The sequence below is a fragment of the Phyllobates terribilis genome, unplaced genomic scaffold (assembly GCF_046119375.1).
Source record: "Phyllobates terribilis strain yellow unplaced genomic scaffold, ASM4611937v1 Scaffold_1__5_contigs__length_1240528914, whole genome shotgun sequence".
In the NCBI taxonomy this organism is placed as follows: Eukaryota; Metazoa; Chordata; class Amphibia; order Anura; family Dendrobatidae; genus Phyllobates; species Phyllobates terribilis.
This window is the reverse complement of record NW_027362761.1, coordinates 305,895,738-306,126,941: the sequence shown is the minus strand read 5'-3', so window position 1 is coordinate 306,126,941 and position 231,204 is coordinate 305,895,738. Positions and strand designations below refer to the sequence as shown.

The 231,204-nt window shown below is 44.7% G+C and overlaps 7 protein-coding genes and 1 long non-coding RNA gene across 24 annotated transcripts; 3 read left to right on the top strand and 5 right to left on the bottom strand.

The window, feature by feature from the left end:
- Positions 1–588: 588 nt before the first annotated feature.
- Positions 589–6,182, bottom strand: DRG1 (developmentally regulated GTP binding protein 1). Its single transcript, XM_073654216.1, has 9 exons — positions 6,023–6,182; positions 4,760–4,883; positions 3,987–4,162; positions 2,966–3,035; positions 2,711–2,880; positions 2,185–2,315; positions 1,935–2,102; positions 1,677–1,799; positions 589–855 (listed from the first exon to the last, which is right to left on the bottom strand). Exons 1-9 carry the CDS (start codon positions 6,062–6,064, stop codon positions 756–758), a joined length of 1,104 nt encoding a protein of 367 aa, XP_073510317.1. The 5' UTR covers positions 6,065–6,182; the 3' UTR covers positions 589–755.
- A 4,250-nt stretch (positions 6,183–10,432) lies between these two features.
- On the bottom strand, positions 10,433–49,317 carry LOC141258710 (uncharacterized). The gene is made up of 3 exons (XR_012318332.1): positions 49,167–49,317; positions 11,002–11,760; positions 10,433–10,957 (listed from the first exon to the last, which is right to left on the bottom strand). It is a non-coding gene; the product is annotated as an uncharacterized lncRNA (long non-coding RNA).
- Positions 48,744–77,303, top strand: PATZ1 (POZ/BTB and AT hook containing zinc finger 1). Of its 7 annotated transcripts, none has more exons than XM_073673689.1 (6): positions 48,744–48,984; positions 50,509–51,687; positions 58,183–58,246; positions 63,369–63,540; positions 71,952–72,089; positions 76,411–77,303. In XM_073673689.1, the coding sequence occupies exons 2-6, from the start codon at positions 50,543–50,545 to the stop codon at positions 76,932–76,934; spliced, it is 2,043 nt and encodes a 680-aa protein (XP_073529790.1). In that variant the 5' UTR covers positions 48,744–48,984; positions 50,509–50,542; the 3' UTR covers positions 76,935–77,303. The 7 variants fall into 7 exon arrangements, with proteins under 7 accessions (XP_073529790.1, XP_073529771.1, XP_073529818.1 ...); XM_073673670.1 differs by having other exon boundaries at positions 50,503–51,687; XM_073673717.1 differs by having other exon boundaries at positions 48,744–48,997.
- Positions 77,304–83,205: 5,902 nt separating this feature from the next.
- On the top strand, positions 83,206–86,731 carry PIK3IP1 (phosphoinositide-3-kinase interacting protein 1). Its single transcript, XM_073673657.1, has 4 exons — positions 83,206–83,533; positions 85,367–85,558; positions 85,644–85,722; positions 85,824–86,731. The coding sequence occupies exons 1-4, from the start codon at positions 83,473–83,475 to the stop codon at positions 86,023–86,025; spliced, it is 534 nt and encodes a 177-aa protein (XP_073529758.1). The 5' UTR covers positions 83,206–83,472; the 3' UTR covers positions 86,026–86,731.
- Positions 86,634–136,221, bottom strand: LIMK2 (LIM domain kinase 2). Of its 6 annotated transcripts, none has more exons than XM_073673625.1 (17): positions 136,081–136,172; positions 126,014–126,114; positions 114,197–114,260; positions 108,323–108,419; positions 107,070–107,179; positions 104,993–105,157; positions 104,449–104,539; positions 104,160–104,323; positions 100,703–100,877; positions 100,526–100,612; positions 99,547–99,675; positions 99,339–99,395; positions 98,846–98,911; positions 98,572–98,746; positions 98,431–98,486; positions 90,802–90,959; positions 86,634–90,724 (listed from the first exon to the last, which is right to left on the bottom strand). In XM_073673625.1, the coding sequence occupies exons 3-17, from the start codon at positions 114,214–114,216 to the stop codon at positions 90,559–90,561; spliced, it is 1,716 nt and encodes a 571-aa protein (XP_073529726.1). In that variant the 5' UTR covers positions 114,217–114,260; positions 126,014–126,114; positions 136,081–136,172; the 3' UTR covers positions 86,634–90,558. The 6 variants fall into 6 exon arrangements, with proteins under 6 accessions (XP_073529726.1, XP_073529714.1, XP_073529721.1 ...); XM_073673613.1 differs by having other exon boundaries at positions 135,973–136,111; XM_073673620.1 differs by lacking the exon at positions 136,081–136,172 and adding an exon at positions 135,977–136,061.
- A 36,152-nt stretch (positions 136,222–172,373) lies between these two features.
- RNF185 (ring finger protein 185) lies at positions 172,374–182,197 on the bottom strand. Of its 4 annotated transcripts, none has more exons than XM_073673599.1 (8): positions 182,088–182,197; positions 179,698–179,831; positions 179,393–179,614; positions 178,241–178,259; positions 177,268–177,380; positions 177,109–177,163; positions 175,692–175,834; positions 172,374–173,180 (listed from the first exon to the last, which is right to left on the bottom strand). In XM_073673599.1, the coding sequence occupies exons 3-8, from the start codon at positions 179,560–179,562 to the stop codon at positions 173,150–173,152; spliced, it is 531 nt and encodes a 176-aa protein (XP_073529700.1). In that variant the 5' UTR covers positions 179,563–179,614; positions 179,698–179,831; positions 182,088–182,197; the 3' UTR covers positions 172,374–173,149. The 4 variants fall into 4 exon arrangements, with proteins under 4 accessions (XP_073529700.1, XP_073529694.1, XP_073529696.1 ...); XM_073673593.1 differs by having other exon boundaries at positions 175,717–175,834; XM_073673595.1 differs by having other exon boundaries at positions 175,717–175,834; positions 179,698–179,819; positions 182,088–182,170.
- On the top strand, positions 182,162–199,681 carry CUNH12orf43 (chromosome unknown C12orf43 homolog). The gene is made up of 6 exons (XM_073673592.1): positions 182,162–182,317; positions 192,553–192,616; positions 193,522–193,620; positions 193,702–193,775; positions 195,027–195,117; positions 198,142–199,681. Exons 1-6 carry the CDS (start codon positions 182,221–182,223, stop codon positions 198,464–198,466), a joined length of 750 nt encoding a protein of 249 aa, XP_073529693.1. The 5' UTR covers positions 182,162–182,220; the 3' UTR covers positions 198,467–199,681.
- HNF1A (HNF1 homeobox A) lies at positions 197,267–230,101 on the bottom strand. Of its 3 annotated transcripts, none has more exons than XM_073673583.1 (9): positions 229,502–230,101; positions 203,880–204,079; positions 203,614–203,785; positions 203,102–203,310; positions 202,713–203,021; positions 202,353–202,541; positions 201,173–201,294; positions 200,883–200,997; positions 197,267–199,097 (listed from the first exon to the last, which is right to left on the bottom strand). In XM_073673583.1, the coding sequence occupies exons 1-9, from the start codon at positions 229,819–229,821 to the stop codon at positions 198,970–198,972; spliced, it is 1,764 nt and encodes a 587-aa protein (XP_073529684.1). In that variant the 5' UTR covers positions 229,822–230,101; the 3' UTR covers positions 197,267–198,969. The 3 variants fall into 3 exon arrangements, with proteins under 3 accessions (XP_073529684.1, XP_073529680.1, XP_073529687.1); XM_073673579.1 differs by having other exon boundaries at positions 203,614–203,800; positions 229,502–230,099; XM_073673586.1 differs by lacking the exon at positions 229,502–230,101 and adding an exon at positions 228,006–228,194 and having other exon boundaries at positions 203,614–203,800.
- Between the last annotated feature and the right edge of the window lie 1,103 nt (positions 230,102–231,204).

Here is a 231,204-nt window from a genome sequence, read left to right as displayed (position 1 = left end):
CAGGCCATTAAGCTTTTGGTTGCCATAGTAACTCATTTGCAGGTTGCAGGAGTGCTGATGGACTTCACTCAGACTTCTCCCATGCTGCTGTCACTATTGAGAGTCACCTAAGAGGTTAAAATTCTGGTATAGCAGGAGCTTTGCTGAGTATTACAGCTAGCTGATGCTGTGGAAGCCACGGGCAAAACTCCTGTGCCATCCTTAAGACAGAGCTGTACACCCAATTGCAGTAAACTACTTGTAATCTGGATGTACAGTTAAACTCGTTTACAGGAAGGGGTTAAGTTTCCAATTCTAATATAGAGGATTTTTTCAGTTGACATCCCAAGATCTGGATTGGAAGGAGGAACAGTGCAAGCTAAGGCGGTCTAGCACATGAGTTTATAATAGCTCCTTGCAAACTCAAACTTGTGCAAACCAATACACCACCCATTATAGGGCCCTACCGTACATCTGTATGCTTCTGATTTCATATGGAGCATTTTTTTCCCCATGATTGGGAATGATAGTATATAAAAAAAAACAATAAAAAAAAAAACTCATATCTGATTGTTATGCATCAGCGTTTATTATATTCTCATTTCACCATTTATTTTTTTTTTTTTTTTACAAAATAACACTAATGGATGGTTTGTGGAGCAAAATGATACTGACACTTGACATAAGACATATTTACAGATGGGTGACCAGCTACTTGCAGAAATATGATGAGTATGTTCAATATCTGCAGCCAGAAGCGACAAGGCAGTCTTAAATCACTTCTTTACTATTTGAATAACATCTTCATCTTCCATTACATGATCTTTACCAACTTTTTGTGGATTGTGCTTTACAGACGAACCCCAAACCAATGCACTGTTGGGAGGATAAAGAAAGAAAATCAGCAATAATAGAACTTCAGTATGGTTCCTTTGCATGTCATGTAGGGCAGACAAGCATCTTAACAGAAGTTATCCACTACTTTATCATTGATGACCTATCCGCAGGATCGGTCGGAGTCCGGCATCCGCTCAGCTGTTCTTGGTGGCTGCAGCTACCGGAAATGCTCAATTGCAGAGCTACTCCATCTTCTGATAGTGGCCATGGCAGGGTAATGCACATCTGCTTCCAGTTCAAATCAATGAGGTGGATGTGCAGTACTCGACCGCGGCCACTATCAGAAGACAGAGCAACTCCGCAATTGAGCATTTCCGGCCGGCGGCCGAAATTGGCACTTGGCACCCTTATCAAACTCTGACCGATCAGACATTGATGACCTATCCTAAGGATAGGTCATCAATGTCTGAAGTAGTGGACAACCTCTTTAATGACTGACTTTACAAGGTGACATCCTCTCTACTGCCATCACTCAAATCCATACTTAGTTGTGCATCTCTGTTTTGTGGATTATGTATCTTTCTACATGGTCTCAGCACTCCACAAGTATAGTACACAAGCCACCAATTGGTGAGGTGGTACCATACATCATTCCCATGGCTAGGATTCTGCCATGCTCTGTGAGAAATTAGGAAGTTGAGTTTGGAATATGCAGAACACCAAAAATGTATAGTGATCTTAAAGCAAACATAAAAGACCAAGGCAAATGTACTAAATCAACAGCAGTACTTGTAAAAAACCAATGAATACAGGAAAATGGTAAAGCATTATTCTTAAACACAGAACCACAATATACTCACTACTTAAATTCCTTGATGAGGTTTTTGTGAATTTTAGTGCAGAAATCTTCAACTGCTGTGCGACTGTCAGGAAGCACAACTGGTGCGGTGTAGTCTGGTAACTGACCCTTGGGCTTAGTGTAGCTGAAGTAAAAACAAAGTATTATCTTTTGGGGGTCAGAGGACTGTACCCACAAGGTACTATAAAGAAATTATACCACATTATCAGGCATAGGTGACAAAGTCTGCCCCCATTAAAAAATCTTGTTTACCACTTACATTCGAACCAATCGTAAGTAATCCCAGATTTTTTCTAAGAGGTCATCAAAGTTCCAGCGGTGATGGGCAGAGATAGGAACACAGTGTGGCACCTTGTAAATAACATCTAATTCTTCTAATGAGATCTGGTCAATCTTATTCAACACATAGATGCAAGGGATGTAGACTCTGAAAGAAAGATGAACAGAATAGAAAAATACACGACAACTATCTTATTTCTATAATGAAACATCATTTAAAGAAGAAATACCTATTGCCTTCAACCACATCAATAAGGTCATCAGCGGTAGCATCACTGCGCAGAGTGATATCTGCATTGTGAATTTTGTATTCTGCCAGGATACTCTTTACTGTCTCCAAATCCAACTCACTTTGAGTACACTGAGGGGGGGGGGAGCACAAAAGGAATATGAAGAGAAAATCAAAAACAATCTCATACACCATGTAAATTATTACGTGCATCTAGTAAGACTTTAGTACAGGTACATACTTGGTCATTAAGTTTAGAAGAAGCCATATATGTAGAAGTGACAAAAAGCTACAGTTTGTTCTGATGAGCATACATTAATATATTTTTTTACATGCATTTCAGCTCACCTGGGTATTTTTCAAAATAAAGGCTATTTTTTAAGTCAATTTCACAAGTTAACTACCCTTTCATCACTGATTAATGTACTACTCCCTTCCTTAGAAACCCTTGTGAGACTGTACTGAAACACCGCAGTTTCCTGGCAGGTTTTAATGTTGCTCCAATGCTGGTTTGCCACAATACTCACAGTAGCAGTAAGATTAATGCCACCTTTGTCCTTTTTCTTGAATCCGATGTTTGGCGGTTGCTTGTTCAGTCGGATACCAAAGCCCTCCAGTTCATTTTCAATAATTTTTTTGTGTCCCAAAGGTTTTAATACATCCAAGACAATAAGGATCAAATTGCATGTGCGTGCCACTGTAGGTGAAAAATAACATATATTGAAAACATTATAAAATATTGCACATTTTGTATTAAAATGAAGTAGTATATTCCAACTCACCTGCAATGACTTGGCGACCTCTGCCTTTTCCATCTTTAGCTCCCTCAATGATTCCAGGAAGGTCAAGCAACTGGTGAAAGAACAGTATTAAGAGGGTTGTCTGTGATTCATTTTTAATTTCCCCATAGGCTCACAGGCATAAAAAAAATAACAAACATAGCTATGCAGACTCTCCCTAATCCTAGGGCTGTCTCTCTGCTGCTGCACTGGACTTTTTGACAGATTACAGAGGTGACGTCACAACGAGAGTGCACATGACTGCAGCAGCTAATAAAAGGTGATGACGATGGCATGAGCCACTGCACCCAGTGACTGGCTGCAGCAGTCAAGTCCTCTGTCCTTGGATGTCATAGCAGCAGCCTATAACTGGACTATGTAGTGATACTGATGTAGATGGCATGAGCCTCTGAGCAAAGTGATTGGCTGCAGCGGTCAAGTCCTTTGTAGTTGGATGTCATCGCTGCAGCATGTCAACAACTGTTTTGTTACGGATTACAGACATTTGGTCCTAACTTCAGAAAATATACAACGCAAGATCTGGGAGGAGGAAAGTCTTCACAGCTGCGATCAGCTGATTTTAAGGTTATTTTATGCATGTGTAATATTGGTGACAAAAGACGCAAATGAGCATGTATTTTTCTCTCCCCTATAAGTAAGCTCATGTCATCAGGTTAGGAGTAGTGTTGAGTGAGTATGTTCTATTAACCCTTTCGGCAAGTATGCTCGGGCCGAGTTCCGAGTATTTACAGCTGCTCGGTGATATTTTTGAATCGCTCCTGAGTGCATGATTTGCAACTGTTTGACAGCTTTATTACATGTGAGGAATGTCTATTTCTTACACATTCCTCACATGTAATAAAGCTGTCAATCAGTTGCAAGTCATGCACACGGGAGCGGTTCAACCATATCACCGAGCAGCTGTAAATACTCGGAGCTCGGCCCGAGCATACTCGGAACAGAACATACTCGCTCAACACTAGTTAGGAGCTATGCCTTCGCTACCATGCGAGAGCATATTTACCTGAATTTTGGCCCCCTTGTATCTCACAACCCCAGGTACTGTGGTCAATGTAGTAAATTCATAAGCTGCCACTTCAGAATAAACACCAGCCAGGTTGCTGAGAAGTGTTGACTTTCCCACAGATGGAAATCCCACAAATCCAATTCGGGCATCTCCAGTCTTCGCAACATCGAAGCCTGCAAGAAAAAAAAATCTATGATCAAACCAAATCATCTATATATAAGAATACTGCATCAATACTGCACCACAAGCTTATGTTAATCAAACCAGCACAAGCATGTACAAGTCTGTAGAAAGTCATCTGTATGATAGTTCGCTTGATGAAAGTGTGTCTGCCATCCAGATTGAACGGGACATTTCCACCTTTTCAGTAGCCCAGCAAGAACAACTGTCATAGATATTAGTAAAAGGGGCGTTCTTGTAAGAAGTAGTCACCCAGTCACAGTATAGAATTCGTGAAATTTCTTAGGCCCTGTGCTCGAGTGCATTAAAAGGATTCTCTTTTGGGCACACAAACCAATAAGGAATATTGACTTGACACAGAAATGGCTGTGCTCATTTGGCCGGTGCTCCCTGGTTACTCAGTCATCCAAAGTGCATTGTAAGTGCATCTACCTCTTGAATAGTTGTCACACTGCCAGCAACAAATGGATCAGCACATTTGCAAATATTACCAAGAAATAAAAGTAGGTAAACCAGAAAATACACATCCTAATTCTTGGTAACATTTGCAAACAATGAGGTCATAGTCAAAAGCTAAAAATCAAACCTACCTTCCCCAGGACCACCACCTCCACCACCTTTTGGGGTGATGAGTTCACGCCGCAGTTTAGCTAAGCGGGCTTTTAGGAGACCAAGATGGTGTGCGGTGGCCTTATTTTTCTGGGTCCGAGCCATCTGCAAAGAAAAGTGGAAGAGTTTTATCCATATATATCTTTCACTGGCACCCAGAGATGCAGCTATAAGAATCACAGTGGTTTAAATCAGTTGTCTGTAATGTAATTCCATGCACATAGGTGGCGGGTGACTGGCAGCAGTTTGCAGTACTTCACAGGTGGCGGGTGACTGGCAGCAGTTTGCAGTACTTCACAGGCGGCGGGTGACTGGCAGCGGTTTGCAGTACTTCACAGGCGGCGGGTGACTGGCAGCGGTTTGCAGTACTTCACAGGCGGCGGGTCACTGGCAGCAGTTTGCAGTACTTCACAGGCGGCGGGTGGACTGGCAGCAGTTTGTAGTACTTCACAGGCGGCGGGTGGACTGGCAGCAGTTTGTGAAGTACTGCAAATTGCTCTTGGAAAATTAATGCAGCAACCTGATTTATTGGCAGTACCGTACAACTACGGTAATAACCTTTTGCACTACTCTAATATCTGGCAAATCCACCTACGGACCCTACTGATTGATATATGTAATTGTTGCACAATGCATCGTCAAGGTCTTACATGAGACAATCTTATCCACCATGCTGCTTATATAACTGCAGCATATGTAGAAGCACTGTACAAGGATTGCCATCACGGAGCGGGTCACAACCTGCCCTCTTTGGTCATTTCCTGTAAGTGAACAACCCCCTACCCCGGCTCCCCATTGCTGCTCCGTCCTTGGTTGCAGCAGCGACGTCATGTCAACTGCTAAAATCACCGCTGTAGCTAATCACTGAGTTAGACAGCATGAGCTGCTGATCTCTTTGATTGGCTGCAGTGGTGATTCACCGCTGCAGCCAGAACACAGAGACCTGAGGAGCTGGTGCTGGACCAGGGGAGGGTGAGTACCTGCTTTGTTATTTTAGGGTCCACTTTCCTGAAAGTGCACACCTTATAAAAATCAGCTCAATACACAGCGAGTGCTAGCAGTGAAACATTGGGAATGACATTTATAGTACAACAACTCCCAACATTGCCTTCCAAGCCTGTGTCCCCCAAGTATCTGCCACTGTCACCCACCCAGTGCCTGCTGTGCAAACACATGGCAGGCCGAGGCTGCAGTCAGCGCTCCAAAGACCCCAATATCCCCAGATAACGCCCCAAATCAATCACCTCGGCCTCAATTTCGGCGATCTTGGCCAGTGTCCCGCTCATGGTGGCGCCGGTTTTGCTCGCACCACAACGAGAACCCGGCAGAGCACAGCCCTGCACACGATTGTGCTGCGCAAGCGCAGTAAGGGCGAGCTGATGAACGAGATGACTACGCCACGTACAGTACAGACTTTCTATCCGCGCTCTCTATGATGCGCGGCCTCCCGAGTCCTCCAGTACAGCTGAGAAAAGGGGCGATAAAGGCAGCTTGGTCGGGATTGTCACATTTCGCCTCTGACACTTATAACACGGTGTAAAAAGAAAGAAAATAGAAATTGAGGCGCAAAATGTCATCTATAAGTTTGATGTTGTCGCCCCTTTCTCTGGATATGGAATGATAACATTGTTCTTATAAAATACAATCACAAAGTGGGGTCTGCGCTGAATAAGAGTGGTCACTGCCCAATATGTGCCCGCTTCCAGTAGATTGGTACATTGGCATTGCCATAGCCGAGTCCGACCAATGAGCGCTACCGCCAGGTATTGGGGTGTCAGAAACCTGGTGGTCAGCTGATGGGCCCCTCCTGTGTCTATATTCTGGGGGGCTTTAGGGTAGGAGTGGATTTGCACACTTGGGTCTACAGAAACGACCTTGGGGGGAGATTTGGCAACATTTCCGGATACAAGAGAAAATCTATCGCTGTCCTGTCCTGAGTGATGGCGTCCAGGGATATTTCTGGGGTAGGTTAGGATGCACTGACCAGACTAAGGCGACGGTCACACAGCTGGGTGCTACCAGCCAAGAGAAATGGACCTATTATTTCTCCGGTGTCATCCTCCTGCCTTCTGGTTTAGTTTTCTACTGAAGCAGGCAGACTGCACTCTTATGTATCCAATACTGTTAGCAATTGATCAATTAAAAATGACATTACAGCAGGGGATCACAGCTGATTCTTTCTCTGAGGTAAAACATTGCTTAAAAACAGGCAGGGAAATGTTTCACCTCACAGAAAGCAGCAGCTGTAATCCCCTGCTGTCCTGTCTGTATACTCTTTTTCTTCCCCCCTGCCCAGGAGATGTGGTATGATCAGACCATGTTCCTGTACGGTCAGACACAGCCATTACACAGTACACAGCAGGGGCACATTTATAAGATTATCTCAGCACAGGAACATTATATTTAAACACATCCAATTGTGGAACTTATTATTATTCCAAGATCTATTGACCAAAATGTACTTGGTTCATAGGAAATTCCTTTAGTCTGATCTGCAAAATCGTATTGAATAGGACATGTTGTGAGTCATATGGATCTAACTCTCCTATTTGTGATTTTAATGAATGTGTGAATACATCTGTTATATTCTATGGGTCCAATTGCTGTCTGAGAAAAAAAATCGGACAGCACTCGGGCATGTCATGCGAATTAAACCTAAGAGGATAGATAAAAGCGTGTCTAGTCCTTCAGCAGAAATGTCAGATTTCACAATTAGGGCTCATACTCATTTGAGAGAAAAATGGACAAGTGGACTCTGACCAATGTTATTCTATGAGGCACATCTCATCTGCGTTTTATTTCTCAGACTGAGAAAAAAAATCACAGCATGCTGCGTTTTGCCGTTTATATCAGACGAGCCTCGCCAATGCAAGTCAATGGGTGCGAGACAAAAAACGGACGGCATACGGACCATGCGAGTGCCATCCGATTTTTACGGATACATTACCATTTTGTAGCACAGAACACTGTAAATGGTCCTGTAAATGACTGTAGAATAATAGTTACAGAGAAAAAAAACGCATTGCATACAGATGTCATATGGATGTCAGAGGCCAGGTGTTAAAAATCGCATTGTACTCTCTTGAAAATTGCATGCCACTTGCATGACACTCGTCCGATTTTTCGGTCCAGATATCAGAACTTTTTTTTCACACATATGGGTATGAGCCCTTAAAGAGAATCTTGTCAGTAGGATCAACCCTCCTAAGCCGTCTATATGGGAGAGCAGATCATAGGAAGCTGAATAAAGTGATACTTTGACATCTGTAATCTGAAGTTTTATTACAGAAAAATCCATATTTTTTGTAGTATATAAATGAGCTGTAAAGATCTATAGGCCGGACACTGATCTCCCCGAGAATCTGCCTCCAGAACTAATTTTAAATAAAAGGAGATGTTACCAGTGTGAGATCAGGAGAGCAGACTGTCAGTCATTACATGTCTTAAACTTGTTACTCCCCTTTCATTTAAAATACGCTCTGGAGGCAGATTCTCTGGTAGATCTATGTCCGGCCCATAGATCTTAACCACTCATTTACATATTAAAAATGTGGATTTATCTGGTAAAATAAAACAATTGGATTGCAGATTTTAAGGTATCATTTTATTTAATTTCCCATGACCTATTTTGCCCATATAGGCTGATTAGATGCTTTGATCATACAGACAGTATCCCTTTAACCCTGTTGTTCTGTTCGGATCTACTATACCTTATAATGTTCCGGTCATTTTTGACTGGACCTGTTAAAGTCTTGATTTTTAGCTAATTTAAGTGTTTTATATGAATACCTGTTGCATTATTATACTGTATGTGAACATGGTTGTTCATAAAAAAATGAAAAATTAAATCAAAAACTTAATTTTTATTGTATCAAAAAATGTTACATGGCCTTATCGCAATATTCATGCATATTGAACATTTCCATATAAAACATTTTTCTTTATATAACTGTAAACTATAACTAATAACATCAAACTGTATGTAAATATATTTTTTTCAAAAAAATACAAAGTTCCGTTTTTTCTATATAAAATGGTAAATAAAGGTTCACAATGCTAAATTTACTGTTTGCAATTATCACAAGTATAATTTACATGTCTGGCATAAGTACTTTGCATAACTGCAACATTTCACATTTGTTTTGTGATTACTTGATGTTGGACAGAAGGCGCATCGTTTCCGTTTTAGGCTGGTTGCTTTGCTGGTGGAGGCCATGGGTATCGTAGCAGTGCCGGTGGAAGCCGTTGGTTCACTTTCTTCAGCCTGCTGTTGGATCCTATGGACAATGGCTGCCGCTCCATCATCTCTGGGTGTTACTTTTCTTTCTTCGATATATGGGCTAACCAGTGATTTTCCCAACTCCTGTATAAAAATTCTTCTTTTATATAGTTTATTTTTGTTCCTATTTGGGTGTATTTCACGCCATAACACGAATGCATTGTATGCCGACACATCAAGAATGTTGTAAAAAACAATCATTGGCCACTGATTTGTTTTGCGTTTACAGGTGTAAGTGCCTATGAGTTGATCTAGAGCAGTGGTCCCCAACCTTTTTTGCACCAGGGACCGGCTTGAAGCAAGATCATTTTTCCATGGCCCAGCAAGGAGGGGGTGGGGTGGGCGGGGCTTTGGTCATATGGGGGCGGGGTAATGGAGGGATTTGGAGTTTAGTGCATACTTATCATATAGTGTAGACCAGGTCCCCGCCAGGAGCTATGCCAGGAGCCCCACATAATGTGCTGTGCCAGGAGCCGCATCACTGAGGCCCCATCACGCCCTGCAGCAGGACAGGGCAGCTGTCCTGACAGCTGCTGTTCAGCTGCATTTACTTCATCCCAGGGGCGGACACAGACTGTAGTGGGCCCCTGTGCAAGAAATTTTTTTGGGCCCCCCCCCGCCCTTCATAAGGCAACAAAGTTATGTAAACATAACCCCCCCATGTGCATCTCTCACCGCCCCATGTGCAGCTCACCCCCGTGCATCTCTCATCCCCCTCCGTGCATCTCTCATCCCCCCCCGTGCATCTCTCACCCCCCCGTCCATCTCTCATCTCTCCCCTCCCTCCCATGTGCATCTCTCATCTCTCCCCTCCCCCCATGTGCATCTCTCATCTCTCCCCTCCCCCCCATGTGCATCTCTCATCTCTCCCCTCCCCCATGTGCATCTCTCATCTCTCCCCTCCCCCCCATGTGGATCTCTCCCCTCCCCCCCATGTGGATCTCTCATCTCTCCCCTCCCCCATGTGCATCTCTCATCTCTCCCCTCCCCCCATGTGCATCTCCCATTCCCCCCACTCCTAGTTAATTGTATTTAAAAAAAAAATAAAACTTGTTATACTTACCCCCATGCGATCCCTGCAGAATCCTGGCGCTCGTCCAAATCGCTGACACCAGGTTCTCCTGACTTCCGGCCATGTGACGGCGCCGTCACATGACCGGAAGTCAGGGGAATCATGAAGGTGCTGCCGCAGCAGCGCAGCGCTAAGATGTTCCGGACCCGGCGCTTAGCATGCGGCCGGGGGCCCCATGAGGAGAGAGACGCACAAGAGGGGGGCTCCGAGGGGGCTCCTACCGGCCGGGCCCCATACTGGAGTCAGGGCAGTCATGCCCTGATGGCGGCCCTGCTGGAGGCTGGAGGGGCCCCCTCTCCCCGCGGACCGGCTGAAAAACCCCAACGGCCCGGTCCTGGTCCGCGGACCGGCGGTTGGGGACCTCTGATCTAGAGTATCAACTGCCCCTTTTGTTGCATTGTAATGTAAAATCATGTCCGGCTTTGTCGTCTCGATTACTCATTGCACTATCATGGTGCATTGTGCTCATCAGAATTACCGGTTTGTGGTTTTTGGGAACGTAAGAAACTGCTGATGTATCCTTAGTAAAATAAAACAGAACAATAAACGTCTCTCTTACTGAGGATACCTTGCGGGAGTTCTGGCTTATTTTTCTTACAGTACCCAGCATGGTCATTTTTCTTTTCAGCAACATCTGCCCCAGTTGGTAAGATGCAAAAAAAATTGTCGCGTGTAACATTTTGTCCTTTGAGTCCGTGTGTCAAATCCAAAACTACTTGCATGCCTTGATTTTTTTCAGCTTTCTCCAGTGTTTTTTCCTATGTATACGTGACCTTTTACAGCGTATGAACTTTTGCTGTCGCACAGAGTCCATATTTTGATGCCGTACTTTGCAGGCTTACTAGGAATATACTGTCTGAACGGGCACCTACCTCTGAATGACACCAGTTGTTCATCTACAGTCATATTTTCACCAGTATTATAAAATGTTGGTAGAATCGCTATCCATTTATTCCACAAATCTCTAATAGGGACAAGTTTGTCTGTGGCTCTTCTTTCAATTCCATTGGTTTTATTATCAAACCGAAGGACTCTTGAAATCTCATGAAATCTTTCTAGAGACATTGTGGCCCTAAATATGTGGCGACCAGTTTCAGAATTCCATAAACTTATGGTTGATTCACCATAAGATCTGTACACTCCTGCTAACAGTAGTAAACCTATGAAAGCATTTAGAGCTGTCAAATCAAAATTCTTCCATTTCTCGCCATAAACTTGTTGTCCCTCAATGTTTGTCATTTGTATTAGGTTTTGTATGGTTATATTTATGATCAATTTGAATGCCGATTGTATGTCATCAATTCTTGATATAGCTTACCTAGTAGGACCTGGAGTATCTTTTATGACATTTGAAGAAGGCCTTCTACCAGCCTGAGCAGAAGGCTACAAGTTTCAAACTACATCTTTATTTTTCGAATTGATTTCTTGCATCCGACTAGTTGTTTGAGTTTCCTCATCAGATTCCACTTCAGAATCAGATTTCTCTGCATTGGTTTCCCCATCACTTATGTGGTCCTCCTCTTTGGACACATTTTCAAGCGGGACATCATCATCTGAGTCGGAGGCATTTACCAGCTCCTCCAATTCAGCTTCAGTCAATATCCGTTTTCTCATCATGCAAAAAGGCAACACTGTGGAATGAAAAAATAAAATATATACATAAACAATAATAATAAAAGGAGAGAACAAACTATTACCAGTTTCACAACAATACACACAATAAGGGCCCTGTCACACATTGAGACATCCCCTGCGATTGTGATGCTGGAGCGTCGCAAACAAGACCATCTATATAAGCATGCACTCATTCTATCACAGCAGTGAGAATATATCCTCCTCATAAGCAGACATTGAGTCTACACAGCCCTAATGCTCCCCCCACTTGCATACTAAAGAATGGGACATCAAAAGTACAAGTCTCATGCAAGATGAAATAAGTGCTCGGCATTATTTCAACAAGCAGGCAGTGACCATTGTCTTACATCATGACACAATAATCAACCAATGACTGAGCAAACTAAAAAAAAATGCTGCTTTACATTATACAATACAATCAAAAGACTGAATAATTTGAGAATAAAAGAATAGTTTATCTGCTACATACCTGTAAAGATGAGTTTTCAGAGCTCTGACGTCTATACATGTTCTCTCTGTGTTCTCTCCAGTGTACTGAAAGTGAAATAACTGTATAGACTAGTATGGTAATTGTCTACTGATAAGATCAGAGAAAACACCACCCTTTAGCATAAGATAGCCCACAGTAAAATAAACACATTTGTCAAACAGAATTTATTAGTGCTCTTTTCAGGTCAGCATTACACAGTAATAGAACCAGCTAACACAAGGAAAATAAGAAAATCTTTTCATTTACAAATGTTAAATGTTGACAACTGAACTGAACTATTTCTATATGAACAGCAGGGTAAATAAGATACAGTGAAAAAAAATTGCACATAACTATACTGGAAGCGAATCCATCTGCTGTATTGTAATTTGAAAATGTATGTATGTGTAAATCTGCATGGACCAAAAGGACCTAGATAAATAGTAGTAGATGCAATATATAGTCCAAAATGAGATTATAACTCCTTTATTTTACTCAAAAAATTTTGACCGAACAGTACAAGTGTAAAAAAAAAACAAGGAGCAAAAAGTAAACAAAAAAAAATACCCATAGTAAGAACCCCTCGAATGAGGAGAAGTCATTTAACCACAAATTCAGAACCGCATAATGAATATTTTAAAAAATATCAAACTTCAAATTCGGTCATTTTTGACCGAACAGAACAGTAGGGTTAAAGGAATTGTCCAATCACCTTTCCACGGAATGAAGGTCCTAATATCTCCTCCTTTATGCTATAGCTCAAACACATCAAACTCTGGCCCGCAGATTGATTATATTTGGCCCGCGACACCAGAGCCGCCACCACTATGTGGGGCAATTATTCTGTATGGAGGACTATGTGGGGTCCATTATACTATATGGAGGACTATGTGGGGCCCATTATATTGTATACTGGTTGGCCCGCGACTTTTTCCAAGTTTTTCATTTTGGCCCTGTGTGTTTGAGTTTGACATCCCTGCTATAGATAGTTAATTCACCAGTAGTTGCACATATCCTAGCGATTGTAGCATCGGCGTCTCTGCCTCCTGCGGCAGAGATGCCGATCCCCTCACCGCCGCTGTCCCTGTCCGGCGTCCTCCGGCTCCCCTGCTGCATCTGCCCGTGGTGCGCGCACCACTCCTCCTATATAAGGCACCTCCTCCAAAATGGAGGTGCCTGTACAAGGTTGTTGTTTGTGTGCTAACACTCTCCTCAGCCCCCAGGTTCCAGTGCCCACCAGCCTATCAGCCGTGCCCGCCCGCCTGTCTATCTGCCGTGCCCGCCTGCTTGTCTATCCGCATCACCTGCCTGTCTACCAGCCGTGCTCATCTGCTGTGCCTGTCGGCTTCGGCCATCAGTCCCGTGGGAGTCGCCTGCTCTCACACAAGGTCAGTCCCAGAGTGGCACCTGGTTCAGCTTCCCGGTCCCTCCTTGGTTCACGGAGTCGACTAAGCCGCCGTGTGGCCAGGGTCGCTCCAGGTAGGCACTTAGTTATGCCCCTCTGGTCCCTCCTTGTATCACAACACAGAGGTTCCACCACCCAGATCCGTAACAGTGATATGGCATTGTAAAGCACCAGTCGAAGCAATGTTGCTAATAAGGGTGTGAGATGTAAAGGAACTGTCATTAACACAATTTACAGTTTTCAACAAAGTAATACTTATATTCAGTTACTCAAGAGGAGATATGAATCTTTACGATTACAGTACAACATGAGGTACAAAGCTTGATGGTTTTCATATAGAAGTTTAAACCCTCAAATCATACAACAGTTCATTGTAACCACATCCCACAGTGGCAAGAACTCTATATGTGGTGATATCGTACAAATCAGGACATTCAGTATGTCCCTCTGACTTGGTGCCTAGTTATTGGTTCAGCTAGTTCTACACAGTCAGGACAAGCATTAGGGGGAGGAAAAAACTGGGCAGTTGCCCAAGGTCCCCCACTCTGTTAGGGCCCCCTGAGTTTCTATTCCAAGATTAAGGCTTTTTAATGACCTTTGGAGAATCACAGTCTTGTTCTATGCTGAGTACCTCATCACACTGCTGCATTCAATGCAGTGCCGCTCAGAGGCAGCCAATACACAGTTGGGAACAGTAAGGCTACGTTCACACACTGCGTATTTTTGCGCGCTTTTTTGCGCGCGCTTTTTCAAAATACGCAATGTGCCTTGTGTCTGCCGGCAAAGTGAATGGGAAATTCACTTTGCCGTTCAGACACTGTGTAATTTTACGCAGCGCGAAAGCGCAGCTGCGTAAAGAATTGACATGTCAATTCTTTACGCACCGTGGCCTGCGCTTTCTCCCTATTGTGCCCATTATAAGCGATGGAATTACGCAGCGGTGTTCGCACACTGCGTAATTCCAGCGCTTTTTTAAGGAGGTGCAGGAGAAATGAAGGATGTGACCTCACACGGGGGCAGCCCTAGGGAAAACAGGAACCGGAAATCCCACTATTTTGGGATTCTTTGTTCCTGGTTCCCCGCCGCTGCTCACGTGTGATGAGCATGGACACCTTCAACAGAATGTCCATCAATGTCTCCAGTGTATATACTATATTATACTCCAGTGTATAATCTCTTCTCAGTAGAGAAGACAGGAAATGACATCAATGACACTTTTTTTTTCTCTTTTTTTTTTTTCAACAAACTTTGTCTGTCTTTGTAGTGTACACTGCAGAAAAAAACGCATGCGTAAAAAAACGCCGCAAAAAACGCAGTGTGTGAATGGAGGTGTTTTTTTTACCTGCGAAAAAAACCGCAGGTAAAAACTGCAGGAAAATACCCGTGCGTAAAAAAAAGCAGCAAATATGCAGTGTGTGAACGTAGCCTTAGCGCTCAGTGGAGCTGTAGATGACATTTCCTGACAATCACTGTAGATAAGAGGGAAGGGGTTGTGGAGGAGGGTGTTACTGTGAAGGCACATTATAGGGTAATTGGGAGACAATTGTGAAACAAGGCACATTATAGCAAGAGGCAGTGTTTGTGTGTGGGGGTATTATACAGAGGGGCATTGTGGGGGCATATTATAGAGAGTGGCAGTGTAGGGTATATTATGGAGAGGGACAGTGAGGGTGAGATATTTTGTGCAGGAAGCACAGTGATGGGCAACTATTTATTCAGTGACACAGCATGGGAGATAACTTTATTTATGGGGCAGTATAATGATACTTTTATTTTTAAGGGCACAGTGTTGGGATGTGCTGCTGAAGACCAGAGAGGATGGAAGTCTGGAGAGAATAGCTCCGGGCATGATCTGTACTACATGGAGACAAAAGGGATGAGAACGATGCCAATCAGAGAATATATCACATATACGGTACCTGGATATAAATGTTAATTTGTGATACTGCCTGCATCTCATCAGTACTGTGGTTCCTGTATGTTCCGCAGTCTGATGATGACTGGTAACAACAACTCCCAGTATCTCCTTACCATTGTTAAAGATATACTGGAAGTTATAGATTTATGTGATAAAATGTATATGGGGCTGACCTTACACTGCAATTGATTGCTGTACTAAGCTTAGTTCTGCATTCATGTACTGATGGTGGTTCTGACACTACATTCATTTAGCAACGGTAGTTCTGGTGCTGCATTCATCTACCGACGGTAATTCTGGTGCTGCATTCATCTACTGACAGTGGTTCTAGCGCTGCAGTCATCTACTGATGGTGATTCTGGCACTGCATTCATGTAGTGATGGTGGTTCTGGTGTTGCATTCATGTACTGACAGTGGTTCTAGCATTGCATACATGTACTGATGGTGGTTCTGGCACTCCATTCATGTATTGAAGATGGTTCTGGCGCTGCATTCATTTACTGATGATGCTTCTGGTGCTGCATTCATGTACTGATGGTTGTTTTGGTACTGCATTCATGTGCTGACGATGGTTTTGATCGTGTACACATGCAGCAATCAATAAAATGCTTCATTGCTATGTTAAAAAGGAAAAAATCCTCAAAACTTAGGGCTTTGAGATTATGAGGAGGATTTGGCGGGTCTCTGCTCAAAAAAGTCAATGTAAATTAGGGTGTTTACATCGAGTTTTTGGAGCAGAGACTGAGCAAAAACTCTCCAGATCCTTCTCAAATACGCAAAATTTGGTTCAGGTGATGTATGCATGTAAGTACCCCCAAACTGTATAATGGCCCCCACATTAGCTTCCAAGCTATATAATGGCCCCCACATTAGCTTCTACGCTGTATAATCGCCCTCACATTAACCCCCCAAACTGTATAATGAGCCCTGCAGTAAAGCCCAAACTGTATAATGTCCCCCGCAATAGCTTCCACACTGTATAATTGCCCCTATATTAGCTTTCATGCTGTATAATAACCCCTAAACTGTATAATGGGCCCCACAGTGAAGCCCAGACTGTATAATGGCCTTCACATTAGCTCCCACACTAAGCCCCAAACTGTATTATTGCCCCTGCATTCACTCCTATACTGTATAATGGGCCCCATATTAGCTCCTATACTGTATAACGGGCCCCACATAAGCTCCAATACTGTATAATGGGCTCCACATAAGATCAAATACTGTATAATGGGCCCCACATTAGCTCCTATAATGTATAATGGGCCCCACATTATCTCATATACTGTATAATGGGCCCCACATTAACTCCTATACTGTAATGACCCCACATTAGCTCCTACACTGTATAATGGCCCCCGCATTAGCTCTTATAATGTATAATGGGCTACACATTAGCTCCTATACTGTATAATGGGCCCCACATTATCTCCTATACTGTATAATGGGCCCCGCATTAGCCCCCAAATTGTATAATGGCCCCCACTTTAGCTCCGACCCTGTATAATGGGCTCCACATTAGCCCCCAAACTGTATAATGCGCCCCATACTTTATAATGGCCCCCACAGTATTCCCTATAATGTATGAGCCCCCCCCCCCACACACAGTGATTCAGGGTCCCCCATTGTTTATGATGCCCCCACAAGTTTTAATTAAAAATAATCATCATATACTCACTTAATCCAGGATCCGACCGACTCCACAGGTGAGGCTCGGGTGGACCAACGCATTGTCATAGTGCCGATGCACACACAGGATGTCAGAATCCCAGCGTGATGATGTTACCGCATCGCGATTGACATCCTGTGCATGCTTCGGCCATTCTGTAAACCACAGGTAAGCCTGTTATCTACAGAACAGAGAGTGGTAGTGCAGGGAGACCGTGTCTGCGCACACCTATACAGTTAAGAGTAGCGTATCTTCGGGTGTACCCCCCTGAGCGCGGGGCCCAGGGCAACCGCAACCTCTCCCCCCCTTCCCCGGTAGCTACACTACTGGTGATCAGCCAACAAATGAGCATTTTTTCACTAGTCTGCTGATAGCTGCCAAGTTTACTTAGGCCAATGATCATTCAAATAATATTTAGCCTAATTGGCTTTATTTTTATATATTAAGCCAACGCAATAGTCAGCTAAGCGATGTTTCTCACCCCTATAGATCAGCTGTAATTGCAAGGGAAAGATGCATCTACATGCCAGCCATTTAAAAGTGAACATTTTTGTTGTGTTTCATATGAAGATCTTTTCATGTTCTATATTTCTGTGATTGACTAATATTAAAAGATATTATGTGCCTTATCAGGTTGGAACACTTGATTTTGAAAGAGGTGAAAAGACAGGGAACTACCTAGGCTCGGTACCACCTTACCATTTACATCCTCCACGTAGATATTAAAACTGGGTTCCTTTAACATTCTGTCAACAGTGTATGGAGTAAGAAAGGTAGTGACATGCAAATTTTGGTTTTCACAAGGTTCACTACTTCAGTGTATTTAGACCTTTTGTTAGGTGTTTCTATGGTTACTGAAGTAAAATTATAACAATTTCACATGTTTTACACTTTTATTGACAAATACATCAAGTTTATGCAAAGACTCAAGACTTCTGCAATTTGCCCTGGCAGCAGGACATCAGCTTCTGGTCTAAATACTGACTGATGGCAGCCCATTCTTGCCTAATATGTGCTTTGAGTTTATTCTTGTATTCTTGTTTGTCCACTCACATTTTGAGTATTGACCACAAGTTCTCAATAGGATTGAGATCTGGAGAGTTTTCTGGTCATGGACCCAAAAATTTGAATGTTTTCTTTACCAAGCCACTTAGTTATCACTTTCGCCTTGTGACATGGTCTCCATCAGGCTGCATTGTTCATCACCAAACTTTGCAATTTTTTATAATTCATCTCATCACTCTTTATAACTATTGTAAGATGGCCGCCGGTCAGGTCCAGGAGGGGAGGAGATATGTGTCACCGAGGTTCGTAGCTTCGGTGATGTAAAACTGGGATAGCATGCTCCAGCACGTTTCCACTTTGTGCCGGAAAAGGCTGTTTTTTTGTTTTGCTTCCTGAGTGGTTTATGCTGTTTAATAAACCAGCCTGGATTTAACTGAAAACGCTACTGTGCCTACCTCAACCGCAGCCGAGTGAGTACCAAACCCTACAATTGGTGCTAGAATCCCAAGGGGCAGTGTGACTGCTACAGAAAACATTTATGTCCTGGGTGAAGGCCGCCAGCCAGCAAGGGACGTCAAGCAGCATGGAGGAGCTGAGAAAGCAACTGGTGCAGGCTAACCTCCAGCAACAAACAGCAGCAGCAGCAGTGGCAACAACAGCAAGCAGCAGCATCAACAGCAGCAGTGGCAACAGAAGCACAAGCAGCAGATGGAACTGCTAGCCAAGGTGATCCATGGCAGGGCAATCACCCCACCCCCAACTCCAGGTGATGACTCTCAATTGAGGAAAACGGTAAGAAGAGCATTACAAAAGATGACCCCAGGTGATGACGTCGAGGCGTTCCTGACGGTCTTTGAGAGGGTGGCAGAGCGTGAGAAATTGCCTCCGGAGCAGTGGGTGGAGGTTTTGGTGCCATATTTAACAGGCGAGCCGCAGAAGGCCTATTATGACTTGGCCTTGCAGGACACAAAAGAGTACGCCAAATTAAAAATGGAGATCTTGGCACGCTTAGGAGTGACTCTGACTGTTAGGGCGCAATGGGTACACCACTGGGCCTATTGCAGTGACAAACCTCCATGGTCACAAATGTTCGACCTCCTACACCTGATCCAAAAGTGGTTGCAACCTGAATCATCCTCCCCAGTACAGATGGTGGAGAGGGTCGTCATGGACAGGTTCATACATTCCCTGCCGAGATTGGTGCAAGCCTGGGTGGCCCAGGGAGATCCCCGTAATGCCAATGACCTGGTGGGGTTGGTGGAAAGGTACCAGGCGGTAGAGAGTTCCTTGTGGAAGGCAGGGGTCATAGCGTCTCCATACTGGGGTTCCCAAAAGGGGAGGACACCCAAAAGAGGGGAACTAGAGCCACATCTGGGGGGCTTCCTAGAGCCCAGGAGGGGTCTGAGTTGTTGCCAAAGGTCCCGCCCAATAGCATAGTATGTTGGAGATGTCACACCCCTGGTCACATAGCCGTCTGTTGCCCCATGACCAATGAGCCAATGGACTGCAGCACAGGATGGCGCTGCTCGTACTTTGCATATCCTGCCTAAATTGCTGTCCCTCAACCAGGCGAGGGACCACAAGTGTGCATCGTATCAATGAATGGAGTGCTAGTGACTGCTCTGTTAGACTCAGGGAGTTTGGTAACCCTAGTGAGGGCCACAATTCCTCATCGACTGGTTCTGGGGAAAAAGGTCAGCGTCCGCTGTATCCATGGGGACGCTAAGGACTACCCTGTGGCCCGAGTGGTCATAGACACAAACTGTGGCGCCAAGTCCCATTAGGTGGGCGTAGTCAAGGATCTGTTGCACCCTGTTATAATAGAAAGGGATTTTGCCTTGTTTTGGGACTTGTGGACGAAAGGGAGGAAGCCAGGTTGTCCGGACAACAACCAGGTCGCTCCTAAAGAAACCTCATCACAGGCTGCCGCCGCCGGGTTTCCTTTTTGTGTGCTTGTTGGGGATGAGGATGAGGCAGCATCCCCGGAGGCCAAAACCTCTGAGCTGGAGGTGTCCGGGGGAAACCGCCCAGCTCAGAGACTTGATTCTAAAAGGGGCAATTGATAATGTCACTGTCCTGAATGGTGTTGCTCAAGAGCCGGGGGCTGACACCCGATATCTGTACTTTGTCATAAATGGGGAGTTACTATATCGAGTCACCAAGCTCAGAGGGGAGGTAATCAAGCAGTTACTGGTGCCAGGACCGTACAGGCGCAGCGTGTTAGATATGGCCCATACACATGTGTTGTGTGGTCATTTGGAGGTAGAGAAAACCCAGGAAAGGATCCTCCAGAGGTTTTATTGGCCCAGTTGTGACCGAGAAATTGTAAATTTTTGTAGGTCATGTCCCACCTGCCAACTGACCTCCCCGGTGGCCCACTTCCGTAGCCCCTTAGTGTGTTGCCAATCACTGAGGTGCCATTTGATCGCATAGCCATGGATCTAGTTGGACCCCTGGTCAAGGGACCCCATTTATGTCAAGAGTGATGAGGGAGTTGTGCAAAACCCTGCAAATCACACAACTCAGGACCTCAGTCTACCACCAACAGACAGATGGCTTAGTGGAGAGGTTTAATAAAACCTTGAAGGCCATGTTAAAGAAGGTCGTAGAGAAAGACGACCGGGATTGGGACTGTCTACTGCCGTATCTTCTGTTCTCCATTAGAGAAGTCCCACAGGCCTCTACTGGGTTCTCCCCGTTTGAGCTGTTATATGGCCGACACCCCCGCGGACTCCTGGACGTAGGAGTGTAATAGAACATGTGGCCCAGATGCAAGAGAGGATTGCAGAGATGATGCCCATTGTGAAAGAACACCTCCTCAAAGCACAAGAGGCACAGTCGAGGGTGTACAATAGATCAGCGAGGGTGAGATACTTCAACCCTGGGGATCGGGTACTAGTGCTGGTACTGTTATGATCTGCAACAAGTACTAAGGAAAGATAGGGGAAAGCTGTCCCTACAGTAAAACTAAGCTGAATCCCTACGATGTAGCGGGCTGCCTGTTCCTAGCTAACAGACCCGCCTTTGTCCTAGGCTAGTCTGAACGAAGACCTATAGCATAAGGGGAGGGGTCCCTAAAAGAACAAAGGACTGGGACAAAAATGGGACACCTCCTAAACAGAGAAAAGTTGTTGCAGAACACAAAAAGACAAACTGACAAAAAGGTACTAGAGGTCCCAGAAGGACCAAGCGAACTGACAGAGAAAGGCACCGAAGCACCTGGCTAGAGAAACAGTCAAACACTGAAGTCCAGCACAGCCAAAAGGGCGGAACTGGAGCATAAAGGCAGATGGTCACGTGACCACAAAATACAAGATGGAAAAAAACAAACAGGAGGGTTCTAACAGTATCCCCTCTTTTATGAGGATCCTCCAGGCCCAGGCCTATCCGGAAACCTCTTGCGGAAAGCTTTAACAAGCCTAGGAGCAGAGACATCATCCGCCCTTACCCAGGAGTTGTCTTCGGGACCGAAACCTTTCCAGGAGACAAGATACTGTAATCTCCCTCTATGCCATCTAGAATTCAAGATACGAGAAATTTCATATTCGCCGTCTTCCACCACAGGAGGAACTGTGACAGTGGCATCCCTATCTGACACATCAGCCTTTTTCAACAAGGAAACATGAAAAACAGGATTAATCTTCCAGGAAGTAGGGACATCCAACCTAAAAGCAGACGGGTTAACAACCTGAAGCACTTTAAATGGACCCACAAACTTAGGACCCAGTTTTTTAGAGGGAATCCTCAACCGCAGGTTCTTTGAGGACAACCAAACCATGTCACCCAAAGTAAACAAAACCTCCTTACATTTCCTGTCAAAATACTTCTTGGACTTCTTGTTAGCCTCTTGAAGGTTGCAACGTACATTAGTCCAAACTCTCTCCAAATCACCGGAAAAATTCTCCTCCTCCGGCACTGTCGATTCCAATTTGGAGAACGAACCAAAAGACGGATGTCTCCCAGTACAAAAAAAAAAGGAGAACACCCAGCAGAGGAGGATGTATGATTGTTAAGAGCAAATTCTGCGAGAGGCAGAAACTCAGACCGCACCTCTTGATTGTCCGTCACAAAACAACGCAAAAACTGTTCTACATCCTGGTTCTTTCTTTCAGTCTGTCCATTAGACTCAGGATGATACCCAGACGAAAATGACAAATGGACTCCCAACCTGTCACAAAAAGCATGCCAAAAGCGAGCCACAAACTGAGGTCCTCTATCAGAAACAATATATGTGGGAACGCCATGAAGCTTGACAATCTCCTTAACAAACGTCTTAGCGAGTGTCTTGGCGCAGGGCAACTTAATGAATGGAACAAAATGACACATCTTACTAAAACGGTCCACGACCACCCAGATGACAGTAAAACCCTCGGACACAGGAAGATCAGTAATAAAATCCATTGTGAGATGCGTCCAAGGCGCACTAGGAACCTCCAGAGGGCAAAGCAACCCCACAGCAGGAGTATGTTAAGCCTTTGACATAGCACACACAGTACATTGATGCATGCACTTGATGACTTCTTTCTGCCATCCAAGCCACCAAAAACTGCGACTGATGAGTCTCTTAGTCTCAGAAATTCCTGGATGACCTGCCAACCGAGACTCATGACACTCCACAAACAAATCTCTCCTAAAGGTTCTAGGCACGAACAACCTCCCATGGGGAGTGTTAGATGGAGCATCATCTTGAGCTTTCAGAATCCCATCCTCCAAAACGGAGTCCAATGCCGCCACCACAATTCCTTTCTGTAAAATGCTCTCCTCCTCCTCGGCACCGACCGTAGGAGAGAAGCTGCGAGATAAAGCATCGGCTTTAACATTCTTAGTACCAGGGATATAGGTAACAGAAAAATGAAACCGAGAAAAAAAAGTGTCCACCTAGCTTGACGGGCATTCAAGCGCTTGGCAGCATCCAGATAGATCAAATTCTTATGATCTGTGAAAACCTGAATAGGAAATCTAGCGCCTTCCAAAAAATGACACCAATGTTCAAACGCGAGTTTAATAGCCAGCAACTCCCGATTTCCAACATCATAATTCAGTTCGGTTTCCGAAAATTTTTTCAAAAAGAAGGCACAAGGATGTACTCCATCCGGTTCTCCTGAGGCAAAACTGCTTCGACCCCCACCGATGAAGCATCGACCTCAACCAAAAAAGGCTTGGTCTCATCAGGCTGCATAAGGATAGGGGCAGAGCTGAACCTCTCTTTGAGATATTCAAACGCTTCAATTGCCTCAGTAGTCCACTGGACCGTATTCGCACCTTTCCTGGTGAGATCGGTTAGAGGTTTAACAATTACAGAAAAATTCTTAATGAATTTCCTGTAATAATTGTCAAAACCCAAAAATCTCTGTATAAATTTCAAACCAATAGGCCTAGGCCATTCCTGCACCGCCTGAACCTTCACAGGGTCCATCTCAAAGCCCTCGCTGGAGACAATGTAGCCCAAAAAACTAATTTTCTGCATAGCGAACTCACATTTCTCCAGCTTAGCAAAGAGTGAATTATCACTCAATAACTGCAAAACTTCACGTACACTCTGCCAATGGGACTCTAAATCTGGTGAATAAATCAAGATGTCATCCAAATACACAACCACATTCTTACCAATCAAAGGTCTCTGGATGTCATTAATAAGGTTCTGAAAAAATGCAGGTGCATTGGTAAGACCAAAAGGCATCACCAGATTCTCAAAATGACCTATCGGAGTGTTAAAGGCAGTTTTCCATTCATCACCCTCCTTCACTCGTTACAAATTGTATGCCCCCCGGAGATCAATTTTAGAGAACCACTTGGCCCCCACTAACTGGTTAAACAAGTCAGGAATTAACAGAAATGGGTAGGAATTGCGTACGGTAATCTTATTAATTTCACGAAAATCCAGACATGGACGTAAACCCTCGTCCTTTTTTTTAACAAAGAAAAATCCAACTGCCACAGGCAACTTAGAAGGTCTAATGTGACCAGCAGCCAGGCTAGTCTGTATGTATTCCTCCAAGGCCTTTCTTTCAGGGATAGTCAGATTAAACAAGTGACTCTTGGGAAGAGTAACTCCCGGAACAAACTCAATGGCGCAATCATAATCCCTATGAGGAGGTAATACTTGCGACTCCTCCTCCGAAAAAAAACTCCAAAAATCTTGAATAGGTACCGGTAATTCCCCTTTTTCCACAGCCGCAATGCGACCATTACAACATCTATCATAGCACTTTGGACTCCAAGACTTAATCACATTAGTAGACCAGTCCAGTAAAGGATTGTGCAGTTTTAACCAAGGCAAACCTAGAACGACCGGAGAGGGTAAATTATCTAATACAACCAAGTCCAAAATTTCTTGGTGAACTCCACTGATAGTGAGGGGAAATGCAGCAACCTTGTGAGTAATACATTTCAAGGGAGTGTTATCAATTGCAATCACAGAAATAGGTGATGACAAAGGTTTGGATTTCAAGTTAAGTTTTTCCAAAAACCCTTTATTAATCATTAAGTGTTGAACCACAATCCCCAAATACCTGAAATTCAATCAAATCTCCCTGCAAAGTAGTACTCCCAGAAAGAAATACTCCTGCAGAGCGTAAACAAGCTATACGGGCGTACCTGACCTTTTTTTTTTCTTTACTTAAACGAAGTTCACAATACTTAATCAAATGGTCAGCTTTACCACAATAAAGACACAATCCCTCAGCGAACCTCCGGTCTCTTTCCTGAGAGCGGAGTGACATCGCCCCAACCTCCATCGGTTCTCCGCCGTCTGAGCAGATTTTCTGGGGACTAGGACCTGACATTACAGGAGTCTTTACCTCATTCAGCCTGAACCTCAGCCTCCTGTCCACTCATTGCATGGCATCCTGCCGAGTCTCAGATGCAGGGAATGCAATTAGCAGATCCTTCAACCCTTTCACTCAGACCAGCAAGAAATAAACATTTCAGAGCAGGATCATTCCATAAGACTTCTGAAGCCTATCTTCTGAAATGTGTGCAATAATTTTCAACATCACCTGACCCCTGATTCAAACGCCTGAGTTCTGTCTCAGCAGATGAGATTCTATCAGGATCGTCATATAATAGACCCATAGCAGAAAAAAATTCTTCTACAGACCTTAAGCATGGATCATTAGGTTGGAGAGAAAAGGCCCACCCATGTGGTTCATTGCGCAAAAGTGACATAATAAAACCAATGCGCTGTGATTCATTCCCAGAGGACCTTGGTCTCAAACGAAAATATAACAAACAAGCATTTTTAAAGGAAAAAAAATCTTGCTGTTTTCCATAAAAAACATCAGGCAGTCCTACCTTGGGTTCCACAAAATGCGCTCCAGAACAGCCACTCACGTGTTGCTGTAGCTCGGCCACCTCCAGAGACAATACCTGCAAGCGTTGAGCCAAATCCTGGACGGAAACCATACTGATCCCCGAATTTCTTTCCTTTTAGTTTTTTTGGGCTGGACTTTCTGTTATGATCTCAACAAGTACTAAGGAAAGATAGGGGAAAGCTGTCCCTACAGTAAGACTAAGCTGAATCCCTACGATGTAGCGGGCTGCCTGTTCCTAGCGAACAGACCCGCCTTTGTCCTCGGCTAGTCTGAACGAAGACCTGTAGCATAAGGGGAGGGGTCCCTAAAAGAACTAAGGACTGGGACAAAAATGGGACACCTCCTAAACAGAGAAGTTGTTGCAGAACACAAAAAGACAAACTGACAAAAAGGTACTAGAGGTCCCAGAAGGACCAAGCGAACTGACAGAGAAAGGCACCGAAGCACCTGGCTAGAGAAACAGTCAAACACTGAAGTCCAGCACAGCCAAAAGGGCGGAGCTGGAATATAAAGGCAGATGGTCACGTGACCGCAAAACACAAGATGGAAAAAAACAAACAGGAGGATTCTAACAGGTACCTATGGTGGAGAGCAAATTCCTGGCCAAGTGGCAGGGCCCCTATGAAGTGGTTGAAAAGGTTGACAACGTCAACTATAGTGTCCACCAACCAGGGAGAAGGGAGCCCTACCAGGTGTACCACGTCAACCTCATTAAGCCGTGGCGAGACAGAGAGCCTGTGGAAGCTCTGTGTTTGGTGGCGAAAACTGAAACCGATGTTGAGGAAGTCAAGGTGGCAGAGTCGCTGTCAAGTGCCCAGAAGCAACAATTTAGAGAGTTGCTGCAGCGGAACAGGGACCTGTTCTCGGATCTACAGGACTGTACTCAGGTCATAGAGCATGACGTGCTTACGGTGCCTAATGTCCGAGGGAATTTGAAGCCATATCGGATTCCTGAAGCCCGCCGAGAGGTAATCTCGAAGGAGGTGAAGTGCATGCTGAATCTGGGGGTCATCGAAGAGTCCAAGAGTGGCTGGGCCAGTCCAATAGTCTTACTGCCGAAAACAGATGGAGATTGGTGGTTCTGCAATGACTATAGGAAACTGAATGAGATCTCTAAGTTTGATTCGTACCCAATGCCCAGGGTAGATGAACTAATTGAAAGGCTAGGGCCAGCCAGGTACATTACCACCCTTGACTTCCCAAAAGGGTATTGGTAGATTCCTATGTCCGAAGAGGCCAAGGAGAAGACGGCTTTTTCAATGCCAAATGGGTGTTTCCAATACACCAGGATGCCGTTTGGGTTGCAAGGAGCACCAGCTACCTTCCAGAGAGCCATGGACCGGATCTTAGCTCCCCTCAAAAAGTATGCAGCGGCCTACCTGGATGATATTGTGATCTACAGCCAGGATTGGGGTAGCCATCTGAGCAAAGTCCAGGCGATATTCGATGCTCTACGGAAGGCTGGGTTTTCCATCAAACCAAAAGAAATGTGCCATGGGCATGGAGGAGGCCAGATATTTGGGCTATGTCATAAATAGAGGCGTGATAAGGCCCCAAATAAATAAAATTGATGCGATCCGGGGTTGGCCACAAACTCTATAAAAAAAACAGGTCACAGCGTTGCTGGACATTGTGGGCTACTACCGCCGGTTCATCCCTAACTTCGCCATGACAGCCGCCCCTTTGACAGACCTCTTTAAAGGGACAAAATTGGCTATGGCTAAGTGGTCTCCAGAAGCTGAGACGGCCTTCCAGGAATTCAAGCAAGCCCTGTGTGAACAACCGGTGTTGGTGGCACCAGATTTCTCGACAGAGTTTGTGATCCAGACGGACGCGTCAGATGTCAGGCTGAGTGCTGTCTATCACCAGAGATGAACGGGGAAGAACACCCCATAATATATGTAAGCCGGAAACTGACATCTTATGAAAAAAATTACTCCATAGTGGAAAAGGAATGTTTGGCCATCTAGTGGGCATTGGACACCCTAAGATACTACCTCTTAGGTGGGAAGTTCAGGCTGGTATCAGACCAAGCCCCTCTAAGGTGGAACAATGCTCAAGGGTTTCCTAGCTCTTCAGGATTTCAGCTTCCATGTAGAGCCTGGGAAACTGCATGGTAATGCTGACGCATTGTCGAGGGTCCGCTATTTGTTAGTGGAAGGTGCCAAGCCCCCCGGCTTTGGGCAGAGGCGGGGTATGTAAAATGGCCGTGGTCAGGTTCTTGAGGGGATATATGTGTCACCGAGGTTGGTAGCTTCGGTGATGTAAAACGGGGATAGCATACTCCAGCACGTTTGGAGCTGAAAGGGTTAATAGAGTGTATCTGGGCCATTTTTACAAGCAGTCATAAGAGATGGGTGGGAATGACTGCTCACATATTCCCACCCTGGGGGTGTGGTTTGGTGTAAATAAAATGGAAACCAAATGTATCATTCAGAGTCTGTGTCTGGAGATGTGTGGATCTCCAGAGTGTTGGTCTGTGTTAGGACCTAAGGACTGGACACTAACTTGAGTGGGAAAACCCGCAACGTTGTATGGACATTTTACTTTGTGTTTCCACTTTGTGCCGGAAAAGGCTGTTTTTTTTGTTTTGCTTCCTGAGTAGTTTATGCTGTTTAATAAACCAACCTGGATTTAACTTAAAACGCTTCCTGTGCCTACCTCAACCGTAGCCGAGTGAGTACCAAACCCTACACTATCTAGAATTAATGCAAATTGCTATTATAAAAACTGAATCAGCAAACTTTGTTAAAAAAAACAACAATATTTGCATCAGTCCCAAAACTTTTGGCCACGACTATATGTGTTTGGGGGTGTTCTGCATCTCGAGGATGGTGGACAGTTAGAAAATCTAAATTCAGGACATCCCCATAGAAATCTTTTGTTGCAGAATGTTGGCCAATACCTGTTTTTTTTCTGTTCCAAAGTAAGAAGTTAAAGAAGGTGATAAATTAACCTTTTGTCCAGGCTGTAGAATTGGGGGGATTAGGTCAACTGGAAAAGTATAGTATCTTGTGGTCACAGGCGGATTAAGAGTTGCCAGGACCCCGGTCAATTTAGAAGTCGTAGGCCCCTCCCAGGTACCCGATGTATCATGTGACATGCCACATGATCCCCTTTGATAGATCATGGGATAGGTCATGTGAAAAACACTGGTGCACATCTGTAGATAGAAAACGACAGAGAAATCAGTGTGCATAGCAAGCAGCGCAAGCTTTTTCCTTATGTACAGCACTACATAATAGAGCAGGGGTGAGAAATTAATTTTTCTGAGGGGCCACATGAGATCCTCTGACTGTTGTGGAGGCCAAACCAATAGGCTGAAATTAATTCTGTTCAATATTATAATTATTTTTTAATATTAATTGCATCACTTATTATTCAACAGAATTAAGTATGCTGACATCCCCCTATTTACAGTATGAGCCCGCACACATCCTCCTATATACAGTATGAGCCACCACATAGCCCCGTATATACAGTATGAGCCCACACATAGCCCCTACATACAGTATGAGCCCACACACAGCCACATATATACAGTAAGAGCCCTCACATAGCCCTCAATACACAGCATGAGCCCACACATGGCCCCCAACATACAGCATGAGCCCCATATAGCTCCCTAGATACAATATGAGCCCTCAAATATCCCCCTAGATACAGTATGAGCCCTCACCTAACTCCCTATATACAGGATGAGTACCCACATAACTCCCTATATACAGTATGAGCCCCCACATAACTCCCTACATACAGTATGAGCCCACACACAGCCCCCTATATACAGTATGAGCCCACACACAGCCGCCTACATACACTATGAGCCCTTACATAGCCCCCTATACACAGTAAGAGCCCTCAAATAGCCCTCAATGCACAGCATGAGCACCCACATGGCCCCCAACATACAGCATGAGACCCCATGAAGCTCCCTAGATACAATATGAGCCCTCACATAGCCCCGTAGATACAGTATGAACCCCTACATAACTCCCTATATACAGGATGAGCACCCACATAGCACCCTTTATACAGTATGAGCCCTCACATAGCTCCTATATAAAAGTACGAGCCCTCATATAGCCTCCTATATACAGTATGAGCTCCCACATAGCTCCCTAAAGTATGATGCTCCACATAGCTCCCTAGATACAGTATAAGCCCTCACATAACTACCTATATACAGTATGAGCCCCCACATAACTCACTATATGCAGTATGAGTCCCCACATATCCCCCTATATAAAGTATGAGTCCCACATAGCTCCCTATATACATAGCTCCCTGTATACAATTTGAGCCCGCACATGGCTCCTTAGATACAGTGTGAGCCCCCCACATAGCTCCCTATATACAGTATGAGCCCTCACATAGCCATAGATTGACCTCTTTATAATCCAGCTATGCTTGTGGTTCAATTATTTTGATTAAACTGGCCATTCCTAAAAAAAAGGTCAACTGTAACTGGTAGGTCAGATTGGACTAAAAGTTGCATATGTGGCATGATGGTGTCTTCCAGTATGACCCTTTAGCCTATGAAACAAGTTTTCCCATCTCAAAAAGGAATGGCGTTGGGATAAATGACATGGTCGCATGAGACATATGAAGACTCACGGGAGACTTTATCTGACTTACTTGACCACATCTCCCTATCAGGACTTCCTGTTAGTGAAGTGTTGGGAGAGAAGGTGGACAGCAGCATTAGAGTGAGGAGTGTTGTAGAAGAGGCCACGTGTCACGCAGAAAGAACACGCTCACAGAGGTGAACGACAAAAAAAAAGCTGAGTTAAATGATAAAAAATAAAATCAACGCATTAGACATCAGTAATTTTGGAGTCCTGTATCTCTACAACGGAGTGGAGAAGTAAAAAATAAAAAAAAAACATTATAGCTACACTCCTACTACTATGAGCAGGAATATACAGTTTTTAAGGTAAAATTTGTTGAGGGGACACCTTTAAGGGCTCGTTCACACAAGTGTATTATGTGCTGTGTGTTAAATGTGCTGTCGGTGTTATGTGCTGTGTGTTAAATGTGCTGTCGGTGTTATGTGCTGTGTGTTAAATGTGCTGTCGGTGTTATGTGCTGTGTGTTAAATGTGCTGTCGGTGTTATGTGCTGTGTGTTAAATGTGCTGTCGGTGTTATGTGCTGCCGGTGTTATGTGCTGTGTGTTAAATGTGCTATCGGTGTTATGTGCCGTCGGTGTTATGTGCTGTGTGTTAAATGTGCTGTCGGTGTTATGTGCCGTCGGTGTTATGTGCCGTGTGTTAAATGTGCTGTCGGTGTTATGTGCTGTGTGTTAAATGTGCTATCGGTGTTATGTGCCGTCGGTGTTATGTGCTGTGTGTTAAATGTGCCGTCGGTGTTATGTGCCGTCGGTGTTATGTGCTGTGTGTTAAATGTGCTGTCGGTGTTATGTGCCGTCGGTGTTATGTGCTGTGTGTTAAATGTGCTGTCGGTGTTATGTGCCGTCGGTGTTATGTGCTGTGTGTTAAATGTGCTGTCGGTGTTATGTGCCGTCGGTGTTATGTGCCGTGTGTTAAATGTGCTATCGGTGTTATGTGCCGTCGGTGTTATGTGCTGTGTGTTAAATGTGCTGTCGGTGTTATGTGCTGTGTGTTAAATGTGCTGTCGGTGTTATGTGCTGCCGGTGTTATGTGCCGTCGGTGTTATGTGCCGTGTGTTAAATGTGCTGTCGGTGTTATGTGCCGTCGGTGTTATGTGCCGTCGGTGTTATGTGCCGTGTGTTAAATGTGCTGTCGGTGTTATGTGCCGTGTGTTAAATGTGCTGTCGGTGTTATGTGCCGTCGGTGTTATGTGCTGTGTGTTAAATGTGCTGTCGGTGTTATGTGCTGCCGGTGTTATGTGCTGTGTGTTAAATGTGCTGTCGGTGTTATGTGCTGCCGGTGTTATGTGCTGTGTGTTAAATGTGCTGTCGGTGTTATGTGCCGTCAGTGTTATGTGCTGTGTGTTAAATGTGCTGTCGGTGTTATGTGCCGTCGGTGTTATGTGCCGTCGGTGTTATGTGCCGTGTGTTAAATGTGCTGTCGGTGTTATGTGCCGTCGGTGTTATGTGCTGTGTGTTAAATGTGCTGTCGGTGTTATGTGCTGCCGGTGTTATGTGCTGTGTGTTAAATGTGCTGTCGGTGTTATGTGCCGTCGGTGTTATGTGCCGTGTGTTAAATGTGCTGCCGGTGTTAAAATTAGATAGAACAAGAACAGCACAGGGACCAATGTTATTTAATAAAGCTGTGCAGATGGTTTTTTTTTTTACATGGGCCGAGTGTGTGAAAAAAAATCGGAGCATGCACGAATCTTTCCCATATTTCGAATGAGATTCTCCTGTTCAAGCCCATGGGTGCGCAAAAATATCTGATCCCATACAGATCATCCATGTTCCCTCCCATTTTTACAGATACATTTCAATTCTTAACATAGGAAATTGTATTTGACCTTGTACATTTTTAAGTGTGTATAAAAATAGCGGCCACATAGATGAGATAAAGGATATAAAAAACCTACATACAGATGACACATGAATGTCATGAAGATGAAATATGGATGAAAAGTGTTAATTTTTTCCGGATGAAAAACAGACAACATTTTGCACGCGCACCTGAACCCGGACTAAGGGCTCGCTCACATGAGCGTATAACACGACCGAGTGCCACCCGATGTTTTATCAGACAGCACTTGGCCCAATGTTATACAATGGGGCAGTACAGATCAGCTGTTTTTTTTTTTTATCATGGCGATGTGACACAAGAAGACAATAGCAGCATGCTGCGAGCACATCTGATAATAATCGGACCATGCGCGCCCATACAAGTGTATGGGTGCGTGTGAAACATCGGAATGCACTTGGATGTCATCCAAGTGCAGTCAGACATCAGTGGACACAGACAATGGAGTAGATGGAGAAATTAAGCTCTCCATCTTCTCCGCACCTGCAAGAGAATCGGATCACACTCAGATGACACTGGGATCAAACTCTGACAGAGTTTGAGCCAAGTGTCATAAGCATAATTGCCTTGATTCTCTCGCATGAGAGAACATACGGTCGTCTCACTGCAGCCTAAGGGCTCTCTCCCACTTGCGATGAAATCGGGAGAATGCAATGCGATAAAAAAAATCGGATTGCATTCGGACCAATGTTATTCTATGATTCTGTGCTCATCTGCGATTTTTTTCCAACTCGCATCGGATCGGGATCGGACTGAAAAAAAAAATTGCAGAATGCCACGAGTGGATGCAAATTTCGGATCGCAATCGCCAATGCAAGAAAAAAATCACACGACACTCGGACCATGTGTATGCCGTCCGATTTTTAGGCACCCATCTCCTAGAAAACTCGACACTTCAGTAGCCAAGTACAGTAAATTCACAAGGTGACCCGTCAGAATAGAATAGAAAGAAAAGATATACGCATAGAATAGAAAGATGTCAGTGACATATAAATTTAGTGTAGGGCGTGTGTAGTTTAATGTTCATGTATTTAGCTAATAACTAAATAATTTAAAGAAAAGAATGGCGTGGGGTCCCCCGAAATTTTAATAACCAGCTGAGGAAAAGCAGACAGCTGGGGGGATGTTTATAGCCTGGGAAGAGGGTAATAAACATTAAGCTTCCCATGCTATTAATATCAGCTCATAGCTGTATACTTAGCCTTTATGGGTTATTAAAATGGGGGACGCCAACAAAAATAATGACGTGGGATCCTCCCTATACAGTGGGGAAAAAAAGTATTTAGTCAGTCACCAATTGTGCAAGTTCTCCCATTTAAAAAGATGAGAGAGGCCTGTAATTGACATCATAGGTAGACCTCAACTATGAGAGACAAAATGAGAAAACAAATCCTGAAAATCACATTGTCTGATTTGTAAAGAATTTTTTTTCAAATTTTGGTGGAAAATAAGTATTTGGTCAATTACAAACAAGCAAGATTTCTGGCCCTCACAGACCTGTAACTTCTTCTTTAAGAGGCTCATCTGTTCTCCACTCATTACCTGTAGTACTGGCACCTGTTTGAACTTGTTATCAGTATAAAAGACACATGTCTGCAACCTCAAACAGTCACGCTCCAAGCTCCACTATGGTGAAGACCAAAGAGCTGTCGAAGGACACCAGAAACAAAATTGTAGCCCTGCACCAGGCTGGGAAGACTGAATCTGCAATAGGCAAGCAGCTTGGTGTGAAGAAATCAACTGTGGGAGCAATAATTAGAAAATGGAAGACATACAAGACCACTGATAATCTCCCTCGATCTGGGGCTCCACACAAGATCTCACCCCATGGGGTCAAAATGATCTCAAGAACGGTGAGCAAAAATCCCAGAACCACACGGGGGGACCTAGTGAATGACCAGCAGAGAGCTGGGACAAACGTTACACAGGCTACCGTCAGTAACACACTACGCCGCCAGAGACTCAGATCCTGTAGTGCCAGACGTGTTCCCTTGCTTTAGCCATTACATGTCCGGGCCCGTCTGAAGTTTTCTAGAGAGCATTTGGATGATCCAGAAGAGTATTGGGAGAATGTCATATGGTCAGATGAAACCAAAGTAGAACTGTTTGGTAGAAACACAACTCGGCGTGTTTGAAGGAGAAAGAATGCTGAGTTGCATCCAAAGAACACCATATCTACTGTGAAGCATGGGTGTGGCAACATCAGGCTTTGGGGCTGTTTCTCTGCCAAGGGACTAGGATGACTGACCTGTGTACATGAAAGAATGAATGAGGCCATGTATCGTGAGATTTTGAGTGCAAACCTCCTTCCATCAGCAAGGGCATTGAAGATGAAACGTGGCTGGGTCTTTCAGCATGACAATGATCCCAAGCACACCACCAGGGCAACGAAGGAGTGGATTCGTAAGAAGAATTTCAAGGTCCTGGAGTGGCCTAGCCAGTCTCCAGATCTAAACCCTATAGAAAACCTTTGGAGGGAGTTGAAAGTCCGTATTGCCCAGCGACAGCGCCAAAACATCACTGCTCTAGAGGAGATCTGCATGGAGGAATGGGCCAACATACCAGCAACAGTGTGTGCCAACCTTGTGAAGACTTACAGAAAACGTTTGACCTCTGTCATTGCCAACAAAGGATATATAACAAAGTACTGAGATGAACTTTTGTTATTGAGCAAATACTTACTTTCCACCAAAATTTGAAAAAAAAAAAATTGTTTCCAAATCAGACAATGTGCTTTTCAGGATTTGTTTTCTCATTTTATCTCTCATAGTTGAGGTCTACCTATGATGTCAATTACAGGCCTCTCTCATCTTTTTAAGAGGGAGAACTTGCACAATTGGTGGCTGACTAAATACTTTTTTTCCCCACTGTAATTAATAACCAGCAAAGGCTAGTCAGACAGCTGCGGGCTGATATTAATAGGTAATGAAGGGGCGATGTATATTGGCCCCCTCTCAGACTAAGAACATCACCTCTCAGCTGCCCCGAAATGGCGCATCCATAAGATGCGCCAATTCTGGCGCTTGGCCTCCGCTCTTCCCACTTGCCCTTATGAGTTGGTAAGTGGGGTAATAGTATTGGGGTTGATGTCAGGTTTGTATTGGCAGTTGACATTAAGCCCAGGGTTAGCAATGGAGAGGCATCTATAAGATGCTCCCATTACTAACCCCTATAGTCATATTGTAAATAAAAAACACCCAGAATAAAGTTCTTTATTTGAAATAATGACACAGACTCCTTTATTTAAATAAACAGTCCCCGTCCCTCTTTTACCCTTTATTATGGAAAAAGGAAAAATAATAAACCACCATATTCCTCACCTGTCCGACGAGAATATAATCCATTTGTCCCTTGACGAGTCTAGCTCTGCTACATGTAGATGTCATGCTGAATGGGGCATGATGCTGTCACGCTAGGTGTGGGAAAGAGGGAAAGGGAGCCCAGACACAAGGGAAAGGGGGGAGTGGAGACCTCCTAGTCTGGTCTAGTATCACCCTGCCTCAACTGCCATCCCTATATTGGCTCTTCACCAATCGCCACACGCATGCCTCGCCCTGGCTTTCCCTGGCGTATGGCTAAAGGCTAGGGAAGGAAGGAGATGAGCAATAGTCGATCTCCACTAAACTCTATAGACAACAAGGGTAAACAAACAGGGGGGAATTGCTTAGCTTTAGACGACTCCAAACAAATGTGCACACAGCCTCAAGCTCCCGAGAGGACAAAGTACTGCTCTTGCTAAAGCCTCACAAGTAGTAATGAATATCACCGGCACCTCCCTCTCAGACACACAAGGTATTTAAACACCCAGGCCAGGGAGCTAATTAGCCAGAGGGAGGTAGCCGCTGGGTCCTAGAGACAGCCATCCTCTAAGGAGATGTCTGTAATGCCAAACGTAGAGATCTCCTGCAACCAACTGCAGGGCGACTGTCTGTCACCTCTGACACACCCGTGACAGATGCGACCACTCGCGGTGACGGGAACAAGGTGAGCGGAGTTCATAGCCAATGAACTCCGTTCACATCACTGACGTCAGCGAGAGCACGAGACCTTTCTCTTATGGCGCTCGCGCTGACGTCCGTGAGGTGAACGGAGTTCATTGACGTATTGTGCTGTATCTGTGACTAAAACTGAACTTGATCTGCTGAGTAAAGTTGAACTGTTTAAAAAGTACAAAGTGTCTGCCGTTGACTGTGCGGCTGCATCCGGAATCGCAGAGCAATCGGATTCCTCGTGACCAAAAGTGAGTTTTGTCCACTTTACACAGACTAGATGACAGACGGGACATTATTTACTTGTGGAGTGCCAGTTTTAGTTTTTCTCTGTAAGTTCCACTCCTGACTTAGGCATACAAACACTAATGAAAAATATTGACTTGTGAATGAGGCCTTAAACGAACTTCATAATAATGTCATGTGTTTGGAAGCTTCTGATAGTTTTTTTTGGCAACATCTGAGTTAATTAGAGACACACTTGTGGATGTATTTTAATGCACACCTGAAACACACTGCTTTGTGTAGCATCATGGGAAAGTCTAAAGAAATCAGCCAAGATATCAGGAAGAGGCTTGTGGACTTGCACAAGTCTGGCTCATCCTTGGGTACAATTTCAAGATACCTGAAGGTGCCTCGTTCATCTGTACAAACAGTTATACGCAAGTACAAACTAGATTTCCATAATTTTTAATATTTGCCAAATGCCAGAATAATGAGAGAGAATGTTTTAAAGCATTTTTATTACTTACGGCAAAGTCAAAAGTTTGCATACATTTCATTAGTATTTGATACCATTTTCCTTAAACTGAATGACTTGGGTCAAATGTTTGAGATATCTTTCCACAAGCTTCTCACAATAGTTGGTCGGAATTTGGGCCTATTCCTCCTGACAAAACTGGTGTAACTGATCCAGGTTTGTAGGTCCCTTTCTCACACCTGCCTTTTCAGCTTTGCCCATAAATTTTCAATAGGATTGAGATCAGGGCTTTGTGATGGCCACTCCAGAACATTGACTTAGCTATCCATAGGCTTCTTTGTTACCGTTTTGGCAGTATGCTTCTGGTCATTGTCCATTTGGAAGGCCCATTTCCACCCAAGCTTTAACTTCCTGGCTGATGTCTTGAGATGTTGCTTCGGTATTGCCACATAATCTTCTTTTCTCATGATGCTATCTATTTTGTGAAGCGCACCAGTCCCTCCTGCAGCAAAACCCCACAACATGATGCTGCCACCCCCATGTTTCACAGTTTGGATGGTGTTCTTAGGCTTCCAAGCTTCTCCCTTTTTCCTCCAAATGTAATGATGGTCATTATGCCCAAAAAGTACAATTTTAGTTTCATCAGACCACAGAACATGTCGCCAAAAATTAAGGTATTTGTTCCTGTGTGCACTTGCAAACATTAATCTGGCTTTTTTATGTTTCTTTTGGAGTAATGGCTTCTTCCTGGTAGAGTGGCCTTTCAGCCCGTGGTGATACAGTACTCGTTTCACTGTGGGTATTAACACAATCTTACCAGCTTCCGCCATCATCTTCACAAAGTCTTTTCCCTTTGTACTTGGGTTGATATGCACATGTCGGACCAAAGCATGTTCATCTCTGGGACACAGAACCCGTCTCCTTCCTGAGCGTTATGATGGCTGGACATTCCCATCTTGTTTGTACTTGCGTATAATTGTACAGATGAATGAGGCACCTTCAGGGATCTTGAAATTGTACCCATGGATGAGCTAGAGTTGTGCAAGTCCACAATTCTTTTCCTGATATCTTGCCTGATTTCTTTAGACTTTTCCATGATGCTACACAAAGAAGCAATGTGTTTCAGGTGTGCATTAAAATACATCCACAGGTGTGTCTCGAATTAATCAGTCATCATCTGCCTCTAACAGCCGTGGTTGGAGCGAAGCTCAGCCAGTGGCTGTTAACCTGTTAAATGCCACTGTCAATCTTTAGCATTTAACATGTGGCAGGCAGGGGGAGGCACGTCATTCCAAGCACCCATCGGCGCGCCGGTGACGTGATCACGAGGTGCCAACGGTTTACAGTGACCGCCAGGGGTCTGCTGAAGACCCCCTGTGCCTGTCATTATGATACTCTTGTGAAAACCAGCGTTTAGCTGGCATTCGTAGATCGGGATTTTTAACTATACATAGTAGTGCTGATGCTCTGATATGTATAGTACAAGCTTCAAGTTTCCTAAGGATACTATTAAATATAGTAAAAAGCGAAAAAAAAGTTTTGAAAAAGACAAAAGTTCAAATCACCTCCCTTTTGCCCCATTAAAAATAAAACAAAAATAATTAAAACATACTACACATATTTTATATCGCTGCGTTCATAAAAGTCCGATCTATCAAAATATAAAGTAAGTTAATCCGATCAGTAAACTGCGTAACGAGAAAAAGAATCAATACGCCAGAATTACATTTTTTTTTGGCCGCTACAACATTGCAATAAGAGATGATCAAAGCATTCTATCTATCCAAAAGTGGGATCAGTGAAAAGCGCAAAAAATAAGCCCTCACCCAGCCCATATTAAAAAAATTTAAAACGTTACGAGTCTAGGAAAATGGCGACACAAGCAAAATTGTTTTTCACCACTTAAATAAAAAAAAAAAAAACTATACATGTTTGGTATTTGCGTACTCGTACTGACCTGAGGAATCATATTGCCAGGTCAGTTTTACCATATAGTGAACATGGTAAACAGAAAACAATTGTGGAATTGCACTTTTTTTTTTGCAACTTCAACACTTTCCACTGCATCTCTTGATAAAATGAATGGTGTCAATCAAAAATATAACTTCACACAAAATAACAAGCTCCCATACGGCTAAGTGGACAGAAAAATAAAAACGTTATGGCTCTTGGAAGAAAGTGAGGAAAAAACAAAAATGGAAAATAGCCCCCATCAAGAAGGGGCTAAACTTTGTAGAACTCAAGATGTAGATTTGGTTACCTGAATTCAGTTGAGGACCTCTCATCATGCTGCTGATGTCGCTGCAGAGGCAGTGAAGATGTGGTAGATGGTAAGCTCTCCATAGTGGAGCTGAAGATACAAGGGCCTTTTAAAAGACCGCCATCTTTTTTCTTCACAAGGAAGAACCCTGCCGCCACGGGCGGAGATGAGGGTCTGATATGTCCCTTCTCCAGACTTTACGCAATGAAATCCTTCATGGCTTGTCTCTCAGGGCCAGAAAGATTATACAGTCTGGACTTCGGTAGTTTAGCTCCAGGTTAATAGGACAGTCATATGCACGATGAGGAGGGAAATCCTGACACACCCTCTCAGAAAAAACGTCCTCAAAACCAGACAGAAAAGCAGGTAATATTTCCGTAGAGACAGTAGCAAGGGAAATATCTAAACAGTTCTCATGGCAGTAATCTCCCCGGTTTGCCAATCCACCAACGGATTTTGTTTAACAAGCCAAAGAATACCCAAAACAATAGGTGTGGGAAGATTGTCCAGGACATAGCAAGGGATTATTTCACAATGAACTGACCCCACCCTCAGTTTTACATTATGTTCAATCTGAGTAAATGCTTTCTGTGCAAGTGTCGCCAAGTCGATGGCGAAGATGAAAATAGATTTAGCTAAAGTACAGCAAGCAAGACCATGTGTTTTCACAAACTCAGCATCAACCATGCTAACTCTAGCTCCATTGTCAACAAACACAGACATTTTCTCGGTTTTGCTCTCTAGCACCACCTATGCTGTCAGGACAAAGTGGGAACTGCAGGCTGGCAAAAATGCAACCCTCGTTTATCCAACTCCAGATTACCAAGAGTTAATCGAGTCTCCTTTTGTTTAGGAATTGAAGGACAGGTCACAATAAAATGTCCCTTTTTCCCACACAAAAAAACATACGTCTTTTTTCTTGCCTATCTCCGGGGAGATGTATGATGCAGAGACACCCCCTTAGGCTGGGTGCCCACGTAGCGTTTTTCAAGTGTTTATGCTGCGGAATTTCCACAGCGTAAACGCTTGTGAAACTCTAGGTAATCCGCACCCCATGGTCCCCAAGGGGATTCTGCATGTTCTATGCACATGCTGCGGATTTTTCCGCAGCGTTTATGCTGCGTACAAAAATCCGCAGCATGTCATTTAATTTTGCGGAAGCGCAGCGGAATGGCCGCCATTGACTTGCATTGAGACGCATAGAATGCACGTCTGTACATTTGACAAGCGGATTCTATATGCGTCTCTATGTGCGGATGGTACCCAGTTCTGGAGGAGAGAAGACTCTCATCCAGACCTGGGTACCATTGTACCTGTAAAAAAAGAATAAAATAAAAAATAAAGTTTATACTCACCTTTCCGAAGGACCTTCGGTGACGTCACAGTCATGTGACCGCAGGCCCTTCACCGCTCTGTCTCGCGATATGCCGGCAGCCAGGAACAAGCCAGGAAGCAGCGCTGCAGCCACGCCGGGGCATCGGGGGTGAGTATAGCTTTATTTTATTTTTACGGTTCACACTGTATAAATCAATGCTGTTTGCATGGATTTATACAGTGTGACCTAGTTGTCAAGCACTTTCCAAGTGATGCTATCGCCTGGAAAGCGCTTGTCAATCTGCATGCGGAAACGCATGTGGATCCGCATGTATTCTGCAGGAAAAACGCATGCACAATCTGCATGCGTTTTTTTCTGCCAGGGAGATGCAGAAATGCTGCAGAAATTTTCTGCTTCATTTCTGCATCGTGGGCACATAGCCTAACTCCATGGGTTCCTCGACCTCCCCCAGTACTGGTTCACCCCCATACTGCTCCCCCGGCAAAGGTACACAACCCCAATAAGAAGGCCCCGGAGGTGGTCTCACCCGTCTATCAAGACGTATGGCCAACAACATGGCAGCCTCCAAGGACTGAGGGGTTTCATATACTGCTAAGGCATCTTTCAACATTTCAGTAAGCCCCTCACAAAATTGACTTCTAAGGGCTGAGTCATTCCATTTTGAATCCGTTGCCCATCTACGGAATTCCGAACTGTACGTCTCCACTGACTGATTTCCCTGCTGAAGGCAGCGCAGCCTAGACTCAGCCAAGGCGATTTGGTCAGGGTCATCATAGATGAGGGCCAGAGCCCCAAAAAACCCCTCCACAGACTGGAGACAAACTGAGTCCTGCGGTAAAGAAAACAACCACGACTGAGGATCTCCCTGCAGTAGAGAGATCACAATTCCAACCCATTGCTCCTCATTTCCAGAGGAGTAAGGACGACGTTTAAAACACAGTTTGCAGGCCTCCTTGAAAACAAAAAACTTGTCCCTACCTCCTGAAAACCTGTCCGGGAGGGCAACCTTGGGTTCAGGCTGGACAGCTCTACCTGCAGAGACCCCCACATTGGCGACCTGTAGCCGCTGATGCTGCTGAAACTCACAGCGGAGGTCAATCACCTCCAGAGACAGACTGCACAGCCGCCCTGCGAGCTCAGCAACTGAACCCATACCAAGGGAGAAAGGAAAAAAAAAGAAAAAAGGCCACGCCCAAAAACACACAGAGAAAAAAAAAAACAGGGTCAGTTTTTTTTTCCTTTTCAAAATGTGTTCGGCTGGCGATAATGTCACGCAAGGTGTGGGAAAGACTAAGTGCAACACAAAGGGAAGAGGGAAAGGGAGCCCAAACTCTAGGGAAAGAGGGGAGTGGACCTCCTAGGCTGATCTAGCGTCACCCTGTCTCCACTAATGTCCCTATATTGGTTCTTCACCAATCGTCGCACGTGTACCTCGCCCTGTCTTTCCCTGGTGTTAGGCTCAGGCTAGGGAAGGGAGGGATTGAGCACTAGTCGATCCCCACTGAACACTAAAGACAACAAGGGGGGACAAACAAGGGAAAATCGCTTAGCTTTAGTCGACTCCAGACAAATGTGCACACGTCTTCTAGCACCAGAGAGGAGAAGTGCTGCTCTTTGTCAAGCCTTCACAAGGAGTAATGAATATCGCTGGCACCTCCCTCTGGCACACAGCAGGTATTTATACACCCAGGCCAGGGTGTTAATTAGCCGGAGGAAGGTAGCCGCTGGGTCCTAGAGATACAGCTTCTAAGAAGTTGTCTGTAATGCCAAACAAAGAGATCTCCTGCAACCGACTGCAGGGTGACTGTCTGTCTCTTCTGACACACGAGTGACAACCTGTCCACACTGCCAAAAGTACCAATACCTGGTTTAAAAACAACAGTATCACTATGCTTGATTGGCCAGCAAACTCATCTGACCTTAACCCCATAGGGTATTGTCAAGAGGAAGATGAGACACCAGACCCAACAATGCAGACGAGCTGAAGGCTGCTATCAAAGCAACCTGGGCTTCCATAACACCTCAGCAGTGCCACAGGCTGATCGCCTCCATGCCATGCCGCATTGATGCAGCAATTGATGCAAAAGGAGCCCCGACCAAGTATTGAGTGCATTTACTGAACAGTAGGCCAACATTTCGGATTTTAAAATAATTTTCAAGCTATTGTTATAAAGTATTCTAATTTACTGAGATAATGACTTTTGCGTTTTCATTGGCTGTATGCCATAATCATCAACATTAACAGAAATAAACACTTAAAATACAGTACAGACCAAAAGTTTGGACACACCTTCTCATTTAAAGATTTGTCTGTATTTTCATGACTATGAAAATTGTACATTCACACTGAAGGCATCAAAACTATGAATTAACACATGAGGAATTATATATGTAACAAAAAAGTGTGAAACAACTGAAAATATGTCTTATATTCTAGGTCAGGGGTCCTCAAACTTTTTAAACAGGGGGCCAGTTCACGGTCCCTCAGACCATTGGAGGGCCGGAATATAGTTTTTTTAAAAAAACTATGAACAAATTCCTATGCACACTGCACATATCTTATTTTGAAGTAAAAAAAAACAATACAGGAACAAATACAATATTTAAAATGAAGAACAAGTAAAGTTAAATCAACCGGTATTTCAATAGGTAGGTAACTGTACCCAATAGGCAGTATAGGTCCCCAATAGGCAGGTAAATGTACCCAATAGGCAGCATAGGTCCCCAATAGGCAGGTAAATATCCCCAATAGGCAGCATAGGTCCCCAATAGGCAGCATAGGTCCCCAATAGGCAGCATAGGTCCTCAATGGGCAGGTAAATGTTCCCAATAGGCAGGCTGTTTCCCCCTTATAATGCCATATGCAGGCTGTTCCCCCCCTTATAATGCCCCATGCTGGATGACACCCCCCATATAATGCCCCATGCAGGATGTCCCTTTCCCCCCCATATAATGCCCCATGCAGGATGTCACCCCCCATATCATGCCCCATGCAGGATGTCACCCCCCATATAATGCCCCATGCAGGATGTCACCCCCCCCCATATAATGCCCCATGCAGGATATCACTCCCCTGTCTTTATAATGCCCCATGCAGCATGTCACCCCCCCATATAATGCAGCATGTAACCCCCCCATATAATGCCCAATGCAGCATGTCACCCCCCATATAATGCCACATGCAGGATGTCACCCCCAATATAATGCCCCATGCAGGATGTCACCCCCATATCATGCCCCATGCAGGATGTCACCCCCCATATAATGCCCCATGCAGGATGTCACCCCCCATATATTGCCCCATGCAGGATATCACTCCCCTGTCTTTATAATGCCCCATGCAGCATGTCACCCCCCCATATAATGCCCCATGCAGCATGTCACCCCCCATATAATGCCACATGCAGGATGTCACCCCCCATATAATGCCCCATGCAGGATGTCACCCCCCATATAATGCCCCATGCAGGATATCACCCCCCTGTCTTTATAATGCCCCATGCAGCATGTCACCCCACCCATATAATGCCCCATGCAGCATGTCACCCCCCCATATAATGCCCCATGCAGCATGTCACCCCCCCATATAATGCCCCATGCAGCATGTCACCCCCCCATATAATGCCACATGCAGGATGTCACCCCCCCCATATTATGCCCCATGCAGCATGTCACCTCTCCCCCCATATTATGCCCCATGCAGGATGTCACCCCCCCCATATTATACCCCATGCAGCATGTCACCCCCCATATAATGCCACATGCAGGATGTCACCCCCCATATAATGCCCCATGCAGGATGTCACCCCCCCATATAATGCCCCATGCAGGATTTCACTCCCCTGTCTTTATAATGCCCCATGCATGTCACCCCCCCATATAATGCCCCATGCAGCATGTCACCCCCCATATAATGACCCATGCAGCATGTCACCCCCCCATATAATGCCCCATGCAGCATGTCACCCCCCCATATAATGCCACATGCAGGATGTCACCCCCCCCATATTATGCCCCATGCAGCATGTCACCCCCCCATATTATGCCCCATGCAGCATGTCACCTCTCCCCCCATATTATGCCCCATGCAGCATGTCACCCCCCCCCATATTATGCCCCATGCAGGATGTCCCTTTCCCCCATATCATGCCCCATGCAGGATGTCACCCCCCCATATTATACCCCTTGCAGGATGTCACCCTCCATATAATGACCTATGCCTCCATACATTAAAAAAAAAAAAAATCCAATACTCACCTCACTTGCTGTCGCTGCTCTGGTCTGGACTCCAGCGTCGCGGCGGCGTTGTCCCGCTCTGCGCTGCCTGTGACAGCACTTGGGAGGGCGCGGTGTAAAGACATCACCGCGCCCTCTGACCTGAGACGTCACAGGAAGCGCAGAGCACGGAAGACAGCGGATCTGCGGAGGCACGGGGAGAGGTAAGTATCCGGCTGCCAGGGCCCTGAGCAAGCGGGGGGAAGGGCGGGCAATGGCACCGCTCTCCTCTCCTCCGCCAATAGCCCGGCGGGCCGTAGTTTGAGGACCCCTGTTCTAGGTTCTTCAAAGTAGCCACCTTTTGCTTTGATGACTGCTTTGCACATTTTTGGCATTCTCTTGATGAGCTTCAAGAGGTAGTCACCGGAAATGGTTTTCACTTCACATGTGTGTCCTGTCAAGTTTAATAAGTGGGATTTCTTGCCTTATAAATGGGGTTAGGACCATCAGTTGTGTTGTGCAGAAGTCTGGTGGATATACAGCTGATAGTCCTACTGAATAGACTGTTAGAATTTGTATTATGGCAAGAAAAAAGCAGCTAAGTAAAGAAAAACGAGTGGCCATCATTACTTTAAGAAATGAAGGTCAGTCAGTGCGAAAAATTGGGAAAACTTTGAAAGTGTCCCCAAGTGCAGTTGCAAAAACCATCAAGCGCTACAAATAAACTGGCTCACATGAGGACCGCCCCAGGAAAGGAAGACCAAGAGTCACCTCTGCTTCTGACAATAAGTTTATCCGAGTCACCAGCCTCAGAAATCGCAGGTTAACAGCAGCTCAGATTAGAGACCAGGTCAATGCCACACAGAGTTCTAGCAGCAGACACATCTCTACAACAACTGTTAAGAGGAGACTTTGTGCAGCAGGCCTTCATGGTAAAATAGCTGCTAGGAAACCACTGCTAAGGACAGGCGACAAGCAGAAGAGACTTGTTTGGGCTAAAGAACACAAGGAATGGACATTAGACCAGTGGAAATCTGTGCTTTGGTCTGATGAATAAAAATTTGAGATCTTTGGTTCCAACCACCGTGTCTTTGTGCAACGCAGAAAAGGTGAAAGGATGGACTCTACATGCCTGGTTCCCACTGTGAAGCATGGAGGAGGTGTGATGGTGTGGGGGTGCTTTGCTAGTCACACTGTTGGGGATTTATTCAAAATTGAAGGCATACTGAACCAGCATGGCTACCACAGCATCTTGCAGTGGCATGCTATTCCATCTGGTTTGCGTTTAGTTGGACCATCATTTATTTTTCAACAGGACAATGACCCCAAACACACCTCCAGGCTGTGTAAGGGCTATTTGACCAAGACGGAGAGTGATGGGGTGCTACGCCAGATGACCTGGCCTCCACAGTCACCAGACCTGAACCCAATCGAGATGGTTTAGGGTGAGCTGGACCGCAGAGTGAAGGCAAAAGGGCCAACAAGTGCTAAGCATCTCTGGGAACTCCTTTAAGATTGTTGGAAGACCATTTCCGGTGACTACCTCTTGAAGCTCTTCAAGAGAATGCCAAGAGTGTGCAAAGCAGTCATCAAAGCAAAAGGTGGCTACTTTGAAGAACCTAGAATATAAGACATATTTTCAGTTGTTTCACACCTTTTTTGTTAAGTATATAATTCCACGTCTTAATTCATAGTTTTGATGCCTTCAGTGTGAATGTACAATTTTCATAGTCATGAAAATACACAAAAATCTTTAAATGAGGTGTGTCCAAACTTTTGGTCTGTACTGTAGATCACTCTGTTTGTAATGCCTCTATATGAGTTTCACTTTTTGTATTGAAGAACTGAAATACATTAACTTGATGATATTCTTATTTAGTGAGATGCACCTGTATATAGACAGATAATACGTAGATAGAGGGATTGATGAGTAGATCCATTGGTAGATGGTAGGAGAGGGGTGAGGCTGCCCCAGCTATGGCACCAGAAGGGTGAGGCTGCCCCAGCTATGGCACCAGGGGGGTGAGGCTGCCCCAGCTATGGCACCAGAGGGGTGAGGCTGCCCCAGCTATGGCACCAGAGGGGTGAGGCTGCCCCAGCTATGGCACCAGAGGGGTGAGGCTGCCCCAGCTATGGCACCAGAGGGGGTGAGGCTGCCCCAGCTATGGCACCAGAGGGGTGAGGCTGCCCCAGCTATTGCACCAGAGGGGTGAGGCTGCCCCAGCTATGGAACGAGAGGGGTGAGGCTGCCCCAGCTATGGCACGAGAGGGGTGAGGCTGCCCCAGCTATGGCACAAGAGGGGTGAGGCTGCCCCAGCTATGGCACGAGGGGTGAGGCTGCCCCAGCTATGGCACGAGAGGGGTGAGGCTGCCCCAGCTATGGCACGAGAGGGGTGAGGCAGCCCCAGCTATGGAACGAGAGGGGTGAGGCTGCCCCAGCTATGGAACGAGAGGGGTGAGGCTGCCCCAGCTATGGCACGAGAGGGGTGAGGCTGCCCCAGCTATGGCACGAGGGGTGAGGCTGCCCCAGCTATGGCACGAGAGGGGTGAGGCTGCCCCAGCTATGGCACGAGAGGGGTGAGGCAGCCCCAGCTATGGCACGAGAGGGGTGAGGCTGCCCAAGCTATGGAACGAGAGGGGTGAGGCTGCCCCAGCTATGGCACGAGAGGGGTGAGGCTGCCCAAGCTATGGCACGAGAGGGGTGAGGCTGCCCCAGCTATGGCACGAGAGGGGTGAGGCTGCCCCAGCTATGGCACGAGAGGGGTGAGGCTGCCCCAGCTATGGCACGAGAGGGGTGAGGCTGCCCCAGATATGGCACGAGAGGTGTGAGGCTGCCCCAGCTATGGCACGAGAGGGGTGAGGCAGCCCCAGCTATGGCACGAGAGGGGTGAGGCAGCCCCAGCTATGGCACGAGAGGGGTGAGGCAGCCCCAGCTATGGCACGAGAGGGGTGAGGCAGCCCCAGCTATGGCACGAGAGGGGTGAGGCTGCCCAAGCTATGGAACGAGAGGGGTGAGGCTGCCCCAGCTATGGCACGAGAGGGGTGAGGCTGCCCCAGCTATGGCACGAGAGGGGTGACGCTGCCCTAGCTATGGCACGAGATGGGTGAGGCTGCCCCAGCTATGGCACGAGAGGGGTGAGGCTGCCCCAGCTATGGCACGAGAGGGGTGAGGCTGCCCCAGCTATGGCACGAGAGGGGTGACGCTGCCCTAGCTATGGCACGAGAGGGGTGACGCTGCCCTAGCTATGGCACGAGAGGGGTGAGGCTGCCCCAGCTATGGCACGAGAGGGGTGAGGCTGCCCCAGCTATGGCACGAGAGGGGTGAGGCTGCCCCAGCTATGGCACGAGAGGGGTGAGGCAGCCCCAGCTATGGCACGAGAGGGGTGAGGCTGCCCAAGCTATGGAACGAGAGGGGTGAGGCTGCCCCAGCTATGGCACGAGAGGGGTGAGGCAGCCCCAGCTATGGCACGAGAGGGGTGAGGCTGCCCCAGCTATGGCACGAGAGGGGTGAGGCTGCCCCAGCTATGGCACGAGAGGGGTGAGGCTGCCCCAGCTATGGCACGAGAGGGGTGAGGCAGCCCCAGCTATGGCACGAGAGGGGTGAGGCTGCCCAAGCTATGGAACGAGAGGGGTGAGGCTGCCCCAGCTATGGCACGAGAGGGGTGAGGCTGCCCCAGCTATGGCACGAGAGGGGTGACGCTGCCCTAGCTATGGCACGAGAGGGGTGAGGCTGCCCCAGCTATGGCACGAGAGGGGTGAGGCTGCCCCAGCTATGGCACGAGAGGGGTGAGGCTGCCCCAGCTATGGCACGAGAGGGGTGACGCTGCCCTAGCTATGGCACGAGAGGGGTGAGGCTGCCCTAGCTATGGCACGAGAGGGGTGAGGCTGCCCCAGCTATGGCACGAGAGGGGTGAGGCTGCCCCAGCTATGGCACGAGAGGGGTGAGGCTGCCCAAGCTATGGCAGGACTATCACCCTGTGGAATGTGACTAGTAGGAGGGTATTTTCTGGGACTTTCTTTAGGTCAGCCATTAGCCTTTTCCTGGGGGACAGTGGGGCATTCCTCCGTGTGGGAACAGATCACTGTGGATGTGGACTACCGTGTGTCACTAAGTGAATATGCTTATTATTCCGGGAGGGGTAAGAGTGGGGGGGTCAGCATGTGCGGGGTCTCCCAGGCTGCTCACAGGGGCGGGTGGGGGGAGTGCTCACAGGGAGGGGGGACCGGGGGGCGGACACAGATTCTCAGCCTGGGGGGGGATCAGACACAAAGAGGCTGCGGAGGATCCGGTCACAGCTACCCCAGTGTCCGGTGTGGGGGGGGCTCCGGTATCCGGTTGGGGGCTCTCGGTTTCCGGGGTTGAGAAGCAGATTGGAGAGCGCGGCAACACACCGGGAACCTGCACCGGGGCTCCTGAAAGCATCGGCCCGCGCAGCGCGCACCCGCGGAGGGCAAGGGGAGGAGCTACGCGGGTACGCGCACCAGGTGACATCACCCTGAACCCCGGATAGATTGTAGGGGGCCCTGCAGAGACCCCTCAGTAAAGGTTGTGCTGCTGCTGCACACTCAGGCCTTCCTATAGAGTGCACCTCCCGCAGTCACTGTCTGCCCCGCCCCCTGAGCAGAGCTGCGCCCCCACATCCCCACAGCTCACCAGTCCTGCAGGACAGACATGGACACCCCGAACACCTGAGTATTCCTGCTTATTGCCTGTGTTGTTATTTTACCCCCATGTTAGGAATGTGGGTATTTTTGTTAGTGACAGGTGACCCTCCTGCAGCGCCCCCATCATGCCAGGCTCTGTGCCCACTAACTATGAAACTAGTCAAAGTCCAGGACTGTGCAGCATTGTGTGCCCAGCAATGTGCCAGGACACACTGGGTTATGTGGATAATTCACATCCTGCCACATCTGGTTCCATCACGTTTAACCCTTTTAGTGGCGTTAAGAGGGTGTTTTGCGGTCTGTGGCGTAGCGTGGGTTGCCAGCACCTGGGGGAAGGTAGGTGTTTAGCACCCCCCAGCCTTGGCACAGCCACGTCCTCCAGTTCAGTACTGAGCCCTGTATCCCCCTAGCACTTGTATCTTAAGAAAATACTGATGTTTGCTGTTTTTTTCTACTTTTTGCTGAAATCCGACAGAAGATTTTATAAAAAAAAAATGATTACCCTGTCCCTAAACCTAGCCCTAGCCTGAACTATTGTGCCCGAATTGAAGTTGGCACACAGGGCAAACAGCCCCATAGCTTCCCCATACTAACCATTGCTTGTTTTCAACTTAAAAAAAAAAAAATGTGCCAATGGGGTAAGACGTATTGCCGGATATATATGAAGTCTTGAAGAATGGACATCTCTTACCAGATTTTGCCACCTAATCTGAGAGCAGCATAATGTAAATACAGCGACCCTGATTCCAGAGATGTGTCACTTACAGGGCTGCTGCTGTATTTTTAATAACATCGCTGTTTTATCAGCTGCAGATTATCATTAGAGGACAAGTAAACCTTCTGCCATGTCGTCCTCCATATTCATGTAGAGACCTTGATTCCAGCAATGTGTCACTTGGCTGCTTAGTGTGATAAAATCACTCATTTATCATTAGAGGACTATTAAACCTACTGCCATGTAGTCCTCCATGTTCATGAGCTCTGTATAACTCAATCTTCACCACTGATTGGCAGATTTCTGCCTATGCACAGTGTACACAGAAAGCTGCCAATCAGTGGTGTGGGCTGGGTTATACAGAACTTGGCATTCAGAGAACTGGTAGATCTGCAGCAGTTAAAACAATGGTTTTTATCAAAACTACAGCAAGCAGCCCAGTAAGTGATACATCTCTGGAATCTGGGTTTCTGCTCCTGATGAGGTAGCAAAAACCTGTTGACAGATTCCCTTTAATCTTTAGTATCATGTCCTGGTTAATCTAAATGTGATTTCTTCTTCAGAACTAATTCAATGACCTTATTGCATTACTTTCCACATGCTCCCTTAGGTCTAGAATTATATGACTTTGGATCCACATCCTATTAACGATGGAGCGTTTGGCAGAGGGCTGCGGGCCATCATGCTTCACCTATCAGGTGCGTCAACACAGCTCTGATGTCCTCAATCAACTCAACCAGCAACGCAAGAGTGGTGGGCGCTTTTGTGATGTGATACTACGTGTCGGAGAGGATAGTTTTCCTGCCCACCGTGCCGTTTTAGCTGCCTGCAGTCAGTACTTTGAGTCTGTTCTGGGAGATACAGAGGGTCCAACTCCCCGAGAGCTTGAAATGCACACAATCAGCTCCAAGGTTTTTGGAGACATTTTGGACTTTGCATATACCGCTCGCATAATTATCCGACTGGAGAGTTTTCCGGAGTTGATGACTGCTGCCAAGTTTCTACTAATGCGCTCAGTTATAGATATTTGCCAAGAAGTCATCAAACAGTCCAATGTCCAAATCTTGGTGCCCCCTGCTCGACCAGAACTCATGCTTTTTCGATCTGGGGCTTCTGACCTTGGCTTTCCATTAGACATGACTAATGGGACTGTTATGAGTGGCTCGGGTATTGCAGGATCCTTGGGGGATGATGAAGAAGATTCTGTTCGTCCAGGTCCAGCTGTGCCAAGTCAAGCTTCTCTTCTAGCACTTGGCGCGTCCTCACAAATACTACCGTCTCAGTACCAAGTGGGAGTACATGGACTTGGAAGTAAACGAGGCCGTGGCAGGCCGAGGAAACCCAGTGTTTTAGACTCTGTTCTATTTGGAGCAGTGGGTGGCTTGCGGGAGACAGGTGTACTTCCTTGTGGACTTTGTGATAAAGTTTTCACAGATCCTATGCGACTGCGCCAGCATGAAGCACAGCATGGAGTCACTAGTCTACAGTTGGGTTATGGAGACATACAAGCACCTCGCATTGGAGAGAATGGGCTCACCCAAGATGAAACAGGGACTCCTAGAAAAAGGAACCGAGCAAGAAAACAGGTAGCTTGTGATTTGTGTGGGAAGATTTTTCGAGATGTGTACCATCTTAATAGACACAAGCTGTCTCACTCTGGGGAGAAGCCATATTCTTGTCCTGTATGTGGATTGCGGTTCAAGCGTAAAGACAGAATGTCCTACCATGTCCGCTCACATGACGGTTCGGTTGGGAAGCCTTACATCTGTCAGAGCTGTGGAAAAGGATTCTCTAGGTGAGTCCAGCCAGCATGGATTTTTGGGGCACTTCTGATACAATTTGGCACATTTATTAATAGTTTGAGATGAACAACACTCCATAAAGGGGAAAAAACAACTAGTATATAAATTGCACTTGTATCTTTATACTAACACACATGATCCCACACTTCTGGCTCATTCCATTTGATGAAGATGCTCTATTGCTTTACTGGGATCATTTAAACTATATTTACTTAATAATAATTGTGACTGTATGGTTTTTGCACTTTATCTTTTTTATATAATGCAATCTACCATACATAAATATATGGAGCTAAATATTTACCAAAATAGCACTGTCATTGCTCTGCTAAGTCAACAAGTACAGAATGTTATTGTAGATGATGGCTGGCTAACGGGCCACATGGTGTGAACGGCCTGTGAGAAGACTCTGAAAATTTGCAAAGTTGTGACCTCCAAAGTGAGTGCATTCGGCGTGCTGAAGTTCTTAGAATGCCTTTGTCTTGGAACGGCGGTGCTTTAAACAATGGGTCTATATCTTATCCAATAAGGGGAGTCCTGTCAGCCCTAAAAAGATTATTCAAACCAAACACAGTTGCTTGGTACATCCTTGGTATGGCTAAGCAGTTCAGTGCCTTTCCCACCTACTTGTTTTCCATCTATATCTGCCCTCCAACACACCTCCCCCCACTTCATTGTCAGCTCTGGCTTTATAGGACCCAGAGGAGGGCGGAGATAGAAGGAAAACAAGAAGGTGGGAAGATGCACTGAAATGTTTGGTAATGCCAAAGGTGCACTGTCATTTTGTACCGACAGTCTCCCTTTAAGAACTGCCCAAAAAGTGTTTCTTTGCTGTTAAAGTGGTTGTCCATTACTCGGACAACCCCTTCTGAATCCGTATGTTTTTTCCCCCAGTGCAATAATAACACTTACGCCACAGAATACTATCAGTATTTGGTCAGTATTTTTTCTCATGACTGGGAGCCAAAACCAGGTGAGGAACAATCAGAGAAGAGATATAATAGAAACAAGTCACCAATTCTGCATTTATCACCCACTCCTGGTTTTGGCCGAATACTGATAGTGGGGCCGTGGCCTTATATTCATCTCCGGTGCTGGCACCGTTCCAGCAGTGTCAGCACTGTTTCTCCCAGGGCTCACGTGACATTATGTCACATGATCCCTGCGGCCTATCAGCGCTGGCTTTACTCTCTCCACCTTAGGGCGTATTGCATACATCCGAAGAAAGTGAGAGAACAGCAGCTATCATTTCCTCCAGATGTAGATGAAGTGGCTGCTGATTGGCCGTAGGGCTTGCGTGACATAACAATGTCACATGAGCCTCGGGAGAGATAGTGCGGACACCGCTGGATCGGCGCCAGTACTGGAGGTGAGTATAAGTATTATTATTTTACTGAGGGCAAACATACGGATTGAGAAGGGGTTGTCCAAGTAGAGCAGTGTACGCAGCACCCCTAAATCCAGTGGGGCTGTACAGCATTTGTTCTTTGCTTCTTGCCACCTGACCCTAATATTGTCTATTGAAAGAGGCTAGTAATGTAGTAGCTTGCTAGGGCATTACTAGTATTACCAGCTTTAGTTTTCTGTCCCATACTATGCACAACACAAGCTACTTTATTTGATGAAAAGCATATAACTTCAGAAGGAAGAGCCGTGCTATTAAGACAAATTTCAGAAGGCATGCATGCACGGTTCAGATGAAAGGCTCTGTGAAGGGGAGGGGTGCTGTGGTTAGGTGGCAGAGTTTTACTAAGATCTATAGAAAGTACTTTACATTCCGGCCATTCATCCTCAGGGGAAACGTCGCTTTTAGGTTTCATTATAGAAAACTAACAGAGCTTTAGTGTTTGCTCAAGGCTGCTCCTATTTCACCTTTAAAATGCTGACCTGCGTCTTCCATAGAGTTCTTATGTGTAACATCTGCTTTGCAATGTATACGTTTCATGATGAAAACTTTATTTTAGATTTATACGATACATGGAAATTATAAGAGAATGAACGGTGCTATATCGTGGCTGAGTGCAGATATTTGATTAGATGTGTACATTGTGATTAGTCTTCCCTGTTGTTTGCATATCTGACTGCACTTGTAATGGAAGTTGTTTGCATGAAAAATAGTCAGCTCCCCACACCCCCTTTTTCATTTGCCCATGGGACGCCATCTCAGAACGTGTGCACTAAGGGCCCCCACCCAAATGGAGGATTGCAGCCTGCATTCACTGATTGGTCAGAATGACATAGGGAGGGATGCCAGAAGAACTACAAAGACACTCTCCTCCCCATCAGGAAAATGTGGTGTATGGTATACGCTCCTCCATGCAAAGGACAGAGGGACACAGAGATATAGGGGAGGGTGTTACAGAAGGGCTGCAACTTCACTGAGCATGTATGGTGTATGAGGAGACAGGCAGTGGGGAAATACCCATAATATAATCATGTGGGCACAGTATATTGGTGTGCTTTTATTTTCTGCTTCATCTGCCAGAATTTCTAAATGTCATGTCTTGTGGCATTACTATAATAACAAGTGTCAATGACAAGTATTTTACCCTCTCCTATCTATCTACACTGATCTCTTACCACGGCAGCTGCCATGTTTCACTATGCGGCACAGCAGTGGTCAATTATTAACCTTAGTTCCAAATATTAACCAGATTCCCAATTCATTGTGGGGTTATTTTTTTTTTTTTGCTTCCTGCTAGAAATTACCGTGACTGATGCCATTACATACCTCCTGACAGGGACATATACTGCAATTTTTATTTTGCGCTAAACGTGTACCTAACCTTGTCAAGTCTTTTGTATGCGCCCACATAAAAGCCTATGAGGTTTTCCCACACTGTATGATACCTCTTTCATGACCCCCACAGTGCCAACCACACATAGTATGATGACCCCACAGTTCTCATTAAATAGACTGTATGATGCCCCCACAGTGCCCACCATGAACACTATATGATGCCCTCAGAGTGCCCACTACTCTCTGTGAGTGCCCTCACAGTGCCGATTACATGCTATGATGCCCACAGTGGTCATCACACTCATTATAATGCCTCACAGTCTCCCACACAGCATGATGCCCCCCACACATTATGAAGCTTGCACATTGACCCTAAACTCAAAGCATTATGCCCCTACATGCCACAACACACATTATGATACACCCAGTGCCTCCACACATTATGATGCCCACAGTCGCCACACACAGCATGATGCCCCCATATTGCCCCCAACATACCCTCCACACAGTATAATGATCCCACGCACAGTATGATGCTCACCTACACAGTATAATCCCCTTCACACAAAACATAATTTTCCCATAGTCTTCCCCATAGACTGCAAGACGCCCCCACAGTGCAGTCCCACGCAGTATAATGCCCCCAGTCCGCCCACGCAGTATAATGCAGTATGAATTCTCCACAGTGCCTCACACACAGTATAATACCCCGCAGATGAATTGCTTACAGAGGATGCATCTCACTTGTCTATGTATCCTTTCACTTCCCTGCTGCTCTATGCTGCCCAGTCATGTGACCTGAGAATGTCACGTGACCTGAAAGTTCTTGCAGGTCCGTCAGTCTCTTGAGATGGAATGGCACAGCAGAGATCAGTGGGCTTCATGCTCTACCATTGTGAAACTGCATCTGTGTCCTCAGGACATACCCCGACTTCTGAGACATCAAGACAGCTCCTGCAGCCCAAATTTAGGACTGTCCCACTGGAACTCGAAAGTTGGGAGGTATGCCATTGGCCAACTTCCCCCTTGTAGCTTGTTTGCTTTACATGCACACATGGCAAAGCATGGGCATGGAGCCTGTATGAGAGCACACGAGGTCCATAATCCACTAACTGCCTGATAGAGCAACCTATTGTGCCCTGAAAGCAATGCTTCCAGGAAAAATGTGCCATACCTATAGAACGTGTTATGCGATGGAACATATCAAAGGAACGGAATGGATGTCTGTGGATTCGGAATAACAATACATGGCTGTGTAGAAGCCCAGTTTTCCCCAGATAACATTAGAGGCCTGGTTTTGGAGTTGGTTAGTGGTTGCGGGAGAGAATTGATGGAGATTTAAATTTAGAAAAGGACAAATGTTTGTACATTTACCCTATGTCTGATGCATCTGCTCGTTAATATGTTTTGCCACAGTGCTAATTTATGTGCGGAAAATCCACAAAGTAATTTAGTACAAGCTAAGTGATAAGATTTTAAAAATCTCATCCACATGTTGTGGATATTTTATGTGCATAAATTGACCTGCCGTACAGATTTTTAAATCCACAGCATATCGATTCTTTGTAGATCTTCATTGTGGATTTACCCTTTGCAATGCACAGGATGAAATCTGCAATAAGTAACACCTACAGGTTTTGCTGCAAAAACTCTGGAAAATCCATCAAATCCCCTACATGTTCAGGTACCCATATAATGTTGTAAGGTTAGGTTCACACAGCATCTTACAGTTCCAGCAGAGTGGATGGGATTTGTAGAAATCGCTGAGTTTATGTGTGGATCTTCCCCATAGAATTGCATTAGTATATTTCTGCTGCGGAAATGCACTATGAACAAATGTAAGGCTATGTGCCCACGATGCAGAAATGCTCCGGATTTTTCCTGAGCGTTTCTGCATCTACCTGGCGAAAAAACGCATTCGGATTTTACATGCTTTTTTCCTGCCAGGAACATGTGGAAGTGAAGCGTTCTTCACATGCATTTCCGCAATCGGGTTGTCAAGCGCTTTCCAAGCGATTTTAGCATCACGTGGGAAAGTGCTTGACAACTTGGTCACACTATATAAATCCATGCAAACGGCATGGATTTATATAGTGTGACCGTAAAAGAATTGTACCCGGGTTTGGAGAAGAGGAGACTGTCCTTCAGACCCGGGTACCATAGTACCTGTACAAAAAAGAATAAAATAAAAAATATACATTATACTTACCTTCTGATGGCCCCCGGTGGCCTTATCCGATGCGTCTTGGCTTGCCGGCAGCTCGCGGTAGACTAAAAGGACCTGCCATGACATAATTTAGTCATGTGACGGGTCACGTGACTGCCGTCAGCGGTCGCGTGACCCGTCACATGACTAAATGACGTCATGTCAGGTCCTTTTTAGACCATCGCGAGCTGCCGGCAAGCCAGGACACATCGCCGAGGAGACCGGGGGCCATCAGAAGGTAAGTATAATGTATATTTTTTATTTTATTCTTTTTTTTTACAGGTTCTATGGTACCCGGGTCCTTAGGAGAGTCTCCTCTTCTCCAAACCCGGGTACCATCCGAACATTGAAACGCATGGAATCCGCATATGCAGATGCAGTGATGCGGATTCCATGCGTTCCAATGCAAGTCAATGGCGGCGAAAACGTCGCGATTCCGCAAAATAATTGGTAGCGCTGCGGATTTTTCCGCAATGATAATCCGCAGTGGAAATTTCCGCAGCATGTGCACAGCACATGTGGATTATCATTGGGGAACATTGCACACCTTCTACCAAGCGGGTTTTAAGTGTTTCTGCAGCAGAAACGCTTAAACGCATAGTGGGCACACAGCCTAATCCATACAGGATTGCATAAATAAACTTTAGTCAAAGCCAAATACCATGAAGTATCAAAAATATAGCTGCAAAAAAAATACAAATGTTTTTGCAGAATTTTTCACAGTGTTTTATGAAGCATTTTTGGTGAATAAAACATGTACTGTACACAAAGCACACATGTAATCCTTTTCCCCAAAAAAAACGTGCAAAAATCAACAAAAACACAGCACAATGGACATTTCTAATGCAGCGTTTTTACAAGAGATCAGGTTTTAGCTGCCGAAAAAAAAAGCAGCAAAAATGCTGTGTGTGAACAAGGCCTAAAGATGCATGTGTTACATGGAAATTTTATTGCAGATTTTCCCCTATACATTGCAAACAGTGAATCTGGAATGAAAATCCACATAAAGAACAGACATGCTGTGGATTTAAAGCAGTAATTTGGCTCTACTCCCCTTTTGCATTAGTGGATGAGCGAGGCTGGTGACAGATATCTGCCGGCTCGCACACTTAAGTCGGGTATTGTGCATCTGTCTTAAGTGTCCTATTAAAATCATATCTACCTGTTAAACGCTGCAGAAAATCTGCAACAAATCTGCAACATGTGCATGTACCCCAAGGGGGAAAGATGTGCTTAACATGCCTAGCACCTTACATATTATGTCGTATGTGCTATTTTGATAATTTTTGTTACAATGTTTCCTGACAACATGGTACAACACCAGTGTCTGTCTGCTGGAGATTTTCTTAGGGTGGAGTGTTTTGGCAATTCCTTAGTCCTAGGACATGCACCCTCATGAGGCCACAAGTTTTGGAGATGTGAATATCCATCCCCTTCTGTATTTGGGTAAAAAAGTAACCTATCGTGTTTGTATTACTAATGCATGATATCAGCTTTTGCTATTCTGACTTTTACATCTGTGTGATTTGTCTTTCTTTACAGGCCGGACCATCTGAATGGACATATAAAACAAGTTCATACATCAGAGAGACCCCACAAGTGTGAGGTATGGGAAGGGGGCTAATGATTACAGTAGGGAAAGGTTGTTGCTGGTTTATATAATGCTATAAGCACACTGTCACAATTCTCCTGTATTCTCAGCAGGAGTGTGCGATCATGTGACTGCAAGTGTGCGATTTGGCTACTTGTGGTCACGTGCCGACTAGATTCTCATCCGCTTCTTCTATTGAGAGAAGCAGATGAGTCTAGTCGGCAAAAGTCACCATACTTATGCAATTCACCTACTTGCAGTCTCACGACTATCCACTCACACTAACAATACAGGGCTATCTTCAGTCACATACAATGACTGGAAATTTGTCTACAACCCAGAAAACCCCATAAGCTTTTATGTTAAAAATACTGAAATAAGCCCCGAATAATTATTGCATTTGTGCCTGTTTTCTTCTGTAGTTTTTCACCAGTTTCTCATTTGTGCCATATTCATCTTTCCGTTAGCAAATTTTTTGAAGTCTATTTTATGTTTTCACCTGTATTTCTTTTTCTTATCTTTGCCATTGTAAGTGGAGTTTAAGGTTTCCAGATGTTTTTGCCCGATTCATCATTTGCAACTTTACGAAAAGTCTCAATATGTGTCGCCAATCAACTTCAGTATCCCCGAAGTGTTTTTATGTATAAAAGAAAATTTTGCAAAATGTGCAACTTTTTTGCTGACAATCACAAAAAAGATAAAAATAAAAACAATTTTAGACTTTGCACAAAAATAATGAACCATGCGCGTCACTTTGAAGAATTTTGACGCAAAAAAAGATCACTGAATACAACAAGACAAAATAGAAAAGTGAAATGCAAATGATGAATTAGTCTTTTATCTGCACTTTATGAGAGCTATATTAAAAGCTATTAATGGAATGATTTAGGCTGGTTCCTTATTAAATGAAAAAGAGATAAATTATGCAGTGACATTTTTTATTTTTTTCATTTAGCTGCATATATTTGAGCCATCACAGATCCAGCAGTTAAAAAAACAATAGCAGTTGTTAGCTGGTGTAACTGAGGATTACAGTAAGGATCAGTCTGCAACATTTACAGTCATGGCCGAAAGTGTTGGCACCCTTTAAGTTGTTCCAGAAAATGAAGTATTTCGCCCAGAAAATTATTGCAATTACATATGGTTTGTTATACACATGTTTATTTAATTTGTGTGTATTGTAACAAGACAAAAAAACTGAGAAAAAAAGGCAAATTGGACATAGTGTGACACACAACCTCAAAAATGGGCCGGACAAAATTGTGGGTAAACAACTCTGTTTCAAGCATATGATGCTCGTTCAAACTCACTTGTGGCAAGTAACAGGTGTGGGCAATATGAAAATCACACCTGAGACCAGATAAAGAGGGGAGAAGTTGATTCAATCTTTGCATTGTATGTCTGTGTATGCCACACTAAGCGTGGAGAATAGAAAGAAGATAAGAAAACTGTCTGATGACTTGTGAACCAAAATTGTTAAAAAATATCAACAATCTCAAGGTTACAAGTCCATCGGCAGAGATCTTGATGTTCCTTTGTCCATGGTGCGCAATATAATGAAGAAGTTTACAACCCATGGGACTGTAGCTAATCTCCCTGGATGTGGACAGCAGAGAAAAATTGATGAAAGGTGGCAACTCTGGATAGTGGATAAGCAACCCCAATCAAGTTCCAAAGAAATTCAAGCTGTCCTGCAGGCTCAGGGTGCATCAGTGTCAGCACAAACTATGCGCCGACATTTGAAGGAAATGAAACGCTATGACAGGAGACCCAGGAGGACCCCAAGATGACCTCACTGCTGACGCAGAGACATAAAAAAGCTAGACTGCAGTTTGCCAAAATGTACGTGAGTAAGCCAAAATCCTTCTGGGAAAGCGTCTTTTTGACAGTTGAGACCAAGATAGAGCTTTTTGGAAAAGTACATCATTCTACTGTTTACCAAAAACGGAATTTTACCTACAAAGAAAAGTACAGAGTACCTACAGTCAAATATGGTGGAGGTTCAAAGTTGTTTTGAGGTTGTTTTGCTGCCTCTGGCACTGGGTGTCTTGACTGCTTGCAATGCATCATGAAATCTGATGATTTGGGTCGCAATTTAGTGCTCAGTGTCAGAAAGCTGGATTTGCCTCCTAGGTCATGGGTCTTCCAGCAGGACAATGACCCCAAAAATACTTCAAGAAACACCCAGAAAGGATGGAAACTAAGCACTGGAGAGTTCTGAAGTGGCCAGCAATGAGTCCGGATCTAAATCCCATTGAACACTTGTGGATAGATCTTAAAATTGCTGTTGGGAGAAGGCACCCTTGAAATATGAGAGACCTGGAGCAGTTTGCAGAAGAAGAGTTTTCCAAAATTCCAGTAGAGATGTGTAAGAAGCTTGTTGATTGTTATAGGAAGCAATTGATTGCTATTATGTATTCCAAAGGGTGTGCAACCAAATATTAAGCTGAGGGTGTTAACAATTTTGTCTGGACCGTTTTTGGGGTTTTGTGTGAAATTATGCTCAATTTGCCTTTTTTTCTGTTTTTTCGTGTAGTTCCAATACACTCAAAGGAAATAAACATGTGTATAACAAAACATGTGGAATTGCAATCATTTTCTGGGATAAATACCGTATTTTTCAGATTATAAGATACATTTTTTTTCCCAAAAAAATTTTGGAGGAAAATTTGGGGTGCGTCTTATAATCCGAAGGTAACTTACTGGGAACAGGGCCGCAGCGGTGAAGCGGGGTCCCAGAACTCGTCTTTTGAGATCTCAGTCGGCGCATGTGCTGCCTCCGGCTGCCATTTTCCTGAAAACCACCACAGGGAAATCAATGGGAAGGGGACTTCTCTCACCGCCAACATCTTCTGAAAGGCCAGGGCCCGCAGCCTCACACTGCCGGGACACCCCCTCCTCCTAGCCGGGGGCCCGCAGCATCGCCCCACTTCTGCTGCCGCTGCTGCCGGACTCTATCAGCAGCGACCCTGCCTCCTGGGATCCCGCTCCACCACAGCGACCTCTTCTCCCTCCCCCCCCGGTAACCTACTGTAAAACCATCATTTTATTTTAATTTTTATTTTCCTCCCCAAAATTTGGGGTGCGTCTTATTGTCCGCTGCATCTTATAGTCTGCAAAATACGGTATTTAATTATCTGGAACAACTTCAAGGGTGCCTACACTTTTGGCCATGACTGTATATGGGCCATACAGTGGGTACGGAAAGTATTCAGACCCCTTTACATTTTTCACTCTTTGTTTCATTGCAGCCATTTGGTAAATTCTAAAAAGTTCATTTTTTTCTCATTAATGTACACTCTGCACCCCATCTTGACTGAAAAAAAAAACAGAAATGTAGAAATTTTTGCAAATGTATTAAAAAAGAAAAACTGAAATATCACATGGTCATAAGTATTCAGACCCTTCGCTCAGACACTCATATTTAAGTCACATGCTGTCCATTTCCTTGTGATCCTCCTTGAGATGGTTCTACTCTTTCATTGGAGTCCAGCTGTGTTTAATTAAACTGATAGGACTTGATTTGGAAAGGCACACACCTGTCTATATAAGACCTCACAGCTCACCGTGCATGTCAGACCAAATGAGAATCGTGAGCTCAAAGGAACTGCCCAAGGAGCTCAGAGACAGAATTGTGGCAAGGCCCAGATCTGGCCAAGGTTACAAAAGAATTTCTGCATTACTCAAGGTTCTTAAGAGCACAGTGGCCTCCATAATCCTTAAATGGAAGAAGTTTGGGACCACCAGAAGTCTTCCTAGACCTGGCCGTCCAGCCAAACTAAACAATCGTGGGAGAAGAGCCTTGGTGAGAGAGGTAAAGAAGAACCCCAAGATCACTGTGGCTGAGCTCCAGATATGCAGTAGGGAGATGGGAGAAAGTTCAACAGTCAACTATCACTGCAGCCCTCCACCAGTCGGGCCTTTATGGCAGAGTGGGACGAAGGAAGCCTCTCCTCAGTGCAAGACATATGAAAGCCCACATAGAGTTTGCTCAAAAACACATGAAGGACTCCTAGATTATGAGAAATAAGATTCTCTGGTCTGATGAGACGAAGATAGAACTCTTTGGTGATTAATTCTAAGCGGTATGTGTGGAGAAAACCAGGCACTGCTCATCACCTGCCCAATACTATCCCAACAGTGAAACGTGGTGGCAGCATCATGCTGTGAAGGTGTTTTTCAGCTGCAGTGACAGGATGACTGGTTGCAATTGAAGGAAACATGAATGCGGCCAAGTACAGAGATATCCTGGATGAAAACCTCTTCCAGAGTGCTCTGGACCTCAGACTTGGTCGAAGGTTCACCTTCCAACAAGACAATGACCCTAAGCACACAGCTAAAATAACAAAGGAGTGACCATTCTTGACTGGCCCAGCCAGAGCCCTGACCTAAACCCAATTGAGCATCTCTGGAGAGATCTGAAAATGGCTGTCCACCAACGTTCACCATCCAACCTAACAGGAACTGGAGAGTATCTTCAAGGAAGAATGGCAGAGGATCCCCAAATCCAGGTGTGAAAAACTTGTTGCATCATTCCCAAGAAGACTCATGGCTGTACTAGCTCAAAAGGGTGCTTCTAGTCAATACTGAGCAAAGGGTCTGAATACTTATGACCATGTGATATTTCAGATTTTCTTTTTTAATAAATTTGCAAAAATTTCTACATTTGTTTTTTTTCAGTCAAGATGGGGTGCAGAGTGTACTTTAATGAGAAAAAAAATTAACTTTTTAGAATTTACCAAATGGCAAATATGAAAGTGAAAATTGAAAGGGGTCTGAATACTTTCCATACCCACTGTATAGTTAAAAAAATATATAGCTCTTCATACAAAGAGATTGAAAAATAGTTACTTTCCAAAAATAAGATTGTTATTAAAGCGACTCTGTCAGGAGTTAAAAATTATATCGAAGTCAGTCCCTTTAGTAAAGAGGATGCTTACATACAGTTTATTTTCCACAGATCTTGCTCCTTAGCTGCTTTTTAGGTCATTTCCATTAGTGCAGAGCAGTGATCTGTGATTACAATTTAGCGTCAGCGGCCTCGTGTAGTCTGGGGTATTCTGAGACACATCTCTGTCTTATAGGTTATCATTTCTGACGTCATCTAAAAATATAACTGCTGATATTTCTGTTTCAGACATGTAATGCTTCCTTTGCTACACGGGACCGATTGCGCTCACACTTGGCATGTCATGAGGATAAAATTCCATGTCAGGTGTGTGGGAAATACTTAAGAGCTGCTTATATGGCTGATCATCTGAAGAAACACAGTGAAGGACCTAGCAACTTTTGCACCATCTGTAACCGAGGTAACTACAGGGTATATCCATTGTAAGCAGTATATCATGTCAGGAAATTGCTCATACATTGAAGTCTTTGTGTGTGTCTACCTTTTACTGTTCTTTGCTGAAACAGTCCTCATTAAGTTTGTAGTATGTGTACATAATGTCGGTTAATATGTGGGATTTTCCCATAGATCTGTCCATATTTTAAATCAGGAAAACCAAACTATAAATCTGGTCTAAGTGTAGATCATTTCAATTTTAAGTAGATTTTCCATAATAATAATTTATTTCTATAGCACAGAACTTTACAGTGTAGAGGGCACATGTACAATGTCAGACATTACTGCGTAACACAGAATTCAGCAACTCTGACGAGAGTAGTGAAAGCCCTGCTCACAAGAGCTTACTATCTATAAGGAAATAGGGGGGATACAAAAGGTAAAAACTGCTTGTGTTGTATAGGTGCAGCCATTATTATGATTAGTAAGGAGATTCATTTAAAGCTGCATGAACCGATCATCAGCCCCTGTCTGTATATGTCCAGATACAAAGTGCTACTGAGTGCATGGAGGCTGTAGGAACAGATGATAGGAAAGACCCGATTGTGATGAAAATTTAGGAAGGGAGAACAGGGAACAGTTAAAATAGTGAGTTTGTTATAGGCCTGTCTAAAAGATCTCTTTTTAGGGCAAGCTAAAAATGTGGAATACTGGGAATTAATTGGATTGATTGTCTGGGATACTGCATTCCAGAGAACTGGTGCAGGATGAGAAAAATCTTGGATATGGGAATGGGAGATTCAGATTATTATTTATTCTGCTCACTTATATAACACATATATTCTGCAGTGCTTTACAGACATTATAATCACTTTCCCCATTGGGACTCACAATCAAAATTTCCTATTCCCCTACACCTTTGAGTGTAGGAGAAAAAAAAACCATGCAAACATGGGGCGAACATAGAAAGTGGGATTTGATCCCACGGCCCCACTTCTGCAAAGCTGCAGTGCTAACCTCAAAGCCACTATGCTTCATGAAATGTGGATTGTGGAGGATGATAGCCTTAGATTTAGTTTCCGTGAAAACTAACCGCTATTGATCTGCGAATGCAACTAAGCACCAGAACAGATGCACTGCTGTGCCTGGCTAGGCATTAAAGAAGCATTTGTTCACCTGGCCAGTCTGGTTCCTGAGGGCTTCGACCCCATCAGTCACGCAATGTAGGCCACCAGTATGTTTTTGCAGAATGCCCTTTTGATAGGTTTTCTGGATTGATGTAAATAAATCGTAATCATTGTCCAGTGATATGCTGTACTCTTTGTTTTTTACCTTATTAAGATCTTTGCTTGCTGTTAATATAAAAAATAAATGCATTTGTTGCTAAGCCTAAACATCTGTCTTGATAATATTCTTCTCAGACAGATGCCCAGCTTACTAAGGCGTATTGACACGCATTTTTGTGATGTGCTATTCATCTGAGTGGGGTTTGCAGAAATTCATGCACAAGCCTGTCTGGTGATTTTTGCAGCACTAGCTGGATATGGCAGAGGGAGAGCAGATGTGCAGAATTAAGGGCTCCTTCACGCCTCACTGATAATTCTCATATGCAAAAAATGGTCCAAGTTTCATCAGTGTTTTTGATCATTATCGGACTAGACGTGCTTTGGGCAGAACACTCAAACCGAATGAATCTGAATGAGCCCTTAATCCTGAATGGATTCCTTGGAGACCCAGTCACAGTCCTAATTACTCCTTTAGTACAGGCTGATCAATAACTTTGCCTGGCTTCAGATAAGCGTATTTCACAGTCCGTATAAGGACCATAATGCACTGACAGATCACTGAACCTGGCCTTAATGTGTGTACAGTGTAGGATGTAGGGTAAGCGTGATGCTGTCCATCTCTGCATGGGGTCCTGTCCAGCTTTACTCTGCTTTTTACTCAGAAATCTTGCTCCCAATCATGCAAACCTCTATATTGCAGGGCTCAGCTTCTCTGCCTCTAGAACAGGGGTGGGGAACCTTTTTTTCTGCCAAGAGCCATTTGTATATTTATATCATGCTTCGTGGGCCGAACAAAATTATTAACTTGAAAATGATCCTGCTATATTTAGTCAAACATTTAATCAACCCTCCACTAATGTGACATGATGTTAGGTGGTACGGATGATGTTTCTACTAGTAACTGCTTTTCCAGGTTTGCGTCGTTCTGGAGTGCAGGCACCTCTTTGCAATGATAAGTTTTGTAAAGAACTCGTAGCAGTAAGTTGTACTGAATACAGATGTATATTACACTGCATTACAATACTGGTATATTACACTGTAGGTCTCCTCACAGTGCGAAATTCATCACTGCTCATGTTACATTTTTTGAACTCAAGCAGTGGAAGATCTGCTGTATATATCACATAGGGGATACCGAGACTGCTGTATATACATCACATAGGTGACACTGAGACTGCTGTATATACATCACATAGGAGACCCCAAGACTATTGTATACACCACATAGGAGACACCAAGAATGCTGTATATACATCACATAGGAGACGGAGACTGCCAAATACATCACATAGGAGACCCAGAGACTGCTGTATATACACCACATAGGAGACACCGAGACTGCTGTACATACAAAACATAGGAGACACCGAGACTGCTGTACATACATCACATAGGAAACACCGGGGCTGAAGTATATACATCATAGGAAACATGGGGGATGCAGTATATACTTCACAGGAGGAGGCACAGGGGCTGCGGTATATACATCATAGGAGGAGGCACAGGGGCTGCGGTATATACATCACAGGAGGAGGCACAGGGGCTGCGGTATATACATCACAGGAGGAGGCACAGGGGCTGCGGTATATACATCACAGGAGGAGGCACAGGGGCTGCGGTATATACATCACAGGAGGAGGCACAGGGGCTGCGGTATATGCATCACAGGAGGAGGCACAGGGGCTGTGGTATATACATCACAGGAGGAGGCACAGGGGCTGCGGTATAAACATCACAGTAGGAGGCACAGGGGCTGCGGTATAAACATCACAGTAGGAGGCACAGGGGCTGCGGTATGTTCCTCATAGGTGGAGGCACAGGGGCTGCGGTATATACATCACAGGAGGAGGCACAGGGGCTGCGGTATATGCATCACAGGAGGAGGCATAGGGGCTGCGGTATAAACATCACAGGAGGAGGGACAGGGGCTGCGGTATGTACATCACAGGAGTAGGCACAGGGGATGCGGCATATACATCACAAGAGGAAGCACAGGGGATGCGGTATATACATCACAAGAGGAAGCACAGGGGATGCGGTATATACATCACAAGAGGAAGCACAGGGGATGCGGTATATACATCACAAGAGGAAGCACAGGGGATGCTGCTGTGGTCGCATTGCGTGCTAACTCTGACCAGAAAGTACATCCTGGCACTGGCTAGGACGTAATCTTTCATTGCACGTGATGCAACTTTCAGTAATGAATGCTGCATGTGCGTGCTCGCGCTCACAGAGCAAGAAGAAATTAAGGGGTTGTCAGCCATCAAAATGCAGCTGTCAGCCCGACAATCTGCCCAGGGACCGCAGAAAAGGCCTAAGGTTCCCCACCCCTGCTCTAGAACATACCTGGTTTGTAATAGGCCAGCATAAATCACCTGACAGGTTAACTTTTTAAATGGATTATCCAATGGCATTCACTTCCACATCAGAAGTGATTAGTGCTGATGACGTGACGACCCAACACAACTGCCGAGACACGAGCTCGACACCTGCCACCTCTCAGTAGATGTATAAGGTTGTAGCATCTTTGGCACTGCTCACTTTGGTTATGGAAGTGAATGGTGTCCGAACAGGGCAGGTCTTCAGCCTCGGGCTATAAACAAGAATGCTTACATTTACTGAAAGCAAGCAGAGATCATAGGCTTTGTAAGGAATTGAAACAAACCATATTACAAAGTTGTAAGCATTTTCATTGTACAGCGTAAAACTGGAAAACCCCTTAATAATAAATTGTTTGGCAACTGTGATCATGTGCACTGTGTCATTACAACGCACATTTCCAGTAATCTATAGAGTTGTATTATAATGACTTTTTTTTTTCTAAACTTGGAAGCAGACATCTTGTTTACCAGGAAGAAACAGAGCTACAGTGGCTTGCAAACGTATTCACCCCCTCTAGGCTTTTTACCTATTTTGTTACATTACAACCTGTGTTTAAATATTTTTGTAATCCTAAAAATCAAATAACTAAAAATTGGCATGTGCATATGTATTCACCCCTTTTGCGATGAAGCCCCTAAAAATTTCAGGTGCAGCAATTACCTTCATAAGTCACATGCTTAGTGAAAGGAAGTCCATCTGTGTGCAATCTAAGTGTCACATGGTCTGTCAGTATATACACACCTTTGCAAGAGGCACCACTAACCAAACAACGCCATGAAGACCAGTGAGATCTCCAAACAAGTCAGGGACTAAGTTGTTGAGAAGTACAAGTCAGGGTTGGGTTATATAAAAATAAATAAATAATCCCAATCTCTGGTGATTCCCCAGATCACCATCAAATCCATTATCCTCAAATGGAAACCACATGGTACCACAAAAAACCTGCAAAGAGAGGGCCGCAAGCCAAAACTCTCAGTCCGGGCAAGGAGGGCATTAATCAGAGAGGCAGCACAGAGACCAAAGGTAACCCTGAAGGAGCTGCAGAGTTCCCAAGCAGAGACTGGAATATCTGTCCATACGACCACGATAAGCTGTACACTCCATAGAGGTGGCCTTTATGAAAGAGTGGGCAGAAAAAAGCCTTTACTTACACGCAAAAATTGTTAGGCTCGCTTTGAGTATGCGAAAAGACATATGGGAAACTCCCCAAATGTATGGAGGAAGGTGCTGTGGTCAAATGAGATCAAAATTTTACTTTTTTGCCACCAAAGTAAACGCTATGTCTGGCACCAAACCAACACAGCTCATTACCCCAAGAACACCATGCCCACATTGAAACATGGTGATGACTGCATTATGCTGTGGGGTTGTTTTTTGGCAGGAAGGGACAGGGAAAATGCTCTGAGTCAAGCGGAAGATGGATGGTGTGAAATACAGGGATATTCTTGAGCAAAACCTGTTTCAGTCTATCGGTGATTTGAGACTGGGACGGAAGTTCACCTTCCAACAAGACAATGACCCAAAGCATACTGTTAAAGCAACATTCTAGTGGTATAAGGGGAAACATGTAAATGTTTTGGAGTGGACTAGTCAAAGTCCAGACCTTAATCCAATTGAGAATCTGTGGTCAGACTGGAAGATTGCTGTTCACCAGAGGAAACCATCTAACTTGAACGAGCTGGAGCAGTTTTGCCTTGAGGAATGGGCAAAAATCCCAGTGGCAAAATGTGGAAAGCTCATACAGACTTATCCAATGTGACTTGCAGTTGTAATTGCCACAAAAGGAGGCTCTACAAAGTACTGACTTTATGGAGGTGAATAGTTATGCACACTGAAGTTTTCAGTTATTTTAACATAGTAACATAGTTTTTAAGGTCGAAGGAAGACTAAGTCCATCTAGTTCAACCCATAGCCTAACATGTTGATCCAGAGGAAGGCAAAAAAAAAACATGTGGCAAACACTAAGCTCCACATTGGGGAATAAAATTCCTTCCCGACTCCATATGACAATCAGACTAGTTCCCTGGATCAACGCCCTATCAAGGAATCTAGTATATATAACCTGTAATATTATACTTTTCAAGAAAGGCATCCATGCCCTTCTTAAATTTTTAATAGTGAATCACTCATTACAACATCATGCTGCAGAGAGTTCCATAGTCTCACTGCTCTTAGAGTAAAGAATCCCCGTCTGTGATTATGATTAAACCTTCTTTCCTCCAGATGTAGAAGATGCCCCCTTGTCCCCGTCTCTGGCCTCAGAGTAAAAAGATCAGTAGAAAGGTCTTTGTACTGTCCCCTCATATACTTGTACATAGTAATAAGATCACCCCTAAGCCTTCGTTTTTCCACAGTAAATAACCCCAAGTGTAATAACCTGTCTTGGTATTGCAGACCCCCCCAGTCCTCTAATAGCCTTGGTCGCTCTTCTCTGCACCCTCTCTAGCTCAGCTATGTCTTTCTTATATACCGGAGACCAGAACTGTACACAGTATTCTAAGTGTGGTCGCACTAGTGACTTGTATAGAGGTAAAATTATGTTCTCCTCATGAGCATCTATGCCTCTTTTAATGCATCCCATTATTTTATTTGCCTTTGCAGCAGCTGCCTGACACTGGCCACAAAACGTGAGCTTGTCGTCCACCAATACACCCAGGTCTTTTTCAGTTACAGTTTTGCCCAGTGTTTTATAATTATACATTTTATTTCCTCTGCCCAAGTGCATTACCTTACATTTATCCCCATTAAAGCTCATTTGCCATTTATCAGCCCAAGCTTCTAGTTTACATAGATCCTCCTGTAATATAAAATTGTCCTCCTCTGTATTGATTACCCTGCAGAGTTTAGTGTCATCTGCAAATATTGAAATATTACTCTGTATGCCCCCTACAAGGTCATTAATAAATATGTTAAAAAGAAGGGGGCCCAATACTGACCCCTGTGGTACCCCACTGTTAACTGAGACCCAGTCTGAGTGTTTTCCATTAATAACCACCCTTTGTTTCCTATCACTGAGCCAATTCTTAACCCACATACATATATTTTCCCCTATCCCCCTATTTTGTCCTATTTGTTGTTTGATTCACAATAAATAAAAAGAAAACCAAATGTTCACAGTTGTAGGCATGTTCTTTACATTAACTGATGCAAACCCTCAAATCCGTGAAATTCCAGGTTGTGAGCGTCTAGGGACTGCAGGCGCCTACCCAATCCCTGGAACTAGGGGCGCCCTAGTATATCCTGGTCCCCCGGGTTACTCCTGAAGGTGGAGACGCCGGGTTCTCGTGCCTTGCTATGCTGCTAAATAACACCCTTATCTGTCCCCCCCACAACCCAGGGAGGTGGGAGCCCGAAGTGTAAAGAATTGCACTAACCAGACAAACCAGGGAAGACTGACAGGGATAAATGAAATAACAATCATACAAAATACACTCACCAAACAACAGAGTGGAACACAGGGAAGATATAGGTAGGAGAAACCAAATAGGAGAGGATGAGGAAATACACACAACCAAACTCCAAGCAACAATCTCCTGAACAAATCTCTAAATACCTACTCCAAACACCTCCAGCTTCTAACCAGACAGTAAGAACTAACACTGGCAATTCTTAAGTGCCAGAGGTGAGCATATATAGCAGAGGGGAGTGGCCAACACTGAACAGCTGAGATAATCCAGGTTGGAAAGCTTCAGGAGCTTCAACTGAACAGATTAACCCTTGCACTGCCAGCAAGGAAAAAACCCTCACTGTTTAATAAGATGCTGAGGCAGTTCTAACCAGTGCAGGAGTTTGTGAAATCAGACTCTGCGATCTTCTGGCCCCTCTCTGCTGCAGTATCCCCGTGACAGTAAGGTAGCAAAATGAAAGAAAAAAAAAATGCTAAGGGGGTGAATACTTTTGCAAGCCACTGTATTTAAGGCTCTGGAAAGGAAATTAAATAAATAGATACGGCAGGAAAAAGAAAAGCAGCAACCAAGAAATCACACTAATTTGTTGCTATAAGCAATTTGTATTATTTCCATTTGTGGTAGCATATTCCCGGAACCCCCACTGTCTCAGTTTTCTTAGGCTGTGGCTACATGCCCGCTTGGCCGCTACACGGGTCGTGCAGCCAAAGCTCGATGTCTTCCGCTGTTACATTGCAGCATAATGCAAGGGAATGGAGTCGCATTATGGTCCTGCAAGATACCATGACTGCGACAAGCAAGTCACAAAAAGCTAGAACCAGTTAGATCTTTTGCTCCTTGCTTATGGCAGTCGCTGCACCTTGCAGCTCGTATTGCGACTCCATTCACTTGCATTAGGCTGCAATGTAGCAGCGGCATACAGCGATCTACGGCTGTGCAACCAGTGTTGCTTTATAGCGCCAGCCTAGAGCTGGTATATAGGGCTTTGTACAGAATGGCAATGGATCAGAACTAAGAGGGTCATCCTCCCCAAAGCTTTCGCTTGGAAAATGTTTCACTGGTTTGTTCTTGCAGAATCCATGCCCACTCTTGGCACAAATAACACATCGCTCGTATAGATCCGTATTGCACCATCTGAAAGACCAGTCATATTTCTTGTGTAGAAATTATGTGAATTGAAAGTTAACATTCTGACAAGCTCAAAATCTTGTGAAATTCTGACTATTTCTACCTAGCCATGCAGATGAAGGCGATGCAAAAGACATTTGTGAGGTACCTGAGCAGTCTGCATATCTTTATGTTGTAAGCAGCTGGAGGTCTGTCTGTGGCAGCATCTTACCTGCTTTTATCTTGTTTAGGTTTCTCCTCTGCCTCATACTTAAAAGTCCATGTAAAAACACATCATGGCGCCCTCCTCAGCGCGGGCCCTCACCCGCCGGACTCCGTCCCAAACGGTGCAGCGCTGTTCCACTGTGTCCGGACCTGTGGCGTGAAAGGCAAGCGTTGCACAGCCGGCTGTCCGTGCAGAGGGGGGCGCATCCGTCAGCTAGACTGGGTTGTTAGTTATTTAGTTCATTGTGGTTGTACACATTAGGGACTAATAAACCATGGACCATTAATGCATACAGATGTGCAGAGTAATAACTAAGCGACTTTCACACTAGTGTCACAGGCCCACTTCATCATGTAGTTGTTGCTCCTGATGGCCAGAATAGCGTGGCCTGCAAATGCCAGTGTGAACAAAGCCTTAGACTGCACAAACCTAACTTTATAAAGATCTAAAAACGTATATATTTTTTAATTTGTGACTGGTGGTAACCTTTGTTGATGGGGGGAGCATGCTGAATAAAAATGTGACCACCTCTTTAGGAAATATGCTAAACAGTATGCAGCAGCTCCATCTAAGCAAACAAAATTGCATGGAAATAGCAATGTCATTCAGATGGAACAGGTCAGAACAGAACAGGAGACCCGTCCGGTCTGAGTTAAAAGGGTTTTCTGGTTTTATCTAAATAAAGCTTAATCATTCAAGCATGAAAAGTTCAACAACTTTCTTATACACTTAGCCAGTTTATGACCAGATATTTTTTCATAAAATGTTTAGGTTACTATGCAGGTATTGGAGATGTCAGATCACCAGGAGGCATAGGATGACAACATTCAGCAACGACCAGGATGTATAGTACATAAATGGCAAACGTGATCCCATAAACTATGAACGTGGGGGGATTGAAGTGAATCTCTAGTGTGAACAGAAGAAAAACGCTACAGTTTGGAATTGTTGGAGAGCAGCTGATGTTAAAGGGAATGTATTACCTATTGTTTAAATCAGGTTTTTATCTTTGTTTTTTTGTTGATAATATTTTTTTTTTCCAGTTTTACATATCATTTAGCTATATTATTGAAAAAAAAAAAGAATGCAATTTTCACAATAGCAAGTGCGGTTAATATTACTCTTATACTTCCTGATCAATACAGATGACTTTTCAGTAGTCATAATATCAAAACAGACAGGACTGCAATTACAGATAGCACCTCTACACACAGTAGATAACACACAATCCACCATTCACAACAGGTGATGGCACAGCTCCCCCTCACTTCACACTGATTTTTACCTGGATCAGAACATACTCATTAAATACTTCAATACAGTTCAGCAGTGACTGAGTCACTTATTTGCTCCCAATGTCTACTTGACATTTGAAGTCCAATAATAGGCCCTTGTGGCCCGTGTAAAAATTGAAAAAATGTATATGTGTCCATGTATATATTAGTACAATATGAAAAATATGATTTTAATCAATATCTCACTGAATACAAGAGCTGAGTTTCATAGGAAATTTTTAACCCATAACACGAAAGTAAGATTAATAGTATAATTTTTATTCAAAAATCTTTTTAAGGACAGCACCAAGACTTTTAGGCATAAAATGAACAAGTTGGCGACATATTGCGATTTGAGAATTATAGAGAATTTAACGATAACATATAATAGGCAAGACCAACAACTCTGCGACTGAAAAATTGCTTATTTCACATGAGTACCCCATACACCACGTTCTTTTTCCCCTTGAGTAAGAGCATAAGAAGTCACCAAACAACTTAATAAAAGAACAGGATAAAGGTGAGAGAGAGAACGAAAGAAAACATAAGACAAGACTAGGCAGCAATAAGGGAAATTCAGAGAGTATTCCTTCTTTTTCCAACTCCACTGGGAGAAACACCTGTTTGATATATCAGTTTGCAATGGAGAGTAAACGTTTATCCTCCGAATAATGGTTCCATGGTAGCTGAGTTTTCTCAAACAAGGGAGCTGTATCTAGAGGATACTAGAGAGTTTCTAGTTAGCCATGATCCATGAACATTTCAATTTTACTAGATCAATGTTAATCAAAGGAGTATTTCAAGCTCCTGCAATAGTAATTCTGGCAGCAATGAACATATATGAGATTAGTGTTTGATTGTATTTTCGGAATATCAAGTTTAGGTCTGTTCAGTAACGCCTCTCAAGGAGATTGGGTAAGGTAGACTTGGGTGAATGTAAAGGGTAATAAAAGTGAATCCAAGAGTGTTGTATCCCAGGCTAGGACCACCAGGTAAAATATACATTTGATATAAAATCCTGATTTACACAATGGCTGATTTCCTGATTACACATTCCCTTTTATTGTTTTTACATATTGAAGCATAAGATGTAAAACAACTACTGCTGACCCTGTAGGAGTCAATGGCTGTTGGGTACTGGAGCCAAACCAAGGCAGAAAACTCCTATTGATCTGGTCCTGCTCACAGAGTTTGATATATACACCCAGTTACTTCTTTGTGAGCATCAGTACTCATTTCTGTCTTGTATCCGTGCACAGTGGAGTGGAGCCTGAAGTGTATGAGTGTATGTTCTTCAGCTCCCATAGCATTACCTACTCTGGATACAACTGTGTGCACTTTTCTGATGAGAGTAGGGCTGGATCTTTATGGGTTTCCGATTGTAAACAGGAATGTACACATTCACTGAAAGCAAACATCCTGAAAGAAGTAAGGAATTGAAACCAAAAGCAACTTAGACAGTTGTGTTATTCCTAATTATCTAATTAGTAAGCTTTGTTTCCATAAAATTGGAAAACCTGTGTAATATTTTCATATATTCCTTGTTTTACGACAATAAGACTAATACAAATCTCCTGAATTTAAAGAGGACCTTTCACCAGTCTTTCATGTTGAAATGGACACATGATGTAATAGTGGATTCAAAGCCAAATAAAACATTTTTTCCTTTTAATTTCACCTCTCCGTTGCGGAGATATTAGCAGTCAAGTATTTGGCACCTAATGTGTTATCAGATCGTTTTCATGGGAGGCATACAATCATACAGAGAGCAACACTCAAAGGAAAGAAAAACAATCACCCACAATAACTTAGGTTTCTCAGTGTGTGAGATGTAATGATACAGTCCTGATCTCCTGATCTAACCTCTTGCACGAGTCAGTGTGGGGGAGGGGCAGTACAGCTGAGTTTAGCTGTGTCCCACTACAAACCCTTCTATCAGCTCTCTTGATTACTGAGTGTGTCATTAATCCCACTTATGTCTGCTGTGCTGAGGCAACTTGTAATCGCTCTGCAGAGACATCAAAGTTGTCATTATATCTCACACAGGAGTAACCTGCGTGTTCTGGACTAGTCCTGTGTGAGATATAATGACAGCCTGCTGTGATCAGAGTGATTACAAGATAAGCACAACAGACCTAAGTGTGATACTGACACTTTGAGCTGTCAACTCCAACAGGCAGTGTGAGGGAGGGGCAGTACAACAGAACTGACAGTGTTAAGAGAGGAGGTGAGCTGATCAAAGTATTAAACTCAGCTGTGCTTCCCCTTCCCTTATATGGATCTTATCTGAAAGGTGTGAGTCAAATGCTTTTTAATTATGCAGGAGGTTAGACAAGGCGATGAGAGCTGTATCATTACATCTTACACACTGAGAAACCTAGGAAAAGGTGAGAGTGTGTTCTCTTTCTGCTGTGTTGCTGCCTGCTTGCGTTTGGGCTGCTCATACAGGGAGAAGAAGCAAAGGTTCCAAGTGAAAACTGTCCAATATCGCCTACTTGGACTCATTAGGTGCCAAATACTTTGTTCATATCTCCACCACGGAGAGGTGAAATTAAAGAAAAAAAAAACTTTAATTCTGCTCTGTAGACACTATTATATTATGTATCCAGTTCAACATGAAAAATTTGGTAAACTGTCCTCTTTTTAAAGGGGTGACTTTGACATTCATGGTAAGTCCCCAGGTTATGTCATAAATGTATGATAAATGTTTGTCTCACCTGTGGGACCAATGGAGAGATCTAAGGTACCCCAAATCTGCCTGGTAAAGCAACTGCTCCATTTAGGTGGAGAGTGAATGGTGAGGTGGCTATGCCAGTATGTGGCTCTATTGACTTTGGCTTTTTCCAGTGAACAGAGAAAAAAAAATCAGACCGGTTGGGGGGACCTCCGTTCTTCCACATCTATCCGATATTTATGCCACATCCTGGAAACATGCTGTAAATGTTGAAGTTGGTAATAACCATTTGCACCTGCATATTAAAACTTTCAAATGTCCAGTATTACTATTGGGTTATGCATCATAAATTTTTTTTTTTTTTGTTCCATTTTGTATATGACTTAGAGACATTTCAATTCAGCTTTCATGGCTCGTCATACACCTGCATATTTAGCAATTACAATATTTAGGGGGCTAGACACTTGCTTGGAATAGACAAATGTCCATTGCCAGAAGATGTCAAGCCTTTTTCACTGATTGTTCTTATTTTGCAGAGGGGGAGAAATGTCAGCATGGAGAACAAGAGAGTTCTGACTCCTATGGTGACCTATCTGATGGAAGCGACCTCAAATCACCAGAGAAACAGAGTTCTAATGGATCGTATGCAACATATGACTTGGTGATTCCCAAGAAAATGGAGACTGAATCAGAGAAGCGGTATCCCTGTTCAGAATGTGGCAGCTTCTTTCGCTCTAAGGCCTATCTTAATAAACACATCCAGAAAGTGCATGCCAGGCCTCTTGGTGCATCCCTTGGTGATTTAGGGTCAGCATTGGGACCTGCACTTGGGCCTACCTTGGGTCCTGCACTGGGGCCAGCCCTTGGGCCTTCTCTAGGTCCAACTCTTGGGGCATCTCTTGGGCCAGCTTTAGGCTCTGCACTGGCATCTCCTTTCTCTCCACAGCAAAATATGTCCCTACTAGAGTCATTTGGTTTTCAAATTGTACAGTCAGCTTTTGCTTCTTCTCTGGTGGAACCTGAGGTAGAACAGCAGGGAATAGGGGGTGAAGGGAAGTAAAAGTGATACGACATAACAAATGAGAAAACTAGTAGTGCCGAATTCATGTGAAAGGCATTAATGTGCATGAGCCCCCAAGAAAGCACTACAAAAGACTATAAGACCTAATGATCTTGGTAGGAATGGTGCAGGCTGACGTTCAGAGACATGCACAATGAAGACACCATACCAAGAAAGATAAGCACTTAGTATTTTTCCAACACTGTCATTCTTACACTGATCTCAGAACTGTATAATGCCTCACGAACTGAGGGTTCAATGTGTCATGGGGGCATGATGACAAATTTCTATGTGAATGTTTTGTACTCTCCTGGAAACTGATTATGAAAATGCACAAAGCTGAACACATTGTAATAAACAGATTCACGTGATTCCTTCCCAGATATACTGTTATGCTTCTACATGTTCGTTCGTGTTGGAAATTCATTCAGCAGGAAAACAGTCATCGTTGGGTTCATATATGCAGCTGTGTGGCTAGCCTCAGTAGTGTGCAAAGGGTGCATCACTTATCATTACTGAAGGGATGACCATAGCCCAATGACCTGAGGCATGACACTAGCCCAATGACCTGAGGGATGACACTAGCCCAATGACCTTAGGCATGACACTAGCCCAATGACCTGAGGCATGACACTAGCTCAATGACCTGAGGCATGACACTAGCCCAATGACCTGAGGCATGACACTAGCCCAATGACCTGAGGCATGACACTAGCCCAATGACCTGAGGCATGACACTAGCCCAATGACCTGAGGCATGACACTAGCTCAATGACCTGAGGCATGACACTAGCCCAATGACCTGAGGGATGACACTAGCTCAATGACCTGAGGCATGATGCTAGCCCAATGACCTGGACAGTCAGAACATGTGCTCCTCATCTGACAATTGGTGCCATAGCCCAAGAACATGCAGTGGGAGAAAATGTTTCTTTAACTAGTTTTAAGATTGGTAAATTTTATTGGGGGCTGGGCTGTTTAGTATGGATATTTTTACCATGTAAAATTGTACTATTTTGACATTATATTGTACAGGGTTGGGACATCAGTAGGGTCTACACATGGCATCAACCAGCCAAAGGCCTCTTTTCCCTTATTTTGTACACAAAACCCAACAGCACCGAACTTTTACTATGTCGATTTTAAGGGGAATCTTTGAGGTGTTTTGTGCTGGCCAAACCACATGCAGAATAAATGAAGGACATGATCCCTATTTGAGGACATCTACAGTGGGAAAAATAAGTATTTGATATGCTGCCGATTTTGCAAGTTTTCTCTCCTACAAAGAATGGACAGGTCTGTAATTTTTATCATAGGTACACTTCAACTGTGAGAGACAGAATCTAAAAAAAATCCAGAAAATCACATTGTATGATTTTTACATAATAAATTTGCATTTTATTGCATGAAATCAGTACTTGGTACAATAGAAAAACAACTTAATATTTGGTACAGAAACCTTTCTTTGCAATTACAGAGGTCAGACGTTTCCTGTAGTTCTTGACCAAGTTTACACACACTGCAGCAGGGATTTTGGCCCACTCCTCCATACAGATCTTTCAGGTTTCGAGGCTGTCGTTGGGCAACATTGAGTTTCAGCTCCCTCCAAAGATTTTCTATTGGGTTCAGGTCTGGAGACTGGCAAGGCCACTCCAGGATCTTGAAATGCTTCTTACAGAGCCCCTCCTTAGTTGCCCTGGCTGTGTGTTTTGGGTCATTGTCATGCTGGAAGACCCAGCCATGACCCATCTTCAATGCTGTTACTGAGGGAAGGAGGTTGTTAGCTAAAATCTCGCGATACATGACCCCATCCATCCTGCCTTCAATACGTTGCAGTCGTCCTGACCTCTTTGCAGAAAAGCACCTTCAAAGTATGATGTTTCCCCCACCATGCTTCACAGTTGGGATGGTGTTTTTGGGGTTGTACTCATCCTTCTTCTTCCAAACACGGCAAGTGGAGTTGATACCAAAGGGCTCTATTTTAGTCTCATCTGACCACATGAATTTCTCCCATGCCTCCTCTGTATCATCCAGATGGTCATTGGCGAACTTCAAACGGGCCTGGACATGTGCTGGCGTGAGCAGGGGGACCTTGCATGCCTGCAGGATTTTAATCCATGACGGCATAGTGTGTTGCTAACGGTAATGTTTGAGACTGTGGTCCCAGCTCTCTTCAAGTCATTGGCCAGGTCCTCCCATGTAGTTCTGTGCTGATTCCTGACCTTTCTCAGAATCATCCTTTCCCCACTTTGCGAGATCTTGCATGGAGCCCCAGCCCAAGGAACATTGACAATCATCTTGTGTTTCTTCCATTTTCTAATAATTGCCCCAACAGTTGTTGCCTTTTCAACAAGCTGCTTGCCTATTGTCCTGTAGCCCATCCCAGTGTTGTGCTGGTCTACAATTTTGTCCATGGTTTCCTTAGATAGCTCTTTGGTCTTGGCCATGGTGGAGAGGTCGGAGTGTGATTGATTGAGTGTGTTAACAGATGTCTTTTATACAGGTAACGAGTTCAAACAGCTGAAATTAATACAGGTAATGAGTGCAGAATAGGAGAGGTTCTTAAAGAAAAACTAACAGGTCTGTGAGAGACAGAATTCTTGCTGGTTAGTAGGTGATCAAATACTCATTTTATGCATTAAAATGTAATTTCATTATTTAAAAATAATACAATGTGATTTTCTGGATTTTTTTTAGATTCTGTCTCTCACAGTTGAAGTGTACCTACGATAAAAATTACAGACCTTTCCATTCTTTGTAGATGGGAAAACTTGCCAAATCGGCAATGTATCAAATACTTCCCCACTGTATGTTTTTCTTTGAAACTCTACAGCTTTTCTGAAAAGCATAGTTAAAAAAAGAGAGACCTGTCACTCAATCTGGGAAGGGAGAAGCCGACAGAGACTATCCCAGATGATTGTTCTCTCCGTTCCCAAAAGGACATCCCTGTCTACATGAGGTGGTGTTGAACACTAATATTGTTTCTACTAGCATAACAAACACGATGAAAGACAAATAATTGTTTTCTCATTTGACATCAGGTTTGCATTTAAGAGCAATAATTGGGAAAAACTTACCTGCAGATCACTGCCTGTTTAAAAGGCCATAAAAAAGTATATGAATATGCATAAAGTGGCAACCGTTTCTTAAACTGAACCAGTAATCATGAAAATGTTTAAAAAGAACCGAACCTGGGCCAGCATGGATCAAACACTGGCGCCGTGATTTCAGACAGTTATCTTTTGCTCTGAACGCTACCGTTTCAGAGAAAAAATACATTTAATAGCCGGTCATGGGCCATGCTCCTCAGAGGACAAGACCAACTACTCCCCACTACCTTTGAGTGACAGGTCTCTCCCTGTACACACACATAGGGAGAGACCTGTTACTCCAGGAAAGCAGGGTGTGGAGAAGTCTCCAGGGACCGGCTTCTTGGACTAGTCAACCGAGCAAGGATGGTCCCTGACCAGAAATTAAATGTTTTCCCTGAAGCGTCAGTGTTTCAGAGTAGAACATACATGGATGAGATGACAGTGTCCGATTCATGCTTCTTGTAATTCAGGTGTCATGAATAAGCTATTAGGTTCCATTTTAATTTAAATGAGATCAATCTGCTCAGATTCTCCTATTTAACAGGACAGTCTCTCTTTAACATATATACTGGAACGGAAACTAGAGTTTCTCTATATTATACAATGTGGCTTATTACTGAAACAAAGTGTAACCTTTAATATATAATAAACACTGTAACTAGAGCAATTCAGCAATTCTTTTATTGCGTTTCCAATGGAGATATCCTGTAGCAATGTTGTGAAAATGGTTTGGGTAAGCTGCAAGTTTCACCCTTTGCACTGCAGAATAAAATTTGCATTGGCAAATAGATGGGGACAGTCTTCAAATAATTCATGCTGCAGATATTTTTGCAGCGTGTGCATGGGAATTCATATTGTCTCGTACACTGCTGGCACTTAAAGACATCCATTTTCCATCTGGTAAATCCATTCTGCTTTTGCTACTTGGGAAAATGCACTTAAACCCATTTTAAACCTTTTCATACATTTTGCATTTTTACACACTTTTCCCAACCTTAACTAGGGCTATGTCATGTCGTAATAAAATAGTTACATAAAACAAAAAAAAACATTTATAAATACAAATGTATAACCTTTTATTTTTTAAATTTTGTTGGATTTCAGCAAAAAGAAAATCTAAAGGGACAAAGGTCAAACTATAATTACATCAAAACCTAGGATTAAAACAAAATGAGCAAATAACTGTAGTAAGTAAATAAATAGAAAAAATGGGACTGAGACGGAAAAGATGGCACTCACTGTCCCTTTAAAAAAAACTCCTTATTTTGTAGAAGGTTAAAACATGGTTGCAGGAGAAATTGAATACATTATGGACGACAGCCGTTTCGCCCCTTCGCTTCCACGGTACTCATTTTTTCTCATGGACTAACATTTTTGGTGTAGCACCAAGGATCCCATTGTTTGGTGGAAAGAGACATTGTTGATTTACGGGACATTCAGGCAGACAGATGGTTCCGGATTCTCTTCAATCAAGCAAATAAATAGTAATTGTACATGTAAATAACATAGTGTACAACACCATACCTCCCAACTTTTAAAGAAGAGAAAGAGGGACAAATTATGCGGCCACGTCCATTTACCATCTTTATCCCCTGGCAGGAGGAGTTGTCAGAGGAGCGCTGCTAGTGAGGGAAATTCAGCAGACGGCCGAGATTGAAGGTTGTAGATCCAAATCCAGGACTGTCCGCTGTATCTGGGACAGTTGGGATTAGAGATGAGCGGATGGATTCCCGGGTCTCCGGTCCAGTGTTCAGATCAGGGTGGCTGCGAATGTCTTATCGTCCGGGGCAGCGCGACGTCATCTCTACGTCCTGCAGATGTCCGCAACAAACTACACAAGAACAATCTTCTCCCCTTTATTTGATGCGTTTTGGTGCAGATGTGAAGCCGCGTTTTTAAGATGCTTTTTATAGTACAGAAAAGCTTTGATTTTGCACTTAATCAAGTATCTGTGTTTTTTTTTAGGCTCCACATAGAAGCATCTGAAGACGCTGCTGAACTCTGCGGTAGTGATGAGCGAGCGTGTGTGGTTAACCCTTTCGGTGAGCACGCTCGGGTCCTCGCCAAGTATTTTCGGCGTGCTCAGCATGTATGTTAGTGCTGCCGCAGCTGCATGTGTCACAGCTGTCTAACAGCCACGACATGCAGCCGCTGCAGCTCAAACGTAGATGCTGAGCACGCCGAAAATACTCTGCGAGGACCCGAGCGTGCTCACCGAAAGGGTTAACCCTACACGCTCGCTCATCACTACTCTGCGGTTTTGGAGCATTTCTCTATAGGCTTGTTCTGAAAAAAAAAAAACTCCACTGCATTTTTAAGCGCAGAGTCAAAGCTTTTCTGTACTATTAAAAAGCGTTAAAAACTCGGCTTCACATCTGCCCCAAAATCGCATCAAATAAGCGCATAAAAGAAACGCAGCAAACACACAATAGTCATAGAAGAATGTTACTGCGACGTGTGGTGCGGACACCAGCAGAAAGAACGCAGCATTTACGCTATGTGTGAACACGGCCTCAGCATTAGTTTTATGACATTTTTTATGGGTTCAATAGAGAAAAAATATCAATTACGCCATTTTTCTTACGTCATTTACCGATCCCCATAAATAATCTGATCGCTGTGTTCTGCGCGTCGTTACGATTACAGGAACACCAAATATGTCCGTGTTATTTTCTGATTTGGGATGTTCATTATTTTTTACAAAACACATTAAAAATGACTATTTTTCATCATCAAATGTTTTTCTTTATTATTTCTTAGCGATTTGATAGGCAGAAAAAAATCTCTTATTCTGCTGTGTACAATGTATGTATAAAAATACATTCATGATACACAGCAGTACGTAAACGGGATCTGCCTGAAAACCGATCATCACGTCGCCGGTATGACTAGGAGCCATGACGGCAGTGTTCACACCGTCCAGTGCGGCAGGCGGTATATATGTAAGCACACAGCTGACTATAGTGGGGTCTGCCGAGGTTAGTGCAGCGTGACGTGGGGCTTTATATGAAAACGACAGGACGCGGTAATAACCACACTGCGCGTTATACAGAGGTACAAGGAGTCCGGTGGAAAATACAATATAGAGGATGCGGCTGCTCGGGCTGCATCTACTGAGCATGCGCGGCAATCCTGCCCAAACCGGCTCCGGCTGCCTCTTCTCCGGAACACAACACTCCAAGCCCAGGCCGCGTGTGACAAACACCATGGCCGCCACCACAACCTGACTGTAACTGTGTATCACAAGCTAGGAGAAGCCGCACTGTGTGCACGGGCTACGGGGGTTATTACACGGCGGCAACAGAGCACACATGTGCCCCCCCAGTTCACAGTGCAGACGTTTCCGGGCCGGAGCCCCGCCCCCTATGATGTGAGGAGGAGGAGCCTCTGCTGAGAAAAACAACTCAGCCTCACATCAGTGACAGTGGAGAAAGCTGCAGGCGACCATGGTGCTGCCCCGGCTCCTCGCCCTGCTCCTGGGCTGCCAGCTGCTGTGCGCCACACCAGGTACCATCCGCTGCCATTACCCGGCCACAGCCCACAATGTGCCCACTGCAGGAACACAGCTGGGGCGCATCCCAGAATTTGCACAAGACCACTCTCCCTATTTCTGCAAACCCCTTTAACCCCCTCTTTCCCGCATGGCTACCTAGTCACATGACCTTGTTTTTCAGTAAGGTTTGGGAGGTGGGGAGAAGCAGTGGCCCCCGCCCAAGTAGAGACTGGAGGAGTGACCGGGGCTCCTTGTCTCTGAGCTGCTTCTGCACTTCTTATTGGTGGAGGAGTTAGAGCCTGCACAGCACCCTGAGCCCCTGACCACAGATTTCCTGTAACGTGTGCCCCCCCCCCCCTCCCCCTCACTATGGGGGCTGCTTGTGGTGACTGCACTTCTAGCACTGGATCAGCTCCTGTACACACAGGAGAGGACTGAGCAGCAGCCTGCAGGGCTCCCCGGATTACCCAGATAGGTGCTGCATGTGGCACAAAATCCAGCACCAATCCACACCCCGGCACTAAGTCCCACATTGCATATATCCCTGTATGCGGGGCATATATCCCTGTATGCGGGTTGCTGTGTGTGTGCGTATCTCTGGGGGTACTGACCTGTCTAATGTCCAGGTCACATACTGTGTAGAAAGCACACCGCACTTTGTACCAGGCAGCCTGGACATCGCTTACTCTTCCAATATTGGAGTGGTCGTCCATATTCTTTAAAACAGGGCTTCTCAAGCTTCTACTTCAGCCTCCTCATCTGTAGTGGAAGGCCATTCTTATATTGGGACAGAAGAAACACTTATAATTATACAGAATAAAGTAGAAAATATTTCTAAATTAAATCCAGCTGCAGGCACAGAAAAGGCTGCGCAGCAGATGATCACGTCTAAAGAAGCCGCCTTGCATTGCTCTAAACCATACTGTCACAGAGAGCCACATCTGTATTCTGGTTGCCTTCAAACTACTCCTTTTAAAGAAGTTGTCCACCACTATAGGACGCGCCCCTAATCGATGTAAACAAGACTTTTAGCAAATAACTCGCACTGTTAATATTGCCTGTGAGTGGCGCTATCGCTGACCGCTCGCAGGCATCATTTGACCCCGGCTGATGTCAAGTGGGGGTGACCCAGTTATGCGCTCCCCACTGATGGGCTGTGGGTGGGGTTACACTGCGCATCACACCCAGCATCCACTGCACGCTGTTCCTCTCCTGCATTCATTGTTGATTTTTCACGTACGAGTTTTATCTGTGTTTTTCATAGATGGCACTCGTACCTATAGGAGTCTATGGGGCTGGTCACTTGTGTGACTAACTTTTTTTTTTTTCTTTTTTGCGAACAGAGTGGTCCATGCAAAATTGGGCAGGTGTGTCCGATATTGATCAGTGTCAGATCAAACTGTGCAATGACAGAATGGGTCGGTTAAAAAAACAAAAACACTCGCATGCCATCGGTACAATGTCAGTTTTTCATTGACTGATAGGTGGAGAATTTTTTTCTTACTTTTTTTTTAATCATGAAAAAAAAATTGATGGAATTATTTATTTGTCCCATTCAACTCTTGATTTTCAGAAACTGTATGTTGGTGAATAGGCTTGAGTGAATGATTAGGGACAAGCCAACGCTCTTATGTATCAGCCCTCCTTCATTTTTCTGGGGAGTGTCAATGATTTTCTTTGGAGGCTGTAGACCTGGCCTCCTTTTTTAGTTTTGCGCTTCCTATTGCCTCTTTTTACTTGCTCCATTCCATTAGACAAAGCCTTATAGATATTAGTCTTGGCGTCAGTTTGCCTTCTATGCCTATATTGTAGCGCATACATGCTAACCCAAGTCTTTCTGCTTACAGCTCCTAGCAATGAACATGATATACCGGAACTATCTGCAACTCTGCAGCCTTCAGAGATGTCAGAGGAATCAACAACGGCCAAGCAGGACAGTTTCCAGACGCCAGATCAAGTCAATATGGCACAGCCTGTAATTAGCATCAGCGAGAGAGTCCAAGTCAAAACCCGTGACAAGAAGGATCTGGGGACATTAGGTAACATTGATCTGTGCATAAGGGATATAACATGTAGCAAAGTGAAATGCATGTTGTTGACCAGTTCTGTCTATTCTTGTTACAGGTTATGTCCTGGGAATCCTTATGGTTGTAATCATTATAGCCATTGGTAGCGGCATTGTTGTGGGATACATATACAAAAGGTCAGTTCCTAACTTATTGCACTTGTTCTTGGCATTATGTCTTACTTTTGTTTCTTATACATGGGTACTATTGCTCCAACTCTTATATTGTTTCCTTATAGGGGCAGAGATCTAAAGCAAAAGCATGACCAGGAGATTGAGGACAGGCGGCTTCAGAGGATAAATCTTCCATTATCAGCATTCTCAAACCCTTCATGTGACATAATAGATGAGACCACAATAGAGTTGTCAGCTTGTCACACACCAAATGTAGTTCAAGGTACTGTCCCACTAATGGACAGTGCGGGAACCCCAGGAGCATGAAAAAATCCCTTGTGATATTGAATGTGGACTGATGACTATTCAGTTTAGAGATAATGGCGGTGTCATATGTGTCATACATGTCATCGTGCTGCGGCACTGGCCCAGTGGACTGTGGCAGGAGAACTATATCCATAAACCGCTACTTTCCTCTTGAGAGGAAAAAGGACATGGTACATTGCATATCTGCTGGACATGTAACGATTGCCATGAAATGGGTAATTGTTTCTGAGGCCAAAAATTCCTTAACTTGATTGGCCACTTTAACATATCACAAATTTCTTGGGGTTGCGTGTACAATTCAATTGTGTAGCTCTGGCTGCCTGGGGCAGCTCTTCTTTCCGTTATGCATTTAAGTCTCATAGACTCCAAAGAAGAAAGAAATCCAGAGAGATTAAGCTATTCTACATATTGAAAGCTGATGACAAATCTGCACATTTAAAGAACAGAGTTTGCAGAAGACCATTTTATGGGGACATCAAGCTCTGGCTGGTAACTCTGTATCATCTTCTTCCAGTAGGGTTATAATTTAGTGCTTGCTTATAGGTGAACATGATTATCCTTCCTACATTATTGTGGTGCTGAGGTATGTAAAAAAACAGAAACTGATGTACAAAATGTAAGAAATTTGTTTATTACTTTTTTTTTTTTTTTTGTACATGAGTGTTTTCTTTAAATAAAAAGAAATTCAGGCAGTGCCTGGCATTCACATCAATCTTATAAATCCAGTGGAGATTACAGTAACTTTTATTTGCAGCTTTTAATGTATAACAAGTGCTGTCTGATCCATTAATTCCTCCTCAGTACAGTAGGTGAGTGATATCAAACCATACCATCGTTGATCCTGAATATCTGCTCTTAAACAGAATCTGTCAGCGGGTTTTTTGCGAAGACAATTAATTCAATCAATCAATGTGTCACTTTTTTGGCTGTGTGCTGTTGCTTACTTAAAACTTTCATTGTATCATTAGGAGATAATCACTGCTGGACTACAGCACTTGAGCTGTGGTCTGACCACTCCCCCCTACTGGGATAAGCGGCTCACTGTCAATAGACTATGTACATAGAGAGCCTGGTGGAGACAACCTTCTCGAATATGTTGCATCTAAGTACTCTCACAACTGCTGCAAGCTGTAAACTAAGTGATACATCGCTGGAATCAGGCTTACTTTCCCTATATTATGCTACTCTGATTGAATAGCAATAACCTGCTGACAGCTTCCCTTTAAGAGTTGTCTAGGTTTTTTTTAATGCCTTTTAAGCAGGGAAAATATCAAATCAACTTTTAAACTCTGTGTAAATCCAGTGCCACCCCATCAGTGGTCCTGTCTGTTTTTGTGAACTGGGCTGGCAACATACAAGATTGCTGCAACCAATAACTATCTTCAGCAATGATAACTACATGTATGGTTCAGGACTGCTGTAGACAGTGATTGGCTGCAGCGGTCACTTGTGAATGTTTGGTAAAATCTTATTGCAGTTCAGTTAACTGATCTGACCATGAGAGCGGCAGGGGATTTACCAACTGAGTATAGGTTTTGTTTTTTTCACTTTTTAGTGTATGACACCCATAGATGCAGTCTCAGGAGACAACTCCAGTACTGGATGAGTATCTTCCAGTCATTTTTGGATTAAACCCAGTGCAGGGATAAATCAGACACTGATCATGTTTTTTCAGGCTCTTTACATATGGTTACCCATTACAAAGAAGCCAGAAAGTAAAGGCACTGCTGTAAAACAATGAGCCGCAATGTCTGGCCCTCCAGCTATTATGATTCTACAATTCTCAGCACATACCATGGCAGCAGGCTTCAGCTTAAAGATAAGATTAGAGTTTTTTTCGCTAGTGGTAAATATATTTGTATAAACTCCAAACATTAAATGCAAGATCCACTTATTTGGCTGAGAGCTCATAGACTGCAGTAGCCATGTACCCCACCTGTTGCTCTATATCGCTACATTTACACCACAGTAACACTGTATTCTAACCCTTATTTTTCTCACAAATGCATATATATTTAGAAAAATATACTACGACCTACCGCCATTGGAAGCAAGTCATAATTGGAGTACAAGATTGGTGGAAAAAAAAGCTATTGCATTCCTATTGTGCTAAGGGAATCCGCAAACATATAACAATATAAACACATCGAGGAAAAGAAATATGCAGTCTAAAAAGTACAAATGTAAAATTGAAATTCCAGTTTTCACGTAAATAAAAAAAAAATAAAAAAAATGAAGCAATTATACCAAGTGCTATGCAAGAAAGTGGTTTTGAGTCACATTAACTTCCAAAAATTATATTAATCTCGTCTGGTTGAATAAATAGGTAATCTTCCAGCTGAAATTAATTTACTGCAGGAAAGGGGAGACTTAAATATGTAAAAAAGAGTGAAGTGCACAGTAGATGATTTATCAATCCCAAGGCCTGCTGTGGTTCTAAGGATAGAAATGTGCAAGCATCTTGGAAACCCCCCCTGAGATATCCTTATTTTTAGTTATGTATAATTCTATAATCCAGAAAAAAAAAGCTGACTAGTCAGACCGAGATCTGTCAGTCAAATGCAGCAGGGCAGGGACACCGTCCCTGGCTGTTTTTTTCTGAAGAATGTGATTACAAACTTTTTATTAAACCTAACAAGGTCTTTAGTTGCTTAGTAAATAAAAATAAAAACTTACTAGCACAATTTTAATTATAAAAGTTGTATTGTCCCCATGTTAGTGCTGGTCTCGTAGTCAAGGAAGTTCTGCTTGCATATTTATTCCAACACTGGTGGTGAGCTTTCTCCTCATCGGTGTTGTGTTGGAGAGACTGGCTGTCTCAGTTCATAGTCTAGGCCAGACCCCCTTCTCTGTTGATGCTGGTGAGAGAGAAAATGGGCCTGGCTTAGTTTAGGAACTGAGCCACGCATCCACCCCCTCCATCACGTAATAAACCGAGGGGGCGCTCTGTCTGTGTTGAAACTAATGCAAAAGTAGATCTTCTTAGACTGCGGGACCTGCACAGAAATCGGAATAAGGGAAGAGTAAGACTGGCCGTCGGCCCTCCCGACCCAAGCATAACAGCATGTATTTCTATGCAGCTGTCACGTTTGGGTTGGGAGAGATGCCCGCCAGTCCGAGCATTGCGTTGCGATCTTTGTCAGAGTTATATGGCTGTCTGACTCTTCCCTAATGGTGCAGATTTCATAACTTCCCCTTAAACTTCTCAAATGGGAAAACCCCTTTCATAACCTACACACAGTATAGGTGATATCTTGCTGACTGCTCTGATCAGCCATCGATCCATTCTAAAGGGGCACTTCAGCACCACGTCTAAGATCTTTCAATGTCCCGGCTTTAGGATCCCCAGCAATAGCAAGTAATGACCTTTCCACAGGACATCTAATAATTACTCAAGTTGGGACGACCCTTTATAGTTATAGTAATGTTTTAGGACCTAGGAACAAAGCTATTTTTTCATTTTAGCATTTTTAGGAGCAATAACTTAAAGGACATATTGCTGCAAAATAGTTTGTATTTTTAAAATGGTATGTTTTGTTATATATTTTGATTAGATTTCAGTAATTTTTTTGTTGGGTGTGTGAGGGGGAAAAAAAGAAAACCGCAATTACACCATTTTCCTCTGTTTATCATGTGGTAAAAATATCAAATTAACTATACGGTATGAACTCGGCAATAAAACCCCCCCCACCCCTCCAAAAGTTTTTTTTTTATGAGCAATCCTGCAATCTAAAAACAATACAAAATGTTTTTACTTGGCTTGCAGGACATGGGTAAAGTTTTTATTGGTACAATTTTTGGGTAAATATTATTCAGTGACTTTTTTTTTTTTTTTTTAAATAATTTGTCTTTGGAAGGGGGGATGCAAAAAACTAAACACATTTTCACTTCTGTCCCTGGTATTTTATGCAGTAAAAAAAAAAAACAAGTTAACTTTATTTTACACGTCGGAATGACTTCAGAAGTTCCAAATATGAATTCTTTTACGGTGAAGAAGTCCCCTAGGAGACTTTAAGCAGCGATTGTGAGGCTCCAAGCTGCCTTGATGAGTTGACAGAAGGAGCCTCCTACCTCTGTCTAACACTTAGATTCATCAGTTGCTGTTGACCACACAATCTAAGGAGTTGAATGATCGAAGACCACCTTTATTGGTCTCTAATTAGTGACTGATGCCTACAATTATTGGCAACAGCCAGGACATTGATGTTCTTCAGCACACAGCACAGATATCTTTAGCCAGAAGAAGTCCCTTAAAAATAATGCCTTAGTGGCCGCCACATACTACCTATATTAGTAAATCGAATTTAAAAAAAAAAACAACGTTTATGTCCTTGGACAACCCCTTTCAGATGGTGCTATCGCTTTAAGGATTGTAGAAACGTGTACATGGTTTTGGACCCTATGGTGACCTGTGTAATCAATTGACCATCAAGATACAAAAAAAAAATAAACTATCACCACAGCGAAAGACCGAGAATGTAACATTTTCACATATAAGAAAATGATGGTAATTCATACAGCCGACTTCTGAGATCAATGACTTATGCTATCCACTGGAGAGGGGTGTTCTTTTATCAGGCCATATTGCAACCTCAAGTTGTGCTCCATAAACTCGAGTTCAGAGGGTAAAGGGATTGCCAGCTCCCCCAAGAACAGAGATATAGCTGTAAGTGTATCATGAAGATATGCAAAGTCTGGCCTATGGAACAAAAGAGAAATGGTTGTAGGCCAAAAGGAATGACAATAAAATAAAAAGGTAGAAGAGGGACTAATTACCTTAGGTCAGGTTCAAGTTGACAGCAGGATGTTGCAAGGGGGTAAAATCCTGAGGGACAATCCTCTGAAACAAATTTCTCCCAGAATAGGCGGATATTCAGGCCATAGTCAATTGTGCGTGGTAGGCAATCAGGATCAGCATACACTTGCCCAATAATCTGGAATATTATAGTGTTCCTTTTATCTCTCTAAGGAAGGACTAACAATTCATTCATGAAATATAAGAACGGAAGGTAAGAGCGCAAACTTGGATATTACAGAGCACTTGAAGGCCCAGGAGCTAGAGACAGGGTATTTCAGCTGTTTTGTTTGGCTGTTTTGTTTGACAGGACACTGGGGTTAAAGAGGCTAAAAAATAAGACCTCTCTCAGTACACTACCATATCAATTTTGCTTTGTTACTGCGCCATGGCACACTAGCAACTTCTTCTCGTTCTTTTTTTTTTACTGCCAAGACAATCACCGAGGGCCAAAAGAAAAAAATTTTTTATCCATGGCAAAGTCAAGTGTCAGGGCATGGACCTTGTATTTTCCTTTCACAAAGGGGCCAGGAAACAGAAGGGAGCTGTGATGCCCATTCACCAGCAGCATCTGTACAGAGTTACAGCAGTAAAAAAAATAGATAAAAATCTATCAACAATTTTTGAACTGCTGTTTTTTTTTTTTGTACAAAGTAAGGCACAATTCACATTTTTCCTGTGCTTTACAATGAGCACTTACGTTGGCGTTTCCAGCTAAATTTCCAAAATACTTGATTCAGACAGTACTCACTTTAATGAGGCAGATGGAGACACTTTGGATGCTGTATGGCCTATGTCACAGCAGTGTCCCGTCATGGCATACACAAAAGAGTAGTCGATCACCTCTAAACCTCTAAAAAGACGGACACTGCTGGAACAGAGGCCATATGGAATCTGAAGTGACTCAGTCTGCCATATTATAGTGAATGGTTCTGTCAGAGTTTGTGTCTAAATCACTTCAGTGATGTTCATGAAAACTAGACATATAGCAAATGTTATTTACTCTGTCGCCTCATTGGGGGACACAGGACCCTGGCTGTTATGCTGCTGTCCACTAGGAGGCGACACTATGCATAATCTGAAAAAGATTAACCGTAGCTCCTCCTCTGCAGTATACACCCCTGGACGGCGTCAGCCTTCTCCAGTTTTTGCTTAGTGTCGCATAGGAGGCACACCTAAAGATTTTTTACTCCAATTTTTTTCCGACGGATTTACAGATGAAGATAAGCGGGTCTCCTGCAAGACTCCCGGCATGGCTCCTTCCTCTGCCCCCTTTTATGGGGTGCACAGTTGAAGTCGAAATGTCTACTTACCATGTCGCTCCTTCCCCAGCACCTCGGGTGCTGGTTCGAAGTCGAGACCCCCCTCCTTCCCCAATTCTTTTTGGTCTCTGGGTTGAGGTCAAGGCGAGGATAACAGCCCCCTGATGGTGACAGCAGCACCCTCCCTAATCCCCCTCTGGGGGGTATTAGGTTGAGACGCCTCAGGTAGGGCCTGTGCAGGCATCCGCAGCTCCCAGTAGCTCACACTCTGCACCGAGTCCAGGAATCCCAGCCCTGCTGCGGACTCCTGTTGGGGCCGGGGGAGAGTGCAAGGCAGTCATGGCATACTTAGATACAGGCCTTCCCAGCCCTGTCTCTTTGCTGGCACCAGCGCTATGGTGCCCCAGGTGGACCCTTCAAGGGCCCCCCCTTACACTAATACCCCCACCGCCATTACTGCCGTTAAAACCGGGGGGGTGGGGGGGGGGGGGTGTCCGGTTCAGATCCAGCACCCCCCCCCCCGGACCTCTGCACCAGCCTGGAGCCCTTTTGGGCATCGGCTATAAATTTACACCACGGCTCCGGCCTAGCCGAAGCCGCTGCCCACTCTCCGCCCCCCCGGATGACGAATATGACACTCTACAGTGTCATAGAAGGGGCGGAGCCAAGCTGAAAGGGCACGTTTTTTCAGCAATACTGCCGCCCTTTTCAGCTCTTCGCCCACCTTCTTCCTCACACTCCGGCGGCCATTATCTGCTACAGGAACATTAACCCTGCAGCTACCGGTCGGCACATACAGACCAGGCCTGCCAGTCTCCGAGGGGCACAGGATTGTGGATCTGCAGCGCTGGACTTAAGAGGCACACTGGTGGGGTAAGATCACAGCTGGAGTCTCTCACTCGGCTGTGAATCCTATAAGCTTCTCTGCATTGCTGGCCGCCTCTGCATAGCCACCCCTGTATACTATGCCGGGCTCAAGGTCCAAGAGAACCAGGCAGGACTGCTATTATGCACTCTGTACAGCCTGCAGTAATACTCTCCCCAGTGGCAGCACGTATGTACATTGCAAGGACTGCATGCAGACTGCTGTGCCAGAGCCCCATGAAGCCCTTGCCAATACTTCGGTGCCTAATACCACACCGGAATGGGTCACTCAGATGTCGCAATCTATGACGCAGTCTATAGATAACCTCACATCCACATTGCTTCAGGCTCTGCAGAGTCATGCCTCGGCTATGAACACTACTCAGCAAAGGGAGAGTTCCACTCGGGGACATGATGGCACGGGCACATCCACATCTAGGTCAGGACGCAAACGGACCCACAGGTCACGTTCATCTGCGTCATCCCATACCACACGGTCGTCCCCTTCCAGTGAGAGACACCGTACTCCCAGCTCATCTAGACTGTCCCCTGACAGGGACAGACAATGCAGATCCCCACAGCCATCCCTGACCAGAGAAGGCCTCCGCTCCGGTTCTTCCAGCAGGAGACGCCTTAGTGATACACAAGATTCGGATGACATCTGTGATTCCGACTCAGACAAGGAAACCGAAGGGTCCCTAATCCCTATCCCCCCTGGCAATACAGTGCTAGTTGATGATCTAATCTCATCTATCCATTGGGTGCTGGACATCTCCAACCCACCCCTGGAGACACCAGGACATAATATTTCCTTTGAAGGAGTCCTGAAACCGCCTAAGGTCTTCTTTGACCACCCAGAGTTTAAAGCGATTCTTAAAAAGCAGTTCTCACAACCGGAGAAAAAGTTTACTAATCGCAAATATCTGGAGGCGCGGTACCCCTTTCCACAGGAGGTCACCAAACAGTGGACAGATGCACCTGAAGTCGAGCTATTTGGCAGTGAAAGGAGTGTCTGTGCTGCTAGTATGGAGACTGGGGGGTCTCCAGACTAGCAGCACAGACACTCCTTTCACTGCCAGATAGCTCGACCCTCAGGGACACAGCAGACCGGCAGGTGGAACGCATGGCTCGTTCAATTTTCGAGGCCGCAGGGGCCTCTCTGGCTCCTGCGTTCGCCTCAGTTTGGGCTGCCAAGGCCATCTTGGCCTGGGCCCAAAATTTACAAACTGGCCTACAAGCATCTACCCCTGAACATGTTGGACCAAGCGGCCCAAATAGCAGTTGTAGCAGATTACATGCTCCATGTAGCTCTGGATTCTGCAAGGGGTGCAGCAGGGATAGTATCAAACGCCATCACGATTCGGCGTATCCTCTGGCTGCGGGAATGGAAGGCAGATGCAGCCTCAAAGAAGTCCCTCACACATCTCCCATATCTCAGTGGTCGGCTTTTCGGTGAACAGTTGGACACAATGATATCCAACGCCACCGGGGGTAAGAGTACCTCTCTCCCCCAACTGAAGCCCAAACACACTTACAAAAGCGCAATCAAGCACGATTCCGATCCTTCGGACAAGACCTGGCAATCAAGGGCAGGCCAGTAAAAATTTAAAGGAGGAAAATCTCACATTTCCTCCTCATCATGACTCATGGACTCCGGAAGACACCCCACCTGTAGGCGGCCGTCTTTCGCTCTTTCACAAAGTCTGGCTGCCTATTACAGAAGACAGGTGGGTCAGGGAACTGGTGTCTTCAGGATACAAGATAGAGTTCACTTTCAACCCGCCAAACAGATTCTTTCTGTCTGTTCCCCCAAAACCGCCAGACAAGGCTCTGGCCTTCCACCACGCGGTCTCCTCGCTTCTTCAAGCAGGAGTCATGGTACCGGTCACCACAGCCGAGCGCTTCCAAGGGTTCTACTCACATTTATTCGTAGTCCCCAAAAAAGGAGGCAGAATACGGCCCATACTGGACCGAAAACAGCTCAACAAATATGTGCGGGTACGTCATTTTCGCATGGAGTCCCTTCGGTCCATCATTGCGTCCTTGGAGAAAGGAGAATTTCTCGCCTCCATAGACATTCAAGACGCATACCTACATATACCAATTGCACCTGCTCATCAGAGATTTCTCAGGTTCGCAATCGACCAGGCACACTACCAGTTCGTGGCTCTCCCGTTCGGACTCGCCACGGCTCCCAGAGTGTTTACCAAAGTCATGGCAGTCACCATGGACGTCCTGCACTCCAGAGGCATAATAGTCGTTCCATATCTGGACGATCTCCTCATCAAGGCTTCCACCTTCAAGGACTGCGAACTCAGCGTCTCAATCACAATCGACATTCTGAGTCGCCTGGGCTGGTTAGTCAACCTACAAAAGTCATCACCAACCCAGAGTCAGTCTCTGACCTTCCTGGGAAAGTTATTCAACATCCTTAAGGGTCTAGTACTCCTTCCCAAGGATAAGGCACGCCCTCTCCATTTAGGAGTCCGCACCCTACTTCACAAACCCCCTCGTTCTCTCCGGTTTGCCATGAGATTCCTTGGCAGGATGGTGGCGGCAATAGAAGCGGTATCATTTGCCCAGCTTCACCTCAGGCCTCTCCAACTAGCCATCCTCAAGTCATGGGACAGGAACCCTTTTTCTCTCGACAGGGAGTTCCAGTTGACGTCGTCAACCAGGAGGTCCCTGCACTGGTGGCTCACGCCAACCTCACTAACAAAGGGGAAATCCTTTCTCACGGGTCAATGGAAAGTTCTGACCACCGACGCGAGCCTGACAGGTTGGGGTGCGGTACACCTACACCACAGAGCACAGGGCAAGTGGTCCCCAGCGGAAGCGACCATGCCCATCAACATCTTGGAAATTCGTGCCATTCTCCTGGCGTTGAGAGCCTTCCATCACTTATTGGCAGCCTCTCACATCAGAGTACAGTCGGACAATGCCACGGCTGTGACATATGTAAATCACCAAAGGGGGACCCTCAGTGCCCAGGTGATGCAAGAAGTGACACATTCTCCACTGGGCAGAAGACACAGGTTCGGTTCTCTCGGCGGTCCACATTCCGGGTGTGGACAACTAGGAAGCAGACTTCCTCAGCCGGCAGGGAATGGACTCGGGGGAGTGGTCTCTCCATCCCGAAGTTTTTCGCCAGATCTGCCATCGCTGGGGGACTCCGGACGTGGACCTAATGGCATCCCACTTCAATGCCAAGGTCTCCAACTTCATGGCCAGGACACACGACCCGCGGGCGCTGGGAGCGGACGCCCTGGTCCAGGAATGGACCCAGTTCCAGCTCCTGTACATTTTTCCACCTCTCCCCTTGATATCCAGAGTGCTGAGAAAAATCAAGCAAGAGGGAGTTCCAACCATCCTAATCGCACCAGACTGGCCCAGACGTACGTGGTACCCCGACATCGTGCAGCTCACAGCAGACGTCCCCTGCCGTCTTCCCGACCGCCCGGATCTTCTGTCACAAGGCCCGTTCTACCACCAGAACTCAGGGGCCCTCAATTTGACAGCATGGCCATTGAGACCTGGGTTTTAACCCAGTCTGGGTTCTCGCCTGACGTCATTGGAAGCATGATCAGAGCACGGAAGCCAACCTCTGCAAAGATTTATTACCGTACCTGGAAAGCTTTCTTTACCTGGTGCAAATCTCGTGGCCAGACCCCATTCCCTTATTCCCTCCCCAGGGTACTTGGTTTTCTCCAATCGGATATGGAGGTCAGACTGTCTCTGGGCTCTCTTAAGAGCCAGGTGTCAGCTCTCTCAGTGCTTTTTCAGACGCGCATTGCTAACAAGCCGCAAGCCAGGACATTTCTTCAGGGATTTTCCCGAGTGGGTTCCCCCCTACAGACGACCACTAGAAACGTGGGATCTCAACCTGGTGCTGACAGCATTGCAGGAAACACCTTTTGAACCCCTTAGGGAAGTCTCACTCCGCCTTCTATCCCAGAAAGTGTTTTTTCTAGTGGCAATCACCTCGCTACGCAGGGTGTCTGAACTCACAGCACTCTCCTGCAGACAACCCTTCCTGTTTTTTCACCAGGACAAGGTAGTTCTCCATACGGTTCCATCCTTCCTTCCGAAGGTTGTGTCCAACTTCCACCTCAATGAGGAAATTTCACTGCCATCCCTCTGTCCGGTCCCGGTTCATAGAGTGGAGAAGGCTCTGCATACGCTTGACCTTGTTAGGGCATTACATATCTATGTGTCTAGGACTGCGCCCTTCCAGAAGTCTGATTCTCTTTTCCTTCTTCTGGAAGGTGGCTGCAAGGGTCTACCAGCTTCCAAAGCTACCCTTGCCAGGTGGATCAAATCCACCATACAAGAGGCCTACCGCATCAAAAATTCTCCTCTTCCAGCAGGTATTACGGCACTCTCTACACGTGCGGTAGGGGCCTCCTGGGCCATTCGGCACCAGGACTCGGCACGACAAGTGTGTAAGGCAGCCACCTGGACTAGTCTACACACGTTTACCAAACACTACAGGGTTCATACCCAATCCTCAGCAGACGCGAGCCTGGGTAGACGTATCCTGCAGGTGGCAGTGCCCCAATTATAGGGGCCTGTCTACACAATATTCGTCCATTGCTTCCCACCCAGGGACTGCTTTGGGACGTCCCATGGTCCTGTGTCCCCCAATGAGGCGACAGAGTAAAGGAGATTTTTGTGTACTCACCGTAAAATCTCTTTCTCTTAGCCTCTAATTGGGGGACACAGCTCCCACTCTGCTGCCCGTTCCGGGCCTTTGTTATGTTGAGTTCTCATATTGTTTTGTTGTTTGTTGAGCTCATACATAGTTGCCTTCTTATAGGCATGATTATGTTATCCATGTTACGTTCCTCCTACTGCTTTTGCACAAAACTGGAGAAGGCTGACGCCGTCCAGGGGTGTATACTGCACAGGAGGAGCCACGGTTAATCTTTTTCAGATTAAGCATAGTGTCGCCTCCTAGTGGACAGCAGCATACCACCCATGGTCCTGTGTCCCCCAATTAGAGGCTAAGAGAAAGAGATTTTACGTTGAGTACACAAAAATCTCCTTTTTTAACTTATTGAAGAGAATGGGAGCTGATCTTCAGTACCGGCAGCAGCCACTAAACAGCGTAAGGAGCTGTGCTATTCTACTCCATACACTGATGACATTTGGCCACTTCCGGAGGAGATTATGGCTGATCAGTGGGGGTCTCAGATGCCAGACACCCATCCGATCTGATGTTGATAATCTCTAGGTTATCAATATAAAAGTAGTGAACAAGCTTTTTAAATTATGCATTATTCACATTACTTTATTCTGAGGTTCAGTGTGACTGCGATGACACAAAAACTTCCTTTTACAACTTATTATTTTACATAATAAAATTATTAGTTCTGGTGTACCCTAAATATAAGAGTCATAATATGTTCTTTACATAATTTATATAAAACAAAAAAATACCAATGTTCGGGGATTGTACCCCTGAATAGTAAGTAGTCTTCATACCTCACATAGGACAATCCCAAATGAAAACACGTCCACCTTCTCATCATACTGTTTACCTAGTATTAAATAAGAACGTAAAATCAAGATGTGTAATAAAACCAGGAACAATATAGTTCACAAAAAGGTTTAGTTATCCATTACCATTTAACATTTCTGGTGCCATCCAATATGGGTTGCCAACCACAGTATAACGCTTCCGGCGGTCAGTCTTCCGTAGTGTTCTCTTTTTTGTGGGTGGCTTTTCTGGAGGAGGCCTGGGTTTCTCCTCCACAATAAGCCTGGAAAGGCCAAAATCTGCTACTACCACAGTGCCATCCTACAAGAATTGGGCACAAACTAGCTCAGAAGATGATTTATACACAGAAAACATAAAAAATGGAACTGGAGGAAAATTTTGCTGAAAATGAAACATTACCAGTTTGATGAGACAGTTGTGCGAGTTGAGGTCTCTATGGATGATACTCATAGAGTGAAGATATGCCTAAAAACAAAACAACATATTATTTCTAAAATTAGTTTAAAGGGGTATTCCATCTTTTAAAGCAATATATTTGGACGCGATTTTTGAGGGTCCAATTTCTGGTTCATCGGTCCTGAGAATAAAAAAGCTGCCAAGCTCATTTAGCACTGCGTCCCCTTCACAGCATTGCCCAAGTGTCAGCTATGCAGGGAACAGCAGCGGGACCCCATCTTCCTACACAGATTGATAGTCAGGAGCCCACCGCTGTTTAGGGAAAACAAACAATGCTATGTCAGTGTTGCCCCTTCATTCTCAGGATCGGAGTGGGTCCCAGAGGTAAGACTACCCCAGATCATAAAGGGATGGCACAGGAATAACCTCATGAGAGGTCATCAATATAAGAATGCCCCTTTAAACTGCTAAAAACTGTAAGAGAGTTAAAATTTACCATGCCGCATGAAATGTCCTTGGAAAACGAGACCTTCTGCAGCCAAGGACATGTGTCCTAAACAAGGCAGGATGGAGGGGAGGAAATAAAAACCTTGTAAGAATTATTATCCATTAGTATTAAAACATAAAAAAGTGTACTCAAATATTTACTGCATGAAAACTATTCTAACTAGAAAGGTCTTCCCTACTCCATCACTGTGGCTCACCCCTCTTAGGAAATCCTTTAGGGTGCCACATTCTATAAATTCAGTCAGCAGGTTCAGCCTCCGATCCTTATAGAGAACCCCAATAAAACGCAGAACATTAGGATGATCCAGGGACCGCATGACCTTGACCTGGGAGATAGAAAAGATAAAATAACAATTAGTATTCTGGTATGACAAACTAACCCCTTGATGCCTGGGCCATTTTTCATTTTTTGCACTTTTACTTTTTCTTTCCCTTCTTCGAAGGGGCAAAACTTTTTTTTCTGTCGACATAGCCATATGAGAGCTTGTTTTCTGCAGGACAAATTGTAGTTTTCAATGACACCCAATCATTATTATTCTCCAGAGTATCAAGATAGTAGCGACAAGTACCTTCAGCAAGTACTCAGCAGCCATTGTAACCCAGCCAATAAAACGATGCGCGCAAGCATTATCATCCACGCCATTTCAGAGATTGACAGCAGCATCTAAATAGTTAACTGCAGCAGGAGGAGCTCAGCTTTGGCCACAGCTGTTAGACACAGTTGCCCGCTATTAAATTCACCTGGCATCTGCACCGTGAGAAGCCAGCTCAGCTTCTGAGCCTGCTCCACACAACCGACCCGCTCTATGACTAATATATCCATTAAGGGGTTAAAAACTACAACAAAGCTTCTTATATGGGCTTTTCAGATATAATATAGAATTTTCTTCAACATATATGATTCTCTTATAGGCGGTTACCTTACAAATATTATATTGTTCAATATACTACCATTTGAATTATTTGAAAAAAGTGACCCCCATTTGAACTTGTCATTTTTCTATAATTCTATTTTGTTATATTTTCTTCAAAATTGAATACAATATATTTTTCTTGATTTTCAAAATGTAAAATGATTAATAATTAATGCTTAATTGATGCTTAATAAAACAGATTGAATATAAAAACTACAACAAGAATATAAGTAATACAGACCAGATTCATTATCCTACCTACCTCAGTAAGGAATGTTTTTTGTGTCTGTTCATCAAACTGTATCAACTCTTTCATAACCATCACTTTGCCAGTGGCTCTATGTATGACCTGTACAGCCCAAAAAAATACAGCGCTATATTGTAAGCTGTGTCTACAGGATGCAAAATACACTTTACAAATATAACTTTTAAAAATGACCTTTATAGCTCGACCAAAGAAACCTTTTCCTAGTTCTTCACCGTGAAGAAGTTCGCATGGTCGGAAGATCTGCTGAGGTCCACCTACGGCACAGCGAAGGGACTCTGACCGAGAAACACAACGGGTGTCTTTGGGAGAGCAGGGTCCAGGGTAGCGAGTGTTGCTGTTACTGCGCCTGAACAAAAAGATGCGTCAACGACTTTGTCGTGAACACACTTCGAAATGGAAAGACATAAGGACGTCTACTGAAATGAAAGCTCTGCTCTAACAATATTTTTCTTAAAAAAGAACCCGACAGGTCCCCCATATCCTCCAACCCGCCAGCATTTGAATACTCCTCTCTAAATACCCTGCCTAATCAGTCCTTTATCCTGGATGACACATTAACCCCTTAATGAGGGGAGCATTTTCCAGTTTTCGTTTTTTGCTCCCCTTCTTCCCAGAGCCATAGCCTTTTTATTTTTTGGTCAATATGGCCGTGTGAGGGCTTATTTTTTGTGGGACGAGTTGTACTTTTAAACGCCATCACTGGTTTTACAATATCGTGTACGGGAAAAAAATTCCAAGTGCGGTGAATTTGCAAAAAAAAAATGCAATTCCACGGTTGTTGTTTTTTTTTTACCACGTTCACTGAATGCCAAAACTGACCTGCCATTATTATTCTCCAGGTCATTACGAGTTCGTAGATACCAAACACGTATAGGTTCTTTTATATTTAAGTTGTGAAAAAAAAATCCAAAGTTTGCTAAAAAAAAAAAATGGCGCCATTTTCCCGAGAACCGTAGCATCTCCATTTCTCAGGATCTGGGGCCGGGTGATGGCTTATTTTTTGCGCGTCGAGCTGACGTTTTTATTGATATAATTTTGGGGCAGATGTGATGTTTTGATCGCCCGTTATCGCATTTTATTTCAATGTTGTGACGACCAAAAACACCGTTTACGGATCGGATTAATTCTTTTTTTTATATTGATAGATCGGGCGATTCTGAACGCGACGATACCAAATATGTGTATGTGGGTTTTTTATTATTATTTTGAATGGGGTGAAGGGGGGGGGGGTGATTTAAACCTTTATATATTTTTTTATTTTTAAAAACATTTTTTCCCACTTTCTGCAGGCTTCAATAGTCTCCATAGGAGACTAGAAGCAGCAGTTGTCTGATCGGCTCTGTTACACAGAGGCGATGAGCAGATCGCCTCTGTGTAGCAGAAATGCTCACTTGCTATGAGCGCCGACCACTGGGTGGCACTCGCAGCAAGCGAGACATGACAACCACATGGATCTACTGCAGACCCCGGGTTGTCATGCCCACGCATCGGTGACCCGTGATCACGTGACAGGGTCACTGATGGGCGGGGCTAATGCCGCGCTTCCGGCGCGGCGCTGTTAAATGCCGCTGTCAGACATCGACAGCGGCATTTAACTGGTTAACAGCCGCGGGTGGATCGCGATTCCATGCGCGGCTGTTGCGGGCACATGTCAACTGTAAGAATCAGCTGCCATGTGTCCGGATCAGTGCAGGCTCAGCGCCGGAGCCCGCGCTGAACCGGGGGTGATGGCCTGGGGCATACTAATACGCCACAGACCAGTAAGGGATTAACAGATGTTTAAAAGTCTTTTTACAGTCTGTTTTTAATATGCAAATAGTCTTTTGACTAGTCGATGGGGCATTTGTTTCCCAGACTACTCATCCCACTCAGGTTATCAAGCCCCTGTTGCGTCATAACATGATCTGCAAGAGCCTGCGCCATCATTCGCTCTATGAAAATCTCACGCACGCGTGCGACATTCTTGCCTACACGTCATTGCACCTCTAAAGCTGGGTGTACGCTTCCTGGCTTCAGAGGCGTACTGCGCATGTCCGGAAGAGAAGAGGCTCTGTACCATCGGCTGAACTTCGGCTCCCCCGTGGACGTCAGCTGCCTTCCTTGCTCCCAATCATGCGCAGTGCACCTCTAAAGCCAGAAAGCGTACATCCGACCTTAGTGGAGCAATAATGTGTAGGAAAGAAAGTTGTGCGTATGCGCGAGATTTGCAAGAAGCAGGCAATAATGGGGGTCCTACAAATCATGTTATCACACTCACAGGACACCTAGTCTGGGGAAACAAACGCCGCATTGACTAGTCAAAAGGAAATTTGCATATTAAAAATGGACTGTAAAAAGACTTCTTTTAAACCTCTATTTATGTGTCAAACAGTATAAAGGGCTGGTTAGGCGTTAGGCAGGGTATTTAGAAAGGAATATAGAAATGCTGGAGGGCATGGGGGATCTGTAAAGTTTCCTCTAAAAAAAAAAAAAAAAAAAAAAAAAAATAGATGAACAACATTAATATATTTATGTACTGTGAAATAAAATGATGGTGATGGTGCACAAACCGCACAAAAAAAAGAAAAAGAAAATTCAGTAACATGGAGAATCAATGAGGAACAAAAAACAGGACAGGAGAAACATGAGAAGATAACACCTAGGGGATTAGAAAACCAGGATTAAGGCTGTGTGCCCACGATGCGTTTTTTAAGCGTTTCCACAGCGGCAAAAACGCTGCAGAAACGCTTAAAAAACGCATGGTAGAATATCTGCCATGTCCCCCAATGATAATCCGCATGTGCTGTGAACATGCTGCGGAAATTTCCGCTGCAGATTATCACTGCGGAAAAAAACGCAGCACTACCAATTATTTTGCAGAAGTGATGCATTTTCGCCGCCATTGACTTGCATTAGAACGCGCCAATTCCGCAAGACTGCATCTGTACTTGCGTAATTGGCGCGTTCTAATGTGCGGATGGTACCCGGGTGTAGAGGAGAGGAGAGTCTCATCCACACCCAGGTACCATTAAAAAAGCTGTAAAAAAAATAATAAAATAAAAAATTTATATATACTTACCTTCTGGCGGCCCGCGCTGGGCTCCTCCTTGCTTCCCGGCACTTTGCGATGGAATGAAGGACCTGCGCTGACGTCAGAGTCATGTGACGGGTCACGCGACGCTGACGTCGGCAGGTCCTTCACTCTACCGCTGCCGGCAGCCGGGACCGAGCGAAGCAAGACAGCGCGGGCCATCAGTGGGTAAGTATAGATTTTTTTTTTTTTTTGACATTCTCTCGGGTCACACTATATAAATCCATGCTATTTGCATGGATTTATATAGTGTGACCAAGTTGTCAAGCACTTTCCAAGTGATGCTAAAATCGCTTGGAAAGCGCTTGTCAACCCGCATGCGGAAATGCATGTGAAGACCGCTTCACATCCGCATGTCCCTGGCAGGAAAAACGTATGTACAATCCGCATGTACAATCCGCATGCGTTTTTTTTCTGCCAGGGAGATGCAGAAACGCTCAGGAAAAAATCCAGAGCATTTCTGCATCGTGGGCACATAGCCTAATGGTTTCCATATCAAAGGAAGTAACTAGAACAGATAATAGTGCAGAATAAAGTAAAGTGCAATCAATTTCTAACCGGATGGAGCCACGTTTGGCATTACTTTCCGAGATGACCTTTCCCTCACGTGGGTGCAAGGAGGGAGATTTCGGGAGAGTTCTAGGCACAGGGGAGGTCACTGGGGGGTTGTGTTCTATCAGAAGCTGCAGCGCCCGGTCTGTGCAGCTAAGCAAATCATCTGCCTAAGGAAAGTGTGAAGGAGGAGATGATAATGAGCAGACAGTAAATTACCTCAACCACTCCATTACTGATATATTATAGTTAGACCCATTAGCCATTATCCTCACAGCAGGACATAACCTCTTACCTCTTTTGAGGGCATTGTGCTGACAGGAGAGCCATTAATTTCTAAGATGCGATCCCCTGGGTACAGCAAGTTACGAGCTTCGAGTGTCACCCTGTAAGAAAAAAAAAAGATATCATGTTAGAATGATAAATTCATCAATTGCCTGTCAGCGCTAAATGTTTTTTTTCCCGATGTACCTATTGGAAAATATTGTTTTGCACTTATTGTTGAACGAAGAAAGATGCTATAAATAAAAGAGGTAGAAATGTAAGGTATATAAGGTAACCATGTTAAGGGCAGCACGGTGGCTTAGTGGTTAGCACTGAAGCCTTGCAGCGCTGGGGTCCTGGGTTCAAATCCCACCAAGGACAACATCTGCAAGGAGTTTGTATGGGTTTCCTCCAGGTTCTCCGGTTTCCTCCCACACTCCATAGACATACTGATAGGGAATATAGATTGTAAGCCCCAATGGGGACAGTGTCGATAATGTCTGTAAATTGTCTGAATTGTAAAGCGCTGCGGAATATGTTGGTGCTATATAAATAAAAAAATTATGGAAACTCACTGTGTGACCTTCATGTCCTCCACCGATACAGAGAAGCCCCTACTCCCTCCTGTATGGGAAGGCAGCCGTAAAAGGGTTAGTGTGTGGGGATGTTGCTCTTTAGCCGATTCATTGCAGAGCCCTTCAAACTGTGGTCGTAGAAGAAGCAGCTTGTGACATGGGCCACTAGAATAGTGAAAAATCATAAGGAAGAAAATCAATCTACCAATAAAACATGCAGAAATCTTCAAATAATGTAGGAAAAATATATATCTTTGTACCGTGTTATCCAGTAGATATAAAAATCGTACAATTTGAGAGTCCTCAGTGGTTGATACCTTTTAATGGCTAACTGAAAAGATGGTAACAAATTGCAAGCTTTCAAAACTACTCACGTCTCTTCATCAGGCATAGTATAACACAAAATCTGAAGAGTCACATATTTATACACAACAAGACACAGAAATAATTCAATCGATGAGACAAGTGACGTAAAGCAGAACTATTAGTATGGGAGAGGGAGAAACAGATGTGGCCGTAAATATTGAACTATTCCAATATTTACGGCCACAACTGTTTATCCCTCTCCCATATGAATAGCTCTGCTTTACATCACTTGTTTCATTAAAATAAAAAACATCTATACTCACATTCGGTGCTGGTGCCATTCCAGCAGTGTCGGCACTCACGTTCCAGTGGGCTCATGTGAGGTTGTTATGACACAAGAGCCCTGCACCCAATCAGCGCTGGCGTCACTGTCCCTGCCTTCAGACATATTGAACATTAACAGGATGTCAGGGCTGCAGCTGCTCTCTCACTTCCTCTTGATGTTCGATTTGTCTGACAGTGGGGACAGTGACGCAAGCGCTGATTGGGTGCAAGGCTAACGTGACATAACCTCACATGAGCCCCGGGACTGCGAATGCCGACACCGCTGGAATGGTGCCGGCACGGGAGGTGAGTATAAGTGTTCTTATTATACCGGAGTCAAACATGAGGAATGAGAAGGGGTTATCCAAGTAGTGGACAACCCCTTTAAAAGATCTCAGATGTGTAAAATAACACAAAAATAAGCTAAACATAACTATTATATAGTTTTATTGGTAATTTTGTTGTATTTACAGTAAATTAAAGCGCAACTACAGTTTGACAATAAAATGATAATCGTGCAAGAACCTGCAGTATAATCATTTTTACTAAATCCCTCTATTAGGGATTTCTGCTAATTACCCTCAGTACGGGTCGACCCAGGTCCGTGCTTTGGGCTACACTGAACTATGCAGCGCCCTGCTTGTCTCTCTTATGTACTGTATTCAGTGCGTGAGCGAGCGCTGTAAAATCCTATCCAGCACTGAACACATTAGCCTAGCATCAGGTGACGTACGCTGCATGGTTTAGTGTAGCCTGCAGCTCAGACTTTGGGCGGTCTGTACTGTGGGATGTCATCAAAAATCGCTAATAAAGTGATTTAGAAAAATTATTATACTGCAAAGTCCAGCACTATAATAATTTTCTTGTGAAACTGGGAGGGAGGCTTTGAATGGAATCTGTCAGCAGGTTTTTGCTACCCTATATGAGAGCAGCATGATGTAGAGACAAAGACCCTGATTCTAACAATGTATCAAGTACTGGGCTGCTTGCTGCAGTTTTAATAAAATCACTGTTATTTACTGCAGATCTACCAGTTTTCTAAGTGCTGAGCTCTGTATAACTCTGCCCACACCACTGATTGGCAGTTTTCTGTGTGCACTGTGCATAGGCAGACACTTTCTAATCAGTGGTGGGGGCGAGGTTATACAGAGCTCAGGAATATAGAGAACTATACGGCAGCAGGTTTACTAGTTCTTTAGTGATAAAATGATTGTATTATCAGCAGGACATTATCAAAACTACAGCAAGCAGCCCAATAAGTGACACATTGCCAGAATCAAGGTGTCTGTCTCTAAATTATGCTGGTTTCAGATTATTTGGAAAAAACTTGGTAGCAGATTTGTCAGGATAGCACAACATAAACGGCTTTATTTCTTCAGATTTTAGTTCCAATCACTTTGCAAAGCATCTGGATATGTCTGGGAATATTTCATTAGAGGGTTCTCACCAGAACAGAGTTGTGCTCTCGACCAAGCTGAATGACTCCCCCTCCTCAATCATAGCACGGCATCCAGAGCACGAGAAGCATTCAGGGTGGAACTTGTACTGGGAGACCACCTTAAGGATAGTGGACATAGTTAAGTATCACAAGGTATACAGTACAATATGCGACATGAATGCACAACTGAATGATTCTTAGCTTCCTACATCTTTGTAACAAAAATTTACAGCAAAGCACACATTTCATCATTTCGGAAAACATATGTAATCGAATGTGGCCATTTCTGCAAGTTTTTACACCTGAGCTATTGCTACAAACTACTTTATAGGAAATGAGAGACATAATATAACAATTTTTATTTTTATAGCGCCAACATATTCTGTAGCACTTTACAATTTTAGAGGGGACTTCTTGTACAGACAAAAAAAAATTACAGAATAAGCAAGATACCAAAAGGAGTGAGGGCCCTGCTCGCAAGCTTACAATACAGACATACACACAAATAATGAACAATGTAACAAATCTTTTCTTTCACCAATAAAATACTGAATTAAAAAAGAATATTCCTGCATGTAACTTGAAAATAGGAAAATCTTAATAGTTAGTTAGAACATTGAAGTCAAAGCTTGGCTATCGCTCTATTACAGTCTTTCAGAGATATTGGCATTTTTTCTTTTTTACTTGTGGCTGCAATCAAAGTGAAAAATCCTGAGCCTTTCCATATATTCATGTGTAAGAGTCCTGGAATTGACAGAGTTTGGCTACTTTATCTTTATTTTACCAAATGTATTGGGGGACATAACCCCTTTAAGTGCTATAAAATTGTTTTTGATTAAGCTACAAGTCTGCAGTCACTCTGTGTGTCACTAACTGACTGCAGACTTGTGAATCTACACATCAGTATGTCTTTGGAGTGTGGGAGGAAACCGGAGAACCCGGAGGAAACCCACGCAAACACGGGGAGAACATACAAACTCCTTGCAGATGTTGTCCTTGGTGGGATTTGAACCCAGGACCCCAGCGCTGCAAGGCTGCAGTGCTAACCACGCCGCCCACTTAAGACCTCTTTTATTAATCGGTGATATTTTAAAAAAAATTCACCAGTTTGAGGCTGCCCACTCTTTTCTTTAATAAAAAGGGCAGCCCCAGTTTGGTGATAGATACTCTTTACAGACCTAATCAAAGGCATTACCCTATGTATACAAAAATGAGGCTGCCACAAGATGCATGTGACAGCGGTTTGGGCTAGCAGGGTTTACCATGGCTGGTCCTGTCAGGCTCAGCTTGCAGCTCACACACTGCTCAGGAGGTAACGTCCAGGGCTCTACAGGGGAGAGTGCAGTTGGGTCAGGCTTCCTGTAACATAAAAGAAAAACATGCAATGAATAAAGACTCCCTAAGAGACTGCCAACCATTGTTCCACCGCACCATCTAAGATCTGCAAGTGTGCAATTATTTGGCATGAATTATACACCCTTGAGTGTCCATTCTGGAAAGATATATTTTTTTTACTTTCTGTACAGGTTACGAAGAAAAATGTAGGTAGACTGCAAAACATCAGGTCAGTTTTACACTAAAATTTACCTAAACCTATGCAATATTAATGCACTTACAGAGTGCAGGAACGCTGGTGAATGTGAGCTCTTTTAGCCTAATTCCCCTGTAACCTTCTCCATTTCTTGGCAGTGTGGTTAGATTGTGTAACACTGCAGTGTTGACAGACAAGGCAGAACAAATGCAGAACCCACCTGCACCTCCCTGGCCGTACACTCAAGAACATTTGGATTAAATCCTTTTGTGATTTTACAGGATTTCCTTTCGCTTATTCTTTGGAACATTAAAGGATAACCACGCAACACTGAACAATATAATCTTTTTAAATGATCAGAACAAAAAAAACCTCACTTTCTAAGCAGTCTGTAGTCTTGTTCCTGCTTGCAGGCTCTCTGCAAATGATCAGGTATCTATTCACTGTCAATACACAGAGAGGAGTGCTGAGGAGGGAAGGGGGGGATGCAGCTGCAGTTTGTCTGCATGTATGAGGGGGGAAAGGAGCAGTTGTGATAAGCAGACGGGGCTATAGTTGGTATGATATCAGCTTCATATTATATATAAACTACAGATGATTCTAATTATTTATATTATAGAAGTATATATACAATAGTTATTAGTAATATACGATTACCATGTCCAGTGCTATATAGGCACTAATACGGCTCGTACTCTATAATGACCACTCTTCTCGGGGTGGGCCCACAAATTAATAGTAATTTACTCTGTTAGATCAGGCAAAATATTCGATTTCAACTGTAATCCTAAAGAAAATGTTCCTGTGTCCGGGTATTGCTGCTTCATACTGTTCTCACTCCTTACAACACCCAGCTAATGTGTTGCTGGTCACACATGCTCAATAGATTAGTCAGATGGTTGCGATTCCTGTATTGTACAGGATCACCAATAAGAATAAGAACACTAGAAGATGTGGGGTGGGGAACCTTTGGCCTGCGATGTTCTTTTCTGTGGCCCCCAGGCAGATTCCCGGGGATTGCAGAGCTCAGATCAGTGCTGACATTTTGCCCACCCTTTAATTGCTCCAGTCACTGTGCGTACACCATGAAGGATTACATCCGGACGCTGGCCAGTGCCAATGTTAGGATGTACTGGCCAGTGACGTACTTTGTGGGTGGAGTCACCGCGCTCTGCACTCCCTCACCGACAATGACCACAGCAGATACAACCCTAATGTCTCCTGTGCTGTAGGCACGCCACAGCCCCTCTTGTGCTGTAGGCACGCCACAGCCCCTCCTGTGCTGTAGGCACGCCACAGCCCCTCCTGTGCTGTAGGCAAGCCACAGCCCCTCCTGTGCTGTAGGCACGCCACAGCCCCTCCTGTGCTGTAGGCACGCCACAGCCCCTCCTGTGCTGTAGGCACGCCACAGCCCCTCCTGTGCTGTAGGCACGCCACAGCCCCTCCTGTGCTGTAGGCACGCCACAGCCCCTCCTGTGCTGTAGGCACGCCACAGCCCCTCCTGTGCTGTAGGCAAGCCACAGCCCCTCCTGTGCTGTAGGCAAGCCACAGCCCCTCCTGTGCTGTAGGCAAGCCACAGCCCCTCCTGTGCTGTAGGCAAGCCACAGCCCCTCCTGTGCTGTAGGCAAGCCACAGCCCCTCCTGTGCTGTAGGCAAGCCACAGCCCCTCCTGTGCTGTAGGCAAGCCACAGCCCCTCCTGTGCTGTAGGCAAGCCACAGCCCCTCCTGTGCTGTAGGCAAGCCACAGCCCCTCCTGTGCTGTAGGCAAGCCACAGCCCCTCCTGTGCTGTAGGCAAGCCACAGCCCCTCCTGTGCTGTAGGCAAGCCACAGCCCCTCCTGTGCTGTAGGCAAGCCACAGCCCCTCCTGTGCTGTAGGCAAGCCACAGCCCCTCCTGTGCTGTAGGCAAGCCACAGCCCCTCCTGTGCTGTAGGCAAGCCACAGCCCCTCCTGTGCTGTAGGCAAGCCACAGCCCCTCCTGTGCTGTAGGCAAGCCACAGCCCCTCCTGTGCTGTAGGCAAGCCACAGCCCCTCCTGTGCTGTAGGCAAGCCACAGCCCCTCCTGTGCTGTAGGCAAGCCACAGCCCCTCCTGTGCTGTAGGCAAGCCACAGCCCCTCCTGTGCTGTAGGCAAGCCACAGCCCCTCCTGTGCTGTAGGCAAGCCACAGCCCCTCCTGTGCTGTAGGCAAGCCACAGCCCCTCCTGTGCTGTAGGCAAGCCACAGCCCCTCCTGTGCTGTAGGCAAGCCACAGCCCCTCCTGTGCTGTAGGCAAGCCACAGCCCCTCCTGTGCTGTAGGCAAGCCACAGCCCCTCCTGTGCTGTAGGCAAGCCACAGCCCCTCCTGTGCTGTAGGCAAGCCACAGCCCCTCCTGTGCTGTAGGCAAGCCACAGCCCCTCCTGTGCTGTAGGCAAGCCACAGCCCCTCCTGTGCTGTAGGCAAGCCACAGCCCCTCCTGTGCTGTAGGCAAGCCACAGCCCCTCCTGTGCTGTAGGCAAGCCACAGCCCCTCCTGTGCTGTAGGCAAGCCACAGCCCCTCCTGTGCTGTAGGCAAGCCACAGCCCCTCCTGTGCTGTAGGCAAGCCACAGCCCCTCCTGTGCTGTAGGCAAGCCACAGCCCCTCCTGTGCTGTAGGCAAGCCACAGCCCCTCCTGTGCTGTAGGCAAGCCACAGCCCCTCCTGTGCTGTAGGCAAGCCACAGCCCCTCCTGTGCTGTAGGCAAGCCACAGCCCCTCCTGTGCTGTAGGCAAGCCACAGCCCCTCCTGTGCTGTAGGCAAGCCACAGCCCCTCCTGTGCTGTAGGCAAGCCACAGCCCCTCCTGTGCTGTAGGCAAGCCACAGCCCCTCCTGTGCTGTAGGCAAGCCACAGCCCCTCCTGTGCTGTAGGCAAGCCACAGCCCCTCCTGTGTTGTAGGCAAGCCACAGCCCCTCCTGTGCTGTATATGTGCCCCAGCTGTCACGGGTGTGTCAGATGTAACAGACAGTCGCTCTGGCTGCACAAGGTCACTGCGTTTGGCATTGCAGACGCCTTCTTAATCCTTTAGACTTTTCGACCCAGCGGCAACCTCCCTCCTGCTCTGAGGACACACCCTGGTCTGGGTGTTTATAAACTCAGTCTGCTTCAGGGAGTCGCTGGTGATATTCTCATTTTCCCTTGTGAAGGCTTGGAGCAATAGCAGTCGGCTAGCTTCCTCTCTAGTGCCCTTGGAGGATGTTTGGTGTTCTCTCTCTGGTGTCCGCTCAAGCTAAGTTTTCCCCCCTTTGTTTGTCTCCCTTGTTGTCTTTAGTTTATAGTGGGGACTGACCAGTGCTCATCCCCACTCCCCATCTAGGGCCTAGCTCTAGGGATATACAGGGATTAGGTTTCCTGTTCGGCGATAGGTGGGGAACTTATATAGGGACGGTAGGACAGGTAGGGTGATATTAGATCAACCTAGGGGTTTCCACTCCCCCCTTTCCCTAGCGTTTGGGCTACCCTCCCCTCATCCCTTCGTGTTGCACTTAGTCTTTCCCACACTGTGCGTGACATCAGCCCCTCCTGTGCTGCATGTGTGCCCCAGCCCCTCCAGTGATGTATATCAGGTCCTTAAGTGATGCCTATGCCCCCAGCCCCTCCAGTGATGTATATAAGCCCCATGTCTCCTGTAATGATTTATATGCCCCCAGTCCCTCTTGTGATGTATATGCCTCCAGCCCCTCCTGTGATGTACCGTATTTTTCGGACTATAAGAAGCACCTGGGTTTTAGAGGAGGAAAATAGAAAAAAAATTTAAGCAAAAAATGTGGTCATGATGCCTTGTTAGGAGGGAGGGGGTCTGCTGCTGACACTGTTATAGGGGTAATGTCCCCCAATTCTGTTAATATCCTCCATCCTGGTATACATGCCCCTCATCTCCATCCTGATATGCATGGCACCCCAATCCACCATCCTGATATTCATGGCACCCCAATCCCCCATCCTGATATGCATGGCCCCCTCATCCCTTTTCCTGGTATGTATGGCACCCTTCATCCTGTTATGAATGGCTCCCCTCACACCCATCCTGGTATGTATGGCACCTTCATCCCTCTTCCTGGTATGTATGGCACCTTCATCCCTCTTCCTGGTATGTGTACTCCCATCCATGGGAGTGGTGAATATTCATGGCCTTTAATAGCGGGCACACTGACAGCAGAGCACAGCATGAGCCGCGCTGCGGCTACAGCGTGTGCGCTATTAGAGAAAATGATTGGTCACTGCTCCCCACGCAAGCAGTCACTATTCCGGCACAGAGCGGAACACAGCGCTGGAGGAGAGAGGAGGGGAGTATGAAAGTTTTTTTTTTTTTTCTGTGCTGCGTGATGGGGATCAGGGGGTCCCAAGCATACCAGGATGAGGGGGGCCATACATACAGGGATGAAGGGGGCCATACATACCAGGAGCCGCGCTGCGGGCACAGTGTGCTGGTTATTAAGGAAAATTAATATTCACTGCTCCCCACGCCCATGGGCGTGGGGAGCAGTGAATATTCATTTTCTTTAGTAGCGGGCACAGTGTAGGCTGCAGCAGGCAGCTGCTGCCTCCTGTGCACCGCTACTCCGCCACTGTCGCTTCCCCCACATCCACCACCACCCACAGTATTTATGTATGTTGGACTATAAGACGCACCCTCCAATTTCCTCCAAAATTTTGGGAGGAAAAAAGTGTGTCTTATAGTCTGAAAAATACGGTATATGCCTCCAGCCCCTCCTGTGATGTATATGTCCCCATCTCCTCCTTTGATTTATACGCCCCCAGCCCCTCCTGTGATGTATATGTATTGCAGCGAGACTTTTCTAAATTCATCGCCAAAGAATCACCTGCGCTCCAGACTGAGGCAAATCTGAAAAATTAGTTGTGAGTAGTATCATGAATACCACCTAACATCACACCAAAGAGAAGCAGCTCCAGCGTCACATTAGGGGTGAGCTATAGGAGGGTAAATGTCAAATTCATAATTTTGTGCAGCCCCTGAATGATGGAATAAATATCCAAATGGCCACTGGCAGAAAAAAAGTTCCCCACCCCTGTATTAGGTTGACACTCAGTGGGGAAATCAAAAGACCACCAGGGGGCATCATAAGATAAGGCAACATATTAATTTGAATAATTTTCTGTATATTCATTTACTGCAGAGTATGTGCTCTGTTTTTATCCTAGCTTTTGTCTGTTAATGGCCACAGTGTGAATGTGCACCTGCACTTATACCAACATGTCCATTTCTTTGGTTTTGCTTTAGTTCCTTGTACTCTGTACATATAGGGGTGTGGCTCCCTCTATTGGGCTGTGCATCTTGTCTATATAGCTTTCCATAGGCAGGTGCAAAACAGTCAGGCCTGGATCCTGCTCTAACCCAGTCTATTGAGGCCTGCTGGCACATAGAGAGGTGAAATACCAGAGACAGGTTAGGATAGTCCCCATGGGTACACCTTGTCACAGTGGGATGGCTTTTATGCTTTTTTTGATCAAAATAGTGTCAACTAGGTACCCCATGTTTACATGTACTATTACTATTTACTTACTACAGTGTATTTGTCATTGCTTTTATCCCATTATTGTTTTGATTTTCTGTATAGCAAAACACTTACTGTGATACACTTTCCTCCATTTGGGCATCCTGGGGGTTTCCACTGTTATCTCCAAGTGTTCTCTCTGCAAGTGAAAGCACAAATCCATTAAGGTGTCTCAACATTGCAGGAATTTGTAGATAAACAAGTTCTTCTCGTGCGGCGTACAGGGAAATAAAGAGGGAAATACCTCTTGTATGTATGTTCTATCTCTGAATAGATCACACGTGTGTGTATAAAGCAATAGTCCTTTATATACCGATCTACTCGATAAGGGCTCATTCAGATGTCAGTTTTTCACTTACGAGTTCTATTTGCGTTTTTCAATGACAGATATCGTACCTATTTATAGTCTATGGGGCTGTTCACATGTCTGTGTTATTTTTGGAGACATGTCTGACTTTGATATAAGTCACCGATCAAACTCGGCATTGCAAGTCTATGAATCTGTGACAAAAAAAAGGGACAGCAGCCAAATGCCATCTGTGCCAATTCTCATAAAAAAAAAATTAAAATAACTCAGTATGAGCAGTCCCTAAAAATGTTGGCACTTCTATTTAATATACGATAGTAGCTATAAAATGGCCCAAGGGGCTAAGGACAGTCATGTGCTGCTCAATTCTCCACATCTCCAGCAACAATGGGGTTGGGCTCTGTTCACATTCATCCAATGACATTTTTTCATAACAGGGTTGGTCACGGTTGTGTTAGGGTCTCCAGCTTTTTGAGGGCAAATGTAGTGTTACAATAAATTCCGAATTGCCCTGAGGGCAAAAATTACCTCATTACTTTTATGTTGTATGTGTAACTTATTTACTACTAGCTGTACCCGGCCATGCGTTGCTGTGGCTCAGTCTGGTTAAATGGAAAAGAAAAGAGAAAGCGCACGTTTCTAAAATATTTAATTTCACAATGCTTGTGGATATACAATATTTTTTGTTGTTCCATTGTCTGTGTAAATATAGAGATTGTCTGGTTTACGGACTTTCTGGGTATAGCATGTGTTGCTTTTAGGTACAACCGCTGGTATATAAAAACATAGTAGGTATATAAAAACATGCATGTACTCAAATGCAACATTCATTTTTATACATACAGGTGCATCTCACTAAATTAGAATATCATTAAAAAGTTAATTTATTTCAGTTCTTCCATATAAAAAGTGAAACTCATTACAAACAGAGTGATCTATTTCAAGTGTTTATTTCTGTTAATGTTGATGATTATGGCTTACAGACAATGAAAACACAAAATACATTATCTCTGTAAATTAGAATACTTTATAACAGCTTGAAAAAGGTTTTTAAAATCCAAAATGTCGGCCTACTGAAAAGTATGTTCAGTAAATGCACTCAATACTTGGTCGGGGCTCCTTTTGCATCAATTACTGCATCAATGCGGTGTGGCATGGAGGCGATCAGCCTGTGGCACTGCTGAGGTGTTATGGAAGCCCAGGTTGCTTTGATAGCAGCCTTCAGCTCGTCTGCATTGTTGGGTCTGGTGTCTCATCTTCCTCTTGACAATTCCCCATAGATTCTCTAAGGTCAGGCAAGTTTCTGGCCAATCAAGCACAGCAATACTGTTGTTTTTAAACCAGGTGTTGGTACTTTTGGCAGTGTGGACAGGTGCGAAGTCCTGCTGGAGAATGAAATTTCCATCTCCAGAAAGCTTGTCGCCAGAGGGAAGCATGAAGTGCTCTAAAATTTCTTGGTAGATGGCTGCGCTGAGTTTGGTCTTAATAAAACACAAGGGACCTACACCAGCAGATGACATGGCTCCCCAAACCATCACTAATTGTGGAAACATTTTCCAAATGAAAACTGGAACTCTGGGACCTTGTGGATTGCGTCAATGACTGCCTTCTGGACATCTGTCAAGTCAGCAGTCTTCCCCATGATTGTGGATCCTACTGAAACAGACTAAGGAACCTTTTAAAATGCTTAGGAAGCCTTTGCAGGTGTTTTTTGTTAATTATTTTACATTTCTGAGATAATCATTTTGTGTTTTCATTGGCTGTAAGCCATAATAATCAACATTAACAGAAGTAAACACTTGAAATAGATCACTCTGTTTGTAATGACTCTATATAATATAGGAGTTTCACTTTTTGTATTGAAGAACTGAAATAAATTAACTTTTTGATAACATTCTAATTTAGTGAGATGCACCTGTATATACTAGCTATTGAACCCGTTCTACGCCCAGGTGGCGAGCATATATATTGGTATATGGTCTCCATCCTGTCATGTGCTGCTCCCATCCTGTTTTGTGCGCCTCCATCTTGTCATGTGCTGCTCCCATCTTGTCATGTGCTGCTCTCATCCTGTCATGTGCTGCTCCCATCCTGTTTTGTGCGCCTCCATGTTGTCATGTGCTGCTCCCATCCTGTTTTGTGCGCCTCCATCCTGCGCCCCCCCATCCTGTCACGTGCTGCTCCCGTCCTGCGCCCCCCATCCTGTCACGTGCTGCTCCCGTCCTGCGCCCCCCATCCTGTCACGTGCTGCCTCCGTCCTGCGCCCCCCATCCTGTCACGTGCTGCCCCCGTCCTGCGCCCCCCATCCTGTCACGTGCTGCTCCCGTCCTGCGCCCCCCATCCTGTCACGTGCTGCCCCCGTCCTGCGCCCCCCATCCTGTCACGTGCTGCTCCCGTCTTGCGCCCCCCATCCTGTCACGTGCTGCTCCCGTCCTGCGCCCCCCATCCTGTCACGTGCTGCTCCCGTCCTGCGCCCCCCATCCTGTCACGTGCTGCTCCCGTCCTGCGCCCCCCATCCTGTCACGTGCTGCTCCCGTCCTGCGCCCCCCATCCTGTCACGTGCTGCTCCCGTCCTGCGCCCCCCATCCTGTCACGTGCTGCTCCCGTCCTGCGCCCCCCATCCTGTCACGTGCTGCTCCCGTCCTGCGCCCCCCATCCTGTCACGTGCTGCTCCCGTCCTGCGCCCCCCATCCTGTCACGTGCTGCTCCCGTCCTGCGCCCCCCATCCTGTCACGTGCTGCTCCCGTCCTGCGCCCCCCATCCTGTCACGTGCTGCTCCCGTCCTGCGCCCCCCATCCTGTCACGTGCTGCTCCCGTCCTGCGCCCCCCATCCTGTCACGTGCTGCTCCCGTCCTGCGCCCCCCATCCTGTCACGTGCTGCTCCCGTCCTGCGCCCCCCATCCTGTCACGTGCTGCTCCCGTCCTGCGCCCCCCATCCTGTCACGTGCTGCTCCCGTCTTGCGCCCCCCATCCTGTCACGTGCTGCTCCCGTCCTGCGCCCCCCATCCTGTCACGTGCTGCTCCCGTCCTGCGCCCCCCATCCTGTCACGTGCTGCTCCCGTCCTGCGCCCCCCATCCTGTCACGTGCTGCCCCCGTCCTGCGCCCCCCATCCTGTCACGTGCTGCTCCCGTCCTGCGCCCCCCATCCTGTCACGTGCTGCCCCCGTCCTGCGCCCCCCATCCTGTCACGTGCTGCTCCCGTCTTGCGCCCCCCATCCTGTCACGTGCTGCTCCCGTCCTGCGCCCCCCATCCTGTCACGTGCTGCTCCCGTCCTGCGCCCCCCATCCTGTCACGTGCTGCTCCCGTCCTGCGCCCCCCATCCTGTCACGTGCTGCTCCCGTCCTGCGCCCCCCATCCTGTCACGTGCTGCTCCCGTCCTGCGCCCCCCATCCTGTCACGTGCTGCCCCCGTCCTGCGCCCCCCATCCTGTCACGTGCTGCTCCCGTCCTGCGCCCCCCATCCTGTCACGTGCTGCCCCCGTCCTGCGCCCCCCATCCTGTCACGTGCTGCTCCCGTCTTGCGCCCCCCATCCTGTCACGTGCTGCTCCCGTCCTGCGCCCCCCATCCTGTCACGTGCTGCTCCTGTCCTGCGCCCCCCATCCTGTCACGTGCTGCTCCCGTCCTGCGCCCCCCATCCTGTCACGTGCTGCTCCCGTCCTGCGCCCCCCATCCTGTCACGTGCTGCTCCCGTCCTGCGCCCCCCATCCTGTCACGTGCTGCTCCCGTCCTGCGCCCCCCATCCTGTCACGTGCTGCTCCCGTCCTGCGCCCCCCATCCTGTCACGTGCTGCTCCCGTCCTGCGCCCCCCATCCTGTCACGTGCTGCTCCCGTCCTGCGCCCCCCATCCTGTCACGTGCTGCTCCCGTCCTGCGCCCCCCATCCTGTCACGTGCTGCTCCCGTCTTGCGCCCCCCATCCTGTCACGTGCTGCTCCCGTCTTGCGCCCCCCATCCTGTCACGTGCTGCTCCCGTCCTGCGCCCCCCATCCTGTCACGTGCTGCTCCTGTCCTGCGCCCCCCATCCTGTCACGTGCTGCTCCCGTCCTGCGCCCCCCATCCTGTCACGTGCTGCTCCCGTCCTGCGCCCCCCATCCTGTCACGTGCTGCTCCCGTCCTGCGCCCCCCATCCTGTCACGTGCTGCTCCCGTCCTGCGCCCCCCATCCTGTCACGTGCTGCTCCCGTCCTGCGCCCCCCATCCTGTCACGTGCTGCTCCCGTCCTGCGCCCCCCATCCTGTCACGTGCTGCTCCCGTCCTGCGCCCCCCATCCTGTCACGTGCTGCTCCCGTCCTGCGCCCCCCATCCTGTCACGTGCTGCTCCCGTCCTGCGCCCCCCATCCTGTCACGTGCTGCGCCCCCCATCCTGTCACGTGCTGCTCCCCCCATCCTGTCACGTGCTGCTCCCCCCATCCTGTCACGTGCTGCTCCCCCCATCCTGTCACGTGCTGCTCCCCCCATCCTGTCACGTGCTGCTCCCGTCCTACGCCCCCCATCCTGTCACGTGCTGCTCAAGTCCTGCGCCCCCCATCCTGTCACGTGCTGCTCCCGTCCTGCGCCCCCCATCCTGTCACGTGCTGCTCCCGTCCTGCGCCCCCCATCCTATCACGTGCTGCTCCCGTCCTGCGCCCCCCATCCTGTCACGTGCTGCTCCCGTCCTGCGCCCCCCATCCTGTCACGTGCTGCTCCCGTCCTGCGCCCCCCATCCTGTCACGTGCTGCTCCCGTCCTGCGCCCCCCATCCTGTCACGTGCTGCTCCCGTCCTGCGCCCCCCATCCTGTCACGTGCTGCTCCCGTCCTGCGCCCCCCCCATCCTGTCACGTGCTGCTCCCGTCCTGCGCCCCCCATCCTGTCACGTGCTGCTCCCGTCCTGCGCCCCCCATCCTGTCACGTGCTGCTCCCATCCTGCGCCCCCCCCCATCCTGTCATGTGCTGCTGTCATCCTGCACCCCCATTCTGTCATGTGTTGCTGCGGGATTGTGGCGCCGGAATCAGCGCCAGCGCAGTCCGCACTTTCCGGCGCCATCTTGTGTGTCTTCAATAAAACAGCGCCGGAAGTGTGCTATGTGCATGCGCCGTTTCCGACAGCGGATTCATCTCCCGGCCTCCGGCCCGAAGAGACCCCGCTGCATATCGCGATCTGCTGGGCCCCAATTCTCATCCTCGTTTAGGATGTGGATGCGTTCCTCTGTGGGGTCCAGACTGCGTTGGCGCAGCCTATAAGGGCTTCGGACAGAGGTATGCTCCCAGGATTAAATGTTTGTTTGCTCAATATCTTAAATCTCCAAAAGTTCTTCACCGATTGCTTGCTTAGAAATTTTCACACAGTCAGGTGTCACAATGGAGCCGGTCATGTCAGGGATTGCTACTAATGCAATTCCCTAGTACAGAGGGAATGTGACAGGAGGGGGCGCAGAGTTGAAGGCAGGCGGCAGAGGAAGAGGGGGTGATCCGCTTGACACGTCTGGGGTAGGTACCGGCCAGATCACAGTACCGCTCCCGCCGGTAGCGCAGTGGGATTTGCACTCGCTTGCTATCCGCCCACTGCTGCGAGGCTCAGGCCCAGCTCTGCGGCCAGAGCGGAGGACGCGTCCTGCGCCTCTCCGTGCAGCTTCCCTCTCTCCTTCCCTCCCTCCCCCGCTTGTTGTTGCACAGTCAGAAATAAGACTCACCTGCCGGAGAAGCCGCAGCAGCAGCGGGGCCGGACAGCAGAGGCGGCCACCTCTCAGGCGGTGGTGATTAGTGTTGAACGAATTTGTTCGGCATTTCAAATTCGGGTTCGTGGTTACCATTTGTTCACGCCAAAAAAATCGGCTCCGTCCACGAACATCCGTGATTTGCCACGCTGTCACGCAGATAACATAACTAGGTGTTGAGCGAACAAATTCGCTCAACACTAGTGGTGATGAGTAGCAGTGTCTTTCGGTCTCGAACAGAGTCTCGTCATTCCCCTTACCCCCAACCTCCACGGGGTACACGAAAGGAGCAAAGAACAGGCAGCGGCTGGGGCGAATGAAGGAGAGGGAGAATGGCTTATGAATGAGATGTCACTAAGGGGGGGGGGGAAGAATCAGCCTGGGACTGAGCTCGTAACACCCCCCTCTCGCTGTTGCTTTTATGTCCAACAGCTGGTATATAAAAAACATAGTAGGTACAATGCCTTGTGAAAGTACTTGGCCCCCTTGAACTTTTCTACCTTTTGCCACATTTCTGGCTTCAAACATAGATATAAAATTCAAATTTTTTTGGGGAAGAATCAACAAGTGGGACACAATCGTGAAGTGGAACGAAATTTATTGGATATTTTAAACTATTTAAAAAAATTAAAAACTGAAAAGTGGGGTGTGCAATATTATTCGGCCCCTTCACTTTCAGTGCAGCAAACTCCCTCCAGAAGTTCAGTGAGGATCTCTGAATGATCCAATGTTGTCCTAAATGACTGGTAATGATAAATAGAATCCACCTGTGTGTAATCAAGTCTCCATATAAATGCATCTGCTCTGTGATAGTCTCAGGGTTCTGTTTCAAGTGCAGAGAGCATCATGAAGACCAAGGAACACACCAGGCAGGTCCGAGATACTGTTGTGGCGAAGTTTAAAGCCGGATTTGGATACAAAAAGATTTCCCAAGTTTTAAAATATCCAATAAATTTCGTTCCACTTCACGATTGTGTCCCACTTGTTGTTGATTCTTCCCCAAAAAATTTGAATTTTATATCTATGTTTGAAGCCAGAAATGTGGCAAAAGGTAGAAAAGTTCAAGGGGGCCAAATACTTTCACAAGACACTGTATATAAAAACATGCGTGTATTCGAATGCAACGTTATGTCAAAATTTCAAAGCAATCAGTGAAGAACTTTCGGAGATTTAAGATTTTGAACAAATGAACATTTACATTTTCATTTATACTTGTTTTTTCTGTCTACAGAATATCATGGCTATGTTGATATAAGAGCTGACCACACTTTGATTAAAAGCTATGTTCGGAGCCAAACCGACATGAATAACTGCTATCCGGCATCATCAGGGGTGTACTTACAATTGAATTACATGTTACAGGGAAAGGAACTATTTGTTTTTTTAAACATTTATTTTGTAGGCGGAGGGTAACTTAGTCTCTTTTTAATATCAAATAATACAAGTTTTATTACAAGGTGGAAAATGGCAATGGCAGTGAAGTGAAGGCGGGGTCTCCGGCTAATTATCATATACAACTACTCAGTGTATACTACGGGAGATACAAAACTGCTGCTAGTAGAAAAAGGTTTTCGATGCGACAAATTAGCCCCTATCCGTTATATCTGGAACACAAAACGAATTCACAAAGCGGAATTTTCCGTAAGGAAAATACAGACAGGTAATTGGCAGTGTATGCAACCAATAAGGATGTATCCAAACCCTGCTTCCACAATCGCTTTATATTAACCCCTTTACAACCTGTGACGTATTAGTATGCACAGGCTGTAATCCTCCAGTTCAGTGAGGGCTCCGGCGGTGAGCCCGCACTGAACCGAGCACATGTCAGCTGATTATTACAGCTGACATGTGCCTGCAACAGCCGCGGGTGGAATCGCGATCCACCCGCGGCTGTTAACATGTTAAATGCCGCTGTCAATCTCCGACAGCGGCATTTAACGCGCGCTTCCAGGAAGAGTGTCCTAAGCCCCGCCCATCGGTGACCCCCGTCACGTGATCGCGGGTCACCGATGGGTGGGCATGACAACCCAAGGTCTGCGGCAGACGCCTGTGGTTGTCATGAGCTGGTCGCCATGAGCGCCACCTAGTGGTCGACGCTCATAGCACAGGAGTATTTCTGCTGCATATAGGGGATCTACTCGTCCCCCGTATGTAGCAGAAGCGATCGGACAGTTGCTGCTTCTAGTCTCCTATGGAGACTATAGAAGCATGCAAAAAGTGAAAAAAAAAGTTTTAAAAATATTTAAAAAAATAAAAAAAAAATATAAAAGTTTAAATCACCTCCCTTTCGCCCCATTCAAAATAAAAAAATAAAAAAACCTACATACATATATTTGGTATCGCCGCGTTCAGAATCGCCCTATCAATATAAAAAAAGAATTAATCCGATCGGTAAACGGCGTAACGAGAAAAAAATTCTAAACGCCAGAATTACGTTTTTTGGTTGGTTGGTTTTGTATTAATAAAAACGTCAGCTCGGTGCGCAAAAAATAAGCCCTCACCCAGGCCCAGATCCCGAAAAATGGAGACGCTACAGGTCTTAGAAAATGGCGCTTTTTTTTTTTTTTTTTTACCAAACTTTGGAATTTTTTTTCACCACTTAAATGAAAAAGAACCTGTACATGTTTGGTGTCTACGAACTCGTAATGACCTGGAGAATAATAATGGCAGGTCAATTTTAGCATTCAGTGAACGTGGTAAAAAAAATAAAACAACTGTGGCATTGCACTTTTTTTGCAATTTCACCGCACTTGGAATCTTTTCCCCGTTTTCCCGTACACGATATGGTAAAACCAGTGATGGCGTTGAAAAGTACAACTCGTCCCGCAAAAAATAAGCCCTCACACGGCCATGTTGACAAAAAAATAAAAACGCTATGGCTCTGGGAACAAGAGGAGCAAAAAACGAAAACGCAAAATCCCAGGGTTGTGAAAGGGTTAATGTAATAGGAAACATTAAGCTTTCATATACGGTCAGACTATCTGCACAGATAAGAGTTTTTTTTAATGCGTTTTTTTTTTCCATTCTTTTGAATAGGTGAAAAACGTTGAAAGAATTGACATAGGTTCACTTTAAATTTGCAATGACAGCTGATACATACTGCCCAATCCATTGGCACTGGCTATATTATCTCAGCCATGAATATTTAATTCTGAAACACTGTGGAGTTTCAGAGAAAAACATACTTTAATAGCTGCCCGCTTCCCTAGACTGACAGGTCTCTGCCTACATGCGCGTATGTTACGCACACAGGTGGTGCACGTGGTTTTGTGGACCCACAGTGCCAGGAGCCCAGTCTGCCTAGGAGCGGCATAGCTAAGCGGCTACCACGTGTTCACTGGGGCTTCTGATGGTGGAGTCAGGCTGGGCTGCAGGTAGCCGCCAGGTACCACTCCTAGACAGTCCACGGTACTGCAGCTGTTGACCTCAGGGTTCAGGTACGCAGACACTGATATGGACTCGGACTCCATTCAGACTACTAAGTTCTGGACCCTCTGGCAGAACGGTTACTGACACAGAGGGACAGGACTGATTTAGGTGCAAGTGATGCGGCTTCAGTGTTCAGTGACTGGTTGTAGCAGTCCGGAGACACAAAATACACTTCAGGACTGGCTGCACAAGGACTAGTGACTGAGTTCAGGACACTGGCCATGGGTTCAAAACATTGGGAGCCATTTTGCAGGTGAACAATGACACTAAATAACGCTCAGCTATAGGCATGTTACTATATGCGCGCTCTGCCTCTCTTGCATCAATATTCTCCCACCATTTCACCCATTTTGTCTACACCACCTTTAGTTTTATTGTAATACAGGATGATTTCTGGTTTCAATTTCCTGCCATTGCTGTCAATACTGCAATCATAATGCATGCTACTGAGTAATATAACGGATTTCTCCTTCTTCTCTTTGTAAGATACCACTGTCGCTTTGTTGTTGAAATCAAAGACACTCTCATAAAGTGCTCGCTGTAGATTGTGTTTATTGCTTGAGGAATTTCTCGTCGGTTTGGCTTCATAGTACCAACAAATGTAAGGCTGTGTGCCCACGATGCATTTTTCAAGCGTTTTTGCCGCGGAATTTCAGCAGCGAAAACGCTTAGTAATACGTGCCCCATGGTCTCCAATGACAATCCGTATGTTCTGTGCCCATGCTGCGGATTTTTCCACAGCGGATTTTCTGTGCGGAAAAATCCGCAGCATGTCCATTATTTGTGCGTTTCCGCATGCGGATTTGCCTACTCAATGCATTTGAAAGCAAGGACATGCAGAAATGCTGCGGAAATTTTCTGCTTCAATTCTGCATCGTGGGCACATAGCCTTAGCTTTTTCAAGCAGAAAATTGCCTTGTGCAACATTGGTAAAATAATTGTCCAGGGTAATGTTTCTACCTGAATTGTATATTGGTACAGCAAGTGTTTTCACAATCTCAGACCCTAGATCTTTCCCTACTGGTGCATAAACTTCTTTGCCACAGTAGATAAACCCATTTATGCCATAATAATTTGCAGAATCACGCATCCAGAAGATTTTTATTCCATACTGGGCATGTATTGCATGAACTTGCAACATCCTCTGAAGGGTACAAGTTGCTCATCTACTGTAACATTAGTACTAGGATTGTAAGGTTTGGTGCAATTTTTGATAAATATGTTCCAGATATAACTGATAGGGGCTAATTTGTCTGTTTGGAACCTCGCTGCACGAGTTCGCTCATCATCATATCGAATGTTTCTTCTAATTTCCTTATATCTGTCCACTGACATTGTCGTTTTATAGTGTGGATCAGAAAGTGGGTCCAGAAATAATTCTCTGATTGGAACACGATACGATTTTTGACTCCCTGCGAGCAGTAAAAGTCCAATATATGCATAAAGTTCCTCTTTTGAGATATTTTTCCAGGACTGTTTTTGCAGAAGCGATACGTCTTCCTTCTAGGCCTTATCACTCCCTCCCAAAATCACATGACATCCTCCACCAGCAACCCTGACTACAAATAAAGTAACTTGAGACACAAACACTGCTGAGTACATGATAAAAAAAGCAGGGGCCTAAAAGGCCCCTGTTCCATACAGATGTGGTTTTCCCCAAAAAAGCATTGTTACACCAAAATGCCTATCAAAAAAATAATATGAACAACAACAACATACTTGAGGAATACCTAGAGTTTCAAAATGCTAACTAAAGCAATTTTGCAGATAATAGCAAAAAAGTAAGCACCGGGGCCTAAAAGGCCCCTGATACGCATTGTAGGGTTAAGAGGAAAGGAGCGTGAGCATTCTTGGCGCGACGCCGGGAATCAGAACAGGAAGAAGACAGGAAGGTACGGCGTCCCCGCATGGAGGGGCAAGGGGAACCATGCAGGGGCGCCGGCAATAGCTTTACAGCGTATAGCAGAGAGCTGTCAGTCACTGGCAGTGGGAGGGGAGAAGACACCGGGAAATGCCTGTCCAATTAGTCTACAGCGCTGTTTCCGTTCCCGACGGCTATTCTCTGAAATGCAACGGATTGGGTAGCATGTATCAGCTGACAGGTTCCCTTTAAGCAAAAAAAAAATCAAAACACAGGCTTTGAAGGTTCAAGTCTGCAAGGAAAAAAAATGAGCAGCATGTGAATTTCAGAAATCTCATTTACTTTGCTGCTATGGTAAAACGCTGCATATATTTTTCATGGCAAAAAAGCACAAAATACCCTGCAAAAATGTGATGTGTGATCAAGCCCATATACTTAGAGCAGAAGGGACTTAAGGGGATGAACAGAACCTCAAACATAATATCTTAAAGTTTCTATAAATTACTGTACTAGTGCATACCAATTGCATTGAAAGCAAGTTCCACAGCAAGCCCACAAATATCATATGAGAATTTTGTGGAAGAAAATGTGAATCTACACTCACTATTCCATGATATTGTTCCCAAGTCATCTTGATCTTAAACCGTAGCGTCCATGCAGGTTGTCGCTGAGCTTTTCTGGGCTTCGTTATACTGGATGCTTTCCCTATGAGGGATGAATTCAAGCTATTTATTCGGCTATAATCTGAGCTGAGCTAAGAAAGGTGAGTACCTCCTATAACAAAGGAGGAAACCAGATATGTTTTCCCTTGTAAAACAATTAGCAACCCTAGTTCACAATTCTATGTCTTGCATGTAGGGGCCCCATAATAAAAGACTACAAACAAAACAAATATAACACTTTAAAGCGAATTTATCAATACATTTCACAATATAAATTGTATACATTATTAATTAGATCTCTTAGACCTGAAGAGAAGAGTGTATTTACTATGAAAATCGATGCCAGAATGTCTGCCTAACCCCAATTTAGGCCCTCATATACATTAGATTAACAATAGCCAAAGCCACAGATATCAGCTGACAGTCTAATGTGTATGAGGCCTCCCTGGGATTTCCAATGGCCGATCCTTTTATTCTGCAGAAGATGAACTGCTGCCAGTTGAGCCAAGTGTTCCTGTGCATAGGGGTCTAAACAGAGATATTTGCCGGTCAAAGGATCATTCAGCCGACAGCTGTCTATTGTATATCGCTTTAGTCCAGAGCTGGACTCATAGAATGCTCATTTTAAGCATTCAGCCATTACAGTACATCATGACATGGATTTTCATAGTAAGTACACCAGTCCCATTAAGTCTAAGAGATCTATTTAGTAATTTATAAAGAGAAATAGGATTGTTATTTGCTTTAACTCCCTCTTTTGTTACCTAAAGTACCAATGCACTACAGGATGCGGCATACCCCCATGATAAAGGCGGGGGCAGCACAGGTGCAAAATACTGATGAAACAATGATTTTAGTGTAGGGACTCACAAGGCAATGAAGACTTGACATGGGTTGTGAGCGCATGTATTTTGGGCAAAATATAGACAAATAACTTATGTATTTTATACATCTTTTTATTGCACATTTTCCAAGTTTATGCAGGATACAGCCAGGCCCTGTTAGTGTTGGCTGGTAAACTGAGGTGTCTGTCCTTGTGGGGTGCACTTACATAATGGTGGGCAGCCAGGCTGATCTAATAGTATTGATGTCATTAATAGGTTGTGAGGCAGAAACTGTGCATCACATGTACCTGTGTGACTGGTGCCCTATAGAATCCTTTATAATACTAGGCGACCACCCCCTCCATGAATGGTAGGTTTGTCTGTGGTTATATCATCAGTATTTTGCACCTGTGCTGCCCCTGCCTTTATCATGGGGGGCTGCCACATTCTGTGGTGCATTGGTATTGTGACCTGGTAGGTAAGCAAGACTGCTTTTTGCAGTGATGATTTTTGAATTTTATGTCCTTTTCGGTGAGTTACTTTTGATCATTGAAACAAATACAGGTATTGGAGATTATTACCCCAAAACTGCTTCAGGAATCTGAAAAAAAACCTCCAAAATCTAAAGAGGGAGCATTTTTTGATGTTGTAGGTTTAGACTGCTTCAAATAATAAAAAGAAATGAAAAAAAGAAAAAATATATGTGCATTCATTGTGACTATATCCCTGCTTGTGATGGTAATTGACTGCTGAAAAGCGGTCACTACAGAACAGGATGTTTCAGCCCAAAATTAGGTTTTGTGGGCAAAGTAAAAATTGCAAGATTTTAGTTTTGTTTTTTTTTTATTTATTAAGTGACTAATATGGGTGATTTATTAAAGGCAACAATAAAAAAATTACAATTACTGAACGACTTTTCTGGAAAAAACATGCCTAATTTTGTGCATGGCCGGTGCTGGGCTCAGGTCACCTATGTCCATGAGGACATTTAAATGAGTCCAAAAGGTCAGAACAAGCTGGAAATGTATAGCAAACTCCCCAAATAGAAATGATCTTTACTTTTTGCACACAAGTATTAATTGTAAAACCTTCATAATAAAAGAAAGGGGCCACAGTTCTTGAAAGGAAACATAGCTAGAATAAAATGGGAACACCCTCCCAAAAAGAGGCATTTATAGAATTTCCAGGGCTGCAGTAACTTGCAGGAAAGTTTTGCAGGTGCCAGATGTTACACATAAGCTGCGATTTGCGTTGATATTACAGTACTGATGGCTGCTTTGCAGTATTTTTTCCTGCAGGTATATCTATTGACCTACAGCAGTAATGTGCTCTGTATGTGCCCAATATGACATCAATTTCAGCAAAGATGCCATGTCCAAAGAGTCCGCAAATCTGACAACAATTTGCATCCTGTGTGTATGACTAGTGTGTCCGAACATGATTTACATACAAAAGAAAACTTCCAAGTGGAAGAAAAAAATCCACTGTGGAAGTAAGCAACTTACTTGAGTGCACCATTGGATGTTTCTCAGATTATAAACTGTTCTAGACACCTGACTGCTGCAGCCAATCACAGGCTGCAGGGGTCCAAGTAACTTCCGAACACAGCAGACATTGCTTCCAGATGTGGCCAGCATGGGGCTATGGGGGTGCTGAACGGACAGTATGCCTCTGTATATTATTTTACAGCCTTTCATGCCTCGAGCAAAAACATATTCAAGTGTTGGACAACACCTTAAAGAGAATCCTTCAGGGCAGTTTTACTACTGATGCTAGTGGCAAGCCTGTGTAGACCCAATAAAAATGATACCTGTCCTGCAGAAGTCCAATGTGCCAGTGCTGGGAAACCAAGCTTGGAAACTGCATGCAAATTAGCCTGGAAGTGCATTAAGGGGCGTGTTAATGCACTAAGACACACCCCCAGTGCACTTTCTGCCAAATTTGCACATTTTTTAAAACGCTATTTCTAAGGGGCTGGCACAGTGGATTACTACAAACCAGGTATCATTTTTACTAATGTTTTATGGCCCACATATCCATACCACTAGTAGAGGAATATAACCAGCCCACCTGGGCGGCTTGAGGTTCAGTGGTATGATTGTACAAAAAGGTTTACTTTAACACTTTTTGATTTGCCATAGAAAAATTTGATGCATTGTTGTCACTTTATAAGTGGCAGAAATCCAAGGCTGACACATAGATTTTTGCCTCTGTTGTGTTCAAGGATTCTTACTAGGATTAGCCCATACTAATAATGAGCAAGGAGATTATAAAATCCATAGCATGGTCATTATTCTGTATGGGAAAGCCTTGTATGTGCGAACAGAAAAAATTCTGTCATCTACACAGGCATGACCCCAGATTGATTGCTACATGTACCAGGGGATGGGTATGTTCAAACAAACTTATTTTCAGTCATATTGCTGTGTGGGCAAAGGACTGCACATGGAAAGTACACGAGCCAAAAAATAAAATCACTCATCCAATAGGAGGACGAATCAGTCCTATCCTAAAGGGAATGTCTAGGACTTTTACTTTGGTGGCCTCTTCTTAGGAGAGTTTATCAATATCTGATTGGTGAAGGCCATCAGTTGTTCCAGGTGCCGGCTGGATGTGCTCAGATGTGGAGCTGCACAGCTTCATCACCGGTATAGTGCCACGGCCGGGTACGGCACATCCACCTCCTATTTGAATGGGGTGGATATACAGTATCCAGCTGCGGCCACTATACAGGTGATGGAGGTGTGCCGCTCCACATCTGAGCACATCCAGCCACCGCCAGCACCAGGATCAGGATCAGCAGGTGGTGCCGGGTGTCACACCCCCATCGGTCAGATATTGATGACCTATCCTAGGCCACCAATGTAAAAGTCCTGCACAACCCCTTAGTGCTGTACCCATCAGCTACACAGATGAGCACATACAGACCCTGTAAAGTCACAATGTGTGGATGTGACAGGCCAAAAAAACAAAAAACACACAGTAGCATGAACGTAGTCTAGTGACGCTAATCATAACAGGATAGAGGTATTCTCGTATGTTTTTCTCATGTAGACATAGTAACAAATCATCAGCTGATAGACGTATTAGGTCCGCAGTTTTTAAGACTAACAAAGGGTCCTGTGTATTAAAAAACTGATTTTTTTTCTTTTCTAAAAAGCATATGGGAAAATGAAAGCTTGAATCTATAGACGACCCTGAACTTTATTGTCACTAAATGTAATTTTATGGATGGGGCATGAAGTGTTTGATTAGTGACCTATATTTTGTTGCAGAATGGCTACAGAGTGATTCCCATTTTGCTAAAAGGAGATTGCCAGATAGAGATTGTAAATACAAGAAATTTAGCAATTTACTTCCTATTGAAATTTGCAGCAATTTTTTTTAGATAATCTAATACAGTATTAATTGGACTTAAAGAAAATAAATTTAATGACATGCTCTTAAAATCATATACATTAAAGTGCAGATTAATGCAGTAAAAACTGCAGCGATCACTTTATTATAACCATTGATGAATACCATGGGTCCTTAACTGATGGACCATGGATATATAAAGCTCCCCTGATGAATCAAGAGTTTTGAGGAAACGCGTCGGGCGACTGCATGAGGAGGACACTCACGCCTTACTACGGACAGAGTTACCTGTATACGGTTTTGAAAATGCTCTAGATAATAGGGTGAGATCAGTCCTCTTCACTATATAATCAATAGCCATATATGTTCTTTACTTATGACATCCAGATGGTTTTGCGATATATAAACAATGTGAGATATTTTATGCAAGTATCACTGTCACTGATATGTCCTGATTTACTATTTGCTGCAACATATAGGAGATACTAATCCTTTTAGGGACATCAGTCCTTTCTTCATAGGTTCCATCTGAGGGACCGGGTAGAAAGCAGCCCTAATCAACCAGTACTATTTTACAAGGGCTATGCATAGGGCTGTATCCTGATAATAATCATTTTGCATATATCCAGCATTGTGGATCAAGATTATTGAAGTAATTACGCATATCTACCTATTGAGAGGATATTTGCCTAAAGGGTGTTGTGGTAATACACAAACAGAAAAGTGGTTTAACAGCTAGGAGGTGTTTTTGTGGCTCATGTATATATGGCACGGATTTAATATTATTGTGCCCACTGCGTACAACTGGCGTACCAGAGTTTGAAGGGCTCATAAGAATATTACTCATTTGTATTGAGTTACCTGTACCACTGTGCATCTCTGGTGTTTTTGCTACACTAATTCTGCACTTTAAGGTATACGATTTAAGAGTATTTAATTAAAAGTTATTTTTTATAAGTCTAATTAATGCTGTATTACATTTTTGAGAAACACGTGTTGCGATGGAGACTGATCACTGCTGCTAGACAGCAGAACACAGTCTCTTTTCTAGTGCGCTTTTAAGTACTTGAAGGGAACCTGTCACCAGAAAAACTGCCATTAACCTGAAGATGTGTGGTTAATATGCAGGTTAATAGATTTATTAACCTGCCCGGCGCCTGCACTTAGCTGAACATTGCCAGGGGGCATAACGTTTATTTTCTCCCAGCAGTGTTTGGCTAACTGCAGGCGCCAGGCAAGTTAATGACGGCATTGGTGAACCAGGGAAAGTGTCGGGGAGTTTTTTTTAAAAAAATAAACTATTTTTGTGCATTTTTTTACTTTTTAGTAATCGGGGGAGCTTATCGACACCTCTCCATTACTAACACCAGGGCTTGATGCCAACTGTGTTTCTGGACAAACCACAGCTATCAACCCCAAGCACCATTACTCCGATTGCCACCGCACCAAGAAGAGCCCTGAATGGCAAATTGCAAAGCGCCAGAACTGGAGCATCTAATGTGATACGCCAATTCTGGGGTGGCTGTGGGCTGGTATTTTCAGGCTGGGAAGGGCCTAATAACCAGGGACCTTCCCAGCCTGATCATATCAGCTCTCAACTGTCTGCTTTACCTTTGCTGGCTTCATAACATAGGAGGGACCCCATGTCGGTTTTTTTCATTTATTTGGTTAATCCTAAAAAGCTCAACAATAAACTCAACATCAAAGGCACTAAAGGGTGCAGGTTTATAATATGTAGGGGGCTGTGAAATTATGTATCTGAAGAATATCTATAATTCTATCTTTTTGTTCTGACGATTCTGGCTGTGAACTTCCTGTGCTTGCCTGATGCAAGGTCCTGGTTCCTTTGAGATGTGTGCACAAAAATCAGACACCATACTTCACACCCATAGTCTCGTCCGATATACGCGGCCATACGCAGTATGCTGCAATTTTTTCCTCAGCCAGATTACAGCCGAGGAAAAACTCGCAGATCAGCACGGACTCATTGATTAACATTGGTGCGAGTGCAATGCGATTCTTCTATTACATTGCACTTGGTGTATTTATACGCATATGTGAGTGAACCCTAATAGATTTTTCTGGTGATAGGTTCCCTTTAATACCGAAGGTCTTAGGATGTAAGATCACGCTCCAGCGATCAGTGCAGCGCTTACAAGCTGGCTAGGGACTGTTAGCACAGAATGACTGTACAGGAGCTCGATGCAGCACGGTGGGGCCAGACATTTATATACACCTTCCCACCTGCTTGTTTCTCATCTATTTCCACCCTTCTCTGGTTCTATGAAGCCAGAGCTGTCAGTCAAAGAAGAGGGGGTGGCGATAGAGGGAGAACAAGCAGGTGGGAAGGTGTATATAAATGTCTGGCTCCATCGTGAAGCACTGAGCGCCTGTACTTGGTTTGATCAGTCATTCTGTGCTGACAGAATCTCTTTAATGACATTATGCTGCTCAACATGGGATTTAAAAAAAAAAATAAAAAATGAAACACCTTTCTTGGATAAGTGGCAGTGTCCAATATGACCCTTAGGCCACGTTCACACATTCAGTATTTTACATCAGGAGCGGAACAATCTGAGGAAAAGTATAATAGAAACACGTCACCACTTCTGGATTTATCATCCACTCCTGGTTTTGGCTTACAAATACTAAGGTAAAATACTGAATATGTGAACATGACCTTAGTTCACTCTCCTAAGTGTTTCCAAACATGCGTATGATGCATAGAAGATGTTGGTCAGTATTAAGTATGTCACTGTATGGTATCTATATTGACTTTTAGAGCTTTTCAGCTCATACTAACGCCTCTTTCACACCTCAGTGTCCCCGGTACGAGTGGTGACAGTTTCCACACATAACGGAGACATGGATACACGCAGACCCATTCAAATCTACGGGTCTGTGCACATGTCAGTGTGTTTCCACAGACCGTGTGATCCACACATAGACATATCCGTTTTTTGGCCAGGGGCATGGATCACACGGAGCCATTCAAGTCAAAGGGTCCGTGTAAACACGTACCGCACACGGATGCCACCTGTGTGACACGTACCAGCACCAGGGAATCAGAGTAGAGTTAGAGCTATTCCCAAGCGCCGGGTGCTAAACGTTGCCCTCATCATTGTCCCCTGTTTGCGCTGCGATCAGCACCAGCAGGAGATAATGATGAGTAATAGTAGTCTGCTCCCGGTTTCTCCACCTGTAAAAATAAGAATAAAATAAGCAAATCCATACACTCACCTGTCCTAAGTGTCCCCCGCTGTAATCCATGCAAAAGCTCATGCCGAGGAGCTGGAGAGAAGGACTCCTGCAGCGAGCGGGCCCCGGAGCTGAGCTCAGCAAGCGGTGTCCTGTCACTCAATAAGCGCAGCTCAGGGGCCCGCTCGCTGCAGGAGTCATTCTCCCCGGCTCCTCGCCATGAGTGGTCGCATGGATTACAGCGGGGGACACTTAGGACAGGTGAGAATAAGGATTTTTTATTGTATTTTTTTTTTTTTTTTTTTTTTATACACAGGTGGAGACACCAGGAGCAGACTACTACTCTCATCATTATCCCCTGCTGGTGCTGACCGCAGCGCAAACAGGGGACAATGATGAGGGCAGCATTCAGCACCCGGCGCTTGAGAACAGAGCTAACTATACACTGATTCCCAGACGCCGATACGTGTGATCCTGATGCGGCACACTTGTGCAACACGGGCGTACTCGGACATGGCCATCTCCGGTAAGGGTTTTTACCGGTACCGGAAATATCCGGACGTGTGAAACGAGCCTAAGAATGTATTTTTCAGTCCCTAGTAACTTCCATAGAGAAATGACAGAACATTAGGTAATGCAGCTGCTATCTCCATACCTGCGTACAATAACACTGACCAACATGAAGTACGCTCATGTGAATGAAGTCCGAGTCTTGATATCTACAACAAACTGGACACAGTCACTACGTGACATAGTGCTAGGACGGCTTTACTGGCACTTGTCATTAACAACACAGTACAAGTCGCCGACATACCAGTTTATAATTGCCCCCAGCAGCATTTTTTACTGTCATCCTTGGAACGCTGCCCAGTTACTTGTCATTTTACAAGACTTGCACAATAATGTGAAGCTCCTGTGGTTTCCTTGGAAGTAGCTCACAAGCTACATATAAAAAACAGCTCCACAGACCGTACCTGGAGAATCTGGTCGCATGGTGTCTTTACCAGCAGTCCCTGCTCAAAATCCGGAGAGCAGACAAACACTGCTCAGACGGGAAGTCTTTAATTAAGGAGAACGCACTTTATGGGACAGGAGAAGGGCAGCACTACGGAAAGGGGCCGAGGAACATTTAATACGGTTCTCGCTATATTTTAAAGAGGAATCTGTCAGAAGATTTCTATTTAATCTATAACCACACTAAGAATTCCATGTAAAGGAATCTGTCAACATGTTTTTGCTATATAGTCTAAGAACAGCATGTTGTAGGGGGTTAAAAGACAGAAATAAGTGATGTATCACTTATCAGGCTGTGTGCTGTTTACATACAGTGAAGGTATTATCATTGTTGTGACTAGCTGGTGAGCAGTTGTCTGACCACACCCCCTTCTCTGATAAGAAGCTCACTGTCTATAGACATTGTGTATACAGAGCCTGGTGGGGATGGGGTTAGCTTTCTCAGCTCTGCTGCATTGCCAAATCTGAAAACTGTGTCCATGAACCCAGTAATCTAAGTGATACATCGCTGGATTCAGCGTCTCTTTGCCTACATCAGGCTGCTCTCAGATGAGGGAGCAAAAACCTGCTATCAGATTGCCTTTAAAAAGGAATGTGTCAGCAGATGTAGTATACAGAATACAACATACAGAGAATCAGAAAATATTCCTCTAGTTTATGTCTTAATTCTGTACAACCTGGAGCTTGTACATACCATGGCCGTGAGGCCCTAATCTAATCAAAGGCAATTTCATAACATAAAAATCAGCTAACGCCATTACTGGATCCTGGAGAAAACCACAATACATAACATATGTCAGTGGCAGGCGTATGCAACTCCACAGGGTTGCGGCAGCTTTCATCTGCGCAGAATTTAAGTAGTTTAAAAAAATGGTGACTAACACCTTGAATCTTTTCGGACTCTCCGCTCACAAGTAATATGTCTGCTGATAATAGTAATGTAATAATGGCCCCTGCAGAAGTTCCTCAGTCTTGACTCCCCTAAAACTGGAGCTTTTAGCTAAAAACAGTCCTGATGTGACTGGAATGCACCAGCAGGTGGCGCTGCAACAAAGCCTTTATAACATCAGGATTTTTACTTTGTTCCTGAAAACTAGGATGTGTGACCCAGTCCAGGGGGTAGTCCTGACCATACACTACTACGCCATAGCACGGCGGCCACCATTACCCCCAAAGAACCTTCCCCTATACAACAAAGCGTGGGCAGAAATACCCGACATGAGCAGCATGATCCCGCTACAGGAGCGTGTACACAGGCACCGGGACCTTACTACATAGTTACACTGTGGCAGCTAACATCAGCTTCCTGGGGCTCCAGTGCGGAGATCACAGGACTTCCCATCAGTAATGGCAATGACTACACTGCTGTCAGGCGCTGAGCTTCCTCAACTGGCTGATAACAGAAAGCAACAGTACAGCCAACAAGTAGCAGTGCAGATAGCATCAACTTTACAGCAATGCTAATAGGCAGCCATAGCGCAGCATGCCCCGCCACCTCCCTCTCCTACCTACAGACCACTCCGTTCTCCTCCGACCGCTCCCGCCTCTTCCACACACCGTCAATGACATCACCCGCTGACGTCACTGTATGGAGACCGGTAAGGCTCAATCCGTACCTGTGTCCTGTTCGTCTCATAGCTAAGCCCCGCCTCCTTTCCGAACTCTTCCCCAGTTCCTGCTGATGGACAGGGCGTCTCCTGCTGGTCAGCTCTGGGCTGTGCCTCCCACAGGCAGCACAATCACGTCTTCACCTGTGTGCTCGGCGTTCCCCAGCCCTGAGGGCAGTATGTGAGGAGCAGTAATCCCCGGAGAGGGGGCTGACGACACTACTGATCCCAGGACTGCGCACAGTTCTCTGGACTCAGATGCTACTGAAGTGGCTATAATAAAACCAGACAATAGAAACCTGCTCAGATGATTGCATTTTTAGATGCGTTTTTGTTAAAGGGATAGTGTCAAGTTTGATCTCCTCTATCCACGGGATAGAGAGCAACTACCCAATCATTGCCCGGCTGACCACTGAGACCCCACCAATCTCAAGAATGGTGTGAATGGAGAGTGGTCAGTCATGGGCAATGCCACTCCATTCTTAAAGGTGTCGTCCAGGCATTTCACAACTCTGCAGTCACTCAGGGTGCGCTGCACACGGTGTGGGGATTCATACAGGTGCATCTCACTAAATTAGAATATCATCAAAAAGTTAATTTATTTCAGTTCTTCAATACAAAAAGTGAAACTCATATATTATATAGAGTCATTACACACAGAGTGATCTATTTCAAGTGTTTATTTCTGTTAATGTTGATGATTATGGCTTACAGCCAATGAAAACACAAAAGTCATTATCTCAGTAAATTAGAATACTTTATAACAACGGCTTGAAAAATGTTTTTAAAATCCAAAATGTTGGCCTACTGAAATGTATGTTCAGTAAATGCACTCAATACTTGGCCCGGGCTCCTTTTGCATCAATGCGGCGTGGCATGGAGGCGATCAGCCTGTGGCACTGCTGAGGTGTTATGGAAGCTCAGGTTGCTTTGATAGCAGCCTTCAGCTCGTCTGCATTGTTGGGTCTGGTGTCTCTCATCTTCCTCTTGACAATTCTCCATAGATTCTCTATGGGGTTAAGGTCAGGCGAGTTTGCTGGCCAGTCAAGCACAGGGATACTGTTTTTAAACCAGGTATTGGTACTTTTGGCAGTGTGGACAGGTGCCAAGTCCTGCTCGAGAATGAAATTTCCATCTCCAAAAAGCTTGTCGTCAGAGGGAAGCATGAAGTGCTCTCAAATTTCCTCGTAGACGGCGGCTCTGACTTTGGTCTTGATAAAACACAGTGGACCTACACCAGCAGATGACATGGCTCCCCAAATCATCACTGATTGTGGAAACTTCACACTAGACCTCAAGCAGCTTGGGTTGTGTGCCTCTCCACTCTTCCTCCAGACTCTGGGACCTTGATTTCCAAATGAAAATTGGAACTCTGGGACCTTGTGGAGTGTGTCAATGACTGCCTTCTGGACATCTGTCAAGTCAGCAGTCTTCCCCATGATTGTGGAGCCTACTGAAACAGACTAAGGAACCTTTTTAAACGTATTGGAAGCCTTTGCAGGTGTTTTGTGTTAATTATTCTAATTTACTAAGATAATGACTTTTACGTTTTCATTGGCAGTAAGCCATAATCATCAACATTAACAGAAGTAAACACTTGAAATAGATCACTCTGTTTGTAATGACTCTAGATCAGGGGTCTCAAACACGCGGCCCGAGGGCCGCATGCGGCCCCTGCGGCTGCTTAATGCGGCCCCCAGGCACCGGAGCCCCCTTAATGATTGCGGCCTGGTCCTGAGGGCCGCTTAAGTCAGTGATTCTTTTCAGTTGAATGTTCTACAAGTTAGGGACCAGCATGGGCACTTACTACAAGATGAGCACCAGGATGGGGCATTACTACAAGATGGGGACCAGGATGGGGACATTACTACAAGATGAGGACCAAGATGGGGGACATTACTACAAAATGAGAATCAGGATGGGCACATTGCTACAAGATGAGGACCAAGATGGGGGGACATTACTCCAAAATGAGGATCAGGATGGGCACATTGCTACAAGATGAGGACCAGGATGGGCACATTACTACAAGATGGGGATCGGGATGGGCCATTGCTACAAGATGGGGACCAAAATGGGCACATTACTACAAGATGGGGACCAGGATGGGCACATCACTACAAGATGAGGACCAGGATGGGCACATTACTACAAGATGAGGACCAGGATGGGCACATTACTACAAGATGAGGACCAAAATGGGCACATTACTTCAAGATGGGGACCAGGATGGGGGACATTACTACAAAATGAGCACCAGGATGGGCACATTGTTACAAGATGAGGACCAGGATGGGCACATAACTACAAGATGAGGACCAGGATAGGCACCTTACTACAAGATGGGGATCAGGATGGGCCATTACTATAAGATGAGGACCAGGATGGGCACATTACTACAAGATAAAGACCAGGATGGGCACATTACTAGAAGATGAGGACCAGGATGGGCACATTACTACAAGACTAGGACCAGGATGGGCCATTACTACAAGTTAGGGGGTTGTAATGCAGCGACTTGCTGGCATTACGGTAATGGTCCAGGATGTGTTTTACCTGACCATGTACCTTCCCCCTCAGGTGACTGGTCACATGACTGTGACATAGCACAGGTCCTGCACGCACAGAATGTCTGATCACATGACTGTGACATCAGCAAGGTCCTGTCAGTATGTGTGTGTGTGCACGGGATGCATATATAAACCCTGTGTTATGCACACGCCCGGGCTGAGCGGCGTGTGCGTGTGATTGTAGTGATTCCACTGGACCATGAACCGGAGAGTGCCTGGAGGGGCGTGACTAAGTATCTGGCCGATCCGACCAAGATGGCACGACGGCATACGACGCCAGTGCACCAGGGAGAAACCGGGCAGAGGGACCAGGTGCTACTCCAGGTCAAACTCCGGACACGGGGGTTGACCCACACAGGGATTACTGGATCAGGCTGGTTAGGCTGGCGCACAGACTGGAGGGTATAGGCAGGCACGACTGGTATGCAGGCAGGCGGGTAAAGGCAAGCGCAGCTAGAGTGCAGACAGGGAGGCACTAGCAGGTAGGAACACAGGCGGGATAGGACCCAGTACACACTGGGACTCAGGAACAATACAGGTAGAGGGGTACAGGCAAGCACAGCTAGAGTGCAGACAGGGAGGCACTAGCAGGTAGGAACACAGGCGGGATAGGACCCAGTACACACTGGGACTCAGGAACAGGCAGGTTAGGCTGGCACAGACTGGTGGATATAAGCAAACACGGCAGGTATGCAGATGGGTGGATACAGGCGAGTATGCAGGCAGGGAGGTACTGGCCGAAAGGACGGGCTGGAGCACAGAAAGGTTAAGACCCAGTACAGACTGGGTCACAGAACCGCAAATGCGGTAGACAACCACAGCAGAGAGGGAACGCCCGAAGCGGTGGGCAAGAACAGAGCAGGACAGGACTGCCGGAGCAGCGGGCAGAAGCCGGGCAGGACAGGACTGCCGGAGCAGCGGGCAGAAGCAGGGCAGGACAGGACTGCCGGAGCAGCGGGAAGAAGCAGGGCAGGACAGGACTGCCGGAGCAGTGAGCAAAGGAGTCAGAGCAGGCTAGAACCGCCGGAGCGGTGAGCAAAGGAGTCAGAGCAGGCTAGAACCGCCGGAGCGGTGAGCAAAGGAGTCAGAGCAGGCTAGAACCGCCGGAGCGGTGAGCAAAGGAGTCAGAGCAGGCTAGAACCGCCGGAGCGGTGAGCAAAGGAGTCAGAGCAGGCTAGGCTGAGTAGGGGGGACAGGGCTCTGTTCACACGGAACAGACAGGAAGGGAAAGGCAGAGCCAGACACCCACAGGGTACTTGCAGTGAAGTAGCGAGTGGACCACAAACTCACAAACGGGAGTACAGAGACAACAAGCAGGAGTTAGGTACGAGTTCAGACTCTGCAGAAAAAGGAAGGGAACGGACATAGAGGCAAAACAGGTAAAGGATAGGAGAGAGTTCAGACTGGAACTGAGTGTACGGAGGAGACCGACACTGCAGCGGGATACAGGAGCGGGTCTGGGAATACGGCCCCCAGAGAGGCAGGACGAACAGGCAAGGAGCGTGTTCAGACAGGACAGACAAGATACAGGAGCGGGTCTAGGTAATCAGCCCCTAGAAGGCGAGAGGAACAGGCTAGAAGCGTGTTCAGACAGGTCAGACAAGATACAGGAACAGGTCTAGGTAATCGGCCCCTAGAAGGCAGGAGGAACAGGCTAGGAGCGTGTTCAGACAGGTCAGACAAGATACAGGAACAGGTCTAGGTAATCGGCCCCTAGAAGGCAGGAGGAACAGGCTAGGAGCGTGTTCAGACAGGCCTGGAAATACAGCCTCCAGGATAGGCAGACAAGAGAACACAGAACGGGACCTGGCACCTTCAGAGAGCAAGCACACACTGAAAGAAACACTATGCTCAGGCAGGGATAGATGGGCGCAGCTGAGCTATATACCAGGTGACAGACAGCAATAGGCTGAGGACGCACAAGAGGTGTGACCCACAGCAGGTACAAAAAAGCAGGAAGTGATCGGGCGCCGCCCTTAAGCAGCAGAAACAGACACAAACAGACAGCATGGAGGGAAGCCAGAGAGACATTCTGGACAGGAGATCAAGTGCGCGCTCTTGCACAGTGGGAGATGGACCACTATGCAAGGACGCCGCCAGGTATGTTACAGTACCCCCCCCCTTACGCCCCCTCTTCTTCAGGCCTGCCAGAATCTTCCGCAGGGAATTCGAGGACCAGTCGTTCACTTCAAGGAGATCACTTCCACTGTCCACAGGAAAAACTGATCTCATCTGGTTAGCTAGGATGCTACCTCCTATCCAGCCATCCTCAGCAACAGACGAAACGGGTGGAGTACCAGGAACAGCACACAAGGAAGTCTCTCTCCACATATTTTCAGGTGGCACCCCAGAGGGTACAGGAGACAACTGGAAGTCCTTCACCGGGTTGGAGGGGGACAGAGACTTGGGGGTAATCTCTGCTTCGAGGTACATCTTGTCAAGCTCACAGGAAGAAATAGACGGGTTATCAGGTACATAATGAGGAAAAGTCACTGTCTCTTTGTTATCTGGTGGTACCCCGGAGGATTCAGGAAACAACTGGAGGTCCTCCGCCGGGTCAGAAGAGTGCAGAGGCTCAGAGAAAACATCTGCTTCAGAGTACACTAGGTCGGACTCACTGGACGAAGCAGGCGAGGTATCGGGTACCGAGTATAGGAAAGTCTCTGTCCATTCACCACCAGGTGGCACCCCGAAGGGTTCTGGAGACAACTGGCGGTCCTCCGCCTGGTCAGAGGGGTGTAGAGACTCACGGGTAACCTCTGCTTCAGAGTACACTAGGTCGGACTCACTGGACGAAGCAAGCGAGGTATCAGATCTAGGATATAGGAGAGTCTCTGTCCATTCACCACCAGGTGGCACCCAGAAGGGTTCTGGAGACAACAGGAGGTCCTCCGCCTGGTCGGAGGGGTGTAGAGACTCGGGAGTAACCTCTGCTTCGGAGTACACTAGGTTGGACTCACTGGACGAAGCGAGCGAGGTATCAGGTACAGAGTATAGGAGAGTCTCTGTCCTTTCGCTACCAGGTAGCACCCCGAAGGGTTCGGGAGACAACTGGAGGTCCTCCGCCTGGTCGGAGGGGTGTAGAGACTCGGGGGTAACTACCACTTTGGGGTACCCATTGTCAGGCTCACAGGACGAAGCGGACAAAGTATCGAGTACCGGGTGTAGAGAAGTCTCTCTCCATTTGTCATCGAGTGGTATCCCGGAGGATTCAGGAGGCAACAGGGGGTCCTCCACCAGGTAGTAGAGGTGCACAGACTCTGAGGTAACCACAGCTTTGGAGCATCCTTGGACATGCACACCGGTTAAAGTGGGTGAAGCATCTGATGCCGGGTGCAGGAAGTTCTCCTGTGTGGAGTCTGGATGGGCAGAAGTCTCTTCGGGCAGGAGAACTGGTGCACTACCCACGCACATTACCCATTGGGGCTTCTCCGGGATACAGGGAGATGAAGCTTCAGTAGGGACTTCAAGGTTGGGGTCAGGAGGTCTCAGGGAGGACAGACCCTGGCGTGACGGCTTGCCTCTATGTCTAGCACGTCTGGACTGCCTCTTGAGGTTGGGAGAAGTATTCCGGAAAGCGTAGTCACCCTGTGAGGATTCTGGGTGGGCAGTAGTCTCATTGGGCTGGAGGACTATTGCGCTACCCACACACATTACCCGTCGGGGCTGCTCCGGGATATTGGGAAGTGAAGCTTCAGCAGGGGCTTCAGGGTTAGGGTCCTCGAAGACCATACGAAAGGCCACCAGGAAGGCCTGCAGGTCAAGGACGACAGGATCCCATGCTTCCCATAGGGGGGTGACCCATTTCAAGGCATCACCCGCTAGGTAGTCAATCATAAAGGCCACTTTAGCCCAATCGGAAGGAAAATAGAGAGGGTAGGCCTTAAAGTGTAGCATGCATTGCTCCACAAATGCACGACACTGTCTTGGATCCCCATAGTAACGTGGCGGATCCGCAGGAACGAGAGCTGATAGATCCATCTGGACGGTGCGTAATTCGCCTGGAACTCAGCTAAGGGAAAAAAAAATATTTATTTATTTATTTTAATGCATGTATTCGCTGGAAAACTTCTCAGAGAGCGAAGGCCGTGGGGCTCAACGGGAACCATGGCCTGAGCATGCTGTTATGCACACGCCCGGGCTGAGCGGCGTGTGCGTGTGATTGTAGTGATTCCACTGGACCATGAACCGGAGAGTGCCTGGAGGGGCGTGACTAAGTATCTGGCCGATCCGACCAAGATGGCACGACGGCATACGACGCCAGTGCACCAGGGAGAAACCGGGCAGAGGGACCAGGTGCTACTCCAGGTCAAACTCCAGACACGGGGGTTGACCCACACAGGGATTACTGGATCAGGCTGGTTAGGCTGGCGCACAGACTGGAGGGTATAGGCAGGCACGACTGGTATGCAGGCAGGCGGGTAAAGGCAAGCGCAGCTAGAGTGCAGACAGGGAGGCACTAGCAGGTAGGAACACAGGCGGGATAGGACCCAGTACACACTGGGACTCAGGAACAATACAGGTAGAGGGGTACAGGCAAGCACAGCTAGAGTGCAGACAGGGAGGCACTAGCAGGTAGGAACACAGGCGGGATAGGACCCAGTACACACTGGGACTCAGGAACAGGCAGGTTAGGCTGGCACAGACTGGTGGATATAAGCAAACACGGCAGGTATGCAGATGGGTGGATACAGGCGAGTATGCAGGCAGGGAGGTACTGGCCGAAAGGACGGGCTGGAGCACAGAAAGGTTAAGACCCAGTACAGACTGGGTCACAGAACCGCAGATGCGGTAGACAACCACAGCAGAGAGGGAACGCCCGAAGCGGTGGGCAAGAACAGAGCAGGACAGGACTGCCGGAGCAGCGGGCAGAAGCAGGGCAGGACAGGACTGCCGGAGCAGCGGGCAGAAGCAGGGCAGGACAGGACTGCCGGAGCAGCGGGCAGAAGCAGGACAGGACTGCCGGAGCAGCGGGCAGAAGCAGGGCAGGACAGGACTGCCGGAGCAGTGAGCAAGGAGTCAGAGCAGGCTAGAACCGCCGGAGCGGTAAGCAAAGGAGTCAGAGCAGACTAGAACCGCCGGAGCGGTGAGCAAAGGAGTCAGAGCAGGCTAGAACCGCCGGAGCGGTGAGCAAAGGAGTCAGAGCAGGCTAGAACCGCCGGAGCGGTGAGCAAAGGAGTCAGAGCAGGCTAGAACCGCCGGAGCGGTGAGCAAAGGAGTCAGAGCAGGCTAGGCTGAGTAGGGGGGACAGGGCTCTGTTCACACGGAACAGACAGGAAGGGAAAGGCAGAGCCAGACACCCACAGGGTACTTGCAGTGAAGTAGCGAGTGGACCACAAACTCACAAACGGGAGTACAGAGACAACAAGCAGGAGTTAGGTACGAGTTCAGACTCTGCAGAAAAAGGAAGGGAACGGACATAGAGGCAAAACAGGTAAAGGATAGGAGAGAGTTCAGACTGGAACTGAGTGTACGGAGGAGACCGACACTGCAGCGGGATACAGGAGCGGGTCTGGGAATACGGCCCCCAGAGAGGCAGGACGAACAGGCAAGGAGCGTGTTCAGACAGGACAGACAAGATACAGGAGCGGGTCTAGGTAATCAGCCCCTAGAAGGCGAGAGGAACAGGCTAGAAGCGTGTTCAGACAGGTCAGACAAGATACAGGAACAGGTCTAGGTAATCGGCCCCTAGAAGGCAGGAGGAACAGGCTAGGAGCGTGTTCAGACAGGTCAGACAAGATACAGGAACAGGTCTAGGTAATCGGCCCCTAGAAGGCAGGAGGAACAGGCTAGGAGCGTGTTCAGACAGGCCTGGAAATACAGCCTCCAGGATAGGCAGACAAGAGAACACAGAACGGGACCTGGCACCTTCAGAGAGCAAGCACACACTGAAAGAAACACTATGCTCAGGCAGGGATAGATGGGCGCAGCTGAGCTATATACCAGGTGACAGACAGCAATAGGCTGAGGACGCACAAGAGGTGTGACCCACAGCAGGTACAAAAAGCAGGAAGTGATCGGGCGCCACCCTTAAGCAGCAGAAACAGACACAAACAGACAGCATGGAGGGAAGCCAGAGAGACATTCTGGACAGGAGATAAAGTGCGCGCTCTTGCACAGTGGGAGATGGACCACTATGCAAGGACGCCGCCAGGTATGTTACACCCTGCTTGATGAGAGACAGGTGTGTTCTGTGAGAGGCATGAGGCCTGTGCTCCGTGTGTGTGGGACACCGTTTGTGAGAGGCCTAGTGAGACCGAGTGAAGCCTGGCAGCCTGAAAGGCAAAGACTGGATCCTGTGTGGATGCTAGTGGCCTTGGAAGGCAGAGTCCTGAAAGGCAGAGCCTGGATCTTGTGTGGATGTCTGTGGCCTTTGAGGGAACGACGGCTGGAGACCCCTACCTGGGAAGCCGCAAAGCCACAGTGGTGGCGGAGTAATGGACTGAGACAGCTAAACCCGGCAAAGGTAATACCCTGTGTTATATGGACATTAATATGGACATTGCTATTTTATTACCTTGCTGAAGGCTGTTACTTGGGCCACTTGGGCCTGTCTGCTACTTGAGAGACTCCCGGATGTTAAATGTGTAAACATGCCGGTGGCGGACTAAGATGGACTGTGTGAACTGTGGTTTATGAAGTAATAAACTGCTGAGCATTGTTTAAAAACGGAAAGACATTGCACGTGTGCATTGATTGTCGCAGCAAAGTGAGTATTCCCCATTATGATGACTAGTGCTGCCTTACATATGGTTCGAGAATGTGGGCAGCTGCAGCCCGGTTGCTAGGGGCAACTGCAGTCCGGTTGCTAGGGGCAACAGCACAGGACGACGAGTGTGGATTAAAGCATCTGGCTGCAACTCGGCGGGGTTGCGAAGATTGTCGTCGCACTCAAATCCGGTTGTTTGCTGCAACTCGGCGGGGTTGCGAAGGTTGTCGTCGCAATCAAATCCGGTTTTTCTGCAACTCGGCGGGGTTGCGAAGATTGTCCGCGCACGCAAAACCTGGTTTGCGGTGGCTCGGCGGGGCCACGAAAATTTGCGGGGAGAGCGGTGTAAAGTGTCTAGTGTGGACCGTGATGGCCATGAATGGTGCAGTATCTCCAGACGGAATGGAGAAGGAGTTAGATGACCGTGTGCAATCGCTCTTCGGCGTAATGGAGTTTCCTGAAGAAATGCAGGAGCAGATAATGATGGCTGTGAAGGGAGCAGCAGATGAGTCTGAAACTGTTGAGCGATTGAAATGCCTGTTGGAGTCGCAGCTGCAGGCATTGGAGTCGCAGCAGCAGGCATTGGAGAAACAACAACAGGACTCGCAGCAGGCATTTTAAAAACAGCAGGTATGGGAGAAACAACAGGACTCGCAGCAGGCATTTGAGAAACAACAGCAGGTATGGGAGAAACGACAAGAGGTCGTGGTGCAGGAAGGGCAGGAGCTGTTGGCCCGTTACAGAGAGGCGGCAGCGGACCATTCTGTGAACTCTCCGGGGGCGCCATTGTTGTCCCAGAGTGCCCGGGGAGGTGGTAAGAGCTGTTGTGAACTGAGTCCTAAGACTATTGTTGATTTTTCTTGTAAAAATTCCCCTGCCGGTGGGGTTGTTAACCCCTTAATAACATCTGACGTACTAATACGCGTCTGTGCCCTGGGACTTAAGAGCCAGACCCGTATTAGTACGTCATCGCGATCGCGCGCGCACACAGGCTGTGAGGGCGCGATCGCCGCCGGGTGTCAGCTGATTGTCACAGCTGACACCCGGTACTATGTGCAGGGAGCGGTCCTGCACCGCTCCCAGCACATTAACCCCCGCGATCGAAGTCGATCGCGGCATTGCGGGGGCAAGGGGAGGTGATCGGCGATACTCACCTCCTCTTCCGGCTTCCAGCGCAGTCTGCAAAGGCTTCCCGGGTGTTGCCATGACGACCCGATGTCGTCATGACAACATCCGGGTCACCAGAGAGCAGGAAGATTGCTTGGACATGCGCAGTGCATCTCCAAGCAATCTTCACACTGTGCACTTCTGACAGCCTTCATGGCATAGGGATGGTGCTCCATTCCTGTGCCATGCAGGCGATCAGAAAAAAAAAAGTGAAAGTCCCAGAGTGGGACAAAGTAATAAAGTGTATAAACTGTGTGAAAGTGGAAAAAAAAAAAAATGTGCAAAAATATTATAAAAAAATAAAAAAAATAATACACCAAAAATAAAAATATAATGTACCCATCAATAAATATTATTATTATAAAAAATAAAAAAAAACACAATAAAAGTACACATATTTGGTATCGCCGCGTCCGGAACAACCTGACCTATAAAACTGTCCCACTAGTTAACCCCTTCAGTGAACACGGTAAAAAAAAAACGAAGCAAAAAACAATGCTTTATCACCATACCGCCAAACAAAAAGTGGAATAACACGCGATCAAAAAGACGCATATAAATAAAAATGATACCGCTGAAAACGTCATCTTGTCCCGCAAAAAAACAAGCTGCCATACACCTCCATCAGCCGAAAAATAAAAAAGTTATAGCTCTCAGAATAAAGCGATACTAAAAAATATTTTTTTCTATAAAATAGCTTTTATTGTGTATAAGCGCCAAAACATAGAAAAATGATACAAATGTGGTACTGCTGTAAACGTACTGACCCGAAGAATAAAGCTACCTCATCAATTTTACCACACGCGGAACAGAATAAAAAAAAAAAAAAAAAACAATTCCTGAATTGTTGGTTTTTGTTTATTCTGCCTCCCAAAAATCGGAATAGAAAGCGATCAAAAAATGTCACGTGCCTGAAAATGGCACCAATAACAACGTCAAGTCATCCCGCAAAAAACGAGCCGTCACATGACTGTCTGCCAAAATCTGGAAAAATTATAGCTCTCAAAATATGGCGATGCAAAAACTAGATTTTACAAAAAATGCGTCTTTTAGTGTGTGACAGCTGTCAGTCATAAAAACCCCATATGATTCTGGCATTGCTGTAATCACACCGACCCGAAGAATAAAGTTGTCTAATCACTTATACCGCACAAGGAACGGCGTCAAAAATAAACTCTTGGGTTAGGATTGGGCTAGGGTTAGGGCTGGGTTTGGGGCTAGGGTTGTGCTGGGGCTAGGGTTGTGCTGGGGCTAGGGTTGTGCTGGGGCTAGGGTTGTGCTAGGGCTAGGGCTGGGGTTGGGATTTTTTTCAAAAGTAAGAAAAAAAGATGATGATATGGCGACTAGTGTTGAGAGCAAGTGCTCGCTACTTGAGTTTGCATCGGGTGCTCTGATATGCATTGAGTATCGTGGGTATTTGAGTGACATGCTCGAGTCTCTGCCCCATATGCTTCGCGGCCAAAAAACTTTACGGGGATTGCCTGCCATGCACGAGCGATCCCCGCATGTTTTTTTTTGGGTGTCTAATAACCGTGAAACATGCGGAGCAGGGACTCGAGCATGTCACTCGAGCACACGCTGTACATGGTGCATACCTGAGTACCCGATGCAAACTCAAGTAGCGAGCACTTGCGCTCAAGAATAATGACAACTTATTCAATATGATGACCTAATGTAAACAAATTCTGTGCCGTACCTCTGGGTTCAAAATGTTCACTATACACCTTAATAAAATCCTTGAGGGGTATAGTTTCCAAAATGGGGACACTTGTGGGGGAGCTCCACTGTTTAGGCACATCACGGGCTCTCCAAACGCGACATGGTGTCCGCTAACAAATTGAATGGAAAATCGGCTCAAATTGTTAGCGGACGCCATGTTGCGTTTGGAGAGCCCCTGTGTGCCCAAACATTGGAGCTCCCCCACAAGTGACCCCATTTTGGAAACTAGACCCCCCAAGGCACCTATCTAGATGCATAGTGAGCACTTGGAATCCCCAGGTGCTTCACAAATTGATTCGTAAAAATGAAAAAGTGAAAAAAAAAAACACTTTTTCATTTTTATGAATCAATTTGTGAAGCACCTGGGGTTCCAAGTGCTCACTATGAATCTAGATAGGTGCCTTGGGGGGTCTAGTTTCCAAAATGGGGTCACTTGTGGGGGAGCACCAATGTTTGGGCACGCAGGGACTCTCTAAATACAACATGGTATCCGCTAACAAATTGAATGGAAAATCGGCTCAAATTGTTAGCGGACACCACATTGCGTTTGGAGAGCCCCTCTGTGCCCAAACATTGGAGCTCCCCCACAAGTGACCCCATTTTGGAAACTAGACCCCCCAAGGCACCTATCTAGATGAATAGTGAGCACTTGGAACCCCAGGTGCTTCACAAATTGATTCATAAAAATGAAAAAGTGTTGTTTTTTTTTTCACTTTTTCATTTTTACGAATCAATTTGTGAAGCACCTGGGGATTCCAAGTGCTCACTATGCATCTAGATAGGTGCCTTGGGGGGTCTAGTTTCCAAAATGGGGTCACTTGTGGGGGAGCTCCAATGTTTGGGCACACAGGGGCTCTCTAAACGCAACATGGTGTCCGCTAATTATTCAAGCAAATTTTACAATCAAAAAGTCAAATGGTGCTCCTTCCCTTCCGAGCCCTACAGTGCGCCCAAACAGTGTTTTTTCCCCAAATATTGGGTATCTGCGTGCCCAGGGGAAATTGCACAACAAATTTTGCGGTCCATTTTTTCTTGTTACCCCTGTGAAAATAAAAAAAAATTGGGTAAAGTAACATTTTTGTGAAAAAAGTTAAATGTTCATTTTTTTCTTCCACATTCAAAAAATTCCTATGAAGCACCTGAAGGGTTAATAAAGTTCTTGAATGTGGTTTTGAGCACCTTGAGGGGTGCAGTTTTTAGAATGGTGTCACTTTTGGGTATTTTCTGTCATAAAGACCTCTCAAAGTGACTTCAAATGTGATGTGGTCCCTAAAAAAGAATGGTTTTGTAAATTTTGTTGGAAAAATGAGAAATCGCTGGTCAACTTTTAACCCTTATAGCTCCCTAACAAAAAAAAAATTTTGGTTCCAAAATTGTGCTGATATAAAGTAGACATGTGGGAAATGTTATTTATTAACTCTTTTGTGTGACATATCGCTCTGATTTCAGGGCTTAAAAATTCAAATTTTGAAAATTGCAAAATTTTCAAAATTTTCACCAAATTTCCGTTTTTTTCACAAATAAACGCAAGTGATATCGAAGAAATTTTTCCACAATCATGAAGTACAATATGTCACGAAAAAACACTCAGAATCAGGGGGATCCGTTGAAGCGTTCCAGAGTAATTACCTCATAAAGTGACAGTGGTCAGAATTGTAAAAATTGGCCCGGTCATTAACATGCAAACCACCCGCGGGGCTTAAGGGGTTAAAAAGGGGGTGGAGTCTAAAAAGGGGCGGTTGTTCAAAACAGCGTGGGGGATAGAAAATAAAAAAGCTCCAGTAGAAGGGGGTGACGTCAAAGTGGGAGGTGACCTGTTAGTCCACCACACCATGGGGAGTGACACAGACCCCGTAGCTGACGGTGACACTACGAAAGTAGAAGGAGAGGTCAGTCAGGAGGGGCTAGACTAGGTGAGAAAGTCCCCTTCTCGTAGCCGGCGCAAGGGCCACAAAGGTTGCTCCTGTAGACTTGGCTGAAAGTGAAAATAAGGAAAATGTAGTACGGTGTGCCTTTGTTTCAAGGGTGGATCCTCCTTCCGAGGCAGAAGAGGAGGTGACGTTGCCAGTAGCAACCTCCGGTACGGTACCGAGTCAGAAGGATCTGACAGCCCTGAAAGAGGAGGCGGCCAGTCGTGACCAAGAGCTGGAGCCTATCAGCCAGCAGGGTCAGAGTGACGTGCAGCAACTATGTGGAAACCTGGAGATCGTGTCCTCAGACCAGCTGGGCCTGGAGTCTGAACGGCAGAAAATAAACCAGGTTGTGAGGAACTTGCAGCGAGAACTGGGAGGAAAACAGCAAGGAAGTCAACAATTGGAAGGAAAAGTTCCAGAGAAGTAAAGAGGAGTTTTTTCAGTTGGGGCTTGACAAAGCGGAGTTTGAAGATGAGCTGTGCGAGTTGAAAGATAGGTTCTCCCTGGTACACGTAGAGCTGATACAAGTGAAGCAAAAGCTGGATGAGGGACTACACCAGAGGGATAGAGAGCTGTCTGCCTTAAAAGAGGCACTGCAGGTTGAAGTTTCCGGACGTGACCAAAACCTAAAACGACTGCGCGAACAGTTCAACCGGGAGCTATATGACTCCAAGACGGAATATGGTGAAAAGCTCAATAGGGAACTGCAACAAATCAAGAGAGACTATGAGGATCTCCTCAGGGTTAAAGGAAAACTAGAGGATGATAAGGTGGATGCAGAGCACATACGCCAAGTGGTTGAGACCACTCTGCAGGACACCCGTAATGAAAATGGTGATCTCCGCAGAAAGACCTTAGGTCTGGAAGCTCAGGTGAAGGAGCTGCAGACGTTCTGTGATAATCTCCAGAGGGCAGAGACGTGCCTTAAGGAAAGGCTCAGCAAGATGGAGGCTGAGCAGAAGCAGATGGAGGAGTCTATCGGAGAAGCCACAGACCAGGGCCAGGAGTGGGCTGCTGGTGATGGGAGGTATGAAGCAGATACCTCCTCGAGTGATGTGAGCTCGGATGATTCGGTGGATGTAGGAGTCGAGATCAAGGAGTCGCTACAAACCCATTGGAAGCAAGAGGAGCTTCAGAGACGGGCCGCTGAGAGGCGAGTGGCGGAGCTAGAGGAAGAAGTTTCCGGGCTGAAAAGTCGCCTGACAAAGTATCACTCGGTGAACAAGGCCTTCTTGGAGAAGGAAAAGGGCAAACACGTTGCACTCACTCCCTTATACCAAGAGAGGGTGGGCCTGAGGAGAGCTAAGAGAGTGTTAACCACGGATAAATATGAGATGGAAGTGGTCAAGACGAAAATTGGTGAATTTGTAGCTGTGAGTCAGCTCAGGGGAAGCGTAAAGGGGGAAGAAGCTGAAAGTCAATTGTCCCTGAACCCTGAGCTGGTTGATCGTATGGAAACCACTGGTGAGACCGAAATGTCTTGGTACAAGTGCCTCGTAGATGTGCCCGAGGATTTGAGGGAAGAATGCACCAGTGAGTCCATGCATGAGGAGTTTAAGAAGGCCGTGGGAGCCTGTAAGGTGTACTTGACCTCAGAAGCTAAACAGCTGGTGGTCCTGTCCACGACCTAAGTCACAGTGAAGAGGGTGGCTATTCTAAGTGACATGCACTGGCGATGTATTCGCATGAAGCGGTTTCTCCGGTTGAAGGCGGAACAAGCCGTTAGACAACTGGAGTTGATGAGGAAAACTCACAGTATGCGTGAAGAGGTCATCCGGGTGCCTCATGTTCTGGTGAGGAAGCTCGTTGGGAGAAATGGTCGAGCCATGCAGATGATGGTCAAGAAGTCTGGTGTGGTGAAAGTAAGCAGTCCACGTGATCGTCAGGACTGGATACCAGACGAAGACGGCATGGTATCATTCTCTGCTGTAGGAACAGAAGAAAGCCTGGGATATATGCGCATGCTGTTGGAGTACCGAGTGACCTACCTGCGAGAGGTAGAACAGTTGAATCTCGCTAGACTGCGAGTTGATAGACAGCATCATCTGAGTAGCAGAAGATGGCAGCCATCTAGAAATTATGAGACCAGACAGAGAAAGGGCCCCCTAAATAACAGAACAGCTATAGCTGGAGTTAGGGACCTTCCAAGATGTCCTGAGAGTAGTGGGCGTGGGTTTAGAGGTAGTGAGACTTCTAGTAACTCAGGTTTGAGCAGCCCATACAAACGACCCAATAGAGGACGGGACAGTACGGAGTCGAACCGGACCTTAGATACCAGGGCCTGTGAGTCACACCGCTGTACGACTGACCGCTGGGAGCGGGGGAGACCTGACAAGGTTACAACTGACCGCTGGGAGCGGGGGAGCTCTGACAAGGTTAAGACCCGGAAAGGTGACCTGACTAAGTCAGTGACAGTGACAAATGGTAGGTCCCTAAGGAATGGGCTAATGTCGTTGACTAATGTTCCAGGGGCTGAGTAGCACAATTGTAAAGTACATGGTCTCTATGTGAGCTGGGGGTTATAGTGATTGTGTATATTATGTGTTCAACCCCACAAGTTTGAACAGAGGGGGGAGATATGTAATGCAGCGACTTGCTGGCATTACGGTAATGGTCCAGGATGTGTTTTACCTGACCATGTACCTTCCCCCTCAGGTGACTGGTCACATGACTGTGACATAGCACAGGTCCTGCACGCACAGAATGTCTGTCTGATCACATGACTGTGACATCAGCAAGGTCGTGTGTGTGTGTTTGTGTGTGCGCGCGCGCACGGGATGCATATATAAACCCTGCTTGATGAGAGACAGGTGTGTTCTGTGAGAGGCATGAGGCCTGTGCTCCGTGTGTGTGGGACACAGTTTGTGAGAGGCCAAGTGAAGCCTGGCAGCCTGAAAGGCAAAGACTGGATCCTGTGTGGATGCTAGTGGCCTTGGAAGGCAGAGGCTTGAGGAAGAGTCCTGAAAGGCAGAGCCTGGATCTTGTGTGGATGTCAGTGGCCTTTGAGGGAACGACGGCTGGAGACCCCTACCTGGGAAGCCGCAAAGCCACAGTGGTGGCAGAGTAATGGACTGAGACAGCTAAACCCGGCAAAGGTAATACCCTGTGTTATATGGACATTAATATGGACATTGCTATTTTATTACCTTGCTGAAGGCTGTTACTTGGGCCTGTCTGCTACTTGAGAGACTCCCGGATGTTAAATGTGTAAACATGCCGGTGGCGGACTAAGATGGACTGTGTGAACTGTGGTTTATGAAGTAATAAACTGCTGAGCATTGTTTAAAAACGGAAAGACATTGCACGTGTGCATTGATTGTCGCAGCAAAGTGAGTATTCCCCATTATGATGACTAGTGCTGCCTTACAGGGTACATTACTACAAGATGAGGACCAAGACTGGGGACATTACTATAAGAAATTGGTCAGAATTACTATATGGTGCTAATTGTAAGAAAAAAAAATCACTGTATGTGGCCAATTAGGGGTACAAAAAGTAAATAAAAATTGTAAAAACTATAAAACTGTACCATAGCCCATAAAATGAATGCCATTTAAAAGAATAAAATAAAAAAGCCAACAATGGTCAAAAAATAATCAAAAAGGTGTATAGAAAAAACAATATGGTATAATTAAAAATGTCATATCATCCTGCAAAGAATGCGGCCCTTCAAATTCATATTTTTTCTATGTGCGGCCCATATAGTTAGCAGAGTTTGAGACCCCTGCTCTAGATAATATAGGAGTTTCACTTTTTGTATTGAAGAACTGAAATAAATTAATTTTTTGATGATATTCTAATTTAGTGAGATGCACCTGTAAATCTGTAGTCAGAGTTTTGTGAAAACCTCGGACAACTCCTTTAAAGGGAATCTGTCACCACATATGACCTATCTAAACTATTAATATGGGCATACAGGTTAGAGATTGCCGAAAAAAGACGATGCTGAAGTTGGTTTCTTATTCAGCAATTTTTTTTTTTTTTTACAGGTTTAACTATTTTCACAATGATAAAATAGAATACAGCGAGGTTCCCTGATGTGAACACACTTAAAAGCAGCTACAAAACTGGCACAAAAATGGGCATCAGAGTAGGCATCGAAGGGCATTATTGAAAGGGTTAAATGACTGGGCCACTGATCTCACAATGCAGACATACAGACAGTGATGCTCCACATCTAATCTAGGTCACTCCAGCCTGGCGCAAATGGGTTCTGGGCATCAGAACTGGCATCAAAGTGGGCAGACACTCGATTTTGACAATTTGAATAATTAACTAAGGGGCTAAATGACTTTGGGCCACTGATCTCACATGACCATTACATAGATAATGATGCCACGCATCAAACTCAGGTCACTGCAACATGGCCCAAACGGATCTTCAAGAAAATCACAACGGTGCAGGCAGGAGCGGAGTCCCCCACTTTGCACATTGCTTTCCCGGCGGTAGGCTTCAGGAAAATGGCCACTGGAGTTGACACATGTGCAGATTGAGATCTTGGCTCATCACCCCTCCTCCCAGCCCAGGACCCGCAGCATCGCCCCACTCCTGCCTCTGCTGGATTCCTGCAGTGGTGACCCTGCTCCACCGCCGCCGCACCCCAGTAAGCTAAGTTCGGACTATAAGACGGACCCCCATTTGACACATTAAAAAATTTATTTTTCTCCTCAAAATTTGGGGTGCGGCTTATGATTCGGTGTGTACTATAGTCCGCAAAATACGGTATTTCAAAGAAAAAAAATTGACCATATCCAACAGGAAATTTTCTCCCAATCCCTAATATCATGCATTGTCCTCCCTCTCCCATTGTATCTAGCTCACTCTCTGTCTTTGAACCTATCACTGAAGACGTGATCAGGCTCCTTGCATCTTCTCGCCCTACTACCTGCACCAGTGATCCTATTCCCTCACATCTCCTTCAGTCCCTTTCCCCGGTTGTCACCACCCACCTAACTAAAATATTTAATCTCTCTCATCTGATACTTTCCCTCCTCATTTAAACATGCCAGCATACATCCATTACTTTAAAAAAACATCCCTCCACTAGAACTGCACTGCTAACTACAAACCTGTCTCCAACCTTCCCTTAATTTCTAAACTCCTGGAACGCTTGGTCCACTCCCATCTAATCTGCGGTCTCTCAGATAACTCTTTTCTTCGTCAAATTATTTTTATTAAGGGAATTTTACAATAATGGGGGAAACAGGAAGAAAATAATGGGGGAAACAAAGAAATAATCACTCTCTTCTTGACCCTCAACAATCTGGTTTCTGCTCCTTGCACTCTACTGAAACTGCCCTCACTAAACTTTACTTAAGTCTCTAATGATCTAGTAACAGCGAAATCTAAAGCTGCGTGCCCACGATCCATAATAGCAGCGTTTTGGACGCAGCTCACCTGCGCTGCGTCCAAAACGCTGCGTTCTACATTGGAAGCACAGTGGATGGATTTATAGAAATCCCATGCCCACTGTGCTTCTATTTGACGCAGCGTAAACTCACCGGCAGCGTGGCTGTACGAGCTGCAGCATGTCAATTTCTGTTGTGGAGACGTTAATCTCCACAACAGAAGTTTCCACAATAGAATGTATAGGATGTGGTAACTCTACATATGTTCAATGAACACATGAGGATTTACCTGCGGGATCGGATGTAGCGCTTTGGACACAGTGAAAATACGCTGCACCCAAAGCGCTGCTATAGCCTGATCGTGAGAACATAGCCTAATGATCACTGCTCCATGCGGATTCTCCTGGATCTCTCTGCAGCATTTGACACTGTGGATCACCAGCTCCTCCTCACTATACTCCACTCTATCGGCCTCAAGGACACCGTTCTCTCCCGGTTCTCCTCCTACCTCTCTGACCGCTCCTTCACTGTATCTTTTGCCGACTCTTCCTCTCCTCTTCCCCTTACTATCGGGGTTCCACAGGGCTCAGTTCTAAGTCCTCTCCTCTTTTCTCTATACACTGCCCCTATTGGATAAACCATCAGCAGATTTGGTTTCCAGTACCATCTCTATGCTGACGACACCCAATTATACACCTCTTGTCCTGACATCATCACTGCACTGCTACAAAATACCAATGATTTCACAACAGGACAGCAAGAAAAGCCTTTTCTGGTCTTTTATTGTTCTCCTGTTGTTAACTGTTTGAGTTCTGCCTGTTAATCATTTCATTAATATTCATGGGTACTTCGCTATATATACAAAAATACCAGTGATTGTCATGGGAGGATGTGTGAGGAGGCAGTATGGAGAGTGAGAGGGTAAATGTATGAGGAGGGAGGGGGAAACGTGTGAGGAGACTATTTAGGGGAATAGTGCGAGGAGACAGTATGGGGGGACAAAAGTGTGAGTGGGCACAGAGTAAAGACTGAGTAGTGTGGAGGGTAGCATGGGGGGGCAGTGGAAGGGCACAGCAAGGAGGAGACAGTATACCAAGGAGGGGAAGTGTGATGAGGGGGCACAGTATAGAGACTGGGCCCTCTAGGGGGGACACAGTGTGAGAGGACAGTGTGAAGAGGGGGCCCAGTATGTAAAGAAGAGGGCAGTGTGGAGAGCATGTACCATAAGAGGGACAGTGTGGGGGTCATATTTTGTACAGAGAATATAGTAAGGGGCAATTATTTATTCAGGGGCTCAGCGTAGGGCAGATATTTTTATTCAGGAGCATTAAGACGCTGCTATCTTTAAGGGCATCTTGTGGGAATGTGCTGCAGAAGACCGGAGAAGATGGAAGTCTGCAGAGACGGCTGTGGATGAGAAAAGTCATCATGGAGTCTGGACAAGGTGAAGGAAAGAAAGAGAACGACTCCAGAGACAGCGTCATCTATAAGGTACCTGGATGTAAATGTTATTTGTGATACTGACTAATTCTCATTTTTATTTATGTTAGGAGCATTAAAGGGGTTGTCCAAGTGTGTGCTGAGTCTGCAGTCATTTTATGCGACTGCAGACTTCTGAATTCTCACATTGCGCACTGCACGCTGTCAGGATTCTCTCGTACTGGCGATTTACATACATGTGGTCACGTGCCGACTAGACATGCGTGGACTCGCTCATTGAAACTGAACTGAGCGAGGCCGGACACGTCTAGTCGGAATGTGGCCAGAAGTATACAAATCTCATACTTGTGCAAGGGAGAATCCTAAAAGTGTGAAGTGCATGTGAGAATTCAGAAGCCTGAAGACACAGAGTGACTGCAGACTTTCATCTGAAACCTGGATGAGCCCTTTAATTATAAAATGAAGCCCTGTAGCCAATCCTAACAGCGTGTAATATACTCACTGTCAGGTTCCAGCAGCCATCACATGGCCACTTCACTCATATGCAGTTTTCAATCTTATGGTGATGTGACAATGAGCTTCTCTTCCAGCTTCTCTCAGTTTTTCACTGAACATTGAGAGAATTAGGGAGGGCAGCTCGTCGGCAAGTGACTAAGTGTGCAAATTGCATATGTGCTTGGGAGGGCGCCAAACTGAATTCTTGCCCCGGGTGCCGGAAAACTTAGATACACCTCTGGCTGAACCAGACAATACAAGCACTTTTTACCATTTACCTTTCGTGTCTCCCCTATTTCCTCATGGATTGCGAGCAGGGCCCTCACTCCTCTTGGTATCTGTTGAGTTATGTGTTGTTCTGTAATGTCTATATTGTCTGTACAAGTCCCTTCTAAAATGTAAAGTGCTGAGGAATATGTTGGCGCTATAGAAATAAAAATTATTTAACCCCTGAAAAACAAGGGCTACTTATTCAAATTTAGGAAAATTGGCTATTTGCCCACTTTGATGCCAGTTCTGGTGACCAGAACCCATTTGGGCCAGACTGGAATGACCTGTATTTGATGTGTGGCATCACTGTTTTTGTTATAGTCATGTGAGATCAGTGGCCCAAAGTCATTTAAATCCTTATAAACACCAGTTAATTATTCAAATCTGGATACATTTGCTATTTGCCCACTTTTATGCCAGTTCTTATGCCCACAACCTATTTGGGCTAAGCTGGAGTGACCTGCATTTGATGCGGGCATCACTATTTGTGTAATGGTTTTGTGATAACAGTGGCCTAAAGTCATTTTAACCCCTTAAAAACACCAGTTACTTATTCAAATCTGTGAAAATTGGCTATTTGCTCACTTTGATGCCAGTTCTGATGCAGAGACCTCGTTTGGGCCAGGCAGTAGTGACGTGAATTTGATGCATGGCTTCACTATTTTTGTTATAGTCATGTGAGACCAGTGATTTAACCCCTGAAAAACACCATTTATTTATTCAAATCTGTAAAAATTGACTATTTCCCCACTTTGAAGCCCATTCTGATGCCCAGAACCAGTTTGGGCCAGGCTGCAGTGACCTGAGTTTGATGCAGGGCATCACTGTTTGTATAATGATGATGTAAGATCAGTGGCCCAAAATCATTTAAGCCCTTAAAAAACAGTTACTTATTTAAATCAGTCAAAAATTGGCTATTTCCCCACTTTGGATGCCAGTTATGATGCCCAGAACATATTTGGGCCAGGCTGCAGTGCCCTGCATCACTATGTGTATTGATGGTGTGAGATCAGTGGCCCAAAGTCATTTAACCTCTTAAAAACACCAGTTACTTATTCAAATCTGGGAGAATTGGCTATTTGCCCACTTTGGTGCCAGTTTTGATGACCAGACTGGAGTGGCGTGAGTTAGATGTGGAGCATCACTATCTGTTTAGTGGTTGTCTGATATCAGTGGCTCAACGTCATTTATCCCTTTCAATAACATAATTCGGTGCCCACTTTGATGCCCATTATTTGTGCCAGTTTTATAATTTTTGTAGCTGTTTTTAAGCATATTCACATCAGGGCACCTCGCTGCATTCTATTTTATCATTGTGATGACTTATTTTTGTTGTTAAACCTATAAAAAACAGAAAAATAAATTACTGAATAAGAAACCAACTTCAGCCCTGAATAAGAAACTGGACGAATAAGAAACCAACTTCGTCACATATACTATATATACACAGGCACACACACATATAATATAATAATTTTTATTTCTATAGCGCCAAGATATTCCGCAGCACTTTACATTTTAGAGGGGAATTGTACAGAAAATAAAAGACATTTCAGAGTAACACATAACTCAACAGATACCAAGAGGAGTGAGGACCCTGCTCACAAGCTTACAGCCCATGAGGAAATAGGGGAGACACGAAAGGTGGATGGTAACAACTGCTTGTATAGTACGGTCCAGCCATCAATATAATAAATAGGGTATTAAAATAACCGGTCACCAGGCACTATGTGTACAGTACAGACACGGAAGACTATTAAGTGCATGGAGGGTGGTGTGAACAGGTCATACGAGGGTCCTGATACTGCCAAAAATTTTGTAGGGGCAAAACGGGGATAGTTGGATAAGTGAGGGGAAGCGATAGGCCAGTCTAAAGAAGCCTACATCCTCTCTTGAGCAGCGAGTCCCAGTCCTCTTCTCCCCCGGACTCTCACTCAGCCGGAGGAAGAGCGGAATATATGCAGTGCTGCAGGGGAGCTTTTCAACAGGTTTCGGGACCCATCGGGATCTTCAGCAGCGTCATGATGAGCTATTCAGACCCCCGGACATATACAATATTTAATATAGAGCTCATGGCCCTTTTCTAGTTGACAGGCCCCCACCTCCCTCAGAGCCCCAGTGCAGCCACACCGGCTCACATGGCAGTTTCCCTTTAAAAAGTAAAAATGTATAAAAGCTGCACCTCCTTTCCCCGCATTAAAAAATAGAAAAATGTAATAAAAACACTTGATATCGTCATGATTAAAAAAGTCTGATCTACCAAAATATTAAATTATTCAGACCATATGCTAAACGCAAAAAAGAAAAAATAAAACAAAATGCTAGAATTACCATTCTTCTGTCAAGGCATTTCCCCCAAAAAGTACAGAAAAAAGTGAAATGTTTATGTACCCCAAAATGGTATCATTAAAAGCATCAGCTCACATCGAAAAATAAACAAAACCTCACTAAGCTCAATGGACGAAAAGTTGCAGGTCTCAGAAAATCGCGACAAACCATTTTATTTATTTCTTTTTTTCCCAAGGTTCTAAATTGTTTTTAACCACTAAAATATAAAAGAAACCCCCTAAGGGTATGTGCACATGTTCAGCATTTGCAGCAGGAAAATCTGCTGCAAATATTGGGGTGTTGGCAGGAAAAACATTGCTGAAAATATGCATGTATTTTTGATGCATTTTTTTTCCCATTCATTTTAATAGGTGAAAAACGCTGAAAGAATTGACATGCTGTAGATTTGAAACTGCTTCAAATCAGCAAGGAAAAAATAAGCAGCATGTGTATGAGATTTCATTGCATTTTGTCTGCAACAAATATGTATATTGTGCCCCATACAAGGACCATGGAATACGGCTGTCTGATCTGAGCCTCAGGCTGCTTCACACCTCCATTCAGACATTACATTTCCCTTTTCCATTTTTAGCAACAGACAAATGGAATTAATATTTGAGATAAATCCATTGCAGAATTTGATACAAAGAGAACTTTTATTTTCCATCCTAAAACTGAACATAACAAAACCCAGAGGGTCCCAATAATAATCAGTGGGGTCCCCCCTGCTTCCATTCGTATCAGTTATGCAACAGATTCATTTTAGACATTTGGGCTATGTTCACATTATTCAGACAAAACCCCAAAAAAACCCTCACTAACTAGCCCTAAAACTTAACTTTTAATATTATTTAAAATAGCGGGGTAAATAGATATTTATACATTTTGTCCCTACACTGCCTAAATTATTCTAATTACCGGTATGTTGGAGGCATTCGCCTAGATTATCATATGGTGACACCCCAGGGTGTCAACCTTATTGGCAAGATAGGAAACTTGTTTTAAAGCACAAGTGGCCCCAACATGTTTCACCGCTGAAGCGACGTCATCAGGGGTTGGGACAATAGCTAGAATTCATTGACAACTGTTTTACTGTATATCTTTTATATTCTATAGATATAACGATTTTTCAAATTTGTATATTTTTGCAACCAATATATTATTGCTTTATTTTCTGCCCACACAGTGTATGGGAGTGGGGATATGTATCATGTATTGTATCATATTTTTATACATACCATTATGCCTCATTTCAAGGGGTTATTCTTTTGCAATTTCTTGTTTTTAAGTATGTTTTAACACACTAAGTGCTTGTTTGTGGCATTAATAAAGACTTTTTCTACCGATATATAATCTAAGCAGTCTTTTTACCATTTATATTTTATTTTATATTTATTTCATTATTCAAGATGTCTGGTGCCTAGCTACACCTCCTTTCTCTTTTTGTCGCATGTCCCTTCTTCGTTTTTGGCACAGCATCTTCTGATATAGTTTATGTGGTGCTGGTTCTCTTTAGATTTCTGATCAAAAAAGCTGCCATCAAAGTGAGCAAATTGCAACTTTGTACTGATTTGAATAAGTTACTGGTTTGTTGTAAGGGTTAAATGGGTTGTCCGGTCTTTTACAAGTCTGCAGTCACTATATGCTCCTGGCGCCGGCAACGGAGAATGCTCACATTCTGCAATACGCGTGATGTGAGGATTCACAAGTCTGTAGTCACATAGAGTGACTGCAGACTGGTAGCTTAAGTCCGGGCAACCCCTTAAAACAAACCAGTAACTTATTCAGATCAGTACAAAGTTGAAATTTGCTCACTTTGACGCCAGCTTTTTTGATCTGTAACCAGTAACCACTCCGTCAGCCTTAAAAAAAACACTATGCTGAAGTTAGTTTTTATACGTCCAGTCTCTTATTTGGGGCTGAAATTGTATTAGAATTCGGCAGTTTTTTATCCACCAATTAATTTTTTTTTACAGGTTTAACAACAAAAATAAAAAAAATCACAATGATAAAATACAATGCAGCAAGGAGCCCTGATGTGAATATGCTTAAAATCAGCTACAATACTGGCACAAAAATGGGCATCAAATTGGGCATTGAAGGGCATTATTGAAAGGGTTAAATGACTTTGGGCCACTGATCTCACAATGCAGACATGCAGATAGTGATGCCACGCATTAAATTCCGGTCACTCCAGCCTGGTCCAAATGGGTTCTCGGAAAACAACGAAATACTGGAATCCTGTGCTAGCATTTCTTCTGCGTTGTTGCTATCAGTGTGTCAAGAGTGGGAGAAGAGGGTTGCATTGACAATCCAACACAATGGGCAGCACTGTGAACACATTTTATAAGTGGTCATAAACTTGTAGAAAACTCATGAAAGAATAAAGTTACTTTAAAACCAAGCACACCATTGTTTTTCTTATGAAATGCTCAATAAGTTTGATGTGTCACATGACCCTCTTCCCATTGAAAAAAATAAAGTTGGATCCAAAATGGCCGACTTAAAAATGGCCGCCATGGTCACCACCCATCTGGAAAAGTTTTCCCCCTCCCACATACTAATGTGCCACAAACAGGAAGTTGATATCACCAACCATTCCCATTTAATTTAGGTGTATCCATATAAATGGCCCACCCTGTACGTTATGTGTACTACACTTCAACACCTCCTCCCCTCTTTAACCATGGTCATCCTCGACCATGCGGCGATCTGCAAGACACCAAACGCACATGCAACATATATATAATTAATTCCTCTTCTGGGGGTATATAGTATCTCTTTTGTATGGGTCAGCACTGACCATGGTCCCACTAGGTTGGGACCCTGGAAATGAGAGTTCAAGTTCCTTAACAGGCCCGTAGTCCAACATAGCAATTTCCCAACAGTTCATGGGCACAACCCAACTCTCTGAGTCCTGTCAACAGTCCTGCTGGGTCAACATTGGCCTTACTCCACCAACGCCCACAAGCAGTCCAATGGGCATTGGGACATCGGGTCAGCCATCCCACTTCTCCCCAAACATAGGTCCTCACAACCAGAACACAGTCCTTTTGGGGTAGAGTCCTCATGGGACACAGTCCATAGGACGGAGATACTGTACCTTCTAGGTGTCGCCCCCCCCCCCCACCTCACTGGCTGGAATCCAGTCCTGGGGTGAGGAAGAAGGATCCTCCAGCAGTTGCAGTGTCTCTGTAAACCAGCAGTGAGATGTGCAACGGGCACAACAAACCTTCAGCTGTCCACAGCCAACAACAACCAGTCCCGGACAGATGGGCCCTAAACCCGCTGAAACTTTTTGAGACCTTTTAGCACTCATGTACAACCAGCACAATACGGTCCCCTTGACTTACAACTCCGTTTTCCTCACCGGTTCTTTTCTTAACACTGGGATTCTGCACTTAATACATTTTACTTATACTTCTTCTGGCTAACAATAGAAGCGTATAGAGCAGTGGTTCTCAACTCCAGTCCTCAAGACCCACCAACAGATCAGGTTTTCAGGATTATCTTAGTTTTGCACAGGTGATGGAATTATTACCTGTGCAATACTAAGGAAATCCTGAAAACATGATCTGTTGGTGGGTCTTGAGGACTGGAGTTGAGAACCACTGGTATAGAGGAAACCGCACCAAAAAAAATGCAGAGTTCAGCAGCATCTTTATACAAAATTCTCGCTAGAGTTCCTCCCTCCTCCTCCCATCTACCCAGAATCTCACCAGTAGTAACTACCATCTCCTATCTCAGTAATGTAATAATCTGACTAAACTGAATACAGATTTTATAAAAAAATTAAGGATTTTGAGAATGAATGATCAGTACAGGAGGAGAAAAGCAGATTTATCTGATAAGATATATTACAAATATGCTTATTTTATTTCATAAGCACTGATTTATGGAATAAAAATTAAAATGACGGTTACTCTTCAAACTGTTGAATGCAAGATTGTCTGTAAAAAAATAGAATTAGTCCTTACCGGTAATTTGGTTTCTAGAAGTCTTCCACGACAGCATTGGAGGATGTTGTCGCCTTATTGGGGGACAGGAACATAGAGAGATTAAAAGCCCCTCCCCACCGTCAATCCCCAGTGTTTACCAAGATCACATGGAAAAATGGTTACCTGACAGTTATGTGGAATCCATAGGGAGGGAAATTCGTGGAAGGCTTCTAGAAACTGAATTACCGGTAAGGACTAATTCTATTTTCTCAATACGCCTTCCACGACAGCATTGGAGGAATACCAACGATATTTTATTAGGGAGGGACAATAGCTTGTAGGACTTTCCTACCAAAGGCTAAATCCCTAGTGGATGATACTGTAAGTCTAATCTATAATGTTTAGAAAATGTATGAAGGGAAGACCGTGTAGCTGCCCTGCAAATCTGCTCAGTAGAAGCGCCCGCTCTTTCGGCCCATGAAGTTGATGTGGTTCTGGTAGAATGAGCCTTTAAGGCAATCGGTGGATTCATCTGTTGGTTGTTATAGGCTTCCCCAATTTCCTTTTTGATCCAGTTTGCTATAGTGGATTTAGCTGCCTTCCTTCCTCTGTTCTGCATGAGTGCTGTATAAATAGGTTCCCATCCAATCTCCAATACTCAGTTTGTTGAATATAATAAAAGGACAGCTCTGCAGACATCTAGGAGGTGGAACTCTGCTTCCTTTGAATTGGAAGGTTTCTGGCAGAAGGAGGGAAGGATGATTTCCTGAAAAAGATGGAAATCCGTAACTACCATTGGGAGAAAGGAAGGGTCCAGGCGAAGCGTAATTCTATCTTCGGTCACATTCATGTAAGGTTCTCTGATGGAAAGGGCCTGTAGTTCTCCTACTCTCCATGCTGAAGTGATGGCTACTAAGAAGGCAGACTTATGAGAGAGAGTCTGTATTGTGCTAGAGGATAGAGGCTCAAAGGGAGAGAGGGTTAAACCCTTGAGTACCACATTTAGATCCCAGGATGGGACCTGAGACTGAATTCTTGGGTGAAGTCTGAGTGCTGAAATCATGAATCTCTTGATCCATCTGTGAGAGGCCAGATCTTGGTCGAATATGGAACTTAGGGCTGAAATCTGCACCTTAAGAGTGCTGGGTTTGAGACCCAACTCCAATCCACTCTGTAGAAAATCAAGGATCCGAGCAATGTTGGGATGTGAGGAATCAGAAATATCCGGGGCGTACCATGATAGGAATGTTTTCCATATTTTGCCGTATATTGCATTGGTTACTGGCTTCCTACTCTGTTGAAGAGTTTTTATAACTTTTTCCGAGAGACCTTTGGATTTTAAGATCTCGGCTTCAGTAACCAGGCTGCCAGGTTTAGCCACTGAGGATTGGGATGGAACAGGGGACTGGAATATCTGAGGATTCAGGCTCCATTCTCCTGGCTGGATATCTTTCCTGCTTAGAAAGTTTGCTTGAACGTTGTTTGAGCCTTTCAGGTGGATTGCTGAAAGTGATAGATGTTGTTCTGCTCAAAAAAAAATATTCGGCCTGCAATCTGTTTTAGGCTGTGTACCTTTGTACCTCCTTGATGATGAAGGAAGGCAACTGTAGTCACGTTGTCCGAGAGAATCTTGACGTGAGAGCCCAGGATTAGGTTGACTGCCGCTCTGAGTGTTTTTTCTACTGCCATTAGCTCCCTGAAGTTGGAGGATCTGGCACTGATCTCAGGACTCCATCTGTCTTGAAAGGGAATCTGGGCCACCATAGCTCCCCAGCCTCATAAACTGGCATTGGTAGTCACTGTAATTAGAAGGTCCTGGATCCAAGAAATCCCCCTCTGAAGATTTTGGGAGCTTAGCCACCAAGAAAGAGAAGCTTTTATCCGACCGGGGGTCCTGAACCGTTTGTTTAGCGAGTCCCTTTGTCTGTTCCAGGATCTTAGGATATGATCCTGGAGGGGCCTTGAGTGGGCCTGGGCCCACGACACCGACTGGATACAGGCTGTCATAGACCCCAATACAGACATTGTCGCTCTCAACGTTGGATTTTCTTGGTGTCTGAAGTTTGAGATTTTGGATCTGAGAGCTGTCTGATGCTCCAATGGTAGAAAGGACATCTGTTTGTTGGAGTCCAGCAAGACACCAAGGAATTTCCTCCTTGATGAAGGGAGGAATTCCGACTTTTTTAGGTTTGGAACCCAACCTAATGACCGAAGGGTTTTTAAGGTTATAGAGACATGAAGATTGAGAGTCACCACTGAAGGAGCGACAATCAACATGTCGTCCAAGTATGGAATTATGCAGACGCCCTGTTTCTGGATGAATGCAATGACTTCTGCCACAATCTTCGTAAACACCCGGGGTGCTGAAGAGATGCTTTAGGGCAGTACGTTGTACTGATAGTGAACTGTTATATTGTCCCTGAGGACTGCAAACCGCAGGAACTTCCTGTGGGACGGATGAATCGGCACATGGTAGTACGCATCTTTTAAATCTATGGTCGCCATGACGAAGTCTTTCCCTATTAGGGGAATAGTTGATTTTATAGACTCCATCTTGAATCGTCTGTATTTGATGTGATGGTTTAGGAACTTCAGGTTGATTATGATGCGTGGGGTCCCTGATGGTTTCCGTATTAGGAATATTTTTGAGTAGTGACCCGTCCCCTCCCGGCCAGGGGGGACCAGAGACACCACTCCCGAATTCAGAAGGTTTTTTAGGGCGACCGATAGGAGTTCCTGAGCCCCCCGAGAAGGAAGGGACGTGACCCTCAGGATCTGACGGGGGCGACTCTCGAATTCCAAAAGAAGACCCTCCTCGATGGTATTGAGGATCCACTGGCAGGAAGATATTGCCCGCCACTGGGGAAAGAAACTCGAGAGACGCCCCCCAACACGGACCAAGTCATTGCCTGTCCTGCTGCTGGTGTTGTTGCTGGGGTACAAGGATGTTGTGGCCCTTGCAGCCTTTAGGATAGCTCCAGCACCCAGATTTTCCCTTTCCTCTATACTGTGAGGGGTGACTTTGGGAAGGCCGAAAGGAACGTTTCTTAGCCTCTTTCTGTTCGGGAAGGGTTTTCTTCCTGTCCGAGGCCTTTTCCAGGATTTCATCCAGGGCTGGGCCAAATACATATTTTCCTTGGAATGGAATGGAATGGAACAGAGCTTAACTTTAGAGGTGACGTCCCCACTCCATGTTTTGAGCCATAGTGCACGGTGAGCAGTATTGGACAGGACAGCTGCTCTGGCCGTGATCCGGACTGACTCAGCCGAGGCGTCCGCTAAGAAACCTGTGGCTTTTTGGAGGAGAGGGATGGAGTTAAGCAGGTCTGCCCTGGACGTGCCCTGAGACAGATGTTCCTCCAGTTGGGTCAGCCATTTGAAGAGGGATCTGCCCACACAAGTCAAGGAAATATTGACTTTGAGAGAGGCAGAGGAGGTTTCCCATGATTTTTTAAGGACACTTTCCATTTTGCGGTCCAATGGATTCTTTAATTGGGACGAGTCCTCAAAGGGAAGTGAGTATTTCCTCACTACCCTAGCCACCTGGATGTCCACCTTAGGGACTTCCCACTCAAATCCTTCACCCTCTAGCGGAAAGCTATGTTTTAATTCCGAAGGGGTGGCGAGACGATTTTCCGGGGATTCCCATTCCTGTCGGATGAGATCTCTAATTACCTTATGGACTGGAAAACCAGTCTGCTTTTTTGATTTAAGGCCCCTAAACATTTCGTCCTGAACAGAACAGGGAACCTCCACTTCCTCCAGCCCTATAGTGCCTTTAACTGCCGGTTTCTACTTTTTTGGCAGGCCCTACGGATGCCAATTCCTCAAAATCATCAGAAGCTGAGCTACTAGCGTCCATAGAGACCACATCTGAATCTAATTCTTGAATTTTTCTCTTCTTAGGGGGAGAGGGCCTGGAGGAGGAATAGACAGGCAGGGCAGCAAAGGAAGCTTGGACCTCCTGTCTAACAACCTGGACCTCCTGTTTAACGAGTGATCTGAGCTCCTGGATCAGGAAGGGGTTTTCTTCTCTAATTATTTTATCTGCACAGGGCTGACACAACTAATTTTTATAGGAGGAGGACAGCTTTTTTGTACAGATGCCTCATCTACGGGGCTGGTCTTTATCCTTCTAAGAAGCGGGGGCCTTGTCTTCCTAAGAAAGGGGAAGAGAAGGGAACCCATGTAACTAGAAGGAGGGGAGATCTAGTGTCATCTAAAAAAGGAGGCTGAGATACCTGGGTGGTCACTATGGGGTTACTACTCACTGTAGCCGAGGGCATGCTGGGCTCTGCAGATGCAGGGATACTGGACCTGTCACCTTCAATGGTGGGAATAGCCTTACCTTTTGGTGTCTTCAGGCGGATTTTAAATAAAAAAAACGTGCCTCCCAGCAAGGGACCTCAGTCCCCTCCCCTTTCCGGTCACTTAAGGGCCAATCCAGGGTTGGTATGGGCTTTGACGGTCCTGGATCAAACATTCAGCGTCCCACGTGGAACGCCCCGACCGGAGCGATGGGAACCGCAGTGACGTCTCCCGGCGCGTGCACACCCAAACCGCCTGTCTTCTCCCGAGCGCCCCACCACACATCTCAGCGCAGAATGCTCAGGCAGCGGCAGGGCCCGCGGCGACGTTACTTCCGGTGCGCGCGGGAATGCCCCCTTAGCTCGGCGACGTCCGCGCTCCCCAGGCCACCAGGAAAGAGGAGATGCCGGAGAGCAGTAGCGGCCTCCGGCATGAATGATCCCCTGGCTTGCTTTACCCTCTGTGGGGAGAAGGAAGCCAGGATGGTCCCAAAAGGGAGCAGCATGGAGGGAGGAGGGAGCACCCCGACCGACCACTGCCCAACAAATACAGGTAAAAATACAGCGCGGCCCTGCCGGCCCGACAGTACTGCAGGAACTCTCCATGCCCCAAGGGGGACAGGAAAACACTGGGGATTGACTGTGGGGAGGGGCTTTTAATCTCTCTATGTTCCTGTCCCCCAATAGGGTGTGGACAACATCCTCCAATGCTGTCGTGGAAGGCGTATTGAGAAAAAAAATGTAAGCATTTACGCTACATGGGAACGTGGTCTATGGCAAAGTTCCCACGCTGAGTATTTGGTGTGATCTTGATGCTGCAAATTTTCTGTGCCAATTAGGTAATTTTGGCTACATTAACACACAGATTTTTTTTCCTCAAATGTCATCCTAGTTGCTTCCGTTTTTGTTTTTTTTTCACTGTTCCTGCTGGAACTTTGCGCAGGAAAACAAATAGAAAAAGATGCACTAAAAATACTCGTGAGAACTTAACCTTTATTCAAAAATAATGGGGGAATTTACTAAGCGAATTGCTCCAAAATTCTATCACAAATTACAAAATGGAAATAAATTTGAAGTGGAAATAAGTTTTTCACAAAACCTTTCACATGTGATCGAGAAGTTCCGTTTAGGCCTCATTCACATGTGTATGTTTAAACACGTACGTGAAAAATGGTACCATGCCATCAGTGTTGTGCATTGGTGTGTCTGTGTTTCCCCATTAGCGGGTCACATAGTTTGCAAAGTTAAACACGGACAGCACACGGATTGTACACTGATGCCACCCGTGTTCTGTACGTGTTTTTCACAGACTCAGACTTATTGTCCCTTGTCATCCATACTGCCTGGAAAAAACGGACAAATCGCTGTGTGTTCTGCACAGAAAAGACACGAACATGTGAACAGCACCATAAATTATAATGGGTACGTGTTGTATCCTTCAAAAAGAAGGTAAATAACACAGACATCTGAATGAAGCCTTAGAGAAATCCGAGAGCTGGAATCAAAGGTGACTAATATAAAGGAGCAAATTCCTCAGCCAAGCATTGCTCTCCGAGACTGAAGATGTACTCCATAGACTTTCTTCAGTCCCAGGTTTGTCCAGGACTGTCATATTGATGAGGGGTCTGACTCCCGTTGGGGATCTGACACCAGTCACCTCTCCAATCAGCTGTTAACAGTATACAGAGGCTGAACAGCTCTGCTCTATATACCATGTAGGTGTCGTTCCTGGTTAACTTCAGGTTAGCACCTATTGAAGTGATAAGGCTGTTGAGCTTACTTTGAAAATTAAACTTATAATGGCTGTATAATCCTGATATTAATGCAGTCCATAAAATAAACATTTTATTAATCCAGCTCCGAGTGGATAAAATGTTCATAACATTAGGCACGGACGTTTTTACAAACGATTACGCAGCCATTTTGACTTGGATTTTTAAATAAAGTACATCAGCCTCATCAGGTCTAAGATCTATTCAATACTGCATACAGTTTATGTTGTGAACTCCAGTAACAGATTCACTTTAACCTTTCCCATTGAGCCAAATTTAGTTTTGTTAGGAATTGTGGTTCTGTGCTCCCACCTGGGAACGGAGCAGGTCCAGTGCTACGCTACTCCAATCGCAGGCACCGCCATTGTCCTGACCCTGGAGGCAGATGTACTACACGTGCACAGAGACGGTCCCAATCTTATGGAGCATTGCGTTCTGATGTTGTAGGATGTGAGAGCACACTGTCTCTCACTGATTTCTCCGGTTGCCAGGCAACGCAGGATGCTGTGGTGTCTGGCACTATGCAGTGGTGGGATGTTGTCCATTCTGCTGTTCAAACTAACAGGGAGTGGCTGTCTGGGGATGATTGGGAGGTATTCAACACATGATCATTAGGCGGGCTATTTAATCCTGCTCCCTGCTCAATCCTTTGCTGTTTATTGCAGTTCCTATGTGCTGTGTGGCGATAGGTGCTAGCATTATTGTTGCTTTCTTTTCTGGGGTTTTCTCATTTTCTCTTCTGGTTACACTTCTTGGGGTTCTTGCACTCATCTGGTTCTTGACTAGGCACTAGCCGCATCACCAGACGCCAGCTGTTGGCGACAGTAGGCCTGGGAAGGGCTCTGCCAAAGTCCCCCTTCCTTTTACTGGGAGCTGGGTGAAGAGTATTCCCGGCCCTCAAGGGCTCGCCAGCTTGTGCCAAGTGCATCTGTGGCTGCGCCTTTTCTGGTTTGGTGCCAGTCTTGCTGGGTCCCTCAGCAAAGCGCATAACAGTTTTTTGCTTTCTCTTCTTTCAAGAGCCATAACGTACCGCATTTTTCTATCTACCATGGGTGCTTTTTTTGCGGGATGAGCTATAGTTTTGAATGACAACATTCATTTACCATATATTATACTGAAAAATGGAACACAAAATCTAAGTAGAGTGAAATGGTGAAAGCAAAAAATAACTAAATTCTTATTTAATTTTGGGTGGGATTGTTTATACAGTAAAAATGACCTGGCAAAATGATTCCCCAAGTCTGTATAATAAGGCAATACTTTACTTGTAGGCTTTATTTATGCTTTTAAAAAAAAAGAACTTTGAAATAACAAATTTGGTTTGTGTCACAACTTTCTGAAACTAATTCTTAATTGCTCCATTAATGGACCTGTGAGGACTTGTTTATTTCTGTGGTGAGCTGTAACTTATTGGTAAAATGTTGGGGTACATAGAAAATTTCGAGTGCTTTATGGGTTACTAATTTTCAAATTTTGATAACTGGGACTTTTACAAATGTGACAACATTAAAAGTGAACCTGACAGGTGCCCCTGCCCCCCTAAACTGTCACCACATCTGTACTTCAACGTTTTCTGACATTCTAAAAAGTCCCTTTTTGATTTGTAAATAACTATAAAATGAACTTTAAACCTGTGCTCACGCTATGTAAATCAGTAAGTGACTATATGGGGGGGATGGAGAGGGTGGGTGCAGTTTTCCTGGCTTAATCCTGTCTCTGATTATGTAAGCACGCCCCTGCAGGCATGAGTAACATGATGTGCAGGAGCGACATCATCGGCGTCTTTCTGCAAGTCTCGCGGATGCACGCTATGTTCTGCTCCCCTGGGAACGCACAGTGCGCTGATGAAGCCAGGGACCGTACACATGGCTTCTTTAGACACTCCCAAGGAGGTAGAGAATTGAGCGCATGCATGTGATTTGCAGAAAGTCGGCAATGATGTCGCTCACGTCCACAGTGGCCCGCTTCCGTGATTAGAGGCAGGATTGCTCCCATCACCCCAACTACTCACCCACTGATTTGCACAGAGCGAACGAAAGTTTAAAGTTCATTTTATAGTTATTCACCAATCGCTAATTCACAAAAAGGGGCTTGTTAGAATGTAGGAAAAGGTTGAAATACAGACATGGTGGCAGTTTTGGGAGACTAGGGCAACTGATAGGTTCCCTTTAAATAACTTTATTCTTTATTTTCAGACTGGGAAATGGAGACGATTTAAACTGAATTACTTTTTACCTATTCTTTTAGTCCCCTTCAAAGTCCCTTAAAGGACTTGAACCTGTGCGTATGCAAAGCATGTTAAAATGAAGACAAGAATACTTGAATGTATCTTAAAATTAACTTTACTCCCAGTGAATTATTAAAATCTCATAAAATTGAGGAATCAACACCCTTTAACTCCAAAGCACAGAGAATATCTACAGACTGCATGGCATCTTCCATTGGAGTAGATCTTGGAGCATGCATTTTGGACATAAAAAAAAATAATTTGCTCTTTTTCCAGAGTCTTTTGCCCCTTGAATCCTGATCCACCACTTCTTCTTACCTTGCAGGATATATCATGCGTTGCGGCACATCTTGCCCAGAAACCTGTCGTTTTGCTACCATGTATTTGCCAGTATGATGCAATTTCCTCTCAGTACTCTCTGCTTGCTTTCAATGTCCTGAGGAGCCTTTTTAATTTCCCATTCTCCTCCATTTTTATTTTCACATTTATGTATGTGGCTTCATATTCTTCTGATTTGCATATGTTCAGTATTCTTACCATTCCCCCTCCAAATAATTATAACGATGCTTCTCTTGCACATATATTTATGCCATCTGAGTGATGCTACTCCACAGCCATTAATACTTTTATTCTCTCTTATCTAACCGCCCTTTCTCTTGTAATCTAAAGGGCAGCGACTAGAGAGTAGCACATCAGAGCCCAGAGAAGGACACGGGGCAAAGTTCAGGGTAAGATATCACGGGGATAGGGTTGAGATCCATGAATGTAGCTCAGTCCTCATCGCCATCCATTTAGTAATTAGTAATACTCAAGCGATCAACAGCCAAAACATTATGACCAAGGCAACAAAGAGGAAAAGACGAGACAGGAACTGCTCATCCACATACTGAGGGGTTCCGGGGACAGCTGTAAAATATATTAAAAGAAAGAATATAGCATAAGAAACCTTCTGCAGAAATTAGTCTAAAACTAAAATAAAGGCAGACTCAAACATTAGCCTCAAGTTGCTAAAAAAAAAACAAAAACCCTGACTATATTAACCGAAACAATCATTCATCAGTTGCAATTACAATTGTATGTTTTAGTAAATAGTCAATGTTTGGAAATAAACATTTACAATTTTCATGCGATAGCCCCTAGGCCATACTGGATAGTTTCTGGAATACTGGTTTTTCTTCATCTAGTGTCATTGAACATGTAGGGGCCAGTTAAAGCAAGTGTACCGGTCAGTATGGCGTAGAGTATGTACAGCTGCGCTAGTGGAACAATTGAGCGCTCAATGGTTTCTTAACTGCCGAGCTACTTCCATCTCATGTATACGGCCACCTCCAGGTGTAATCGCGTAAAAATTCCTAGCTGCACAATCATTGAATCATGTAGTTAGAGCCATAAAGGTCTCTATACAAAGATGCCAATTTTGGCAGGTTCGGATGACCATCGGATGTGTATGGAAGCTTCACGACTCTACTCATTAGAAAATGTCAGGGAGAGAGGAAGATCGGACTAAATTTCAAGGTCCGATCTTTTTGGAAGCTGTTAATAGTATCTTTCACCTCTCTCCCTGTTGAAAACAGAGGACCGCACCAACTGTGTGCACATGTGTATATGCCGTTTGCCAAACCAACCTTCAGCCGACTGCTTTCTCATGTGTAGAGACAGCTTAAGAGATGGTACAATCTTTACAAAGTTAGAAAACAAAAGATGAACACCTTTCTCTTCCTTCATTCATAGGTATATTTCTGCATTAGGTTTCACAACAATCAAAGTCATCAGCTAGTGTTGTATGGAATTCAAATGACCTTGCAAAAAAATAAAATGCCCAGTGTACAGTGAATATTCATCTTTGAACACCAGGTTATAGTTTACACGTGAAAACACTGCACATGGAGGACACCCATCTGATCTGTAAATTCAGGTCTAAATTACAATATGGTTTATCATTTAAGATAAGCATAACATAATACAACATTACTGAGCTGGAATTGGAGATCATATCTGAATATATACGGTACTTAAAATGGCGTTCAAAAACAAGGACATATGATATCATGTATTCTCAACAACTTATGGCGCTTTACTCTAAAAATTCTGCACCCTTAGGGTACGTGCACACCATGTCTTTTAGGGTGCGTTCCCACGTTCAGGACTTGTTGCAGTTTTGACACTGCGTATTTATGCAGCGTCAAAACCGCAGCGGCCAGATGTTACAGCATAGTGGATGGAATTTCTAGAAATCCCATGTCCACTATGTATCTCTGTGTACCTGCGAATTACCCGCGGACACTGATATGCGGCACGTCTTTGACATGCTGCGGATCTGAATTTCTCTTGCGGGTATGTATGTGGATTTTCCCCATCAATGAGGAAAATCCGCATGTGAAAAAAAAAAAAAAAAAAAATGCGTGTACGCTCATTTGCATAATGAGGGCGGAAGTGGTGCAGATGTTCTGCAGCGTCTGGGCCGCAGTGGGTCCTGATCGTGGGAATGCACCCTTAACCTCAGATGAACCCACCCAGGTTTTTTATGCGGAAACCGCTTCAGGAAATGTTGGCGTTTTTGCTGCATGAGTAAATGCTACAAAAGACGCCAGACATCTTCCGTCTGTCTTTGTGGGCTCCCCATAAACTGCTTGGCAGACACTAAACAAAAGGTCACTTCTTTTATCCGCTGCCTGCATTTTAAAACCTGGAGTGGTCAAAACATAATTAAAAGGCTGACTATATGAACAGCATGTCATTTTGACATAGGTATGCATAGGAGTATGTTCAATCTTTAGAGTATTTTTAGGGCACTTTTTCAGGTGGGTTTCAGAGCGGACATACCTGAAACAAGCATTGTGTTCACCTAACCTTAATGTCTGTTCACACAGTTTTTTGGAGCAGAAATTCTCCTAACACCATGAGATTTGACTGGAGAGTTTCTGCACAATAGATGCTTTAAAAAAAGAAATCAGTGTGAACATACACAAGGTATGTGCAGGAGCCTTAAGCTTTTTAACACTTGTGAAATACTACATTCTAAACAGATGCCAGTTCATGAGATTCTATTGGTACTTTTTCTTTTTTAACACTTTGTTCAAGAGTGTTTTTAAGTCCCATAGAAAAGTCTATCGAAGAAGAAAGAAAAAAAAAAACACCACATGTTAAGCATGCTGCATGAAAAAAAAAAAAGCAGACATGCAATGAAAATGGCAGATTAGTTGCTAAGATTGGCTTGTAAGTCCTTATACACTTGTTAAAGACCTCCTCTGACAGCTACAATATTCTGCATATTGTTGAAGTAGATGGTAGTGGGTAGAGAGATCTACAATTATCCCAATAACTCTATATGTGGGATATAATAGTCATTATGCTGTTAAAAAAATAAATAAAATATTACATATAATATATATATATATTTTATATATACATACATACATATAATTATTATGCAGAAGAATACCTGGCGGAGGACGACCATCATTGATGTTAAATGCTGTAGCAAACATTCCAAATGGAAATGCTCCAATGCCAAAGGACATCTGAAAGCCTCCGTCTCCAAAACCAAATCCTTGGAAACCCTGGAAAAAGAAATAAAATTAATAAGTACTGAAAGTTAATGGGCTTAAAAGTGTATCGCTTTTACAACCAATCCTATGGATAGGTAAAAAATTTATTTTGAGAGGAAACCTCTTGTGAAATTAAAAAGGAAATCTACAGACTTTGGGACTTTCTATAATGACCATCAGAGAAACCTGGTGTCTGGGAGCACTTAAGGGTCATTCTTTCTAAATGGCAAAGCAGCAACATTGTGGCAAATATGTCACTGATTCCTTTAGTGCCGTGGCAAGGAGGATGGGTTATAAAGACCTCCTGCTTCACCTGTACTTAACTAATGACACAATGGCACCTGAAGAGAAAGTCCACGCAATAGACATTGACGGGAAGCTTGTAATTTTCCGGCTCCTAATAGAGAAGAAGGGTACAAAGTGGCTACATGTTTACTACTATATACCAAGAGGGGCATTTCTCTCACATATATGGCGCCATTAATTCCACAGCGCTTTACAGACATTATTGGTGCTGTCCCCACTGGGGCTCACAATCTAAATTCCCTCTCAGTAGGTCTTTGGAGTCTGGGAGGGAAACGGAGTACGCGGAGGAAACCCACACAAACACGGGGAGAACATACAAACTCCTTACAGATGTTGTCCTTGGTGGGATTTGAACCTCGGACCTCAGCGCTGCAAGGCTGCAGTGCTAATCATCTAATCGTGCAACTACTTTTTATACAAAGCCAACAATCATTAAATATTTGCAAATACATTCATGTTCACACATGTGCAGCACCTGAAACGGCCACAAATATACGATAGCGACATTCTATCAGAGCGATGATTCACTTTTCTCTGTAAAGTGGTGTGATGCAATGTGACAAAGTGGCCATTTCAAATCAACAGGAGAGGTTTCTCCACTGTAAAAGCAGCTTGACAGCTGCAAATGATGGATGACACCAAGGCCTAAAAGATGCCTCATACAATACCCATTCACACCTTGCCACACAAATTACAAAGCCGCCAACGCTGTGGCTTAAATCTAAAAAAAACATCATTGGATCAGGAAGAGCAGGAAATGGCCAATCACAGATTTAGAAGCATGAAATGAATGCCAGGAAGCGCTGTGTGCCCTGTGTCATCTTGTTATTGTTAATTAGTTTTTCTCGTGGGAAGCTCGTTATGCGTTAACTAACAATTCCCAGGAACCAATACAGAATTACAGACGAGAAGCAATTGTTTCATCATGTGACACATGCCGTATAACCCTATAACCCTATAAACCCTCAGCCTATACTCACCCCTCTGTTCTCCGGTTCTGGTCGCTGCCCTTGAGGCCGTGGAGGAGTTTTTTCCCTAATGGAAAGATGATTGTATAGGATTAGTTTTTATGTAACACCGGGAAATAAAGAATGGAAAAAATGGTGAACTTATACAGGAATACAGTAAAGGTTACTCACCGAGGGTCTTCTTGCCCCGTGCTTCCCCTTCCGTACAAAGGTATTACTTTATCACGGCTAATTCCAGCTTTGCACACAGGACACACCTGACGATTGGGCCGTGTTTCTAACCACTGAAGGGAAGAGAAAAAAAAAAAGACATAGTTAATAAAATTAACTCATGATTTATTAGGACGTACACAAGAAGAAATACTAAAGGCTCTCGTGTTCGTGTCATTATAGGGGCAGATTTGCAATTCTAAGAAATATAATGGAATTGTTCCTACAAGCGAGTTATAGGTGGTGACATAAGTCAAGACTAGACACAAGGTTTTTCACCCTGAAGTTAATCAATTTGTCCACATCTAGAGAAGTTTCTTTGGTTATTTTACTTAAATGCATGTATTTGGGGCTAAAAATATTTTTTCCAATTTGGTTTCATTACGAACTTTGCACCATTTTGCTTCTAGAGGCTCTTTTTTACCATGCATATTCAACTGTGGTCTGTAGTCAAAAATCATCTTAGAAAAAAAAAAAAAGGACAGACAAAAAAGTTAAAAACTTTCCAGTTAGACCCAAAGAATGAGCTCCATGACAGAGTCTCAGTAAACCCATTTTGCAGCCCACAATAGTGCAATACAGAGCCCATAGAAAGCAAATAGTACAACATTTATAATGAAACCAAAATACAAAAATGATTTGTAACCATAAATACATGCATTAGTGGAAAAAAAGAATCCTCAAAAAAGGTGGACAACCGCTTTAATTGTAAATCACAGAAAAACATCATGGCACATTTATTAATAGATTACCTTGTTATCTAAAGGGAAATACACTATCCATGCTTTCCCATATGCCCTATGCCCCCTACATCTCATACCGCTTTATACAATTCTACATTATTGTACAAAAGGGTATTAGAGGACATTGCCTACATTACATTATCAATGAAGACCATTCACAGAATACATACATACAATAATACAAAACTTACTTGATGCAAACATGGCCAGCTAGAGGAAAAATAAAAAGATGAAAATATTATATCATAATCATGTTAAAGTGACCAACAATCTTTTTCATTATAATTCATATTAGACAGTTAAATAACAGTAAGATAAAGACTAAAGCACTGTAAGTAGAACAGTCCTGATTCATTATTGGATTTGTACCCTATTCTTGTCTAGTATTTGGGGTTTTCAGTCTGTCTTTGATTTATATCAAATTCTTTTTTAATTGGATCTTTTTTAGGTCAATGCGAAACTAAATATATAATATAGAGAAAGCAGGGGTGGACAACCCCCTTAATCTATGTTTAAGGGTGCAGTCAGACGGCCGTATTAGTCGCGCAAGGGTCGCATCTCAATCCTCGGACTGGCCGTCGGCTCTCCTAACCCAAGAGTGACAGCTGCATAGAAATACGTTCTGTCACAAACAGGTCAGGGAGGCCGCCGGCCAGTCCGAGGATTGCGATGTGATCCTGGCGTAATACTGACAACCATGCATGTAGATCTTAGCCTGTAAACGGTCATCTCTGGTGTTAGACATTTTGGTATTTCCGGTTTGGCAGTTGTCTTTTTTATTAGTTGATCTTTTTGCATTTACATATTGTTAGACTTCCAGTAGTTGCCCTTCTAGGAGTTGTCCTTGATGCAGGGCATTGTCTTTTAAGCAGTTATTATAGACATACAAATAGAGCCAAGATTTTCCTGTATGTCTTCTATTAGTGAATATTCTACTAATACGGGGTGTGCAGAGCCGTATAGTATCTCCAGCAGCTAGCAGTATTGCTTTCTATATTATATATTTAAGACGCTGGTGTAATTACTATTCAAATTGACTACAGTTTGCGCAAACACGCTCTAGTCCCCCCTTAGAGTGATTACATGTACGTCTGGAATTTTCCCCCTGTATATTTTGCGACATTTATGATGAACGCGTGACATTTTTAGCTAAAAAGTCACAAAAAAAGTTTAAAAATAAAGAGCCTTGTTAATTTTGTGCAAAATTCATGAACACCCCAAGAACACATTCTTGATGAATAAAAATGGTAACGAATACCGCAAGATGAAAAAAAGGGACTTAAAAAACCCGTAAATGATAAATCAGGACCTGTGTGTATAACCAGTCGGTAAAGTCCACTTACCAGAAGAGGTGGCCACACAAGCTAATCACTGCATCCTTGGCTGTGTCCAGGCAAATGTTGCACTCAAACGTGCTGTCCTGGCTGCTCCCCTCGCCATTGCTGCTTCCACTTGCTCCACCTGGGCCTGAATTCTCCGCAGATGCGGAGGCGGCTGGACCTGCACTTGCCATCTTACCCAGGAAGGCACCACAGGAATGAGATCACTAACCCAAGACGATGGACCTACCAGACACAAGAGGAACTTATGAAGGCATCTATACATACATGATAAGGTCAGGCCGATCCCAAATGCCAGGAGAACTTACCAAATCTGTTGATCTGCTCTATGTTAGAACTCGCAGTGAAGAATTACAGTCACTCAGTGATGGACGAAGAACAGAATACGCTATATGTGTGTGCTGCTTTTTCACTCTGTTACATCATGTCCCTATAGAATAAACTGATGACAGGAGAAAAAAAGCTTGGAGTGATGCACAACAGTGAAAGAAGCCAAAATGGGTCTGGAGAAAGGAAAATGAAGAATAACAGAGTGGGGAGGGCTAAAATAGACAGTAATTAAAGCAGTGAAATCTGAGAATGCTATAGAGACTAATAGAGATGTGCAATAAACCCTCTCACCAGTCTGGACCGCCCCTCTGTGTGCACAGGTAACCCCACTAATCCCATCCTCAGGGACCACCTGCACAGCTGTCATGTCCTTTCACAGACAGCTATAGGAAGCCAGAGACTGGCACAGCGTTTAGCAAGACTAGTTTAGCAAGTGAAGTTTCAGCACTCAGTCGTCACTGCTGTACAAAACAAACCAAGGCATTCACAAACCGGCTGGAGGAAAACCCGCAGAGCTCGTATAGGTCACAGGCTGAGGATTACCGGCTGCAAAACAATGGGCAAAATTCTGAAAAAAGTGTGAAGGATCCACATCAGAATAGTGCCAACCTCTCAATACAACCACTGGGCTTACCCCACAAGACTGAACGCAGTGATTGAAGTGCTGAGGACTGCAGTCCTGTGACAATTCCCCCACCGAACCGGATAGGACTCGCACCATATGCCACAGAAGTGACACATGCCAGGAATGTAGGAGGCGATGAACGAGCACCTTTCTTCATTTCTTTCAAAAATTTGTGCCATGCGTGCTTCTATAAAAAAAAAGCTGTCCCGACGTAAAGGGGGTTTTATAGCCAAAATATTTACCACATATCCCCTGAGCAGTGGATGAATGGCAGATCAATGGGGGCCGGGCCACTGGGACCAGTCGTGTATCCTGGGCTAGAATTGACCCTTTCAAGGTCTTGTTCTGATGGAAACAGCCGAGCACAGGAAGAATTTCACTGTGCCAACTATGAGCTAGGTCTTCTCCAAGGCCTCGTTCACATGTCTGTGTTTCCAGTACAAGTGGTAGCAGTTTTTTTTTTTTTTCACGGATCCCACATATACCAATTATAACCCATGGTGCTGTACACATGTCCGTTTTTTCACAGCAACACGGATGACAAGGGCCAATACAAGTCTATGGATCCGTGAAAAACATGTACAGCACAAGGATGGTGTCAGTGTACAGTCCGTGTGCTGTACGTGTTTAACATTACAAAGTATAGGAGGAGCTTTGTAATTTAGTTCCTTTCTTCAACCATCCCAGAAAACACTGATAGGTAAGAACAGACACACTGATGGTAAAAAACAGACACCCTGATTGTAAGAACGGACACAGACTGTACACTAATGGTAAGAACGGACACATTGATGGCACACTGTAGGTAAGAACAGACACACTGATGGTAAACGCTGATGGCACACTGTAGGTAAGAACAGACACACTGATGGTAAACGCTGATGGCACACTGAAGGTAAGAACAGACACACTGATGGTAAACGCTGATGGCACACTGAAGGTAAGAACAGACACACTGATGGTAAAAAAACAGACACTCTGATTGTAAGAACGGACACTGATGGTAAACGCTGATGACACCAGTACCGGTTTTCACGTACATGTTTTATACAGATGTGTGAATGGGGCCTTACTAAGTAACAAAGGGCCAGGCTTAGTAATGATTTCAATCAGGAGTACCCGGGACCAGGACATTGATGGCCTCTCCTTAGGACCTGTCATCCATATCAGATTGGTGGGGGCAAACGCTCAGCCCCCCGACATCAGGTAATACTTGTTGCCACGGCTGCAGGATGTTCACTGTGCAGCCGTTGGCAGATAAGTGGCGCCCCGCAGGGTCACACATGCAGGTTACTGGGTGCACACAGACCCCTACAGAGGACGGGAACCTCTGTGCCACATGACACTGATGCCACTGTCGTCTTCCACAAAAGGCGATGGATAATCCCTATGGTTACATGTGTGGGAGGGAAGGAGCTGACACTGTGGGACTTCAGGGGTCATGCAGCCAAATTGTACCTAAAGACAGCTGCTACCAAACAACCCTGGTGACTGTGCTGGGACTTGTAGTTCTACAGAGGGCGCGGGGAACAGACTGGAACAGCCCCTGGGTCAGGCTGAGCACTGTTGCGGGCACAACAGATCTTACTAAGCTGATTAGTACAGGAGCTCCGCACTCCCAGGCATGGCCGTGCCACTGTGATGCCCACTACCAGCTGTCCATGGGCGGCCGGGCACGGTGCACAGCAGTAAGTAGCACTTTGTTTGCTGACATATGTCGGACAAGGAAGTCTCAGTGCTCACCTCCAATAAGCCGAGATCCACCATCACCAAGCGTCAGCTGTAGGCCGGCCCTTGTACGTCACTGCCGGCTCACGGGGGACTGCGGGAGACTACAACGACCGAGATGCTGTGCGGCCACGACACGTGATGCAAGATGGCGGCGCCTAGGAGGACCTCGCAGGAGGTGGATTCAGATAGCAGCAGTGCTGAGGATCTGGAGCGGTTCCGAGAGGCGGCCTGGGACCCTCCTGGTGAGAGTCTGCTGTGTGTAGTCAGTGCTCCCCAGCAGTGTGCAGCACCAAGATGGGGAAGACACAGGGCAGAGAGACATGGCAGTGATGTGGGATTTACTATAGAGTGTGAGCACTACGTACAGAAGTAGCCATACTTACATGCTTGGCTGCTATTAATGGCTGTTTGGGGAATGTTATGCCACACTGAATGCACTTGGGCTCGGAAATCATCAAGATCCACTGCTGGCAGCTTCTTGTGCATCTGCTGACCAATGATGTCCCATATGTTCTCAATGAGAGACAAGTGTGGAGAGCAGGCCATGGTAGCACATTTAAGCCAGGCAGGCTGCTCACAGTAACACGAACAACATGCAGTCTAGAGCTGTAATGCTGAAAACGGCTCCGTGGACTTTATGGAGAAATGGCCTTATTACTGGTTCCACAACCAAATTAATGTAAACCCAAGCTATGAGCGAACCTGGAACAGACTAGAGGGGTCCAGTTACCATACGTTACGCCACCCCGCACAGTATTCCCAAGAGAGAGACCGATGTGATGTTACCTCCCTGTGGCATTGCCCATGTGGTCTCCAGCAAATCTCCGGCTATTGTTGCATCCAAGACAAAGCAGCACTCAGCACAGATGTAGAAAGACCACCTTTTCAGCCTCCATTGTCGTCTTGCTCAACACCATGATAGCCTTTGAGAGTGGTGGCGTGAAGTAAATGGAACACCTGTGGCTTGATGTCTGGCTTGTAGCCCAGTGTCACATACATGCCCTCTGATGGTTTGTGTAGATATTTGATGCCTTAGGCTTGGTATGTGTCACCTAATTTCACTTTCAGTACAGAATAGATCACTACGTGCCATTCTTCGTATCTTTCGAGATCACGTGGCCAATATCACAAAGAGGCCTTCACAATGGAACGTCACACTGGTCCTACTCCCAGGATTATGGTGTGGCATAATGTACAGTAGCTGCTCACTTCTAGTCTTCATTCTAGGTACATTAAAGCGGTATTTCCATCTCCAAGATCCTATCCCAATATGTAGTAGGTGTAATAATAGTAATATTAGCAAATACCTCCAATTAGAAATGAAGTATAGTATCTTTAATTCGCTATCTCTCTTACCTCATGTGCAGCATCGCAGGACCTTAGGTATCCATGGTTGCGTCCACTGATAAAGTCACAGTTAGTTAGCTAGCTGCTAGTTGTCGTAACCACGGATACCTAAGGTCCTGCGATGCCTGCACATGAGGTAAGAGAGATAGCGAATCAAAAATACCATATTACATTTCTAATTGGAGGTATTTGCTAATATTATTATTACTATTATTAAGCCTACTACATATTGGGATAGGCTTTTGGAGATGGGAATACCCCTTTAACAGTTTGACATTACACTGATTTGGTTATGGAACCAGTGGAACGGCCAATTCTCCAAAGTGTCCCAGGAGCTGTTTTTTTCATCATGATATTGTCAGTCTGCAAGTTACTCATGTTACTCTGAACAAAAAAATTCTGGACAAACCAATTCATTGTTGACCACAAAGACTCACAAATCATTAACCCTACAAAGCACCATTTTGAGTCATAGAGGACCAAAGAACAATTAATCCCAATCTAATTAGGTCATCATTTTATTAAACAACACACATACTCTAATAAACATACATTTAAAAAAGAGCCGTGCGCATTAGCATACAAGGATAATTCTTTCTTAATTATATTGAAGTATCAGCAACGGTTCACAACAAGAACAAAGAAAGGACAAAATATAGGAAGCAATCACATGAAGTAAATCTAAGGTCTTGATCTGGTGCAAATTGAGTCACACAGTATATTATAAGATCCCATGTGTGATCCCCGCATCTATTATCCAAAATCAAAGTGCTCACGGTATTGAGATCTGATTGTCTCCTATACAAGAATCATAATGCCAGGATCACACTAGGAAAACTGTCCAGTAAGTCAATGTGCCACAGATAAAAGGATCAAAGTTCCACCAGATGGTGGCAAATGCATGGCAGTATGTGTTTAATAGTAGTTAACAGTTGCACCACATCCGTATGGTCATTACCTTATCAGTGTGCTTCCCTGTCCAATCTAGTGCCTCTACGCATGTTTCGGTGCTTAATGCACCTTTTTCAAGGAGAGTGTCTTGCCTAGTATACTGAGTGTTTTGGCAACCTTTATATAGTGTCCACAGTCTCCAGGTGTAACTAATGCAGCGGACACCTTGGCACATGCATTCTGATCTCAGAGGCCGTGTCGCGCGCAGCATCCGGGTCCCTGCGATGACGCGCACGGGTCAGGGGGTGCACTTCCCATGGCCCTTATGCGCGCGCCTTGCGAGACCAATGGAGACCGCGCGGCGGCATCCGGATCACAGGGCGCATACGCACATCCGATGCCATGAAGTAGAAGTCTCTGGGCGCCGCCATTATGTCGTATATACATCCCACTAAGCCATCACCATATATACAGGTAAACCAACCCTTAAACTGACCTGATATTAATATGAGAAAAGAAGGGAGTGGATGGAGACTATTATTTATATTAAGTATACTTCAACCGATTCCCATTACACGTAGAAATTTACAGATTGAGTTTGCATGTACAGTAGTTTGCAGAATAAGCAGTAGATAATAAGACATCCATTGCATCACACAGAGATATATTTATAGGTATATATATTGCCCCAAATCCCACAAATGTCAGTTATCATGATCATCAAAATGATTTAACTTGAATATGCACAGATATTATCACTCATGCCATGAACAGATAATAGAATCTATAGCTTAAAATAGAATCCCACTTAACATTAAAGAAAATGTACTTATACCTACTTTGTTATAGTATGCAGTATAATTATACAATCTTAGAGAACTGCATATATTATGATTCTTTAGCCATACAAGTATGATCTGTCACGGAACAATATCCATATCGAAGTAAAGAATAGAAACATAATTTCATCATGGATATATGGTACTAACAAATAGCAGCACCAATTAATTCAAGTATAACTGATTCTTTAATCCTATGAATACGTATCCTGATGACGTCTGTCATGTATACTGATGTCCATAAGTAGAGCAGGGGGGTGATCAAGTCACAGGTAAATAATATTGATAGATGAGGCAGAAGGATGACAGCACCACAGGTAAGTGGTAGTGACAGACGGCACTACCGTCCACTATAAAGTGCCAATCTCTAAAATACAAACAAAAAACACAGTTAGTTAAAAGCATATAAAAAAGTGCAGGGAGAGAGGCCCTAAATAAAGGAGGAAAAACTAAATTTTTCATTTAGTCCTTTCGGTGTCATTGTGTTCAAGGTCAAATACACTGTAGTATTGCAGTGTATTTGATTGATTTCCTATGAAGCCTAGCCATAAACTTGACTTCATAGGAGTGGTAACGTGCAAACACAACCCATCGGCACTCCACAATCACGTCTTAGGGGTACTGAATGGACATCTAAAGTGACTTTCCTGTTTCTAGCCTCTTAAAGGGACTCTGTCAGCACAGACTGACTGTTCAATCCAAGTTTGGGCACTTGGTTCACTAAGGCATGACCAATCATTTATATACAGCTTCCCACCTGATTGTTTTCCCCACTCTCCACCTCTTTGATTAACAGTTCTGGCTTCATTAAGCCAGAGAAGGAAGGAGATGGATGATGCTGTCAATCGTGATAGTAGCATCTAAGAGGTTAAATTGTTTCAATCTGGGCTAGCCCAGATTATAACAGTTATTCTCGGGTTCTGGCTGTATAACACAGCTGCCACCTGCACTGTATGGCTCGCGCTCAGCTCCTGAGCTCACTCCATATAGTGATGGCGAATGTCATCAATGGGTTGAATCTGCAGCACCAACACATCTACTCCACAGCATGTAGATGAGATTTCCTGAAATCTCATCCACAACGCTGGTGCTGGGTTAAACTGTGGATTTTCCGCCCCATGTGCTTATAGGAGCTGCCAAATCTCCAGATGTGTGTTTTAGGAATTGTGTTCCCCATGAGCATCTTTTCATTCTTCATTGTGCTGTTCATCAGTTATTCTTAGAAATTTATGTATGAATGAATTGACTGCTGGGTGTTAGCATCTGGGAGCCGGCTTCTAAATACATTTGATGCATATTAAATTGTCTGCAAGACAGAAAATGAAAAGGCGTTGATTGGCCCCCAAATGTGCATAATTTTTTAGACTGTCTTACTAAAATAAAAAAAAATATGAAGAAGTGTGTGTGATCACCAAGTAGTTAATAAAGTGAGCTACAGCTAGCATTGCTTATAGAAAAGAATGTTCCTAACGTAAGACAGCAGATGGCGCATCATGTAGTAGTAGGTGAATGTACATAGGGCTGCAGAGTCCTCCTGCATGTAGTACTGCAGTCCGCATGAGGCCTCAACCTAACTATATTGTCAGGTCTTTTTTCATGTTCACTGGAGAATGGGCACTGCAAATTAGTGAGAAGATTTCACAAAACAATAGCGATACTATTATCATTATATAGAGTCATTACAAACAGAGTGATTTATTTATTGTACTCACTTATATAGCGCCATTAATTCCACAGTGCTTTACAGAGATTGTTTAATTCTGTTAATGTTGATGATTATGGCTTACAGCCAATGAAAACACAAAAGTAATTATCTCAGTAAATTAAAATAATTAACTAAAAATATCTGCAAAGGCTTTCTCAGCATTTAAAAAGGACCCTTAGTCTGTTTCAGTAGGCTCCACAATCATGGGGAAGACTGCTGACTTGACAGATGTCCAGAAGGCAGTCATTGACACACTCCACAAGGTCCCAGAGTTTAAATTTTCATTTGGAAATCAAGGTCCCAGAGTCTGGAGGAAGAGTGGAGAGGCCACAATCCAAGCTGCTTGAGGTCTAGTGTGAAGTTTCCACAATCAGTGATGGTTTGGGGAGCCATGTCATCTGCTGGTGTAGGTCCACTGTGTTTTATCAAGACCAAAGTCAGCGCAGCCGTCTACCAGGAAATTTTAGAGCACTTCATGCTTCCCTCTGCTGACAAGCTTTTTGGAGATGGGAATTTCATTCTCCAGCAGGACTTGGCACCTGTCCACACTGCCAAAAGTACCAATACCTGGTTTAAAAGCAACGGTATCACTGTGCTTGATTGTCCAGCTAACTCGCCTGACCTCGCCTGACCTTAACAAGAAGAAGATGAGACACCAGACCCAACAATGTAGACGAGCTGAAGGCTGCTATCAAAGCAACCTGGGCTTCCATAACACCTCAGCAGTGCCACAGGCTGATCGCCTCCATGCCACGCCGCATTGATGCAGTAATTGATGCAAAAGGAGCTCCAACAAAGTATTGAGTGCATTTACTGAACATACATTTCAGTAGGCCAACATTTCAGATTTTATTAACCTTTTTCATGCTGGTGTTCTAGAGTATTCTAATTTACTGAGATAATGACTTTTGTGTTTTCATTGGCTTTAAAGGGAACCTGTCATGTCCTAGTTGCTATGTACACTGCCCCCATAGCGTTGTTAGTATTGCAATGTGCATCACTAAAAAGCTGTTTTCATGAAAATCGGTGGTAGTATAATGATGTTATAACGTTTTATATACTTTGTCTTACCTGCTCGTATTCAGTCATAGTTGAGTGATTCTCAGATTCAGTCCTGGACGGTCGCCGCGTTCAGTTAGTGCTGGCGCCGCCCATGTCATTTGAATACTGCTCCTGGCAAGTGCTAGGTTTGAGGGGCGCATGCACATTTTACACATCGGGCCTCTGGTCTGGTGCATGTGCACTGAGGCTGTATGATTACCAGCTTCAGTGTGCACGCGCTGTCACCTGTGGCTTCCGGCGCGTGTGCAGTCAATGTATCTTGTGGTCACCGCATGCGCAGTGACACTGCAGTGGTGACCACACGATACATTGACCGCGCACGTGCCGGGAGCCACAGGTGACAGCGCGTGCACACTGAAGCTGGTAATCACACAGCCTCAGTGCACATGCGCCGGACCAGCGGCCCGCCGTGTGCAAAATGCTCATGCGCCCCTCAAACCTAGCGCTTGCCAGGAGCAATATTCAAATGTCATGGGCGGCGCCAGCACTAACTGAACGCGGCGACCGCCCATGACTGAATGTGAGAACCACACCCCTATGACTGAATAATAGCAGGTAGGACAAAGTATATAAAACGTTATAACATCATTATACTACAACTTATTTCCATGAAAACAGCTTGTTAGTGATGCACATTGCCATACTAACAACGCTATGCGGGCAGTGTACATAGCAATAGAGAATATGAATGATAACAAAAAAACTTTTTCTCCACTCATGGTTATTGGTTGGGTGAAGCCATTTATTGTCCAACTACTGTGTTTTCTCTTAATGACAACCAAAAACATCCAAATGACCCTGATCAAAAGTTCACATATCCTGGTGATTTTGGCCTAATAACCTGCACAGAATTTGACACAGATGGGTTTGAATGGCTACTAAAGGTAACATCCTTACCTGTGACCTGTTTGCTTGTAATCAGTGTGTGTGCATAAAAGCTGAGTGAGTTTCTGGGATCCAAACAGACTCTTGCATCTTTCATCCAGCGACTGACGTTTCTGGATTGTGAGTCATGGGGAAAGCAAAAGAATTGTCAACAGATCTAAAGGAAAAGGTAGTTGAACTGTATAACACAGGAAAGCGATACAAAAAAATATCCAAGGAATTGATAGTGCCAGTCAGCAGTGTTCAAACTGTGATTAACAAATGGAAAATCTGGGGCTCTGTAAAAACCAAACCACGGTCAGGTAGACCAACGAAAATTTCGGCCACAACTGCCAGGAAAATTGTTCAGGATGCAAAGAAAAACCCACAAATAACATCAGCTGAAATTCAGGACTCTCTGAAAACTAGCGGTGTGGCTGTTTCAAGATGCACAATAAAGAGGCACTTGAAGAAAAATGGGCTGCATGGTCGAGTCGCCAGAAGAAAGCCATTGCTGCGCAAATGCCACAAAGTATCTCGCCTACAATACGCCAAACAGCACAGAGACAAGCCTCAAAACTTCTGGAACAAGGTAATTTGGAGTGATGAGACCAAAATTGCACTTTTTGGCCACAACCAGTCAACAAGGCCTATGATGAAAGGAACACCATTCCTACAGTAAAGCACGGAGGTGGATCGCTGATGTTTTGGGGATGTGTGAGTTACAAAGGCACAGGAAACTTGGTGAAAGATGAATGCAGCACGTTATCAGCAAATACTGGAGACAAATTTGCACTCATCAGCCCCGAAGCTGCCCATGGGATGTCATTGAACGTTCCAATATGACAACGATCCAAAACACAAGGCCAAGTTGACCTGTCATAGTCTACAGCAGAACAAAGTGAAGGTTCTGGAGTGGCCATCTCAGTCTCCTGACCTCAATATCATTGAGCCACTCTGGGGAGATCTCAAGTGCGCAGTTTGTGCTAGACAGCCCAGGAATTTACAGGAACTGGAGGCTTTTTACCAAGAAGAATGGGCAGTTTTACCATCTGAGAATATAAAGAACCTCATCCACAACTACCACAAAAGCAGTGGCGTACCGCCAATGGCGGCAGACGACGCCACTGCTATGGGGCCCGTGGCCGGAGGGGGCCCGTGAGGGCCCCAAGCAGCGTGGGAACGAGGAGGATAGGTGAGTAGGAGGTTGCGGCGGCAGAGGAGCGGGTTGCGCAGTGGAGGAGCGGTGCACTGCAGTAGCCGGCTGCTGCAGCCACCACGTGTCTCCGCTCCTAAAGGGACATGAATATTCCCTCTTCTCCACTCCCATGGGCGTGGAGAAGACGGAATATTCATTCTCTTTAGTAGCGGGTACGGAGGAGCGCTGAGCCCCGGCTCGTGCTGTCAGTGCAGAGGAGTGAATGTGCCGGCAGCAGCAGCAGCAGCTCACCTCTGTGTCTGAGAGCGCGCGCTGCTCAGATGCCGACATGAGCTGCAGCAGACAGGACGCAGCGCTGGAGCAGAGGTGAGGAAGGAAGTTGAGGATAAGTGTTTATTGTTTTGTGTGCAGTGATTGGGGGGTTGAGGAGGCCACACATACTAGGAATGGGGGATTGAGGAGGCCACACATACCAGGAATGGGGGATTGAGGAGGCCACACATACCAGGAATGGGGGATTGAGGAGGCCACACATACCAGGAATGGGGGATTGAGGAGGCCACACTTTACAGGATTAGGGGATTGAGGAGGCCACACATAACAGGGATTAGGGGATTGAGGAGGCCACACATAACAGGGATTAGGGGATTGAGGAGGCCACACATACCAGGGATTAGGGGATTGAGGAGGCCACACATACCAGGGATTAGGGGATTGAGGAGGCCACACATACCAGGGATTAGGGGATTGAGGAGGCCACACATACCAGGGATTAGGGGATTGAGGAGGCCACACATACCAGGGATTAGGGGATTGAGGAGGCCACACATACCAGGGATTAGGGGATTGAGGAGGCCACACATACCAGGGATTAGGGGATTGAGGAGGCCACACATACCAGGGATTAGGGGATTGAGGAGGCCACACATACCAGGGATTAGGGGATTGAGGAGGCCACACATACCAGGGATTAGGGGATTGAGGAGGCCACACATACCAGGGATTAGGGGATTGAGGAGGCCACACATACCAGGATTAGGGGATTGAGGAGGCCACACATACCAGGATTAGGGGATTGAGGAGGCCACACATACCAGGATACTTGGATTTAGGAGGCCACACATACCAGGATACTTGGATTTAGGAGGCCACACATACCAGGATACTTGGATTGAGGAGGCCACACATACCAGGATACTTGGATTGAGGAGGCCACACATACCAGGATACTTGGATTGAGGAGGCCACACATACCAGGGATGGGGGATTGAGGAGGCCACACATACCAGGGATGGGGGATTGAGGAGGCCACACATACCAGGGATGGGGGATTGAGGAGGCCACACATACCAGGGATGGGGGATTGAGGAGGCCACACATACCAGGATACTTGGATTGAGGAGGCCACACATACCAGGAATGGGGGATTGAGGAGGCCACACATACCAGAATTTGGGGATTGAGGAGGCTACACATACCAGGGATTGTGGGGGCCACACATACGAGGATGGGGAAATTTACCAGTAGCTGCTGCATTTCCCACCCTAGGCTTATACTCAAGTCAATAGGTTTTCCCATTTTTATGTGGTAAAATTAGGGGCCTCGGCTTATATTCGGGTCGGCTTATTTAAAATATACGGTATTTTAAAATCAGTGAGTACGTGGTGCCCATAATACTGCAGGACTGTGGCGTGCATTATACTATTTGGGGGCTGCATTTTACCCTATGGGGTATGTAATATACTGTATGGAGGACTATGGTGAGTGCATTATATTCTATGGAGGACCATGGGAAGTTCATTATACTATATGGAGGATTATGGGGGTGCATTATACTATATGGAAGATTATTGGTGGTGCATTATACTATATGGAAGGCTTTGTGGGGCCATTATAATATTTTGAGGGCTATGTGGGGGGCCATTATACTGTATGAAAGTAATTATACAGTGTGAATGTTTGTGTGGGGTCATTATACTGTTTGGAGGGCTGTGTGGGGGCCATTATACTGTTTGGAGGGCTATGTGGGGGCCATGAAAGTGTATGGAGGGCTCTGTGGGGTTCACAGTTGGGGGATTATACTGTGTTAGGGTCACCATACTTTGCCGTGGGGTACAATAGGGTCATTATACTGTGCATGTGGAGGAATGCACCATAGGGGTATCATACTGTTTGGGGGGCACTTTTGTTGGCATCAAACTTTATGGAGGCAATGAAGGAGGAATCTACGACTTCAGAAGGAGGTAATTTACTATGTAAAGGCTGGAAAGTTATGAGATCTGCTCTTCTGTGACACTGACAAATATTTATTTTTTTGTAGGGGGGGGGGGGGGGGGCAATTAGAGCTTCTGCTATGGGGCCCCATGACTTCTATGTATGCCCCTGCACAAAAGACTTCAAGCTGTCATTGATGTTAGAGGGGGCAATACACGGTATTAAGAATTGGGGTATGTGAACTTTTGATCAGGGTCATTTGGATGTTTTTGGTTGTCATTAAGATTTAAAAAGAGAAAACACAGTAGTTTGACAATAAATGGCTTCACCCAACCAATAACCATGAGTGGATTAATTGCACTGCTGGACATTTAGTGACTATCTATCATTTTACAGGTCCAGTGAACAAAACTGTACTGCATCCAGAAAATTCTGCTTTTCTCGTTGTTCCAAGCTTACGGTATGTATATCTAAATGGTAGGACAATCCTATATCAATCAGCTCCTTTTGTTCCAGTAAAATAACACTTATACTCACTTGAGGTGGCAGCACTCGCTCTCCCAGGGCTCGCGTGAGATTGTCACGTGAGCCCTGTGCCCAATCAGCGCTGGTGTCACTGTCCGCTTCTTCGGACATATTAGACATCAGAGGAAGTGTGCGTCGAGCCGCAGCTCTCAATTCTTGATTACTGATTCGTCCGAAGGAGCGGACATTAACACCAGCGCTGATTGGGCGCAGGGCTCACATGACCTAATCTCACGCGAGCCCTGGGAGAGTGAGTACTGGCAGCAGAGGAGAGCATAAGCCTTGTTATTTTAGTGGTGCAAACATGGTGATTGAGACGGGGATTGTCTGAGTACTGAGCAACCCCTCTTTTTTTTTTCTTTTTTTTTAATCAGATAAATTTTTATTAAACATAAAACTTGGAACAGATATTACATGACAATACTCTTTTTACAATATTACAGTAAGTACCCCCCCTCCAATGCAGACCTTTCTTTTTTATTTTTTTTATTTTATCCCCCCCTTCTTTCCTTTTCTTCCTTACTTTACTCCTTTTCTTTCCTTCCCCTTTTCTTCTCTTCCCCTTTTCTTCTTTCCTTCTTCCCTCTCCACTCCGCCATGCAGTTTACCAAGAGTTTTACTCCACAGTATTATATATAGGTGTACTCTAATTAATCCTATCCAACCATGGCTGCCATAATTTATGGAAGTATTCCTGCTTATTCCTCTTGGTGTAAATACTTTTTTCAAGTTGAATTATATAGTTTGTTTGGGCAATAAATTGTGAACAACCCCTTTAATGATCATGACCAGATTCTGTATCTTTTGCTGAAGCCACCTGGACACTTTGTTGTTTTGTAGGGGTCGACCTGATAGCCATGAACATGATGGGAATGAACTACAGACTACCCCTGAATTCCGCTCACATGTCGCCAAGAAGCTTGCAGCCATGCTGGACAGGTAAGCAGAGGATCTTTGTACTTGAGTACTGTATAATTCCTACATTATTACTGCTATAGATAACTCGCTTGTGTTATTCAGCTGCATCAAAGAAATTCCTGGAAATAACAGCTTCAATCAGGAGTTTACAGCCTCATCAGACTGTGAAAATGAAGGTAAATAAACTAGTGACACAAGTTTGTGATATCTACATCTTGATACAGGTCACACATTCTTAAAGGGAACCTTTCACTTTATTCATCCAGCCCAAACCATGGCGTTTCAGAGAAATTTTAATTAGAAAATTGCGCTGGGAGAGCCTTTCTCAATCTCCTCTAGCGGCGCTGGGAGAAGTGAGTCGGGGGCGGCGCTGGATCCTCCTATTTTTACTGAAAGGATGGATCTTTTCTGAGAAAAATATACCTGTCAGCCAGGCTCTGATTCATGCTGCCTTTGGTTTGGGCAGCATGAATCAAGTTACATGTTCCCTTTAGGGCACAGTCAGACAACTGTATAAATCAGAACGCAGTACACGGATTTGCCGCCTGTCTCACCGTCTGAGCGTGACCAAACCCATTACATGTCACATAAAGGACTTTATTCTAATAGGATTATTTAACTGTATGGTGACAGTTTTGGGAGCACAGGCACCTTGTAGGTCTCCTGTAAATGGCCTTTTTTACTGTACAGTCTTCAAGTCCAGCTAGAGACTGCCAGAGCTCATGTGTCTAGGTGTCTTCATGATCTTATCTCTATCTCTACCCACCTAAGTCTAATTGTCAAACTGCAGGTTGTACTGAGCAGAGTGAGAGTTTAAGTGCAACAGGGCGTCTTGTTTTTCTTTTTTTTTTTTTTAAATTGACAGACAGATTTTGTTTTCTTCACCAAGTATCAAAAAAATGCAGAATGCCACCTAAAAGCTGCCCACTAAGAGCTCATCCTGCAAACTTGCATACACCCAGTTCTGTACCTCTTTGTTCATTATGTACCCATCTATTAGCAATAATCCCATTCATACACTGATGATATAGATGAGGGTAATCAGATATGTGTAGTGTGCTGCACAAGCGATTGAACTATGATGTTGTCTTTTGTAAGCCATCTCTGGAGTAACCAGAGCGCTGTGCAAGACTCAAGGATTCATGCCTTTCCTTTGCTCCCTACCTCCACATGTACTGTCACCCACTTTTCATCAGGGACCACTGTCGAGCTTTTGTTAAAGCCCTAGACTTCTAGGTGGGACGTTCTCGAAGGACAATGGACTCTAGTGAAAAATTACATGCAAAGTGAAGACACACAAAATAAACAGGGATGTGCCTTATACATACGACCCAGACATCAGACTGGACCTGCTCAAATACATAAGAGTGCTGTGCAAATGTGTCATCACTCACTTTTTTATTTATTTTCATACTTTTATGTTTAAGGTTTTCGTCTGTTAACTACATCTGTTCCTGGAGATTCTGGGAAAATATTGCCTTCTCCAACGTTAAACCGCAGAGTGGCATCTTCTACCAGGTATACTAGTGGTTGGAAATTGTATTTATTGCATTAGCACACAGACTGCATTTCATGAGCAGCTACATGGCAGTATTGAATTAAAAGACTGAACATTTTTAACAATCCCTCTCCAAGTACAGCCTATATAGTTAATATGTGGCAGCCTGTATTCAGCTTCTTGACCTCAGATTGCTGTGAATCTGTTTAGTTCCGGAGTGAATTGGGGCGATTAATGCTATTGTCTTATATTAGCCATCTTATTCTTTAATAACATGTTCATGATACAACTAATCTTTCTAAAAGCTAAATGCTTGCACCTGAATATATTAAGGAGTGTAGCAGTAACTGTTCTTGTTCCCTTTTGAAGAAAATGTGTAAAACCAGTTATGTGTTGGTTGTCATGGCCAGGACAGGCTGTGTCCCAAAAAGGACATCAAGGGATCTTTAAAACCCCTTCCTAACTTATGACAGAATGGTGCCTGTCATGTTGGGCCCTTGTCTTTTGATGCAAGCTCAGAAACAATGATGCTGGCACATTATGGCTGTGTTACACAGCCAGTATCTGCACCTATCAGCGTTGCTGTTAACTACGTAAATGCTGCTGTTAAATGGGATATCCGGGACTTTATGAAAAACAAAAATGAGGCTAAGCACTAACAGGCACCGTGCACCGCTGGTACAGAGTGGTCACAGACAGCTCTTGCCGGGGATTCAGCAGCCTTTGCTGACGTCACGTTGACTGAGCGAAGGCTTCTTTCCCGCCCTGCTCTGTTGACTGGTCAGGACTTCCAACGTCATTCTGATTGACAGTCGGATTCCCACTGCCTAACTAGGGGAGCCGGCTGTCAATCAGAATGACATTGGAAGTCACGCCCCTTCACGTCAGCAGAAGTAGCTGAATCCCTGGCAGGAGCTATCTGTGACTGCTCTGTGCCGACAGTAGATGGTGCTGAGCACAACAGGCAGGCAAGTAGGTAGCAGCTACCTGCCCGTTAGTGCTAAGGCACATTTTTATGTTCCATAAAGTCCCAGATATACCCTTTAACCACTTAAATGCTGCTATCAATCTCTGGCATTTTAAAGCATGCGGACCATGGGGCACAGTGTTCGATGATATTTATAACAGTAGGTGGTCTGCTGAAGACTCCTGTGCCTTTCATGAGTGGTCCTTTGTCTGAGCTTCATAGAAGACTGTGATTTTTTTTTTTACTATATACTGCAATGCTGTGGTACTTGTAGTATAAGCAATTGAATGATCACATGTTCAAGTCCTGTAAGGAGATTACCAAATAAAGTAGGAAAAAAAAAAATTGTGTGTATATACACACATAATAATTTTTTTCCCTACTTTATTTGGTAATCTCCTTACAGGATATATATATTAGTTGTTTGTTTTTTTTTAATCTAGAAAAATACTTAAGTTTGAATCCCCAACTTTTTCCCCAATTAAAAATAAATGTGGTATTTCAGTGTCCATAACAGTCAGGTCTATCAAAATATAAGATCAATTAAACGGCGTAGTGATAAAAACAACATGAAATGCCAGATTCGTTTTTTTGCCTTTGCAACTAAACAAGAAAATGCAAGAACAAGCAATCCAAATGTCAAATCTACCCCAAAACTGTAATAATAAAAAAAACTTCAGATCGCCACACAAAACAAAAAAAAACAAAAACACCACAAACCTCTGTGGACCAAAAGAATGGAAATGTCATGGTTCTTGGAAAATGGTGACACAAGCCAATTTTTTTTTTTTCTCTTTTTAGGAATTTCCTAAAAAAATGTCACCACTTAAATAATTTATACAAGCTTAGTATCTCTGTAATCACACTGAGCTGGAGAGTCATGTTCACAAGTGATATATATATATTTTTTTATCGAACAATGAATACTGTAATCCCAACACAAAGCGAAAAATTTGCGGAATTGTTTTGTTTTTGCAATATTGCCACGGTTGAATTTTTTTTTTTTTTCTGTAAAATGAATAGTGCTATTCAAAATTACAACTCCTCCCAAAAACAAAAACCCCTCATACATCTATATTGACAGACAGATACTGAGCTCCACGACTCGAGACGAATGTTACCGTTTTCGTGCAGTAGACGAATCATCTAACTTGCATGTCTTACCTAGAACGTCGTCAGTGTAACATACCAGTCATGGCAAATTGTCTGTGACAAGTCTTATTTTATTTATTGTTCGGTTTGTTAGATTATATAAAGTGCAGCTTACATTGTGTAACGCTATATAAATATTAATGTATATACATCATATCATCTTCCACAGTGATTTACCCATTAAAATCTATTTAGAAGGTCTGGATTGAGGTCTTTTTAGAGGGGGATTATATGACAGTGATGAAATGATTCTTGCTGTTAGTTTAGCTATATTTTGTGTACTCCACATTGCTTCTAGGAGAGTCTTACTGTAGGACAAGGGAAACTATTCCCTGCACTGTCCAATGGTGGATGAAGAAAAGTAACAATCTCTTCAGTATTGAGGGAATCTCATGCTGCAGTGAAGATTCTTCCTGTGTCACCAGATTTCACAACGCAAACTGCATATAATATGTAATAAATCTTCGACCTGTCTAATTCAGTTTTTAGTGAATTATTCAGCCATATCTTGACTCATAAAATGCTCATTGTAATATCAGGATCATACAACCATTTGTAAATGAGTTTTTAAAGTAAGTTCACCAGCCTCAACAGGTTGATTTGTTAATTAATTTATGCAGTTTTTATAGTGAGATCTGGTAACATATTCTCTGTAAATGCTATGACTAAGGGTCAAATATGATCCGAAACGCGTAAGCCTACACACGCTTTTATCTCTGTTGGAATTGTATTTTTTTAACGATGGATTAAATAAAGGCTTTTTGTAATTTTTCTACATCGTGTGCTGGAAAACTATTTTTTACTTTCTCTGTAAATGTAGTATTTCACATAGAAGTGTTCTTGAGGGTTATTTTTTTTATCCACTGGGTTGTCTAGTAAATAATTACAATTTTTCACAATATTTTTTTTCTTCTCTGCCTGGCAGTGAGGACAGTGAAGAGGAGAAACAGAGAAGATGTAGTGAAGCTGCTGTGTCAGGTTTTGATATTCTTAGAAACAGTGCATTACAGACAACCCCAGTGGAGATCATCGATATATCCAATAATAACCAACCTAAAAAGAAGAAGAAAAAGAAGGCAAAGAAGAAGAGAGCACTGACTGGTGAGGCTGATGACCACAGCATGGAGCTCCAAAGTAACATAAATGAAGAAGAAGCCCCAAAGAAGAAGAAGAAGAAAAAGAGAGAAAGAAGTGACGAGACTCAATCAGAAGACCAGACAATTCCTTCACAATCTGAAATGCCGTCTTAAAAGAATAAAAGTGGATCAGATCACAATAATACCACAGATGCTATAGTGGATGGATCTAAGAAGAAAAAGAAGGAAATGGGATTGAATAAAGAGACTGCATCTGAGCAGAACGTCAATCCGTTGTGCTGAAAAAGTGGGACTAAAAATAGGAAGAAGAAGGTGGTTGTGGAACATTGTAATGTGTGTGACTGACATGGATATCAGTGGCTCATCTCGGCAAATACTGTGTGTTTTGATAAAGACACATCTAATTTTATATTGAGACAAGTTCATCCGAAGTGGTAAAATCCTCTGTGGTTTCAGCTGTTACTGACGTTCCTAGTCCGCAGGTATGCTAGAATAGGTACACGGTAGCCATTCTGCACAACCCAGACATCCGAGGCAGAGGGTGATGGTCTTTATACTCTCGCAACCTATGTCTGGCAATGACTGTTTAACTCATGCACATCCTTATTATGAGTCCAAGGAATGTACTGGCAGGTTGAGCAATGGTTGCAGGTATTTTACTGCGAGGAAGATGCCATCTGTGTGGACATGTAATTGTCTATAGTGTTGTGAGAAGGGGAGAGAAGGTGGCTGTGGCTATCCGGGGTACTGGAATTCTGGTAGTGTACCAAGCTTGCTGAAGACACTGTATACAAGAAAGGAAAAAATAGAGGAGTATGATTATCATTCCAAAATATATATTTTTTTATCATTCATTAGATCTATTTTCAAATATTGTAAACTATTATTAAAAAAAATAGTATTTAAGATTTCTTTGGTGTACAACTTTGCTGCACTAATACAACAAATGCCATATTAATATGGATGGCATAATATTGTTAATGTGACATAAGTGCTCAAAGGTAAAATGACTGCACAGAGCTGCATAACTTTTTTTTTTTTTTTGCATGTCTTCAAGGTGTCTTTTATTTTACATAACCATACCCTGGAAATATTGCTGTGGTAGCATTGGCAGGTAACAATCCTGCAATAGGGATACAAGAGCTGCAGAAAGTGCTTGGCTGTTTTCATTGTCACATCTGTTTAGGCTGATGTGAGCCAAAAAACATTTTGTTATATCTTTCTTTGTCAAAAATATAAAAAGTAAAGTCAATAGAGATGTGATAGTTTTCATACAGGCCACAGGAGCTTAACACTTCTTGCCTTTAAATGAACAAAAAATGCATTAAAGGGGTATTCCCATCTCCAAGGTCCTATCCCAATATGTAGTAGGTGTAATAATATTAGCAAATACCTAAAATTAGAAATGTAGTGTAGTTTTTATGATTAGCTATGTCTCTTTCCTCATGTGCAGGCTTTGCAGGACCTTAGGTATCCATGGTTACAACCACTGATATAGTGCTAGTTATCTGGTTGCTAGTGGTTGTAACCATGGATACTTAAGGTCCTGCAATGCCTGTACATGAGGAAAGAGATATAGCTAGTGATGAGCGAGTATGTTCTGTTAACCCTTTCGGCGAGTATGCTCGGGCCGAGCACCGAGTAGTTACAGCTGCTCGGTGTTATGTTTGAATCACTCCCGTGTGCATGATTTGCGACTGTTTGACAGCTTTAGTACATGTAAGGAATGTCTATTTCTTACACATTCCTCACATGTATTAAAGTTGTCAAACAGTCGCAAATCATGCACACGGGAGTGATTCAAACATAACACCGAGCAGCTGTAACTACTCGGTGCTCGGCCCGAGCATACTCGCCGAAAGGGTTAACAGAACATACTCGCTCATCACTAGATATAGCGAATCAGAAAAACGATACATTTCTAATTGGAGATATTTGCTAATAACATTATTATACCTACTACATATTGGTATAGGATCTTAGAGGTGGGAATACCCCTTTAAGTGCTCTTAAATAAGTTAGGACTTTTTGAAGATAAAATTTGATAAACTATTTCAAAATACAGCCTCTGAGGTAATCGGTTCATTTTTGCCACAGAAAACAGGGCTGTGGAGTTGGAGTCTGTCCATTTTGGGTACAGTAGTACAATGCAGGATGTGCTGTAAATGTGTTCATGAGAATTTGTGAAAGTTCTGAAATGTCCTATAAATGTCTGTCCTATTCCTGATCTAAGGGTCTCGGCTTTTAGTTGAGATGAATCTGTGCTGCACTTTATGTACACGCTCAGTAGGAGGCAGTGCTGTGGAGTTGGAGTCGGAGTCAGGGAAATTGAGGAGTCAGAGGTCTGGCTTACCGACTCCACAGCTCTGACAGAAAATAGAACAATGTGGTTGCTATTCAGATTACTGGCCATCCCTGTATTAAAAGGATAGTTCAGGCCTACCAGAGTAGAAACCGCATGCAAAGCAGTTGTCCTTTGTGGATCAAACCATATTGGCCCCCTTACAGTTTAGGAGTGGTTTTTAAAGGTGTACTTCATATTGTTCCTTACTCATGGTTTGTTCCTTACCGGTTGGACTTGGGGCGAGTCGGTGGCTAGGAGCAAGATGCAGAATATTGGAGTCCTGACTCTGAAGCTGGGAACTGTGAGTATCTCCCTGTGCACTAGAGAGCAAAGAGTGGATCTGAAGAGAGAACAATTCCGTAGATTTATCATATAATAAAAACCAATCGTAAAAGAGCATCAAGATTATTTTCACATCAAAGTTTATTGGGGGATGAACACATAAGTGCAGTTTCTTCTATTTATCTGTATGTTTGACAAAATAGAACTAACACTTTAGTGTACTGGACTGTTACCTGTTTGCTGGGGGTCAGACTTGTTAACGTTCCCAGGTTAGATGTGTCAGTGATGACCATTGTTTGCGGAAAGAAGCTAGCCGATGCATACTGTGCAACATCAGGTTTATGGCTGTATAAAGCTGTAGAAATTAAAATTTGAGAAAATCTGCAAATAATCCAATTTTACATAAATTGAACTTGCACTTGTTTTATGTGTGCAGAGCTGGCTGTCAAAGTGCAGGGGCATGATTACAGCACATCTTGTTCCAAGCCTATGAAAGTCACTGAGTAGTGAACGGTGACTGGAAACGAGCGGCTATAGGCAGGATATAAGTCCATTTTCTCCCTTTTAGCTCCAGTAAGGCAGCCTAACAGGATTTTAATGATATATACCTGCAGATTAACCCTATAGCTGCAGGTAACAAGTGTTTTTGGACAAGGCAGGTTACCTTTAACGTTATTTAAAAAGGATGTCCACTACTCGGACAACCCTTCTTGAAACCCTATGTTTCCCCCCAGAACAATAATAATAACGCATATACTCACCTCCAGTGCCATTCCAGCAAGATCAGCACTGGCTCTCTCGGGGATTGTGTGATATTATGTCGCGCAATCCCTGCGGCCATTCATTGTTGGCTTCATTCACCTCTCCTACGGATGTAATTGACATATGGAGGAAGTGAGAGCTGCGGCTGCTCTCTCACTTCTTCTGAATGTTTTGATTTTGTCCTAAAAGTAGGAGAGTGAAGCCAGCGCTGATTGGCCTCAGGGATCGCGTGACAATGTCATGCAGTCCCTGGGAGAGCCAATGCTGGAACGGAACCGGAGGTGAGTATAGGTGTTATTATTTTATTGGGGGGGGGGGGATAAAAGGGGATACGTATATTTATTTTCAACACAGCAAGTGAAGGTAACATCTTGTTATAGAAAAATGCTTCTTTTCCCTCTTATCAGTCACTTTGTCTCCTGCACTCCTCATTCACTCAAAAAAAGAAACTGTTGTCGAGTTGAGGGGATCTAGGGGGAAACATAAGTAGAGAGACAAAAACTGCTGAGACTTCTAGTGCAGTGGAAACATTCTAGAAATGCAGGACACCAGTCATATCATGTCCAGCAGAATTGTCATTCCTCATGAACACACACAACGGCTTATTCTAAAAATCACGTGAAGGTGCAGTTACACTTTAGCCTTTCTTACCATGTGGAGACTGGAGCTGAGCCATTGTGGCCATGAATGGATTCTGTGTCATATGACTTTGGACCTGTTGTACTATTGGCTGCTGGTGGGAGGGATGGATTTGCTGAGAGAACTGAACTGGCTGCAAGGTGGTCAGACTGCTGCCAACACTGTTTATCACAGGGACGCTCTGAGACTGTGATGTTAGACCTGAAACGTAAAGTTAGCAGTTAGTATAAAACCTTACTGCTATACAATGTTTTTGTAGTCTAGGTATCCCCCTTTCTTCCTGGCCTCCAACATAAATGAAAGGTAAAGTTTGAATTATGCCAGATAATATATTATACTTGTATTTTTATGCCTGTATACATATTTCCTTACCTATGACTAAAGTAGAAGGGCCAGAATTGCTAAATGCTGGTCCGATTGTATCTGCGCCTATAGTCATGACACTGGGGAGTGAAGCCATGATGAGATTTTGTGCTTGGCTCAGTGTGTGCTGTCCATGGTCCAGGCTGTGTAGAGCCGTCAGTGTGCTGACAGGTGGAAGGGAGCCCCCTGCTGTTGAAATTAACTTGTCACTGCTCATGAGACCATGGCTATGCTCAATTCCAGATGGAGACAGACTGCTTTGGCTGGTTACCATTGAGGTCCCTCGCTCATTGCTGGAGTCTTGGGAATAGCGAAGACCTGTTTAAAGAGAAATACTTTGACAGCATGGGATGTAATCACGCATCAGAACGTTTTGGGGAAACAGACTTGATGGTTACCTGCTGCTTTGGATGTAGGAAGATCGTGGGCTGACAATGGAGGTGCAGAGCTCTGCTGCCCATTGTATGTGTCCATTGCAAGCTTGTGTCGAAATGCTTCTTCCTTCCTTCGGTTTGCAAACCAGTTGTACACTCTCACTTCTGTCACTAAGTTAGAGCCTAGTCCTTGTGCTTGTGATGGAGACACCCCTCTCTGTATACACTCCGCCCTTGAGTTAACAGAATAAGACTATTAATGGTTCAGAAAAGTTGGTATAATGTTGTGTAAATACAAAGAATGTGATTCGTACACACACACTGCCTTTGCTGATTTGTCAAGACCGTCTGGGGTAAGATGGACTGGTGTACATTTCTGCTATTATGCCATTTTTATCGTGTGAATTATAATTATTTATTACGTTCCACTAGGCTTCTCCCACTTTTCATAAAAATGCCAAGTTGCAACATTTTTGCTATTTCTTTTCAAATATAAGCTTCCCCGCTTATGTACAGATTTAATCTTTGTTCTTTACCTGTTGCATTCCTCTACAAGTGCTTCACGTTCCTCTTTGCTGGGATTCTTCTGTCTTTCATAGGCTTGGAACAAGATGTGTTGTGAAGCTGGACCCCACTTGAATCGGTTCCTTCTCATTTTCTTATTTGGTACTTCGTCACAAGACATATCATCTGACATCATGGTTTGGCCTGCGTGTGTGAACTCTGTCATTAAAAGACAAGTATAAGGGCCCTGTATACTTTAATCACAAATGAGGTTTCTTAGATATTTAGTCATACTCACGCCTTGCAATTTCTCGCTGTTTACCGACATACCAGGTATACAGGGCTGCCCGCTTTTGAGTTTTCATGGGTGTACCCTTGTTGAGATGCTGGGATAGATGTGACTGGTTGAGCCCTGTGGTGTCGACCACTTCCCTTTGAGGAATATTGTGCTGTTGTAAGTAGGATTTCACCAGTTTTGCCACATGCCATGAGTCTTCCCTACAAGGTAAAAAAGTTAGTTTCCCATAAAACTTTTTTTTGTTAACCGACTTCGCGGTCGGCTACAGGCTCTACCGTAGGGACGGGCTGCACCTCAATGGGGAGGGTGCAGCGGTGCTGGGGAAGAAGATGGCTAATAGGTTGGAGGAGTTTTTAAACTAAAGACGAGGGGGGGGGGAACCAAGGAAATAGGTGGGATGTGAGGCAAACAAGGGGGAAGGGGAGAAGTGAATATAATGAGGGTGGAGAGGGGGGTGGGGATAGTACAGTTAGATCGTTAGAGAAGAATAGGATGCTAAATAACCCCAAAGTTTTATCTTGCATGCTGACCAACGCAAGAAGCCTGACCAATAAGGCGGATGAGCTGCGGGCGCTTATATCGGAGGAGAGGTATGACATCGTAGGTATAACAGAGACTTGGCTAGACGATAGCTACGACTGGGCGGTAAATTTATTAGATTATAGTTTATTTAGAAGGGACCGGAAACAGGGGAAAGGCGGAGGAGTCTGCTTATATGTAAAGTCATGTCTAAAACCCAGACTAAGGGAAGATATAGGAGAGGGAGAAGAGGGGGTCGAGTCCATGTGGGTAGAGATAGAGGGAACTAAAAATAATAATAAAATATTACTGGGGGTCTGCTATAAGCCACCCAATAAAACAGAGGAGAATGAGAATCTGCTATTAGGACAAATAGACAAAGTAGCGAAACATAATGAAGTGATTGTAATGGGGGATTTCAACTACCCGGATATTGACTGGGAAACAGAAACCTGTAGATCTCAGAAAGGAAAAAGGTTCTTGACAAATATTAAGGATAATTATCTCTCCCAACTAGTGCAGGAACCAACGAGTTGGAAGGCCGTGTTGGACTTAATATTGACTAATAGGCCTGATAGAATAACTGAGGTACAGATAGGGGGGCACCTAGGTAATAGCGACCATAATATTATCGACTTCAAAATGCCCTTCAGTAGGGTTATCAATAAGGGAACAACAAAAACATTAAACTTTAGGAGGGCGAAGTTTGATCAGCTGAAAGAAAGCCTTCAACTTATTGACTGGGACAAAGTTCTTAATCAAAGGAATACGAATAGTAAATGGGAAACCTTCAAAAGAATTCTGAATACTCAGTGCGAGAGGTATATACCGTATGGGAATAAAAGGGCCAGAAATAAGAGGAAACCAATATGGTTGAACAAGAACGTAAAAGGGGCGTTAAATAGCAAAAAAGAGGCATTCAAGAGATTAAAACAGGAAAACAGTAAGGAGGCACTAATGTGTTACAAGGAAAAAACGAGAACCTGTAAAAAACAAATAAAAATAGCGAAGGAGGAAACAGAGAGAAGTATTGCTAGGGAAAGTAGATCAAATCCCAAACTGTTCTTTACGTATATAAATAGTAAAAGGATTAAATCGGATAATATTGGACCGATAAAAAGTGAGGAAGGCAAAATCATAGAGAAAGATGAGGATAAAGCTAATCTATTAAATAATTTTTTTTCGACAACTTTCACAAAGGAAATCGAACTAACAGGAGAAATGAGAAGTGACAAACTTAATCCTCCACTAAGTATGACAAATCTAACCCAAGCTGGGGTACAGAAACGCCTCAGTAACATTAAAATAAACAAATCACCAGGACCTGATGGCATACACCCACGGGTACTAAGGGAACTAAGTAATGTGATAGACTGACCGTTATATCTTATATTTAAGGACTCTGTTGAGACTGGGTCTGTGCCACTTGATTGGCGACAGGCGAATGTAGTGCCAATATTCAAAAAGGGAGCGAAAAGTGACGCCGGAAACTATCGGCCGGTGAGTCTGACTTCCGTTGTGGGCAAAATTTTTGAAAGCTTCATTAAAGAGGCAATTACGGAGCATCTTGATGCTAATAATCTTTTAATCCCGAACCAACATGGATTCATGAGGAATCGCTCCTGCCAAACAAACCTGATTGACTTCTACGAGGAGGTTAGCTCTCGAGTAGATCAGGGGGAACCAGTGGATGTCGTGTATCTCGACTTCTCAAAAGCGTTCGATAGCACACTAGTACCACAGGGGTCTGTACTAGGCCCAATGTTATTTAATATCTTTATTAACGACATAGTCAACTGGATAAATAGTAAAATATCAATATTTGCAGATGACACAAAGTTATGTAAAACAATTAATACAAAAGAGGACAGTGCAGACCTACAGAGGGATTTGGATAAGCTGGGTAGGTGGAGCATTAAATGGCAAATGAGGTTTAACGAGGAGAAATGTAAGGTCATACATATGGGAAGGAAAAATGGAAGTCACCAGTACTCACTGAATGGGAAATCATTGGGGAATTCAGAGATGGAGAAGGACTTGGGCATCTTGATTGATAGCAAACTAAATTGGAGTGCCCAAAGTCAGGCCGCTGCTGTAAGGGCAAACAGGGTAATGGGATGTATCAGAAGAGGTATAGCTGCAAAGGATGAGAACATTGTTCTTCCACTGTACAAAGCACTGGTCAGACCACACTTGGAATACTGTGCTCAGTTATGGGCCCCAATATATAGAAAGGATATAAATGAGCTTGAAAAGGTACAAAGGAGGGCAACAAAATTAATAAAGGGAATGGAGGGACTGCAATACCCAGAGAGGTTGGCAAAACTAGGACTATTCAGCCTGGAAAAGAGAAGGTTGAGGGGGGACATAATAAATGTGTACAAATATGTTAGGGGACAGTATAGAGACCTTGCCAGGGATTTGTTCAAAAGGAGGGATATTACGGTAACAAGAGGGCATTCACTAAGACTGGAAGAGAAAAAGTTCCAGCACCAGCATAGGAAGGGGTTCTTTACGGTAAGAGCAGTGAGAATATGGAATTCACTGAGTGAGGAGACGGTAATGTCGGATTCACTACACCAGTTCAAGCGGGGACTGGATGCATTTCTAGATACCAGGCAGATTTCAGCATATACTTAAAAATAAAATAGTAAGTTGATACAGGGATTTATTCTGACTGCTGGTTTCAGAGTCGGGAGGGAATTTTTCCTCAGGTGAAGATTGGCCAAATCATTTGGGGTTTTTGCCCTCCTCTGGATCAACTTTAGCAATTACAGAACTAACAGGTCGAACTTGATGGATGCAAGTCTTTATTCGGCTTTACAAACTATGTTACTATATTTACAAATGTTTTTTTTTTTTTTTACTATAAAAACTTTTTTACATTTTAAAGGGGTTGTCCACTACTAGGACAACCCCTTCTTAATCTAAATGTTCTGCCCCAATAAAATAAAAAAAAAAACTATGCTTCCCTCCCGTGCTGGCTCCATTCCAGCGGTGTCGGCACTTGCGGTCTTGGGGCTTTGATGCAGTGGAATGACACGTGATGCCCGGCACCCAATCAGCGCTGGTGTCACTGTCTCTGCCTTCGTGCAAACTGAACATGAAGAGGAAGTTTGGGATAAGCTGCAGCCCCGTCTTCCTCTTCATGTTCAGTTTGCCCGAAGGCAGAGATAGTGACACCAGCGCTGATTGGGTGCCGGGCATCACGTGTCATTCCAAGACATCACAGCCCCAAGACCGCAAGTGCCGACACCACTGCAATGGAGCCAGCACCAGAGGTGATTATAGGATTTATTTATTTTATTGGGGCCTAAAATTTAGTTTAAGAAGGGGTTGTCCTGCTAGGACAATCCCTTTAATAGCTGTTCCTGTCTTGTCAAGCAGGAGCTCACTGTTCCCCTACCTTCTGACTTGCTGGTTGAGTTGGTTACGCTCCAGCTTGGGTGACGGTACAGACAAGTACCATTTTTACACCACAACTTGCCTGAACTATATGTGCTCCCAATGTGGTTATATGATTCAGCATTGCCTCACACCATTACAGGCGCAGTGGGCCTGGAGAGAGGTCGATTGACATTGGGAGTAGTGATCAGCAACCGTGTTCTGTTAACCCTTTCAGCGAGCATTTGCGGCATGCTCGAATGTTATGTTAGTCACTGTGTGTGCATGATTTGCGACTGTTTGACAGCTTTAATACATGTGAGGATTGCCTGTTTGTTAGGCTTTCCTCACATGTATTAAAGCTGTCAAACAGTCACAAATCATGCACATGGAGTGACTCAAACATAACATTCGAGCACGCCGAAGATACTCGGAAAACACCTGAGCATTCTCGTAAATCTCGAGTAACAAGCATGCTCACTCATCACTAATTGGGAGCTGCCCATTCTGGCTTTAGTGCAGTGCTTACAAGCAGAGAAGGAAACAGCTTGTAAGCACTGCCCTGTCCAGGAATGGTGGTTGGTTGCTCTGTCAATGAGCAGTAAACCATAAAAAAAAGTAGAGCTAGCAGGAGAATTGGGCTAAATTTTAATAAGGTTATTTGCAATGTTGTTAGTTTTTAAAACATGGAAACATATCCATCTATGTAGATGGATATGTTCTTTTAGGCCTCTTTCAGACGTCAGTGATTTTTCACGTGCTCAAAAAAACAGTCCAAATGTCATCAGTGTTTTTATTCGGTCTCCCATGACAGCACCATGTGAGAGAGAGGATCCGCCCATCAAGGACAGGAAACCTACAGGTTAAAAAGGGCGGCCCTCTCTTCCCGCCTCAGTTTAGGTTTCCTGTCCATGATGGGAGACCTCGCAGGCTTACCTGCAGAAGATGGACTCCTGTCCCAGAGAGGGCCACAGCAGGTGGTTGGAGCCGGTCCGTCCCGGTCCTCTGGAGACGCCACGGTAGGGCTCAGTGGGGCACCTCCGTGAGCGTTGCGGTGGGCGCGACATCGCCTCACGGGGAGGTAGATGTCCGCCAGGTGTGGGGCCGCTAGCGGGCTTCCCCCCCCCCCCCGCTACAATTTGCAGGAGATCCAGGTCGCGCCGGCGGGGCACGTGACAGGCGCGACCTACTGACGTGACTTCCGGTGCGCCGGGCAGGAAGTCCCTGTGACGTCACCGGAAGGGGCGGAGCTCGTTTGAATTTTGCGCGCGAGCAGCTGAACGCCGGGGGATTAAGGTCCTGGCGGCGAGGAACCCACCTGGCCACCTGGGGAGGAAGACCAAGGAGCAGGTAACGCCCTCCTGGGGGGGAAAAAAAAAAAAAAAAAAGAGCACACACCCACACATGGTACCGGTATGGCCAGTATATAAAGGGTCTGGTAACATACAGAGGTGCTTCCCAGCCCATTCTTACACTGTAATTATGGAAGTTTCACAAGAGCTGTCACCTAGGCAACAACATCTGCTGCAGGAGCAGCCCTCTGGGGAGCCCTCACAACTAGTGGCGCAGCGCCATTCCTGGCTAGGGTCTGGTCGTTCAGCTAGAAGAGCTGCCACTAAGAGCAGGAAGGACGGTCCGGTGCGGCGTGATTCCTCGCCATGCATGTTGGATTCCTCTGCTTCTACGGTACCGAAGGCTCTGTGGGGTGAGTGGAATCTTCGTGAAAGTTCTACTATTTCCTCCTTCTTTCTATCTATAACTTTCTTTTAGAGCAAGAAATGTTCCTCGAAATCCAAGCACAGAGAATGTGCCTTATGCAGCTGTCCACTCCCTGATTCATATAGCAAGAGGTTATGCCAGCTGTGTGTTAGCAAAATGATGTCGGAGGAAACCCCAGATTTTTCCCTAGGCCTAAGAACTTTAATAAGGGAAGAAATAGGCAAAGCATTGCAGGGTTCAGAGTCTGGGCATATTCCTCAAGAAACCCAGCCGGGTTCAGACTCTGAACTGTCGTTCGCCTCCTCCTCCGCCTTCTCTTCTTCTGACAGTGAGCCAGATAGACAGTGCTTTCCCCTGAAGGAGGTCGATGCCCTAGTAAAAGCCGTCCGATCTACAATGGGGATAGTGGACACGAGGGTAGAGAAATCAGCTGAGGATGTTATGTTTGGTATTCTGGGGCTAAAGAAAAGAAGGGTATTTCCGGTAAATTCAAAGGTGAAAGACCTCATTGATAAGGAGTGGAGGAAACCTGACAAGAAGGGTAGTGTTCCTCCATCCTTTAAAAGGAAATATCCATTTGAGGATGCTATGTGTTCCTCCTGGTTAAAAGCACCCAAGCTGGATGTTGCTGTTACCAAAGCAGCGAAAAGAACTTCCCTCCCGTTCGATGATATGGGTGCATTGAGAGACCCCTTAGACAGACGGGCTGATACTTTCTTGAAAGGGGCATGGGAGACAGCTGCAGGAGCACTGAGACCAACAGTAGCAGCTACCTGCACGTCCAGAGCCCTGATGGTGTGGCTTGAACAGCTAGACAGTCAGTTGAAGGATGGGACTTCTAGGAAAGACATTATTTCTTCCCTTCCACTGGTTCAGGGGGCGGCAGCTTTTCTTGCGGATGCATCTGTGGACTCAGTAAGGTTGGCAGCAAAATCAGCAGCACTGTCAAATGCGGCTCGGCGAGCCTTGTGGATTAAATGCTGGCCAGGGGATTTACAGACTAAATTCAGACTGTGCACAATACCTCTTTGGTCAGACCATGGATGACTTATTGGAGAAAGCTGGGGACCCTAAGAGGGGGTTTCCATCAGTACCTCTACCCTCCTTTAAGAGATCGTTCCGTAAGAGGAAATTTTTCCGGAAGAGATATTTCAGGGAGCAAGACAAGTCTGATGAAAGGGGTCGAAAAGGTAGAAGTCTACTCTTTGGTCCGTCTCCAAAAATTGAGCAGAATCCAGGGGATACACAATCAGCCCAGGTGGGAGGGAGATTATCATTTTTTGTCCCAGCTTGGGAACAGATTTCTCATAGTAATTGGATTTAAAGCCTGATTAAGTATGGTCTTAAATTTCAATTTAAAGCATTGCCTCACAAAAGATTCATGGTTGTTCCCTCCAGTTCTTCCCCAGAACGCCAGGCTGCCCTCGTTTCGGAAGTACAAACCCTAATAAGAAAGCACGTCCTGATTGAGGTTCCGGAGGCTGAAAAGGGTCTTGGTTTCTACTCCCCGCTCTTCTTGGTTCCGAAACCGGATGGAAGTTTCAGGACAATCATAAATCTGAAATCCCTGAATAATTTCCTTAAAATACACACCTTTAAAATGGAGTCTTTAAAATCCGTAATAAAGTTACTTTTTCCCCAATGCTATATGGTAGTGCTCGATCTCAAAGATGCGTATTACCATATCCCAATTCATAGTCACTATCAGAAATACTTGAGGCTGGCCATTGGAATTGACGGGGTGGTTAAACACTTTCAATACACTGCACTCCCCTTCGGTTTAGCTATAGCCCCGCGAGTTTTTACTAAAGTAATGGTGGAAGTTATGGCACATGTAAGAGAAAGGGACATTCTAATTATCCCTTACCTGGATGATCTCCTGATAGTGGGGAACTCGTTGGTTCAGTGCGAGACCCACCTGCGGGAGACCATGTCGGTCTTAAAGAGCTTGGGGTGGTTTCTAAATTTAGAAAAGTCTAGACTATCTCCACTCAAGGTACAACAATATCTGGGGGTCATATTGGATTCCAGGAAACAGCTATGTTGTCTTCCAGAAGAAAAAATTGATAGAATCCGGGGGTTGGTAGCACAATGTATACGTAAACCTTCTATGTCACTCCGTAAGGCCATGTCACTATTGGGAACATTCACCTCCACTTTTCCTGCGGCTCTTTGGTCACAATTACATTCAAGAGCTTTTCAGTGGGATGTGTTGTACAATAACGCAGCTTTAGAGGAGCATCTAGACCGTGAGTTTACGCTAGGTCCTCGTGCCATAAGGTCCCTTCGTTGGTGGTTGCGACAAGACAATCTTGCTAAAGGGGTTCCCTGGGAATGTAGTCCAACTGCAGTCTTGTCCACTGATGCAAGTGCTACAGGTTGGGCAGCTCACTTTGAAGGGAGATTAGTGCAGGGAACCTGGTCAAGCAGTGAGCGACAGTTGTGATCAAATGTTAAGGAGCTTCTGGCGATGCAGCATGCGTTCAACGAGTTCCTTATATATTTACAGGGCCAGCATGTCCTTATACTCTCAGACAATCAAGTCACGGTAGCTTACATAAACCACCAAGGGGGAACCCGCTCAAGAAACTTGATGAGGGTAGCGAACGCACTTCTGCTGAAAGCCGAAGATCATTGTCCCTCTCTTTCGGCTACTCATCTAAAAGGGAAGGAAAACATCACAGCGGATTCCTCAGCCGTACTTCTGTAAAAGAGGGAGAGTGGTCCCTAAATACGCGAATATTCTCCAGAATCGTGGAAATGTGGGGCCTTCCAACTGTGAACTTATTCGCAACAAGACCCAATCGTAAAGTGGAAAATTTTTGTTCCTTAGACCCCAGAGAAGAACCCCTGGCAGTGGACGCCTTCATGGTTCCCTGGAGATTTCCTCTGGCATATGCCTTCCCTCCCATGATCCTGCTCCCAGCGGTAATAAGAAAGATCAAGGCAGACCGGGCTAGAGTGATACTCATATGCCCCTTTTGGCCCAAAAGACCGTGGTTCCCTTGTCTCCGGAAGATGTCCATATCAGATCCCTGGGTTCTTCTGGAGATTCCGGACCTCCTCACTCAGGGGCCACTTTCCCATCCTCCAACCCCGAGTCTACATTTGACGGCGTGGAATTTGAGAGGGTGTTATTGACCAACAAAGGATTCCCCGCAAATGTAGTGAATACTCTCCTGGCTAGCAGAAAACCTGTTACCACCCGTATTTATGCCAGGACCTGGAGGAAGTTTCTGTCCTTTGCAGAAGTTAAGGTGGAGGAGGGGCCCCCTATTGGGAAAATTCTGGAATTTCTGCAGCGGGGCTTAGAATTGTGTCTCTCTACCAGTACCTTGAAAGTACAGGTGTCGGCGTTGGGGGCTTTATTTTCTTCCAATATTGCAGATAACTATTGGATAGCCTGTTTTATAAAAGCTTCCTTTAGGTGTAGACCCATTACCAAGGTAAAGATGTCTCCCTGGGATTTGAATTTTGTATTAGATGCCTTGACCAGTCCTCCTTTTGAGCCACTAGATTTAGTCTCCCCCAAAATTATTTTCCTAAAGACGGTCCAGTTAGTAGCCCTAACTTCAGCCAGGAGAGTCAGTGACCTACAGGCCCTTTCAATATGCCCTCCATTTACGCAATTCTGGACGATAGGATTATATTAAAACCTGATCCGGCCTTTCTTCCTAAAGTGGCCACTCGATTCCATAGAACCCAGGAGATAGTTCTCCCGACTTTTTGCTTCCCGCCCAAAAATCAAAAAGAGGAGAGGCTTCACACTTTAGACGTTAGGAGGTGCGTACTAAAGTACTTAGAACTATCACATGGATTTAGAAAGGATAAGTCCCTATTTATTTGCTATCAGGGGGCTAGAAAGGGTTGTAAGGCCTCAAAGGCTACAATCGCTAGATGGATCAAGGAGGCCATTTCCCTCTCATACTCCTCAGGGGATAAAGAGATACCGGAGGGATTGAGGGCGCATTCTACCAGAATTCTATCAACCTCCTGGGCGGAGAAGACAGGGCTTTCCATTGAGGAAATTTATAAGGCTGCCACTTGGTCTTCTCCCTCTACTTTCTATAGGCACTATAGATTGGATCTGGGTGGCTCTGCAGATCTCACTTTCGGGAGAAGGGTGCTTCAAGCTGTGGTCCCTCCCTAATTTCCTTCGTCTCTGTAATTCTCTCACGTGGTGCTGTCATGGGAGACCGAATAAAGCCTTAGTTACTTACCGGTAACGGGATTTTTCGGAGCCCATGACAGCACCCGTATATTCCCTCCCTTCACTGGTGTTGTACACTCCCGTAGAGTTTATTTCTTTTTGTGCACCCTTGTGGGAAATTGATGAAAAGTAATGTACTTAATGTGATTATGTTTTGTTATAACTAACCTTGGCGGTACTCTCATGCTCTGTTAACTAAACTGAGGCGGGAAGAGAGGGCCGCCCTTTTTAACCTGTAGGTTTCCTGTCCTTGATGGGCGGATCCTCTCTCTCACGTGGTGCTGTCATGGGCTCCGAAAAATCCCGTTACCGGTAAGTAACTAAGGCTTTCATCCGAGTTGTATCAGTGTTGGTCAGTGTCAATTTTTTTCCGTCAGTGTTTCATTAGTGTTTATGGAGAAATAAATGAGAGAGCTTCTCCTCTACATTGCAATGTTAATCACAGACAGCACATGGGATTGTACATCCATGTTGTGTTTGTGATTTTCACCAACCCGCAGACTTGTATAAGTTTGCTCTGTGACTCAGATCAAAAACTGACATAAAACAGACATGTGAACAGCCCCGTAGACTATAATGGGTGCATGTTCTATCTATGAAAAACAGGGATAGAAGATGTACATGAAAAATTAAATCTGAATAAGGTCTAAGGTATAATAAGCAGAGTAGAGTTAGAATATAAGGGGGAAATGTATAATTTTATTTCCTCCATCTTATTGGCATGATTTGCACCATTTTTGTGCTACATATTTTTAAAGCAAAATTTCTTATTGCATTTGTGCCAATTTTGTCAGCATGTATGCTATGTCCATCAGTTACTTTACTGAGAATAAAAGGAGTATGTTGTTGAGAGCACATGCTCTACATTTTTGTTGAGACCTTTTAAACAGTTGCAACATGTTTGCTCAGTTCTGCTCTACCAGTGAGGTTGTGTAAGATGACTAAGGGCAACGGGCAGAAATTTACCATTAGGGTCACTTCGTGAATTGTATGTAATTTTTTTTTTTTTTTAATCATTGTAGGGGGTTTAAAGTAGTTTTGTGACTTATTACTTATTTCCATAGCCCCATTGATTCCATGGTGCTGTACATGAGAAGGGGTTACTAACAAAATACAGATATTACTTGCAGTAAGCTAACAATGATAGACTGGTACAGAAGGAAGAGGACCCTGCCCTTGCGGCCTTACATTCTACAGGGTACGGTACATTGTGCGGCAAAAATAATTTTGTTCAAAGCTAGTTAAAAAAAGCACACAGTTTTAAAAACAAATAACAGTGCAAAGTTTTACTCTTATTGTAATTTCTATCCTAATTTTTTTCAAAAAACAATTTATGAACATCCTACAGCCTGTATGTGTTCTATCCGTGAAAAACGCAGAACACTCACGTGATTCATGGAGCTCTGACTGATTATTATCCGGGAATAGGCCACACTTCCCCGCAAAGATCTGGGCCACAAAGTTGGGCTATCAGTGTGGTTGACACCATAGTTCCTCCATCATCAGAACCAGAGCCATCCAAATGTCTGTACTTCATCATATGATAAAGCCTAAACACATTTCGGTGTGAGAATATTTCAGAATAAGTTTGTTTTTAACCTACTGCAACAGAGGTTTTGCATGTAGGTTGATTTATGGAAACTGCCATCCAAGTCATATTTTTTGCTGCTGCTTGATTGTGTATTTTCAGCACACTTTATTCAAAAACTCTATTCAATATCTGACTCTTAAATTAGTGAAATATATTTCCGTCATCATTTTTTACATAGTAACATAGTTTGTAAAGCCGAATAAAGACTTGCGTCCATCAAGTTCGACCTGTTAGTTCTGTAATTGCTAAAGTTGATCCAGAGGAGGGCAAAAACCCCAAATGATTTGGCCAATCTTCACCTGAGGAAAAATTTCCTCCCGACTCTGAAACCAGCAGTCAGAATAAATCCCTGTATCAACATACTATTTTATTTTATTTTTAAGTATATGCTGAAATCTGCCTGGTATCTAGAAATGCATCCAGTCCCCGCTTGAACTGGTGTAGTGAATCCGACATTACCGTCTCCTCACTCAGTGAATTCCATATTCTCACTGCTCTTACCGTAAAGAACCCCTTCCTATGCTGGTGCTGAAACCTTTTCTCTTCCAGTCTTAGTGAGTGCCCTCTTGTTACCGTAATATCCCTCCTTTTGAACAAATCCCGGGCAAGATCTCTATACTGTCCCCTAACATAATTGTACACATTTATTATGTCCCCCCTCAACCTTCTCTTTTCCAGGCTGAATAGTTCTAGTTTTGCCAACCTCTCTGGGTATTGCAGTCCCTCCATTCCCTTTATTAATTTTGTTGCCCTCCTTTGTACCTTTTCAAGCTCATTTATATCCTTTCTATATATTGGGGCCCATAACTGAGCACAGTATTCCAAGTGTGGTCTGACCAGTGCTTTGCACAGTGGAAGAACAATGTTCTCATCCTTTGCAGCTATACCTCTTCTGATACATCCCATTACCCTGTTTGCCCTTACAGCAACGGCCTGACTTTGGGCACTCCAATTTAGTTTGCTATCAATCAAGATGCCCAAGTCCTTCTCCATCTCTGAATTCCCCAATGATTTCCCATTCAGTGAGTACTGGTGACTTCCATTTTTCCTTCCCATATGTATGACCTTACATTTCTCCTCGTTAAACCTCATTTGCCATTTAATGCTCCACCTACCCAGCTTATCCAAATCCCTCTGTAGGTCTGCACTGTCCTCTTTTGTATTAATTGTTTTACATAACTTTGTGTCATCTGCAAATATTGATATTTTACTATTTATCCCATTGACTATGTCGTTAATAAAGATATTAAATAACATTGGGCCTAGTACAGACCCCTGTGGTACCCCACTAGTGACGCTTACCCAATCTGAGTATATTCCATTTATAACCACCCTCTGCCTTCTATCCTTTAGCCAGTTAGCTACCCACTTGCAGACATTTTCCCCCAGCCCCATCATTCTCATTTTGTATACCAACCTATTATGTGGCACGCTATCGAACGCTTTTGAGAAGTCGAGATACACGACATCCACTGGTTCCCCCTGATCTACTCGAGAGCTAACCTCCTCGTAGAAGTCAATCAGGTTTGTTTGGCAGGAGCGATTCCTCATGAATCCATGTTGGTTCGGGATTAAAAGATTATTAGCATCAAGATGCTCCGTAATTGCCTCTTTAATGAAGCTTTCAAAAATTTTGCCCACAACGGACGTCAGACTCACCGGCCGATAGTTTCCGGCGTCACTTTTCGCTCCCTTTTTGAATATTGGCACTACATTCGCCTGTCGCCAATCAAGTGGCACAGACCCAGTCTCAACAGAGTCCTTAAATATAAGATATAACGGTCAGTCTATCACATTACTTAGTTCCCTTAGTACCCGTGGGTGTATGCCATCAGGTCCTGGTGATTTGTTTATTTTAATGTTACTGAGGCGTTTCTGTACCCCAGCTTGGGTTAGATTTGTCATACTTAGTGGAGGATTAAGCCTGTCACTTCTCATTTCTCCTGTTAGTTCGATTTCCTTTGTGAAAGTTGTCGAAAAAAAATTATTTAATAGATTAGCTTTATCCTCATCTTTCTCTATGATTTTGCCTTCCTCACTTTTTATCGGTCCAATATTATCCGATTTAATCCTTTTACTATTTATATACGTAAAGAACAGTTTGGGATTTGATCTACTTTCCCTAGCAATACGTTTCTTTGTTTCCTGCTTCGCTATTTTTATTTGTTTTTTACAGGTTCTCGTTTTTTCCTTGTAACACATTAGTGCCTCCTTACTGTTTTCCTGTTTTAATCTCTTGAATGCCTCTTTTTTGCCATTTAACGCCCCTTTTACGTTCTTGTTCAACCATATTGGTTTCCTCTTATTTCTGGCCCTTTTATTCCCATACGGTATATATCTCTCGCACTGAGTATTCAGAATTCTTTTGAAGGTTTCCCATTTACTATTCGTATTCCGTTGATTAAGTACTTTGTCCCAGTCAATAAGTTGAAGGTTTTCTTTCAGCTGATCAAACTTCGCCCTCCTAAAGTTTAATGTTTTTGTTGTTCCCTTATTGATAACCCTACTGAAGGGCGTTTTGAAGTCGATAATATTATGGTCGCTATTACCTAGGTGCCCCCCTATCTGTACCTCAGTTATTCTATCAGGCCTATTAGTCAATATTAAGTCCAACACGGCCGTCCCTCTCGTTGGTTCCTGCACTAGCTGGGAGAGATAATTATCCTTAATATTTGTCAAGAACCTTTTTCCTTTCTGAGATCTACAGGTTTCTGTTTCCCAGTCAATATCCGGGTAGTTGAAATCCCCCATTACAATCACTTCATTATGTTTTGCTACTTTGTCTATTTGTCCTAATAGCAGATTCTCATTCTCCTCTGTTATATTGGGTGGCTTATAGCAGACCCTCAGTAATATTTTATTATTATTTTTAGTTCCCTCTATCTCTACCCACATGGACTCGACCCCCTCTTCTCCCTCTCCTATATCTTCCCTTAGTCTGGGTTTTAGACATGACTTTACTCTTTACTCTCATCCATTGTGAGAAAATTAAATAACCACACAGTTAGATACACTGATTTAACTATTAGTTAATAAAATCTGAAAGTTTTTTTTTTTTTTTTACTTTCCCTCCTGTTTTATAAATATTTTTGTGTTTTATTGGATTGTAGTCAGTGAATGAGTATTATTATTTATTATCCTTTTGTGGCTCTGAAAGTGTTAAGTTATCAAGAAACACAGGGTAATAAAAGTAGAGGGTAAGTTAACCTTTTGGATTCAGTTAGTTAAACCGAGTAAGTATCTAAGGGTGCTTTCACATTGCATTTTTCTGACCATTTGCGTGTCCCTTCAGGGCTTGCATCCGAAACCCCACCTCCCCCTGCAAAACGGGATTTGGATGTATGGGCCAACGGGATCAAAGGGTATAATGGTGCCGGCAGAGCAAATGTGCCCTCTCGCGTGCATAATTTTCGAGTGTGTACGCCTCCTTGAGGCAGACACCCAGACAACGCAGTCTACTACATCTGAGTGTCCACCTCCACTAGGCGTATACACCTGAAAATGATGCATGTCAGAGTTCATATTAGCTCTGCCTGCACAATTATATTCATTGGTTGAATCCCGTTTTGCAGGGGGATTCGGACGCCAGCCCCGACGGGACCCACGAAAGTGCAGAAAAGCGCAATGTGAAAGCACCCTTAGAATCCATCTCAATGCATTTGTTAAACACATCCAGGTATCCCTAAGGAGTAGTACAATGCATCATTTTTTCACAATTGAGTCCTATGGGTGACATTCGTCACAGGTTTCTGTTCATTGTACAGTATTTGTCAGGAGCTATTGCCATCATATGCATTTAACTGGTAGAAGGGAAAGGGGAATTCGGTCTGAAAAGAGCACTGCTTATTACTGAAGAATTTTTCCTTTTCAGACTATTGTCTAATTCTAAATCTTTAGTGTAAAACGGACTGTTTGATGTTAATATTTTCCCATTAAAAAACTATTGACTATATTAATTGATGAGACTTCTTTACTGTAAAAGCAGTGTAAACATAAAATTGTTTGCTCCAGAATGTTGTGATTGATTCATTAAGATTTTAAAGACAGCCTGGATGATGGACCTAAAGGGAACCTGCCACTTGATTCATGCTGCCCAAATTACAGGTAGCGTGAATCAGAATGGCTCTGATGCAGAAATGTATGTTTCACCCTGAAATGCTGGATCATTCCAGAGAAAACCTTTTAAATGTCAGACTGAGATGAAGTGATTAGGATGACTAGTCACAAAGGTATGTCCCCCTCCCCCAATGTCTCCCCTCTCACCTAGATTGACAGGTCTCTACCTATCTCTGTATACAAGGAAATACCTGTCAGTCTTTGGGAGTGTAGGACAGGATGAAGATATCTCTGTGACTAGTCATCCCTGGTTGCTGTTTTAAAGTGTGTTTTCTCTGAAATGCCGCAGCGTTTGAGTGACACGTACATGTCTGCAATAATGGAGCTGCCTGTGCCTCAAGCAGCAAGGATCCACTCACAGGTTCCCATTAAATAAGACTGGTCATTTCTTCAGAAAAATTGAGATAAATATTTTGTAAAAATTCCTGTGCTCTCCTCATTCTGCCCCTCTTTTTTTTATATTGAACTTCGTTGCTCCATTGCAGAGACATTCACATTTGTTTCTTCTGGAGCGCACTATGTGAAATCTCTGAAGAAATTGCCAGTTGGTTTGCAAGAAGAATCTTCTCTGGTGGCATGCACATTCACGCCTCCCTCCCAGACGCTGCCAATCACAGCTTGACATTGCTAGATAGCTAGATCAGCTTCCAAGCTGTTACCGTCAATGACTGGGAGGGAGGAGGGAAAGAGCACACCCACCAGAGAAGACTCTGAAGAAACGCCCCAGTCAGATTGCAAGCAGAGATTTCACATAGTGCGCAGAAGAAACAAAAGTGACTATCTCTGCAATGGAGTGACGCAGTGTAGAATGGAAAGGAGTGACAGAATCAGGGAGCTTAGGGAAATTTAAAAGGTATTTAACTCAATTGTTTTGAGCAAGTGACTGGTCCTCTAGGTTGCTGGAGAAGATCCCGAGATTTATCCTGTGTGACATAGTTGGAGGTAATAATGCATATAGTCATTTGTTTGGAATACCCGTTTTGTGCTACAGCAGAAAGCCTCTCATTTCTGCAACATGATGGGTGCCTGCCGTGGCTTCCTCCGATCCTAACAGCTGCCTAGATACTTAACCATTATTTTTTTTGTCTTTTAAAAATGGTTGTTTTTCCTTTAAAGATCCTCCTTGTATGATTTTCTGTAATGGAGTACAAGCAGTGGCTGCATTCTTGGCTAGAAGAGACACAAGACAAAGGAAGTCTGTACTACTTTATTATCACCAATATCCGCTTATTACAGGGTGCCCTTTCTTTACATGGGGCTAATTGATCAAATATGAAGACAGTTACTTCGCTTATTCACTTGGCTATATAATTAAAGGGGTTGTCCACTACTATGACAAGCCCTTCTCGATCTGAATGTTTGGCACCAATAAAGTAAAAACACACCTATACTCACCTCCTGTACGGGCGCCGTTCCACTGGTGTCGGCACTCGCGTTCTCGGGGCACTCGTGCAGTTATGACACGTGAGCCCTGCACTTAATCAGCGCTGGCGTCACTGTCCCCGCCTTTGGACAAATCGAACATCAAGAAGTCATAGAGCAGCCGCAGCCCTTCAATATGTCCGAAGGTGGGACAGTGACACCAGCACTTAGTGTGCAGGGCTCACGTGTCATAACAACCTCACATGAGCCTCGGCAACGCGAGTGCCGACACCACTGGAACAGCGCTGGCACAGATGTGTATAGGTGGTTTTATTTTATCGACACCAAACATTCAGATTGATGAGGTGTTGTCCGCATAGTGGACAACTCCTTTAAGTTTGTTTTCATTAAAATGCAGCAGTTTCTATTTACATCTATAATGGGCCCATGTTTTGTTAGTATATATGATACACAGCCTGTATTTTTGCATGTTTTTGATTTATATATTATTTATATTAAATTATGGCTGCAATCAGGGAGAATCCTAGCTTAAAATACGCATCTAATAAAAAAAAAAATGCAAACCTAATACTCAAATTGAGAGAAATGACTAATTCTCAGTGTCAGTGCCTTGAAGTTCTAGATGTTAGATAATAAGGTAATGCTGGTTCCTTTATAGAGATATTTGTATACTATGCGTATAATACTCTATAGATGAGAGATCCCCATCCTGTAGCTCGGGAGCCACATGTGGCTCATGGGACCATGATGTGTGGCTCACGGCTATCTGCCAGCTTGGTGCATTAGCACCAGGTCTAGAAAACATCTAGGAAGGGCAAGTCTCCAGATGGTGGCTTTTATGAGTCGCCTCACAGAGAAGAGCAGATCTGGATGTGACGGTCACTGATGTTGTATGTGAGGGGAGGAATGTGTCACTACAGCCTGTGTGAACTGAACCTAGAACTTTTTCCCTAGCCTTTTATGTGTCGAGGGTGTAATCACCATTTTGAAGGATGTGGTTTTGTGTGAATGACCTAGAGACTGGGTGGGAAGTCATTCACCATACCTCCCTTCAGGGTGTGGCTGAGCAAGCTTAAATGCTCAGTCACTATTTTTTTTTCTGTTGTATTTGGAGAGGCAAAGTCTCCGGACTGGGGAAGCCATAGCTCAGGAAGGAGCTGAAGGCTAGGCTACAACCTGTGTGGGCGAACCCCACACACCTATGGACTGTGCTATCGTTTATCGTTTTTTTGTTGTTTTGCCAGTAAGGTCGTTTTTATTTTTGCTGGTGCTGCAGGGCTTTATGCCACATAATAAAGCCTGCAGTGAAAGCACGGTTCCTGAGTCTACTTCCGGAAGCGGCCGAGTGAGTCGTCTTACCACAGAATATACTGGCCTTATGATTGGAGAGATTAATTAAGTCTAAACTGGACATCGGATGATACTGCCAGATAGAGTGGGTGCTTGAATCTGGATGTGTAAGCGCAGCGAGAGTGCTTGATGTAAGAATATCGAATGAGAATGAGGTGGGAATCCCTGGATGTAAGTATTCTGCCTTGGTGTGATTTCTGTGGAGAAGCTGTGGTTGTCTTTATACCGATAATGTGGGCTTTGGGTGTCACTACTGTGGTAGGGAGGGGGTTTTCTGGATGTGGTTCGCGACCCTCTTTCAGAGCTGAATGTGGCTCTCAAGGTAAGAAAGGTTGGGGACCAGTGCTCTAGATCAGAGGTCCCCAACCGCCGGTCCGCGGACCAGGACCGGGCCTTTGGGGTTTTTCAGCCGGTCCGCGGCGCCGCTGACAGTTGTAGAGGATCAGCAGGGAGAAAGCCAGCATGTGATCAGTAGCCTATAAGAAAAGAGGAGGAGGGACTGGCAGTGAATAGGTAATTAGCCATGCGGCCCTACTCGCAGAATGTGCTCAGGCAGGAGCAGGGACAAGCAGGTCATGTGTGTCCAGCGCTCCTTCCCCTCCTGCTAGCTGCGAGTTGGAGGGGGAGGGGCTCTGGATGCTAATGGGCAGCTAGATATGACGTCAGGTGTCCCACCCTTATGACTCCTGTAGCTGTGTTCTGGTGTCGTGCGGCCCAGCAGCAGATTTTCTGGTTAAAGTGAAAAAAGCAAATAACAGTGAAAATTCATAGCAGCAGTGGCTGTGTCCAGTAGCAGCAGTAGTGGTCATCATCATCAGATGGGACCTAGATTGGACCGTCTTGTTGCAGGAAAACAAGCCCAGTGCTCCCACTGATCCAGGGAAACAAGCCTGGTGCTCCCACTCATTCTGAACCTATGGTAAGTTGAATCACATTCTCATTATAAATGTCATAATTATATGATAAGTATGCACTAAGCTCCACCCCTCCATAACCCCACCCACATATGACCAAAGCCCCGCCCCCACCCCCACCGGGCCATTGAAAACTGGTCTTGCTTAAAGCCGGTCCCTGGTGCAAAAAAGTTTGCCGACCACTGCTCTAGATCATACAATAATTATTTGTAGCATTGAAGTGTTCACATTTTCTCCACAAATGGAACAAAGTATGACTTGTACAGGCCTAAGGGCATAGATGCATTTTACAGCCAGACGTCATGCTCAAGTGGGTGAAATGTTAAACTATGGCTTACATACTCACACAGTTTGAAATGTAGAACAAATATAAAAAGTAGTTTTTGGTAGCAGAATAGTAGAAAGTTATATGTGGAAAGTTAGTCATGTCTAGGCATTGAGCTGAAATCTATTCAGTATAACTAGAGAAACACAATGGAAATCAATAATTAAAAGGGATTGTCCACTACTATTCAAAATCGCCCAATGTATTTTTATGATGAAATGAAGCTTCTTTCTAATTACCTCCCGCTGCTGTTTCGCGGGCCGCTCACAGGCAGCACGTGACCCCCTGCTGACGGTGAGGCGTGACTCAGCACTGGGGCCCCCGTGGTGGCTGCTGGGCTGGGTTATTCCCCGCGTCACACCCAGTATCCACCGCGCGCTTTCCCAATGAATCGGGAGAGGGAGAGTGCGCGGTGGATACTGGGTGTGACGCGCAGGGTAACCCCGCCCACAGCCCAGCAGCCATCGTGGAACGCAGAAGAGGGACCAGCGGCTGCATCTGGAATCATGACGTGACATCAGCAGATGTCAGAGCCGGCTGCAGCCGGGGGTCACGTGATGCCTGTGAACGGCCAGCCATAGCGCTGCTCACAGGCAGTAACAGCAGAGGGAGGTAATTAGAAAGAAGCTTCTATTCAGCATAAAAACACATTGGGCTATTTTGAGTAGTAGTGGACAACCCCTTTAAGCTGCTCATCAGTGCCGCTAATTCTTTGGTATCTTGTGGGACACATGGCATTTGGATTGTTGCATTATTGTTTCAAACAATTAAGGAGGTTGTTTCACCATTACCAGCTTTCTCTCACATCTGTGAGGTCATCAGCTGACTGTATGGGTCTAGCTCATGGAACCCCTTGTTGATCAGCCTTGGGGAAAAATGTAGCATTACACATGGGATAGCTGACCCATGTAAGATTGTACATGCCTGATCTTTTAACTTTTAGGTTCTCTGGTATGGTTTTCAGAATGGGACCCCACTTTAATGTCCATATAGCCTAAACGGATGTACTGACAGGGACTGTTTTAATAAGACAACCCATGTTAAAAATACAGTATTGTTTAAAATAATAGCAGTTGCAATTGCACACTGTTTTCGAATTCAAAACATGAAGAGAAATGTACCGTATATAATTTTTAACTACTTTACAGAAAATAACAAATGAACATTGGGCTGTTCTAAAAAATAGCAATGTCTGCATTTGTCTTTACAAACTCACAATATGTACCAACTTCTGGTTCCTGTCAACTGTTATTCCAGCCCAGGATGCTTTGACTACATCCCACAATTTTTTGGCATTTGTTGGCGCTGCCTCAGAAATGGCATTTTTGATGTCATCTCACAAGTGTTCTATCGGATTAAGGTCCGAGGATTGAGCTGGCCATTCCATAATCCTCAATTTTGTTGGACTGAAACCAAGATTTTGCTCATTTACTTGTGTGTTTAGGGTCGTTGTCTTGTTGAAACACCCATTTCAAGGGCATATCCTCTTCAGCGTAAGGCAACATGACCTCTTCAAGTATTTTAATATACAGTACAGACCAAAAGTTTGGACACACCTTCTCATTTAAAGATTTTTCTGTTTTTTCTTGACTATGAAAATTGTACATTCACACTGAATGCATCAAAACTATCAATTAACACATGTGGAATTATATACTTAACAAAAAAGTGTGAAACAACTGAAAATATGTCATATTCTAGCTTCTTCAAAGTAGCCACCTTTTGCTTTAATGACTGCTTTGCACACTCTTGGCATTCTCTTGATGAGCTTCAAGAGGTGGTCACCGGAAATGGTCTTCCAACAATCTTGAAGGAGCTCCCAGAGATGCTTAGCACTTGTTGGCCCTTTTGCCTTCACTCTGCGGTCCAGCTCACCCCAAACCATCTCGATTGGGTTAAGGTCTGGTGACTGTGGAGACCAGGTCATCTGGTGTTTCACCCCATCACTCTCCTTCTTTGTCAAATAGCCCTTACACAGCCTGGAGGTGTGTTTGGGGTCATTGTCCTGTTGAAAAATAAATGATGGTCCAACTAAACGCAAACCGGATGGAATAGCATGCCGCTGCAAGATGCTGTGGTAGCCATGCTGGTTCAGTATGCCTTCAATTTTGAATAAATCCCCAACAGTGTCATCAGCAAAGCACCCCCACACCATCACACCTCCTCCATGCTTCACGGTGGGAACCAGGCATGTAGAGTCCATCCGTTCACCTTTTCTGCGTTGCACAAAGACACAGTGGTTGGAATCAAAGATCTCAAATTTGGACTCATCAGACCAAAGCACAGATTTCCACTGGTCTAATGTCCATTCCTTGTGTTCTTTAGCCCAAACATGTCTCTTCTGCTTGTTGCCTGTCCTTAGCAGTGGTTTCCTAGCAGCTATTTTACCATGAAGGCCTGCTGCACAAAGTCTTCTCTTAACAGTTGTTGAAGAGATGTGTCTGCTGCTAGAACTCTGTGTGGCATTGACCTGGTCTCTAATCTGAGCTGCTGTTTTTCTGAGGCTGATGACTCGGATAAACTTAGCCTCAGAAGCAGAGGTGACTCTTGGTCTTCCATTCCTGGGGCGGTCCTCATGTGAGCCAGTTTCTTTGTAGCGCTTGATGGTTTTTGCAACTGCACTTGGGGACACTTTCAAAGTTTGCCCAATTTTTCGCGCTGACTGACCTTCATTTCTTAAAGTAATGATGGCCACTCGTTTTTCTTTACTTAGCTGCTTTTCTCTTGCCATAATACAAATTCTAACAGTCTATTCAGTAGGACTATCAGATGTGTATCCACCAGACTTCTGCACAACACAACTGATGGTCCCAACCCCATTTATAAGGCAAGAAATCCCACTTATTAAACCTGACAGGGCACACCTATGAAGTGAAAACCATTTCCGGTGACTACTTCTTGAAGCTCATCAAGAGAATGCCAAGAGTGTGCAAAGTAGTCATTAAAGCAAAAGGTGGCTACTTTGAAGAACCTAGAATATAAGACATATTTTCAGTTGTTTCACACTTTTTTGTTAAGTATATAATTCCACATGTGTTAATTCATAGTTTTGATGCCTTCAGTGTGAATGTACAATTTTCAGAGTCATGAAAATACAGAAAAATCTTTAAATGAGAAGGTGTGTCCAAACTTTTGGTCTGTACTGTATGCAAACTGGTCCATGATCCCTGGTATGCAGTAAATAGGTTTGGCACCATAGTAAGAGAAACATGCCCATATCATGATGCTTGCACCACCATGCTTTACTGTCTTCAGAGTGTACTGTGGCTTGAATGCAGAGTTTGGGGGTCGTCTGACGAACTGTCTGCGGCCCTTGGACCCAAAAAGAACAAATTTACTTTCATCAGTCCACAAAATGTTTCTTCATTTCTCTTTAGGCCAGTTGATGTGCTTTTTGGCAAATTGTATCCGCTTCAGTACAAGGTTTTTTTTTTCTTTTTTAACAGTGGTACTTTGCGGGGACTTCTTGGTAAGAGATTGGCTTCACACAGGCGTCTTCTAACTGTCACAGTGCTCACAGGTAACTTGAGACTGTCTTTGATCATTTTGTAGCTGATCATTGGCTGAGCCATTGCCATTCTGGCTATTCTTTGATCCATTTGAATGGTAGTCTTCCGTTTTCTTCCACGTCTCTCTGGTTTTGCTTTCTATTTTAAAGCATTGGAGATCATTTTATCTGAACATCCTATCACTGTCTGCACTCCTTTATAAGTTTTACCCTCTCCAATCAACTTTTTAATCAAAGTACGCTGTGTTTCTGAACAATGTCTCGAACGACACATATTTCTCAGGCTTTCAAGGAGAAATTCATGTACAACATGTGCTGGCTCTACCCTTAAATAAGGGCCACCTGATTCACACCTGTTTCTTCACAGAATGATTGACTTCACTAATTGAACTCCACACTGATATTATTTTGGACACGCCCCCTTTCAATTAATTATTCAAATACACAGACTCAAAAAAATTGCAGATCATGAATGCGGAGTCTGTTGGTTTTCTTAGAATTTACTGCCCCAACTGGTAAATTGTTTGAAATGTGGTAATATAATTTATACCAAAAACTGTGGTTAATCTGGTTAGTCATATTGGACTGCTATTATTTTGAACACTACTGTAGATGGGATTGTTGTGCATTGTATTGTCATTCTTTTAAATAATGGGAGAGAACATGGAGTGTTCCATGTGTAAATGAAAATGTAGTAAAACAAAAATGGTTGATTGTATAAGTAGTTTGATATTGTAAGTAAATTTTGGATTTTTCAGAGCTGCATTATGTGCTAATAGTGTGTCTCTACACACCTGGACACACAAGGCAAACCCTCCCCCAGCGCCAAATGGTGCCTCTGTTCGCTACCGATACCTGCTTATCTAAGCACAAAGTCCAACCTGACGGTAAACAATAACTGCTATGTACTAGGGACATGAAGCTGCACTTATATCAAGGGGCCACCTGTGTTCCATAGGGTCTTTTGCAAAACAAGCATATAAATGTCCCGAACTGAAAAAGATTAATGACGCAGTTAACCTTCAGATTTACTTATGGGTAGGCTGAATCTCAAAAAGCACCATGCAACAAAGTTCACTTTCTCAGTCCCTTTACACAAATGATTACCTTGTGATCTTCAGGAAATGCCATCTTGTGCAGTACGTGTACAATGTCTTAGAGTTGGCGCTGAATGTATCTTGTAGAAATATACGGATGCTTTTCTGGGTACAGGTGATACCCCTCAGCCCCATAGTCTATCCTTAAAGGTCATTTCTAAGGGCGTTTTCACCTCCCTTTTGTTCCGTGAACAATAAGTAACCCAGTTAGTTAGTTATCAACTCAGAGGAAACAAGAGGCTGGTTGATAATTTATAGCACCTTAACCAATTTAAATGGAAAGTTCATATGAAGAGATTTCTATCTCAGTAGACCCAAAACAGGCATACAGTGTCTCTTATTTCATTCTGTAGGTTGCATGGGGCTGAAGCACAGTACCTTGCTAATAAGCTAACCAGGGAGCAGATCATATTCTAGAACTGGACTGAACCTGGGATTGAAAGGTGGACATGGTCAGAGGTAAGATTGATTGGTTACCAGAAGACATACTTGGTCAGGACTGCTCTGGAAAATTGGGGATTTCTCAATTCGATGCTCAGGAAAGGTTGGCTATTAACATAAGTTGTTTGAAAACGTGTAACCTTCAGAAACCAAATTAGGAATGGAATTTAGTCAACTGTATCTGCCCAGCTGAGTGGTTTGCCCGATGCAGGCAGTCAAGCAGAACATTATTGTTATGCCGTCCGTAGCAGCACTATCGCTGTATCTCAGTTCAAAGTAGCATTAGAGTGGTTAATCATCAGAGTTAATCATCACAAAAGGCAGCGGCCATTTGGTTTATAAGTGTACAAATTATGGAGGGCCTAGATAATTAGTAACCAGCCCAGGCCCCCTGAGCCCCATTGATTAGGAGAACCCACAGTACCCTGAGGAGATTCAGAGCAGGACCCAGAGCACCATAAGCAGAACGAATACAACCTCAACTATGCGAAAGATCAGCATCACCAAAGAAGAGACAAAATTGTAGCAAGAAAATGGAGGGATCCCACACAATTTCAGAGGAGGACTTTATACTATATAAATATCTGGAACCTTGGTGGCCTAAAGAGTGGAGTTGGAAGACTAAACCATTAGAAGATAACTATTTTGAGAGACAACTTTTTCTTCTATTTCTTAGCGACTTTCTTTATCATTCTTCCTGGGATAAAATAAAAATAACAGGACTTGCAAACCTAATATGGGAGATTATGGATCAAGATCAAAAGAGAATATGATTTATAAATGTCTTCTGAAACTGGGCAAATACTCAAGAGACAGTTTACATGCCTTACATTAGCCAATTTTGTCGCACCTATTGAAGGTAAAGCATATTCTGCATGCAAGTGACTGCCATTATGGTATTATAATTCTAACAATTTTATCTGCTACAACATGTTTTTATAAGCGTAATACATTTATGTGAAAAAGATAAAGAATAAAGAAGGTGGATGAAATAGGAAAAAGCATGTGAACATAAGTATGAAGTGTAGACAGCGTAATGGAGAGTAAAGTGTATAAAGATCTTACTGGAGCAGACGTTCCACCACGGCCTTCTGATGAGCAGCCTCCTCTGGGCTTAATCTTTCTAAATCCTTAATAACTGGAGGTGTGAAATCTGCCCCATCCTCCGAACTGTCGTCTTCTGACATATGAGGCTCCCCGAGCCCATTGGGAAGCTGTACACAGTGCTCCCCATCTTCCAAACTACTCATATCGTCCAGAGGATCCCTGGGATATTGATAACTGTTGCCATCGTTTAGAGCTTTCGTAATAGTCTCTTTAGTAACACCTGAGTCCAGCAATGCCCTTAGTAGTTCGTGCTGCAAGTAAGTAAGCTGAGACGCCATCCTTAATGTTACCTGCTAACATCTCACCATCCTGCGGTTGCAATAGGGATCAGCAGGCGGGAGCCCATGCTCTACCCACCTTCTGTCTCCTCCTCCCCCCCAAAAATACTTGCTCTGCGGCCACAACCAGCAAGTGGTCACCCCCCGGACTGTCTTCACTGAGACATAGCAGATAAGGGACCCTTGTCACTCTCTGTTTACATCAGAGCAGTGTAAATCCTCCAAGGTTCATATTTATCCCTGCGCTTCACAAGTTACTGAACTTTGGACCCCAACTCTGCACAAAGTGCATGTGTGAGAGAGGGGGGAGAGAAAGGGAAGAGCAAGTAAGCGGAAATAAAAACAAGAGAGTGAGAAAGACCAAAAATCAGGGAATAAAACAAGAAAAATCAAAAACTATAAACGAGAAAATCTAAAAACATAGATGTTCTAGATAACCGATTCAAGGTTGTGGTGGGAGTGGTTAGAAACCATGGAATTATACAATGATGATTGAATCAGCTTAATCTAGTCCCTACACCAATGGTGCCCAATATGTCCAGACCACTTATTGAAATATAGTGTATCAAAACTACCCCAAATTTATGATGATACATTACCCTGCTCATTGAGGTATGAAGACTGTGAGAGTGCCCCTAGAGGCTTGACATATAATGTTGGGGTACATGTACTACAGGTTGCAAACTGTGACCCCCTAAAGTGGTTGACAGGCTTTGGGGACATTTTTTATATATTTTGTTTTTTCTTCAAAGCATGTATTTGGAGCTAAAAATAGGTTTTGCAATTGAGCTCATATCCTCTGTGCTGCACTATGTATTGCTGGTTACAGAATGAGTTACCCGAGAATCTGTCAGTGAACTTGGTCTGATGGGAGAGTGTGTAGCTTTTTTTTATTTGTCTTTTTCTGATTTACTCTCCGCTGATTTATGATTGTAAACTACATCAAAGTTGAATGTGCAGGAAAGCAAAGAGCCCGTAAAACCCAAACATTGCAAAATAATTGAATGAAAACAAATTGCAAAAAATGTTGTTGTTTTTTTATCCCCAAACACATGCATTTAAAATAAAGTAGCACTCTGTACCACTAAATACGCAAACATGAAAAATCTGAATAGCAATACTGCTCAAGAAAATAGAAATAATTGAGATCTTTTTTTTTTATTTTTTTTTTACTTTTTATTGAAAAATTCCACAGGATAATGGTTACAAACAAATACTGTCATATTATAAGGTCAGAATAATCCAAACATTAACCTTTCTCTGTTCAATACAGTTTACATCACATTCTCAATAATTAAGAGTGAACAGTTAAAGAAAAAACTAACAAGTTGAAAATAATTGAGATATCTAGCGCATAAATTGGCCAATTCTTGTGTACCTGGT

Excerpts from the sequence above, each read along its gene's own strand:
- DRG1 (XM_073654216.1), bottom strand. The coding sequence starts at position 6,064 with ATGAGCGGGACACTGGCCAAGATCGCCGAAATTGAGGCCGAG. Across the intron at positions 4,884-6,022 it reads TCGCCGAAATTGAGGCCGAG|ATGGCTCGGACCCAGAAAAA; the intron begins GTGATTGATTTG and ends TTTTCTTTGCAG. Across the intron at positions 2,881-2,965 it reads AGGTCGCCAAGTCATTGCAG|TGGCACGCACATGCAATTTG; the intron begins GTGAGTTGGAAT and ends TTTCACCTACAG.
- PATZ1 (XM_073673689.1), top strand. The coding sequence starts at position 50,543 with ATGGAGCGTTTGGCAGAGGGCTGCGGGCCATCATGCTTCACCTATCAG. Across the intron at positions 51,688-58,182 it reads TGTGGAAAAGGATTCTCTAG|GCCGGACCATCTGAATGGAC; the intron begins GTGAGTCCAGCC and ends CTTTCTTTACAG. Across the intron at positions 63,541-71,951 it reads TTGCACCATCTGTAACCGAG|GTTTCTCCTCTGCCTCATAC; the intron begins GTAACTACAGGG and ends TATCTTGTTTAG.
- PIK3IP1 (XM_073673657.1), top strand. The coding sequence starts at position 83,473 with ATGGTGCTGCCCCGGCTCCTCGCCCTGCTCCTGGGCTGCCAGCTGCTG. Across the intron at positions 85,559-85,643 it reads GAAGGATCTGGGGACATTAG|GTTATGTCCTGGGAATCCTT; the intron begins GTAACATTGATC and ends TTCTTGTTACAG. Across the intron at positions 85,723-85,823 it reads GTGGGATACATATACAAAAG|GGGCAGAGATCTAAAGCAAA; the intron begins GTCAGTTCCTAA and ends GTTTCCTTATAG.
- LIMK2 (XM_073673610.1), bottom strand. The coding sequence starts at position 136,033 with ATGTCATTGACGGTGTGTGGAAGAGGCGGGAGCGGTCGGAGGAGAACG. Across the intron at positions 108,420-114,196 it reads ATGGAGGAAAGTGTATCACA|GAAGCCTGACCCAACTGCAC; the intron begins GTAAGTGTTTTG and ends TTTATGTTACAG. Across the intron at positions 107,180-108,322 it reads GCCTGACAGGACCAGCCATG|GTGGTCTCCCAGTACAAGTT; the intron begins GTAAACCCTGCT and ends ACTATCCTTAAG.
- RNF185 (XM_073673593.1), bottom strand. The coding sequence starts at position 179,562 with ATGGCAAGTGCAGGTCCAGCCGCCTCCGCATCTGCGGAGAATTCAGGC. Across the intron at positions 175,835-177,108 it reads CAGAACCGGAGAACAGAGGG|GGTTTCCAAGGATTTGGTTT; the intron begins GTGAGTATAGGC and ends TTCTTTTTCCAG. Across the intron at positions 173,181-175,716 it reads TGATGGTCGTCCTCCGCCAG|CTGTCCCCGGAACCCCTCAG; the intron begins GTATTCTTCTGC and ends TATATTTTACAG.
- CUNH12orf43 (XM_073673592.1), top strand. The coding sequence starts at position 182,221 with ATGGCGGCGCCTAGGAGGACCTCGCAGGAGGTGGATTCAGATAGCAGC. Across the intron at positions 192,617-193,521 it reads CTCGTTGTTCCAAGCTTACG|GGGTCGACCTGATAGCCATG; the intron begins GTATGTATATCT and ends GTTGTTTTGTAG. Across the intron at positions 195,118-198,141 it reads AGAGTGGCATCTTCTACCAG|TGAGGACAGTGAAGAGGAGA; the intron begins GTATACTAGTGG and ends TCTGCCTGGCAG.
- HNF1A (XM_073673579.1), bottom strand. The coding sequence starts at position 229,821 with ATGGCGTCTCAGCTTACTTACTTGCAGCACGAACTACTAAGGGCATTG. Across the intron at positions 200,998-201,172 it reads GTCTGACCCCCAGCAAACAG|ATCCACTCTTTGCTCTCTAG; the intron begins GTAACAGTCCAG and ends TTCTCTCTTCAG. Across the intron at positions 199,098-200,882 it reads ACTCGCCCCAAGTCCAACCG|TGTCTTCAGCAAGCTTGGTA; the intron begins GTAAGGAACAAA and ends TCTTGTATACAG.